General features: G+C 42.7%; 3 protein-coding genes across 6 annotated transcripts; 2 read left to right on the plus strand and 1 right to left on the minus strand.

The window, feature by feature from the left end:
- Window positions 1-35,142: 35,142 nt before the first annotated feature.
- On the plus strand, window positions 35,143-59,649 carry LOC142062718 (carbohydrate sulfotransferase 9-like). Of its 3 annotated transcripts, XM_075105571.1 has the most exons (4): window positions 35,143-35,338; window positions 50,597-50,714; window positions 54,435-54,582; window positions 55,028-59,649. In XM_075105571.1, exons 3-4 carry the CDS (start codon window positions 54,489-54,491, stop codon window positions 55,876-55,878), a joined length of 945 nt encoding a protein of 314 aa, XP_074961672.1. In that variant the 5' UTR covers window positions 35,143-35,338; window positions 50,597-50,714; window positions 54,435-54,488; the 3' UTR covers window positions 55,879-59,649. The 3 variants fall into 3 exon arrangements, with proteins under 3 accessions (XP_074961672.1, XP_074961673.1, XP_074961674.1); XM_075105572.1 differs by lacking the exon at window positions 35,143-35,338 and having other exon boundaries at window positions 50,383-50,714; XM_075105573.1 differs by lacking the exons at window positions 35,143-35,338; window positions 50,597-50,714 and having other exon boundaries at window positions 51,541-54,582.
- A 13,112-nt stretch (window positions 59,650-72,761) lies between these two features.
- ITPKA (inositol-trisphosphate 3-kinase A) lies at window positions 72,762-111,199 on the plus strand. 2 transcript variants are annotated; one of them, XM_075105579.1, is made up of 7 exons: window positions 72,764-73,495; window positions 97,491-97,587; window positions 99,776-99,989; window positions 101,698-101,902; window positions 106,558-106,659; window positions 107,670-107,741; window positions 108,638-111,199. In XM_075105579.1, the coding sequence occupies exons 1-7, from the start codon at window positions 72,992-72,994 to the stop codon at window positions 108,839-108,841; spliced, it is 1,398 nt and encodes a 465-aa protein (XP_074961680.1). In that variant the 5' UTR covers window positions 72,764-72,991; the 3' UTR covers window positions 108,842-111,199. The 2 variants fall into 2 exon arrangements, with proteins under 2 accessions (XP_074961681.1, XP_074961680.1); XM_075105580.1 differs by lacking the exon at window positions 107,670-107,741 and having other exon boundaries at window positions 72,762-73,495.
- On the minus strand, window positions 110,898-217,193 carry LTK (leukocyte receptor tyrosine kinase). The gene is made up of 29 exons (XM_075105577.1): window positions 217,053-217,193; window positions 174,475-174,588; window positions 170,289-170,444; window positions 169,427-169,649; window positions 162,368-162,507; window positions 159,696-159,833; window positions 158,660-158,812; window positions 154,966-155,066; window positions 153,266-153,432; window positions 148,398-148,492; window positions 143,369-143,470; window positions 141,201-141,378; window positions 140,510-140,660; window positions 139,647-139,778; window positions 138,953-139,109; window positions 137,905-138,087; window positions 137,259-137,357; window positions 136,606-136,758; window positions 135,741-135,851; window positions 134,905-135,091; window positions 133,952-134,042; window positions 130,250-130,314; window positions 127,559-127,688; window positions 125,031-125,128; window positions 122,183-122,275; window positions 121,480-121,581; window positions 119,875-120,009; window positions 119,459-119,549; window positions 110,898-118,732 (listed from the first exon to the last, which is right to left on the minus strand). The coding sequence occupies exons 1-29, from the start codon at window positions 217,093-217,095 to the stop codon at window positions 117,959-117,961; spliced, it is 4,362 nt and encodes a 1,453-aa protein (XP_074961678.1). The 5' UTR covers window positions 217,096-217,193; the 3' UTR covers window positions 110,898-117,958.
- Between the last annotated feature and the right edge of the window lie 71,165 nt (window positions 217,194-288,358).

Below are 288,358 nucleotides of genomic sequence, written 5' to 3' on the forward strand. Positions count from 1 at the left end.
TATGAAGCTAGGCAGTGTCATTTCCTTTCCTAAAGAGTAATAGTTATGGAGGGGTTTTCCTTGTGGTTTTTTTTTTTCTTTTCTCCATATCAAGTTAAAAAAAAAAGGTTGATTGACTTTCCTTATGTTATTTTGATCATGACAATAGCTGATGTCTTTCTAATTCCTGAAAGCTAGCTGCAGAGTCTCGGCTCTACTAAAACTCTTTATATGCCATTCTGAGCTTCTGTCCTTCCACACGTCTGTAATCCCCTGACAAGAGAAGAAACACTGAGCCCTACTGAGGGTGGGAAAGAGCGATCACAGCCTGGAAAATACTGAGAGCCTCTGGTCCATGAGGACAAATACTATGCAAACTTCAAGACGTAATATATGCTGCTTTCTGATAGCTAGCCTTCCACCTAAGCCAAATGTGGCACCTGGTTTGAGTGAACCACGTTATTTTCACCCAGGTTGTAGAAAACCATCGCACAGTAAGTAATTTTCTGAAATTATGTTTAAGGAATGTTAAAGTTTTAAAACAGATTAATTGGGAAATTGGTGGTTACTCATACAATCGCTTGCAAGCAAGGTCCCTGACTTAACTGCATGTGTATAAATTACCATGGATCCTGCACAAGTTTGGTTGGTTTTAGTAAGTGTATAAAATTTTGCTATATCAGAGCTATGTTTTTGAGTACTGTTCTGGAGAAATTACAGTAGGTCAGTGCAGAAACCCATGATCACGACAGAGGAGAAAGGGAAGAAAGCTGTTGGAAGAAAAACTTGCTGGAAGTCTCGGGTTAATGTCCTAAATCTCATGTTAATTCTCAAGTAAAAATATTACACTTCCTGAGTCTTCCTGGGGCAGGTTTTTGGTTTGTTAGTAAAACTCTGTCAGCTTGTTCTGCAGAAGATATTTGCTAGGGTAATAAGTTACGCTGCAGATGAGTAACTTTGCCAAATTGTTAAAGCCCATTTTAGACAAGACTCATAATACAGCTTAATGCTGAATAGCGCACATGGAAGCAAAGTGTACAGGTTATTTCCCGGCACGAGTTTATATACGTACAATGACCAAAATACAAGTCTTCCAGGATTTCGGATTTGTCATTCAGTGGGTTGCAGGAAGGGGCAGTACTGATAAGAAGCTGGGAGTGATCTGCTTAGTGAACAGCATGAACAAGATCACTGTGCCAGCTTCAGGAAAGAAATTCGAAAGATCTTCACTTGAGGGAGGGGGAAATATCAAAAGCTGTAAAATGTGCCACTAAATCAAACCAATAAAATTTTATCTGAAATCCATTATGATTGTGACTTTGTGCTTTATGAAAGAACGATTCTCAAGTCATTTGTTTGCTCTTCTTCGTGGCGAAGGTCAAATGTGCAACTGCCAGATACCCCATCTGGAGTATTTGCCTTGAGGGCAACAGCGCGAATGGCGGCTACTTTCATCCCTTCACTCTACCTCTTTCTGGTGACATGTCTGCCAACAGGTAACAGACTTCCATTATCTTTCAAGGTGAAACTGCTGTGACCCGCTCCTAAAACCAGAAGTGTGGCTGTCAGTTTTTAGGCCTGTTACTGGAAGCAGTAGTGGAGTAGTCCAAGCTGATGTGAGGAAGCTGTCTGAAAGCCAGTGACCCAGCGGCCAACGTGTGGACGTTTGCTGAGGTGGCAGTTCTAGCGCACCTGCTGCTGCTTATCTATACCAGGTATTTCTCATCTTATTCAAGCAACAACTGACTTTTTAAAATGATGGATGGTATGGCAATTGGAACAAAACTGTTGCTCATATCCCAAACATGCTTTAGAAAATCACTGTGAAAAATTGCATCTTCTCCCAAGAGCGGCCCTAATGCAGTGGTTTTTCTGGCTGCAGTTAGTACAAACACACACGCAACAGTTGGTTTAATATTGTAGGCTTCCTTGATTGGGAAAACACTTACCTGTGTGACTAGAAAAGCAGGTCATATATGACATAAACACTAAAAAGGAAAAAGGAAACATTTTTGTTTCATAATTTGCTCTTGAACACTTACTAGTCATGAAAAACTGAGTAGTAGCTATTCTTTGTGGAATGAAGCTATCCCCTTGCAGGTATTATAATGAACTATGAAGGCAAACTGTTTTTCCACTACAGAGGTAAAGGTGAAGATCTAAATGAATGTATTTGAAATTCATCTAGGCTTTTTCAGATGAAGACAGCAAAGTAGTTATTTTCAATTCTGAATCAGGATTAGTTGATTATTAATAGATTTTTTTTTTTTTTCTTTCCATTGCAAACTTCCGCAATATTTTCCCAAATGATCAAGACAGGAAGTTGAAGATCACGAAGTACGATGTCAGAAACTGCTCTCAGCTTACTTTTAATTTCAACTTTAGCATTTTATAAAATTGTTTTTTAGCTCTGCTCCTAGTAAAAGATCTGCTGTGAAGAGTTGAGCAATTTAGCTTAGCAAGCAAAGTCTGGGAGTGCGAACGGACTATCGCAACAGTATGGGATATATGGTCTTTAACAAAAACTTTCACCTTAAGCTAAAACCCCTTTGCTGCTTATCAGTGAAGAGTTTTTAATATTACAGCGTTAACGTTACAGAATGCACCTCTGGGTTTCCTGTCACTGCGTTGCCTGTTTCAACTAGCATGATCTGTTCACAACAGCTAGTACTCTTCCAGAGGCAGATAAGAGTACTGAGGGGGGAAAGTTATGGTTATAAATTGTATCTTGAAACACTTCAGGGATGAATGCCCAGAGGCCTGAAACAAACCCAAATATTATATAATGGTCTATTTAGCCTTTGTTGCCGCGATGGGAAGACTCTGTGGGAAGCAGGGGGAACTGGGTAGAGTCATATTGAAGAACACTTTCACTCACAGGTGACTTGAATTGCAAAGTCACCGGGCAGGACTGTTCTCGTGGTGATTATTTTGTGTTATTTACTGAAAGCTAAGACAGAGGTCTCTGTAGACTGCCACACACTAAAGTTTTGAATGCTGGGCACAGGCAGCCTGGGTGATTCCTCTGGTCCTGCTCTCTTCAAGAAGTGATGCACTGTAATCCACCATAAAGCAAGTCGGCACTTATGACAAGTTTTTGATGGCTGGTTACTGACTGTAAGTTATGCCTATAAAATTAGAGAGCATTTAAATTCTGAAGGCTGCTTATTGCCCCTTTGTTTTTCTGTGTTCCTGCTCATTAACTTCCACCTTGAAATCAATTCTTCATTTTATGACGCTTTGTGTATTTATACGGTGTATTAGTTCCCATTGCTGCGGTCCCTTTTTAACGGGAACAATGATACTAACTTACCCTTGGAGGCAAAAAACAAGTCCCATTCATTCATAAAAGATTTTACAATATCCTGTTTGTCAGGCTGTGTTTACACGGATTAGGTCTTAACTAATACTCTTCCTCAAAGTACCTGGCTGTTTTTGGCCTGACTTCTTGGGCATGGTAGCAGATGGTCACAGCAGGACAAGAAGATGTTTTTTCAGACTTTAAAATAGGGCAGGACTGAAGGGAGAGTTTGTCAGGAATGTAACTAGGTATCAAATGTTATCTGGACCTCAACTTTGAAAGGAGAGGCTAGCTGAGGGGCCAAGTGGGCTATCATAGGGCAGAGCAAGTGGTCCACGCTGCATGAAAGCATTTCTAACTCTTTGGCTGAGTATGGGCTTTCTCAAACACCAAAGATGAAGTGTGGGGTCTAAGCCCTACTGCTCTGCTGCGCTTTTTCCCTTGACCTCTGTGCTTTGGCGAGGTGGCAACAACAGAAACCAGGGAGGAGGCATAGCAGTGTTGTTCCTCAAAGAACCTTTCCGACTGTCCCTTCACCCTGCATCCTTCCCTCTCTGCGATGGGGGAGCGTGGGGCTCAGAGAAAGCAAGGTCTGGGGTGCTGGGGTGGGGTGAGGAGATCTAGTGATGCTGGCACTGTGGTGCCTGGGGAGCAAGGAGAATGAATGGCAGTGCCTCAAAGGCTGACCCATACAAACGTGGGAATTGTTCTTCTGAAGTAGGGCCTGGCTCCACCTGCTCCACTGGTGGTCCCTTGACGTGTTTTCCCTTGAGCTCAGGAGAGCAAGAAGGCAATGTTCCTACTGAGCATGCTGAACAACTTCTGCAGCTCAGTGGTGGCTCATAAGGTCCCTTCTCCAAATGCCTTCACTGGCTTTTTGGCACAAGTTTGTAAGAACGTGGCTGTACTTGATTAGGTTCTGGAAAAAAAATGTGCCTGGAGTTTACTATTGCCTTTGGTTTCTTTATAAAACAGTATACATATTTATATATATATATATATATGTTTCTACTCTTAACTTATTACTGTGGCTGAAAATTAATCCTGGGAAAAGACCAATGTGGTATTGTAGGAAGTAATTCAGTATTAAAAAGAACCGATTTGTCAAGTTCAGGGAGGCAAAGCACCATTCAGCCATGACAGGGAGCTATGGTAACCATCCACTTGGCCAAGCACATTCAAAAACATCACCTTGAGGAGCACATGGTTGGTTTTGTTTTGTTTTTTTTAATCTGTCCTGGGGGAAAAAAAAAAAAGAATAAAAGGATACAACATGAACATCATCCAGGAAATCAACTGCGTTAGGAAATTCTAGGTTTTTCAATAAAGCAATCCATGTAAAATTGATGAAAATATCTTACCTGGTACTCTTCTCTATAAATGGAAGACAATTTGAAGGCTAGCATTTAAGAAATCTAGTGAATCTATTCCAGAAGTCCTGTGGCTGAAAGTAGACTGTTCAAAAAAATTGAGACAAAGTTAATGAGTCTATTGGAGTAGCTATTAGTGAAAAGAAACGGACAACACAGAAAACCAAAGTCCAGGGGGCAGTAGTTTTTTTGAAAGAGGACTGAGCCACATGACTTGACCGATCTGCTTTTAATGTATTAGCACTCAGGCTATTGTTACAGTTCCAGGTGTTTTTTTTAACTCTAACATTGAGCAAGGGTAGCAAAAGGTGAGTTTCTTGAAGAGTTTCTCTTGGTGTGGGAGGACTAAGACTGCAGTGTTTGGAGGAGAGTGAAATTGTTTGGTTTGTTTGCTTGGTTGTGGAAGGAGCTAGTGGCTCGCTTGCTGAATGGGTCGAGATGGTGCTCCAGCTCACACCTGATAAAATGTTTACATGTTCTTTCTGTCTCATACATCTTGATCCCAGACTTTACCCTCAGACATGAACAAAGCTAAGACAAAATGTAATTAAATCAAATGGATACTTCTTGCATTATCAAGGAAAAAAGAGGAGGAACACTTATTTATAATGATAGAACACTTAAGGTGAAATTTCTTCTTCTAGGCAATAGCAGACCATGAGGCTACAGAGGCAGAACTCGCATCAGAGGTGAACACTGCATTCAGTTTCCATTAATTAAACACAGACACTCCTGAAGCTGGAAGTCAGGCTGGAGGGACAAGAGTTTTGCAGAATAGTCTCTTTTTGGTCTTTACGTTGATTTGGGATTCATTCAAAGCAGCAGTAGGCTTGTAAGGTTCTCTCTGAAAAAGTAAAAATTTCCTGTGTGGGACAGACATACAGCTATAATAAGCTTTATTTTCTTACTTCTCTGACCTGGCTGTAAGAGATTAATTTATCCCTTTTCTATCAAGGGACTGAAAGTTTCACAGTAAAATTGTGTGGTGAGGGAGAAATATAGTAGGCTTTCTAACAGCTCCCCAACAGGAGGGACTTTTAAATCCTGCGAATCTGTCAAGTGGAGAAACAAAGATGCCGGGTGGGGAAGGGCTTCCACAAGAAGGCAGGTAGACTGTCAGAAGTTTTGCCAGGGAATACTCCGTTGGATCTTTAAAGGGAGAAGCAGCATTCCTTTTCTAGGCAGGGAAGGGCTGCCATCAGAACTGCCCTGCTGAGTCTAATCAGATATCCCTTTGGACCATTGTCGTGTCTCAGACGACAGCCGGTGTGGGATGATTAGGACAACAGTATAAGAAATAGGGCACAAAGAATGTGCTCTTTCCCCTTGATATCTTTTCCCAGCTCGTCAACATCCACAGTTCAGGGGCATCCTGAGCCAGAGGTTGTTTTGAAACTATTAGACTTAGTAACCACCAGAAGGCCTAGCCTCTTTGGGTTTGTTCATTGTCTCTTTTGGAACCAAGTGAAGAGCAAAGTGGCAGAAGCCACTACTTTTTTCACAAACAGTAGAAGCCAAGAAACATGGAGAGGAGCAGCCTCTGAGAATCACTAGTAAGAGTCTATCGTGGGAGGAGCAAGGGTCAAGGAGGAACTATGATGGTCTTCATCACATCTAAAATTTGCAGAGGAATTGTGTAGTGTGGGCGTGATTGTTGACTTTAAGGTAGCTGACTTGTTGCTAAAGGTCTTGATTTTTTTTTTTTCTTTTTTCTTTTTTCTTTTCCCAAGCAATGAATAGGTGAAGAGGAACTAAGAGAAAAAGCAGTACTGGGGGAAACAGATGTTCAAGTACTTTTCAGTTTGGGTAGTACTGATATGTTTGTGGTGAGCAGGTGTCAGTGATAGTTTTTAAAGCCTCAACTTCTTATTTGGAACAAGAGAGCAAACTGCAACATGAGCAGTGTAGGAGCAGAGCACCTGCCCAACCATCACACCTCTAAGCTGGCCGGCTGCTGGCATGTGAGCGGAACCAGTACAGGGTTTTTGCTGGTGTGGGGGAATGAGCATCATTCCTCCGGCAGGTAGCTGTGTTCAGAGTCTCCTCTGTTGCCAATGCTCAGCTGGCTCAGCTGTGATGTCCTGAGAAAAGATTGTGGAGAAATTGTTGCAGAGCCTGTCAGATGCTGTCCCCATGACATTGCCATCTTTCTTAATTTCACTACAAGATAACTCTGTTGAGGACTTGTCCTCAAATCTTATTTCTTGCAGTTGGGTTGACAACATATGGTCTACTCTCTTTTTTTCATCCCTTTTCTGCCATATACTTTTCCAGTTACATCAAGCATTGGCTACATGCCTTCATTTTCAAGGCTCTCTGCTGTTTATCCCCACCCTACTAATTATCTTTCATCATTAATGAGAAGCCGACTCCTGTCTCTAATCTCTATGGCCAACTTAAACATCTTTCAGACAAGCTCCTTCATGCTTTCTACCATGCTTCTTCTCAGGTTTTGGAGGTGCTTTTTGCAAACACTCTCAAGGGTCTCAAATCATCCTTCTGTTTCCTCTGCAGAGCCCCAGTCCTTGCCACTGCCACATCCAGCCATGCATCCCTCCTCTCCTGTTCTCCTCCCAGCCTGTCAGGCTCAGCCTTCTACCCCAGCTCTGCCCTGGGTGGCGCACCTTGGTGGCAGGGACTGCAGCCATCCAGAGGGAGCGAACAGCAGAGATTTTTTCCATGATGTTCTTGAGCCTGTGTTTAGTGGTAGCTGCCAGTGGCACTGCCTGCAGCACCAGCACCGGCTCCCGCAGCCTTATTTTGGGCTGCAAGTCACTGACAGACTTTTAGAACAGGCTGTTAAAAGGAAAACCATGTTCTAGGCTGGGACAGGGGTACAGACTCACTGCCATTTGGTTCTTCATCCTGCCAGTTGGTAAGCATTGCTGTTCGGCTGCCACTTCAGTTTGTTAATACTTTAGTGCAGCTTTTCCTTTCCTTCGCTTTAGTCTTATCTTTTAAGATAAGGTCAGAAGAAGAGATTAGTCATGAATTTGCTAGGTGAGCGTTACTCAAATGCAGAATAGAAGGTAACACAGAGTAAATAAAGAACAGACCTGACTTGAGGAGCAGATATGGGGGGCAAAAAGCAGAAAACAGTCATCTGTGACAAACCATGGTAAGTGAAAGATTTTTGAAATCCAAGCAATATTTCCTGATTCTTCAGTGCTGGTGGAGCCACTGGCACAGCCGATACATAAAGGGCGAAAGGCTAAAAAAAGCAGATTTGCCAGCTCAGCTGTTTGGCCATTCATTAGAAACTCATGTCCCTGTTCTGTGATCACCACAATGTTCACTACAACATCCAAGGCAAATACGGGACCGGCGACAAGATGCCAAACATGCCTCAGGCTGGCTGTGCAGAGTTTAAGGGGTGTATCTCAGAGGAGGGAATAAGGATTGCTGTTCCCCATTGCAGACTGCCTTAAGCAGCTCAGTTCTGTGCAAATGCCACAGGGTAAGAAAATGTTCGTGAGTGGTATTGTTTTAGTTAAATATTCTTTTTATGTGTTTGGAAAGGAAACCAAACCATGAGTTTAAAGGTTGTTTAAGTGTTCCAGGTGAAAAGTTTATATCCATATACCAGGTATTCAGAACACTTATTTTCTTACCTTCCATAAAGATAGTAATTGTATCGCCTTCCACATATTTTCTCCTTCCACAAAACCTGTCTGAGATTTTTTTGTAAGGGTGTTTGAAAATTTAATTTGATGATGAAAAATGGGAAAAATAAATCACAAATGTTTGTGGTTCTTTTACAGCTTTTGAATAATCTTGACCTCTCTCCATATCACATACTACTTCTACTTCAAAATTATGCGGCACACATTCTCTTTTCATTCAGTCTTTTCCTCTTTTAAGTACCTAAGTACGGAGATTAACTGATAAAAATGTTCTTTTTTTTCCAAAATCTCAGGATGTTTTTAAAGGGGATACAAGAAAAAAATTAAAATGTATAATTTCAGGATCTGCTTGGCTTAGGAACTGGTTGTGTAAATCAGGTGAGTTCGTTTTTTCAAATATGTAATGAGCATATGGGTTAATTTCAAAGATAGCGATGTCTTGTCTGCTAACCTCAACCCAGTTTGGAGCAAAGAAATATCTCCACCTCACATCTTACCAGCACAAACAAGCCCACAGAGGAACTCTTGTAAAAAGTGTTAGATCAGTATCACAGAAAAGGCACAATGACTTGATCCTTTTACACTGTTCAATACTCAAGAATATTTACTGATGTATTTGTCATCTGAATAAAGAAGTGAATGTCTTGTGTGAACCTATTTTATGTGAATCTAATCTATGAGTTTTTTCATTGCTTTTACTTAGAAGTATTTATTCCAGTACTTCCTTGCATTAATCATAGGGCTTGAATTAAAACTTTTGTCTTAAAACGTTGCTTATCTTATGTTTGTGCCCACTTCCAGCACCCTCAATAGGCTTCTTTGTGTGGGCAGAGGACTTTGTGCAGTGCGCTAACTAAACCTAACTGTGGCATTCTGTGGCCTCAGAAGATAGTACCGTCCATTCAAACTCCAGGCACTATTTTTTTTCAGTAGTGCTTTAACATTTCCATTAAAACTATGAAATGGTTAAAAGTAGTCATTAAGTTGTTATGATTAGAGCTCAGAGTTTGTTCCTGTAATGAAGAAAAGCAGTTCATTGCCCATTGTATCTCCAGACTTTACAGGATGGCAGTTTGGAAGGACTCATACCAATGGAATTTGTAATTTACTTATTTTTTTGCTATTTTACTGCACCAAAGCCAAGAGACCCATTGGATTAGCCAGTCAACACTCATCTTCAGTCAGCTGTTAGTCTTTGTTGTATAATCACAAAACCATAGAATGGTTGAGGCTGGAAGGGACCTCTGGAGGTCATTTTGTCCACCCCCCCTATTCAAGCAGCGTAACCTACAGCATGTTCAGATGGCTTTTGAATATCTCCAGGAATGTATATCCACAAGCTCTTTTCAACAACCTCCTCCAGTGTCCAGTCACCCTCACACTAAAAATATTTCCTGAAGTTCTCAGGGAACCTCCCGTTTTTCAGTTTGTGCCTGTTGCCTTTTGTCCTGCCATGGGACACCACTAAAAGAGCCTGGATCCATCTTCTTTACACCCTCCTTTCAGAGATCAATGCATATTCATATGCATTGATGAGATCCTCTCTGATCCTTCTCTTCTCCAGGCTAAACGGTCTTAGCTCTCAGCCTTTCCTTATATGGGAGGTGCTCCAGTCCCTTAATCACCTTAGTGGCCCTTTGTTGGACACCCTCCAGTAGATCTGTCCATCTCTTGCACTGAGGAGCCCAGTACTGGACACAGTACTCTAGGTGTGGCCTCACCAGTGCTGAGTAGAGAGGAAGGATCACCTCCCTCAACGTGCTGGCAACACTTCTCCTAAGGCAGCCCAGGACACTGTTGACTTTTTTTTTTTGCCACAAGGGTATGTTTCTGGCTCATGTTTGACTTGGTGTCCACTAAGGCTCCCAGGTCCTTTTCTGTGAAGCTGCTTTCCAGCTAGTTCACTCCCATCATGTACAGGTAACTGGGGTTGTTCCTCCCCAGGTGTAGGACTTTGCACTTCCCTTTGTTGAGTTGCATGAAGTTCCTATCAACCCATTTCTCCAGCCTGAACAGGTTCATTGGATAGCAAGACAGCCATCTGGTGTATCAGCCACTCTCCCAGTTTTGTGTCAATGGTACGCTCTGCTCCATCATCCAGATCATTAATGAAGGTGCTGATCAGTACCGGACCCACTATTGACACCTTGGATAAACTACTAATTACTGTCTCTCCAACTAGATGCATGCCACTGATCACCACACTTTGGGCCTGGCCATTCAGTCAGTTTTCAGTTGACCTTGCTGTTTGCTTATCCAGCCCATGGGAGACAGTGCCAAAAGCCTTACTGAAGTCAAGGTAGTCAATATCCACTGCTCTGCCCTCATCCACCAAGCCTATCATTTGATTGTAGGAGGTTATCAGGCTTGTAATGCATGACTTCCCCTTGGTGAAGCCATGATGACTACTACCGACAACCTCCTGTCCTTCATGTGCCTGGAAATCGTTTCCAGGATTAGTTACTCCGTTTGCTTCCCAGGGATTGAGGTGACGCTGACCAGCCTGCAGTTCCCTAGGTCTTCCTTCTCCCCCCTTTTTGAAGGTAGGAGTGACGTTTGCTTTCCTCCACTCCTCAGGCACCTCTCCCAATCACAATGATTGTTCAAAGATAATCAAGTGGCCTTGCAATGACATCGGTCAGCTCCCTAGCACTTGTATGAGCATCCCATCAGGGCCCATGGAATTATATATGTCCAGTTTGTTTAAGTATTCTCTAACCTGATCCTCTTCCACCAAGGTTATGTCTTCCTTGCTCCCTGTTCTCTGGGGCCTCGGATTTCTGAAGCTAGTCTTTCTTGTAAAAACTGAGGTGAAAAAAGCATTCAGTACCTCAGCCTTTTCCATGTCCTGTGTCACCAGGGTCCCTGCCCCATCAGCAGCAGGCCTATATTTTCCCTGTTCTTCCTTTTGCCACTTTTTGCCAGGAGCTCCTTCTTTATCCATGGTGGTCTCCTGGCATTTTTTTTCCTGACTTCCTGCTCATTGCAAGAGACTACTCTTGAGCTTAGAAGAAGTGATCCTTGAACATCAACCAGCTTTCTTGGACGACTCCTCCCTCCAGGGCCTTACTCCATGGGACTCATTCAAGCAGATCCCTGAAGAGGCCAAAGTGTTCTATCCTGAAGTTTAGGGTTGTGGTCCTGCTTTTGCTCCACTCCTTCCTGTCAGGATCCTGAGTTCCACCATCTTACAGTCACTGCGCTGCCTTTGATGTTTACATCCCCAGTGAGCTCTTCCTTGATTGTGAGTATAAGGTATAGCAGAGCACCTGCCTTCATTGGCTGCACTGTCACTTTGGTCAGGAATTTGTCATCGATGTTCTCCAAGAACCTCCTGGGTTGCTTGTGCCCTGCTGTGTTGTTCCTCCAGCATTTATGAGGGTGGTTAAAGTCCCTCAAGATGACAAGGGGCTGGGAATGTCAAGATACTTCTAGCTGTCTGTAGGCCTCATCCACTTGTTCTTCCTGGTCAGGTGGCCTATAGCAGACACTCAACTCCAATGTCGTCCATACTGTTCTGTCACATAGAGGGCAACTCCTCCTTCTCATCTTCCTAGCTTGTCCTAAGAAGTTTTAAGACTTCCTAAGAGTCTGCATCCTCCACTGGAGCCCTCCAGCCATGCAGGCCATTCCACCATGTCTCCGTGATCCTAAAAAGATCGTAGCCTGGCAATTGTACACAGATCTCTAATTCCTCATGTTTATTGCCCAAGTTGCATGCATGCACTGGCATGCACATGTACAGGCACTTCAGAGGGGCAGATTGCCATGCTGGTGGGCTTCTCCATAATGGCACCTTGTAGGCACTTCCTTGCTTGCATGCAATTGCTTGTAAGCAATTGAGTTGACCTTGCTTCACTCTGTTTTGCTGATTTTGTGTTCCCTTTCATTCACATCATCCTGGGCCCTTTGTTTGTCAGCCCTGTCTGTCATTCCCTCCAAAGGCTGCTGGTAACTCTCTTTTTTTCCCCATCACAATGCATATAACTCTCTGCTCAATCCTCTAGAATAGTTGTTCTGCAGACTTGCTTGTGCCTCCTGGAAAACCAAAGCAGGTTTATTTTAAGAATGTATGGTAGGGACAGAAAATCCTATTCTGTCCTCAAATATTTATGCTCACCGGAGTCACTGTTTCTTTTCATGCTCTACAGGAAAGACTACACAATGTGTGCATTGGTGCTAAGTAAAGGTAGCTAGGAGGAATTGTCTTTTATCTTTGACATAAACAAATGTTACAGAAGTATTTTCCAAAATCCTGAACCACACAATAAGCTTTCAGAGAAGAGAAATGGTTTGCAATGTTCACATATTTATTAATATTTCTCAATAAACTCAAAGGTCATACAGTTCTCAAGTGGTCAGACAATGGTATACCAAAATGGCTGTTTCATCATCCCTCTCTCCCCCCCACTGCCTCTCTCCCTCTCCAAGCCTGAACATGCTTTCAGCTTCACCCCATGGTCTGAATGAAGACGTGACAAGATGATGAAACAGCACATTCAGTGCTTCCACGGTTACTTCATTGCCCTACCACCATTGCTGGGTCCTCCTGCCTGCCCTGCTGAGAGAGAACCTTGGGGAAAGAGGCAGAGAGACATGCAGGTACCCTGCTGGGGGAGCTGGTGATTTTTTATTAAAGGCTCCTCTTAATTCCAAGCCACTAACTCTGACTTCATTCTAGCTACCACAGAAGAGTGCTTCCTGGTACAAGGAGCATCATCTTTTTCCCAAAAGCATCATCTTCATTTGCAGCCAAGCACAGGTAATTGTGCCAGGAGCAGGGTAGGAAAAAGAGTCTGTCAAGAAGCTGCACAAAAGCTTACATATGAGGAGAAGGAAACGAAAACCCAGAGTGGCTGAAACTCCACAGGAGTGTGGCAGGTAAATTGGAGATGCCCAGGTATGAGTTGTGTCTCACCCTGAGCACTCAGAGGACCATGTGAAAGGGAAGTAAAGCAGCTGTTAAAAAAGTTGCTGGATCAGAGGCTAGATATCTGTCAAAAGCACAAGGTAAGTTAAGAAAGGTCAATCAGGTATCAAAGAACACTGAATTTCCAGAAAGAAAAAAATACAGTTAAAGTCCTTACAATAAAATTCAACAAAAAGATGTTGGGGAGAGCCTATCTGATCCAAGGGCGTCTTGCAATAGGATGCTGACATCTGGAACTGAGGAAAATATAGCTGGAATTTCCCAATTTAAACTTAGAAAACAACAATCAAACTGCACCAGGATGAAAAATAAAACCAACAAGGCTCCGAGTGTTGGGAGGGAAAAAGCCTGTGTTATTCTGGATGATCTTGAATAAACACCAGAAACAGCAACAACAAAAATGGGCAGAGGAGAACAGAAATTAAAAGGGTCAGTGAGGAGTCTGCAAAAGGCAGTCAGCATGCACTAACAGGGAGCACAACAGGCTCCACACGGAAATAAGAGAGGTTCAAGCCACTCCCAGCATTTGTAAAGAGACGGTATAGCTGTCAGGAGCAAAACTATTTCACAAAAGCCCTAAGACAAGGGCTGAAAATTCTTACCAAGAAACTAAGTAAATGTATTTTTTACAACACAGAAGAATTATTTTGAAGGCGTTAAAGGTGTCAAGAGACTGGAACATCTAATTATTGGCTGAAATCTTAATATGCATTTATCAGTCAGTGAGGTATAAAGTTCATGTGCAGTAAGTAAATATATGAGAAGAGTGTATTCTTGTTGAATGTGATTCAGAATGTACTGCACAGAGATAATTTCCCAAGTACAAATAATTTAGATAGAAAGATAAAATCAAATCTTGGAAATAAATAGCTTACAATTGTTTTAGAGAAGAAAACATTTATTCAATGTTTGTAAACATGCCAGGGCTTGTTAGGAGGATGCGTACATTAGGTAGACATACTCACAGACATGATGATCAGTTTAGAAATATTTTAAAGGTGTGAGAAGGAAGTTGCTTTATATAAGATGTAGTTGTGCCGCGAAAAAAAAAAATATCTGTGTTTATTTAGTGCTTCAGAAAAAATGTGGAGAGGAATTTGATAAATAGAACAGGAAAAAAACAAACCCAAAAAAGCCTATTAAATGGCTTAATTCCATAGTAATTTTGGAATATGAAGGTGTAAAAGTTTGCTTGGCTTTAGCTACAAGGACTAATGCAATATAAAAATTACTAAAATTGTATACTATTAGCCTCAAATGAATGTAGATGTAGAAGTATATCAAAGAATGTGAAAAGTAAAAAATAATTCAGAAATGCCCAAGAAAACTTGGTAAGTGCAGAAACTTAAGATTCGTAGTTGAAAATGGCATAGATTTCCTTGCATGCGCTTGAAAGAAACTGTACCAATTTGGATACTTTTCTCAATTCACAGCAATAGTACTGTTCAAACACTAAATACAACTACATTACTAAAAAAAACTGTAAATAATACCTGGCATGTTTGCACCACATATCACCTGTACCAGTACATCATGTACTAAATGTGATAACCGCTTATAAATAGTATCCAATTTGATTACTACAAGTTCAAACATTTTGCAAAAGGATATGACTGTACCTATTTTCTATTGAGTATAGAGTATCCACAATCCAATATTCCTACAGAAAAAAGTACGGCTGTTTTAAAAGACTAGAGAATTAAGCCCAAACTCTTAATTGGCACAGATGAAAATATTTGAAACTAGGAAGTTTTCAATAAAAAGCTGAAAACTGGGCCTCCTTACAATATAAGGCACAGTATTAAAAATGTCAATATTGTGATCTGTGACTTGCACAGGGGAAAAATAAAACTGAAAATGTTCTAGAAAAAAGCAGACTTGAGGCAGTGGCAAACAAGGTGGAAAAGACCGGAGGCTTTTCTAAATTTTCATCAGCTTCCTGCAAGAAGATTATTGGACATGATCAGGTGTATAAAAGGAATAATGAACATTTGAATTCTTACATAAAAAAGGGAAGGGGAAAAAAAGAGAGGTAGGAGTTTCTAAGTTAAAATACAGGACAGGCTGCTAAAATTTGACATCTTTGAGGGACAGGAGTGAGACAAACAGCAAATTCTAGGAGCTGTTTTGGTGAGTCATGAAATGACATTTGAAAATGCCTTGTGTAAGCTTTTTTTCTTATGGAAACCAGCATTGTAAAGATAACCTTTCCGAAACTGGCACAATCGACGCAGATCAGCTGTTGATGTGAGGCAGTGCAAGGTATGCCATGTTTCTGTCAATACTTCCTTCTGCCCTAAGTTCCTTTTTTCCTTCCTGCAGTCTTCTAACTCTATGTTAAAAATACACTTTTCTTATAAGTTTTTGATTCAGAATTCAGAAGTTTTGGTGCGATTGATTAGAGGGTGCAATGATTTATACAGAAAATCTATTGAGAAAAACAGTATAAAATTAGACTGTGTTAGTCTAATTAGATTATCTGTGAACTGGTGGATTGATGGTAGCAGCTTGGTGCATGCGTTATTTCTGGCTTAGTTATTCACACTCTCCTCTTTTCCAGTAGAATAGTGGGAGTGAGGCACTGAACAAACAAGGCAAGGAACAAAAACCCTAAAATTTTAAACTGGAATTGCGAACTGAACGTTTCAGAGGATTAACTGAAGGTGTATTTGAAGCTGAATGAAAAGAAGATACGCAATTATGGCACAGCAGTATGATTATTTCCATTCACCGTTTATCTTACTTTTTCCAGTAAACGAGATTAAAGCTACAACAGCACATATGAAATTTTGTTGGGAGGGTCGCTTTTCAAAAATCATTAACTCCATGCACACAAGAGAGCAAGGACTCGTGGGCTTTTCATGGGAAACCAAAGCCCTGTAAGCTTCATCAATGCAATGGTCGCTGCAGCACTGCAAGGAAGCTGGGGAGCTTCAGGTGAGCACATTGTGAAGGCTGTTGCAGCCCCAGAGAGTTCGGGCTAAGCAGTGTTTTGGTGGGAGGAATGGTTCATCTCCAACACAGGAATGGGATCCTATGGAGAAAATAGGCCATAGATTATTTTCAGCCATGGATTTAAGGAACCTGTGGCTCCCAGAGGTGAGCGGTATCTGCTGACTTGGAGGACAAACTAGCCTGAATAAAAGGATAGAGTTTAAGGAACTCCACTGAAAATGTTTTTCACAAAGTGTGGCGAAAAAATTAAAATAATGTAAAGCAAGCATTGCATAAAAGAAATGGAGGAGCATAACAGGCAGAAAGAGAAGAACTGTAACACTGACATTTTTTTAGGTTGCAAGGTTGTCGGGTGGCCAATAACTCAGGCCCAAAGCTTGCTGTAAGCACCAATGTCAGGTTAAGGGTTCTCCTCGGACCATGAGTGCCAGGCCCTGGGGGAACCGGTGGGTCCTGACCAGCCTCAGCCGGGGCCTCCCCACACCCACAGGGCCCGGGGGATCTATTTAAGCTCAGCCTGGGGCCCTCAGCCCTGGCCTAGCCCGGTGGAGTGCCGTGCCTGTGGAGCACCTTGCTCTGATCTGATGTCCTGGCACAGCCTATCCTCACGGCCCTGCCTGGCTGTGCCTGGAGCTGGCGCCAGCCCCGTGGGTTGGCTTTTTGGCCCGCCCTGCCCCAGCACCATGAGCCTGGGCTCTCTCAGTCGGACCCAGCTGCCCTATCTGGCTGAGAGCAGTGGGACAGGCCTTGCCATGCTGGGGATCCCCTCACACCCAGCCCTGCAGGAGCAGCCGCCATCGCTGCTCCCTGGCCTGGAGGTGGGAGCTCCTCCATGCACGCAGGCTTCATCCGAGGAACACTGTTCCAGGGAAGGGTCGTGGGTTTAGTGTATAATCATTAGTGCAAAGCTGTTCTGTGGCAAACAAGTAAGCAGGTGAGCAGTGTATTTAATTTGACTCCCTGTTTCCAGGCAAGCCAGGTCAAACCTTTGCCTCATGTTTCATGGTACCTAAACCCTGCAGTGCTCTCCTGCTGTCAGTTCTGGCTGTGGAAGACAAAGTGCTGGAGCCTGTGGTGATGACTTATCTGTCTCTTAACTCACTCCCCCCCTTAGCTCTCCTTTGGCCTGTCTTAGGTTAAAAGCCTTGATTTGTAAAATTGGTGTGCATACTGTATTTTAAAGCTGTAGATTTTTCCTCCTGCTTCTTTTTTAAGTGATGGGGAGTAGTTTTTCCCAAGACACTACAGACAGACTGCTTTACCTGAAATTCTTTTGTTCCTCTTAACAAGAAACTTCTTGTTTTCTTCCCCAAAGAGTATCCGGTGTCCCTTAGATTAATACGGGAATCTTTAAATCTAACACTTTAAACTTTGCAAAAAATTACCATCCTTGGTCAGTCTTATACCAGAAGATCCAGCTCAGGTTCTTTATAGAAAACCCTGGTGAAATGACTGTCTGATTTTGGTGATAAGCAGAAAGAAGACCTCATTGGAGTGTAACAGCTGTGTCTCTAATTCACTCTCCTATAAACTATAGTGCAGAGCTCTGCATGACCCGAATAACATGTAATAGTCACCATCCTATTAGTCAGTTCATTGTCCACTGGTTCAAGTGATTTATTTACAGTACAAAACTTTTTAACCAAGAAAACTGATACATCATTTTACATATAAATTCAGATTTTACGGAACAGCTGGACCAGGAGAAACCCAGAAATTACAGCTTCTGAACATGTATCAAATTCAGAAGAGCAGGATAACTGAAATTCTCCCTTTTTTGCTCCAGGCATATGTCAGAGTTGAGGCATGTAGGAGGAAGAAAAACTGGCAGAAGATCCAGATACGAAATTCTGTGAGTAAAAGTATCAGTCATGCATTCCTGAGTACAGGAAGACTCTCAGGTAACTTTCCTTTTCACAGCTAACATCTTTTCAGTAGGCGCTTCCAGTGTCCTACTGCTTCAGGATTTTCCTTAGGGTGTGGGGGCTATGTTTAGGGTGGACTTCCTCATCTTATTGTTTCTGTATTATTCATCTGCCTTCCCAAATCACTGTTCAGCCAAATTCCTGCAAATAGTCCAAAATCTCAATCAGACCTCCTATCATTTTTATTCTGTTTGGAAACTTTTTAGGTATCTGGTATCTATCTTAAGGAAAGGGCAGGGATAAAAATCAGCAATATTTAGCTTGACTTATAATTATTGTCACAGAGCTTCCCAAGTATTTAGGTGCTTAAATATCTAATGGTAGCTCAGATCCTCCACATTAGTTTGTTTCTAGTAGCTATATTGCTTCAAATTAGGATCATATAGAAATAGTGCTTAATATCACTCAGATACAGTGATTAGCATGTTATCTTGCTCTGTGGAGTCCCAACCCTCACCTTTCCTCTTGAAGCCAGAATAAACATGTTTTTTCCTTCTTTAGGAGTACCTCTGGCACTAGTTCTTCAATTTTGCTGGGATTTCTGGCAGGGGAACTAAGGGTACTTCCTGTGACAAGGACAAGGCTAAGGCAGCTTTACCAAGAGTACATATAGAAGTATGAATATCTGGATATCCATGCATGCTTGCAGTAGTGATGTCAAGGAGTAAAATGAGGCAAACTGGGATCCTTTCTTGAAGAGGTCACTAAGTCCTTTATAGCACTACCTGATGTTGGCAGCTACAAGGACTGGTGAAACTTGTACTGGGCTATATAGACCAGACCACAGCAGGCACCCTGAGTTCAGAATGCCTCTCAGGAGTGTAGATGCAGCCTTGTTTTCCAGTCATGCAGATTTTGTTGTGAGCATCAGAGTAGAAATGATGGAATTCTAATGAATGCCCAAGTGTTGCTTTATGTGAGGAAATATTAGAGTTTTGGAAGGCCATCCTTGGATCCCTCAGTGTAACTGGGAGATACATCTAGAGGGCTATTTCCTTACCTTCTTCTAGTATGTTGTTACTTTTACAGAAAATGTAAGCAAAAATAGGGTGCAGGGAGAAAGAACCAGTGGTTTGTGAAGACAAGTCTTCGCTCTTGTGAAAGAAAAGGGAAGGTGATATTGAGTCAAAATGACAGAAGCAGCACACAGCTACTGTACTCTGCCTGCTGGCAAAAGAAGGAATTTGGAGGAAACAAGTGAAGTATCTGAGGCACAAAATGAAAGCATGCTAACCCCTGATGCTAATGGTGCTACCTCCGTAAGCCTTAGAAGGATCATGCTGGCTCAGACCAAAGCTCATGTCGCTCTGTGTGGTGTTCTAAGAGGACCAAGAGCTGATCTTTAAAAAAAGACAAAAGAAACAGAGCTGCTTCAAAAGTTGCTTCTGCAGTATAGCCATCTAGGTTTCAAAAAAAAGGTAGTTAGGAACTTCTTAAGCTGAAGATGGTGCCACTTACTGCTTCAGAAAAGGACTTTATTTTTTGCATTACAGCAACAGCAGATGAAAGCCATGCTCAATGAGCTTCACTATGGAAGGAAAGCTTTATCTTGAAAAAGCTGAAGAAAACCAAATCACCAGAGACTTTAGTGGTTTTTTGCAAAGCTTATTTGGGCATCTGAAGCTTGTTTTTAATTTTTTTTTTAAAAAAGAAGCAATCTGTGGGTAGATAAAGAATTATGGTCTGAAGGCTGGGATCCAAGCACTGTTCACCTGTGCTATATTCATACTAAATAAGTAAAATGAGTGAATAAAAGATTACACTAACTTCTGATGACCACATTCTTGATTACTACATTTCTGTCACAGCTAGAAGCTTTCTAAAATTATTATACTGACTGGTTCCAGCACTATTTTAATTATTGCAGTTGAGCCACAGCTGATTGAACTTTAAGATTGAACTGCATCCATATCTTTCTGTAACAACTCTCCCTGCTTTGCACTGGAGACCAGAAAATTTCAGAGTGGTCTGATTTCTTAGTAATAAGAGAAACCAAAATATTCATTATTATAGCTTCACTACAGTGAACTTAGTCTAAGTTTTCTGTGGAGTTTGAAGGGGTCGGTGCAAGGCAGTTGTAGAATATTTACCCCTTTTCTGTGGCATTCATGTCGTGCATGTCCCAAATCTTCTGCCCAGTTGATAAAGGCATTTTATTAACTTGCTGCGTAATATGCACCTAGTGGCATATTCACATCTGTAGAGGTATGTGACAAGATAATAATCTTAGCATACTGACGGGTGATCTTTGACATAACTATGACCCCTGACTTGACTGTGAAATGCTTATAAAGCTGGAAAAAATTAAAGCTTTCTTTTTTCTGAAAGCTTTATGTGTGTCCTTCAGGCTTTTGGAAGCACTCTTCTAGCAGTTGTTTGCATCAGCGATGAAAGTTACTGCTTCCTGTCTGTCCCTGGCCACTAATGCCATGTTTTGTGGTATTCACAGTCAAGCATGAAAAAGCAGCAACCCTGGTTTATGTGTAGGTGAGCGTAGGCTTCCTAGAGCAGAACAGAATTTCAGTCCCCATTGTAGGTTTCCAGGGCAGAACAAATCTCCTTTGTGTGGGGAAGTAATGATGGCTCTCCAGGGGCAATTCTGCTGCTGCTCTACTGCAGCTACATGGCTGCGTAGGCTGGGGCTGAGAACAGCATGCTCTGCAAAAAGACCCCCCCTTTCTCCCTCAGGAAAGGGAAAACCAGAGCTCACCCTCTGATGCAGAGGGCTGGGTCTAATTAACTCTGGTCCTAATGGAGGGGAAGCATTGAGAACTAAGAAAACCATATCTTGAGAGCCACAGAAAAGTAGGGCAGGAAGACCTGCAGATCAACCACCAAACCCCGAGCCTGCAGCCTACTTGGACATTCTCTTGCTGGGTTTTACCAACATTATCACTAGAATTTTATTTCTAATATCTAACTAAACTTCTTCACTGTAGAACAGACACATTATTTCTTGTTCTTTCCAAAGACAAGAGATTATTTCCTTTTCTTTGCCAAGGAAATGTTATGTTTTATCTCAGTCTTCTCTTCTTTAAGCCTAATAATCTCAGCTTTTACATTTCTTTATCAAAGCTCATAGTCTTTGGATGTCTAATCATTTCCGCCTCTCTCCTGAGTCCTCTTTGGTTTGATGGCGTCTTTCCTGAAGTGCAGTGTCCAAAATCGGACAAAACATGTGAGAATCTCGGCAAATCCTGTCTTTATTTTGTGTTTGGAAAACAGCTTAAGATATTTTTTCTCAGAACTTTTCTCAATTTTCATCTTCAACAAGGATAAACAGCTTGTTGCCCCATACATCACTATCCAGGAGGATGACTTCAGGTTCTCATTTTTATAATGCAAATCCTTCAGTGATTAGCTTAATAATGTAACACTAGAATCTCCTCTCAGTCCCAGTTTGTTCATGACGCAGTTGCCAAACATAAAACTATTCTGCAACTGATCATGGCTCCCTTGGCCCATCTAGACTGAGGAAATTGGTTCTAGAAGAAACCATGACTATCATTTCCACAAATAAACTGAGATGCGGTGATTATTAAATACGGTTAATTTTGTAATTAGTGGGAACTGCACGGAGCATGACATTTTGGAGAACTGACCATTATTTCAATAACCCTTTCCTGTCTCCTTCCTTTTCCTATGGATAATGGCACAGGATGATACAGATGATCATCCATATTATTCATTTATCTGAACAGAGAGAACATTTGTGCTAATACCGATGCACGTAACTGCTGCTTGTTCACATGCCCTGATATACACAAGTTTAAGCATATTTGCTGTTCTTAATTACGTTTTCTTTCCTTGCACGAAGGTTGTTCCTACTACAGTGTTACAGCTAAGATTTTACATGACTAGAAGCCAGGTATTATATATGCTAATGAAGATTTCAGTTAGCATGCCATGTCTCTGAATGTCCTTTGTCATAAACCTCATGCGTTGTATGCAATGTCAAGCAAACCATACTGTAATGGCTTTTTTTTTTTTTTTTTGTGACAGCTAATAAATAGCCTTTTTGCAACCTCAGATTTACATTTGAGAAAGTGTCCCAGGGTTCCCCAATGTCAAAGGTGCTATTGCAGGGTAAGAAATGGCCTTCCTATTCCAGAGAAAGTATAATAAAATGTCTAGGTGTTAGACTCAGTGTACAAAATATTTCCAGAATGAAGGCCCACAGAGTGAACTCATCCAGGAAAAAATCACTGATGAAAAAACTGCTTCTTACATTCACCAGCTCTGAAATTTAATCAGATTTTATTGCTTTATCAGCCTTTTAGTAGAAATGCCCAACTATTACTGAATAATATGGACAGTTCAGCAGAACAATACGGACAGTTCAGCAGAACAGTGACTTCTCCTGGGCATGCAGTCTGGCACCTGCAATCAAGGGAAACTGAGTAGAGCTCCATGTTGATGTGAATGTCTTTCAGGTACACCAGAAAGATCTGTAGATAGAACAAGAAACAATTTGTGCCAGAGATGACCAACCCCATATGGGAATAATAGACCATTGTGTTTTCTTTCACCACTTCAGTGAATAATCCTGAGAAACATGATAAAGGAATCCACAGAGTGAAATACATTAATGTAAAACATGTCTCACTTTTCAACTAAGCCACTGAAAATATTACATTTTGGACAAAGGCAAAGTCTTAAATTATTGCAAGACTACTCTGAAAAACTTTAAAGGGTTTCTGCATACATTGATACATGCTGATGGTATTTAATAAGTAATCTGTGTGCTCTGACCTAAATCAGGAGTCAACAGTCAGAAGATTGTTGCCTATGAAAGTAATACAGATGTTCATTATTTGCCAGAGCGCTATTTGAACTGAGAGCCTGCAGAAAAACACTTCTGTATTCTGTTGCTAGTTCCCCGAGATAATTATATCTTGGATTTCTTATGTTTTATTCAGTTTATTTTTTCAACCTAAAATGGCTATTAAATCTCAGAATTTAGACAGTAGAATAAAGACAGTAGAAATGTCTTGAAATTTCTCTGTAGAAAGTCTTTCTTTAATCAATAGGGTGTTCCTTGTGCCATGTCCCCCTGGGAAGAGTAAACAAATAAAGAATAGGCACAATTTTTAATTTAGAAATGTCAAAGTATAGCAGAACTGTATGAAAAAGAATTGGAGTACACATGTACACATAAATATGTATATATAGTTAAAAACTAACAGAAAAGGTACAGGAACAAATTTGAACAAATTTATTTCTCCCTAGTTGCAAGTTACCATGAAAAATTCATAATCCTTAAAACTGTGTTAGAATATAAAACAAAGGTTTTATTGAATGACCCCATGTGGACGCTTACAGTTCTCCTCTTTATAGAAAAAATGAGTAAAACACAGATTTGATCAAGTTTGCTTAGCCTGTAAGGATTTAACCAAGAACAACTTAAAATTTATCATTCTTGGTCTTTTCTCTGAAGCAAACCCTAGCATAAGAGTAAGCTTATCTGATACTTCCTGCTATATGTTTGGCACTGTTTCTTGCTCTACCTGTTTGTTTGCTACCCTAAAACGTATGACTTATCAGGAATGAGGTTTCGGATACATACTTAAACTCAGAAACGTTCCTCTAACACAATGGCATTAAGAACATCCTAGAGGAACCCTAAATATAATAGGTTGTTATTTGATTAGAAAGAGTTTATCAGATGGATTTTGGAAAGTATATCTTAAGAAGCACAAAAAAAGAGGAGTCATAGCTACATATACAATCAGGATATAAACAATTTCAATGTGAATTTCTAAAGTTTGGGAGAAGTTTATATTCAGAATGTAATTTTAGTAAGCCTGCTATATCCAGGCTTGAACAAGATGCTTATACACCTACATGCCAATTAATAAGTAGAGTTTATGTATAGGTAAGCATTTCTTTTGAAAGTCTGTGCCGTTCAGCTGTATCCATTTATTGCTGATGCTGTTTTGGTCTCTCTCAGCACACAGCAAATGAGTAAACAGGCCACAGAGATTGCAGTTGCCCCATATCCAGGGGGTTAATTCTTCCAGAGAAAGGAAACGCTAGTTAGGAGAGTTTTACCTATACCTGCCAAAGCTGCTTTGGTGCTGTTCATCTGTTAGTAATTTAAGATATGAAGTGCTCTGAGATCCTCAGACCTACCGCGTTCTGCCTGTCTCTTAGGGCTGTAAAGAAAAATGCCTTTTGTTCCTTTTTGGTAGCATATTCATATACTTTAGCCTCTCTTAAAGAAGAACTAAATTCAAATTCCATGTAAGGAGAAATATCCCTAATTGGGCAAGTGCATGTGCCAGCTCCTTTAGCATGTGTACACAGAGAACAGCAGAACTTGGATATAGGGATGTTACCAATGACAGAATTTATCACTGAGTTAACCGATACGCCAAATTGCTTTGAAGCTCAATAAAGCAGAAAATCAGAAATGGAAGCTTCTCTGATTATACGAAATAGTTCAAATGAGAAAAAAGAATGCATTATTTTTTCTTTTCAAGCCAGCCAAAACACTTCAAGTGCTTGCGTGTAAGTCTGTGGAATGCAGGCATTTTGCCCACATTGAATATAAAGTTGTAGTGAATTTTCTTTAAACAGCTGTAGTACTGTCAAGGCTTTGGAGAACGATTTGGCTTTTTTTCCTACGAATGGAAACTGCTTACTTTGATCAAATAAGCCTTTGAAAAACTGCAGCTTGCTTATTAGCATGATTGTTAGATACACAGAACCTAGCATCCAACTTTGTACGGTGCCTGTGGGGATCGGGACACACTCAGTCGGCTGCAGAGAAGGACCAGGAGTGGCAGTAAAACTGATGCAGGCAACAATAGGGCTATTAGTCTGACTCACCAGTGTGCAGACCTTTAGAACAGATTTTAAAGGAAAGAAATAATTAAGGCGGGACAATAAAATGGAACATACATTCTTTCAAAGGTAGATCATGCTGTACTGATCTGATATCTTTGATAAAAGAAATTATCCGGTTAAGAGAAATGCTGTTCATTTAATTTGTGTGGACTTCAGGAGAACCTTTAATATAGTATCACTTTGAAAACCTTGCAGCTGAGAGAGCTGCACTTCTGATGAATACAGTAAAGACATACAGGGTCTTCAGAGCAAAGACAAGCAATTGATGTGTGGTGTGATCGAAATGTCAGATAGAAAGGAGATGTAGAGAGTGGATGGGACATGACTGACTACTGAATTAGTGGTTACAGCAAGGTAACACTGCTTTTATTAAGGACTGAGAAGAGGCAGTGTTAGTAACTGATGTGTGAAGGTCAACAATCTAATTAGGAGTTATATTTTTTAAAGCCATATTAACCAAGGGGCTGTGGAGGTTCCTCTGCACATACTCTTTTCCTTTTTATGTTCTTTACTGAATATTGCTTTTTAGTGTGTAGCAAGTGTACGTTACTTTCCCTCCTCTCCTGTCAGGAGAGAAAATGTATCTCTTCCAAACCCAGATCAGACTATCAGCAGTGGTGGGTTGGTTTTTTTTTTCCTGAAGACTATTGAAGGAATTTGATTATGAAATACCCAAACCAAACTTTATTTTTGCATTGGTTAATTAAATTATCAAATTTAAATAGCCTTGAATTATGAAAAAGCTGGGTGGCGAATCAACCATCCAGAGATTAACAGAATTGAGGCAGAGAATGCAGCCCAATCGCTAACCCTGCTGTCTGCTTCCAGAGGCCTTGCTGGCCTCTTATTAGGCAACCCTGTCACTTCAGCGGTTTGCCTTGGCTCTCAAACATATCAGTAACACATATGGGTATTACTGTAATTTTATTTTTCCCATGGAAAATCTTATCTCCAGAACAAGTGCAGAAGATCCCCCTGTTTGTCCGTGACCAAGGTTTCTCCCTGCCAAATGCTTGAGACACACCTGCACTTACAAATTTATCTCCAGAAGGATTAAATATGTGTTACCCATTTTCATTAGTTTACTTGGGACAAATAATACACTGTTTTGTGTGTAACTGATATATTATGCTTCTGCGCTACCATATGTTAATGTTTATCCACGTATGGAGGTAAAGGGTGCTATATACAGCTACTCCTACATTTAAAGTTGTATGACTTTTTTTCCATTGTAAGAGTTTGTTACTTATAGTCTTTCCCAAATTTAGTTGTTCAGATTGAAAATGTGCAAGTTTGATTTTTACTTATTACTTTTTGCAATTAAAACCAGAATTTATTTGATATTTCCAAAGCAATATCAGTGTATTATGTTGCAGGTCATTGTTTTAGAAGTTAAAGGATAAAAGAGAGTATAACTAATGCCTGCTACAAGCCAACCTCTGACAAGAGAGCATGAAGCCAGCCCTTTAGGTCTCCTGTGGGTTACATTTTGGGAAAATACTGCACTTCAGGCACTGACTTAATGAAGCTGAATGTTTTCTCGGTGTTACTGATACAGGCTCTTTCCTGGCACCAGCTCCAATATTTCTGTTTGTACTTTACAGATTATATTGAAGGTTGGGGAGAGTCATATGAATAACCTAAATACCTGAATTGTGTTTATGATTAGTACATTTCAAAGTCAGCAGCTGCTCTTGGCTTGTTTTTTTTTCCCTATCTTTGTCCCACTTTGCAGACCAAAGCCTGAGGGCAGAAGCCTGTTTCAGTCTGGCTAGAGAAACGTTTAACAAGATTCTGGGGCTGGTGACTGAGTTTAGGCAAATTCAGGCTGGGAAAAAGGTGAAAACTTTTTTTAGGAAAGGCACAAGGAGTAATGAGTTAAGATAGAAGAACCAAGGATGGGTTCCATATCACTAAAAACATTTTAATCAGGGTTGGGTGCTTTTTTGAAAAGAAGCTCTCATACGTCTGTGATGTGAACCAGGAAGGCATCAATGTTCTAGGAATAGGAATAGAACTTTCTGAAAATGCATCCATATTCAGATGCTTTGCATCTCTCTAAATAAATCAAGGCTTTTAAGTTGTGGACATTTTCAACTAAATTCTTCAAGAATTGTATGTATGGCAAGCAGGACTTACCAGCTTTGCAGAAGCTGTGAGATGCTGTAATACAGGGCACCACAATTGAAAACATAGGCACTTTTTTCTTTTGCTATGCCATTTCCTTTTCCCACCACAGGTGGAAATGCATAAAAAAGCTCTACTAGAGACAGCAGGTAAACTTTTTAAAAGACTGAGATTAAAAGATTCTCTTCAGTATGCACCATGTTATTCTGTAATATCAGCATTTGCTGATCTCTCTCACATCTGCAAATGTAAGCATGTTAAAACACATTTTGGTGATCTGCTTATGCCCGTTCTGTACCATAAATATACTTCCCCGTGCTTTTAATGAAAACATGAAGGTAAGATGAAGGAAGAAAATCCCCCTTATTTCTTTAATACCAAAGCCACTTATCCTGATATATTGGAGGCTTCTGCTTAGGCTCCCTAATTATGAACACACTCTATCAGCATCAGTTTGTTCTATTCAGCAGTACTTCTTTGTAATTCAGGCCACCTTGGTGGACATTATTAGTTCTGTTATACATGCAGATAAGAGCAATGATATTCTCATTCTTATCTAGCCATTGCTGTCTTCCAAACAGCCATAAATGATGATTGTTTCCTTTAGGTAATACTTCTGTCACATTTGTTCAAGCTGTTCATTTAACTGATAAAGATATATAGGCAACATATAACTGGCATGCTTGTGGTTTTAGTTGATAAAGTGTTGCTCTGCCTAACAGGGTACAGTACAAGGATTATGTGGAAATGATTGAATCTTAAAAGCTTATTAAATTGTGATTGGCCAAGATAGTCAATAACTGGCCATCATCCATCAGAGGATGCATAAGTCACAAGTGACAAACAAACATCCAGTGTTTTGGACACAGCCACATCTGTGGCTTTTTTTTTCCTTTGTGTTAAATGGACAGTAGTTAAGAGTGCTATTCCTGCGGAACGCACAAAATCACCAACTTCATCGAGAAAGCCACTTGCACTTCTGCATTTTTTTAATAGAAACCGTACCACTTTTAGGCTTTATAGGAATTGAACACATCAGACTTGTGCTGTGGACTTGGTTCTTAAGAGTGTTGCCCTTCTTTTTGGATAGGTGAGTACCAGCGAATATACATCTTCAGGCTGTCGATGCGATACAGTGATGTGGTCTGGTTGTCATCTCCCAAACTAAACACCTAACTATTGCAGACTGCAGTCTCAGTTTTGAGGTACGAATGAGGGTGTGAAATGAACTAAAAGACAAGCCTAGGCAGAGCTGCTGATGCAGAACTGCAGGGAGCTACCATGGCCCGAATCAGACCTAAAACTTTTGTGAGCTCATCTTGCTCTTGGTGTCGGCAGGTAATGAGTCAGGTTGAGAAAGTCCAGCTTACCTCATACAATCCCCTTCCTGAGCATGACAAAGGTGCAGTCACAGTACACAGGGTGCGCTATGTAGGATTGGCCCATTTTCTATTTACATATTTGTTAGAGTTGAACAATTTTTTCCATAGTATCTTCAGTTAGCTGCAAGGAAGTTAAAGGCAGATATTGGAAAAAGATTTCCAAATGCATAGTGTTAAGGTATTGAATTCCTTTTTCTGCTTTCATAGATCCCTCTCTTCTTCTGTAAATGGGAATCTTGGGATGAATCCAACGCACACATTTACACACGTATCCCTTTGAATACTCCAGATACCTACTTTTGTCCATTCTTAAGTCACTAAACAGCTCTTGGCACCCAGACAGGCTAGACGTGAAACAATTGTGTACCACTCCAGAATAGGTAGAAAACAATGTATTTGACATCAGTGTCTGAAACATCTCAAACAGATTTCTCTGAGCTTTGAATCAGACCCTTTTTGAAGCAGAAATCAACAGGTTACATAGTGCAGGGATAGCGCATGGATGAAGGAAAACGTTTAAAAGCAAATGAAATATTAAAAACAAAGGTAAAGTTCACTTAGTCCAAATATTTTCTTCCATTTTTTCCTAGGGTCTAATTTTGCTAAGAAAAAAATTCAAACTCTTTTGCTGAAGAAAGACCACAGTGGGTTGTGCTCTATGTATAGTATTCAAGGATACACCTTCCTTTTTCTGAGTGAAGGCATTAAGTAAACAGAAAGCAAACGAGCCAGAATTGCACAAAGCTGTATCCAGACAGGAAGCTCCAGAGGCAGAAAGTGTTGTAGAGGTACTTTCTTTTCTTTTTTTTCTATTTCTCTTAGATTATTAATATGATTTTTTTTCTTCTAGGTGTTTTGCTAGTAAATCAAAGCATTTGTGTTCTTGATTTGTGTTTTAAAAGATACTGAATTCTGACTTTCGCTTTAGCGATGTCAAAGGCAATTGGCCTTTTGATTGATCTCTTCAGATGCAGAACTAATCTTGCAGTTGTTAATGCTTTGATGTGATTTTTTGGGGATTTTTTCCATTGTCTTAATTGCAGTGAAAATAAAAACCTAAATATGCAAAATTTTAGCTAGATATCCAGTGACTATTCCTATTACCTGAGAAATACTGTGTGTAATTATCGGTGTAAAGGTGATGGATGAATCAGATAAAATGCTAAATATTTTGTAAACATTTCTTCTTGAAGAAGAAATGTTGATGAAATTTATAGACTGTTTTAAACTTCATAGGATATTACATTCTACATTTATATTTTTTTCTCTGCTTTGATTAAAGCCAGGACACAATCTTATTAGGCATCTTCAGTTTCTTCTTTGATATCTAAAATTTTTAGCTGCAAAACCCTTAAAAATTCTCTTAAGGCACAAGAATTTTTGCCCTTCCAAATTTTTTTTAGCTACGAATGTGATGTTGTAAACCTATTTTTATACTAGCGTGAGGACTCATTCATGAAAACACACAGGGAATGCAAAACTGTATGCAAGTTTCTTCTTTTGCTGTCATTGCTTTACTGAGATTATTTCCAGAATACTCCTTTTGCATTCTTATCTTCAAAACCTGAAGCTGCTTTGGTAATCTTTCCACAATAAAACTTCTGAACTTTTGAGCACTTTTACCTGTAGGGTGAGTTCTACTACACTGTTTTGGAAGTAGTAAGCTGCCTTTGTTTTTCAGCTCTTGCAGCATTTGAATGGGGGTTGCCAAGGCTTATTGCAAATGCAAATTAATTACTAGCTTCTATTTCTATTTCACACACTGCTTTAATCTTTTTTAAAATTTAGCCTTTTGAAAGATACTAATAGTTCTAAATCTGAAACAAAGAAAATTGAAATGAAGGATCACCCTGGGTTTTTTCCCCTCAGGTGTCACATATACTAGGAGTACTTAACTCATTAGAAATTCTTGTCAACTGTATTGGCAGATTTTCTGAGCAAGCATGTGAATGTAAAACAGAGGTATGCTTTCTACATTTAGTTATCCCTGTGTTCAGTGGATGAAGCAAGTGGTACCACTAAAAGTGCCATTTAATTGTGACTTTACAAAATGCTTCTGCCATCCTCCCCTCTCATTTGTATCGACATTCTTCATCCTGCTATGGTGAGTAAGCCTGAGTCATAGCTGGGTGTAGGCATGGTCAGTCACATTTGTACAAACCGTGTTATGGTTATACAACATGATACTATGTCCTGTTTCTTAAATAACTGTAAAAAGGGGCATTAAAAGCCCTATTTTCTTTGTATTACTATATTCAGGCTGAACTACGATCTGTGGGAAAAAAAAAATCTGTGAATAGCCAATAATCTAAAAAATCATGATCTTTCAAGAGGGTATCATTGCAGGGCTTCTTGCAAATATACTTTTCCAAGGCTACATTAATTATCGTAAATCCAGATGCTGCTATTGCTTCTTTCCTTTATGGAGGAGTAGAAGTTGTGGGAAAGCTGTAGTTTATCTTAATTATTACTTAGTTTTAGATACTGTTGCTACTAATTAAAATGGTTTAAATTAACGTCTCATCTTTGCAGCCTGATAAGAATACTGGTATTAGAAAACAACACTACAGTGTCACAGAAATCTATCTTACATCTGAAAATATCATTGGCATCTTTTATCCTCAAGGGACCATGACTTTTCCTATTTAGGATAAATAAGAAAATAATAGATAGCTATTGTTTCATGTACTGGAACCTGGACCTTGAGGCTTTTAAGTTTAGCAAATATTTTATTTCATCTTCCACTAAATTTCACTGGAAGATGGGCTCAGCATTTACCTTCGGGGCTCAGTCACTGATATCGTGTGGTGGGTTTAGATGGATGTGGTTATAGTTCAAAAGTCTGTGCTCAGGCAGGAAGACAGACAGATTGCCTTTAGATGTAAGGCTATTCCTGGTTTTTATGAAGTTTTAAAACTCTGATAGAATAAATGAATGCTTTTGTTTATTTGTTCCTTTGAACAACTCTCTTTTCAGCCTGTTCGAGGTGACATACCTAGCCCTCACCAAAACTTCTCTTCAGCAAAGTCTGAAAAGTTTACCCAGAGAAAAACAGTAGGATAGTGAATTTGTGAAAACAATATTTCTGTCGTATGACTCCTGTAGTATTCTATATTAGGTAAGCATGAATTTCATGCTAGGTTGTATATTACTTGGAGTTTAAAAACTATGTCTCACAGAAACAGATTATCTTGTGTATTTTAGACAAATGCTGTGTTCAATAGACATTCAGAAGGCCAGGAAGCAGTCTGAAATAGATTTTTCCTGTTTCAAGTAGTTTATAAAATATGAAAAACTTTATTTTTCTCCAAGGTTAAAACTGCTTTAATGATTTTTTTTTCCTGTAAAAAATCATGTGAACATGTCTACATAACTGAATTGCAGAGGCAATACAGGTAATGACCAACCCTGGTATTTACTGGCAATGGAGTCATGTGTCCTAAGAACTCATGTAATGCCTTAGTACAACCAACACCCCTCTATGAGATTTTCTTTCAGCTGGTCATCCATATGATACAGTTCTTTTGCCAAGAATGTGTACACATTGACAGAATTGCATCTTTGGTGGAAGGCAGGCATAAGGAATTTAATCTTTTCTGCCCAGCAAGGATACTTTATTACCCTCATATGATCTTGAAGTTTGATTGATAAAAGAACAAGCACACGAAAAAATTCTGAGATGAAGCAACCTGATTCTGCAGCCCTCTAACAAAGTATGTCTCCATATTTTCTGCCCACATCTCAGTTCACTCAGTTTAGTGCTCTTCCATTTCTGATCATAATAAGTGCCCCCTGAGGCAAATGAGCTCCATGTCTTATTAGTGGTTTGTGGAGTAGCTCACCAGAAGGGCAGGCTTCAGCATATAAGGGTGCTCCTCTAGGAGGCTCCGTTAGGAATCCCCAGGAAAGAGACAGACACATTTCTGACATTTGGAAAAGCAGTGCACAACCATCAAATATCAGATACACTAGTCTCTGGAAGATAGCAATCCTTTTGCCACAACTGTTCACATTTCCTATGAGAGCTAAAAGGATGTATGGTACAATAAAAAAGGTGGCATCATGCCAGCGTGGGCAGTGGTAAGCCCTGTAGTGGCTTTTCTGGTTCTGAGTCACTATATTGGGAGAACAACCCGGCTTTGTATAATTTAGCATGAAAACTTTGACAAAGGTAGCTTCTCTGGAGAGGTAAGATGGGGCTTCTAAATTATACAACAGGATGAACCACACACACACTTACAGAAAAGGAAACTGGAAAAGACCTCAAGACCTCATCTTGTGCATTCTGAAACTCCAGGAGAGAATCGGAAATGTAAAAAGTTTTCTGTTATCTTTGTGGTAAGATTTTCTTAATATATAACATAAACTTCAGTGTCATAGCTTAAACCCATCACTTCATATACACTACAGATAAAAAAATTTAATCCCTCCTTACCTCTTTACAGGTCACTTATGTAGGTGATAATTTCATGTATTCAGTTGGCCGTCTTTTCTTTAGACTGTGCAACCCCAATTCTTCCAATCTTTCTTTCTTGGTTGTTTTTGGTTTTTTTTTTCCCCCTCAACAGCAAACTGACTGTTTCTCTGCTTTTCTCTGGACTCTCTCCAGCTACTCTACCTTCCCTCTGAAGTTTTGCTTGAACAGGACATAGTGCCACAGTGCCACTTGTTGCTGTGCTAGCCAGAAATATAATAGGAGGTATTCCTTAATGTATTGTACAAGCAAAACAGTTTATCTTCCTAATATGCAGTTTACATTCTTGTTCACATATGGTGTAACACTACTTATTCATGTATAGCTTGGGACTGACTGCTACCCCTCTTATCCCTTTTTGGCAGAATGGCTGCCTAATTGGTCATTGCCAGTCCTACGACTTTACAAACTACTATTCCCCCTCAGAACTTCACACTTGTAAACACAAGTGCATTGCAATGTGTTTTCTCCCACAGATGATTTCTCTTATTTGTCAAGAGCATTCTGAATTGAATGTTTCATGCAATGAGTTTTCTGTTCATCTGGGTTTATTGTTATCTGCAAAGTTGAAGGATTGTTCTTTTATCCCAGTCATTAGTGACTTGGGCCATTGCCTGGCCCAGAACAGACCCAGCTAGAATCCCACTCATTATATCTTTTGAGTTTGATAGCGAATGATTAAAACTAATCTTAAAGTCTGTGGGGTTTTTTCCTCCCCCAAGTAGTTTTGCACTCTCCCTGAAGTAGTTTCACTTTTATTTACTTTTGAAAATGTTATGCATCAATGTCAATAACATTCATAGAATTGCAGAATCACGGAATGGTAGGAATCACGGTTGGAAGGGACCTCTGGAGATCTTCTCGTCCAACCCCCCTGCTTGAGCAGGGACACCTAGAGTAGGGTGCACAGGACCGCATCCAGGTGAGTTTAGAATATTTCCAGAGATGGATATATGATTAAAATTAAAACATATTATATGACCTGCTGCTTCTCTATTTATGAGACTTGTTGTCCTATTACAGAAATTATATTGCTTTATATTTTTGACATGTTGGCTATTAGATTTTTAAACTATCTCTAACCTTTTATGAATAAATTTTTTTTTTCATTTATTCTAGTATTTTTCCAGAACTGGTCCCTTCCTCATTTCTTGGCTTTTTAAATGTGAGCACTGTGTTTACCTCTTCACACATTTCTCACACAACTTCTGAGATTTTTCAGAGGAAGCTAACAGCTCTGATCTTGCTTCACTCTGTTCTCAAGATATCTTCATGTGCACTTCCTCAGGCCCAGATGTCACTATGAATAGGACTCATTTCACCCAACTTTAGCTGCCTATAAAAGAGCCACCTGTATCTGTGCAGGGGTGTAGGTTCCTATTGCAGTCAGGGGAGATGTAGTACAGTGAAAGATCAATAGAGAGCTCTCCTGGAGACATGCTGTAGCGGCATACTTGAGGATGAGGTAAACTGCCGTATTTCCAAATTACTCTCAGACCTGTTCTTTTCCTGTTTTAGGTGGATTCTTTTTTACTAAGTTAGGTATTAGTCATGTAATTACAGATCCCCCTTTTATGAAGAGTGATGGAAAATGTACGTCAGCCTTCTGCAATTGAACTATCACTAGGTTTTTCTTTTCCTTACATATTTGTTTTCTTGCCATCCCTTATGTCTGTTGCTTTTTCTAGTTAAATTTGTGCTTTATCCTTTCTGACTTTGTTTCAGCATCTTGTGCAGTTCTTTCATACTTGTCTTTAGGAGTTTGACCTGGTTTCCACTTTCTGTATATTTCCTTCTTGTGTTTCAGGTCATTGAAGACTGTGTTGCTTAGCCAAGTTGATCTTTGACCGTACTTCCTATCCTTCCACTGTATGGGATTGTTTGTGCTTGTACCCTAAACATAATTTCTTTAAGGAACTGCCAGCTCTACTGAATTCCTTCTGCTTTAGCCATGTTTCCCATGAGAACTTACCTTCCAGTTCCCAGGGTTTATTGACGTCTTCTTGTATAGAGTCTGTTGGATTTGAATTGCTCTTTCCTCTTGTTCCTCATCTAAAAATAATATACATGATCACATCACAGTTGCTCTCAACCAAATTACCTTTACCCTCATATTCTCAACCACCCTCCTCTTGGTTGCTTAGCAGGCAGCCTCTTGGCAGGCTCTGACAGCTGCTGTAGACCATACACAGGGAGTGGTTAAACACTGCCTGTTATCGTTATACCCAGAGACAGACACAGCACATTACTTTGTAATGTGCAACTGGAAATGCTCACCTAAACGTTCACAGGGAAGCACTTGCTTCTTTTACCGGGCATTTAATTAAAACAAAGACAAATACTACGTACACAGAGCGTTTCACATGCTCTCCTGGGAAAGCACCTGTGTGGATGCAGAAACACCACCCAGCCTTGAAATCCAGGTAAGAAGACAAAAACTCTCCCGTTTCCTTCGCAGACCTAGGCATAAAATTAAAGTAATGTGTCTCTTTGGACTGATCTTTGTTTACTATTTACCATTATTCAGAGGAATGGGAAATCTCCACTGAGGTTGTCTGACTGGTGAGTAAAATTGGAGTTAGTAGCTTTTCACATTACTGTGATTTCACAGTGGAGTCCAATATCCACAGAGAGATTTCTTTGTCACAGCATTGGTTTTGGTTTCATTTTTAAAATTTTATTTATATGTTTAGAAATTGCCATCGGATCCCCCAAGAAGTAAACTGAGACATTATTTAGCTTTTGAAATCATACCGTGATGAAGTGAATCTACAGAGGATTTTTTTGGCAGTCTATTTTTTATTGCTATAGCTCTCCTCAGTTAAGATGGGAGTTTAACACACAGCTAGAAGTTGTTGCTACAAAGATTCTGGTGCCTGAAATGAAAAGACAGAGGCTTTCATTCACTTTCGGGCTTTGCTAAGGGTAATATGAATCTTGACTCTTCTCATTTCAATACAGTTTGCAGCTGCATAGGATTTTGTCAAATTTCAAGTGTTTAAGCAGAAATTCTCCATGCTAGATATCTGCCTGAGGATAATTTTTAAAAGCCTTTGAGCAAAAATAGTTTACAGCTTTTTATTCAGGGTGTTTTGGAAACTGTGCTCTCTTCTGTCATGTTAAATGGTTCTGGTGACCATTCCTCTAAGAAGTTCAGGTACTTTGCAGGCTTTGGAAAAAGCATTTCATAAATGAGGTTAACGGGATTCCTCTTGTATATTCTCAGCAAAACCTCTGCTGGGCTGAGGTGGCACAGGGGAGTAAACCACTCATTTTAAATAACAAGGCAAGCTTGAGCAAGATTTTTTGGAGGGAAGTGTTGGGGATCACTGGTAAAATAGATTCAAAGAATGAAATCAGCAGGAAGAAACTGTGCCTTGATAAGTAGTGTGAAAATTGATGTGGGAGGGAAAGGAAAATGTGTCAGTATAGTTTGGGAGATACTAAAATAGCTAGAGGAGCTGAAGTGCAGAGGCTGGGACTAGCTGAGTACTGAGCTGAGAGCAAGAAGCAGTGGGTTTGCGTGGGAGGCTTGGAAGAAGGAGAAACAGATCTGATGAGCTGGGCTTGGAAGTGTGGTTGGTGTGGGGGGCTGTGAGGCTGACTGAGGAGACTAAGGGAGGAGTCTGGCAGTGGGAACCAGCAATGAGCTGGCTCGTGCATGAGGAAGACTGAAGAGCAGAATCGGGGTGAGATCTGATGGGCATTTGCTGGGCAAGCTGACTGGGAACGATACAAGGATGGCTTTTGGAGGTGAGGTAAGGATTTGCTGGAGGCTGGGTTAAAATTTTGCCTGAGGAGTGGAAGCAGGGACTGGGGAAGAAGGGGTCACACCTGGGGTGGGGGCCAAGGGAAAAGCACTGGTGCCCATGCAAATACATGTCCAGCAAGAACGGAACTCAGAGTTGGAGAGCTGCTGGGGAGCGGAGTGCAAGGAGGTGGAATTGGGGATAGCAGGAGTGGAAGACCCTGGGCAGGCCATGCTGATGGTGGGAGCAGGGGAAGCAGGGACAAGCTGTGCTAGGGACCACTCTCCTGCAGTGCCAGCAATGGCATGCCTGAGTCTCACCATTTTGTTGCTGTCAGCAGGTAAGTCTGATGAGCTTGGGTCTCATCATTGTTGATGCTAGGTTCGTTCAGAAGGTAACAAACCACGGCAACTATTGGTTATTCTATTAGAGTATCATAAGATCGGTCAAGGGAGCTAAATGATTCACCACTGTCAATGCTTTTTTGGTGCATGCTGTTATGATGCCACAGGAACGCATTTTCTGGTAGTTTTAAACACTTGGTTTTTAAAGAAACAAGATATTCCATACAACTTGACACACCCACTTCACATGATGGACATGCCCTTGAGATGCTCTAGGGCTGTGCAGTAGGATCACTGCTATCTACAGCAGATGAGGGAAGGTGTGCGGTGGATCAGGCAAGAGGTTTTAGGATGAAAGTTTGGGTTCTTCATCTGCCAAAATATTCCCACATGGTGTGTGGGCTGCCCATCTTTACAGAGACTCTCATTGACTGTCCATTCTCCATTTTCTGGGTACTTGAGCAGGCTCTGTAAAACAGATTTGCAGATCTTTTGAGTATTCATATCTGTAACTGAATCAGCAAGACTATTTTGAACTCAGAGTGTACTGTAAAGTTAAATACTCTGAAATGTCAGCTCTTTAGTTTCAAGACTGTGCTGCCAAAAGCCAGCAGATGATACTTCATCTTATACTCCACAATTTAGCTTATGCACCACTTTAATCCTACTATTCCCTAACTTATTAATACTTGATACTGTATGCGCCATAGTATGATATAAAAACATGTTTCATAAAAACAGATTTTAAACATAACATTTCTGCTGAACAGCTTGTCCTGCAATACAGAGGAGACCATAAAGGGAAGGAAAAATAGGCCTAGATTCATATAGGATTGAATCCTGCCATTGTCAGGATGTTTCAGGCAAAGAAGTTATTTATGTAGAAGAGCAGGCACCAAAACATCAGTGTAAGGACTCGTACATGATTCCTGTACAGGAATATCTGGAGGAGTGTAAAGAGTTGAGGGGAATGAGAGTAGACGTATGGCTTTGGACAAAACGGTGTTGGATCCTGAAAATGAGGGTCAGAAGCTGGATTAAAATGATAGAAAGAGCTGGAGGAGATGGGAGCAAAAAGGAATATAATTTAAGCAGAGATATTTTGTATGCACTGGAGTGTAAAAAGAGAAAGAGAGATCATGGCTGTCATCAGTCTAGTGGAGGGAATACAAGAAGGATATAATGAGGGGTACAGCAGCCAGGAGGTTGCCTGTGGGCTGCGTGCTAAGCAACCAGGACTGTTACAGGCAGTTCTGGCTATGCTATTTGGCGTGCAATGGCAGAAATGAATGAATCAAGTTTACACAGGGAGGTGAAAAGCAGGAGGGGACAGAGAGGACCTAGGGTTGAGACAAGGCGGGGTAGACCTGAAAGGCAAGGGCAACATTGCAATTATGGACAATAACTGAGAAGAGAAATATGGGAGGGAAATGTAAGACACATGAAAAGCCAGAGACCTAGTTATCAATATAATGAGAAAAGCAGAGGGGCTTTCTGAGGCCTCATATCCCATGAAACAAGCCTGGGAGGAGGTCATTCATTGCCACCATGGTAGGCATGTATCATGTTCTAAGCTTTTCTTCCCTACCCTGTTTTCTCCCTTTCTTCCTCCTTCTCAAGTTTCTTAGGCTCATCTAGATTCTCTAAAAGAAAGTGATGAAGGTTGCTCTCCCATTATTAGTTTTGCAGTGGTTTAAATGGCAGTTGATCCGTGCGTAGGATTTTGAATTAAGCATTTAGATAAGAAGGCCCCACGGCCCATTGCCAGGTAACCATGCATAGAATCATGGAGTCATAGAATAGTTTGGGTTGGAAGGGACCTTTAAAGGTCATCTAGTCCAAACCCCCTGCAGTGAGCAGGGACATCTTCAACTAGATCAGGTTGCTCAGAGCCCTGTCCAACCTGACCTTGAATGTTTCTAGGGATGGGGCATCCACCACCTCTCTGCGCAACTTGTTCCAGTGTTTCACCACCCTCTTTGTAAAAAATTTCTTCCTCGTATCTAGTCTAAATCTACTTTCTTTTAGTTTAAAAGCATTACCCCCTGTCCTATCACAACAGGTCCTGCTAAAAAATTTGTCCCCATCCTCCTTATAAGCCCCCTTTAAGTACTGAAAGACCTTATGTCTCCCTGGATCCTTCTCGTCTCCAGGCTGAACAACCCCAACTCTCTCAGCCTTTCCTCGTAGGAGAGGTGCTCCAGCCCTTGGATCATTTTTGTGGCCCTCCTCTGGACCTGCTCCAACAGGTCCATGTCCTTCCTATGCTGAGAACCCCAGAGCTAGACGCAGGGCTCCAGGTGGGCTCTCACCAGAGCAGAGCAGAGGGACAGAATCCCCTCCCTCGACCTGCTGGCCACGCTGCTTTTGATGCAGCCCAGGATATGGTTGGTCTTCTGGGCTGTGAGTGCGCATTGTCGGCTCGTGTCCAGCTTTTCATCCACTGGGTGGAGAAGCAGAGGGGGTGGACTTTGTTCTCATATTATCTGTGAGGCCGTGAGAGCACTAACCGTGTGAGGGCCCTCACTGTCCACGCCCAGCCCCCTGGGGCTTCTCCCACCCTGCTTGCAGCTCAGGACCCCATGTCAGCCCCTCGGGGGCCATCAGTTGATGCCGCATCAGGGCTGGCATCCAGCTCCCCACAGCCCAGCCAAGCTGGGCCCACCCACAGAACAATGTCAGCGTGTCTTTGCCTGATGATCTGGTCTCTTGGCTGAAGCTGGCTGCCATCTCCAGGTCTTCACCCTTCGGGGGTGGTGATGGATCCAGGCTGGTGAGGCCCCCGCCACACTGGCCATGTGGTTATTGCACTTGGCTCCCAGCTCCCCATATCAAAAGGAGAGCTGTCTCTCACTGCTCCCTGACAATATTGATGGGAATTGGCCATACTTAGAAAATCAAAAGCCCATGGCCTTTCTGGCTACACCTACAGGAAGGAAAACTGGGACAAGTTTGATCACACAGTAAGGGTTGGGTCTCAGTGCATGAGTGACTGCAGTTTATTTAAATTAATTCCTTTTTAAACATCAGTGGTAATTTATTGGATACTTTTGCATATTCTTTTCTATACTAATTACCTTGAATTTGTTCTTGTCCCTCTTTACTTTACTGAATTATATTTCGTGTCTTTTCCACTCCCATTCTCAATCTCCCTTTCCCACAGCATCATTTGCACAGGCTACACAGCCTTTCTATTTCCCATGGCCCTGGATCCACCGCTTTTCCTCAGGTTGCTGCTCCCTGCCTCACTGGGAGTTTTTCTGTCAAGACTCTGTGCTGCCTTTTCCCATGTACTCTTTTTTTTTTCTCCTCACTTTGGTTCTTTTCATCCCCAGATTGGCTCTTCCTTTCACTTGCTCTTTTTGTGGACTGGTTGGTAACAGTTTTAGCACACTGGCAGCCTAAGTGGTGTTGGCATCCCTGAAAAGGAAGATTTTAAGGAGTGATTTTAGGTGAAAAATGCGTAGATCTGTAGGTGCTTCAGAAACTTCTCAAAAAAGGAGCAGCAGAGGAGATAGCAGAAGCTATTTGTTTTTTAGCAGAGGCTAATGGGAGCAGGGGCTAGCAATATGACTGATCAGAAAGTAAAGTTGAGCTTTTAATACTGCATGAGAAATGACAGGTAAAGAAAATCCTTCGAAGGCGAGATGGGGAGATGTCATGGGATGAAATAGGGAAGGAGAAGCTGAAAGACAGGCATAAGAAGGTGATGTAATGAGGATAATCAGCAGTATAATGATGGCAATGAGGAAGGCAGCACTGCAGTTGCTGAGACCAGAAAGAAATCTGATGCATTAATGGAGGGCTGAGATAACCACTGTGGGGAATAAGAGTTTTAGCTTGTGCCTGCGTTGGAAATTGTGCCTTTGTACCCACCTCACTGCTGTGAAGTGTGCTATTCTGTAGGGGACCCCTGTCAGCCCCTTCCTCAGTAGCGCCCGGTCTAGCTTATGTGTTGTCCCCCTACTAAGCTTGCACTCATTCTCGCATAACACCTTTCAGTCCTGCTGCTGCAAGCATGGTGATGTCAGACCCTGGTTCCTGTAGGCAAAATGAGCCAGATCAGACGGTTCTTCTAGCCCTTGGCTCTCTGCAGCCTGCTGGAGGTTCCTAATGCACTAATGATTTTCCACTTAATAATTTTCCACTTAATGAAGCAGGCCAGCCTGCCTGCTGAGACTCCAGTTTCTGGGGTGTCCCTCCCTCCTGTCCATCCACAGCGAGTTGCACAGGAACAAGGGGGCTGCCGATTTGGGTGAACAAGGGTCTTGCTTCTAAAAGCACAGTTCACCCTGTTAGAACAGCACATGCAGAACTGCGTCCAGCAAAGCTTGTTTTTCTTGTTCATTTTTCATTCTGGCTGTTCCTCGGGGGGTTTCTGCACGTCATCCCCTCCACGCCTTCTATGTACCCATGTAGATATCCATATATATGTATTTGCAGTTGTCTTTTTGAAGGGATTAACAGGGCTTAAGTACAGAATGGGGCTCAGCCACTCAGAATGTTATCTGTTTCCAGAGAGTTTCCATACCTTCCACTGAGCTGCCCTACTGGTACCTTTTTTACTTCAAATGTATCAGAAGCACAAATAAGTATTGTAATTTCATACTTTTAATCTCTAAAGTCCCACTTATCATCAAGCAGGGCGTAGAGGATCACCCCGTATGCTCAGCTGTGACCAAGGTCTGTCTTTGCAAAAATTTAGCTTGAGACACACCTTTGTAAATTTATCACCAGGAGCCTTTAAATCCGTATCAACTTAGTTAGCTTACTTGGAGCAAATAATATGCCAGTGTAACTGATATTAACTTGTTTCTGAACTACACATATGTCTGTGTATATATATGTACACATACATGTAGTTCAGAAATATATACATATATACACACACACACATGAGCGTGTGTGCGTGTATTTCTGTACTTGGGTAGTAGGTGCGATACATAAAAGCTTAACATTATTCAACATTTCCAGTTATAGGGCTTCTAATTGTTTATTAAAAGTATCAAAATACTGGGTTTTTTCAGGCTATTTTTTTAATGCTTCTTTAAAAACTGCAGATTTTCCAATTGCAGCGGTTCAGCGGTTCCAGGAAGAGCATTAGGGAATGCTGTATTATGAATAATTGTTTTAGCAGTTCAAGGACAGAATGACGTACTGGTGATACCTGTTGAAGGCAACGCAGTCTACTCCTTTGGTGCCTGTACTAGGAATAAACCTGCACGGCAGGAGGGAGAATTTCAATCTGAGTGTGATGTGCTAGGTCATGTCCTCACATGAGTTTGTCGTTAAAACATCTTTGGACTGTCTAAATATTCCCTAATTGAAAGAGTACTGGAAATTCTATATCAGACCTTGCTTTGCTCAGGGAAAAAGGGACTAATTACAAAACCAAAGTTGGTGGTTGGAGGAGTGTGAGTGGTTGTGGTGTAGCTACATGTGGTACGAACACCTGAAGTCCAGACTGCTAACAAACTTACGGGACAGTTGCAGAAGGTCTAGCATCACAAAATGGAAAGCAGGTATGAGACAAATGAACCAAGAGAAAACAATTTAACAGAAAAAATATCCAATAACTCAGGCATATGACAATTTTATGAGTGCCCTGGAAAAGTACAATCTCATCATTGAGATAGAGAGCTCTACTGGGTTAAATGATCTAGCCTGACATACAGGGGGTGTGCGAGCAGGTTGCCAGCCACTCCTCCATACCCAGTATAGCGTATAGAAAAGGGGGATAATGAAAGTAGTTAAAAGCAGAACATTGTCATAATTTCTTGAAGGAAATGGAAGGATGGAAAGAACATTTTATGGTCAGCGAAACTTGAGAGCAAAGATATGAACAACATAATACAACTTTTTTTGGTTTTGTTATGAGGAGTGTGTATACCGGGAAGAGAAGAATCTTAACAATGGATTAGTAGAGGGAGGCAGTTGAATAATCAGTAATGTAAACAAGGTTGAATTTAAAAAATATTTCTTGTTTTATGAGGGCTTCAGGCCTTTTTCCCATCTCGCATGCACATGAGATGATTGGCATTGCTTTTTCCAATTATCTGTTTCCCATTTGCCACCACTCTTGGCTTGAGCAATTGCTCTGGTTGCTCTCTCATAGAAATGTTGTACTATTCTATAGGAAATGGATCTCACCAAGCTGACTTACTGCTTTCGTCTGGGTTGGTTGATTAAGGTAATAACATTGATATGGTGGATTTAGAATTGTATAAAGCATTTGACTCGATACTGCAGCATATTTTGGCTAAGCTAGAAAGCCATCAAATCAGCTGGATACACATTGAAGGAATGAAACACTAGTTAACTGACAGGCTTCAAAAAATCTCACACCTGATAGAAATGCTTCCAAAAGGGTTCTGCAAGAAGGGTTCTATGAGTATCATTCCTCTTACTGCCTGGCTTACTGTTTAGTAATGTCCAAGAAAGAGTCATAAAATTATTTCTGATGAAATCTGCAGAATCTGGTAAGGCAAGCAGAGTTGAAAATATTAAGCCATAGCTATGTATGGTTGATCTATAATGATGTGATCTGAAGAATAAGCAGAAACCAACAGTGCAGCATAAGGCTGTTATCTAGAAGATTTTATGCTTCATTAAAAACAAAAAAACCCCCCACCAAACAAAAAAAAATCCACAACCCCCCCGCAACTATGTGTAACAAGAGCAAAGCAGATTAATGCCCGATAGTCAGTCTTGAATATTTTCTCCTGTCTTTGGGAGTATGTTAGTTTCAAAGAGACATTTAGATCTCTGACTCCTTGCTGTGTTGCTTTTCACTAGAAGACATTTCTGCCTTTTTTTAAGCCCTGTGATATTGTTTTTCCACCTTGACTGTGGGAGCCCATTCTGCTGCCCTTTGGTTACAGCACAACTAGACTACTATGAAGTTATTGTGTTAACAGACTCACCACACCTTGACTGAGGAATGCCTTGTAGTTACCTGGTTGCCTTAAATCACACTTAATTCAAGGTAGGATGAGGTAAAATGCAAATACTAATGTTAATGCATTACATCTAAAACAGACAACACAATTATAAGCATCTGTGTGCTGGTTTTGGCTGGGATAGAGTTAATTCTCTTCACTGTAGCGCCTATTGTAGTCAGGGACCTTTCCAGCTTCCCGTGCTCTGCCACATGGGCAGGAGGCTGCGAGGGGCGGGGCCACGGCCGGGGCAGCTGACCCCGACTGGCCAATGGGACGTTCATTCCATACCATGTGACGCCATGACGAGTATATTGACTGGGGCAGTTGCGGCTCGGGGACTGGCGGCGTTGGGTTGGTGGGCGGTGAGCGGCTGCGTCATGTGCGGTTTGTTTTGGTGGTTCATTCCCTTTCCCCCCACCTCGGGTTTCGCCTCTCTCATTATTCTCCTTTTCATTGCATTAGTATTGTTGTTGTTACTGTTTTATTTTAATTATTAACTGACTGGGGCAGTTGCGGCTCAGGGACTGGTGGCGTTGGGTTGGCTTCTGATTCTCTCCCCTGTCCCACTGGTGGGGGAATGAGCGAGCGACTGTGGGGCTGAGTTGCCGGCTAAACCACAACAGACTTTTTTGGCACCCAACGTGGGGCTCAGAGGCTTTGAGATAATAACAGCTGCTGGTCACAGCACCATGTTCTCGTTTTTGCAGTACACATTAAAGATTGGTGTTGGTTTATTTAGTATGCTGTGTTCTGCCATGACTAGTGATGTTTTGCCTAAGAGATTTGTTATGCAAACACTGCTTTTCAGCTTTATCTAGTATTTGTAGTTTGTGCTGGAACTGTTACTGTACTTTGGATACCGCCTCACTGAGGCAATTAGCAATTATACCTCCTCCTCTGAGAGATTTTATATGGAGGAAATACAGAATGGTATCTTTGCTACTTTTTTCTATGATGTCTTCACCTTTATTGCAACAACCTTTTTGAATCTTGAACATCCTTGGTTAGTTAAGATATACTTATTGTTAGTTTTTGGGCATATTTTTTTGGTTTTGGCTAAGGTTAGAAAGCAATTTAAGAATATCATCCAGAGATCTGCCCCAAGGCTTGATAGTTATGAGTGGCAGGGCATTTGGGATAGCATGGGCAAATACCTAGGGCAGTGGGCACCCCCAGTGTTTTGGAGTTTCACCCCTGAACAAATGCAGAATCCTGAAAAACTACTAGAATATGTGGAGGAAGTATGTTGTTATGCTGGGAACTCCAGAGAGACACAGATAACTGCAATGTGCTGGGGCCTGGCCCATGTGTACCGAGCCCTGCTCAATAGTATTCAGTGCTTCCAAGGGGAAGAGAAAGTCTCTGGATTGAAAGACAAAGTGACTGGCACTGTGGTCACTCCAACCCCGATGACAGGCACTATGGCCACTCAAACCCCTACAACTGACACTGCAGCTGAACCAGAGAACCAACCCATGCCAGTATCAGTTGCCCCTATACTCAGGAAGAAATCTCGGAAGCGGAAGTAAACTTGTTTAGAATGGGATGATAAAGAAGCAGGGCCATCACGAGGAGAAGAGGAGGAAGAAGTCATAAATGAAATGGAGACCACCCGATCCCTGTCCTTGAGTGAGTTGTGAGATATGCGAAAAGATTTTGGCCGTCATCTAGACAAGCAAATTGTCACCTGGCTGCTCCGATGCTGGGATAATGGGGCCAGTAGCCTGGAATTAGAGGGGCAGGAAGACAAACAACTGGGATCCATTTCTGGTGAAGGGGGCGTTGACAAATCAACTGAAAAAGGGACACAAGCCCTCAGCCTCTGGAGGCGACTCCTGTCTGGAGTGAAGGAAAGGCATCCCTTCAAAGAAGATGTTACATGTTGCCTAGGAAAATGGACAACCATGGAGAAATGCATCCAGTATCTCAGGGAATTAGCTGTGCTTGAGGTGATTTATGGTGACCTGGACGATCAACACTCATCCAAAGATCCAGATGAAGCCCAGTGCACATGATCCTTGTGGCAGCAGTTTGTACAGAGCACACCATCCTTGTATGCAAACTCATTGGCAGTGATGTCCTGGAGAGAGGATGAGGTACCAACGGTGGCAGAGGTGATTGATAAACTCCGGGAGTACGAAGCAAATATCTCTTCCTCGCTTGTCTCTGCTGTGGAGAAACTATCCCGAGAGTTCCAACAACTCAAAGAAGATATGTCCTACTCCCCACCTCTACATACTGTCTCAGCTGTTAGGATTAAGTGTCCTTTTGATCAAAGGAGAGGATACACACCATGGGCCACCCTATGGTTCTACCTGCGTGACCACGGAGAGGACATGATGAGGTGGGATGGCAAGCCTACCTCAACCCTAGAGGCACAGGTGAGTGGGTTGCAAGGAAAACCAATCACTCAGGGAGGTTCTTCCAGGAAAGCTGCTGCTCCAGTTTCCAGTGAGCAGGTCCCCAAACGGAGTAGAAGAGCTGATATTACTTCCCATCTCAATAAAGTGACTTTTGATTTATATTTACAAGAAGTGTGTAACGAATACTATGATCAGGTCTAGAGGGGCCCTGCCTCCAGCCAGGTGGAGGAAAGGGACAACCAGGCTTACTGGACTGTGTGGATCCGATGGCCTGGCACATCTGACCCACAGGAATATAGAGCTTTAGTAGACACCGGCGCACAGTGCACCTTAATGCCATCAAACTATATAGGGGCAGAACCCATCAGCATTGCTGGAGTGACAGGGGGATCCCAAGAGCTAACTGTATTGGAGGCCGAAGTGAGCCTAACTGGCAATGAGTGGCAAAAGCACCACATCGTGACTGGCCCAGAGGCTCTGTGCATCCTTGGCATAGACTGCCTCAGGAGAGGGTATTTCAAGGACCCAAAAGGGTACTGGTGGGCTTTTGGAGTATCTGCCTTGGAGATGGAGAGAATTAAACAGCTGTCTACCTTGCCCGGTCTCTCGAAGGACCCTTCTGTTGTGGGGTTGCTGAGGGTCAAAGACGAACAGGTGCCGATCGCCACCACAACACTGCACCGGCAGCAATATCGCACCAACCGAGACTCCCGGATTCCCATCCATGAGCTCATTCATCAACTGGAGAGCCAAGGAGTGACCCGTAAGACCCACTCACCCTTTAACAGTCCCATATGGCCAGTGCAGAAACCTAACGGAGAGTGGAGGCTAACAGCAAACTATCATGGCCTGAACGAAGTCACGCCGCCACTGAGTGCTGCTGTGCCAGCCATGCTAGAACTTCAATACAAACTGGAGTCAAAGGCAGTGTCGTGGTTCAGCCTCAGTCGGCAACCGAACACCCCGCAGCCGCTCAGTCGCTCCCCCCACCCCTGTGGGATGGGGAAGAGAATCGGAAGAGCAAAAGAACTTGTGGGTTGAGATAAGCACAGTTTAATAATTACAATAAAATAATAATTATAATAATGATTATGATAATATTGAATATGATAATATGATAATAATGAATATGATAATAATGACAATAATGTTAATATAATAAAATGGAAAAGGAAGGGAAAGAAAAAAGGGAAAAAAACCCACAGAAACACAAACGATACAGCCACTCACCACCTGCTCACCGATGCTGCCCGTCCCTGAGCCACGATTGCTCCCTCCCTCCCCCGCCAGCCCCTCCCAGGTAACATACTGGGCATGACGTTACATGATATGGAATATCCCTTTGGTCAGTTTGAATCTGCTCTCTTGGCTGTGCCCCCTCCCCTCCTGGCTTCTTGTGCCCCCAGCAGAGCCTGGGAAGCTGGAAATGTCCTTGACTAGCACAAGCACTGCCCAGCAACAGCCAAAACATCGGTGTGTTATCTCAACTTTTTTTTTCATGCTAAGTCCAAAGCACAGCACTGTGCCAGCTGCAGTGAAGAAAATTAACTCTATCCCAGCTAAAACCATGACAGGCAGCCAAGTGGTATGCCAGAATTGATACCACTAATGCATTCTTCTCAATCCCTCTGGCAGCAGAGTGCAGGCCACAGTTTGCTTTCACTTGGAGGGGCGTCCAGTACCCGGAATCGACTGCTCCAGGGGCGGAAACACAGCCCTACCATTTGTCATGGACTGATCCATAATGCACTAGAACAGGGTGGAGTTCTGGAACACCTTCAATACATTGATGACATCATCGTGTGGAGCAACGCAGCAGGAGGAGTTTTTGAGAAAGGGAAGAAAATAGTCCAAATCCTTCTGAAAGCTGGTTTTGCCATAAAACAAAGGGACCCGCACAAGAGATCCAGTTCGTAGGAATCAAATGGCAAGATGGTCGTCGTCAGATCGCAATGGATGAGATCAACGAAATAGCAGCCATGTCTCCACCAACTAGCAAAAAGGAAACAGGAGCTTCTTTAGGCATTGTGGGCTTTTGGAGAATGTATATTCCAAATTACAGTCTGATCATAAGCCCTCTCTATCAGGTGACCTTGAAGAAGAATGATTTCAAATGGGGCCCTGAGCAACAACAAGCCTTTGAACAGATTAAACAGGGGAGATAGTCCATGCAGTAGCTCTTGGGCCAGTCCAGGCAGGACAAGATGTAAAAAATGTGCTCTACACTGTGTCTGGGGAGAACGGTCCTACCTGGAGCCTCTGGCAGAAAGCACCAGGGGAGACCTGAGGCCGACCCCTAGGGTTCTGGAGTTGTGGATACAGAGGGTCTGAAGCCCCCTATACTCCAACTGAGAAAGAGATATTGGCAGCACATGAAAGGGTTCGAGCTGCTTCAGAAGTGGTTGGTACTGAAGCACAGCTGCTCCTGGCACCCCGACTGCCGGTGCTGGGCTGGATGTTCAAAGCAACTGATGCTACATGGAGTAAATGGGTTGCACTGATCACCCAGCGGGCTCGAGTAGGAAACCCCAGTCACCCAGGAATCTTGGAAGTGATCATGGACTGGCCAGAAAGCAAAGATTTGGATTATCACCGGAGGAGGAGGTGACGTGTACTGAAGAAGCCCCACTGTATAACAAAGTGCCAGAAGATGAGAAGCAGTATGCCCAGTTCACTGATGGGTCCTGTCGCCTTGTGGGGAAGCACCGGAGATGGAAGGCTGCTGTATGGAGTCCTACACGACAAGTAGCAGAAACTGCTGAAGGAGAAGGTGAATCGAGCCAGTTTGCAGAGGTAAAGGCCATCCAGCTGGCCTTAGACATCGCTGAACGGGAAAAGTGGCCAGTGCTCTATCTCTATACTGACTCCTGGATGGTGGCAAACGCCCTGTGGGGGTGGAACATTTAAATACTGGGACAGACATTTAGCAAAAGCCACCTGCTTAGTCAACACCAGGGTATCTGCCAATCGAGCTGGCCCTGCCTGATTAGAGTTCTACCGTACTGTGAAGGGGATAAAGTCCCCGTAGTGCACGTAAAAAATATTCTGGGGAAAACAGTCTGGGTACTTCCTGCCTTGTGCAAAGGCAAACCCATTCGTGGGATTGCTTTTGCTCGAGGACCTGGGTGCACTTGGTGGGTGATGTGGGAGGATGGAGGAGTCTGATGTGTGCCTCAAGGGGATCTGATTTTGGGTGAAAACAGCCAATGAAGTGAACAGCATAATGCAAAATGCTATATAATATTGTATGTCATCTTTTCTGTGGTTGCTATATGCCATGTCAGTGATACCATAGTACAAATCTCCCAATTCATGGAAGATGAACTTTGATGAAACAAGCCAAGTGCAGCAGTGATGTTACAAAGACTGATTTGGTATGCAGCAACCCAATGCCACACACACACCATCTCCCCTGCCCTGAAAGACTGATATGATGGATGGAGCCCAGAGTCATGGACTGGGTGAACTCAATGGACATTTTACAGGGAAGGTCCATAAACTAAGGGAATGATGTCTGTGTATTATGTCAAGGATGGGGAGGGGAGGGGTGGTGGCTGGTGAGGTTGTATTGGGTAGTATGGGACCTGTCATGGCATAAATGGTATGGAATAAGGGGTGGAGAATGTGCTGGTTTTGGCTGAGAAGGGGTTAATTCTCTTCACTGTAGTGCCTGTGGTGGTCAGGGACCTTTCCAGCTTCCCGTGCTCTGCCACATGGGCAGGAGGCTGGGAGGGGCGGGGCCACGGCCGGGGCAGCTGACCCCGACTGGCCAATGGGACGTTCATTCCATACCATGTGACACCATGACGAGTATATTGACTGGGGCAGTTGCGGCTCGGGGACTGGCGGCGTTGGGTTGGTGGGCGGTGAGCGGCTGCGTCATGTGCGGTTTGTTCTGGTGGTTCATTCCCTTTCCCCCCACCTCGGGTTTCGCCTCTCTCATTATTCTCCTTTTCATTGCATTAGTATTGTTGTTGTTATTATTGTTTTATTTTAATTATTAAACTGTTCTTATCTCAACCAATGAGATTTATCCTTCTGATTCCCTCCCCCATCCCGCCGGTGGGGGAGTGAGCAAGCGGCTGTGTGGGGCTGAGTTGCCGGCTAAACCACAATATTCTGGAAAAGACATAAGTGAGGGAACAGAAGAATCAGATCTACTGACAGTGGATGTATCACAAAGATGTTTTTGTTTTGGATTTTTTCACCCCTTTTTCATTTCCGGGTGACTTGTCCCTCTTGTGGCAAAATGGCTCTCAGAATTTTCTTTCCTATATTCCACAGATTCCTCTTAGGTGATTTTCATTGTTGGAGACATTGCACTACACAGAACTCTGTACTGGGGTCTCCTATCAGAAAACATCTTCAAAAGAAGCCTTCAGACTTCAGACTTCACCTTCAGGTACTTGTCCGAATTGTCATGTTGACCTCACTTGTTGATGGATGGTTTTAGCTCTTACAGCCAGGCTGCACTTTGAAGGTTCTAAGGGGTCCAGACAGATTTAATCTGTCACCTTGGAGCTCATTCTATTCCTTCTTATGGTCTGACCACTCTCCTGAATTAAACTAAGGATTCTTTTGCTTCCACAGATATACCAATGTCTTAGAAGAGCAGTTGTCTCCTGTGTTTGAATAGCTCATAAACATCTTTTTTCCCTCAAGGCGGGAAGTCTCTTCCATTTCCCTCTTGTGACTCACTGACAAGTTTCAATTTAAAATGTGTCTTATGGCAAACCTTATATTCTGTACCAGTATTTTAATTAACAAATATATATGAAACAAGTATCTGAATAGGGTAAATTAATCTAGTTCATTGTTGTGGTTTAACCTGTCAGGCAGCTAGACATCACACAGCCGTTTGCTCGCTCCCCCTCACAGTGGAATGCGGGAGAGAATCGGGGAAAAAAAATCATGGGTTGAGATAAGGACAGTTTAATAGAACAGAAAAGGAAGGGGAAATAATAATAATAATAACAATAACAACAATAGCAGCAGTATACAAAATAAGTGATGCACAATGCACTTGCTCACCACCTGCTGACTGATGCCCAGCCAGTTCCTGAGGAGCAGTCACTGCCCCCGGCCAACTCTCCCCTCAGTTTAGATACCGAGCTTGACATCATATGGTATGGAATATCCCTTTGGCCAGTTGGGGTCAGCTGTCCTGGCTGTGCCCCCTCCCAGTTTCTTGTGCACCTGGCAGAGCACGGGAAGCTGAAAAAGTCCTTGACTAGTATAAGTAACAACTAAAACATCAGTGTATTATCAACATTATTGTCATACTAAATTCAAAACACAGCACTGTACCAGCTACTAGGAAAACAAAACAAAAAACCCCCAACTCTATACCAGCTGAAACCAGGACATTCATCTTCTGATTCCTGAGGCATGTATTAAAACAATAACTATGATGACCCTGAGGTGACAGCATTTAAGGTAAATTAAGCCCAACCTCTTTCCCTTACAGAAGGGTTCCCCATACAGAAGTATTTAGTGTTATATTTATTTTAATTTATATACAGTGTGAAATTGTGTCTTCAAACCACTTCTGAAAAAGAATAAAAAGAGATCATGCAATCTTGGACCTCATGAGATCAACGAACAATCTGACTGACTTCAGCTAACCTTGAAAACAGTCTTTGATGCATTAGAAGTCAATAGACTGCACAGCACAGGGAGAATTAACATGCAGTGAAGAAAAAGTTAAAGGCCAAAGATCAACCCATATTTGTTCTTGTACCCTTTATAATGGTCTTATGCAGCCAAGAAAATGCAAAAATACTGGCTGAATGCCGTAATGTGTAAAAATACTGCATTCACTTGAATGATATTTTAAGTTTAATGTAAACACAAGTAAATTTTTAATACATGTAACTGAAGATTTGTTCATAATGATGTTTACAGATCAGCGATCCCTCTCCATTTCTCACGTCATGCTTACACTAAGATTTAATAATTAGTAATGCTGTTAACTGTATGAGTTTGAAGATATTCTGGCAAAGATGTGTAATATAATAATCACCTCTGAAAGGAAGAAACCTTGTGTGCAAGTACCTTTGCAGCATTTTAACTAGTGTTGCCTCTACTGCTGTCTCAGAACACACCCTAACCTTTTTCCATTGTGTACAACCACGCTGGCGGGGGGAGGCGCCACAAATAACTTCCAGAGCAGCCCTAACTTTGTAAAAACAAAATAAAACCAAAGTTGAAGTTACATTCTCAAGAAATCCAGACAAAGATGTTTTTATTACCAGCAGGTTCAGGGTGAAAAATCGAAAAGTGGAAAATGAAGGCAGTGTTGCTTGACTTTTTTGATGGTGCAGACTTTATGGGACAGAAATAGAATGTCAAGTTTGCCAGTAGTTATGGTTTTGCACTTAATATTTCTACTTCAAATAAAAAGTGATGAAAAGCATGCTGATAAAGAGCTTTCTAATGGGGGGAACACAAGATTGCACAGAGGGCTTATCTCTCTCCAGGAAGTCCAAATGGACAGAATGACTGAGCGCAGGAGAGGGAATATGTTGACTGTTGGAGTGCATTGGCCTTCGCTCCTTTTGTCTCTGAACATGGAGCATATTTTCTGTTGTTTCCTCTGCCACTTCTATACGCTTCCTGCCATAGTAAACCATTTGGGGGCTCTTATGCAGCAGCAGCAACGGCAGCAAACATATATATGCTGCAGTGTCTTGGGAGAGAGAGAATGGGAGAACCTATCTATTGTTAGTAGTTAGGATTCTCTGCTGGAATGAGGAGGAATTTCTCCTGCACTGAATATTGATTTAATTGTTGTCCAGGTTTCAGCTGGGGTAGAGTTAAATTTCTTCGTAGTAGCTAGTATGGGGCTATGTTTTGGATTTTTGCTGGAAACAGTGGTGATAATGTGGAGATGTTTTAACTGTTGCTAAGTAGCACTTACACTGGTCAAGGACTTTTTCAGCTCCCCGTGCTCTGCCAGGTGCACAAGAAACTGGGAGGGGCACAGCCAGGACAGCTGACCCCAACTGACCCACGGGATATCTCACACCACAGACGCCATGCTCAGCATATAGCGCTGGGGAAGGAAGGGGGGGATGTTTGGAGTTCGGCATCTGTTTTCCCAAGTAACCGTTACGCGCGCTGGAGCCCTGCTTTCCCGGAGATGACCGAACACCTGCCTGCCCATGGGAAGGGGCGAATGAGTTCTTTATGTTGCTTTGCTTAGGTGCCCAGCTTTTCCTTTACCAATCCTGTTGCCTTTATCTCAGCCCATGGGTTTTCTTAATCTTGCCCATCCCACTGCTGCGTGGGGCTGAGCTGATGACTGGCATTAAACCACAACCAACCTCAGTTACTTTGTTTGAGATGAACAAGCAGCTGAAACCAGTAACTCGTATGCTACTAAAATGCCACCTGGTGAAAAGTAAGGCCAAATTTCTTTCCTGATCCCAAGTTCGGAAGTAAGTGGATTAATAATTCTTATTACCTGCATTAGGCCTTTTCCCCCTGCCCACCATCAGTAGAAGAACCTTAAGCTATACCTGATAATCAATGCTTCCATCAGGAAATCCATCTCATCCTGCTCTGAGCAGACTTCTGGCAGGGTCTGTTGAGAGGTAAAGACAGTGAGGACCACCCCACCAAGGAATTGAGAACATTTGGGTGAGCACCAAAGGAAGAAGAAAAAAAAAAAAAGCAAGAAAAGAACAGGCAGGTAACTTGTGAATGGCTTCAGGAACGTATGAGGAAGGCCTCATTTTGTCAGTGCCCAGTATATTGGACTGTATGTGATAGGTCTGTATTGGACTGTATGTGGTAGTTAAAGTTAGAACATGAAACTGGTGACCTACTTGGAGATTTTTTGTATCCATTTAACTATACGCAGTGTCCTCAGGACATTGTTCTGACAAAGGGGGGCTTTTTGTAATACCTTGAAATGGTCATATTATTTGTCTGTTTGGTTTAACTGTATAATTATGGTGAGTCTTTTTCATAGGAAAGTTTTTAGTTATTAGCAAAACCTGTTCTTATAGGGCTTGAAATGTCTTTTTGCTATTGTGAATTCTGTAAGAGGATGTACCATGGTATCTTCGCAATATCACTCATACAAAATCTAACTTGTATTATCTTTCCTTGTTGACAGAAAGGCAGATTTTCACTGTAAAGATCACATCATCCTCCTTCCTGTGAAAATAATATGAACCAGAAGGTGCTGGTTTTCCTTCTCCCAAATCTTATTTTTGGGATATTTCTTTTGGGTTTTTTCTATAAGAGACAAAAAACCCTAACAGGTGAGTAAAGAATTTACCAACAGAAAGACTTAATGTTTTATAAAACCAGGGACACCTTTCCCTGTGTTAGAAAGTAACTATGGAGCTTAAACCATACCTTGAAAACATCGAAGGCCCTGTCACTGTGATAGCTATCTTAGCAATGCATGAGAGAAGAGCACTACAGAAACTAGTTGACATTAGAAGTGCTAGAACATCCGTCTTGCTTAGAGTAATATTGCTAGCATGTTGAAAGTTTCAATTTTAACAAACTTTTCACTAAGCAGGATAGTTTATTGCGTGTTTGCCATAGTGGTGTCTGGTGACAGTAAACGAAAAAAATTATTTTAGCATCTTCATTAGTTTTTGTATGCCGGGACACAGATTGAGTGCTATGGTTGTCCTAAAGAAAGAGACATATAAATCTGTTTCACACTAATAGTTTAAATCTCTTCCTTGGCTGCAGGTGCTTTTCCTGATCCCACTGAAGATTGGCCGGAGATTCAAAATGGTCGCAAAAGCACACTGGCTTCTGTCTGCCTGAAGAACAATCTTCTGAAATTAAGACAGCAATTGGATTCTCATGTTGCAAACCAGCTCTTTGTGGAGCACAAACATAAATTTATCTACTGTGAGGTACCCAAGGTAGGCTGCTCCAATTGGAAGAGAATTATTTTTCTTCTCCAAGCAGGCTTGAATGCGGAAGCTTCTGAAATTGAGCATGACAACATCCACCAAACCTCAGTGATCAAAAAGATGGTGACTTATCCTCCTGCCACACAAAAGGAATTTCTGAACAATTACACAAAAGTGATGTTCACCAGGCATCCCTTGGAAAGGCTGGTTTCAGCTTACAGAGACAAACTTCTGCACTCTGAGCCATTCTACAGTGTCACTGTTGCTAATGAGATTAGGGCAATGTTCAGGAAAAACAAAAATTCTTCTGAAAAAGTGAGTTTCCAGGAATTTGTCAACTTCATTACAGCAAAACCACCAAATAAGCTTGACATTCACTGGAAACCAATGTTTCTGCTCTGTGATCCTTGCAACATTCAATACAATATTCTGGGTAGGTATGAAACTCTTGGGTTAGATTCTGAGCATGTTCTGAAGGTCATTGGAGCACCAGAGAGCCTGCACTACCCCAGTTTGAAGAGGTATGGCTCAGAGAAACGAACTAATGGTGATATCACCTTGGAGTATCTCAGACAATTGAACTCAGAACAAATTGAGAAGATAAAAAAGTTGTATCAAATGGATTTTTTCTTGTTCAACTATACTATGAAATACGAGGACTATTTGCCCCTGGATGACTAATCTAGGATAAACAAAGAACAGTTTCCTTTGTACAAAATGGGCTGAACTTGTCCTCACAGGTGCTTGATAGGTGGTCTGGTAACAGCTGCTGAGATTTTACTGGTGTTCGGAAACACGGTTTATCATCCTAAGCACTCTTATAACAAATCCCTGCCATGATCTGTTGTACCATACAGTACTTCACCTACACGAAATGATTTTCTTCCTGTTGATCATTAATGGCATATGTTTGTTTCTTGAAGATTGTTTATAAATGATAGATTTTGGTATGATGGTAAGGGATAGGAGAATGATGAAGAATGTTGTTTTTCACAATGAATATTTTTAGAATACCATTATTTAAGATAAATGATTTTAATTTTTTATTAGAAAAAGACATACGAAGCAATAAATAATCTGCTTGAGAGTCAAACCACTCTCTATCGGCAAGACCCTCAATCGTGAATCCTGTAGGAAAGAAGCAAATACATTCAGCTGCTTGAAGCTGCACCACACAGAACTTAATGCCTGATTATATTCCTCTCTGGCAGTGCTCTCACCACAGCCCACCAGCCTCATCCTTCAAGCTGTATAGTTGGCAGCAATCCAGTCAGGGTTTCCCTTATATCTCTCCAAAATCTTCTGAGGAGCAGGTCTGGTGTTCATGGTGACTTTGCAAACTCTTTGTGAGCATTATGGTCTGATTTAAGAGGGAAGGTCTGAAAAATGTATCTTTTAGTTTTTTAGAGAAGTATTTAGAGGTATGTTCTAAACTGTACAACTGGGGTGGTGCAGGATCTAAAATCTCAGTGGAAAGGTGACTCATTTATTCTCCAAAATCACTCACCACCCAGTCAACTGACTGGACAGTCAGCAGAGGGGGAATAATGTGTGGGCTTTCCCCATATGTGCCTGCTGGAGCCCATGAGCCCTTGGGACTTACCTGAGCATGGCACTTAGGTGGAGCTGGGTAACTCGGTAATATATTTGTTCTCCCTGTTTCTTTCTCACCTCACAGGAAATTGAGTGCAAATAAATTGTAGAATTATGGTGAAGGGAGCAATGAAGCATGTGGGAGAAGCAACTCAAACCATTATCTACGTCTTATATTCCTACATGGCTTTGGTTTTAGATCACTATGGGGTCTATATACTATATTAAGTACAAGACTTGCCCCATTTTTTTTTTCAATCTATTGCCTAGTCACATTGAAAATTAATTTGTGACCATATTAACTGTAGCAAGTTTTAGAAACTAATTGTATTAGCACTACCTTTAGGGGATGTCATTCTCTCAGGAGCTAACTTGAAAATCTCTCAAATGCACTTAGCTCAGCTTATCAGCTATACCTGCAAATGTACAAAGGCTGGCAGGCTAGTCGTGGGTCCAAATTTGGCTTGCAGCTTGTCGTTACATAGAAAAGGACAGGGACAAAATAACACACTGCAGCCACCAATCTGTATAGCTGTTGCTGCCAGCTGCACGGCCAAGGGAGAGGGAAAAGCAGGGACTGGGAAAATTATATGTATTGGGATTTGCGTCATGAGGGTTGTGAAGAGAGGTCCCAGGGCAGGGAGTGGGGTGCAGGGTGGTCTACCCCAGAGGGAAGATGCAGTGATACATTGGACATCGGCTAGAGACGCTGATGAGACCATGGTGACGTGACAGGAGGAGGCAGAGGAAGAAGCTTTCGGAGCCGCTCCTTGATGGCAGCTGGTACACAAAGTCAGGGCTAATGTTCAGTACATCTGGCAGCTCTTGTATGGGTGACTATTCTATAAATGGAGCAGCTTTAGCACAGGGGGACATCCGAAGTGAGAAGACCAAGCAAGAAGAGCAAAACATTTGGTTGTTTTTTTTTTTCAAATAGCTTGTGATTTTATGCAGAGTGATTCATGGTTCTGGATCTTACTCTCACCACCACCATCTTTGGTGTCCCCACAGTGCTACTATGCCCTGACACTGGATTGCTCATGCTACCCCAGCAACCACGTAATTCACACTGATTTTTTTTTTAACTTTTTAATTGTGCTAAAGCAGAGGAAGCTGAAAATTACTCCTATCAAAATTAAGGCTATGCAGAGGGATGCAGTCTCCCTCTCTCTCTTTTTCCTGAATTAGAGCCATCTCCAGCCACGTGCTTCTACTTTCTTTGCCAGACCATGCAGAGGAAGGTAGGAATAAGATTTGCTTCATAATTTGCTTCTATATGATAGATCCCTCCAGAAATACAAGCTTCAGCAAAGATACTTTTATTTTCTGGCACCATCAGCAAGCCTAGGAGAACTCTGAAGCAATGATACTGACAGAGTCGGATAGGCGTCTCTGCTATCAGCACTCTAGTGCTAACTCTCCTCTCTGGTTTCTTGCTGTTAGCGATGAGTGGCTTTTTATTCTTATTTCCTCTTTCACACAAGATCACATAGTCATCCTACAGTGGTGTCAGAGAACGGATGGCTAATTCATTCATCACAAGTACTAGTCAGTAACAGAAGGCTATCTATCGATGCAGAAAAATCTCTAACTATTCATGATGACTTTCAGATTTTATGTTTGCCTATAGGAAATTGTAAGTAGCACATTGCCTGGAAACACTGGCTGCAGTAATGCCGTTTATCTGGGGTGGGTCTCGACACAAAAAACTGCGGAGGACACGGGTGTGCATGTGTGCACACGTAACAACGGTTTTAGGAAGCAGTGTCCTACAAGTATGGTATAAATTGTGCATTACCAGTGCTAACAAAATTAGAATAATGGGTTGAAATCTGTTGGAAAAATAGGAAAAACAGACATTGCTTTATAAAGGATCTTGTAGCATTCCCCTGCAGGCATTTTTTAATGCTCAGCCTGATTTACTGCATTTCCATTTCTGTGAGCTTGAGAGTACTCCCTAACATCCCCTCCACGCACCCAAGAGCTGCTGTGCAGTGGCCCAGGAATACATAAGAGCTCTGCAATACGTTTCAAAATTAATGAAAACAATGGTGACTTGCTCTATGTTGTAAAAAGCTTTCACAGCTTGCAAAGGTGAGCATGGAAGTTTGGGCTGAGCTCAAAAACTTAGTCTGCAGGAGAAAATTGCAACATCTTTAGTACTTGCATCGAATTGGTGTATTTTTTAGCGCTAGCTGTCAGACGGCAATGCTTGCAGAAAATTCTGCTCTCTAGTATTTCCTAACATGTGAGTGACTGCCCATTGCCCAGAGCAGCGTGGGGGCTGTACCACCACCTTGTTTATTCCCTAGCTGAACTCTGAAGTTCATTCCACTAGACAGCATTGTAAATTCACCAATAATACGGCTGTTATAGCATTCTTGATATAGTAATGTAATAAAAGTTGATGAACGCTCTGGACCTTGTCCTAGTCAGCCCACAAGAACTGTAAAACACCTGTAAACTTCATGATGAAAATAATATTACTGTCTTTTTTATGGCCTTGGAGAGAGATTTCCTGTACTGTCTTCCCTGCAAGCGTACTGTACAGAACAAAGGCTCTAAGCTGAGCTGGCCTTCCTTTTGCTTTTGCCTAGAGAAAAACTTTCAGTGGAGCTTCTTTCTTTTGGGTGCTAGCTCCGGGTAATGTTTTCCTGGGAGTAAAGTGGGTGCTTGCAGTTGGAAGCTGGGGCAGAGGCGGCATGGTATGGTGTGGCTTTGGACTCGGGCCCTAGGGTGGATTAGAAGAGGTAGGCATTGCCATAATTAATCTTCTGATTTGTTATTATGTGCCTGTGACATTACCGTTGCCATGTTTTATTTCTGATTACCATAATAAACTGTAGTGAGTTAACGCATTAATCTATTTTTTCATCTGTCTCAATAACAACTCTTTAAAAAAAACCAAAGACTCAGGGTTGTTCCATCAAATCATAACATAGGCCACACGCTATTAGACAACAATAAATACAAAGCCATTTGGCTCTGCTTTAGACATTAATATAAAGCTGTCTCATGGGACTTCTAAAGAATTGAAAGAATTCGCAAATACTAATGAGTGTTCCAGTTTGGAGAAAAGATGAAGCTAAGTGGAAAAAGGAGAAGAAACAAAAAATTTTGCAAAGTCAGGCTTGCAGTGAGGAGAGAAGAGAGAATTTTCCCATTCTCATGGATAGCCACACACACATCCTTTCAGGATAGGTGTCCACAAACCTGACATAATTTTTTCTTCATTAAAGTATAACAGACCTGACAGCTGATCAGTGCGTGTCAGTAATGGAGACCATGTCAGCAGTTGTTCCTTGAAGCAGATGTTTCCTCCACTTAACCCGTCGGCAGTCCTGATTCTTCACACGGTTTTGAACGTGAGTCTTAACAGGTGAACTGTGATTAGCGGTTTCTTGTTCAGAGAACTTCCCGAAGCAGGACAGCTGTGAACATAATAAAAAGTGTCCACAGAAGAACAGCGTGAGCAATGAAACTTCAAGTATTCACTGCTGCACAGAAGTATCCTCTAGCCAAGGGGAAGAAGAGGAAACACCACCTGTGCAAGTCACTGCGCATCAAACAAACTGCAGCCCTCATGGCTCACAGTATAGATTTCTATTTCTATTTCTGCATTCAGACTGTTAATACGTCAAAGCTGTTAGCTCTACGGTCTCCAGTTTTCTTGGCTTGCCTGTCATAGAGGTAGAACAAGAAAAGGAAAAGGAAAAAGGAAACAACAAAAGGAAAAGACACTAATGGTCTGTTGTTGTGGTTTCTCCCTGGCACAGTACTGCTTTTCTCCTGTCCTTCCAAAATTATATGCTAGGTCATGCTTTAGTATAAAACAAGAAGTTATTAAATTATATAACTTACATAAATTTATGTAAACCAAATAAAATCAAAACAGGCAGACAATTTACCTGATAGAAATGTCTGGAATTTCAGGAAGTCCTCTTTGAAATTTTGAGTGGGTATCGAATGTCCACAGGTGTGCAGGTACAGTGCTGCTTCTTGTAAGAACTGTTTTTAAAGGAAAAGCTCGAGTGATCATAAATCTCAGGCAGTATTCTGAGACTAAAATTTCAATGAATCAGCAGATCAAAACTGAGTGATACATCACAGGATCAGGTCTGGGAAAAGGAACCAGCTCAATGTCATTTCAGCACCGCCCACAGATGCTTCACCTTTGCTCACAACTACTAGAACACTTTATGCCTCAGGATCCTTCTTGTAGCTTCCTCTGGAGATGTACCAAAGCTTAGCAAGATGAAAGGGCTTTCTTTAAAGGTCCCATCATCCCACCCCGTAGAGACATTGTTAATGAGATTATACAGCATTCGTGGCGTCCCACAAAAAGTACAGCAGTTCAGCCATTGCTGGAGCAGGACTTAGCATAAGTACCCAAAGCCAGGCAGGCATACTCCAGTTCATATTTCTATGATTTAGCAGAAGTACTGGGAAAGGTTTTTACCTACAAATCTATGACTAATATGCTAACTCCCACCTCACTTGATTGCATTGTCCCCCCTTATTTCCCCGATCCCTTCTTCAGGATTCACCTGAAGTGCATGTATGGACTCCTGCTCAGTTCAGGTAGGGGCCACCAGAGGGTTGCTGCAGATGCTGACCTATTCAGGAGCAGGCTGTTGCCAGGTGCGTGTTGCTGGATGCATTGCAACTATTGTAAGAAGGCTTTTTGTGTGAGAAAGATGTTCAAGCACCTGCTCCATGAGTGAGGTATTGCTACAAGGTGAGGTGTGAATATAAAGTGAAGGACACTTTGAAGGCATGTTCCCCCCTAAAAATGAACTCATCTTCCTTTCAGATAGGTTTAGTGGGTAAGGGAGAAAGCTAGTTTTCAGATCATTGACATCAGGTCTCAGAGGCCCCTGTTAGTTATAAATCAAAAGAGACAGGAAACCCTCTCTCATGAGGGGCCATCATTCTCTGCAGGGTTAAATTTTGTTTACCCCCAGAGATTTGTTAAGACTTGACCCCAGGGGTGCCTACAGGGTGAAGGAGCCCCTCGGTAAGCATGGAAAAGTAGAGCGATGAAGTTGGGAGAGAATCTGCCTGACATCTGAACGTTGAACAATTGATTCTGGCTCCATCCAGGTCCAGAAAGACAGCACAGGTAAGAAAGAAAACCAGGAGAAAAATCAATCAAATTAACATAAACAAATTACTATCCTGAAGACTGACCTTTACTGCTTACCTACTAAGTACAACGATCGTGTTTTCCTCCCTCCTTCTCAAGAAATGAAGAGCTAGCAAAGGTCCCCACAACACCTTGCACCTGGAAGAGGAGAATTGGCAAGTCCGTGTTGAAGCCTCTTACTGAAGTGTGTAAGAACCTTTGGGACACCAGTGAGGGCCAGAAATAGTGTTTGGAACAAGAAGCCTGAGGGCTGCAGCCCAACACTGCTGCACCTTGAAGTGGGGCCGAGCACAGTAAACGCTGGTTCATCAAGGACTCCTTGTCTCTTAAATTCTGCTCTATAATTAAGCTTACATTCACCTGACCTACTCCTGTCAGAAGGCCTGGGGTGTCAGACACACTGTACTTCACCTTTTCTAGAAAAGTTTTTGGTGGAATTCCTGCATGTCTTGAAATTAGCGTTCAATGCTTTTCCACTGATACCTCTGTTAATTCCCCTGCAAAGAAATCTCCTAGACATCTTAGAAAATGAACCTGAAGGAGTCCTCTAGAGACTGGCTGCCCCAGGATTTGTTACCTCTCGTTTGCTGGCTCGTGGCACCAGAGTCCGAGCTCCCTGCTAAACTGCCTGATTTTACCTCAGGGCCCTGCCCGCGATGCCAGCTGCTGCCTGCAACTGGCCGACAAAACTCTTCATCAAACAGCTTAGCAAGCCATTGGTTTCAGGCTTTGCCCACTGGTTATGTTTTGCAGAACTTTTGTTCATCTTTCCCGCTCTCCTTTGAATTCTCTCCCGTTCCAGGTGGTATCCACCTCCCCCGAAGCACGATGCCCGAAGCTGGGAGCAATCCTGTGACTTTACAAGTGCCACACAGATTGAAAGCATGACCTCAGGGATGTCACATATTACATTCCCATTTGTACCGTGAATTCAACATCTCCCTTGTACTAGCGCATCACCTCTTGTGTTTTTAAGTCTGAACCATGATACTGCATCCAAACATCCCAGGACTTGAGACGTGGATTCTAATCCAAGCTTTTGAACCTGGAGCTGTTCAAACTCTCCAGCCTCATACAGCCAGGCTTTCATGACAGTTTGGGGTTTTTTTGGTGTTTGGGTTTTTTTTTTTCTTTTCCCCCCTCTTTCGGCAGCTAGCACCCTTGGAAAGAACAGATTTAAACGCCTCGTGTCTTTGAAGCGAGTAACCAATTGTTCATCCGCGTTCATCTGGGGCCACCTGGTGGTAAAGTGTGGGCGAGGCAAGCGAGGATGACCCAAAGAGAGGTACTTCATGGCTGGTGTGTTTCAATTCTGGTTTTTTGACCTGAAGGCTTTTACCTCCAGACTCTCATGCCTCTTACTTCTCTCCCTTCGCTTCTCTCCCCCTCTGCCTCTGATCACCTCCCTCTTCCCCTGGAACAAGAATGCAGTTTCAGCTTGGCCACTGGTGGCTTTCTTGTCCCAGTAGTTTGTTCATCAGTCTACCACAAGCCTTCCTCCCTAACTTGCTAAAATGTGAGGACTGTCCAGTCCTTCTGACACTGGAAATTACCTTGTGTTGCTCCAGCGAGAACTTCTTGTTTCTGTGCTGCTCTTAGCTTCTTCCATGGTGAAAGCCTACTATCTCTTTTGGGTTTTTTTTGGCCTGCAAGTGGGCAGGAAAAGATGGTATTGTGGATTTGATTTGTCAGCGCCATCATTAAGATATAACTGAACTTTACGGTTCAATGTTATTTAAAAATTAATTATGAAGCCAGTTGCCTACATTTGAAACGGCATTTTATTTTGTGTGCTTTGATTCGTCTCTGTCATTGTTTCAGGGAGACATTTATCCATTCATCCTCTTTGAATATCTCTATGAGTTTGATCTTCATGTGACAATCTGAAAAACAGTGTGTGGTGTATGGTTATGTATGAACATTTAACCTGCCAGTAGGCATTTTCTGTGTAAAGTGCAGCTCAATGCCTCTACTATTAATCTCAGCCAAAATTCTGCTGATCTATTTACACAATGAAATCTGCAGATAACATTGTTTTCCAGGAATCCATATGCGTGTGTGTCAAAGGAAAAGCTTTTCATGAAAATTACCGAAAACTGCTTGTAAGGGAAATGCCATTCCTAGAATGAAAATTAAATCCAGCAAACAAACCCCTAGACACTTCATGTCGGTCTCCCTGTATCATCTCAGCCCAGTGTTTCAATTTCTGAAGGTGCTTCTGTCCTCATCAGGCGATTTTTTAAACTCTTTGGGAAGTACTTTTTGATAACATTATAAGAAAAACAGGATGCATTACTCCCTCAACTGATATATAGAAAAAAAAAAACCACAAAAACTTTAGGTTCTAGTTAGTAAACATCATAACTAATTAATAGTCACCTTTGGCCAACTTAAGAAACCAACCAACCAACCAAAAAAACCCAAGCTAAAACCGAAGGGTGTTTCTTCAAGTTTATAACAACCCCATGAGGGAAGCAAAGGTCTTCTCCTTGAAATTTCAAAGAGGATATATTTTCTTTGTTTCCTGTTCGGTCATCATGCAGCCTTGCAAAATTGTACTTACCTAAGGCAATAATGTATTGGATGCACGAGTAAAGTACCCTTGCCATTTTTCCTTTGTTTTGCTGTACTTTTCCATGATGTTAAAGAACCATGTTAATAGTTTTTTATGCCACTAAAAGCATGGAGTCTTTTTCCCCTAGTACTTTTGCAGGGCTGTTTTGTTCATCACTGTTTATTAGGACAAATTGTGCAACCAGTCCCATCGAAAAGATGGAACGGTGGAAAGCACCATGAGTTTAGGAGGTTGGAGGAATGCTCGACTGCTGAGCCACCTATTCCATCAGAAGAATCTGCTGAAAGATTGTCCACCCCTGGCTTATAACATACTAACAGAGTTCCTCACGAGGGAGAATGGGTGGTTTAATCCTGTCTTGCTCTCAGTGTATTTTTCCAGCAATCTGCTGTCCTGGAAAGAAAAACAGAGGTGGAAACCCAATCTAATGATTTGCAGTCCCAGTTTAGTTACTGAAGCGAACTCTCTGGGCTCTTTGCAATGGTGGAAACACCAAAGACGAGTGCCAGGTATTAGCTCAGAACGCGGATGCGGCAGGGTCCTGAGTACATGTACAGAACTGAAGAAATGCATCAGAACAATGGTGTAGGAAATCTCAGAGCTTACCCACAAGACTGAAGGAGAAGACAGAGAAATTTATATTCTGATTTGAAAAAAAAATAACAGATGAAAGAGATCCATGGCCCTAGGGAGAGCAGACCATCTCACAGTCCCCAATATTATTTTACTTCAGCAGAAACTGACAGTTAATATTTCTTTAACGCAAAAATCAGAGATTATTTTCCATTCAGCCTGCTCAAAATAATATCAAAACAAAGGTAATTGAAACTTCATACACGTTACCACAGAAAAAGCTTGGAAGAACCAGACCTTGAGCATACCTTTTACATGTTATTTTATCTACTTTTTATACTGATTTTACTCTTGCAACATTTAGCGCAATAGGCTATCCGTTGTGAATGGTGACACAGCGCCAACGGTTATGTTGTGCTCGCATGAGCGGCATCATTATGGTTGCAGTTGCTTGACTGTTTCTGAATCCCATCATACACTTTTCAGCGGCATTGCTAGCAGTGGTAATTTCGGGGACTTCTCGATAACAACAGAATATGGGTTCTCTGTTTTGAAGACGGAACCACTAAGGTAACTTGGCACAAACATTAAGCTCTGTTTTGGTTTTATGTACTGCTTTGCTACCAATAGCCTTACAAGGACTGGCACTACCAAAGCCAGCTATCCATAGCTTGTATGGAAACCCAAAAGTTAAACTTTACGGGAGGAAGGGTTTTTGAAGAGGTGGGTTTCCCTGGCATGGTGGGAGGACGTCGTGGTCACCTGGCACTCACGACCTGTCAGCAGCTGAGCCCAGCCTCTGCCTGCAGCGGCTGCACTTCGCCCTGCCAGGCGGGAGGCGAGGGCGCAGCGAAGTGCTGGCATGGGGATGTACAACCTGATGGCACAACGCTTGTGTTGGCCGTGAGGTTGGAAATGCGCCTCTCACGCTATGTTTTGATTCTGCTCTTCTCCTCGGTGATTTTCATAGATCACTTTTTTCCCTGACATCTTTATGAGCGACTGGAGGAAGTCATTATGCAATATGTTTCTTTAAGATTACTTAAAGGTTATGCCAGGTACAGGTAGTGAAAAACCCTTTGAAGACAGTGACAATAAGCATGTACTTGTATTACTGCTAGATTTGTTCCTATGACATCAAGTAAAAAAAGCATGTATAAGTACTTCTCACAGACCCCCAATATTTAATTTTATGAAACAACAACAGAAAAAAAACCCAGAGAAAACATTTCCTAAATATTTTTGCAAATTATTTTTATTTTTAGTCTATCTTGTATTTCTTTTTTTATTATATATTTCAGTTGATTCCAGATGACAAATAATCAAAACCTGTGCATAAAAATCCCTTTCAAGTTCTTCCTCATACTGTGATCTAGTTTACAAAGCTGGGCAAATGTGTGTGCCAACAGGCGTGCTGGGAATATGCAGAAAAAAGCGAGCATCGTTATAGAGACTAATTTGCAATTAGTGCAATTAGGTCATGCCAAAGAACACCTATATATCCTAAAGAACTCTGAAAAACATCCTAAGTATGAGTAATTTCGCACAAGCACAAACTGGACCCTTACATTAAAACAAAGCTGCTTGCTCATTGCCTGGTAATTAGTAATTACTAGTAATTACTGTTGCTTCCCTTTTCCTTAAAATACATCCATATGGCATCACTGACATCACTAGAGCGTGTCTATGATTTTTTGTGGATGTATTTGGTTTTTAGTGCGGCACTGCCAAATGAACTGGCAAAGAAAACTGTGTGGACAAAAGAAATCTTTAACGTACTAAACCTTCCTCCCACCTCAGCTATTCAGTCGTTCAGTAAGAAGTTTGAAGAGTTTTCCAGAAACTTCCCTCTTGAAAAGGGAAATAAAAACCTGTGACTGTTGGGATATAAACTTTTGACCACATTTGTGTAGTAACATCCTTTATTAAAAAGACCATTTCAGTTCAGCTGCCGTGCCAGATTAATTGTTGTAAAAACGCTACTTGTGATGGTTTCTGTGGAAAATATTAGATTCTGCTTTAACTTTTGGTAAAATCTAAACTAGTTCAGGCTTTTAGTTTTCTCCATAATCTGGAGGGGGTTTTATAATTTATATATTTAAATGTCTTAAGAGTGGGATAGCCTATTGCTGGGATGTATTTTTAATCTTCTCTGATAGGGAAGAACCGTGATTTGCCTTTAGGTACGCCCCTGGGTTGCAGGGTGCACAGGTGAAACTAAACTTCCAGGAACAGTCTGCCTCTATACACAGTGAGACATATCCTGCTCTTCTTTACACTATTATAAAACAGGAGTAAACCCACAGAATTAAAATCACAGAATTTAATGTGAGCATTACTGTAAGCCCAGGCAAATATGTCCCGATGTTCTGAGGGGGTTATAAACGGCTGGCCAAAAACAACAACCGTGGTTACTTAAAGTGTAAAGCTAATAAGTGGTTTCACTGAAGTATTTATCTTTAAACCAAATCTTCATAAGGAAGTTCTCACAGCCAGTTCAGAGGGAACTACGAGGAACGTGGTTGTTAGGGTGAAGTGTTACCTGTAATCATCTGAGATGCATGACAGCGAAACTTGCTCTTGTTGTGTTACGACATTTTTGTGTGGATTTTCTGCTAAAATGACAGTTGTGGAAACTGAATCTTTTATTTAAGCTGAGAACAGGCAAAACACAAGTGAAAATCACGACGGTATCTCAGATACTCTTCTACTAAGCTTCAGGCACTTTGAGGAGGGAACACACAATTCACACGTCAAACTCACAGCCTGCAGCCAACGATGCTGCTACCTTTTATTCACCTGGCTGCTCCTTTCAGCACATGCTTTGCATTGCGGAATAGCACACCCACAGCCCCTTCTCCTCTCCCATTTTATTCTGCTGCCTGGATGTGCTGGCCCCCAGGCCAGCAGTAGGAGCGTGAGGGAGAAAGGCAGTGGTGGCAGGCTGAGGGAACTGGGGAGGAGAGGCCCTGCTCCTCCCCTTTCATAAGGAATAACAGCGACTCTGCAGCACAAGATGGGCAGATGTGGAAGAAAAGTGTTTTTCTCCTCCTGAGTGTTTTCCAATCACTTGTGACCTCCCTTTCTTCATGTCTAGTGTAGCTCTTACTTCCCATAGTACTTCCCTCCCCTCCCCTGTAGAGTAACCCTACGCTCTATATACCAGCAGACCGTGGTGATTCATTTTGGCAGCAGGGGTGCTGTGTACACCCCTTCTTCCCCCTGGCCTTGTCCTTGTGGCTTTCTTGCCATCATGGCTGTCACCTTATGATGTCAAACACTTGCAACCCTTTTCCCAGAGGACGGTGGCATTGTTGTCTCCCCTGCTAGCTCCCCCTCTTTCATCTGAGTGGGTGAGGTAGCTGAATAGTTCAAGATACCTTTGTTCAGGAATACGACTTGGAAATGTAATTTTGATTCTATCCACGAGGGGACTTTCATAGGGTATTGGCTCTTTCCTGAAGGTTCATCTGATCCATACACTGACATCTATACAACCATGCTCACTTCCACCAAAATACTACATCCCCCTCCTAGCTAAGGATCTGCTCAAGTCCCGGTATCCCCTGCTAAGACATCTCTCATATCCTTGGAATCACTTCACACCTTAATAATCCAGCCACTTTTATGGTTTTAAAAATTGCTGCCTGAGTTACAGCTGTGCTGCTTCTTAGGTAGAACCAGATTCCTGAACCCTTTTCATATGGCATTCACTGAGCAGATGTCCAGGGCTTATATCAAAAGTCTCAAAGGCTTGCATACAGAAATTTGGCAAACAGCCTACAAAAATTAATCTGAAAAAATATAGCTCTCCCACTTATTGCAGCAATTGCTTTCATGGCACATAACCTGGGTTTGGAGTTTCATTCTCCTCTTGCCTGTGGTAGCTAAGCACTTGGATAATTTGATGTGGTTATGTTTGCATGACAAAAAGCGGATGCGACTGTAACACGCGCTAACCTGCTTACTTAATCTAGCGAGCAGCCAAGACAGCAACTAGGACACCCAGCCGGGGTCCCCAGCCCGTTTGAAGCTGGTGAGGAGCTGATGAAGGTGTCTGCCCTCGCTGGCACTGCTACTCTGCCAGCTACAGCCCAGCCCAGGACCTGCTCTGCCCCCGCCCGCCCCGGGCGGAGAAGCATCTCCTTTCCGCAGCGGTGCTCCAGACCGGGCACTCAGCCCACGCGTCGCTTTCCTTTTTGCCTTTGCAGGCGCAGCTGTGCTCAGCTGTGATTTCAGCCACTGGGGGGAACCTTAGGCTTAGTCATGAAAGGCCTGTGGACAAGGTGGGCTATTCCCTTCGGCCAACCAGCTTCAGGCCCATCTACCTTGCCCGCAGTCCTGAAAAAGGGCCTTCCTATATGAAAACATATCCATCTTTTATTCTCCCCCATTATATCCTGAAAGAGATATTGCAACTACTTATAAACGCTTTCTCACTTGTACCTGTTGCATCCAAGAAAGATATGCGAATCACAACTCTCAATTACTTTTCAGGTCTTCTTAGGTCATGCTCCGGCTGGCATTGAAGAACGTGGTGTTTCCTAAGCTCTCTGAGAAGTCTTGTGTGGGCAATGAAGTATTTTGTATATGCTAAGCAGGCCAAGTTAAGCCCAAGGCTCCCCTCTGGATCTTATTTAAACTGCGGTCTACGTGAACTCTTTCAAATCTGCTAGAAGTGTCCACAGCACCTTTGCCTTTGTGTTGCCAAGACTCAGACACCCTATGGGAATGCAAACCGAAAGGAAGTAAAAATAAGCAATGTGTTAATGCCAACAATGTTTAGAAAGGGATTTCATGGGAATGAAATAGTCTTTTTTTTTTTTTTTTGCCAATATAAATAAAAGCAGAAAGTTCTTTTCGTAGTAGGAGTGTGTGAAATGTGAAACTCCGGCTGCGAGAAGCAATACTGATATGAATCAGAATGACTGCAGCAAACACAACTTTTTACCCCTGGAGGTGGGAACGTGATCTGGTGGTTACAGCAGCAGAGAGCAAATCTGAAGTGCCTGTTTCTGCCCCTGACTCACTGCACGTCTATAGTCAACTCATTGACTATCTGTACATCAGTTCACCCACCTGTAAAATAGGGACACATGTATCTGTGGCTTATCAGATCTAGCTCTTGCCAAGCATCATTAATGGATGCTGACAGCCCTCTGCAGGGTTTCACAAGTGGAAAGTACGAGTCATTACCACTTCACCAGGATGCCAGCACCACTCCTTTCGTTAAAACAGTCATACGCTTACAAGCAAACGCAGTGATACCCGACTGAAGAATGTCTTTATTCTCCTGGTGGTGTTGAAAGACTTTGAGCTAAATCTCACACAGGCTTCAGAGATCAGTAGCTCTCTAAAGCTGATATGCTATAAAAGCAGTCAGCTAAACCTACCTAAACTTATCCAACCAATCACCACCAAATGATATTATTAAAAGGACATTTTTCTATGTTTATACATGTATTTATTTCAGTTAAATGTATTGCGTACATTTTGGTTTTATCTTCATTACTTGAAATGAAAACCTTTAAAATTATATTTTATAACATAACTATCAACTAATTTTAGTCCTACGTGGAGTGAGTTAGTGGTCTCAGAGTTGTTGCTAAGGGTAAGGTTTCCTAAATAAGGAAACCTTTTATATAAGGTTTCCTGATCATAGACCGCACATAATCTTGTAATTGCAGAATCAGCAGACAGAGCAATGGCTAAACGTGGCTGGAAACCGAGCTGTCCTTCCACGTGCAGCAGGGCTCCCTGGAGGGCTCCTGTTCGGCCTGTGAAAACTTGCACTTAACCTCCTCTCCTGTGAATAATCTCTTTTTCTGTCTTGCTTGTCTAGAGACAGAAGCTGTCACAGCTACATAAAGTGGTGAAGTGGGTCCAGCCTGGTGTGTGTGGAATCTCAGATACTTGCTTATAACTGGCCTCTGCGTTTTCTGCTGTTGTCTATGAATTCATCACTGTGAGTCTTGTTATAAAGCCATTAATTATAAAATCATGCTTTTGATTAAACTGTTCTGACTTTAGGCACTGGGCCTAATCAGTCTTCACATTTTGAGACAGCCTTTCTGCACTATAAAATCTGAAACTAATTACAAAGTTAATAATAAAAACAGTGACTGTGTCTCCTTTCAGAAAGAGCTTAAACCTGCTGTGGTCTACCATGAAGGAACACCCTCCTACAGGCGCTTCGGGTTTCTTCTCTGTCTGTCGGTGAAAAGCTGCACTGCCAACCATTTTCTCCTGCGCTTTACTGCTAGCGCCTTTACATAATTCGGTGGTAGCTGTCACCCCTGCCTTGCCCACCATGTACACCTTGGCAGCTTCTTGGGAGAACTCCCACAACAGCTTTGGCACAAAGAACTGAATCCACCACAAGGCTTGGCTGCTTAAGCTGGAAATTCAGATTGTCCAAATTCCTGGCTAGGCACCACCTAATTCTAGAAAAGCATCTGAAGACACCTGAATTTTTATTTCTGAAGTTCCCCAGCTGCCTTCCTGTCTGCTCCCAGGCATTTGCAAGCTGAGGGCTTCGTGAGCGGCGCAGCAGTAGTTGCCTCAGGAGAAGCCTCGCCGTGTGGTGCCTGTTGAAATACTTTTCCAAATTCTACCTGCAAGATCGGGCCGTTAAATAGTCCACTGCAACCGAATAATCTGAACAAATCAAGACAGGTGAATAAATGATTTACAGTATTGCAGGACCAGCCATGGCCCAGGCTGCGTTGCATTATGTGTTGAGGGGGTGCAGCCCCCTTTTGCAAGGAGCTCGCAGCCCAAGTAACAGCCAAGACACAACAGATGGCGAGACAGATGGGAGAGTACAAGGAAACAATGAGATAAATGAGCAAAAACTAAGTCGAAGCCTTCAGCGGTTGGTTCCAAAATTATTAATTTTACTAATCATCTCAGCTGATATAACCCTACGGTAGGATATAACCCTGCGGTAGGATGCCTTTCCTGTTCCAAAGGTCTTAATAGCTACGGCGACAATGCTGCAGCCCAGCACGGGTCACATCTGAGGTGACGAGTGGGAGTCGAGCAGGGAAGAAGCACCGACGTGGGGGATGTTATTTGCTGAAATTCATTCGGGGAAGGGGGCTGGGGTATCTCAGTAACCCGAGGCTTAAGGCACCCTGAGTAAGCAGAGCTCAGCGGGTAAAGCGCTGACTGATGGAAAATCTCAGGCTTTACACGAGGAGAGCTCTGCCCTGCAGCCTGTAACGTGCAGGGGAGGGGATCTGCAAACCGCCGGAGGATGTTAGACGCGGGACGTGAAACCTGACCTGGGCGGCCCACGGGGAGCCACCCCCGGGGGGGGGGGACGCCGAGGTCCCGCCATGGCAGCCCTCCCACGGTAGCGCCCACCCGCGGCGGGGCTCCCGGACGGAGCCCGGACGGCCACGAAAGGGGGGCCGAAATCCCGGGGAGGGGGGCCGAGAGCCGCCTCCCCCCGCCCCGAGCCGCCGCGCTGCGCAGCCGCCATGCCGCGGAGCCGTTAACCGGCGGCGGCGAGGCGGGAGGCGCCCCGCCGGGACACCCCCTTCCGCCGGGACACCCCGCGGCCGCAGCCCTTTCCTTGAGGCCGCCTGAGGGAAAGCGAAAGCAAAAGAGCGGAGGCGGTGGAGGGGAAGGGGCGGGCAGGGGCTCCCCGCGGCGCGGCTGCGCTCCTCCCCTCAGCGCCGAGGCGGAGCGGGGCGGCGGGCGGGCGGGCTCAGCGCACCCCCATGGCCCTGGTGCCGGGGCAGCGGGGACGGTAACCGGCTCCGGTTGTCGCAGCGGGTGAGTCAGAGCTACCCCGGGGAGGGCGGGCTGGAGATGAGCCTCGCCGCCGGGCTCCGAGCAGCGGCCGGAGACTGAGCCACAAAGAAGTTTCCTCAGCGGCGGCGGCGGCGCGGGGCTGCCCCATGCACGCCCCCGGCCGCCGGCCTTGGGGCGCCGCCCGGCCAGCTGCCGGCGCCGACCCCGGCATGGAGCCCCGCGCAAGGCTGCACGACAGCCCGGACCTCAGCCGGGCCAAGCGGCTGAGCGTTGGGGAGCTCCGGTCCCTCTTCGAGGCTCGCTGCGCCGCCGTCGCCGCCGCCGCCGCCCGGCAGCTGCCCGACCCGGCGAAGAGGGGCTGCCGGCCCCCCAACGGGGTGCTGCCGCCCGTTATCCCCCGGCTCACCGTCACCGCCGAGGAGGGCGAGGAGGCGCAGGGCGGCCCCCAGGCTGAGCCGCCGCGCCCCGAGAGCGGCTGGCTGAGGACGGACAGCTCGTTACGCCTGCAGTCCCGCAGGCTCTCCACCTCCTCGCTCTCCTCCACGGGATCCTCGTCCCTCTTGGAGGACTCGGAGGACGACGTGCTGAGCGACACAGAGGGCAGGAGCCAGGGCATCGTGCACCTGGAGCACGGCGAGGACACCAACCAGGTAGGGGGGGACGGGGTTCGCCCCCGGGGTTGGGGGGGGCGCCTGCCGCGGGGTCTCCCAGCGCTCCCGTTTGGAGCGAGGTTCCCACCTCCCGACTCCACGCAAACTCCGGGAAACTCCAGCCCCGGGGCCGGCGGGCGGCGTCGCGGTGTGCGGGTTGCTGCGCCTCTGAAAAACGCCGTAAAACCCGGCCAGGTCGCCGTTTCCTTTCTGTGAATGCTGTGAAATTGTGCTTCATGTCCCCAAAAATACAGGGGGACGCTTTTTGATCATAACTGGGTTGTTTTTATGTTTGGGGTTTTTTTGTTTTGTTTTGTTTTTTTTTTTTCCAGTCTCCTTTACCAGATCTTCAAAATAAAATTTTTCCAGGCATTTACCAGCAGGTGGTTGGTTTTTTGTTTGTTGGTTTTTTTTTGTGTGTGTGTGTGTGTGTGGTTTTTTTATTTTTATTTTTTTCTTCTTCCAATTCTGGAGTCTTGTCAATTTTTTGAACCGCTTCTTGCTGCGAGCGTGACAGGAGATGGGGAGGAGCTTGGAATGGATAGAATGCATGCTTTTGTCCATTCTGGCAGCAACACATTCTTCTCGGTAAATCCCCTCTGTAATTTGGCAGCTTGCATCCATGAATTGCACTTTTAAAGGCATGTAGTTAGCTGCTTTTTCATCATCTGTAATATATGTGCTTGCCTGACTCCTTATAATATGCTTCTTGGGGTTTTGTAGCTGAAGTATGTTGCTTTAGTGAATTCCCCCTCCTACCTTTCCTGAGACCACAATTTAAATTGCTGTTCTACTGCCAGCTCATTGGCACTGAATTGTTTTCAAGCAGAACATGTTTTGAAAAAACACACAGGGGAGAAGTAATGCCACTTGTAGGTGATACCTCCAGCTGGACTTTTCTCATGGTAATTGTGGGTTTACTGCTTTAGAGGACACACAGTACAGGAGCTAAAACGGTGTGTGCAATATTGGTTTTGTTTGCATCAACTTGTAGCTCAGTTTTGGGGATGGGTGGGAAGAAGGGTTGTACTTTGTCATACTGTGTATCAAGAAACTGATAATAATACTACTTAATTTGTGCTTTTGACGCTGATACGGAGTTGGGTGTGCGGGGGAAACACTACTGCGTTGCTGTTTGGCTTTCTTTTCTAAAATGCATGCTATGCTAGTGGGGATTTTGCGAAAGTAACAGAGGAATAGAAACTGAAGGTGGAAATGGGCTATTGGATCATTATCCCTGCTTTTGCAGTGGGCCGCCTCCGTCGTTAATAGGGAGCAAGAATTTAGGGGCAACACTCCAGCAATACAGAGGACTCTGAGGTGGCATCGTCATATCTGGTTAACTTGTCTGTCAATATAGGCTGAAGCAAAAACTGTTCTTCAGGCAAGAAGCCATGCTGCCTTTAAGGTTTAGCTTCTCTGAAGTCATTGGTATCGTATGAAATGTTGAGTCTTAAATAATTTGTTACAACTGTATGCCTTAGATACATGCATGCATCTAAAGCATACAGCATAAGTGGATGTGAGTGGCATTACTTTCTTTAAAATGACACAAAGTTTCTAGGCACTGCAAAATTAGAAAATGTTTTATTCACCCTCTAATGACAAGAGAAGAAAATCTGAAAAGTCAAGAAGAAGGTATTTAATGATTATAGACAACCTAAAATAGCTGTATTGTAAGTATATTAAACTCCTGTTCATTTAGGTGCATGGGAAACTGAGAACTTCAGTAGTATTATGAGAATTCAGGTTTTGGAAAAAGTTTTTTGCAGGTTTCCCAAGTTTAGCATGGCTGCGGCATGTTTTAATGTCTCATTGGTAAAGTAAGTGTTCACTCAGATGAAGTATTCACTTCATGTTGTTAATGGCCGAGTTACTTTTCTATACCTGCAGCGTAGGGGAGGATGGGGCAAACTGCCCACCAGGAGCCTGTGTTCTGACTGATGTTGTTTATCTCATTACCGCTTCTGTGGCAAGCTGGCGAAGCAGAGCTGGGGCCGGTACCTAGGACTCTAAAACAGCAGAACGAAGAATCACCAACTTTATGACACTGCCTAATAAATTTAACAGCCCAAATCTTTTATCTGCTTAATGCATGCTCACATAGTTAATCTCTCCTTTCCTTGCTGCGTTACCCACCAAGCTCGAATCCTGGAATCTACTGTTTTCCCTGTGGTCAGGTACACTGCTCCTCATCGGGTGGCTGTGCTGTGTGCTTGCTGATACCTGGAGGTGACCAGGACGGGCTTGTTCTTGTGTTTGATGTCTTTTGGTGCTGGACAATGCTGTGATACCAGCAATCCCTATGCTCAGCTGCCCAGTCTTTACAGACACTGTTTCTTTAGCGAAGCGGTGAGTCCATGGCATGCCAAAGTAGAAGTCCCTGCTTTGAACCACTGCGGGTTCAACTTTACAGGATGTGTCCTTTCTACTAATTAATCTTGAGGCAGGATGAATAAGTGTGTTTTAGAACAGAAAGCTTTGGGTTCAAGGCAGGCATGCACATGTGAAAATAACTAGAAATTTTAGAATAATCCGAGGAATGGTTTTATATTTTGAAGGTTCTATTTAGAGGCAAATTGGCTCATTTTGTTCATATTTATAGTTTTTAGTGTATTTTAGTAGATGAAGGCTCGTTCTCAGAGTGGAACATAAAGGATAGAGGCTTCTCTGAAGGAAACTGAAATCAGAGGTGGGCCAAACTTGGCGTTCCCAAATTCATGGGAAGTTGTGACATTCTTAAATTTCACTTGTATTGGAATTTGATTAGACTTTTCTTTACAAATATTAGAAATTAATTTGGAACCTGCCACCCTGTGACTAAGCTCAGACCAGCGCTCAGAGTACTGCTGGACTGTAAAGCCTACCAGACTCCCCAGTGCCTAGCAGGGACCTTGGAAACTTGCCCAGGTCTTCAACTGCGGGAGGAGAAATTCTGATAATGTTCCCATTATCAGGGCTTCAAGGCTTCCATTTGCAGACCCAGGAACTTGAGACCTAAGCTGAAGAAGGCCTTCCCAGGCCTCTCAGCTGGAGGCCTCTACTGTTGACCGGGAAATCAAGACTCAGTTGGGTCTTCGAAATATTGTGAGCTCTCAATATTGTGTGCAGGCCTGTGTGAGAGACTGGAAACTCTGGAGCCCTTCCTCTGTGTACAGGGCTTGCCAGCCCGGGGGTTATCAGGCCTTAAATCCTGGGATGGTAAGCCTGGGAGTGCTTTCCTCACCCGTCCCCCTTGGAGGATGGTTCTCCCTGGCAGCTCAGTAGGCGAAGGGAGAGTTCCCCTAGAGGCTGTGTGATTCGTCAGTTAAGTGTTTCACAGAGCATTCTGGGTCGGATGAGTTGGCATGTCAAGATGATGTTAAACTTTTGTTTCTTATTGAGCACGGTATGTGGGCATGTCCCTGGAGCCTGAGGGCCTCTGCTGAGGGGAGTGAGTACCTTGGGACCGATGACTGATGATTATGGTACAGGTCCAGCCTGGCTCAGCAGGGATGAAATGCTGTTACCATCTAGGCAGGCTCAGCGGGTAGGTGCTCCAGTTCCTTGGCATAAGTTCCACATTTCATTTTGCAGTAATTAACAGTGGCTTTGGAAACTGGACTGCCCCGGCTTTCCTGGAGGAAGACCCCTCCAGCAATGGGGAGTTTTAAGTGTGTGAGAAGCCTGTTCTGCTGCTGTCCTGTCAGCTGAACTTGTGGTTCTGTGAAAACCAATTGTGCATAGTTGCGTTAATGTAATTTGTGTAACACCATAGCTGGAGCCTCACGAATCTTGGCAGTTAAGTTAATGAAAAACCATTGGTTATTATTTAAATAGCCATTTGACAGAATAGATTTCACCCTTTGACAAGAATTAACGTTCCTGCCTTCCCTTGCATTTAAATGGAAAGCGTGCTTTTCTACCCTTGCTTCATGCCATCCGGGAATTGTATATACACAGTTGAGTCTTGTGGTGAAAGCACCAGTGGTCCATTTATATTAATGAAGGGAGTGCAAGAGTTATATATTTTTGTCTTCATTCTGTGAGCGAGCAATTTTAAGGAATACGTAAGTCTGGTTAGCACCTTCTTTGTCGGGACAGAGGCTTTAAAAAGTGGTTTTCACAGAGAATAAACACCAGGATAATGTGCAGCAGCCTCTTGTCCCCTTTATAGGAGAATGTTATTTACTAGATAGAAACATGCCAAATAAATCTACTTGTTCTCATAACTGTGACCTGTCATTCCAAATTCTTAGATCTGTAACCATGAGAACAGCTGACAGCTTGCTAGAGAAAAAGCAGTTCAGTTCTTGCTTGCAGTGATACCAGTCCAGAAACTTTGGGGGATAGCCATTAGAGAAGCTCATTTGGTTTCACTGATCATCTCACCATTATTTTTCATAATACCAAGCACCTTAAAATGGACAAATGTATGGAGAGGCACTTGCACTTAATAAATACAGACCAAAAGTTTCAACTACTTCAGCTCAGGGGTGGGTTACATAAGCTAATGCAGTAGAATAGAATTGTTATTTTTAAATGAAGAATGGGAACGAAGGGATGACATAAGTAAGACTGTTAATGGGTTTTTAGCCTACTTTCCAAAGGAAAGAAAGCTTGTGTAATCACTCTTATCAGTTGCATTTTAACAACTTTGGTAGATTTCTGCCAGATTTGGCAGTGGGATAGACATCTCAAAGTTTCTTCAAGAGCTTTTTAAAGTTCCACAAAGATCAGCCTCTGGGTGGAGGAGAGAAAACCAAAATAGGTGCATACCTTTTTTTTCTCAGGAGGAGAACGTGCAGGATGAATTCAAATATTGTCTTCCATTCCTCTTGTTAACTAGTGAATGGGCATGACCATGTTGGCTAGTTGATCAGTGCTTATGTGCTTGTGCCAGCCGCTGTGGGTAGTGCCTCTTGTCCTGAGGGTCAGTAGGAGAAAGTACGGGAGGGAGAATACAGTGCTGTGGGCTGGTGAGGTTAGGGAATGTGGAAGGCACTAGTTGAGAGGCAGGGGAAAAAGCTGAAGAAATGGTGGGAAGATGTGGAAATGTGAGGGGGATTGGAGGGCTTTTGGCACAAGCTTACAGAGGGCAGTGACAAGCTGTAGTTGCTCTGATAAGGGTGCAGGACGGTAGATACCGGTCAAGTAGAAACCAGGCTTCATTATTTAGCTGCTTATGGAGAAACTACTTTTAATGGAACATATTTCATAGCTCTTTAAAAATGCTGTTTTATGATGACAGTCCTGTATACTGAAATCTTGCTGTTGTATACTGAACAAAATGAGGTGAATAGCAGTGGATTACATTCAACATTTCCGTGTTGCACAGTTATTGGGCCAAAACTCTGAACTGGGAGCCTTCCCCCAGTTTGAGGATGGTTTCTTCTCCACCGTACACTTGGATGGTTGAGTATATGGACACATCAGCAGTATCAGTTCTGGTGGTGACTGTTTATTAGTAATGTAGATTCTTGCCTGGTAGGGAAATCAGTTAGCTCCTTCCAAATCAGTTGGGAGAGAGGCAATTAAATGTCCTATCAATTATAGTTAAGAGTTTCCAATCCTGGATATATCTGAAATGGTGACTTACAGGTTACAGGATTCTTCTCTTCTTAATCAATTTCCCTCTGATAGTTCTCACTTTTCTTATGTTAAAGGACATGTTGCTTGGGTGTACAGTTTGAAATTGGAAGAGCTCTATTATAATTTTTTTTCTTATGGACCTGTTGGATTAGGTATGTAATGGAAGTTTCTCTATATATGCATGTCTACAGTTCAAACCTCCTTATAATGCTTATTACATCTGGAAGGAGGGAAAGAAAGTAACAGTGACTTCTTATTGTTGGGTGGTGCATTCATATTTAAAGAGGGCATACTGAAGGAGATTCTTCTCAGGCTATCATCGACTCAGCAGAGCTGAAATTTTATTTGTGAAAGCCCATTTCAGTCTGAAAAGGAATAAGGGTAGTGGCTGGAGCAATAGTTTGGAAATTTTGCATGTCTATGTATATGTTAGGGTTCTGACACTCTTAACCTATTAGACTGGTTTGATGAGGGTGGACATTTTTTTAATTGAATGTGAATTGAGAGGTTACTTTTGTCTACATCTAAGGTTTATTTTAAATGGAATGTATTAAAGTGAATCAGTTTGATTAGATGCTCACAATGTGATGCAATTTAATACAGGTAATATTTCTGGAAGCTGAGAATGCATATTATGTGATAGCTGTTTTGTTTAGCAGTGAATAAGAGAAGAACTAGGGCTCATCATACAGCATTTTGTGGTGATTATCTATAAAATGTGATGGCAGAAAAGGTAATATTATCCTTGCACATCTTGGAAGGAAGAAGTGATCTTGTCTTATGTACAGCACCAGTAGAGTCACTGTCTCTCTCTCTCTCTCTTCTACCTACCTTCTCTGTCAGTGTAGTTTTTGCAGAGAAAGGGGGCTGAGACAGAAAGAATTGGATTGTCAGTCCATGTTAATTTGGATCTTGCATAGCGTAGGTTTAGATTGCATTTTTAAGTGCTCTACTCAACTTTCTCTACCAACAGAGCTTCCTCTAAAAAGCTCACAAGTTGGGCAAGATGGCGTTGTCTGTCCATAGCCTACCATACCTGGGGAAAAAATACTAAAAAAAAAAAAAAAAAGCGGGGTGGGGAAGCACAGGTGTTAGTCTCCATCAGCTCATTCTGAGGGAAATCATAGAGAAGGGGGAGAGGCTACCTGTTCATCCAGTGTCAGACTAGCAAACATGTTGGTGTATTGTTTCTGGTGCTTAACTGATCTGTTCCTGTCAGTAACGCAGAATGCTTTCTTGGATAACACATAGCCAGCAGCATTTGGGTGCGTTTTCATATCGATAAACGCTGAGCTTCCCACAAAGGATGAAATTTTCCTTTCCATTCCAAAAGATGGAAGAGTGAAGCTGATGCTATAGAAACCTACCCTGAACCCATCAGGCATGGCTACTGTTGCCTGTTACCAAACCTTCTATTGCTTGGCAAGCTCGGGAAGAAGTTAGCCAAAGACCAATTGGCAGCTCATTTGAAGCAATATCATAGACCTGGCACGATCGAGACTCATAGCTTGGGTCAGAATCTCCAAGCCAGTTGGTGACTATAGCAAGCATGACACAGATTCTGCTTTGTGGGAGCTTGGCATTAACCCAGAATCCAGAAACACTCCTTATGTACAGGCTGAAATATCTTAGTAAGGTGGCATAGTGAATGCAAATTCTATACACTGTTTAACCCAGCCCACCAATATCACCTTTATTTTATTCATGTTCAACTTCCATCCGCTGTTCTTCATTAGACTTCCAACCTCAATCATACTTGCGCCACGTTGATAACGGAGGTGTGGTTACGGGTGATAAAGAGTAGGTATAGATACATGTTATGTCTGCATGTAATTGGCACTGAAATGTATATGACTCATCAGTTCACCAAGTGATTACCTTTTTAACAGGAAGCTGGGATGTTGCAGAACTGTGTGAGTAAGAAAGCTAGTGGCAATGGCACAGCTCACCTGTGATGTATCAGAGGAGAATGCAAAGCGCTGCAGTCTTCATACAACTTTCGTATGTTATGGGTAATTCTCTTGGTACATTATATTGAACACGGCATAGAAAGAGAATGCTTTTAGTTCCAGTCACGGTAGGAAATCATCGTTCACTGTCAATATAACTGATTCTACCCCCCGGTCTCTACCACATCCTGACATAAAATGATCCAGTCTTAGCTATAGCTGCCTTCATAACTCTGAGCTGCCACAGACAACACAGAGAATGCAGCTTTCTTTGTCTCTTAGCTTTCTTCAAGCAGCTCCATAGACTTGAGAATGCTGCAGTGGTGGTTCTCAGTGATGTTCGCCGTGAACAGCATGTCATTTCTGTGCTCTGGTTTTTTTCATTTTTTTTTTGCTTCCTGTGGAGGAGTACTGTATCAAAAGTAAGTTTCTGCTTCTCACCTTTGAGGTGCTGGTGCTCCTTGAAGTCTGTATGTAGTGCTCACGAGGTATTGATGGAGCTTGGCTCTGAAGGGTCTGGTCGGCCATCCCACTCTTCAGGCACCGGTGAGCTTGAGGACGCTCAGCCGTGCACAAGGGAGCTGTGACCTAGGTTTTCCCAATACAAGAGGGCCATCTGGCACAGGGCCTGAACACCCTCTCCAAGTACAGCACTCCTTTGAGTGCCCTCTTTAGCAAAGGCACGTTAAATGGACCAGCCAGCTCTAGCTCGCTCTGCAGCATGCGCTTTGGAAAGGAGAGGAGGATAAAACACTGTTGTGATGTATCAGTGAGGCCTCCCACTAGTGAAATGTGTTCAGATACTCTGAAATAGCCATCTCTGCTGAAAATCTTCAAAGAGCCTGTGAGCGTGTGGCACAGGTCTTCTCTTGTGATTTCAAATGACCAATCTTATGGGCAGGTGCCACAACAGGAAGCTGTGAGATGCTGGTGCAGGCTAGTCAGGAGCAGCACTTTGGAGATGAGGGAGGTAAGAGGGTTGTGATCGGTGCAGGAAACATACAGGTAAACAGGAGGGGAGTGATTAGGACTGGTTGGGAATGTCAGTGGAAGCATGAGGGGAAAGATTAGACAGAAGATGAAAACTTAATGGACAAGCAGGCTATTGCTTTAAACAACAAGGAAAATACATTCTCAGAAAAAAAAAAAATGCAACCCCAAACCCACATCAGGAGAACGTGAGACAATTATATGAAGAATCATCATTCAGTCAAGCATTGAAAATACATGAAAAGAACTAAAGGTACCGCAGTGTGGGCATATTAATATTCTACAGTCTTTAAAGTAGAACTCAACTAATAAGCAGCTGTGTTATATTGCAGAAAAACACGAAGGACAAGTTAGTTACATAGCGACTGGTGCGATGTGTTGCAGGACCTCTGTTTCTTCATAGATAGGTGCGCGACAGATCAGGCAGATCACAAGAAGAGCAAGACTGACTTCCCAATTTTATTGCTGCTGAGTGCTGATCTGGAGAACTGATTGCATTTCACAGTGTCCCTGGGAGAGACTAGGGAAGCTATTTATGCAGACTTACACCGTGGCTGCTAATTGCATTTTTCTCATTGTCTTACTGACTGACTTGAGAGTATGGGTCTTATTAGCAGAAATGCTGGATGTTTGTACCTGCACCAAAGGTAATGGGAGCTGTTCTACAGTATTGTATAACTGACACGTCATTTTGAGCTTTCAAAATTAATGGGTACTTTTCATATTAACCTATCTTTCCTTTGGTATTTTCCATATAAGATATGAATAAAAGAGTTTGCGTAGCAGAGACTGTGAAAACAAATTCATTACAACTTGGAAAGGACTCTACCGCTGCAGTGATGGCTGTCTTAAAATTACCACACAAAACTCAGTAACTCTGTTTACAGTAGATTTCCAGTAAGTGAAGTAAAAATGGTAAAGCCAATGAGGACAGAATTAAAAAAACCCTGCTTTTTATAGAGTTGGGAATTGTTTGTTTACACTGAATGGACACTACAATATGTTATTATATAATTAAAGACTATATCATAAGCTCTGTGGAAAAGGATAAGCATTGACATAAGGTGGATAACTTAAGATTGCACAGACTACTTCAATTCTGAAAATTTGCAACTTTTGAGTGCTCAGTTTTGCATTTAAGACATTTTTAAAGTTCTGGTGCAAACATAATTCTCCATCTGAGCACATTCCAGTAGTGGAAGGTGCTTACATGGGACAACAGTTTTTTACCCTTCCTTCCTTTCTTTCCAAAGTCTGTGCTGCAGAGTAAGCTAGAGCTGGCTGGTCCATGTAATGTGCCTGTGCTAAAGAGGGCGCTCTTCCCATGGCCTGCTCCTGCTTCGAAAACTCTCCTTTTGCCAAATTTCAGGCTCCTTCCTCAAGATTCAAGGTTAAAAAGCTTTTCAGAGGATATATCAGAAATTTTGTAATGGGGTCAAGATGTACCTTTTCCTAGCCTTGGAAACAGCTGAAGTTTTGTTGGAATTGTTCAGTCTGAAGCAAAGAGTTTTTGGGGTCCTTTGAGGTGAGTAACTTAGAGCAGTTCTCAGGAGAATGAGACGCACAGAAACAGAGAGACTTCTTTGTGCATTGGTGCTTTAGTGGCTCTCCAGAAAATCTGGGGTGTGAGACCCTGATCTTCTGAAAGAAGCTGAGCTAGAGCAAGTCTTAAAAGTTGGCCTCTCTATTTTTCTCCACCGCTGTGCGCTTATGTGATACAGTGATAGAATGGATAAAAATCTCGGTGAACAGTGTTTGTGCATGCAGATTGGCTGTTTGTTATCTTTTGTGGGGTTTGAGTGGGTTGTTGGCTAAGTGCACTTGACCTGAATGTTGTAATCACGATAAGTTCTGCTTGCTGTGGGCTCCTTCCTCAGCCGTTCCCACCCATGTGCATTCTGTGGGAACAGCGGCGCCAGTTCCGCAAAGGGTCAGCTTTGTTCGCAGGAGGACGTAATCTGAAGAAACAAGGAAACCTTCCTACGCTCCAGCTTTCACTTTTCATAGCACAAAATGCTGAGTGTCAGAATTTCAGGCTGATAATTGGATACAGTTTGTATTGTCTTGCTCTGTGGAATTTAGATAAGGAACTCTTTTGACTTCTTTACCCTAACCCGGAAGCAGTTAAACCCCAAGGTACTAATTTCAGGACAGGTCCTGCTGTTCTGCTGAAAATCCTATGAGAGGATTTTAAAGTGGAGATTTCTGACTTCCAGGTACTTTTGCCTATCACTTGCTCATGACACTGCCACGGCTACCAAAGGCATTCAGCAGAAAAGATAATTAAGCCATATTTTAAGTATGTTAGGAAGAAGTGAGTCTCTGGAGTTCTCTCTGGCCTAATAATCTGCATGGATTTAGGCCCTAATCAGGCCCCTGTAACAGTTTCATGACTTGTTTTCCCAAAGGTTATAGCAAGACCAAAGAGAATGTGGCTGCTTTCAGCAATGAGACCAGGGAGGGAGGAAGCGCTGTGTTGCCTAATAGCCCTGTGTTTGTTAATCCCTGTGCCGTTAGTCTCCAAGTCTTTTTCCAGCAGTAGGACTGGCTGATGTTCTGAGCATGGTTTCCCATTCCAGCATCAAAACTGGAGTGAAAAGCCATAAACCACCAGCAAAGGACATTTCAAGCGTCTCTTGTCTTTGTCGTTTGAGCCTTGCTGTATTGATGTTGGTCACTCTTGGGTTCTGCTACCTATGTCCAATCTGGCACAGAAGCTGCTGCTTTCTCCATATTTCAGGAGGCTGATGTAGGTGGTTATGAAAGATATGGGAGTGTGGCTTGCAGTTCGGTTGCTAGGAACCAATGGTATGAAATTCTTTTAAGTTTTATGGGGGTTTTTGGTTTCTTTTACTGAGACTAAAGTTTTGGTAGATAAATCATCTGCTTATAACCTACACCCTGTTTATTTTATTTTTAGGTGGGTTTGTGTCTTAATAATTGGCAATTGATGTTTGTGCTTCTGATAAGGTGGGAACTCCAGGATCTTGATTGTAAACACACTTGTTTACCTTCAGGGTGGAGGAAACATCCTCTGTACAACACATTCACTACTGTTCAAATGCCCACAACTCTTCAGGAAGGCAGATGCCTCGCTTCAGTTTCAGTCTTTCGTTGAGTCACTCCTGCTTATGTAAGGTCTGAATTTGACTTTCTTTCTTAAGGCTACGTTATGGAAATTAAAATCATAAATAATCCCTTGTCTGCTGGGACTACCTGCTTCTGATACAGAAGGGGAATTCAGCTTCCCTTTCTTGAGTTGTTCTGTTAACAGGAATTCTCTTTTGATCCTGTAGTTTTGCTCAAGGGAGAAGTCATCTTTTGTCCAGATTCCTTACATAGTTCCTAGTGCTGACTTGGGGCAGGAAGAGCTTCTCTAATCTTAGGTTTGTTCCAAAAACAAAAACCTCATGACCCAGAAGGCCCTCTCACTCCTATGGAGGAAGTTGAAGGGTCCCTGTTTCCATTTAATTTTGGGTTTTCTACATCATTGGCATGTGCCACTTATTGGGCTTCCATCTTGCCTGGGACACTGGCCTCACTTGGTCTGTTCTGACGTTGACCCAAATAGGAGTGTGGTTGGGGGATTTTTTTGGTTGGGTTTTTTTTTTGTTTGTTTGTTTGCTTGTTTTTGTTTTTCTTAAATCCTTTCAACACAGTGGTTTGGAATAATCTCACAGTTACTATGTTAAAGCTTGGTGTTATTAAAGTGGTTGCTGAAGGATGTGGCTTTCCCCCAGGTAAATACCACACCCTACTAAGTAACAGTGCCTATCGCATGTTGACACTTGCATTCCATTGCAAAGGGTGGGCCGTATTTGAACAGTGGTGTTCGTGGTAGGTGAAGCAGTAACCACTTCTGCTTCTTTAGAGGAAAACAAAGGTACGAGTTGGGAGGAGACGGAGGAGAGGGTGGATGGAGTACTGGACTTTGTCTTGTTGATAGATCAGAAGACCAGATGGCAAAGTGTTACCAGTGGATGTCTGATCTGTTTTTTACATGACATATTTTTAGACTCTAATCCTTTTCACTTAACACTACATTGCTGCTTATTTGAGTGCTTGAATGCCTTATCTGAGTGCCTCTAATTTTGTTTACAAGCATTAATTACTTAAGTTGTTCAGCAGTGTTCTGAAGTAGAGCTATTGCAGCCTGCAGTTGTGGGAACTGGAGCAGAGAAAGGGCACGTATCTGGACTTAGATCCCATACTGCGGCAGTGGAGTTTGTTCAGATCTTTTGCAAATGAGTGCATGACATTTTAGGATGTTAGAAGCTGAATTATCGTGCTAGGAAAGACAAAAGTTATATGTAAGTACATTTTAAAAAAATAAATACCTGTCAGTAACTTCTTTATATGTGCATAGGTACCTGCATGTGTACGAACATTTCAGAAATCCTGATTTACAGAGAAGTGTTAGTATGAGGGACTTAATTTTTTAAATGAATGTTTTAATACTTTTTGGGAAATCAAAATAAAGCACAGAAACCATAATGTAATTTTCCTCGCTGTCCTGCAGGACGCAAGTATCTTTAGACCACTGATGGACCATCTTAGTGCCTATAACTAGAAGTCTTTTTGAAAGTGCTGCAACTCATTGACACTGGGATCGACCCAGTTCTAGGTGGCAGGTGTCCCTCATGACTGAGCTAGACCACGATTTTACAGGCATTTGTCAAGCCTGTTTGAAAACTCACTGATTCTATGGAAAGCCCTTTTCTGATATTTCACCTGAAGTTTTTGGTTCTGTTGCCAGTTAAAGCCATTTGTTCTTGACCTTCCCAGTGGACATGGAGAATAATTGGCTGCTATGTACAGTTATGAAAACTTGTTGTGTACTAGAAGACAGTTGCCTTGCTTGGTCCTCTCGGGCTAAACAACCACAATTCCTTCAGCCTCAGAGATATGTTTGTTATTCATCCCTGACCTTTCCTCCGTTTTGTCAAAACTTTTTGTGGAAAAGTGACCAAAATGGAGCACAATCATCACAGATAACCAGTAGGTTCTTACAGCAACCTTAACTCTATCCTTGTGCTTCCTACTCTTTCCTACAGGAAAGAATTAATTACAGCACAGTAGTCTTCTGCTGTAACAGTGTTACATTCCTTTCAGGCAGAATCTCAAAGTTATATGGGATATGGCTTCTGGGGCCCTTACACGAGGACACGTTGAAAGCAGGGTAAGCTTTCAAAGTGTGTTCACCAACCCAAGCTGTTATGGATGGGAAGATGGGAGCCTTTGACGAGTTAGTAAAGACAATTTTGCAACTTCTGTCTGGTGGTAGTGGTTTGTGATGAATGGGGAAGTGTAATAAAGGATAAGCATTAAAATTTCCTTCACTTCTCTTTATCTGCTCAGACTGGAGATTCTCCTGTGGGCACTGAATCACTGGGGCGTTAAACTGGTGGTAAGCCTGGCCCTGAACTGCTGGGCAGGCAGGGTAGAGCTGTGTGTAACAGCGTAGGTAACAGTCTGCACCACCTGAGCGAATAAGATGAAGCGCATGCTCAGCTTCCTTCCCCAGCGCCTGGAGTTAACTCATGGGAAATAAGCTTCTTGAGGTTATCTCCTGGCTTATTGCCAGAACACAGTCTCTCTTGATGTTGTGCAGAAACCACCTGATTTAAATGTATTGGCACTTTTTGTACATCTGGATTTGAGGTCATAGACGATTCACAAATAACACGTTTGTGCCTTAACAAACTGGCTTATGTTTTAGGCTGAGTCTGTTTATTGGTGTATGTATAGAGAAGTGTGGATGCGTTTGGGTTTTCAGTATTCCCCGCTATTCATCCTGTTTGGAACTGGTAATTCTACGTCCTACCTAATAGGATGTTAGGCTTCTTTTTTCACCTAAAGAGTCCTGTCTTTCTACATGTCCCTTTCTTACGACTGGTGATGACATTCAGTGACCCACAGCAAGTGGAGGATGGGCAGAGAATTCTCAAATTGCCAAACTGTGGCATAGTAAGTTTCTGAAGACTTAAGCTGTAGTTGTTTTGGAGGTTAAGAAAGATTTCTTTCCTTCTGCCACACCATCTGATAAAGTGATGTTTGACTTACCACAGAATTGTTCTGGGTGATGGACAGCCTGGATAAATCTCAAATGTCTGGGCTCTGAAAGTAAATCAACTTTCCTATAGTGAGGAACTTTCCATTTACTTCTTGGATAGTAACATTTCCACTTCCAGCAAGACTGATGTCCTGGCAGAACCCTGGTAGGGGCAGAACGAACCTCTTTTGTTCAGTTCTCCTGAGTTCACAGCAGCGACAGGTGGCAGAGCTCCATCCTGTTAGAGAACTGGTGTCTTTCAGAGCAGAGCCCAAGCTGCGAAGGTAGAGATAATGTCAGTATTCAATGCCTGCTATCAAAGGTAGACATTTCAGTATCCCTTAGAACAGAAAATGTTGATTCTTATTAAAATAAAATCTGTCTTTCAGTCAACAGTATTGGCTTCTACAAAATCTCAGTGAGAAAAGTGACGGAAACCCTTGTGACAGTGCAGCTTTAAAGCCATCTAATTCCTTGACTATTTTGGCTTTGGCCTGGGGATGACGTAAAGGTTGTAGATATTTCACTTCGTAATGAGCAGAAGCAAAATGCCAATGTTGATTCCTGCAGAATAGTCAGCAGACTGATGCTGTTTGCAGAAAGGCAAGTAGTGCTTTTACTTCTTCGCACTTCATTTGCCTCTGATTTGGAGAGGGACTGTTGCTGGAATTACAAGTAGAATTCAGCTGTGGAGTGGGATGTGGGATTTTGTGCTCCTAGTAATTTAGTCCAATACTGACCATCCATTTCTCTTTTCTTCACTTCTTCCTTTAGTCCAGACACAGTGAATATCCAACAAGCTTACCAAGTATCCTAAAGAAGAGCGAACCAAAGAATGTATGCATCTCACTGCATGGTGGGGCATGACAGAGGGGAAAACACAGGAACCCGAGGCTTGCAGCGTTGTTCTGCTTATTGCATTAAGTGTTTCTCATGACTCTGAAGATTTAGCCCGGCCCATCTTGAGTGTGGTACAAACAGGAAATGAAAACCCTGCAGTCAGAGGATACACCTGCCAAATGCTGGTTGAGCAGCTGTGGCCCTCACCCATGGTTGGGTGCAAAACCAGAAGTGTCAAGGGCTGAGTACAGGCTGAGCACTGTTTCTTCTCAAAGCTTTGGAGTCTGGATGGTGAAAGATTGGGAGGGAGAGATGAAGGTGTAGTCACAGTTTGCCTGGCAGTCTGATGAGAGGTGCTGATCAGGAAGTTGCTTGTGTAGCATGCAAACTGCCGTTCTTTAGGAGCGTGTGTTCTCCCTTGCTGTTGACTGTCAGTATTACAGCTCCAGCTGGCACTTGTACACCATAGGAAGATCACCTGTCTGACAAAGCAGCGAGTGTTAGTTCCCTTGGGGGCTAGGCAGCTGCAAGGATGGTCAAGGCTCCCAAGGCGTCTGGCATGTGGAGACTGCTCAGTGATTTCCTTGATCAGGGACATGGTTACGCTGTTTATATGCCTTGAGTGACAGCTGGCAGCATTTGAAGTAACACGGCTGCGCTGGCAGAAGGCCAGTCGCTGTGATTTGGATGAATTATCAGTTGGTGTTGGTTGGCGTAGCACCTCTGACAGTCTAAAGAATGATGCTGTTGCGTTATCGGGTCAGGGCACAGACTTTTTAAAGCAGGGGTTTTAAAGCTGGGCTGTCCATTGATGTAAGTTATCAGAGAGCAGCATTTCGATTCTGGCCATAAATACCTTTCTCTTTAGCAATCAAGGATCACTGCTGTGCGGACTAGAGTTTGTGTGCACCAGGAACTTCTTCACTGCCTAGTGACAAGAGAAGATTAAATGCGTTAATAATGGGACTAAGTCACTTGCTGTAATAGCCTCACCCTATATTGGGAGCTGAATTGAGTGTTGTGCTCGGAAACTTAGTTATAAATGTTCGTGTGAGGGTTTGCTCACACACTCCTGTTGGAACTTGCTTGGGGATCGTTCTTCTTGTTGACTTGCTCTTTCACCTCCTACCCATTGAGATCTTTGTCTCGATTTGTGATTCATGTCTGATTCAGCCAAGTGGGTAGTAGAGTTGGCAGCAAGAATCTCCTTAGTTTAAGGATTCCAGAAACCTTTAATAAGGGGCAACAGCATAAAAACCAGCTGCGGAAAGTATAAAGTGTCTTATATGACAAATTCAGGGATTTTTGTTGTTGTTGTTGTTGTTATTTGGGGTAATTTTTGTTCTAGCTGTGGGCAAATCTGGCACCTTGCTTCCCTACACAGAGCCTTTGTGGATATTTAAGTTATATTCCTCCCAACAAATAAGGGAAAAATGACATGTATGCGTCACTTTCTCCATTTCGGTATGATACCTTGTTAGGTGTTCTAAGTTTCTTCAAATACCAAATGATCCCAAGCCTAGGAGTTGTTACAGTCTGGACAATGGGGGAAAAAAAAAAAAAAGTAATGGAATTTTCATCAACTGCAATGAAAAGCTTTTACTAGCCGCTTTAGATATTTTAAAAGTGTGCATGTATGTATATATATATTTGTATATATTATTAGAAGAAAAAAACGAAGATAATTCTAATTTGGGCATATTGGGCATAAAACGCCTGCTGTTTCAGGATCTGGATCTGACCAAGTCAACTGCCTGCCTCTTTCAGATCTGCAAAGACAAATACGCTAAGCCTCAAACTGAAAGAACTCAAAACCAGAATCCCTCAGTAGGCAAATTCTGTGACTGCAGCCGGAAAGGTACCAGGTTGCTCAGCAACTCTCGCTATCTTTTAAAAATTTTTTTTCTTTTTTTATGTAACGTCACTCAAATCCCCAGATCTCTCCATGAGATGAAACCATATGGTTGGCTGTCCCAGAGCGGCACTCCCTTGAAAAAACGAAATCCCTAATAACCTTTTAAGCTGGCTGCTGTGAAGCTGCACCTGTGGAAAACTCATTGGTTTGGGGGAAATTACGCTGATAACAAGTTGTCTTGGTGGAATATTGTGATTTTGACAAAGCAGTAACTTCTTTGTTAAAGTGTTTGTGATTAATCACAATCTATTAAATAAAAATACAGTACTGTAGTTATTGACTACATTCACACAGAGAGAAGCATATCTAATTACAGGGTAATTAAATTAGGCTAGTAATTGTCTTGGTTGTGTTCCACTCAGAATGATTTCTTACAGAAGCTTTTTATGGTAATGGCAGGTAGTGGCTGCACTGAAACAGATGGAGGTGAAGTTTTGTTCGGGCTAGACGTAGCTCATTAAAATAGTAAGGTTAGTAGCTTTGGACCTATATTTAAGTTCTTTGTGTGAGCAGGTCCGATATGTCAGGTCAAAGCCAATTCAAATAAACTGGCAAACAATACTGAAAATGGAGAACAAATCTGAATATGTTCATTTAATTTTCCAAGCTGAATTAAACAATTTAGTAAATTTTAAAAACTTTTTTAGTTTTATAATAGTGCTATTTATAGTTACTAAATTTAAAAAATATTTTATATAGATATTATCTAGTTCTTTATACCATAATTATCTATACTAATATAAATTATTTAAAATAAATAATGTTAAACATAATTATTTAACATATATATTAATATATATAAACACTAAATTATTTTAATATATAATACTAAATAAAAAAGTACTAAAATACATTTTAGTAAACGGCATAAAGAATGAAGAAAGCAAACTAGCTTTCAAGCTGATTTATTTTACTTTTAGTGAACTAATGTAAATAAAACAGTCAAGGATTTTGTAAATAAAATTAACTCGTAGGGTTTCAAAAACATTTTATTGAGTTAAGTAACTGTATATACTATAAAAAGAAAAACTGAATAACAAAACTGTAAAACATACACAGAGGTTAGAAGGAACGACTGTTAACAGAGAGCTATTTGCAGGACTAGACCCTACCGCCTGCTCGCACTGGTGCAACAGCGCCGTAAGTAATCCTATGGACCGTACGAGGATTTGTTTTATCTCAAAGGGAGTAGTTTGGGTTCTAGTGTGTGACCCAGGGAGGAAGAAGGAAGGGGAAAAAAATATTTCACAACGGAAAGGTGAGCTACTCGAGAATGACTAATACTGAGCATGGATAAGTCATAACTGATACCCAGTTTAGTAACGCTGAGTGTTAGCTTAGGGCCCGCTCGTGAAAGGCAGTTCCAGCTAACAGTCTGATGGGTTCCCAGGTGTTACTTTTCCAGTCACTATTGTTACGGTTACTGTGTCCGGAAAGAGGCCAACACCCATCACCTTCTCGCACGCTTGCTCACCTGCACCGCGTTGGCTGAGACTATCAGGCAAGGCATTGCTCAGTGCTTTTGTGTTTTGGGCGCACGGCTCTTGCCGAATTATTTTGAAACACATGTAGTAACTTTTTGATAATTATAGTTTTCTCCACTCCTTGCAGGGCCTGTGGAGGAACCTTGTTCCTTCTAGGAGTTAGTGAGACACCGAGTAGGTGGTGGCAACCAGCAATACAGATCAGATTTCAGCCCCCATGTCCCAGAGTGGCAGAATTTAGCCTAAATGACGTAAAGACTTTAAGAGAACAGTAGATTATGATGACTGACAATTAAGTACTCTTTCTTAAAGCCCTTTAGGAAAAAAAAAAGTTACAAAGAAATTTCTCACTATCCTTTTGTTTCTTGCTGTCATAATAGCTCTCTGTAGGCTTGCGTAGGCTTCGTACTAATGCACAAAAAAAAGACAACAGGATCTTGGCTAAAGAAACTGCTGAAATTTTCCTGGAATTAAACAAAAAAAAAAAAAAAAGATTCCAGGGTCATGGTTTACTGTAGTCTAGCAGAATTTCCATGAAATTTACCAGCTCAGGCAACAAACTACTCCTCCACTCTGCTGCTGATGGAAAAATGAACTTTTTTAGGGACCTTGTTGATTTATGTTACATTTCAATGTACTTTTGTTCTTTAACTGACTGTAGTTTCAAGTAACATGCTAGGATTATTAAAACTGATAGATACCCCGCCCCCGCTGCTTACTAGTTTAGATGCAGTTGGTGTTTTTAATTCTTGTAATTGCTTCACTTAGGACTCAAGTCTGCAAATTCCTGTGTATGTTGCCTGTTTGTCAGTGCTTGTCTGAGGGCAGTTACGTGTGTTTGAGGTGTTCACAGTACCAAGATCTTTGTTTTCATTTTACCCTGAAATTAGGGAGAGATTTTATTTATTTTTCCACAGAACAGCAGAGGAAAGTTCAGGTGCCTATTCCCCATTGCCCTTAGGAATCAGAGTAGTTCGTCTGTCCCTGAGGGATTCAGCATATGCTCAGAGAGAGATTTCAGTTGTTCCATACTGCCTATAAAACAACAGCAGCAGCAACCAAAAAAAAACCCCACCCAATTCAGGGACTCTGCACTAATCTGTTCAGTGAGCATAGCTATTAGGTGTTATAGCCCTTGTCCTGAGATGGTGGGAGGGTTTCAGGAAAGACTGTTAGCTCCTGTGGATTAATTCTTGGGGAAAGTGAGGCCTGAGCCAAAACCACTTAAAATGGATGAAATGCCTCCCAGTCAGTTTAGTGGGTTTTCCTCAGCCGAGTCCTTCTGGTGTAATTGGGCAGGATCCTTGCGGCTTTGCTTCTGCACACTAGTAACATCTGAAGTCGTGCTCTCATCATGAGAAAAGACCCAGAGAAAGATGTGCTCGCAGGAACCAGTGGCTCTTGCTTGCTGCTCATCTTTGCTATTTCTTAATGAATAGGCGTGACGGCAACAGCTGCCTGTATCCAGGGTTAAATAGGTTGGGAATACCTCATCTGGCCAGCATCTTGTCTGTATATGCCAGGACTAACACAGAGCAAGTCTGCCACATCTGCTGCATGGATGTGTGCTTTTCTTCAGTGCTCTGCTTCAAATTCAGAAAAGTGATTCAAGTGAGTAATCCAGATAACACAGATCAGATACCAAGCCACGATCCTTTGCATGCATTGTGGCTTCACTGTGGGAACTGGTTCTCTGATTCTCTTTCCCTGAATTTTGGTTCGTTTGCTACCAGGGACGCAGTTCCAGTGGCACAGCCCATCACACAGGCTGACCCATTGGCAGAAAACTAGCTTTTCCCCTTTTTATCATCCCATACGTTTTCGTGCTTAAGGAGATATATGTAGTGTGCCAGTTACAGCTTCCGCTGAGTAACTTACATGCTGAATCTGAGAACGTTAATATTTCTCATGTTTGCCTCTTGGCCCTTTTGGAATTCCTTTTTCCTATTGGAAAACTCTTTGAGTATATTGATCTCGAGGCATATAAAACAGCACCGGTGATGTCAAGGGCATCTGGTTTGGGCAATTCTGATACAGAGAGATGAGTCTTCCCTGAATGTATCGGAATAGCATGTGGTAGCTGGGAATGTAGATTAAACGAGGGTTTGGAGAAACCTAGACAGAGCAAAAGGTCAAGGAAGACTGAGCAGGGATCTAGAAGAAACAGGGAGTGAGGGAGATAAGGGGTGCAAATACAGATGGGTAGTGGTAGCAGTCCTCTTTGCCACTGCAGCATAACGCAGTGATTTGAAAAGCACATGATACTGTTGCTAACAAAGAGGAAGAGATCTTTCTGTAGAAATAGAAGTGAGAAAGATTCCTCCCACAGCAGGCACACAAAGTTTCCATCTTCCCACTCGCCACTGCTCCAACAGCATGCAGTCCTGTTTGCATCTTGGCAATTTGCATCCTGGGTTGAGTGATTTGGGAGACTGGAAGTTGTGATAGAGGGAAGTGCAACTGCTGAACCCCTGCCGATGGCAGCATGCCCCATGGGATGGGTCTGGGAGCAATCCTTTCCTTCTTAGCTTAAGCCTCATGCTTTCCCTGTTTTGATGGAGGAAAAAGGTTTTTGTCAGTGTCTGCATATTGAATGAGTAGCTTAAACATACTCATCCAAGGCAGTTGTAACCTAAGCAGCCAAAGTCCGCTTGAGCTGGGGCTGAATTTGGCCCATTGTTTCTCCTTCCCACCCACAGTACAAATAAAAGCTGCAGCTGCTTAGGGCTAGGTGGGAGGGAGGAGGTGGGAAAGCCACTGGCATGTGGTGTTGCATTGACAGTTGATGTGCACTTCTTGAAAACCTGAGCTTCTCATCACTTCTGGATATATCAGGATAACAAGTCGTTGCGAGGCAGGATGCGGTTTGTTAGGAGTGGGACATTATGATGAGTATAGGATCTTTATGGGAGAGTTATGGAGCAGTGCTGGCTTCTGATTAAGGGATGGGGGGGGAAAGCAGTGTTGCCCTGAAAATTGGGTTGGAACCTTCAAAAAATAAATCTTTGCAAGGCGTTGCCTTCAAAGGGGTCATTTTAATGCAGAACAATATTTACTTTCAACTGTTCTTTAAATAACTTAGGGCTGTGTCCCTCTGGAGTAGAAACAGCAGAGTAGACTGAAGGGCTTCTGATGTGGGTTAAATCTGGCAAATAGACTATACAAAAGTAATTTATTTTTGCTACTTGACTAACAATAGTTACACTGCACTTCCCTCCAGAAGGAGGCTATGGATGTTTGTGAGTGGTATACAGGAGTCTCTCTCATCCTCTGTAAAACAGCAGCTAGCTCTGATGGAGCCAAGTCGCTGTTTAGCACTGCAAGGTTGCAGTTTGGAATGACTTACAGCAAATAATATAGGATATGAAATCCAAATAAAACAGAATATTAAAGGGTCATTTAAATCTGCAGAAGGTATTTATGAAACTGGAGTTTAGCTAGAGCTAGTAACATCTGTGGAGTTGTGGTAAGTGCAACCGAGTCTTCATGATTCTCAAACATCCAGGATTTTCCTTGGATGCTTCCTCTCACTGGCACAGTATGTTTTCAAAAGTATTACTACTGTATGGAGCAATTATATCAGACCGAGAGTAACTTCATTTCAGCTTGGACTGCATTCAAAACCAAAATAAATTAAATAGGAAGAGGCAGTCTTATTTCAGAATAAGTATGCTCATATGATTATATGTGATTATATTGTTATGTCAGTTTAATCTGCAGCATAACTTAAAACTTTCTTGTGAAGACAAGTTGTTAAAAGAAAGACCACTTGCATCTGTGAGTATCCTCTCACAGTGTCACATATCCTTTTGATACATCCTAAGATAGCCACAGGGTTTTGCCCTCATGCATGACCAGCGTTGCTAGAGGATACCTTCCAAGAAACATGGTATAAGAGAACAAGTCTGGGGGAGGAAGGCCAGGTCAGAGTGTGATCTAGAGAGCTATATTTTGCTTTTGTATCATTGCCTGTAATTTTACCTTTTGTGTTTTTTCACTTCTGTGGAAGCGTAATTAGAAGACAATAAAAATCAGGTATCCTAAGTACCTAAGTAGTCAGGTCAATATCCCTGCTAAAGGAGACATGGCTGTGTTGCAGGTAGATTTTTCAGGTGTTGGGCAATGACCTAAACTCTCTCCCAGTGAAATCAATGCCTCCCATAGATTTTGGTGAATCCCAGTTAGGCTGTTGATAAGCATTTCTGTAAATGCAGCCTAATCCCCAACCTGATGTCATCAAAAAGCTCTCAACACTGAATTGTTGTGCACAAGTATTGTGCAGCTCCACTTTTTTTTCTCCAGCAGGGTATTGTGTCCTAGCGAAAAGAAATGAGCCGGCTGTCCTTGTTTGTAAAGCACTTTGGGATCCCTCAGAGTGTAACATGAACACCGGTGGGCTGTGGTTCTCTCCCACCTGGGTTTCAGTTCCAGAGCATGAGGTTTTTTCACTTTCTAATTTTTTCTTTCCTTTCTGCCTTTGCGACAGAGCAGCTGTTCTGTTTCCCTGTCTGCCTGCAGTGGTATCCACACAGCTGCACTGTGCGGCAGCCAAAGGCCACCAGAGTGATGCCCAGCTTTGTTAAAAAGTAACAAGACTTGGAAAGAGGGGAGGGACCAGGAAAATTCATGACCTGGACTATATTCTACAGCACACTGGCAATGGGTGCCGAGGGACCTGGGTGACCTCCAGGTCCAACTAGAGATGCATTTTCTATGCGTCTGTCACAGTAAGACTCACCTGCTGACTTGGAGAAAGCCGTTAACCACGAGGTGATGATGAAGTTCTTTGGGAAAGGAAGTATTGCTGACAGAGGCAAACAGCTTATGTTCATGTCTCATGGAAACTTAAACGTGCACAAGCGTTCAGCATCTGCTTTCCGCACACTGCATGACTCAGACACGGAGGGGGTCAGGTGTGGCTAAGAACAGGCCTGTGACATGCAGTATGACACTTGTTTTAATTTCTTGCAGGCAGCTTTCTTTGTGGATGGTAGGTCATTATACTTAAGTATTTGTACATTCTTGGGTTTATTTGCATATTTTTCCCGTGATGATGACAGCGTCTGTTTTGTGGTTCCACCTTTGAGCACTTAAAAATCAGTGAGGAACAATGCATGAAGCTATGTGATGGGTTTGTGGCTTGTCAGGATTTCAGCCTTTGCCCAACTTAACATTTCTTTCTTTTGGATTCCAGAAAAAGGCATGGCATACAATTAAAACCATGGTTAACTTACCAGTCATCAGCCCCTTCAAGAAACGCTACTCCTGGGTGCAGTTGGCTGGGCATACAGGTGAGATGGATATTTTCAATGTGCTTGTCTCTGGAATGGGGATGTCAGCAGCAAGAAAAACACTGTTTCAGTGTTTCTCTATTTCCTTCCTTCAGGTAAAAGGAAGCTGGTGACATCAGTGAATCTGAACTAGAATATCTTTCCTTCAGTTGTGGTGGGGATAGGGAAGGGGGAGTGATATGCCTGAAAAAATGAGATGAGCAAGGAAGCAGTGGTCGGACTCTGAGGAAGGGCCAGGCTCCCGATGCGTCCTTGTAAGGTGAAATATGTGAAACAAGAGGGACTGGGGACTTGAACCCTGGTCCATCTGCCGCTGTTGGTTGTGGTATGGGATCATCTTTCTTGACTGAGTAGCCAATATGTTAGTTCCCTAGTGGAAAGGACTACTGTTCATGCCTGTATGTGCCTGAGCCCTGCCAAGAACAGTGTTTCTAATACCAACCCCAAATCCCTCATCTGAATGTAAACCCTTGGGTGGAAAACAAATCTGGTGAAAATTGACCTGCTGCCGAGGTGTCTGCATTGTGAGTCTGTTGTTGTTCACTGTATGAGTGCAAGGAGCAGCTCAGTTGGCTGGTTCTGGTTTTATGTCCGTAGAAGCGGGTAGGTGTGCCTCTGATGTAGGCTTTGTTTTATTGGTAAGACCAAAAAAAAACCAAAACCCAAAAAAAACCAACAAAGATAAGTCATCAGGTTTGCTTCTCTCGTGTTTCACTTAATTCCTCTGCAGCCCTTGTTCCTAAAGTGCTAGTGCGGGGTTTATTAGTACACATGTGGGCAGGCACCTACGCTACATCGTGCTTTAATGCAGTACCTGAACCACCTCTTTATATGCTAATGCACTAATATGATGCACTTCAAAGCAGTGCAGAGAAATTTATTTAGCCCTAGAAATGGAGTAGCTGCATTTTGGCGGGGCTGACTTGTATCACACAGAGTGCCAAGATGACCCACTCTTACTGCAGTTCTTATCACAGTGTGTACGGGCTTGGCTTGGTCTGTGTGGAGTGATGCCCTGGTGGTGTAATCATAAGCCTTCTGGAGGCTTGTGTAGTAGGGTGGAAGAGGAAGGTTAAGAGGTCACTAGAGGCTGATGAGGAGAGATACTGCTCCACTTTGCTTTAGATAGTTTTCTCTAGTTGCATTTAGTCCATCCTTTTTGCAGCTGCTGTTCTCTGATATGACAAGTCCTTCTAAACTAAAACCTAGGCCATCACCACCCTTGCCCTTGTGCTGCGGCAGTGCCAGTTCTAGGATTTGTCAGAGAAGAACCAGTTTGCAATGGATGAAAGATTCTGCTGTGATAAAAGCTGAGCTTTAGCCCAGGATTAATGAGGCTCCTACGTTGGTGCCGATTTTACGTTGTGTAGATTAAAGGGTTCCTCTGAATGAAACATGTACTTTCCTCTTACGTTATTGGCAGGTTGTGGCACTGGAAAGCAACTTCTGCAGCTGGAGTCTAATTATGGCCAATCTTAGCCTATGCAGACTGTCATTTGTACTGACTACCATTCACCCTCAGGGTTGTTAAAAACAGAGAGAGAGAAGAAAAACCAACCAACCAAACCAAAAACCAAAACAATCGCACTACAGGCTCTACCTGCAGATTAGCCGGGCTCCGGAAAGAGGCATTACCTGGAGGTACACGCATGCGCAGTCACAGCATGTGTGGATAGAAAGGGCAGTGCTTGGCTTCTAGCCTGTTCGTGGCTGTTTAACGATCACTGACCGTACGGCCTTGGTACGTACACACTCAGCAGGTATACCCTATGTGAGGATTAAGGACAAGCCAACACTGGCAGTTATGCAGCTTTAAAATAGCCTGTCAGAGGATTAATGAGTTCTGGCTCGTGGCTTCTTCCTGTGCATTTTAATAAGTGCGTAGTGTTTAATATCCTAACAAAGAGTTTAGCGTGGAAAAAAAAACCTGATGGCCTGGAGCAGTTGCACTCCTTAAAGCTATAAATTCTGACATGGGAATGTATCCAAACGGACTTTCACTGCCAAACGGCTGTGTTTGTCCTGGGTGTTTTACTTATGAAAAGCATGTTATCTTTCTGTTCAGGGGAAATCTTTAACTGGTGTCATAAGCCATCTACCTCGGTAGGTGAAGCTGGAGTAGTGGGGGAAGGTGGTTTCCTTTTTTGCGGGTCAGTCTTATGAGCATGTGTTTGATTTTATTTTTTAGGGAGTTTCAAGGCAGCTGATAGCGGGAAGATTCTCAAACGCTTCTCTGAGAACGAAAAGGAGTGTTTTGAGCGATTGATGAAAGACCCGCTACGCTCCTGTGTCCCTTGCTTCCACGGTGTGGTGGAGAGAGATGGCGAGAGCTACATTCAGCTGGATGACTTGCTTACTGATTTTGAAGGGCCTTGTGTGATGGACTGCAAGATGGGGATAAGGTGGGGTACATGAGAGAAAGTGCTTTCTAACCCAAATGCATTTGAAGGAAGTGGGGGAGGGGAGCGACGCGGTCATGCTCTGTCTGGAGGAGTTTGGTAACATTTTTGGAGCCTTGGGATTCAGTCCAGACAACCTGTTGTTGGTTTGCCTGTCGCCTTGGACAACCTGAGGAGAGCATGTCCCGTTGTTGCTTGATTGTACATGGATTCTGGAAACTGACTGATTTATAGCCTCAAAAATTATCCAGATCAAGATATTTTCAGGGGTGATTTAAGACAAAGTTCCTCTGCAGTGGACTGATAATACATTGGGGGCGGGGGGGAAATTCTATGATTCATTCACTGCCAGTTCATTTAATCTTTGTGTATGCAGTGATTAAAAAAATGCCACAAAGAGCAAAATTCCCATCTCCAAATGTAAATGACTGAATAGCAATGTGAAAGCCCATTTCCAACACTTGAATGAGTCTTTGCTGGTATAGATCTCTTCTGTAAAGAAAAGAGTTGACCATCTGCCCAGGACTGACCTGTGTTTTTTCCCCTACTCTGACAGCTCCATGATTCTATCACCTTGTTCTCCAGATTCTCACTTTCTTTTCCTTTTCTTGTCTGCGATTAAGAGGAAAACCTCAAAAATGTTATCTAAGCAGAACAAGTATAGATAAGGAATCTGCTGAGAGCCTGGAGTAACAGTACAGAGAGGTATGAACTGCCACAGGAATCTTTTGGGTGCCAGCTCAGATGCTCAAGAGTTATTGTCGTGAATGAGTTATTCAACTTACAGGAGTGTGGACAAGCCTTTTCAAATAGATACAGAAACTTAAATGAATTGTCAGCTAAATCAGGGTAGAAACATGTAGCACTTGTACGCCCAGAAGAAAGAGGAGAAGAATTTGCAGCAATACGCATTTTATTCAAAGTAGGTGACATTCTGGTAGTGAATGACAGCCTCTCCTAAACACCAGCCTGGTTTATTACACTGTGATGAAGAAAGTATGCTCCAGGCACCTGATAAGTGCAAGCTTTGTGGAGAGGCAAGCTCTAGGAGTCCAGTGGAATGTAGGGAACATGGAGAATGCCTTTCTAAAGGTACCAGATAACAGGTTGAGTGATAACAGCGAAATGTGGCAAGTTTGTCACCCTTGACCTTCCTGCTCTTAGTTACCTCTTCTGATTTGGGGCTGCTCAGATAATCTGCTTTACTATATGAGAAGTGATTCAGTCTCTTGCTGTCTGATGCATTAAGTAAAAACTTGATTGCTCTCTGAGGCCTAAAAAACCCACACGATTGATGGTTTGGTTTTTTTTGAGGAGAGAGAAGACAGTAAGACTTCAGCAGCCCTGCTTGCTTTAGATCTCACTGTAGGTGATCTCTCTTAACTGTCCTCTGAAAATACAGTTCTTTTTCATGGCACAGGAGGAATTCATCTTTCTCCCATTCTGTAAGCAGGACATAACAATAACATGTAACAGTAAGTAAAGGTATAGTTAGAACAAGAAGCGAATGACACAATTCCTGATTCCTGCAACTGTTTCACTAAATGTGCCTGTGCAGTCACTAGTCCGTGCTCTTTAGTTTCCCTGTATGCAAAACTGGGGTTTGATAACACTTTCCTGGTTTACATTTCTTGAGGCCAGGTTATAAGTCATAAAAAGAGGAACATTTAGGGAGTCCTTACAGTTTTGTCGGGATGTGATGTTTTTGCAGGACATACCTGGAGGAAGAATTGACTAAGGCCCGTGAGAAACCAAAGCTGCGTAAGGACATGTACAAGAAAATGATTGAAGTGGATCCTCTTGCTCCCACAGCTGAAGAGAATGCCCAGCATGCTGTCACCAAACCCCGATACATGCAGTGGAGGGAAACCATCAGCTCTAGTGCCAACCTGGGCTTCAGGATTGAAGGGATTAAGGTAATGGTTTCAATTCTGCCTGTTCTAGGAGACCAAACTTTGATTTGTTGGTTAATCAAAAAGCTAGTGTGTATCAGTACCCATGTTTTCTACAGGTTTATGTGAAAATTTACTAACTAAAACTGCAGAGTTCAGTGTCTTGTGATTTTAAAGCATCCATAGTAATTATAACAGAGTAGTGTCAATGAAGTTAAACATCAAGTGCACATCAGCCGTACTTGGTTCAACCACGGACACATTGCAGGAAGGACCCAAGCAGGTACACAATGTAGATACAATGAAAATGAGACTGTTATAAGGAAGAATTCAGAACTGAAGAAATAACTGCCTCTCCCCATGCAATTACTTTTTTTTTTTTGTTGTTATCCAGGAACTATACATATTTATTCCAAGTAAATCACAGTAAAGTGTTTTTGTTCCAGGTATGTTTATTCGCAAGTTGTATTAAAAGCATTAGCTTCGGTATTCTTGGGATTGAGGAAACCCCTTTTCCTTTTAAGTACATGACAATATCTGGTATAGGTGGAGCTGGAATAAGGCCAAAACAACGAAACATAAAATTTCTCCCTCAACAAAGTCCATTGTGCCTTCATACCATTCCTAGGATACTACCTACAGCCATGGAACCACCCTAGCAATTTCCTTTCCCACCTGTTAATTCCTTATATTTGTTGTGCGCCATGGCAATGTCAGACACCCACCCAGAAACCCGTTAGGACCTACTCTCAGAATATCAGCCAAGTGACTCGGTCACTTAAATGTTAACACTTGCTGGAATCCAGAAGTGTGCTTTCTGCTTGCATAGGCCTGTCACAGCTAGCCTTAAGCTAGTTTGCTTGGGTTAGAGACAGTGGTGTACCTGTAGCAGCACAGAGCACGGTGAGGGCTTCCCAAACCCATCTGCACCTTGGACGAGTACTTGTTACCTGAAGCCCATGACGGGACAGCTATGAAGAAGTTAGCGTGGGGTTACCCTGTGTGATTTCAGGATGTTCACAGAGCATGCGTGTTTAATTTAGGTATGTTAGGACATTGTAAATTATAATCTGGATGAGTTTTGGTTCTGTTTCGTAGTTCAAGCCCATAGGAAGAAGAAAAGGGTAAAAGAGGGTGACGCTGATGAGCAGAGGCTCTTTAAACACCCCTTGCTTTTCTGCTTCCCTGTGTTGTCCTCTGCCGTCCTCATTCACAGATTCTCCTGCTGTGATGCAGGAACTAGGGCTTCCAGCTCATGCTGTGCTGGCCCCCTGTACACTGTGCCACCCACTCCTGGCTGTTAGACACAGGCATCCTCATGCAGGAACCGTCTGGGTGGCAGATGATCTGGCTCCAGTCCAGCCAAGACGCTTCTGTCTTACCCTTTAGCCACCTAATGATGTTACCAAGATACCTGTTTTTACTCCTATACCACTTAGGTCTTTGGATGCTCTGTGCAATGGAATCAGAAACCCATGTGATCTTGAGACCTTTTACGTATGTTATTGGAAAGGTAGCTGGTCAGTGTAGAAGACTGACAGATTAATGTTGAGTCCTGGAGAGTGACTGGGTTAAAGGAGCATGGAGGAGCTCCAGTAAAACCTCCTGGCTTCTTCCTTGTGGTCTGGCTGGTTATCAGAGGTGGGTAGGAGCAGTGTGGCACACAGACTGCGTGATATTTCCCTCTGTTGAGACAATGCTGTAACTGCACAAACCAGGACACAAATACTTACTCTTTTACTAAGCACAGGAAATGCTTTGGAGTACTGCAGTATATTACTTTTTTCTCTATCTCCCTGTGCTGGTATGAGGGATGTAGTCATTATTCCCTTATTTTTTTTTTTTACATGGAGAAACGGTTACAGGAAGGGAGTTGTTCAAGCAATACAGCTAGTTGGTACTCCCTACGCTGTTTCACTGTGGTTGAACTGTACATCCAGTTCTGTATATTTGCAGAAAAGCAAAGCCATGCTGCAGAGATCTTCATTTTGAGAGGAGATCCTATAGGGATCAGTGGTGCCAGCTAGTGGTTGGTGGGGGGAAAAAAGGAGGTGTTCTCCCTGAGTGCACTGATAACTCCTGGAGTTAGCTGAATAGCTAGCAACGGTTAGCTTTGGGTTTGGTCATTCAGAGCTATTCCTGCCCTGTGGCTGCTGGACTAAGAAGCAGAAGCAAAGAAACTGAAATCACAGAAGCCCTTCTGTGAAGTGGCTTCCAGTAAATGAGATCTGATTCACCATGTGCACCCACCCTTCATCAGTGAGATGCCTTTTTGCTTTAGGTCTTTAGGTTTGCCTTTTGCCTTGCCTTGTTTCCGTATCTCTGAAATCAGGCCGGGTTCACTTATGGGATTTGTCCCTCTTCCTTTTACCAAAAAATATTTGATACCATTGGGTTTCCTTACAGCTGGCGCCTGACAGTCAGTCTCTTGTGCCTGCCAGATTCAGAATGGACGTTTCCCTTCTGGAAGGGGCTGTCTGAAGGCTAGGTATCACAAACATTGTCTCTACAAGACTAATAGTTTTGCAGTGCAGAGGGTGCTTGGGGCTGAGAATCAGGACTTCTGGCTTCCCATGCTTTCGCTGAATCTCAGTGCAGTTTAGGAATTTACTTCTTCCTTTGGTACCATTCCTGTAGCTGTAGATCAGGGATAGCCATTTTTCCAGGAGGACATCAGATTTGATCCATAAATCTTTCTGAATCCATTTAGGTCATGACCTTAACCCAGAGCCCTTTAAGGGAAGACTGCAGAGGAATCTGAGCAAGACCACACGGGTTAAGATAGGTAGCACTATTTTATGGAGCAGCCAAACCTGCCCTCCTGCTAGCCGTGCCACTGTCAAATCTAATGAGAAGTGCTGCAAGTGGCCCACTAGCTGCACTGCGCCACGGACTGCTCTGCTGCGCAGGAATGTATGTGGAGACCCTGACAAAGGTACGACTTCAAGGAGCAAGTCAGGCAAGCACCTCCTGGGGATCGGGTACATCCAGAGTTGTTGCAAGGACCTGGTATAGAATATGAGGGATGATGCCGTTCAAAATCTGGATGTTGCTTCCAGCAAGTAATGTCAGGCGGCAGTTAGGTTTCCTGCCAACAAAACAGCAAAGGAACAAAATCATAAAATTATTTCTAAACAACAGGGAAGCAAGCAATTAGTCTGTCCATACAAGAAAGGATGAAAAGGGAACGCGTAGCTCTGGGATTTGGGGCATGGGGAGAAATGATTTTTAAAACAGTCTTACTCCAGTGAAGAGGTACGAGGCATCAGGTGAAGCTCCAAATTTCTGTGTGCTGTGGAGCATTATCATACATCAGATCAGATGGCTCCTAAGTTTCACTGCCTACCTGCTGAACTTCTCTTGCATAACTTACACATCTCCTCAGGCTGACATGCCACACTTGTATCTGGCCCGCAGCCTTAGAACAAAATTCTGTTTATTCTGCTGCTAGAAAGTCTGGTAGGTGGGAGGCTGTTCTGGATGGCTTTGCCAGTCAGTCAGTTCATTCTCTTGCATGATAAATCTGGAAATTTAGCATTATCAGATTTTTTCCATGTATATACTAGGGGCCGAGTTCTGCTGTGGAGTAAATAGTGTTTTGCCTGCTGAGACTGGAGCTGAATTTACGCAGTTTTGGTGCAGTGACTTTTAACATGTGGGAGGGAGCCCATTTTGATGACCTATTGATTCACTCTTATAATGGAAATGAGGGTTTCAGTGGACTGATACGATGGAGAGGAATACAGTTTGATAATCTTGCAGGCTTTTAGGGGACACAGGCTACTAATGGCAATAATTGCTGTATTCTACATGCATGTCCTACAAGCTCATATTTGTGTCTCTTGAAGCAACAGGGATGATCTTGGAGACGTGCATACTCATGTAGTCTATGTTGACAGATATCTCCAATTCATGCACTGCTCTTACTTATTTGTAGCCCCACAAGCACAAACTGGTCACTACCAGCACATAAAAAGGCTTTGTTTTTACAGTAGCAGGATGCTTCTGTACTGAGTCATACTGACAGCACAAAATACTCTGAATTTCTCCAGGATGCAGTTGGATACAAGTATGCATGCATTGTCCTTTGCCAAAATTCACACACCTGCTTCGTCACTGCTAGTGTTTGTGTCACTGCTAGTATTGCAAATCCAGAGTTGGTCTTGGCTGCAGCTAGCTTTCCATTTGACTTCTGGGTCACGTTTATGTGCAAAGGTATACTGGGAACTGAGTCTTAACCACAATTGTTTGATTTCCCCATTGAAAAACAAACAAAAAACTAACCAAACAGAAAAAGCTAGTAAAATAAGGTTTGAAGATGTCCCCTTATAGGCCCAGCCAGGGTTGTCCCAGAGGACAACCAAAGAGGTCATTGTCGTTTGCCCCATTGAACTTTGCACTGCTAATGCTGACATGTGAGAAAACCCTCCTGCATGAGTTGTTTTGGGTTTTTTTTTAACTGCACTCAACAGGAAATGAAGTGCCATTTAAAGGTGTCCAATCAGCTTTTGTATCTTTACTCCACTTCTTGCTTGGTTTATCTGCTCTCTTCCTGTTCAACCACTCACTTTCAACTGGTTAGCTACAGCTGAGCTGCTGATGGTTCAAGAGGATTGACTGATGAGGGGAATGATATGTGGGTAGTATGAATCGTCTCTTCTTTGTGCGTTTTTGTGCAGAAGGCGGATGGAACATGTAACACAAACTTCAAAACTACGAAGACACAGGAGCAAGTTCTACAGGTTTTTATGGAATTCATTGAGGGCAACACAACTATTCTGGTGAGTCTAAACTCTTCAGGTTCACTGATCTTTGACCTAATGAACTTGGTTCGGGGGCATGTGTCCTCTGGTAAAAGAAAGATCAATTAAACTGTCAAGGAAGAAAATGGTCTGGACATGCAGTCCCTCTCAGCAGATGGAGTGGACGTGGGGACTTGGTGGGCTGTGAGAAGTAGTTGGCTGAGACCAGTTCTGGCAGCTCTTGCCATGAGTTCACCTCAAGTTCCTCATGCTAGCGAAATGACAGTCAAGCTAACTTAATGGCTCGCCATCAGCTTTGACCACGAGCGTTAGATGCATCAGAGGGATGATAATGTCTAAGCAAGGATTGTGTTGGCAGGAAAACTTGTGATTTGGGAATTCAGTCTGGGGAGGATAAAACCAGAGCATGGAGGCAGGAAGTGAGACTGGTGGCTGGCTGTGCTGGCTGGCTGGCTGCGTACGTGTGAGACTCGCCTCAAGGAGCAATTCCTCTATGCCGCTTCATGGGTAGCACAGCAGGCATGTGGTAGACGGCATAACATGTCTTTGGAACTTCAAAGGATGCCATAGTGTTTTGCTGCAGTGTAGAAGCCATTGTGAAGGCAGATTAGCCCTCCAGGAGGAGCATGCTTAGTAACACAGGGCAGCATAAAAAATGTATACTAGAGCTTTATGCATTAGGCCTTGATATTTTAAATCCCGCTCCACCTGCCCAACATGGTTGGAGCTCCTTGCCGCTCTAACAAAAATCTTTCAGTTCTCCACAGTGAAAGAGAATGGAATTTTAATTCCTTGAAAATTTTTTCCTTTTATTAAAAAGAGGAGAAAAAAAAGGATGCAGAAAGTGTGCAGTCAGATGCTTTTCAGATTGACTTTCAAATGATGAACCTGTTGTTCTGAAGGACCTCTAGCCTAAAATTGACATGATCTCCTCATTATATTGACTCTTGCAAACGGTTATCTTCATTCATTCTTTACTTAAATCTTTATGGGTTTGCCTTTTTTTTTTTTTCCTCCTCTTCCTCCAGAAAAAATACCTCAAGCGTCTGCAGGAAATTCATATCATTCTTGAATCCTCAGACTTCTTCAAACGACATGAGGTGAGCAGTGAGTGTAATGCTGTGGAGCTGCATTGCTGCTTTGTTTGGTCATTCAGATATACTTCAGAATAGCCTGCTGTAGTAGTAGAAGGGAACTTGTAGTAGAAGAAAACTAATATATGTTAACAACGCAGATACCACAAAGCCTCCATCACAACGATACAGAAGATTAAACCAGTTGAGGAAAAATACATCCTCCCATCTTTATAACATCCCAGCACTTAGAGTTCTGGGCCACTGCAGGGAATGGCTTTTTAGTACCACTTCCCTGTGGTTTCTCTAATCTTGGTGTGTTCCAGTGGGAATCTTTAAGGGGGAAAGGTGGTGTGGATGCTTGCATTTGGTATAGTAGCATTCAGTTGTAGTTTGACAATGAAGACTTTATTACTTATACTGGATTTACTTGAAACACTCTGTAAATCTGCTCTATATGTTCTCCTTGTGTGCTTTGCTGTGGAGAAGGCACCAGTAGCATTGTATGTTCTGCTTGTTACAGCTCAATATTTTTTGATTAGACACTTTATTTTACCCTGTTGGCTTCCTCTTATCACTTCAGGCATTTTTGTTAATCATTGGTCATGGTCTTTCTTTGAAAGTGGTTTCTCTTGCTGAATTGCTCAAACTGAGACCTGCTGCCAAGTGAGCTGGAGAATTGCTTTTCTTCTCTTTGCCTACTGGGCCCGTTTTCCTACCTACAGGCCCATTTATTTGTTACTGATTGATACGGTTGTGCAAATTGGACATGTAAATTGTTAACGAATAAGTGCAGCCCAAAAGTCTGTTGGGTCACGGGTGAGGTAGACATCTGGGGAGGCCATCTTCTCAGTGGGAAGCATTAAGTGACAGGGGAGAGCTAAAGAGGTGTGTTACCCACATCATCTCAATCTGTTTTCCAGGTCGTTGGAAGTTCACTACTTTTTGTACATGATGGCAGTGGGAATGCTAATGTGTGGCTGATCGATTTTGGAAAGACCACCCTTCTCCCTGATGGGCAGACACTGGATCACAGGATCCCCTGGCAAGAAGGCAACAGGGAGGATGGGTACTTGTTGGGATTGGACAATTTGATTGGTATCTTGGAAAGCATCACTGAGAGATGAGTTAAGAATGGCACAAAACTTGCAGGGCTGCTCTGTAACTTTCTGTTCTACTGGGATCACTCAGCTAGAAGGAAACCTTTACCTCCCTCCAAACTCCTGAGGTCATCAGTGCAGAGGGAGCTGCATCCAGAACCCAGCAGTTAGTCATCAAAATGACTTTGCATCGGCCCTCTATGAACCTAAATAGCTCCAGATTGGTCTGTATTGCACCAGCCGAACTTCAGACTGGTCCTCAGAGGATGAAGATCTCCATACTCAGGAATCACACCAACATGAGTCAAGAGATCTGTATGGTAAACCAGAAAGACTCTGATTTCTGGCAAGCAGATGGGACTCCAGATTACCTCTTAGTGAACCAGAGCAAGTGTATGGGGATTCAGGGTAGGAAAAACAACTTTTCAGAGAACTGTATAGTTTTGAAACCAGTGAGAGTGGGTTCCCCCCCGCCCCCTTAACTTAATTCCAAGTCTCCTTGCTCCTGTGTACACTATAGGTTGGACCAACAACTTCTGCTGCATTGTGTTACAGTGTGTACAAGGTAGAAATGGGTGATAATCACAGGAAACCTGGAGCAAAGGGAGACAGCAGTTTGTAGTGGCTGGATATGGTAACTGCTGGTGACCATTCCTCCTCTTCCCTACGCTAGCCTTGATTTACTTTTATCCAAGAACAACCTTTGCTTTTATGTAGCCTCTCAGGAGATTACAAATACTTTAGGGAGAGAATAGCAGCCTGTTGTCTCCAAAACATTTGACTTTCAGACTGGGTGGGCTGTTGGAAAAGTGCCTAGCCTGGCAAGTTTGGCCTCTTGCAGCTGAACTGCAGTTCTGAAAATCAGTAATGACTCTTTCACACAGACCAGGGAACTAAGGGTTTTTTTCAAGGCTTGTTTATTTTTAAAGTTAAAATCCCTATACACGTGCACACACATGCTCGCACTAGTAGCCAACAACCACTGCGATCGCTTAAGATCATGGTTTGACTGTCTCCTAATGCACGTGACTTCTTGGCTATGTTCCTGTTCCAAGATACGATGCTGAAACTTCAGTGTATAGACTGGTGCAGCGATCAGGAAGGTAACGTTTCTGCATTCACAGCATTACACTAATGATGAAATAATTCCCAGGCATCCTTCCTCCATGGCATCAGCTGTTAACTCAGGGCAGCTTGGGGGAAAGAATGTCAATAAATGCCCTAGTCCCCGTCTGGAATTGCAGGGCCATCTGTGGTTCATTCTTCTTTTGCTGTGGCCCAGGCACAGCCACAGAAAATTCACAGTGTTTAGGTTAAGATCAAGAAAGACTGAAGTGATTTCTTGTAATGGCTTCACACATACATTCTCTGTTGGTTGCTTCTAGTCACTTGAACAGTTCTTTAAATACTAGCAGTATAAATACTCTCAGTATTCACATGTTCACTCACATTCCAGGTTTTAACATTAATAATGTGATGATGTGGTTTTCAAAATGAGGACAAGACTTACATTACTACTTGGTTGTTAATCCCTTTTCGACATCTAATGCTGGTAATGCACGTTGATCAGAAATTGCTGTCTTTTGCCAGTGTCCTGCATTCAGAAATGATTCTGAGAACTTCAGGATATATGAAGGTGACTCCATGCTTTGGGAAACTGCTAGTTCTATAATAATAATGATCGTGAGCAAAAAAAGACTGTAGAGTCCAGGTCTGTAACGAAATGTATCTATAGCATTTGTAATTAGGAATGAATAGCCTAAAATAATTTCAAAAAGGAGTTACTTGTGATAACACACTACTATACTAAGAGATCAGTCAGTTTTAGTAACTTCTTCATCACCCCTAAACGAAACAGCAGTATTAAAAATACAAGCTCAGTTGTGGCCTAAGAGTTCAATGACATAGAATATGTTCTGTAGGAAGTAATGACACGTTGGAAACACTTCATCCTAAATCAGATGTTTGAAACTGGTAGGCATTTTTGCAGTTCACTGCAAATTCAGACTCCTGTGGCCTGGTTTTATTTTCATGATGGTATGTTAATGAATTTTCCACTTAAATGTTTCAGAGGGTTTACACATTATTTTTTTTTAAGTGACAGAGAGCCTTCCGTAGAGAGCACAGACATTATAATTCCAGATGCCTCCTAACTTTTGACCGGTTATGAGATGACAAATTAATCTGTAGTGAAATTCGTACAATTTAAAAAAAAATGTTTTCCTCCTTTCCTGCAGCCAACAGGTAAGCCACAGGGTAGCAGTGCTTAAGGAGAATAGGAAGTAAATAGGTCTTACAGGGGAGGACTTTATTAGCAATTGCAGTCTCATAGAAAAGGTATTGTAAGCAGTCCTACTATTAAAAAAACCCAAAACCACAAACAACCTAGGAAAGCTCAAAATGAGACTGTTAAGGTGATAGAATTCATTAGTGGTTTGCCTAATTAATCTTCAGAGTGAATTTTTTTTTCCTGTTACCACATACGTGAAGCTTTTGCACCAGTGTAACTTATTTTCTAGAGGATAAAGTTAGAGGGTAAAAGAGGATGCTCAAATGTCAGTTGAGAATTTGAGACAAACTTAGAATGACTGTCCAGTTGTAAAGGAGAACTAGAAGCAATGTGGTACCAGCGGCTTCAAAAAAAGCCAACTGCTGGTAGCACTTGGATAGTTTGCAGTATGTGGTATTGGGGGAAACCATGGAGAATGATCCATTCCTCTGCAGTAGTTGAAAAGGTCAGGGAAAAAGGAAAACCTCTGCTATAGCAGACTCTGGTCTGGAAATTCATTCTAGATGAAAAATGGTTCTAACAAGTTAGTTTTGAAGGGGCCCTTTGGCTTGCCAAGGGGTTGGAAGGGACTCTCCTGCTGCTGTTATAGAAAAGGCGGCAGCTTTGCATTAGCAAACTGCAAGTGTGGGACTGCAGCTGAGCACTGGAGCTCTAAGGGGCTGGAGGCCTCGATTCACATCAGCTGGTCCAGGCTGCCTGTCTGTGTGCACTTACTTGCTAGCACGAGGAAGCAGCATAGCCTTCTTTCACTATGGAGTCAGTTGCCTTGAGTAAGCTTGTATTTAACCAGTGGGTCAACATGATGCCTTTGCACAGGCATGTAACACAGAAGAGCTGATGCATGATAAAACGGAGGTACTAGTTCCCATCCAAGTCCAGAATGTAGTTCTTTAATGCCTTCGCTGATACTGCCTCACTCCAGAGACACTGCCAGCATGTGTGTTTCCACAGCATGGCAGGAGATGCTGTCCCAGCAGCACTTTGGTGCTGAACAGCTAACCTCTGACTTGGGCACCAAGGTCTTTACACTCACTAGTTAGATGCAGCAATGCTTACTGCTGTAGCTGCTGCAGTCCTGTGTGAACCTAGCAGTAGGACATCTCTCCCTCAGCTTTGTCAGTGACTTGTTTTTTTGGCCTTGCACAGCCCTCCTAGGCCTCAGTTTTCATCCCATTTTACAGCTGGGAATACTACATACTTACCTCACAGGAACAGTGTGAGGCTGTCCTTCATTATTGCTTGCGAGATGCTGTGAGGTTCTTTGGAGGAGGGCGCAATATAGAAAGCAATGCACAAAGAGATACATCAGCTAAGTTTAAAAATTGTGGGTGTTGGAGCCCCACAGGGATATAAATCTGGATGAAATTTAACCGAAGTGGTAAAAATTAAATCCCTCTTGATTTTACACCGGGGGGTGGGGGGGTGGGGGGGAGATTTCAATGGGCGTTGGACCAAACCCTTAAGTAGCTCAGAGGGCTCTTGCTATTTTTTTTTGTATTGTTGTTGTTACAATTTGTTATTCTTAAGGTACTGAGATCAAATGGCCTGTATCAGCCACAGTGCTCCATTCTGAACACTACAATGCAATGCTGACCATGGTCACTTTTGACATTGACTGTATTGGTTGAGTGCGTGTTACTCTGGAGTGTGTATGCTACTAAATAAATGCGACTGGAGGAAAAAAAAAGACATCCGCTGTGATTTGGCACAGAACAGCAAAATCTTTCTTTTTTTTTTTTTTTTTTCAAGAATTTCCTTAGGGAGGGGACAAAACCTATGTATTTCAGTGTTTCTTGTACTTTTAGTCTTTAGCATCTAATATTTCCTAAGACATCTAGACTCTTGGTTGCAAAACCCATTAGGTACATTTCCTTCAGAACCTGACCCACACAAAGCTTGACAGCTTCCTTTGAGGCAAGCTCTGGCTCAAAAATCTCAGTTCATAGTCTACAGTGTAGCAAAAAATTGCGCATCAAGAGCGGCTTGGCAGGCTCAGCTGTTCCACAGGGCAGTTCTGTGTGGCAGCAGGGAACAGGCAATCAGCCCTCCAGGACTGGCAGCACTTCTCAGCAAGAAAGAGTGTCCTCTTGCCTGTGTGCAAAGAGTACTTAGCAGAGAGGGAAACAAATAACCACCATTGGTGTCTCTTTATTTTGTGTTGCAGATATAGAAGTATACACTTGTCCAGCTTTAAATTGCATAGAAGCAGGCATGTCATCTACTTATGTACAGTAGTCACTCAGAAAGGTAAGTTGGCAAGAAGTGCTGCCATGGACAGAGCTAATGACAAATCAAAACCTCTTCAACTAAATGAAAAAGTCACGTGATGAGGTGGGAAGATGTTAGTGATATCATGCCTAAGGTCTCTGTGCAAGACTGAAAAAGGTAGGCAGCCAGGAGGAGAAACTCTCTTGCAGAGCTCTGCTGCTCGAGGGTCTGAGGAAGAGTGGTTGGTCCCTGTGGAGATGCAAATGCATTGGGGAAAATGATCCTCCCAGCAGTAGTGTTTTCTTCTTTTTCAGCTAAGTAGGAGGTGGAAGAAGTTACACTTGCAAAAGCCCGTAACTATTTAATTAGACTTGCAAAGCTTTCTCGGCACACACCTGCCCGTTGGCAAATCAGTGGAGAACTTACCTCAGGAAAAGGGCTGTTATGAGGGGACACCTTAAATCTGTACAGTTAAAAATTATATTTCTTTAAGGAGAAAAGGAAGATAGAAAACACTTAAGTTGAGGAGAGAAAAGATAACAAAGAAATCAGAAGCAAGAGTATCAACAAATGTGAAAAGAAAGCATAGAAAGCAAATTGAAAGTTGCATTAGTATTTCGTCTTTTGTAATTCAGTCCCCTCTTTAAAATGTAGGTATGAGGTTGTATGAAGCAACAGAAAGTACTAGTGATGAGCCCAGAAGGAAAAAACCCAGCAACAATATACACGCAAATCTAAAAACAAGTTGGTAACACATCAAAAGACACCCAGCAAGAAGAGCAATTTATACTATAATATAATCCTGTAAATGGCTGATTCTCCAGTGGGGAAGTGTTGGAAGACTTTTCACATGGATTACAGGACTGGATTAATCCCAGATCTCCAGCTCATGTCATTCCTCTAGGAAAGAAGATTGGGTTTTGGCTTTCAGTTGCCAAAGTAATCTAATTTTGACACTATGAATTCAACTCATTGATTATGCACTAAAAGTGTTTCCTTAAAAACCAGTTTCACGCAAGTTATATTTTGAAATGGTATCAGCTGAGCACTATGAAATCTGTGTTTGTATGAACAGTAAGTTTCAGTCTCAGAATTGTAGGACTGAAGCTGGTACTGTACATCATTGCAATTGTTATTTTTCTTCTTAGATAATAATATGGTTTGGACAGCGTGTAGCATTTCAGCATCACAACAGCAGTAATATTATTTTCTCCAGGATATTAATTAAAAATTCATTATCTGTAAGGGTTTTTAAAAGCAGCTAAGAGGTCAGCTATGCACAGAAAAATTTACAGGTCAAAGAGCGGTGGCAACTGTGCTGACAGAAGATCATTTACCTTTAGTATATGAGGGAGTTAAGAGCTTATGTAAACTTTAGGTTGCTAATGCAGAGTCTTTTAAAATTCCTGGCTCTTTCTTTTCCTGCCCATTTGGTATTTGCAGCTCTGTGTTCTGTCTCATTACAAGACACTGCATCTGGCTCAGTACATCCCTGAGCTACATGCTGTTGTAAACGACCAAAGTATGGCTTGGCAATAAATAGTCACTACAGGCTCACTCTGCTTTTACAGCTGATTTTCAACACCCCACTGTTGCTCACTCTTAAGATACTGGGCAGGATGGAGTTTTGTTCTGGCTCAGTGCAGCTTTGTCTAAGCTCTTCCTGTAAATAAGTACCTTGATGCAGCTATTCAGTAAAAACAGGTACTTGGCTGAAGTGCTGGACTGAAGGAACTTGCATTTTATTTATAAAATGAAGGCATAGCTGCAGCCAAGACTGCCTATGGCATTGGTAATAGAACTGTGCTCTTCTCTTGCTTCACCTTTCAAAGGTTGGACTAGATGATCCCTGAGGTTCCTTCCGCCCTGGGAGTCTGTGTGACTTACCTACTTTTACCACTATTGGCCTTTCTAAACTTGTGAATTAAGTTGAAGCAAGTGCTGCACGTGGGGAAAACAGTGGTAGCTCAAGCTAGGCTAACGATAGGGACAGCAGGAATCCGATCTGCTTCTCGCTGGAATCTTAGTATGGATTATAGTAATTTCCACCTGGAAAACTGACTAGAAAAAGTCTGCAGGGAGAGAAGGTGGTAGAGCTAGCTTCCCATGTCTTCTGAGCAAACCAGTATCCCATTCCTCACCACCAAAGTCCCACCCATGCCAACAGCAAAGGAGAATTGAAAGTAGAGTTGTTATGGGCCTGCAAAAGCATGATCATGACCACCAGTCCTCTGCTCAGGGTAGAGCCTGTTACATCAAGGGTTGGAAAGCCATCTGGAGTCACATCCACTGCAGCTGAACTAGGAGCACGACACTGCTGTGGCCTTTTCACAGATGCAGGGAGGAAGGGGCTGAGTTGCTGATGACCAGTTACAACTTTTGGAGAGTTTAATAGCTCACCTTTGGTGGGGAGGAAACAAACCAACCCCAAATGACCTACTAATGCATAAACCATAGGACTAACATAATCCAAAAAGTAGGGATGTTGAAGATGAGCTGGTGTTAGTCCAACTAGCTAAGTGATGTATTTGTTCTTGACTGGCATGGTCCAGAGGTGGCCAGTCTGAAACATGACCAAAAACCGTTAGCCTCTGCAAGAAGAATGAGAACATTTCCTGCTAACTAAGTGGGCTTTCCTGCCTCATCCAAGTGAGCTGTAGCAGCTCCTGCCTGTAAGATAGGACAGGCGGTGAGCTAAACAGGAGAAAAGCCAGAGAGCTAAAGCAAAGGTGAAGTGGAAAGATCTCTAAGCCCATCAGTCCCCACACTACTTTTGGACTTGCCCACGCACAGAGGGACCCCTCTGTTCTGAGCACCTGTCATTTCCCAACATGGATTTGGAATTATTTCCATACCATACGGGTCACTGCTGAAAGGTGGCCATCATCACCATGCAGGTCTGGAAGTGATGGTATCTCAACCTATTAATCCTAAAGGCAAAGGCCTAAAACTGTCGGAAGCTTGAAACAGATACCAAGTAGGACCTGAGCTGAAGATGGATTTCACTCAAGATTGATTCAGACGCTTCACTCTGAGTTGTGGTACGGAGAGCGCAGTAGTGGCCACCACTGAATGATGCAGCGGACGGGAAGGCTGCGTGTCTGTGCAGGCAATGCAAACCCCCTCCTGCCAGCCCACAGCTTCATGCAGCTGATTGCTAAGCATGACGCTTGTACCAGGGCGCCGCCTCCCTCAGAAAGGAACCAGAGAGTGCCTGCGACTGACATCTCACCATACAACTTGATTAGACATGAAGGCAGGATGTAGTTTGCCACTGGAGGCTGGCAGTGCAATATTCAGGCGTGGGACAAGGACAAAACGCTGCTGAGACTGGTCAGGCTTAATCCAAATAATTTACTTTTTCAGTCTCCTTATTTTGCGGGCTTTAACCAGTAAACATCAGTTCAGACCCTAAGCAACAGAAGAAAGCCTTAGAAATGAGACAGCTTCAAAACAACAACTATCTTTATCAGCAAGTCTGTTTGCTTGGAAGGCAAGAAGACATGCTGATCTGCTCAGGTGTATGAGGCCAAGGCATGATTTTAGCTTTCTCAAATGGCTGAGCTATTCTACCTTCCTGTGTAAAGTAGTGTTTGTATTAGGTGCCCCTTCACTCTGCCGCTCCCTTGCATTACTTCATTTTTACCTCAGAGGAGTAGGTATTAAACCCAAGACTGCCAGTATGCTAAATGCTAGACAGTTGCCCAAGAACCTCAGCTTAATGCTTACCAACATAGCACAGGAAATTACTTCTGAATATCAGAGTACTTACAAAAATGAAGTTCATCCCAAAGTAAAATAAGTCCATTAAAAGATAAAGACAGACAGGCCAATTCTCATCACCCCATGCAGCTCGCCCTTTCTTGAAAAGCCACCTGCCCCGTCCACACCAGGAGCTGTGAAGAACGTGACAAGGCAAGAAGCACACTTCCTTCACTAGTCAAAGGGGTACTATCAGCTCCACCAAATATTTTTTAAAACAGTAAATTTGTTCGCCTCTTCATTGCGTCTTTTCAAAGCACATGCTCGGAGAAGCCTGGATTCATTTTTTCCCCATCCTTCCTACTGCTTCCAAGCTGAGCAGTAGCTGTTTTCATGTTTTCCAGAGGTCTGCTAATAAAACAGCTGCAAATGGGGCCGCTATTTATTTACTTCCCTTACAGTGCATGAACATCATTAGTAAGTCATCAGGACTAAAAAGCTCTCGGGGAATATAGCAGCCTTTGCAAGCTGGTTGCTGCTGGCACACCATGCAGTTTTTGGTTTCTTCAGTCAGAAAGACGCGCAACCGGTGTTGGTCATTATTTCTAGCCAAATGCTGCAGTTGGATGGTAGGTCCAGTTCTTGTCACCTGAGCAGATTGAGGAGGAGTCCTTTCATTAAGTATTGTATCCTGAATCAGAGCAGCAATGCCATTGTTCTCCACTGCTAAGCTGGTTCAGTGGAACGCATTTGATGGACAGAGATAGAAATGTTACTGTCTGTCTTTAATGAGCTGAGGATCTGGCAGGGAGAAGGAGGAAGCAGAACATTGCTGATGTTGAAACGTCACCCATCTGAAGGAACTTAAATGGAGGAAGTAAGTGAAATAGGAAACAGTCCTTCCAGACACACACGTTCCCTGATCTTTGGAAGAACCATTTCTGTTATACTGGCGTAACACTCAGGTCGTCTGACAAAGACAGACCAGAGTCCCTCTCTCTTGATGTTTTCTCTGTTTTATGAAGAGGCTTTTCTTCTCTGTGCAGACTGGAGCTCTTTAGCACAGCTGCTCTGACCTCTGCTAAAGCTGATGGCTGGTGGTCAGTGCTATAGCACAGGTCATCATAAGCATAATTTACATTGCCACAGGGGAAAGTCTGGAGTTTTACCAGTTCAATCCCACCGATATCCAAGTGAGGGCAGTTGCTTCTACTTGGAGATGCTGGAGACGCCCGAGAGCTAGAAGAACTGCAATTCCCATCAAAGCCTGAATCTTCCCGGTCAGGAGTTGCTTTGCGCTTGGAGCTGGGGCTGAGGTGACAGATGTTCTCTAGCACCCACGATCCATAGGTTGGGTTCCAAAGATTTTTCGTTTTGTTTTTAAGTCTTTGGGTTGGTGGATTGCTGAGCTCCAGCTTCTGGCTTGAGGTTTGCTGGAACCAGGACCCGCTGTTGAAATTGCTGAGGCATGGCAGGCTGGGGCCTTGAGCAGTCCAGTTGCTCAGGTTCCCCACCAGTAGCTCTTGTGGACATTGTACAAGTTTGTGCCCAGCATGGTGGGAGTCCAGCGTTTTAGGTGTTGTCTGTGGTGTGAGAGACGGGCTTACCGACAGTGGCACTATCCCACTGGAAATGTTTGGGCGCATGACAGTACACCCTTCATCCTCTGGTGCGGGGCCGCACTCCATGGGAAGCTCAGTGTTGATCACATCAGGGTCCTGAAAAAGAGAAACAAGAATCTGTTACACCCTGAGCACCTGCAGGGGGACTGTCACATCTACATTTTTAAGCAAAATAGCTATGAGCAAAAAAGCTTTTGGCAGAGGCTGACATCAGGTTTGGACAATATGCCTGCACATCGTACAAGGTGCTATGTGCCATCTGGATATTGCATGCTTTAGGGCTTGCAAAAATGCTCTCTCATTTACATGCTTCCTTTGAGCAGAGGCTGTGCTTTGTCAAAAATCAGTGGCTAAGACGGGGGTCACTAGTATATAATTTCTTCCTTGGGAGGTTGGATCCAGGCCTGTAGTTGTAAAATGCTACCAGATGGTGAACTCACCATGCCATCTCATCCCCACCTCTGCTCCATATCAATTCAGCTGTGGCTTTCAAGCAATGTTAGGCAAGGTCAGCATACGGACCTTGAAAGAGATTCTAAATACCTTTCCATCACAAAACAAAAGACATTTTGCTGCTGAACAAGCTGAGAGTTGAAAGCATCCACCTGCAGAGGAACAGTATAATCTCATTTCAGTTGAGCTGAAGAGGGAAGAGTGAGGATGGAGACTGGAAAACCCAAATAGCCAACAGCTGCACCACAACTGAGAAAGTGATTTGATCAGTCTGTCAGGACTTCTCACTTGTTTTGGGCACTAAAGCTAGTGCCTTTGGATAGTTGGCATTCCATGGATTATCTTCCACCTGGATCCAAAGACCAATACCTGTGTGCAATATTTGATTCTTTCCAGGATGGTGGAGAAGTTTGGCCGATACTCTGGGCTGTGCTGCCAGCACTGTGTCATGATCCGGTACCTTAAAATACGTAAACAAACAAAAAAACTGATCAAGAAAGATAATTATGTAAAATGTGTTTCAGTGTGAAGTGACCAAGGGCCCAGAGGAACTGCCCAGGGCCCCAAGGAGGAGAGAAGAAGTGGACATGTCATTTCTGCATCCTTGGATCCTGAGCCATTATGGGACCACTGCTTAAAGCAAATCCTGTAGTGGAGGCAGCAGCTCAAGAGACACTCAGTGATACCCACCTAACACTGTGGGCAATCACCATTCCTTGACTAAAGGGGTCTAACCTGTTTGATAGCCACTGTCCTTTGGCTTGTGGGAGTAAGGAAATACTTACACTGGCCCTGGGCAGTTTTTTGGTGGATCCATTCTTCCTCCACTGGTGACAAACTCCAGCACTTCCTGATTGGTTTTGCAAGGGTAAGGCATGTAGCCTAGAGAGAAAATCTCCCAAAGCAGCACGCCAAAGGACCTGTGTCATAAACAAGCCGACAATACCGATTAGGTTTCATCTGTGCACCACAAACCAGGCATGAAGCTGTGTAGGTAACACCACAGCAACAACCTTTCAAAGCTGTAGGCCAACCACAGTAATGTGCAATTAGCATGATTATGAGTCAACTTTGATATGAAGATTAAAAAAAAAAAATAATAATCAAAACTATTGCTCAAGCTCCAGATAGCTTTGCAGAGGTCTCAAAATATTTGAATAACTCTGAAGTTGTTCTTTCTGCCGCATTTGATATTTCTAGAGCAGGAAATGCCAGAGCACCCTTTGCTATATACGGTCTAACAGAAAAGAATTGTTAGATCTGGCATGGAGAGTCCTACCTTACTTGGGAAGACTCGTGATGTTTGAATCCGTGTTTGTGACCAGGATGCTCAACAATAAAATTATGCGAGAGACATCCAGTGAAACCGAAAGGCAGCAGCATTTATGATATGGTTGCTCTCCTTTTTCACCTTCCCAGACCAGTTAGGCAGTACCGCTGAAAATAATATATGACTTAGACCCAGGGTAGTTGAGAGGGTTCTGCCAGGACTTCGACAGGGTCAGAATTTTAAAAGTCACTATTTGCAGCAAAGGTGGAAGAAATTTCCAGTACATGCATGTTACTTTACTTATAATAGCCTGTCACAGGAACTGTAGCGCTTTCCTTCAAAATATTTAGCACTGGCTGCTCACAGTTAGGCGCTGATAAGCGACCCCTTGTCTTCCGGCATAACTAACAACTTCAGGAAGCTGGGTCAGTGTGGCATTTAAGGGAATGTCTCAGTACAGTATGTTGGAGAATCTACTGTACAGGGAGAGAGGTGTTTGTACGCAACTGGAAAGCTTCCATTCCCCAGCACCTGTGCAAGAATGTGCGACTGTTGAGGGGGTGCTTATTTTAAAGAAAGTTCAAGTTACGTGGGGAATCAATATATGAATATTGTTTCCTCAGCAACCAGCAAGGACTTCTGATTAAATCTGCCACCATTTTATATACAACAGAACAAAATTAGACAAAAGAGTCATCCTGGATGGTACAGAGAGAGTCATTTACAAGATGATATAAAAGCAGGCCTCATCACTGATAGAAACTGGGTGGCAGATACTGAGGGTTGAAGGAAGTGTCTGATGGTGTTTGTCTGGATTTTTAACTGAGACTTCTTGAGAATCTAAACTGCTTTCTCTTTTCACTTCTTGATTACCTTTATATGATGCTCTACATTTATGTATGGAAAATTTTTGTTACCTCCATTTACATTAGATTTTTTTATGTATTCAGAATTTTTTAGCTGTGCTTCTACTGAATGCAGAGGGAAGACTTCTAATATTGTTCTGGGAAGTTTTGACATTTTTAAGATTCCTGCTGAGCATACATTTTTTTTTTCTTGAGCAGTACATTTCTTGACCCTTCTCACTGGGTAGCAGAAGTCATTAAAAGACATTTGTTACCAGGTATCAGTCTTGGAGGTGAAAATGCCCTCTAGAAAAGCTTCTGGTGGCATCCACTTGACAGGAAGCATGGCTCTTCCTCCCTTGCGGTAGTAACTTGCTCTGGGAAAGATGAAATGCATGGAGAATGTCACACAGCCTGAAAGGGCTCAGATATAGAAAAGATCGTATCACCACAGCAACAGCAGCTGGGGATTGCATGCGGCAATGGGGGCCAAGTGAGAAAAAGGGAGAGTCGTCAACACAAATAGTGCAATGAAGCAGTATTTTATACTCTCTGTAACTGGGATGGAAACCAAGGGTGTTGTAGGTGTACAGCTGAAGACACAAAATTTGCCAATGCTTTGCACAGGGTGCTGATTCAGCAAGTTTTCTGGACATCATAAACTGAGAATTATGGGGGGGTTTGGGTTTTTTTTTTGTTTTGTTTGTTTTTTTTATTTTAAGATATTTTATGATCAACTAGCTAATAAACTTGCCTATGTTTGGTTTAGTGTCCATATGTGTTTGCAGTGTTCCCTGGGTCCTAGTAGGCATAGATGTGTTAATTTACAGTCTGTTAACTCCAGTTAGTTAACTGGTAATCAAATTCAGACACATAATGAATGGTTCCACTGCTTCAGGTTCTATGAGACAGTTCAAACCGGTCGAAGTGATACAGATTACCGAGTTATTCACAGGACTGAAATGGCCTTTCACTTACCTGTATATATCCCTGGCCATCCCAAAGTCACCAATCTTGGCTATTCGTCCTGCTCCAGTGCAGGTCAAAAGGCAATTCCTTGCAGCTATATCTCTTTAAAAGAAAAAGAAATTATTAATTCTAATTCTAAACTCTTAAGTAGCTAAAGGAACAAGGAAAGAATATTAGTCTCAGTCCTGCAAGTCTTAGTTAAGTCATCTTTACACAAATGAGGATAAAAGCTTTATTAAAAAATAAGAAATAATGCCAGCTACATTATCATTTTTATTAACCACAATTCTTAAACTGCATTTACATTACATTTTCTGCTCAGTGTTTTCCAAGCATTCCCCACTCCCACCTCCTTTCCTAAGGCAGAAAACAGGGTCAGTATGAGACTATGGAGAGATCCAACCTCTTTTGCTTCAACCACATTATGACAGATTTCTTTCTTGCTCAATTTTTTTTTTCTTTTTTAGAGACTGGCATCTCAGCAGTGTCTCCATTAGTTACAGACATGATGCTATTGGGTAGTCTTAGTAAAGTGCTTGAAAAGTCAACGGAGGACCAGATTTGGTAAACTATTGCTTTGCTGCTTCTGGATATCTCCCATGGAACCAAGCAAAGCTACATATGGGCACAGCCATTTGCTGAGTGCAGGTTTAGCTTGTGACAAACGGCAGTGATGACTGCATGGCCAAGACTGAAGGATTTGTGTTCGTTTTAAAAATGCATTCTGAAAAGGAGCTCATTAAAAATCACAGCACAGTGGGGGTCCTGTTCACTGCCAAGAAAAATGGGCTCCTTGAACAACTCATATGTTTATTTCCACTGCCAGCCTTGAAAAATCCCTCAGGATTTGGAAGTCAAGCTCAGCTTTCTCCCCCATCATCAGCTGTGATTGCTAGATGACAAGACCTGCCCTTAATGACATCTCCCCAACCCCACTACACTACCTTTTCCCCCTAGCATACCGTTATCTGTAATGGTAACCTTCCCTTCTCGACCCACTCTAAGTAATAGTGACATCACCAACAAATACTAACACAGAACCTAAATGAAACCCCTTCTATACTGATTTCTTGAATTGGTGGCTAAAACAAAATGAATCCATTCCCAGGTTGCTTATAATAGAGATCTAACAGTATAGATTGACCCAGAGAGTTTTGTTTTTTAAGTGATGTGCTGCTATTAAAAGAGTCAAGCACTAGTTCTTCCATCTCCCTCCTGAAATTTAGATTGGTCTTGAGCAATAACAGCTGGCCTGTCCCTTTGCTGACGTAAATGTTAGAAGCTTTGTATGATGACTGCTGGGCTCAGTGACATATGATAAGAAAACCGGGGAACCTGGTTTTCTACCTGACAGCAGAAATTAAAACTGGTTTTATAAAACAGTTCTGGAGAAAATTTCCATTGAGTGTCTATTGCGCTTCATGCAGCACGAGCAAGAATTGGACCTTATCATAAATTCAACAGATCGGGGTGGGTGGAGGTTGATAAAGAATATTACTATTACAGTAAGGATTTTTAAAAATAATGCTGTAGTGATTTAACTCTGTAGGTTCCAATTAGAATACTGATCCCTTCATGTACTTATTAAGAGGTCCAGGAGCCAAAACCTGTTGCACGCTCTTACTGCTCTTCTTTAGTATCAGAAAACTCTAATCCTTTTTTCAAATGAACTTCTTTATTGTTCCAATATAAAGGAGACTGAAAACTGTCTCAGATGCTCTAATCATAAAGCCTAACATATCCCATATCGCAATCTCATGGCTTTTTGCTCCGGTAGCTGCTTGCCACTTGTTTCCCTCGGTTTCTCCAGTCTCTGGTCACTCTTGCCTAGCTCTGCCCCTTTGCTCTGTGCAATGTCACGCATACGTACACGGCTCGTGTGCGAACGGGTTGTCTGCTTGCATACCTCCAGCCTGCACGTCAGGTTAGTTAGCGCCTGTGTGACCCTCTTGTGTGCAGGCCTCTCCTTTCCTTTACACACAAGGGCTGAACTCAGCACGGAGCTCATACTCAGGGAGGAATTCAGTTGCACAATGTGCCTGGGAACACTATGAGGTGAAACAACCCTTAATCAGAAGCAAACCATACAATCATAGAATGTCCTGACTTGGAAGGGACCCACAAGGATCATTGAGTCCAACTCCTGCCCTGCACAGGACAAGCCCAAAATTCACACAAGGAGTCCAATATCCAACTGGGAATTTTAAAAGGCTACCTATAATAACCTTTACCTGTTCTATAATATTTTATTCTTATTTTAAGCTTGCCATATCAACATTTTTTTGCTCTACAAAAGAGCAAAAAGAGGTGTGAACCAACAAGTATGGGCTCCTCAAGACCACACGGCAGGTCAGCTGCTGAGCTGGGAAGGAAGCCTTAGAGTTGTGTTTTTACCTCCTATTATGCCTGTTCTACCCTTCTGTAGTCAATGGTTCGTATATGATGGGCTGTCCTGTGCTGATGGGATAGGGAAAACATTAAGTCAAGATAGGGAGATCAGAGAAGAGAGAAATGATACTTTATTGTCTTACAACTAACACAGAGTGACACTACCATCTAGTGGACTACAGGGCTAATGTCAAATGTGTCTAGATTGTAGGCATCTGAAAATTAACACTTGAAAATGTTCACTGCGAACAGAAGATTCCTTCCTCCCCAGCAGTGCAAAGGGCAGTGCAGAGCCTAACTCCTACCAAATACCAGTGAGACCAGCCTGGACATCTAAGCACAGGCCTGTATTGCTAGAGGAAGTCTCTGTCTCCCCCGCTGGAGATTAGTTCTGTCTAATCCACTACAAAAAGAAACTATGTGACTTCACACACCTCGAGATAAGTCAGAAGGGACTGTTTCTCCTCACCTGTGGATGAAATGATTCTCTTCCAGATATTTACAGCCGCAGGCAATATCCCTAGCTATGTTCAGCAGGTCCTGCATTGTTAGCGTGGATGGTTGATTCTGGAAAAGGACACGCAGAAAACGGTAAGGGTAGAATAATGGAGTAGTTCAAGCAGGGGATAATCGGAGGGGAAAAGAAGGGAAAGGGAGAGACATACGTACAGGGTGGCGGAAGGGTTAAATAAGTCAGAAGCAGAGAGGAACATAAGCAGATCAAAGTAGAGTTAGGAAATGAATAAACTCTTATTTAAGCCAAAAAACTTTCAGAAGATTTAACTTGTCCTGAGCTCAGTGCATGAGTGCAAGCTGGTGAGAGATTTATGGCCTGGCCTGAAGAGCCTAACAAAGGTGGTGGGAGAGAACTCTTCCCTGCTGGTGTTGGATTTTGTGAAATCAGAAGACAAGCAGGTTTAAAAGGTGAGATGGGAGAGAAAACAACCCACCCACTTTTAAAGAGTGGGTTAATAAATTAGCAACACAAATTAGCTCATGAGTCAGAGGGAGAGAGCAGAGATGCAGGAGAGCACATCTCTGCACCAGCAGTGAGCATTCATCAACTTATCCATTCTTGTGGAGGGACAGATATTATTCTCAGGAGCAGTATGCAAAAAAAGGGATGCTTTACTACAGGACTCTGGGACTGGTAGTAGCCCTTTGCCATCTGCACTTCCCTAACTAAGAACGATAACAAAGCCTTTCTCTAGGAGCTCTGCTTATTTACACCCCATCATTTATTTCCCCATAGGAAAATTGCCTTGGTGTTTCTCCAGGAACTTCAGTATTGCTCTCGGGAAGGGTGGAGAGAAATCACTACACTCAAAAGCCCAAGAGCTATCAAATAAATTGTTCTTTTTAAGGCTGCTTCGGTTTCTGGATGCTGTTATCACTGTAATTTCTCATGCTCAAACCACATAACATACCCAACAGCCACTGAGCACTATTTTTATTGGCCAGGCAAATTATTGCACAAAGCTCTTGGACATCTGCCAGGGAGAATTACTATAGTTATAAGGTAGGCATTTCTGGAGAGGAAATGATGAGCAAGGATGAGAAATAGAACCATGGGCTTCCAGACCTTCTCTGCCACGGGATCCCTCTGGCAGAGGACTGTGATGGACGTGCATTTTCTCTGCAGTCAGGGAAACTATTTGTGAAATACATTAACGATGGGGCTAGTTCTGTTTTCAGAAAAGGTGTACAGCGATATTTTTTTTTAGTATTATTGTATTTGCTCTCTGCTAGCATACCAGCTAACATAGCAGTGGGTTTGTTTTCACATGATATTTTTAAAGTAAATGTTCTTTACATTACAACTATACATAATATTCAAATAAGAGTATTTATTATTGTCTGCTGCCCATAGGCTTTATCTACTCACCGAAATTGTACCGCTTTCACTACAAATGCCAAAAATAAAGATATTCAATCTCCTCCATCTTGGTGCTCTTATACCGCTGTAAGTGCATTTAATTAGTATATTTACTCCTATATGAGGAACAGATTAAGCTCGATCTTTTAACAACACGTTAACACCAGCATAGGAGTATACACACATGAAGTATATTGTCATAACTATTTGGGGTGTATGTGTGTCTGGAGGAGAAGCTGTGCAATTGCATCACATCGTCTAGGAGTACAGGAGGCACCAGTCAGCCTCCTCTTCCCCTGCAGGCAGCCAGGATAGGCACCTCAGTGCAACAAGGAATAACTTGTAAAATCAGGCCTAACTCTTCTTCTTTTTGAAGTCTCTGCTCAAGCAGAGACATATACTTATTTAACAGCTGTGCTCAGGATCACGCTATTAAGCAGCAAGAAACATATAACTGGAATCATCTACTCATTATACGAACACTGAAACTAATTAACGCCAAATATTCACTGTACTTGGTTGGCATCAATATAGTATTAGAAATCAGAGATAATTTGCAAAAACCATCATGACAGCTTTTTATAAAGGTGGGTTTTCTTAACCAAGAATATTTGATTTTATAATTTCGTTCGCATTGCTTTAAACCCCTGTCACAGTGCTACATGCAGCCTCAGCTAGTCAACTAGTATAAATTTGTGCATCTCCATGTAGTGCGGATGCGCACCTGCTGAGGACCTCATACTACAAATTCCCATTACTGCACGTCAGTGTTGTAACTTCAGCTTCTCACACACCATCGCAGCGCACAGAAAACAAGGCAGACATTGAGAAAAGGAAGCCCCTTAATTTGTAGTCCAGCTGACAGAAAACTCTGGAATGGCAGGACAGAATTTTGCTCTTTCCTCCTCAGTTACTAATAAACTGGAATTCTGGCACTGCTTTCGTTTTCTCTCACGGACATCTGCTTACCTCAAGCAAGCAGACGTATGTATCCAGAAGTTTGTAGGAGCTGGGACACATACACAGCCCTGCTTGGCTTCAGTGCTTTTATCTAATTCATAATAATAATAAAAACAGCAATACTAAAATCAACCACAAGCCTAGCATGGAAGTTATCTCACCACCCTGGGTCGATTCTGCCGAAGAAAGCTCTTCATATCTCCTCCAGCCATGAGCTCAAGCAGAATGAAGCGAGGCAGCGTCTGGAGGCTAACACCGATGCACTGCACGATATTTTGGTGATTGAATTTACTGAAAGCCAAGATCACAGCAACATGGAAGAGAAAAACAGCATTAGTACCTGGCCAACATCCATCACGCTCACTGTGCCTTGAGCTGTGACAACCCGGATTGAAGCAAATCCTGATGCAGTGCAAGTTACCAAACAAATTCCTACTTCAGCCAGATTAAAATGCCTCTCTGATTATGACAGCCCCAAGATCAGTGTTATGCCTCGCTTTGCCCATGAAAAGCTTTCACCAGAAGGTATGAAAAGCTGAAAATAAAGCAGAGCCTTCTGTCCATGAAGAGAGAATTATGGACACACTGACTGAAAGATGGGGGTGACATGAGAAGGAAAAGAAAGCTAAGTGCCTCAAACATGCACGTATTATTGGCATTTGTGAAGGAAAATCCTGACTGGCGGGGATTTTAATTCAGCATTTGTTATTTTAAATATACTGCTGTCTAGTTTGGTAGACTCAGATCGGTATCTAGTCTGCTGAAGAGGGGCTCAGCTACTATCTGCTGCAGCAGCTGCTTGTGTGATGGCTTTCTGCCTCTTACAAAAGAAAGCTAATACTTTCAAGAAGCTCAGTAAGACTCAGTCATTAGAAAACAGCATCTTCCCTTGGATAGTGATTACCTGGATGATACAAGAACTAAAAATGTTAAGGAAATTGAGGTAGAGAAAAGGTCATGTGCTACTAAGTGAATCAAAGCACTCTGTAATCGGTTGGAAAAAAAACCCCATACATCAGTGTTACCTCCTGTTCAGCTGCCAAAGTTCTTGCAGACTTCAGCAAGTGGCACTATGTCATGAGATTCATGCTTTAATAGCAGAAAAACAGTTTCTAGGTATGAGCTGGGCCAGACAATGAGAAGAGGAACTTCATGTTGCACAAACTAAAAATGCATAAATTCTGATCACTTACAATCAACCCTAACTAGACTATCATTTTTAAGTCACCCTTGACTATATTATTGTTTTAAGCTTATGGATTTGGGTTACTGAAGTTAGTTCTAAGACTGGAATACTTAAAGTACAGGTGGTAGTAGGAATGGCTGGCTGTTATCTTTTCCAGGCAGGTTTTATAGATCTTATAGTTCACCATCAGAAGGTTGTGCCGATGAGACCTTATAAAGGTTCTGTCAAGCTTGCAAAGGCATCAAAAGCCAGAACACATGTAAGAGAATTGACCACACTGGAAGAAGGGCCGTGTTCCACCTGTGCAAGCTATACACGCAGAGCCATATTACTATGTTATCACTGCCGAGATTTCAGAGTGTCTCGCTCAGCTATTTTTGTGCAAAGAAAGGGTAAAATCCCAGGACCTTCACTGCAGAAAGCACTTACTTATGGCAAACAGCTCTACAGATAGGAAAAGCAAAAAGGCTGCACGTACACTTAGCTACTGCCTGAAAGACACAATGGGAAAAGCTTTTCACACTCTCTCCTTCTTCAGGTTTCTGCCAAACCTGCTCATATAAGAACTCTTTTATTTGCAAGAGATAATATAGTTCAAGCACTAGCATCCAAGCCTAAAAACTTACCTCCCTGGCACAAAGCCAGTTTTATACCTTGGTTGAGGTCTTGCAGAGGCTGAACTTCTGAGTCACAGCACAGGTGGCTCTAATCTTTAGTTTTCCTATTGCTTCCCATTTCATCATTGAACGTTTTTTTTAGCAAGGGCTTCAGGACATGATTTACACTTAGTAAAAAGGCAATGGGATTCTTTGAAAAGGAAAACATTTCAAATGCAGAACATATTTGTACGAAAATATGCCTTTTTACTACTCTGAAGACAACCAGCAGAGCCAACCAGCAGAAATTTTATTGAGGAGATGTACTGGTTTTGGGTGGAATAGAGTTAATTTTCTTCACCGTAGCTCATATGGTGCTATCTTTTGGATTTGTGATCAAAACACTGTTGATAACACATTGATGTTTTAGCTCTTGCTGAGCAGTGCTTACACAGCACTACGTCTTCTCACCCCACCCCACCCCACCCCACCCGTGAGTGGGCTGGGGTGCACAAGAAACTGGGAGGGGGCACAGCCAGGACAGCTGACCCCAACTGACCCACGGGATATCTCACACCACAGACGCCATGCTCAGCATATAGCGCTGGGGAAAGAAGGGGGGGATGTTTGGAGTTCGGCATCTGTTTTCCCAAGTAACCGTTACGCGCGCTGGAGCCCTGCTTTCCCGGAGATGACCGAACACCTGCCTGCCCATGGGAAGGGGCGAATGAGTTCTTTATGTTGCTTTGCTTAGGTGCCCAGCTTTTCCTTTACCAATCCTGTTGCCTTTATCTCAGCCCATGGGTTTTCTTAATCTTGCCCATCCCACTGCTGCGTGGGGCTGAGCTGATGACTGGCATTAAACCACAACCAACCTCAGTTACTTTGTTTGAGATGAACAAGCAGCTGAAACCAGTAACTCGTATGCTACTAAAATGCCACCTGGTGAAAAGTAAGGCCAAATTTCTTTCCTGATCCCAAGTTCGGAAGTAAGTGGATTAATAATTCTTATTACCTGCATTAGGCCTTTTCCCCCTGCCCACCATCAGTAGAAGAACCTTAAGCTATACCTGATAATCAATGCTTCCATCAGGAAATCCATCTCATCCTGCTCTGAGCAGACTTCTGGCAGGGTCTGTTGAGAGGTAAAGACAGTGAGGACCACCCCACCAAGGAATTGAGAACATTTGGGTGAGCACCAAAGGAAGAAGAAAAAAAAAAAAAGCAAGAAAAGAACAGGCAGGTAACTTGTGAATGGCTTCAGGAACGTATGAGGAAGGCCTCATTTTGTCAGTGCCCAGTATATTGGACTGTATGTGATAGGTCTGTATTGGACTGTATGTGGTAGTTAAAGTTAGAACATGAAACTGGTGACCTACTTGGAGATTTTTTTGTATGCATTTAACCATATGCAGTGTTCTGGAGCAAAATAGCATCAGGTACACATCAAGAAAGGCATTAGCTGGGGAATACAGATCTAGTAAACACTTTAAAACAACAGGCATTACTGTTTTCTCCCTTTCCTGTATGTCCACATTGCAGCACATGCTTCTATGTCGTATGACACAACCAGACACAATTTAAATACTTGTATCATGTGGCCTTATAGCTTTCTCTCCTGCCAGCAGATTTGGACAGCACCTGCCACTGATAAACATGAATCAAGCACGCAGGCAGGAGTAGAAGCAGCATCTGTCACTGTGCCCAGTGTTTTAACATTACGGGATGGTGCGGCCACAGCTGTACGTAGGGCCCACTGCCAAACTGCACACAGAGAGGTGGGATGCTTACAGAATCACAATCATAGACTGGTAGGGGTTGGAAGGGCCTCTGGAGATCATCTTGTCCAACCCCCCTGCATGAGCAGGCACCCCCAGAGCAGGGGCACAGGACCGTGTCCAGGCGGGGTGTGAATGTCTCCAGGGAAGGGACCCCACAGCCTCTCTGGGCAGCCTGTGCCCCTGCTCTGGCACCCGCACAGGGAAGGGGTTTGTCCTCGTGTTCAGGTGGAACTTCCTGTGTTTCAGTTTGTACCCATTGCCCCTTGTCCCGTCATTGGGCACTACTGAAAAGAGCCTAGTCCCATCGTCCTGACACCCACCCTTTAGATATTTATAGGTATTGATGAGATTCCCCTCTCAGTCTTCTCTCCTCCAGGCTGAACAAACCCAAGTCTCTCAGCCTTTCCTCATATGGGAGATGCTCCAGTCCCTCAGTCATCTTGGTATCTCTCCACTGGACTTGATCAAGCAGTTCCCTGTCCTTCTTGAACAGGGGGGCCCAAAACTGCACACAGCACCCCAGATGTGGCCTCACCGGGGCAGAGCAGAGGGGGAGGATAACCTCCCTCGCCCTGCTGGCCACGCTCCTGTTAATGCACCCCAGGATACCATTGGCTGCCTTGGCCACAAGGGCACATTGGTGGCTCATGGTCAGCTTGCTGCCCACCAGCACCCCCAGGTCCTTCTCAGCAGAGCTGCTTTCCAGTAGTTCAGCCCCCAGCCTGTGCTGGTGCGGGGGGTTGTTCCTCCCCAGGGGCAGGGCCTTGCACTTGCTCTTGTTGAATCCCATGAGGTTCCCCTGGGCCCAGCTCTCCAGCCTGCCCAGGTCTCTCTGGATGGCAGCACAGCCTTCTGGTGTATCAGCCGCTCCTCCCAGCTTGGTATCACCAGCCAACTTGCTGAGGTTACGCTCTATCCCATCAACCAGGTCATCGATGAATATATTGAACAGGGCTGGGCCCAGCACAGACCCCTGGGGAACAGCACTATTTACAGGCCTCCATCCAGACTCTGCCCCATTGATCACGACCCTCTGAGTTCTGTTGTGGAGCCAGTTCTCTGTCCACCTCACTGTCCACTCCTCCAACCCACGCTTCCTTTGCTTGCCTGTGAGGATGCTATGGGAGACAGAGTCGAATGCCTTGCCGAAGTCGAGATAGACAACACCCACTGCGCTCCCTTCATTGACCCAGCCAGTCACGCCATCATAGAAGGCTCTCAGGTTGGTCAAGCATGACCAACTGCTCAGCATGGTGAGGCTGGCATGGAAACAAGTTCTTGTCATCAGCAGTATGGTATACAGAAGACAGGGCTGCATTTTGCAATCTCAAATAAGTGATTGCTTCACCCAGGACAGTGCAGATTATCTATTAATTGGTGGAATACCCACAAACAATATGTGGAGTATGTTGCAAATATATTTTTCAATTTACTCCCAGTCTGCACCTGCTTCTTCTGCAAAGTCAGATCAGGGCTGGTATGCTCCATCATGGAGCAAGGTGAGCACGGCCATAGCTTTGGCCCCATGGACACTCTACTAGTTTCCAGCCTTTTGATGACGTTCAGGGTGTTCATTTTACAGGGAACTGGGTGAACAAGTGGGCAGGTGGGCAGACAAGTAGCTGTTGTTGCTGAGACTTGCAAAACTCTGACATCTTCACTGGATTATCACAACTGAACAACATGTCGATCTACTTCTGTGTGCCACTGTGCTGTGGTGCTTCCTCCAGTTTGGACTGTGCAACTGGGTTGGGCCATTACAGCTGCATGCTAGCGCATGCTCTGGGTTTTCATGCACGTTTGTTCATTGGCACAGGGAAGTTCGTAACAAAATGCCATAATGCATGATCCTTTCATTATTCTTTTAAAGAGGGTTTTGAAAGACAGGACAAATACCAACAGAACTTCTTTTTATTAATGAAATCTATGTTTTGGGCCAAACTCATAGAGGTAGGTTAGGTTCCCTGAGTCATAAAGCTTATAAAAGAACAAAAGCAGGCTATGAGCATCCTGCATTTCAGGGCTGAGTAACTGACAAATCCTGAGGCAACAGCAGTAATTTCACAGAAAACCAGCTTGTTATCTCTTGCCATTAATGACAGGGAAATTAGTATTATATCGTAATATATATTCACAGCAGCATATTTAACATTGCAATACTAAAGACTACCTGAAAGTTTCACATACGGTAGACAAACACTGCTCTCAGTATAAAGGAAATGTAACTGAAAAACAATATAAATTTTTAAATATGGTAACGTAATGTGAAAAACTTAGGAGAAAGCACTCAAACCACTGACATGCAGAAGTAATAATATATAAGCATTACCATAAATGTGTACTGTTTGCTGTCACATAAATGCTTCATACTAATATTTGCCAAGGGCTTTCTTTTCTTCATACAGGATTTAGTCTGCAATGCCCCTCCAAATGTCTGTTTGGTGTTATTCTCCCCCCCCCCCAATTCTTTGTTTTCTTGGCTACTCATATCTATAAAAATTGTAGTAGAAAAGCCATTGTGGCAGATTCTGTGCTGCGGTGAACTGATGGTTCTGTGTTGATTTCAAGGGAGCAGTATTTATTTACGTTGATAGAGAATTTGTTATTTTATTTTAACTAGTTGTATTATGCAGTCTCCAGTTGACAACTTCCCATCTGAGGGCACTGATTCTATCTCTCCTGAGCAATGGGAAGGGAGCTTACAAAAGAGATTGCCCTTTTTAAATTATCCTCCTAGGAAGATCTCAACTTACAGCCATGAAGCATGCAGCAAATAAGACAGATGCTTTACTTTCAACTGGTTGATAGTGCCTTCCAGCTTAAAAATCAAAGTTTCTAATTCCTGGATGCAGTAATGTGTGGAAATACGCATCACACACATGCATACGTCTTTATGCATGTGATGAATGTGACTCTCCAACTGGAAGACTAATAAGATAACATGGCTCTTATGGATAATTATTGTTGTAGAAGAAATTTGTGGGTACTGACCTTGATAGCCACTTGAAGAGGGTTGGGATCCCCTGCAATGCCTACCACTGTTCCCTCATAAACCTCACCGAATGCACCATGTCCTAGTGCCCTGGAAGAAAAAAAGGGAGACCAGATGTTACTTATGCCCCTGGATCCAGCACTGGCTGTGCTCTTTTCAACCAGTCCACAAATAGGAATAGAACCTGATGTAAAAGGTAGAAGCAACAACAGAGTTTTGTTTTAATGCCACAGCCTCTGAAAATAACTTTTCAGTATTTTCTGTCACTGTCACTAATGCAGAGGGGGTTGGGTCCTTAATGGTTCTGAACAAATAAAGCAGCCTAATCAATCCTAGGGCCCTATCACCAAGTGTGGCAATAACAAAGCATGAAAGAATCGGAGAACAACAAAATATGGTAGCTGCAAGCTGATGTCTTCAGGAGATGGTGTAAGACAGCACACAAGGATGATCAAATTTTTCCTTCCACAGTTTACATAACTTTGATCAATATGAGCTGGATGGTAGAGAGGCAAAGAGCAACCTAGCAGGGATTTCCTTGTGACAGGAAATTTTCTTGTGACATGCAATGCTGAAAAAGAAATACTGCTACAGATTTAGAAGGGAGATACTGCCAGGTGGCAAGTGTAATCCAGGACATCATATAAGAACAGAGAGGTGAAATACCCTACGCTTTGTGTGGGAACATGGAACAGGAGACTTGTGAACTTATACTTTTGCTTGAGAACTTTATGGAATCAAAATATCTTCAAGAACATAGTAAGTGTCACATCGGTTGTATTTTGACTGGCTTGGACTAGGTGCTTTCCAGTTAGTCAGACAGGTGGCCCTCATTTTGTTGTCCTGGATACTTCATGATGAGTAAAACAAGCATGTGAGCCCTACCTCTGCCTTTGCTTCAGGCTGCCTTTCTCGTCCCCTGCCAGAGAGCAACCCCTGCCGCAAGCCTTACCGAAGCAGAGAGATGTTCTTCCGTGGGATCTCCTTCAGCTCACTCAGAGTGGCGGCCTTCCCCGCAAAGCAGTAGTTGGGGTTGTAATCTGTCATGATGGCTGATGTGCGGATTTTGCTCAGTTTATATTCTGGGCTCTGCAGTCGTGCTCTGGCTCCTTCCATCTGCTGCTTCTTAAGGTGATAAACTAGGTGTGGGGAGACAAATAAAAATGCACAAACTAGACCAACACCCGGAGAGAAAAGGCAATGGTGGCCACACAGACCAGAAAGAAACCAAGTCCGTAATTATAAATGCTCAAGAAGTATCTTTAGCTCACCGGTATCACGCTCTTCTCCATGCTCTGTAGTGATTTAATACTGGCTATGCAAACAGACTTATTCCTGCAGAGTCCTAATCACCTGGGAGCAACTTCGGTTTCTGCTGCTTCTTTGTACATTGGCTGTGGACAGGCTGCTCCACAAGACACCTTGCTGGCATCGAGCCCCAAAAAGCATAACATCTCCCTGAATTAATTAAATATTTAATTACAGGCTATGACTTCATCCTATATAGCAATGGCTGTTAAAGAAATGCCTGCTAGAAGGGCTTTCCAAGCTCTTTTCTCTGTAGCAGAGCAGAGCAGAGCAGTTTTTGCCCTCTGGGATTATACTTGTGCCTAACTGCGGGGTGGTGATGTTTCCTATGACTTCTTTCTCCCTGTCCCTCTCCCCCATTTAGGAGACCACACCACTCTAGCTCTAAGTATTAAAAGTAGCAGCATATGGTTGGATGGTCTCCTTTTGTCTAATTGGAAATGCCAAGTCAAAGGGTGATAGGGGGTAAGTGTTTCTTACTGATAGATAGGCTGCCACAAGTGAGGATCATTCCAAGCACCACAGTCATAGCCACCACAGCTAGGAGGAGTGGGAGAGGAAGGTGTCCCTCTGGGATAGGACTCTGAGGCACTGGAGAAAGAAAATAATAGAGGTGCATTGATCAGAAAACAATCAGAACTGCTCTAAAGCATCCCCCTCATGGTTGCTCCTATTTCAGAAAACAACAGAGAGTCCATGGCTGGACAATCTTATAAAAAATACAGCAAATCCCTCTACAGTCCTGGAGATTGAAAAAATACCTTAAAATAGCTACCATTTAAAAAAACATTGTGAAGATATAAAACGAAAAGATAAATCACAGACTGCCTATCCATTCTTCACTTTTTTATTAATGGGTAACACCACTGCTCCCAAGTTGGAACTCTACAGTCTTGATGCTTTGGAGTTGCAAGAGACTGTGCCAGGAAATGACAGTGAATACAGGCATCAGCTGAACAGGCACAGTGGGAAACTGCTGTGGAAGGAAGTAATTTGTGGCTTAAATAACTCAGCAGTAGGTGGTATGTTATACTGGAGAGGTATTTCTACTTAACTATCTGATATGCTGTGCCCATTCAGGAAGTTTACACTGCGTCTATTTACAGACGTTTTACCTTCTACCTAATCTTAACCTGGATTTTGGAGATGTTGGTAGAGATGCGTCTCAGTGTGTAAGGAAAGGACATCAGGAATTTCCAGTCGTATGTTTGACTGAGATTTCTCTGTGTTCACTCGAGCCGCCAGATGTAACTTGGGGATTTGACCACCAAAAAAAAAAACCAGGAGGAGAGATGATACAAAGAATACAGACAATATCCAATGAGGATAAAACCCCACATCTCACCAGTGCAGGTGACGTTATCATTGGCGAGCACAGCCCCCATCTCACATTGGCAGACTGGCAGGTTGGTGTCAGGGTCCCGCTTACAGTTGTCTGAGTGGCAGTGGCTGCAGTTAAGATAGATCTGAACCTCCACCTCGCCGTGACTCTCCATGGCTGAATGAGGAACCAGACACAACAGGCAAGTTTAGTTTAGCTTTTCCCATCTCGTCCAGTAAGGAAAAAAATAGAGCAGGTACCTACAACTTTTCTTCTCTGCAGCAGAGCAGATAGTCCAGCACAGTGTGGACACACATCAGAAACCAGAGAACAAATCAGAAACACGTCAGAAAATAAGAAATTGGGTCCCTCGAGCAAACAGAGAGGGCTTGAAGTGAATTGACCTGGGAATGTCTGGGACTGAGGATGTGCAGTTGAACTTGATGACTGGTATCTCTCTGGCTTAGAGGTTGAGAGGAAAAAGGTTCCAGAGCACTACAGATGTATTGAAAGAAATGACCACAGCTAAAGATCTGGCCTGCAGGGTGAAATATGCCTGAATGAAATTCATAAAAAGCACAGACAGGAGGAGAGGGTGCAGGAAAGAGGAAATAGAGAGGAAGAAGGAAAAAGGAGGAGGGAAAGAACTAAGAGGAATAAGCAGTAGTATATTGTACCTGCCAGGGGATGCAAGAAAATCTCTCCAATTGGGTTCACAAAAGAGATGCCATCCTGCCCACCAGCTGTGATATCATCATTATCAGAGGCATGCCCCCCTGGGGAAAGAAGAGTATGGCTAGCTGATCAGTGCTGCACGCTGCAAAAATGTGATGTCTCTGAAGGGCTGCATTCATTCCTGGCTCCTATCACCTGGTGTCACTCTGCAATATTCCAGACATATTTTAATATGTACAGCATCCTTGATGGATAAATGCTCACTTGACCCAGCCAAGCCAGTACCAAGGCTAGTGAAGTGACTTATTCCAGAGTACTTTTCTCAGTTCAGCAAGGTAAAAATATATTTGCTTTAAACAGAAAAAAGAAATGGAACGTTTTCCCTGGGCAACTTGGGGACAGATGAAGGGGGACAAATTCAGCACACCTTCCAAATACTAAATCACGTCAGAACACTTCTATAACCTTGATTTTTCCAATTAAAGAGAGATGGTAGAAAGTGGGGCAGGTTTTATACCATTCAGCTTGAAGTATCTGTGTATCACCTTCCACAGTACTGTACCTCTGCACTGAGAGCTCTAGCCTTAACTGCAGGTGTTCTGAAGGGTACCAAATTAGACAGCATAACTATTCCTCCAACAGACCTACCTCTGTAGCCTCCACCTCCTCCACCAGAAGTACAAGCTCCTCCTCCCCCACCAAAGCCACCAGAGGTAGCCCACTGGAGCTTGGCTAGTGCCTGGGGACAAGCTTGACCCCCTTCTCCACCTTCCAGAAGGGACTTCCCAGCCTGAGGAAGCAGAGTCTCATCTTGCCAGCCACCACCTCCACCTTCACAGTCAGAGGAAAAAAAAACACCAAAAACACAACATGTGAGGGAAGCACAAGCACAGCAAAGTAGGAGAGATACTGTAAAGAGACAGAGATAGGCCCTTCTTAATTAAGGGCCTTAAGTGCCTGCATTTAAGTGAACTCCTTTAAGGATAAGAGAATCTATAGACAAGCTCTTTGTTGCCATGGTTAATAACAAAGTGGAAACCTGATGCACAACCTGTGGTATGTGCTGCATAACCAGCACCTTAGCACCAATTTCTGGTGGCATTAGGGAAATAAAGGGCCCACCGCTCCCTTTCGGGATAACTGGTTATGGCTTTCAGCCACGTGAGATGCTGAGGAATAAAAAAACTGGGTTTCCTCATCTCCCTCTAGCGGCCCCTCTATAAGGCTTTTACAGCAGGAGATGGAGAACCACTGGACTTTTTTCTCTCTTAGGAATGGATTCTAGGCACAGTTGTTAAAAGATTATAAATAAACTTCCTTTTCTAGTATAATTCCCACAATATAATTCTTGTTGTTAGGGTTTCAGGGTAGTAACAGGAAAAAGTCTTCTCTTCAAAGGCCATTGTTACAGTGCGGAGGACTGGGCACCATCCCCCCAAAATCATTTTCACTGAGTCATTTCAAAGAAGAGAGGAGCCCTCCCATGGAACAGCTTCTACCGGACCATGCTGGAATGTCCTGTGCATTCTTTTTTTATCTGGTGACGCACCATATAAGAAGACATCCTTTATAGAGTACCAGCATATTTCTGACAACTACTGCCACAGAACAACTCCAAAAGACTGAAGAGAAGCCCCTCACTTCACGCCTGCAAGACAACCTGTGTGTTAAGTCCGTTGTGATTTTAGCATCTCACCTGCTGCCCCAGTCCTCCCACTGACTCCAGGTACTGCAGTGCTGTTCTCAAATTGCTCCAGGGGTATGTCATCCAGGGTGCTGTCCTGAGCCTTCAGGTAGGCTTTTCCTCCTCCTCCTGCTGCGATGAGCAAAGGTTCGAAAATTCCATCCTTCTGCTGGAAAACCCCCCATCAAACATCAGAAAAACTTCACATCCCTTGGATACGTGAACTCAGATAAACTCATCAAAAAGTATGAAAGCATCCCAAAGAAGAGTGGCCCAAGGCCAGGGCAATGCTACTGATTGTTCCCTAACTGCACTACAAAAATGTTTTACACAGTGTTCCTGAACACCAGATTTTGGTGGGGTTTTTTTTTGTTTGGTTGGTTTTTGTTGTCGTTGTAGGACTGCTGCCAGTATTAAAGTGGGATCCTGGTATGATTCCCAGACCTGAGCTGTCCAGAACTGAGAAACCAGTTCAGCTAGCTTAGTGACAGTGACAAGTATGATCAAGGATATGAAAAGAGATAAAGAATTTAAATTAAAAAGACAAAGAGAGATAGGATAGGGAGGGAGGGAGGGAGAGAGGGGAGGAAGACTCCTTTTTTATCACCTTTTTTTAAGAACTTAGTATCATATGCCATGATTGACAGTGAAAGCTAGTTGCTCTGCTGGACACTGCTCAGGCAGGATGCAAAGAGGAAATACTTACTCTGAAGATGTAGGTGGCTCCTCCTCCACCCCCACCTCCTCCAACCCAGTCCTTCAGGTCCTTTTTTGTTTTGTAATCTTCTTCAATGAGAGATGACTCCCCTAAGCAGATCTTCTGGGTTTCAGGGTTGCCCTGAAGGGAGACAAGAGGTACACTCAGATATCAGCAAGAAGCAATACCAAAGAATCTATGCTGAAAAGAGGCAACTTCTGAGTCTAAGTGACAAAAGGACTTTCAAATCATTGGGTCTAGCATTAGAAGACATATATATAAGCATTCATGTCACCAATTTCTGTTTCTCATGAGTGGGTTTTTTGTCAATACATCTATCTAGTACAGGGACCACTGTAGTGAGTGGGAAGATTCCCACTGGTTTTGACAGGCTTTGGGTTTAGACCTTAGTATTTAAATTTAGAGAGTATCTAACATAGAGCAGCCACAACGCTGCTGGATGCTTCCATAAATAATTTAAATTACCTGAAAACCTGGCAGACAGAAAGAAACCTAGGCTGTGGAAAAATAAGAGAGGGAGCACAAAAATCTCGCCTACTAGCTTCCTGCTTAAAATAAGCACAAGAAAGCTGATGACGAACTTATTTCAAACACCAGGAGCTTAAAGCAAAGTTCCTGTGGGCTTCATATTTGTTTGTGCATTTTGGGATTGTTTTTCTTTTCAGAGTTCTTTATATTTGTTTTGAGATTCTTTCTAACTTGGTTTATTGGTTCTCCCCAGTCTCCTGACTGGATTTCATTGCTGGATCCTGGGATTTCTATTTTTCATCACCAAACTCCAAGCCACCCACTGAATTTCACTGAATTCTGTCTGCAAAGCATCTGCCCACATGTGCTTGTGCAGCCCTCACCCCAGGGCAGGCATCCTCCCCCTGCTGCCCCACTAAGATGTACAGCAGCTCATCTTTCTCCAGCAGGAAGGTGGCCGAGATGAAGACCCCGTGGGACCTCTTATTGTGGTTTTTGGCTCCCTTCCCTCCAGCTGCTCCATAGGCAGAAATCCTGGAAGAAAAAGTAAGTAGTTAAAGAGGCAAATCTCACAGTTCTCATCCCCAGAGCAACACCATCTGCAAGCTCTCCCCAGCCCGCAATCCCGAACAGGCATTGGTCCAGATCAGGCTCCCCTGCTGCAACACCTCATGGCTATTCTTTGTCTGAGACCCATGCAGCTGGGGCTGCTCAAGAGGACAGACCAACTCTACACCAGAGCACTGGAGACTGAGACTTCAGGGGCAAATAGCATGAGCTGGTGTAGCCATACCTAGAAGACCAAGGCTTTGGGACTGAAATGATGGCAGCACTTCCACTTGACCACATGCCCATAGTCACTCCGGTTCTGATCCCTTCTAAGCCACCACTCCACCCTTCCGTGCTTCACTGTAGCTCAGACACAAACCTTACAGCTAGTGCTCCTATTTCTCTTGCTTCACTGTAAGAACCCCCTCCACCCACTCAGTACAGATGGTCCCACACTTCTGCTTGCTGAAACTTCACAACCAAAAAGTAGTTAAATGTGGCTGCCTCTCCAGTGAACGCAGATACCTGTATCGGTTTGTGGCTGGCACTCTCCAGACTTGCACTCCCCGGAGCCTGCCCTCTTTCTCCACCGTCACTGACACGTTGCTGTTCTTATAGGCACTGTCGCACTGAGCTTGGGTTGGCCCGTATGGACCGCTGGCACCACACGTTGTGAACCACCAGAGCACAACAGATGTGTCCCCTGGGACCAAAACAGCAAGAGTTGGGGCAGATGTGAGCTTCCCTTTATTTCTCAGACATGCAGTTGCACTCACAGAACTATATAACCGAAGGGCAGTGTCATTGAAACAAACAACTCTTCCTGCTGATGTCTTTCCTTAATGATCCTTCAATAACAAAATTCACAGTATTGTTATTATTGTTCACAAAGAACATTAGTGATTTTTATATAAAAAACAGATGATCAAGAGAAAGACCATGTTGCAGCAATATATGTTATCTATAGGGCTTTAAAACTCAATGTGTCTATTTCATCATAGGGTTATTATTCTAATCATATTTAAAAAATGCTTAAACGTGCATTTACAATGTTGAGGACCTGAAAGCCGGTACATGCTGAAGTTCATTTGTTCAACTTTAATGCAGCTCCTTCGTAATACAATCCACTAAGATACCACCCCTAATTATATGATCACAGACTACTTATATTACCCCAACTTTATTCTAGCTATAGCACAACTACTGCTCTGTATATAGTCACAGTTTTCTCCCCACCCCCCCTTATTTCCTGCTCACTATTTGATAAAACATGGACTGCAGATAAACCCTATCAACCGGGGTGGGGGGGGTGGAGGGCAGACTTCTGAGAAGGACTTTATCCAAGTGTCTCACAGACAAATTTCTCAGTGCCAATATAAAGCAAGGAGATATTATTCAACTTTCCAGGTGAGAACTGAAGCATATACACAGCAATAAAGGTTGAAAACATCTGCCATTAGAACTAGTGACCATCTATAAAAGGTGGTGAAAGTTTTAAGTGACTTGCCTTAGGCTTGCACAAGAACCCTGTGGCAGCAGCAACAGCTGGGAGGACAGCCTCGTGCTACTTTCAGTAGGGGCCCTTTTCCTCCAAGCAAATTTTTTTCCTGGCTCTCATTAAGCATTATTCTTTTGTTTCTACAACAATGCAGCAGATAACCATCTCCTCCATTTCACAACCCTTGTCCAAGACCCAAACATACCCATTTTGCCCAGTGAATGAGATGAGGCCTAAGAATAAAACTATTCAATCATGTATCTAAAAACTGTATGACGCAGCGCATGCACAAGGGCCAGACTCGGAAGTAGAACTGTTTAAGAGCTGAATGATTAAAATAACAATAAGGATCACAAGCCTTTAAAACAAAAATTCTAATCTTGTTTAAAGGAAAAGGCAAGCAAAACTATCCCCAACTGATGGCATCCTGCAAACGCACAGATGGATCACTGGGGTAAGGGTGTTGGCTACGTTACAGAAGTCTCTAACCCTTGAGCTAATGGGACTGACAGCAGTACAGATTGTCACATTTCAAGCGGACACAGTCTTCAGGAGGTTGTGCAGTCACAGTCAGGTATTTGTTGGCAGCAAACCAGCCTCAAGCACAGCCTCCCCTCCTTTAGACAGCTCTTCTCACCCACACAGGTGTTCTCTGTCCTCTAGAAAGGCAGCCTCTACTGCGGTCAGTAAACTGGTCCCCAGTGTCCCCTGTTCTCCTGGTTTTTAATTTAGTTTTTCTGCTCAGTGGATTTCCAGATCCTCACTTCCCCTCCCTGGATTTTCATCTTTATGCCCCTATTCTCCACTTATTAGGTCCAGCTCCACTGTTCACCACATCCCAGTAAATCTCTTTCTAGCCCCAGCTTTCTGTACTGGTCTACGCTTTTTGCTCCTGAGCTGGCTTTTGTGCACTCCAAAGCTGAGTCATGCAGCTTCTGCTTTCACTTAAAGCTTCTTCGCTTAAAGATTCTGCTTTTCTTTAAAGACGTCCTGCTATTCAAAGACTGGTGAGTTGGGCTCCAGCAAACTATTGCCCTATAGCCAAACAGAGACTACCTGGCACAGTCTGCACATCTTTGGGATGGATTATATTTAGTTGCCCTGCTGCTATAGGACAGGCAGATCACACACAGGAGATGGGAAGGGAGCTCTCTTTTATAGCCAAGGGACAGGTTTTCAGTACTGAATCATGTACCTGGGAGGGAGGGCTCTTCCAAGGGGTTCAGAAGATGCTCATCCAGGATACTGATCTCCCGTGGGTACTGGCGCTTCCCACCAAAAGGATTTGGTCGTGTTCCTGTAACAGTTTGTATAAACAATGAGAGAGATGGGAAGATGATAGAAAAGAGAGATGGAAAATTTAAAGATCACATGAATGAGCCAAGTACAACCATTCGGTTAAAATAAGTAAATAATACTTTGGGCAGAAAAGGTGTTTTAAACAATCATAATTTTTTAATTATTCTTTTGGGCCCGTGTCTTGGGTTAGCTACTTGTATCTGTGCTGACATCAGTGAAATCAAACTCTTCATGTTATCCTGTGCAGGCTCACCGGCAGGATAAGCTCCTCGGCCAGCAAATTGTACTGTCTGGGATTACAAGAGACTTTAGGAAAAGCATAATGTGGGAGAACAGATACCAGGTATTGATGCTGTGCTGGTCAAAGGGGCGGGTGGCAATTCTGGACAGGCGTGAAACACACAAACGAACGGAGACGTAAAGGAGAGAGTGATGATAAAAATTACCTTTGGTTCTGAATAGCGTCATGGTAAGTAAGCCAGTCTAACAGATAGTTCCCCCCCTCAGCAACCAACTCTGAGCGCCTCAGACCTTGCTTAGAGAACTATTACATCTCACTAACACACACAGTTAAGAAACAGCGGCATACCCTTGACACAAACGGTAAATCTTTTGACAAACCTTTCTGAAAAACACAGAGGAAAACACTACATTTCTGACCAGCGAAATGGCCCTTTAAGTACCAGCCCCTACGCAGAGAGGAGGGACTTCAAAGCAATTGCTTATCCAAAGCATGTGAATGCATTGACAACACCACACAACCAAAGCTGCCTTACAACAGGAAAAAGTAATAACTGAACCCTTGTCTTATAATCTACAAGCATCCTGTTTCAATAGTTAAATTGCCCATTTTTATGCAGGTCTTTGATTGGAAAATCTCTGTAAGATAAAGGAGCCACTTCCTTCCATTTTATGAGCCCTCAGTTAATTAAATACTGAACATTTTTCATTAGTTGAAAAACATTACAAATATTTCAATTTGTTCCAGTTGTGAGAATCTAACAGCTGTTTGATGCTGCATTCAAAGGAGACTTGCTCAGTTACAGCTGCACAATTATCTCTGCCGCAAAGCCACTGCTCTAAATAGCCATAATTAACACCCTTGTTAGCTGTGTCAGAAAGGCCAAATAACTAACTGAAGCATGGAGACCTTGCTGAGCTTTTACTCCTGAGAATACTCCCCCCCAGGTCTGACTGAAAGCACATTGATGGATGGAAATAAAAGGGAGCTTTGTACTGACGCATTCTGTGCATACTGAGATAAAGAACTTCAATGGATGGAGTTGTCAAGCCAGTGAAAAATGAAATTAACCCAAAACAAATGATCTGGATCAAAGACAAGAAGGAAAACCAAATTAAAAAGACAATGAATGGCCAGAAAAGATGCTTTATCTCCCAAGGCCTGCACTGAATTATGAATTCCAAAGGTCACAACAGTTTCAGATACTTAGAGACATATAAGAAGTCTAGTTATGCTTGCCAGAGCAAAGGAATGTAAATCACTCTCTGAAATAGAGTCAGTCTGTGTGTCTGCATGAATTTTTTTGCAGCATCCCAACTGAGTATCCTACAGCAATGCCTCATTTCCAAACAAACAATCTTTCCTCCTTCTCCAAACAGTCTCAAACCCTCAACACGCTGGAAGAAAGCATCTGTCTCCGCTGTGCTCAGCAGCAGACAAGCTGCAAGACAGGCTGAGCATCACCCTGACCACATGAGCTGTTAACTCTTAGAAGGCTGATATTTTATGCACTGTCAGACATGAATTTGTAAGCTGACATTTTCTACAAACATGGTGTAGCCTTGGGATCCAGGCGCTGGTGCTCCTGTCTATTTTGGCTTCCACTTCCTCCTCCGGAAGGGAACAAGATTTAATTCATATTATGATGTACTATATGAGAAAAATATGAAGAGCACAGAACTCCTTTCTCCAGGGTTTAGCTAATGATGTTGGTTTCCACACTGAAAAGGGACAGAGAGAAGTGTAGAGCAGAAAGACAGGGCATCTTCTGCAGGCAAAGAGCTAAAGTAACTCACTCCTACTTCCCTGTCTCTGGGACTGTAATGAAAAAAGGTATAGTGGTCCTGGGGCCAGGATTAATCAGAGTAAGGTGCCCCAGAGGATCCTCAAGAGGATACAAGGTCTCCCCAGAGACCTCATCTTATTGATCCAGGTTGGGGTATTCCTGACGGCTCTCCAGCTTGTCCCGGAGTCAGACAGAGAATGAGGAAGCTGCACCAGCTTTCCCCATCCCCATCTCTTTGGTCGTCTATTGCATTTCTAGTCAACACCTTCTTAAATCACTGAAATGAGGCAGTAATGAGGTTTTAACCACCCTCCACCATTCACCTCAGGCAATAAGACTGGCAGGTCAACAGAACCAGACTTGCTGGGTCGGGGACTCCAAAGTCAAAGGCTAGAGATGTGTTATACAAGAGCTCTCTTTGGACAGTCTTGCCAGTCTTTATACACCAGTGTTCTGGGAAATTGTAAAGGACACACAGAACAAAATGCAATCTCTAGGTCAGGGCATAAGAGTGTGCTTTGATAGACCACAGACCTGTGATCTTAACTGGAACGATATCATGCTCAGAGCACCAAGAGGTAATAGTAAAAGCCGTGACCACATAAGCACTGAGGGCGGCAACAATCGGCACTCCCTCTGCCCTGCCAACCCACATTTTCATATTTAGACACTCAAAATTCATACCTCTTCCTATGAAAACACTGGTTCACTAAAACAATAAAATATCTTTATACCTGTCCCCTAAAAGTTCTCACAATGAACAAGACCCGTATCATCTGGTCTGTGACACCGTCTTACACAAGGTGACGGTATGAACCAGAAGGTGTTTTCATCTCACCTTTTTCACAGGGAAAACACCCGTCACTGCCCAGGAGCTGCCATCCACAGAATAGTCTGTTTGGTTTTTGTCCTCATTGATGTCCCTTGAGCTGCCTGCATTACCCACCTGTTTGCCTCCTAAATCTTACTGAATCTTTCCTCTCAATTTTGAGGTATACGGAAAACCTCACCTCCGTTCCCAGCTTGCATACAGACAAACAGTGCTTGCAGAGTCTGCACTGGGTTTCGTAGAGCAATTGAACTACCGGATTTAAATAGATGGAGAAAATAATATTTACATCCTAGCAAACAGCATATTCTTCCCTCCTGCTATTCATACTTCCTGCTGCCCTCATGCAAAGGGTTCACTGCTAGAATCTTAACTGGCTCCATCTCTGACATCTGAAACCTCTCCTTGCCAGGGAGAAATAATTTCATTACTGAAAACACAGCAGAGCTGCTGGGCTTCTCTGCAACCTAACTGAATTAAAGTCACGAGAAGACAAATGCAAGGAGGTTGCTTTCAGAGGCGAGAAAACATCCATTTGCAAAGAGGATTCAAGGAACAGTGGCAAGTGCAAGGTTTCCTCTGTGATGTTTTTCTTCTGCATGAGTCAGATATCTGGGTCACACCTTCAGATGGAGTAAGTGGCAGCTGCTCCTGGGCATCAGTGCGATTTATACTAATGGAAAGTGAGGAGTAACTTGGGTGATCTAATGGACAAGCTCTAATAACATTGCTGCAGTGGCTTTTAAGCCCCACCTATTTGCCAAAGGATACATCCCTACACCAGAGCCAGCAAAACGTCTGTGGGTAGACTGGCGGCTGCATTTGCTCTCGGGAGGGCAGTAAAATCCAGCAGTTGAGTGCACATCAGCTGACACAAGAGCATCCGGAATCACTTCATCCAGTTTCCTCAGAAGATTGCAAAAGAAAGTGTTTGGGAGCCAGGGGTGTTTAGGAGCTGGGGTGAATAAATTACATTACTGACAAGGAACATCGCTTCCTCTTAATTTCAAATGAAGATGTGCATGCTCAGCATTTTATAGAAGTGTGGTTTCAGTGCCCCCAGAACAAAGGAGAGAACAGGAGGCTGAATCAGACAAAGGTGGGAGGGAAATGGGGCTTTTGTTGATGAACTTTTAACAACACATCTGTTTTGACATAAGCCTTCCCACATGTTATGTTAGGCTGCAATGAGCCTCTGCAGGGACATGTTATTACCTTAAATGCTGACGTACTGGGTGTGGTGACACATGAAGAGTGGCACATGTTGTCTGCAACAGAAGTCACAATTCAAGTGTCGCATATTCTCCGGTTCCTTTATAACAGAGCATATAGGTCTTTTCTCCAGGGACAAAAAGAAGGCGGTTTCTAATATTTGCAAGTGGTTCAAGTAGCCAAGCTCCTTCCACTTGTCTGCTAAGAAAAACCAACTGTTGCTAACACGCTTCAGAGGGTAGCACTGGCTCCATTTTTCAGTGGAATACATTGTCGTCAGTCGTGTTTGCAGTAATGAAGCAAAGGAAACCACGTCTGTTTTATATCTGCCAGTGACAGCTGATGTACCTCTTTGCAGGGTAAAACAAACTGGTTGCAATAACCTAAACTTTACTGTCAGATAGCCACTTTATTCCTTCATTTTCTTCCTTTCCTCCACTAAAATATGGTGGCTTTCCCCTTTGATTTCAACAAATTCCCTTCAGCTATCAATTGCCAGGGGGCATAGGTCAGCGGGGACTGCTGAAGAAGTGTGATGTAATCCTTCCATTTAGGAGCTAAGGAATAAGTCCAGTGTTTCTTGCCAAGACACACAGACAGGTCTCAAAGTATGTGACAGAGGATATCCCAGGTTAGAGGAAAAAAAAAAGAGCACTAGGGGACTAAAACACTATAAAATTGTCTCTTCTAGCAATCTTCAAGTAGGTCTGAGATAAAATGGCATTGTCCTGTAAAAACTAACACAAATAATCCATGTGCACTCTGTGGGGGGAACAGAGCATGTATGTCTTGGATCTGTGGGACGCTGACTACACTACTCAAATTCTTTATGGGATTCTGCAACATTTGTGGCTCACCGTCAGTGAAGCAGTCCAGTCCAAATGTAATATTGTCGATAGCAATGTCAGCTTGGGAATTCCAGCCCCAGGTTGCCAGGAATTGCAGTTGAAACCTTTGCAATAAGACAGAAGTTTTAGTGAAGATAAAGGGGCAAGGAAGGAAAAAACTCTCTAAAAATAGTCTTCCCTTATCATTGAATCACAATCATCACTATTTAGAATGTTTTCTCCAGACAAGCCCAGCTGAGCAGCCAAAAGGGCTTGCTAGAAAGCTCATCCACACATCAACAGTTAATAAGGACCAACCAACAGTCATATAATGTCACATTTATTTCACTGGGGAACAAGAATGAGAGCACACTTCCCCTGCTATCTACACACACACGCACGTAGAAAACACAAGCTGCTGTCCCTCACTAATATTTACACACAATCATCCTTATTCCACTGTTATAAACAGTAAAAGAGTTAGACATATGCCAAAGGGAAGGGAAAAAAGAATCTGTTTCCCTCCATCCCCAAAGAGATAGCTAGAACAAAAACTGAACAGAACAATATCCAAATAGACAGCAATCTTGGCCCTGATCCTCCGGCGATGTAGATGACATGAAGGTGACATGAGTTTATTTCAGCTGAAGGTCAGGGAATTTTAAATTTCAGCCATAACTGCCTGAAGTGTTCATCTTCTGGGCTGTCTCATCTTTTTTTACCATGACCAGGTGTTAGCTAGGAGGTCTGTCATGTCTCATGTGCATTGCCACATTCTGAATTCACAAGGATGAAAGAAAAGGGCCTGAAGGATCTCCTTCTAATGGATAGGACTGAATTGCTTTTCATTACACTTCAGATATAAACAGATGTCTGATGTCCAGTCCATTTAGAGCTTATTAAAAACATAAGGAGAGGACCTCTACTGCTGTCACTGGTGAAGCTCAGTGATGATTTATGAGAGATCAAGCACTGACCTGCCTAACACATTAATCATTCAGCCCATGAACACGCCTGTCCCAAATTAGTGGCAATAAGGTACGTGTGCCTATTCCACCCACCAGCCAAATGTTGGTCCATATCCACTTAATATAATGTTGCATACTGCATCAAAATCTTTAGGGATAAGCTGCTTTTACCGCAACTCAGGAAAGGACCCTTGTGCTTAAAGGAAAGCATTCACACCTACAGGGTCTGAGCACTCTGGAGTAAGTGTTGGTGCAGCAAATGCAAATCAAGGGTCCCTTGAGTGACCACTTTCTTAACTATGGAGCAGGGGAATTTGCCGTTAGATCCCCTTCCAACAGAAATCTACCTCTTTATTAGCAGATGTAGCAATACTTTCGCATTTTCAGACCTTGTACCTAAGTCCACGGATACAAGACAATAATTTCCCTGGCCATTTGATGGAAAAGAAAGTCACTGCACCCTGAGTCCAGGACTAGGGCACTTCTAGGACCCACAACCATAGATACAGCACCAAAGCCTACCACTTAAGACACCCACATTGCAGCGTACCCTTGGTCAGGTCAATCTACTGCGTCTGGTCCATGGAGTAAAAGCAGGAGAGGGTCCACAGCACTGTGCTACAAGGTAGATTTCTGCTCCAGCTAAGTACAAGTGGGAGCCTGGGGAACGCCCCCCTCCTCCAGTGCATGAGAATAAACACCTCATAAGCTCTGGGCTCTGTATGCCTCCCCTACCTCACTACTTCAAAAAAAGGGGAGGAATTTGCCATTTGATCTCTCTGCTGTATTTGCCAGAGGGGTTTCCAGTGTTTCTGCTCATTGAGCTCATTTTGCTGACTCCAGCATATTACACTCTCCAGCTCTCTGATGTCTGGTCTTCTGCCTGCTGGATTTTCTTCTGATAGCAGCCTTTTTCCCTGTGTGTGTGAACCAAGTGAGTGAATTTGCCAGCTGATCACCAGAAGCAGTTTTCCAAGTAGCTAGATGCTCAGCTGGGAGGCTGATCAGTGAACTGTGTAGTTTGTGTTCCTTTTCTCCTAAGAAATAAATTCATTGGAGGAAGCTGTTGATAAAAACTACTTATATGTCCTCTCCGTGGCCACCACCTCCTATCCACTAAGGCTCCTCTCCTTCTGGCCCCATCAAGTGATACCAAGTATTGGAAGTGGGATCTGAAATTTGTAAGGAAGAGAGTCACATGGCAGGGATGAGCTTTTTTTTTTCCCATTTGAATGAGAATCTACTCAAATTTTAGTAAAAAGTCCTTGAAAATTTTTAATCCCTGACACTTCCATGCCTGGCAGAATTTTTTTAATCCTACAGTCTCCTCTTCCCTGGATATCTTTAAATATGGGGCTAAATGGTACTTTCCATGCAGTGCTGTTATTAACTGTGTCAGGTCCTGCTTCAGCTACATGAAGTGAGACCTGCCCTTCCAAATTAATGAATAGACTTTTCATTTCCCAGCCCTTCTTTCTTTTGCTGATCCTGGCCAAATAGGAGAAAGAAGCTGCCTAAACTGAATCCAGAGCAAAGTGGCATCTTGGAGAGGTTGGGGAGCTCCCTGGGAACTCTATAGCAGGGGAGTTTGGACTTGGTGTGAAGGGGTTTTGGGCCTGAGATCTATGGAGAGAAACATACATCCAGTCAAAAAGGAAGACTGGGAATGACCCTTTACTGTAGGTCTGGGATCACTGAAATAAAAGTGCACAAGAGAGGACTAGGAGGAGAAGAGAACAGAAGTGCAGGGAAGGGAGTCAGACAATTAAAAAACCAACACATAGAGACATAGCACCTCTGGAAGAGGGATGGAAACAAGAAGCAGGGAGGAGTTCAGAGAGGGAAATTATGACTAGAAGCATGAGACAGATAAAATGGGTTCACAAATGGGAGCCTGAAGGAGAATGAAGAGAGACCAAATATATGAAAACAAGGAAGAAAGGCAGTGAGTGCTCACAGAATCAGGTGAGATGGGACAGAAGGAACAGAGCATGGAAAGAACAAGAGAAGAAGTCTAGGATGGAGCTCAAGCATCCTGGGAGCACAAAGACCAGGGTTTTCTCACTTGGCACAAATAGCTGCCACACCTTCCAGCAAAGTGTGGGCTGCTTCTGTTTCTGTTACAGATCAGTGCAGCAAATGACAACTTATTACTGCTGTCAGTCACTTGGCTAGCTCAGGTAGCACAGGTCTGCTTGCTAGATTGAACTGTTCCAGCCTCACCCACAGTGATTGTCACTGTTGTGCCACATCAGTTTTAAATTTATCTGAAAATAGCATATAAAAAGGTTACATTAAGTGAGACAAGATAGAACCACTTGAAACAGACCATGATAATATATGCATGCATGACCTACCCACTTCTTTCATTTTGTCTACGTGCTCAATTCTTTCAAACGTTACAGTATTTAAGTATATATATTTTTTTTTTCCATGCAGTGCTGGCTAGTGCTCCCTAAAGCCTCTTGCTGGCCATTTTCTCCTGCCACAGAAGATCCATTTCCCTTCGGAACTGAGGGCTGATGCAGAAATTGGCGGCTTCAGGGTACAAGCATAAGGGACTGTATATCAGAGGAGGCAAAAGGTCCTAAATACCCCTGAAGATGCCCTAGGACTCTGCTGTGGTTAGGTCCACAAGAAAGGGCCTGAGGAAAAGAGCTATTCTGGACTCTGGATTCATTCACTGGTCATAATTTACATATGCAGAACTAAACAGACCAGATGCTAATCCAAAAGGCTTTGGACTGTGTCAGACAAGAATATTAAATACATTGCCAGCATGCAGACCTATCCTATCCTAAAGGAATAATTCAGAGCAAAGGTGTGCATGGTGAATACGTGATAATGCTGAGACCAAAGGCAATCATGAAATTAAGCTAGAAAAAAAGGTGGAACAACATTCTCTCTGAGGAGTTTTACTGCTGCTTGGGTCTGAATTGCTATCACTGCCCAAATCCCTTGGCCTTTTACACAAAGATGCAGACAAGATTTGAAGTTAAAAGGAATCCCCTCACACCTTCTAACTCAAGTAGTTTTGAGACATTATTTATTGCCAATATTAGGTAGATATTTTCCCATTTATTATATTCACTGAATAGATTTTGAGATTTTTTTTTTTCTTGAATGTCATGTGAAACAGGGCTTTCTAAGGAAGATGCAGGAAATATAGATTGGAGCAATTTAAAAATCGTTTGTATTGTGCAAAATAACCAGCTGCCAACACCAGCTGCATGGCTTGAGATGGAATGATACTGGATGAGGGAAGAGAAATACCCAATTAAAAATACATTGGGCTGAAATCCTTTGAATACTCAATATTTGACTTCATCTGAAAACCAATATCATGCTGTATGTATTACACCTAAAAAAACTGCGAAAACTTTAGTCCAAGGCTGATTTGAGCAATGGTGTTTTCCTGAGATTGTTGCATCTGTGATGTGGCAATGAATGATCTCCAGTTGCCTAGGCTGCACTGACATAGATCCTAGACTAGACAGCTGTATTGGCTAAACTGTGGTTTTATCACTCATTTGACTCACATGGCTGTTTTTACTGTGAAGTACAAAGTGCAGCTACGCTAATATAGCTGTTTGCCTACTGGGAGCACTTTGCCACTGGCTTTCTCAGGTCGGTGAAGTGTTTCTAGTACAGACACTTGTTATTCCCAAAACCTAAGCACTGTTTGAGGCTGCTTGTAAGTGCAGGCACACAGTACGGGCTTGTGCTGAGCTAAGCTGTCTATGTGCATGAAGATATGCGCATATGACAGAATACATCCTCAGCGAGCAGAACCGCAGTACTCCTGTAATATCTTTGTCAGTAGAAATGGCCCTGGGAGAAGGCAAGAGTGAAAGCGATGCTTCACAACAAAGGCTAACAATTTACTAAATCTCTAGAGACAACCCTGGACGCTGCTGGTGGAGGTCTTACCAGTTCTGAAGCACTGGCATTGGTAAGGTGATGAGAAACCAGTGGTCACTCCAGCTCCCTGCTCTTTCCCACATTGGCAAGGTGACTGGAGCTCCCTTTATCTCTTCCCTGACAGAGAAGGAGACAGTACCATTGTAGCTGCCAAAAACATGCACTGAGAATTGGATCTGTAACAGAGGAAAAAAAGAGAAGGATGGTGTCCTGTGATAAAGAAGGGAAAGGTACTTTTCTCCTCCCTGGGGATTTGACACCAAATCTTTGATCCTGGGTCAAATTATTTAATCACGCACACCACTAAGGCCCCTGTTGCTTGTGTATGACTCATCACTGTTCCTAGCACAGAATTTTCTCAGTGGAGACCCTGACTGACACTCCTGTAAGGCAGCTGTTCTCCAGCAGCTAATGACAATATCCATGGCCTCAGACACCCAGGCACTCTATAGGGCACAAAAGCACTCCAAGGGGAGAGCTGCCCTGCCCCAAATGCCCTTGAAATGAGGAATTAGGCTGTCTCTAGAGGCAAGAAACCTCAATCCATATACTTGCTCCAATTGATAGGTACCACCTGGACTGCATCACCCACATGACAGGTGAGCAACTGATCACCAAGCTGAAGAATAGTTTGAAGCAGGACTTACTCCTCTTTCTTAAGAGCAACCACCTCCACTTTGCCACAGAGCAAGAGAGAACGACTATTTCCACCACTGCTTTGAGCACTCAGCTGCTCTTTGTATTACAGAGAGCACCAGAAGGAAAGGGAGCACACACATGCATGTGCTGCAAAGAACAGCCACAGGAAGTTCCTTGCTCCTGAATTGGGGTTTCAAATCCTTGCCAGTGGAGGAGAAAATGCATCCAGATCTCTGGTGACCTGTACACCATAACCAAGAGTTACTGCTTCTCCTCCTCCTGGTTTTGTGAACCTAGTACATTTGATTTTGTTGGAACTACCCACCAAACCTGACATGGATTTATAAATACGTGTAAATGCTGAAGTTACATTTTTGGCACCTGCGCTCTATTTCTTCTGCCAGCTCTAATTAGGAGGCATCAAAGCTTTCTGCTTTCCCCTAGCAAGGCTGGACTTCAGCTCAAACTTACAGCTTAATTTTCCTAAGTGTTATGAGTACAATATTATTTAATATTTTTAATTCCAGCAACTTGGAGCTCCCTTCATTCTTCGTAGGGATTTGGGCTGAAGGCAGGTTATATGATTTTACCCATGCCAGGTTGCCCTAACCTTTTGAAATTCCTGAAGAATGTGAACAGAAGTTTATCTTCATCTATTCCTGGAAAATCTAATACCTACTAACTTCACACTCCTGTTCTCGGTGAAACTGTCAAGTTCGTTAACGCCTACAAAAGTACTGAAGTTATGAAGAGAACTCAGCAGCAGGTGTACTGAATGGCTCAACAGCCCTGGCAGCCAGCTCCCTTTCCTACAAACCAAGGCCACCCGCACAATTCAGGTGCTGGGTACCCTTCAGAGGAATAGTTGGCACAGTTAGATTGAGGAGTTTTCCATACTGAGGAGTTGATTTGGGGCTCCTGCTTTCACTTTCTGAGGTTGCACCTCACACCTCCTTTCCAGTTTTCAACAAGTAGCTAGCCAGGTGGTATAGCCAACTATTCTGCTTTCCAGTGTTTCACAGAGTGTGCAGAGGCACAGGAGAATGGGCTAATTGTTCAGAGTGATATACCTGGTAGTCTTCAGTGGCAATCCTGGCCGGCAAGCTGGTACTGTAAGCCTTGGCCATACCACTCGTCTGATTGCTGTCTGCTCGCAGGTAGAGGAAGTGTCCTGTGAACAGAAAAGAGAATCAGAAAAGACAAGATGATGGTTTGCCTTTTTTGTTTTTTAAACTCTCTTGAAATAATTTAATGTCACTGTGCTGAATCACAGTGTAAGTAAGATGACAAGCATGGCTTGAGAGCAAATCTGTTAGCGAGGCTACATTAAGCACTCTGGCATATTTCAGCAGCACAAAAGTCAACATCCCAAACCCTTTCCTGGAACATGAATGCATAAACCTCGGACACCACTCAAGTATCTTTCCATACAGGGGCTCACACCAATCTACAGTGAGATCCTGATCAGCCCTACTTCTTTTGCCATTAGCATCAATGGCTCTTGCTGAGACAAACACTGGGCTGGAAGAGCTTATCTGTAGTCTTTGTTCCCAGGGGCAGTTTATACAAGCTCTCAAGAGACAAACAGAACACTTATATGGAGACACTTCATTTTGACAGAGAACTCTGAGACAATATTCATCTGTGCTAACGCTTCTGACTTTCAACCCAAACAGATGAGGGTCTGGCCTCCCTCCTTATTTACCAAGTTGACAGTTCTGGGAATTATCTGACTCTTTTTTTTTTTTTACTGTGGTATTCTATGGCACAGAATCTGTATGATCACTTGGTCTTCGGATTTACTTACGTGTGATGCTCTTCCTCACCCACTGGTGGAGTCTGGCAAGGGTCTCCAAAAGTTTTGTTTCTACAAGCTGCCTAGTTCTTCGGGGAAATTTTTATAATAGAATCATAGAATCATTAAGGTTGGAAAAGACCTCTAGGATCATCAAGTTCAACTGTCAACCCAGCACTACCATGTCTCCTAAACCATGCCCTGAAGTGCCACGTCTACATGTCTTTTAAATACCTCCAGGGATGGTGACTCCCCCACCTCTCTGGGAAGCCTGTTCCAACGCCTGACCACTCTTTCAGGAAAGACATTTTGCCTAATATCCAACCTAAACCTCCCCTGATGCAGCTTGAAGCCATTTCCTCTCGTTCTATCACTAGTGACCTGGGAGAAGAGACCAACACCCACCTCGCTACAACCTCCTTTCAGGTAGCTGCAGGGAGCGATAAGGTCTCCCCTCAGCTTCCTCCTCTCCAGGCTAAACACCCCCAGCTCCCTCAGCTGCTCCTCATCAGACTTGTTCTCCAGACCCTTCACCAGCTTCGTTGCCCTTCTCTGGACACGCTCCAGCCCCTCAGTGTCCTTCTTGTACTGAGGGGCCCAAAGCTGAACACAGGATTCAAGGTGCGGCCTCGCCAGTGCCAAGTACAGGGGCACAATCACTGCCCTGCTCCTGCTGGCCACACTAGTCCTGATACAAGCCAGGATGCTGTTGGCCTTCTTGGCCTCCTGGGCACTGCTGGCTCGTGTTCAGCCATCCGTCAACCAACACCCCCAGGTCCTTTTCCTCCAGGCAGCTCTCCAGCCACTCCTGCCCAAGCCTGTAGCGTTGCCTGGGGTTGGTGTGACCCAAGTGCAGGACCTGGCACTTGGCCATGTTAAACCTCACACAGTTGGCCTCAGCCCATCGATCCAGCCTGCCCAGGTCCCTCTGTAGGGCCTTCCTACCCTCAAGCAGATCGACATTTCCACCCAACTTGGTGTTGTCTGCAAACTTAGGGTGCACTGAATCCCCTCATCCAGATCAGTGATAAAGTTATTAAACAAGACTGGCCCCAGCACTGAGCCCTGGGGAACTCCGCTTGTGACCAGCTGCCAACTGGATTTAGCTCCGTTCCCCACAGCTCTCTGGGCTCGGCCGTCCAGCCGGGTTTTTACCCAGCCAAGAGTACACCTGTCCAAGGCATGAGCCACCAGCTTCTCTAGGAGGCTGCTGTGGGAGACAGTGTCAAAGGCTTTACTAAAGCCCAGGTAGACAACATCCACAGCCTTTCCCTCATCCACTAGGTGGATCACGCTGTCATAGAATCAGATCAGGTTGGTCAGGCAGGACCTGCCTTCCATGAAGCCATGCTGACTGGGCCTGATCCCTGGTTGTCCTGCACATGCCTGGTGAGCTCCCTCAAGATGAACTGCTCCATAACCTTCCCCAGTACCAAGGTCAGGCTGACAGGCCTGTAGTTCACCAGATCCTCCTTCTGGCCCTTCTTGTAGAAGGGTGCCACATCAGCAAGCCTCCAGTCATCTGGGACCTCCCCTGTTAACCAGGACTGCTGGTAAATGATGGAGAGTGGCTTGGCGAGCTCCTCTTCCAACTCTCTCAGTATTCTCAGGTGGATCCCCATCTGGCCCCATAGACTTGTGAGTGTCCAGGTGGTGCAGCAGGTCGCAAACTGCTTCCTCCTGGATTATGGGGGGTTTATTCTGTGATCTGTCCTTGCCTTCCAGCTCAGGGGCTGAATACCCTGGGGATAACTGGTCTGACTGTTAAAGACTGAGGCAAAGGAGGCATTTAGTACCTCAGCCTTTTCCTCATCCTCAGTTGCAATGTTCCCCTCTGTGTCCAACAGAGGATGGAGATTCTCTTTGGTTCTCTTTTTGTTGTTAATATATTTGTAAAAACATTTTTTGTTATCCCTTACAGCGGTGGCCAGGTTGAGTTCTAGCTGGGCTTTTGCTCCCTGCAAGACCCAACGAGGGCTCTGTACTCTTCTTGTGTTACCTGTCCCTTCTTCCAAAAGCAGTACTTGGGGACAGCCTGCTCCTGCACCTGCAAGACTTCCTTCTTGAAGAAAGCCCAGCCTTCCTGGACTCCTTTGCCCTCCAGGACTGCCTCCCAAGGGACTCTCCCAGCCAGTGCCCTGAACAGGCCAAAGTCTGCCCTCTGGAAGTCCATGGCAGTGGTTCTGCTGACCCCTCTTCTCACTTTACCAATCATATGACGGTTGCTAAGCCCAAGATGGCCTCCGACCACCACATCTCCCACCAGTCCTCTGTTTGTGAACAGGAGGTCAAGTGAGGTACCTCCCCTGGTGGGCTCACTTACCAGCTGTGTGAGGAAGTTATCTTCCACACACTCCAGGAACCTCCTAGACTGATTCTTCTCTGCTGTGATGTATCTCCAGCAGACATCTGGTAAACTGAAGTCCCCCACTAGAACAAGGGCAACCAATTGTGATACTTCCTCCAGCTGCTTGCAGAACACTTCATCTACTTCTTCATCCTGGTTGGGTGGTCTATAACAGACCCCCAGCAGGATATCTGCCTTGTTGGCCTTCCCCCTCATCCTTACTTTGTGATGCAGCAGCTATCTTGTTGCTGCTGAAGTACTCTGCAATTGCATAGCTCATAAGAGGAAGAAGGCTGGAAGAAGCATATCTATATAGAAAAGAGAACTAATCCTATAATTTTTTAAGGTGAAGGACAACCCTAATCTCTGATAGTTTCACATTAACTTTGTTGCAGAACTTGTTTCATATAAGTTTTTGAATCATGTACAAAGGTTAATTGTAGCTACATTTAAAGTTGTTATAGATAATACTGATGCTAAAGTTGATTTGGCAGTGACATCAAAAATTTTAAACCAATTTAAAAAAAACTAAGTTCAAGGCTGTTGTATATATACATACACACACACACGCACATGCACACACACACACACGCAGAACGAGAGAGAACTATGAGGAACCTACCACCAGTGGCTTGCAAGGTAGACCCTACAAATGAATCATCTTGAATGATTTCAGTAAAGCCCCAAATAGACCAAGGAGATGATGCAGTTTCGTTCAGTGTCCAGCCACATGAACCCTCTTCAAAAGAGCAATGTGAGCCCTCTGGGAGACTGTCTACAATGGAGAATAAGAAAAAGCAGGAAAATAGGGGAAACTTGATTATGGAAGAACACAAACAGCAGCAAAAGTCAAAACTCGTTGTGGTTGTCTAAGCTATCCAGCTTAGGCTACATAGTTCTTCAGTGTCAAAATATTAATAGGTCTCATTTATTCATTTCCAGAGTCACCATCAGGAAGCCAACACTTTGCTTCTGGAGATATTTGAGACTCCGCAGTTCTGGCCTGCTCTAGATAGCTGCAAAACTGCAGAATGGTAAATCACTGCCGTATGTTTGTAAAGGCCTTGCTGTATAGGAAATTGCAGGCATCACAAGGTTTTCTGTGTCCACTTAGAGGAAGGTCAATCAACAGATTATTTTAGATCTCTGCCACTGTACTTGGAACAAAGCTAAGTGGTGCTTCTTAGCACCACATATACTGAGTCAGGGGATTTCTCTGTCATGATGTGCAAAACAACTCTGAACTGGGATGCTGGGGGATTTATGACCGTGTTGGTGGCTGGCACTAGAAAAATGATCAGCACCTTCCACTGAAGGGAGGTTCAGACCTTGGGTCCAGAGGAATTTCTCACCCAGCTGCAGACATGTAAATAAGGTTTTGCCTTTCTCTGAAGTAGCAGCAACTATGAAAGGCAGGTCACTGACCACTTACAGCAATATTTAAAAAAACCAAACCAAACCTAAATCCATTTTATCCTATATAGGGTGAATTTTCAAAGAGAATCTTTGTATCTAATTAATGTAAATAAGCTAAATTAACTCAGGAGGCAAAATACTGATTACATCTCTAGACTGATTCAATTTAACTTATTTTTCATTCTGAATTATTTCTTCTAGTGGGATGAAGGTTCCGATGAAGTGCCATGCCACATACTCACCACACTGCGCCCCTTCCTGTTCTTTGGCAGAGCAATCACTCATGAATTCACAGATTTGTAGGTGGCTGACACAGCCTCCATGAAGGCAGGAGAAGGTGGTACCTTTGTCATATATAGAAAGATCTTGGTTTTCTTTATCTAAAGGAAAAAAAAAAGAGAAAGAAGCCCAGAGATAAGATGGCAGAATGTGTATGACCCTTCATGTGTATCAGCCTTCATGTGCAGGACCTCAGAAAATGTCATCTGGGTGATAAATGGTACTCACCTCTGCTTTTTACGATGTAGGTTTCTATCGAGCATGAGATTCCTGCAGCTCACCTCAGCTCTCATGGAGACCGAATGTATTGCTCCTTTCTCTCTCATGCACTGCCTTCTGCTGTGTTTGTGCCATCTTTAAATAATCACATTTCTTTGGTTGTTTTGGGTTTTGTTTTTGCTTTTTTACAACGGACCTTGTAGTTTCCTACCGTGGTGTGTTCCTCAGTTCTGTACGCTGCTGCCAGGCAGCTGTGGCATGCTGCGTGACACGCTGCTGCTGGAGACAGATACCCTCTTAGCTCCGGTCCTGACAGACACATCGCTATGCTCTGTTGAGGCTCAGGCTTAGCTACCACTTGTGCTCCTGACACCTTTCTGTGCCAGCTCTGTGACATCCAGCCTGTGAAGAGAGCTGCTTCCCCAGCAAGTCAGCTCACTGCGCGGGAACTCTACTCATGCGCCCTAGCTAGCCTAGTCAGCTATACTCCAGGAGCATTTGACCGACTGCACAGGTACCCAGGAGCAGGCTGAACTCAATTTTTAAGTCTGATATTTCCCAAAAGCTTGACCCTCAACGCACCCAGCCTCTCCTGTGGATGTGTGTGCGCGCAGGTCTGTTATGGACCTGCAGATTTGTGTAGGTCTCTTCTGGACCTGCTCTCCTTTAGCAGAGCTCCGCACAGAAGTTCCACTGGGACTGTTACTGCTCTGGAAGAATTGCAAAAGTTAGAGAACCAATTCTGGAAGCAAGAGAAAAGGACACCTCTGCAGCAATCCAGATACAGAGTCTGAAATAGTATTTCTTCATGGCACTGTGTTGTGCTGGGTACACGCATCAGCTTATTTAGGGACTGTTTCGAGGGTTTAGCATAGTGCTTCAGGCTGTATGCGCCCCCTCCAAAACTGCATGACTGTCAAAAAAACCATTGCATTAAAAATATAACTGTTGTTAAATTAAAAGATTAACAGCTGAAATAAATCTCTAATATGATCAAAACCAGTCTTGTGATATATTATGAAACAGCTCTGTGAAACCAGTATTCTCTTTTTACAGTTGAAGCTTTTTACATTGCATTCCAAGCTATTTCTACAGTGTCTGCAAAAGGGAGGCAATAGCATTATATTATCACACAGAATCCCAGGTTGGAAGGGACCTCAGGGATCATCTAGTCCAACCTTTCTAGGAAGAGCACAGCCTAGACAAGATGGCCCAGCACCCTGTCCAGACGACTCTTGAAGGTGTCCAACGTGGCCGAGTCAACCCCTTCCCTGGGGAGATTATTCCAACGGTGACTGTCCTCACTGAGGAAAATTTCCCTCTGGTGGCCAATCAGAATTTCCTCAAGAGCAACTTGTGTCCATCCCCCTTGTCCTCTCCATGCGACTCTGTGTAAAAAGGGAGTCTCCATCTTCTTTGTAGCTGCCCCTTAAGTACTGGTACATGGGGATGGGATCCCCTCTGAGCCTCCTTTTCTCAAGGCTGAACAACCCCAGCTCTCCCAGCCTACCCTCGTATGGCAGCTTCCCAGTCCTCTGATCATCTTGGTGGCCCTTCTCTGGACCCTTCCAGCCTGGCCACATCCTGTTTGTATAGAGAAGACCAGAACCGTACACAGCGCTCCAGGTGTGGCCTGACCAGCGCTGAGTAGAGCGGGATAATATTAACACATGAAAACCAAGAAGTGAAGATGACTATGTCTCCAACCTGCAGGCTGCCTGTGCTGACAGACCCTTGTACTTCCAAGCAGCCTAAATGACATTAGCAAGGTTCTGCACAGCTACTGAGGATCTTTTGCATGACGTTCACAACAGGACTGTAAGTGCCAGGTAAAACTGAGGATTTCTGAGCTGTGCACTCAGTACTTCGGAGAAAATAATTACATTCCAATTATTTTCATTTTAGACAGAAGTTCTCAGCCTGGCAGTAGTAAACAGACCCCATGGAGCGCAGATCAATGCTTCTTTTCCTTATAGACTTGGAAGGTAGAGCCCCAGTATGGAAAAAGCCTTCGGTGACACAGGGTAGTCTTTTGTTCTTGATTATTTAAGAAAGAAAATCATTAAATGCTAAAATAGTTTAGGCAAAGACTTTTTTTCCATCCCTGTTGGTGGATGCAGCATAAATTGTTTTCTCATACACAGAGCAAGCAAAGCAGAGAGGATCACTTAACTCAGCTCTATAATTCTGAGCTTCAACCCTGCCTTCAGAGCATGCAAGTGTGTGCACAGCCATAAAACACAGGCAGATATGACCCTTCACAGGTAAGCACTGTCAGAAACTCCAGAAGAGACTCAGCTTTCATTTATCTCCCATCCGACTGACTTCCTGATCACATTCATCAATTTTAGTGAAGACGCTGCTTTCTTTTCTGACTGCATTTGCTTATTCCAAACCTGGCTGTATTGCAACATACCATGAAAGCAGCTCCTGAATTGCAAGGAGCCCACTGCCAGTACTCCAACATCTTGTGCTCCACAGTTTGAATACAGCAAGGTGATTTTGAAAGGTCTTTCTATTCGGCCAATCTGGGCCATCAGGTATTTCCATTTTATCCTGGAAGACAACAAAGAGCTATCAGACATACACACAGCACACTGGAATCCAGGGAGTCCCTAGCATAGAGATTCTGCACTGTACTACATAGAAGCTATAGTATTCACACAAGGAATAGAGTGATGAGTGTAAACTCATATAGAAAACGGGTTAATATAAAACAAGTGATGTTCAGCCTCCCAAGCTCATGTTCCGTTTTCTTTGCTGCAGATCCTATTGCTAATGATGAAAAAATACAACCGTTCCCAATGATTCTTCAATTAAAATGGGACTTAAATTATCAACAGTTTTGGACACACACCCCCATATGTGCCTCCCACATATATGGTTATGTTCTATTTGCTCTTGCAAGTACAGCGCAGCCAAGCAGCTGCACAAGTCTCTGCATCTCCTCAGGCTAACACTGATATTGTATGCTCTGGAAGTAAACGTCTGGCCCTGAATGTTTCTTGGTTGTGTCAAGTGTGAGGACCTTTTTCTGTGCATTCTCAAGCTAATGCCCCAGCTTAACAAGCTAGAGTGCACCCACAAAGCAAGGGGAAGGAGAGAAGTGGTGCCCCAGAAAATGCAGATTGCTCTGGCAATTTACATTTTGCCACAGACCAAACACCATAGCCCCTAGTCAGCAAAGGTTTCTCAGCTGTGCAGCACTTCTGGCAGTTCAGAGAAATTAGATGGTGCCATACACTCTGATTTTAAAGTTGGTTGTTAGGCATTGAAAGCTAGAGAGAGACAGCAAATGGGAATTTTCAAAGGACCTCACTCAAATCAGTCTGATGGAAGTCAGGGTACCCAGATGTCATTAAAAAAATCCAGCAGGATTATTAAAAATATTTTTATTTTATTTTTAAATAACTCCCTCATGTTATCAAGACAATAAAATACAGCTAAAACGATATGTTATTATTTTGTAAACAGGTTATAGCAAGGATATTGGCAAAGGAATCCTTCCTCTAAGATCTTTCCCGAAAAGAGTACCACACAGAGAAATTTACCCTACATGCTGCTGATGTTGCTGGGGGCATCCTGGATGAGCGACTCTAAGTCAGTGCCCGTGTGATGATAAGGAGACGAGGCCACAGTGTCAAGAGGTGTTGCTTAGGATCTGCTCCCAGTACTACTTTTTCATTTGGTCAATGCCTTCAGCTGCCACAAAGTGATCATCTAGCCCTCGACTTGCACAGGAAACACATTAGAAGGCAACTCCTGTGCAACAGACACATCGATACTGGACACAGTGTGAAAATCACAGACCACCTAATTTGCAACTTGCAAAAAAAAACAAAGCAACTTTAATTTTTTATCATCCTCCCCACTTCTTGCCACTGATTAGTTGCCTAACTCATTTTTCCTCCACAAACCAACTATCTACCTTTTTCTGATGAGAGCTTCTTCTATGGCATCCCACCTTCTTCCACTTTCACCGTTGTACACACATGTAATATCCACAGATACCCTAAACTCACCTGAAATTGAGCTCCTCTTATCAAGATGACCCTATTTTCCCCACCATATCATATGAAATAGTTCAATATAATTTTAATTCACGTTCAGAAATCTCCAGCCCTGAACCACAAATGCACCATCTCTACTACCCAAAGAATGACTGCTTTGCTTTCCTTTTCTATTACAGTGCAGCTTCAGGAATGTCCAACACTTATACCTTATAAATACACTTATAAATATATCCCCACCACCACACTGTGGCACAACATCTGAGAGCATTCAGCGCTGACCCAAACCTGAATCACTTCTGCTACATGACACAGTTTTGTTCATCACTCCATTGCATCCTATTGGCCACAAAAATCAATGGACCTCAATCAAATTGCTTCAATGAGCCACTGAAGATAAGGACAGTCTTTCAATCTTTGGAATTTACCTATTAAGCATACTAGACCTTCCAAGCACTGAGACATAGTTCTAGTAACTCCACCAAGTTACAGCCCACCCCCCAGCTGAGACAGCACAGTATTGCCAGTGTCATCACACCCCTGAGTGCAGGAACCTGTAGCGCACAGCCGCTGATTCACAACCAGTGTTACACTTGGATGTAGCAGCTAAAGAGGTTACTGCCCCATGGCTTAAAACAATTACTAGTTCAGCTGCTGCACCTTAATCCTACACAGTTTATGAGCCAGACACTTTGGAACTTACCATTTATAGCCTGATATATCAAAATAAATGAAAACCACTGGTGACCTAAGGCAATAAATAAATAAATAACCCAATCTCCGAAGCGTCACAACTGAGAAAGACACACTGCCCCTTCTGCCGTCTCTGCTGGGAGAACTGTGGCATCTGGTAGAAGAGTAAGGCCACTGTCTTAAACCACTACCTGTGTGAACTGGCAGCTCTTCTGAGTCAGAGCCCTAAGGTCCCATGAAACATTCTAGTTCTCGCTGAAATATCTCTAGTACTGAAACTTGACGCCATTTATAACACCACAGGAAAAACTGGCAAGCATCCAGAAACCGCAAAAATGAGAAGTAACTTTATATCACCCGGAACACTTCTGTGTACACACTCTCATCATCAGCAGGGTATTCACCTTCAGAGAAAGCCTCCACCCCAAGATCCAAACACAGCAAGATTTCTAATGCTTCTTTGCTTGGTCCCACTATCCAAACAGGGACGAGTCAGAGCAAATTTAATTTTCTTAATGGAATCAGGAATTAAGCCCATTGCCGATCTAACAGAAGATGGATCGTTGCAGCAGGCTTCCAGTTAAGCCAAGCTTGGCAATACCTTTGCTATTGATTTTGTGTCAAACCAGATCTAAAGTAATGAAGTAATACTACTACTCTTCTAAATAGAGATGTTAAAATTGATCTGTATGTATGAAAGGGTATCAGAGTCTGACAAAATTTTGACAAATTTGCATGGATAGAAAGTTTGGAGTTGCAAGCAACCTGATGCTTAAGGCAAGAGAATTCAAGATTCACCCTGCGAACCTGTAATTTCAATTTTTGATCTGTATTTTCAACTTTAGGTTTTCATTAGCCTCTCAATCTCCTCTGCTGAGCAAAAGTTTTCCTCCCCCTCCTTACCAATCCTTTCTATGCCATGCCTCTCCATATCCAAAAAAAAAAGATAACTGATCATTAATTTTAAGAAGCTATTTTAATATTAAGAACAGCAATTTCTTCATTAAGGGTGAAAAATTCAACAAAGCTGAACAGGAAAGCTGAAACCTTTTCTGAATTAGGCGTACCCACTGCATGGGTTACTGCACAAAGGTATGATAAATGCTTCTGGGCTCAATCAGTGAACATACATATTAGAAGCTTTACATTACTCTTCTGCATATAGGAAGTTGTTATCTGCAAGTCTTCACAAACATCCAGTTCTAGCCGTCGGACTCAAAATAGATGAAAGAGCAGAACACCTGCCTACCCCTCTTGCCTTCACCAACCAGTTAGAGGGTTCTTATATGACCCAGTGTATTTTTGGGTGCAATTTCAACACAAGGATGAGGGGCAGTAAATCATACTCCCAGATGAGTGTACGTAACAGCTGGACAGCCTGTCCTTTCCTAGCTGCCTTTTTAAATTGAAACAACTGTGCTCACTGTTGTCAGTACGTATTAGGCATTTTCTAAGGATGCTTACCAGACTACCCTCTTTCAAGGGCTTATGTAGTTGGACTCCTAATTCATGAAGCCCAAATGACCGTATGTGTTTCTAGACATTCATATTAGCTATATAGCAATGTTTCCTTGTAAATAGTAGAAGTTAAATAACTTTTGTGGATAAAACCAACACATTAGTAGGAAAAAAGCGTCAAAGATCGTAAGTTTCCACATGTGCATCAGAAGCTGGGAGGGCATTTTAGCAGCACCACCACCCCAAAAAAGGGTGACAGACACAAAAAGCCAAACAATAATTGTTTTGTGAAGTTCGCTAACTGAAAACCCATGGGTGCACATGGCTGTGAACTTTTTGCTTTTTGACCAAGACTATCCAAGTCCAAGACTACCGTGGCCAGCGCCTTATATTTCAGAAAGAAAACAGAACAAAATCAACTTGGCTTATTCACCAGGGAAAGGGAAAAGATTATCCCTGCCCCAAGTGATGCTTTGTTATTTTCACTAAGTGTGAGAACTTAGAGTTGAGAGATACTAGCTTCTTACTGAAACAGTTTCAGCTGACAACACCGAATTAATTGCGGTCAACAACAAACACAAGCACGTGAAACCATTCAAAAGAAAAGCACACAGGACTTGGAGGAATTTTCAGCTGTGACTGCTTCGGGGTCTGTGTGGTAAAGAAGGAAAAGGTGGGAGAAGCAAAATAGTCAAAAAGACATTCGATGTGACCTGAACAAGCACCGTAGCCATAACCCTGAGAAACTGACAACAGCTTTCTGAGCCCAATGCCAAATGAAGAGGGCTTGCAAGCAAAGCTACATGCTCCTGATGTTTGAGATCTACTGAGATAATGAGAAATATAATTTTATATCTTTTTAGTAAATATACAAAATTTAAAAAAACCTGACTCCCTCAGTGGTTCTCCCTCTAATGGTAGTAACTCAGAATACCCATGCCCTATCGGTGTGGTATATAACAATAAATACTGTGTCTTTGCCCTACTTGTTCAGAGGACTTGGTGTCTGAAGGTCCATTTGTTTCTTTGTTCTTTCAGTACAGTACGCGTGTGAAAAAAATGAGTGGCAGCTTCAATACTACTGATTTAATGATAAATCCTAGTAGTTAGTCGGGTGGACAGAACAGCAACTTCCTCTCATGCTTGACATATACCCAAGATTTGGGAACCATGTAGCTGATGGATCCTGCAGGAGAAAACACCACCAGGAGAAGATTTCTGGGTCCAGAAAGAGGACAGTTTACTGAAGTGGTCTGGTGCACTGGAGTTTATGATGAAGTATAGCTTGATCCTGGAATTGAGGGGTGACAGAAGGGACGGAAGCAGGATTTTCTGGCATGCCTGACTATCTGAAAAAGTGACACCTAGCCTTTTTTCTATATCTAAGTTTCTATTCTGATCTCAGGACAATCCCTTGGTAGTAATTGTCAATGATTAAACTATGTGCAACACATGCATCTATCTCAAGGTCATTTGCTCATTGTCCTTGTTCTGCTCTAAATCGTGTGGCAGTGTTTGGTTAACACAGAGAAGCTTGTAGAGCTCCCGCTCCCTATGGAAAGTCCTTGGAAAATGGGAATGCCTCAGGATGGTCTCTCTTCTTAACAACCAATGCTGTTAAAGTCTTAATGGTGGAGCAAATGTTCGTTTCAGACTACCTGCTTAGTAAGAAGCAGCTCAATCACTCTGTTAGAAATAAATTTTGTCCTGCATCACACTCAGATTTTTCTGGAATTGTGCAGAGGTTTTAAAGAGTTTCCCTGTAAAGAGGAGGAAAACAAAGGGTTTTTCACCTAACATGGTTCCTAACTGTTTTGCCTCTATTCCTTCCCCTCCTTTCTATCTTGATTTAAAACAGAACTCAGTCACTTTCCATCTTTAAAATCTTAATACTAAAACCTCTGAGCTTACCAGTACTTCATTTCACTCACTAAGAAGTAATACCAGTATCTATGCCAACTTCCAGCAAAGCTAACTCCATTCTAATAAATCTAAATGCCATCACTTTTAGAGAGGTCATAATCTTGGTTTCATGTAGAATTGTTTTGCAGTGTTCAAATGAGCTGTTAAACAACATCTATGGTTCGTTCCAGGGATGCTGCAGTGATTGTGACGAAAGCCTGGTCTGGCCAGCTAGGTATATCAAAGGGTATTTTATAAGTTTATATAGGGGAATGGAGCTGTGGCTGCAGTTGCAGAGGCTTGTCAAATACTCAAAGCAGCAAGGGCAGTTATAGGTAAAAAAGGACATTAGAAACTGATCCCAGAAAATGCAACAGGTTCCTTGTGAAACTGGCAAGAAGAAGGGGTAGGAATAGCCAGGAAGGAAGCGAGCAATAGCTGAAAGCAGGAGAGAGAGGGATCTGAAAGAAAATAAGGGTTTTTTTAAGTCAAACTGCTATCTTTGGCCGACCAGGACTCTTGGCTGCAGATCTCGATGTCAGCCTGGGGACTGCCAAAGAATTCAAAGAAAACAAGAACTGGGATCTATTGCTTAATTTCTCCATGGGAGTCAGTCAGGTGATGGAAATAAAAAGCTCTGTTGTGTGTCTGACCCAGGTTCTTACAAGGCAGATTGCAGCAAATTTAAAACAAGCACATGGAAAATGGCAAAAGCAGATGACACGTGGACTTTTCTCCTTTTCCTGTTGTGATTCATTCCCTTTGCCCATTTCTCCTCCTTACTGCATTCTGCTACATGCAGGAATGAAAAACACTGGGAAGATCAAAGAGAAGAGAATGCAGGACAAGATCCAGGGTTGCTGCACTTTCTTTTTTTGTCTTCACTTCTTCTCACCTCTAGCCCCTGTTTTCCCCCTCCCTGAACTCTACAAACGAAGCAAGAGAGGGTGCTCCTGAACTTAGCAGATAGAAGGAGGAAATTACAAAAGCATTAAAGTTAACCCTACATCAAAATGAGAAACGTGACTCTTGTAAAAAATTATAAGACCCCTTGAATACTTAGAGATATCAGTCATGTCACCAAGGCAGTCTTTGGACTTGAGTGCATTTTACAGCTTAGTCCTCGCATCAGTGAGAGAGTCAACCACTCTTGACCCTTCCAAATGTGAAGGAAGAAAAATGAGTCCAAAGCAAGTGTGTTCTTTGCAAAGAGGACACACAAAACCTGGGCCCGTTACAGACCACCTGTCAGGAAGCTGCACGCTTCAGTCCTGACAGTTCTACCTCCATTTTCTGCTGTAACAGTATCAATGATCTCAAGAAGTGAGAAGACATTGTTGAACAGTGGCCTGGAGGGACACCACCCTACCCTGCAATTCAAAGTCTAAACAGCGACAAATTGATTGTCTTACCTGGCATCCTCCTCGTGGCCAACTCTCAGAGAAATTATTATGTTTCTGTTTGTCTCCACATATCTGATTTCAGCTGTGAACCTCTGGAGGAGAGGAACAGCGTCCTGTGAATATATGGCCAGTTCCAGCAAGCAAGAGTCCAAGCTCCCAGGCAGGATGGGGCTATGCAGGCTGAACTCACATCTACCTGGGAGCCTACTGGTGTTCAGGAGGAAAATGTCCCCTGTGAGGAAAAAAAGAAAAAAGAAAAAAAAAAAAGAGACACACAGTGTGGATGGAAGAGAGATAATAAGAGGAAAACTGATAAGGAGTTTGAACAAAGGAATCATGAGAAGAAAGGAGAGGACTCTGCACAAAACTCAGAAGAAACAGGAAGCAGAGAAAGGAGAATAAAGCAAAATTAGGGAAATAAGGAAAGAAGTGATAGAAGGAATGAGAAGAGAAGAAACCAAGCAAAGCAGAGTGAAGTCACGTCCAACAAATGAAAGTCAAAGACTTTGCAAGTCAGACAGTAGACATACGGAGCCAGCCCTGGCATGTAAAGGGTTCAGTTTCCTAAGAAGAATCCAGTCTCTGTAAGCAAAAGTACCTTATCCTAAAACAGGGGGATACAAAAAGAGTATATAAAGGGGCTGGCTGTACACCGGGTACATATATGCAGAACTCAGGCAGTGCACATACATTACATTGCTCTTAGTGACTCTTGGGCACCGACAGCGCACTTAAGAGTTGTGCACCAGAACCAGCGTATTTTTAGTGGCACGTGCCTCAGCCTACTGGCTCCTGTTGCTGCCACCCACAGCTGCTACCTGTGCTGGGAGAAAGCTGATACCCATGCCAGGGAACCTGTAACTCTGCCTACCTTCAACATCTCCACGGGAGGAACTGTTTTCCAGAAGCAGCTGCTGCCTCTCGTGAGATACCAGGACACCAACTGAAGACAACACCCAGTCCGGCTTTCCAGAATTGTCTGTAGACGTCACCCACGAACAGCTTGAGCCGATGACACAAGAGATTTCTGTTATGACAAACCAAAGGTTTCACTGAGGCCTTCCCAAGTTCAAGGGGCAGGGGTGATATGGGCACATGAATGAGCAGATCTACAGTGTATGGGGGCTGTGTCTCACAAGAAGTGGAAGAGTTGAAGGGAAAAAAAAGTAAGTTTGTCTTGTGCAATAACAACAGAGTCTCTCCCAGGGTGGGTACAGGAAAAGAAAGACAACCCTGCAAATTCTTGGCAGGTGTAAATCAGCATCCTCCAATTGGTATCAACAGTGAATTTACAGCAGTGGAAGGTCTAGCCCACATGTACATAAAATACTGAATGAGAACAACACCTGGAGCAACAACGGTATTGAAACTGTACGGATTTAGCATTTTGGCAGAGAGGAACAAATGAAATTCTAAGGTCGACCCTCTCAGCAATAGAAAGAGCTTGACAGGCTCTCAAGCAAAATAGCTGAGCAATGCAAGCTTTACATTATTTTTTTTAACAGTTTTTCTTTCCTCCAGCAGACGGACAAAAACACCCTCTTAACAAACTCCAGAGTCCATCACACTGAGAACACTAGATCATCCTGCCCAGAATTTTTCATAATCAGCATATTATAAACCAGACAAGAAGTACTTCACTGTTCTCTCATCAATCTAATATAAACTCCCTGAAGGGATGTTAGCTGCACAAAGCTCTCCCACGCAGAGTGGGGCTGAATAGATATGGTAAGCTGGTATCAACTTGCATGATATTTATTTCCAGTAGTAATAATAATATTACAGTAATAACTGGAGGACCCCCAGGCCATATGAGAAATAATAAGGGACTAAACATTCATATTTGGGTATTCAGACCTTGCAAATGTGAATGACATAATGTTATCCCTTTGGCAGCTCTATTCCTGGGGAGGAGAAAAGGCAGGTATAAAGAACAGAACAATCTCCAGCAGATTGGCTATACTTCAATTAAACTTTCAAAAAAAAAGAAGAAATTGAAGCATCTTTTGAGTGCAACAGCCGAAGTAGTCAAGTTTTCTTAATTTTTTAAAGCCAATTGTAACTACATTTTTATAAAACAGCACCCAGTGTGCACGGGTAAGAGAAACACAAGGGTTACAGCACATCGCTGTGGCTTGGGACAGCTGTGAACTGCCCCCTGAGCACACATCGTCCCCAGCCCTGTCTGCCCTGCTTGCCGCTGGAAGTTACCGCCTCTCTCAACCTACCAGCTGGGCCAACCACCGGAACAGCTTCTCAGCCCATCTCATCGAACCTATACAGTTTAACAAAGGCCTACAGCACTGTTCAGCCCATCATTTTTAAATGGCACCCACAAGCGGGTGAACGGACAAACTGTGGGCGTACGTATGCACCGCCTCCTTCCAGCGGGGCACAGGACGGAGGGCACCAGCCACTCCTCTGACTCTGCTGGATCTAGGCGAAGACGTCTGCGCACAGCTCCAGGCTATGGTTTGGTGTGCCATTTCTAATTTATTAAAGTTTGACAGGTTAAGTCAGTACTCACAGACTTATTGTCAGTAGTAGTAATATTTTTATCAGGTAAAAATCTACTTGATCATAAAACCCAGAAAGGCATTTCTTTCACAACAGCAGGACGCTGCAAGAAAGCAAAGTGAGAGCTTGGGAAAGAAAAAATTCATTTGCTTTTTTACATAGAGGATTACTTGAAACTAATATTTACAGTGAAAATCATTTCACTAACTCTTACTCATATGCTTTCTTCCAGTAGCAAGGACTGTACCAATGCAGACTTAATCCTTAGAACGAGCCTCACATAACAAAGCCGTTTGCAGCTCAGATTAAGCGATCACAATGTTCTCCTTCAAAAGCACCTAACTCCCATACTCTCCAGGCTATGTAAAGCCTATCTGCCACAGCCTGAGACCCGAGAGGATCCAAATGCCAGGAAGAAGAGTCGGAAATAGATCAGGGAAGTTGTTGACATCTGGTAAAAAAAGGCCTCTGAGTTTTCTGGCAACAGGTCATGTACATTGCTCTGTGATGGAAAGATCAGTCAACAAGAAGCTGTTGTTTAGCATAAACTGCAGAGCAAAAGATGTTGTTTAGCATAAATTGCAGAGCAAAAGAACCGGGTACCCTCATGCGGCCACAGTATAAGAGAACACTGAAAGCTGCAAACTCTGACACTACTGTGTAGCACCTTACAGATGCTTCATATCCAGTTTTGCTTAGCATCTATGAACCTGGAGAACTTCAAGCGCAGGTCCCCAGAAACACAAAATGTGATAGAAATGAAAAGGAAGAAAGTAAAATAGAGACAAAACTATATCTATGTTACTACAACCAGCAAAGGACATTTTAAGGTGTTACAAAAGTGCTCTGAAGAAGCTCAGATTGAAGAAAGCTCATGAAGAGTCACAGGGCATGTCAGAAAGGAGGTGTATGACTTAAATCATTAGATACCATCTGCAAGATGTTACTATAAGGAACTCGTCTCTGACAAGTCTAGGTTACCTTGCCACCTCCTGTGAGTAATACATGGGACTTTTGTAGCATGCACAGGCCTTTATTTATTGTTTAGTACCTTCATTAGCGACCTGAACCAAAGGGGCAGAGTGCACCATCAGCAAGTTCACAGAGGTACAGAACAGGGAGGAGCAGCTGAGACACCAGATGCCTGTGCTGCCATTCAGAGCAGCCTGGACAGGCTGGACATTGGGCCAACAGGGGCCTCTAAGTTCAACAGAAGGAAATGCAAAGTTCTGCACCTGGGGAGGAATAACCCCTGGCACCGGTACATGTTGGGGGCTGACTGGCTGCAAAGCAGCTCTGAAGAGAAGGACTTTGGGCTTCTGGTGGACAACAGGTTGTCCATGAGCCAGCAATGCACCCGTGTGACAAAGAAAGCCAACGGACTTCTGGGCTGCATTAAGAAAAGCATTGCCAGCAGATCCTCTCTACTCAGCACTGGTGAGAGCACATCTGGAGTACTGTGCCCAGCTCTGGGATCCCCCATACAAGACAGACACAGACTTACTGGGACAAGCCCAGCACAGGTCCACAAAGGTGACAGAGGGGCTGGAGAATTTTTCAAAGGAGAGGCTGACTGAGCTGGGACTGTTCAGCCTGTAGAAAAGAAGGCTCAAGAGGATTTTATCAACGTATACAAACACTTGATGGGAGGGAATGAAGAGGAAGCCAGACACTTCTCAGTAGTGTCCACTGACAGAACAAGAGGCAACGGGTACAAATTAAAAAAAAAAAAGGAAATTTAGTCTGACCACAAGAAAACATTTTTTTACTGCAAGAGTGGTCAAACAGTTGAACAGGTTTCCCAGAGAGGTTGTGGAATCTCCACTTGTGGAGATACTCAAAAGCCATCTGGACATGGTCATGGGCAACTGGCTCTAGTTGACTGCGCTTCAACTAGGGGAGGTTGGACTAGATGATCTCAAGAAGTCCCTTCCAACCTCTGTGATTATTTCACTAAGTGAAAAGGCATCGCTTCAATTTCCAAGTTTCCACACTACTGATAGCAACTGGTTCATTTGTCTCGGACATTTATACAGCATAGAGTTTGCTACATCTATCCTGGCACCACAGTAAGACCAAATTCATCCTACCTATCTCAAAAGCATTTTGTACAGAAAAAGAAAACTCCAGTTGAAAAGAAACTTCATTCGCTATCAAGAAAAGTAGTTTGTTCTATAGGTGCTGGAAAGCAGCTCCACTAATTAGCTTTTATTTCAAGAACCCCCAAACCCAAATATGGTAGATTTTAGTGTGGAGAAAATTATTCTTTTTTTTTTTCCCCCCCTCCTTTTTTTTCTCTGTCTGTGTTTTGTTTTGTTTGGGTTTTGTTTGTTTGTTTGGGGTTTTTTTAATTGTTATTATAAGGAAGTAAGAGATTCCCTTAAGGTTATACTCACCCTTTTGAGTCATTGCTCCATTTCCAGTCAGAAAGCCAGTGGCACAGCTTTCTGGTAAAGGGTCCTTGTGACTGCCAGCATCTACCTTGCACCTAGATTCTGAAGGAGAAATAAGGAGGATGTAGGGAAGAGGACTTGTAGTACCTGGTTTAGAAGGCTGATGCAATGACACCATCCTGGTTTTTGTCAGGGAGAGCTTCTGAGGTGGATTTGGTGAGGAAGAGTTTTCTTCGTGTGATCCGGAACAGGAGACAACAACTATAACAAAACAGAAAGAGCAGGGGAAGAGTTTGGTGTTTCTGTACAAAACTATGCTCCCATTTTGTTAAACATGAACATATATTCAACAAAGCCCTGTTATATTACGCCCACCCTCATTACAGTGTACTGGTGTGGTACCGTCCTGACGATGTTTCAAAATAGCCCTACCACTTCCCAGAAACATAACTACACAAAATACTTTACTCACTGATGTGTTCCTTACTATTCTTTATCCACCCCCATTTTTACCAGTATATAACCTCTAAAGAGACACTGTGTATTCCAGTAGTGCCCCTGTTGCAGTAACGGTACATCTGGCTGCCTGCCAACAGCTACACCTCTAAAGCGTTCATACGGGATGGGGCTTGAGCAACCTGCTCTAGTGAAAGTTGTCCCTGTCCATGGCAGCAGGATTGGACGAGATGACCTTTAAAGGTCCCTTCTGAATCAAACCATTCTATGATTCTATGATTAGAAGAAGAGTTCAGCTGTAAAATATATGTTAACTGTGCAATACATGACATGGATTTATCAGCAATCTTTTGGAAGGACCTGCATAAGTGCTCTCATTTTCATCACATAAGAACACCACCCCATCTGAAACTAACGCTAATGAAACTTTTGCATCATTGCACATCTTCAGAGAACAGATTTCTTTCTTACAGCCAGGGAGGAAGCATGGATTTTCAAAGGAATCAGGTAACTTTCTTGTATCTGATACGTAGTAATAGATACTCATTCCAATATCCTTCTTATTAATCCACCTCCACTGCTATAAAAACCTTCATTAGTAACTCTAACATTTGATCATAATTATGCAAATAATACATACACATTTGTGCATTTTTATTCAGATCAAATCTTAAGAGTCCTGATGTAAAGTTTAGTTGTGCTGGAAAAAAAGACCAAAACCTCAGAAGAAATAAAGGGCCGTATAAATTGTTTTCTACTTCACTAATGTAAATATTAAACCCAGCATAAGATTAGCTGGTTTTAAACGGAGGTGTTCTTCTGGATAAAATTTTTGTTATTCAAAGTAAAACAAATTTACCACAATTATCATTAATTGTAGTACTTCTGACAATTAAATATTCAGCACCTTCTGAATTCTCTTTGGAAGAACTCACACCCTCATAGGTTTTTTTATTTATTTAAGCTGTGCATGTGAAAATACACAAGTGCCAAACTAAGTATGCAGTAATCTTAAATAAAGATTGTCCCTGGTCTTTTCTTTTCTAGAAATCACAAACAGTTTGACCAGAACAAACATATTTGTTTTCAAAAGGTGTTCGAGGACAGAGAGATGCAAAACTGGTTGCTTTCAAACCTCAGCCATGTGGATCATGAATTCAGCAATACAAAAATATGAAATCATGTTAGAAGAGACAGGAGTCCTATTCGCATGCATTGCATTTGAGACAAAGTTTTATATACATGCCATAGAAAACAGCCAAGATATTCTCAAAAGAACTAATTTGAACAGTAATATTATGAAAACATACAGAAGCACCTAGAAAAAGAAAAACAAAAAAAAAATCTCAAACCCAAAACATGTTCAACTTTTTCAAACTTACCACTCCTTTTAGGTTTTCAGCAATATCTGGTCTGATTTTAAACTGCTAAAACAATTTTCATTTTAATATATATGACAATGTGCATCACACAGTGAGTAAAATGCTGTGAAATGTTCCATGGCATGAGAATGCTGTATCCTTCCATCTTTTATTATGCTACTGAAGACAGTCATCGGTCTTCATGGGGTTCCAAGGGAAATATAACTTTAGAACAGAACAGCATCATGCTGCAGCAGATACATGCTGTACTGATGACAGGCTTGTGGTCTCCACAGACCAATAGTCATACACTATATTTTTTCCTGCCTCTGGGTTCAAATATGTAGGGACGTTAATGTTTGAAAAGATGATTCTGCACTGTATATAAGGCACTGACACTGGCCTACTCAGTAAGGTATCTTCAATAGTGGGATGAAATCCTCAAAAAGAATGTGAATTCTCATTTCACCAGCCTTATGAAAAGCAATGGGGGAATCTCATCATAAAACTGTCCAGAAAATCCTTGCTAAAAATCAATCACATATTACAAACAAATCTATTTCACCATATTTAAAGACATTTTGCTGTAGAAAGAGAACAAGACCATTTGACAGCTTGAGTCTGCTCCTCCCAATTTATGTTCTGTGTCTGTTGAGATGTTGTTCAGTTCTATATCTCCTGATCTCTGTTTAGCACTGCTGTAGCTTCAGTACTTGCTTCCCTCAGGGCTTTCTGTAAAGTCTGTTCCACCCACTCATCTCCTCACAAGCTCCAAGCTGCTCGTGTATTTTGGAAATAGCTTGAATATCACGGACCCACAAAGCATAGTGCAGCCATGGCAGAAGTTCTGCTACTGACATTTCTCCTGATAAAACTAAAACTTAATCAAAATATTTGACTTGCACTCCCCACTCCCCTCAATTACATAAAGACCTTTGGGATTTTCCTCTTCTTTCTCATTAGCAAACACAAGTTCCACTGGCAGACTACCATGAACAGAGGCCTGAGCTACTTGAAAAATGAACTTACTGCTTAAATGTGAAAAAAATATCCATTGCCATTGGTGAAGGCTGAGACAAACGAGGTACAAATGTTTTTTGTACTGTTGAGGTAAGTGTCTAAAGAAGATGCTGGTCTGGTATTAAGATATATTAAAACTTAACTGCTGCTTTGCCACAAAAAGCACTGCATAAAACTTGATCTGCTAAGTACATTATTCACTGTGCAGGCTGTCAGCGGCATCCTATTCAATTCTAGCAACAAGCCAAGAGGGCTCATTCAAACGCCTGGTACAACCCTACTCACCTATCCTGGGAAGATACCACTTGCTGAACTGGGTATATGAGAGGAAGGAAAGGCAGTCATTACAGCTGAGTTCACTGAGAGATAAAATATAGTTGTGCAAAAGACCCTAGACTCTGTGATAGGCAAGAAATTTGTTCATAGGCACCCACAGGAATATGACCCCATTCATTTATTTCCTTATAGCAAAGGATTTCTGCTATGACTCGGCAGAAGAGGACTCATAGTATGATGAATCCATGCATGAGATGTGGATAGTGGTTTTGTAACACTCCAGTCCAGCTGACGCTCTTACTTTACACCTCAATTATTTTTCTCACTCATTCAGCCTCTCTGAACTGAAAATCTAACACACACAGTCACCAACAGAAAGTCTTCTTCACTTTCCTTTGGAACTGGGAACTCCAGAGGTGCCTCCAATAACCCCACATCATACCCTCTCACAGATGCTTGTATGTAATTCTTGTATGACATGAATTTCAGCATTAGACAAATAATAAAGACTATCACTTATCAACTACATGATTTCTTTGTCTCGATCAGCAAAAGGCAATGATTTAAGTGAAAAGAAAGAAAAGATGGAGAGAAAGGAGATCCACGACTTTAAGTTAAGTCTGCCATTAAGGAACATAAAATGATCAGGAAGAAACAGTAAATGTAACAATATTCAACTTTCACAGCAAAAAATATGGGATCTTTTAACAGCACAGCACAAATCCATTACTTTTTCTGTAATCAAACACAGGAAAATCAGAAGCCTACAGCACTCAGAAGGTAATTCCATTTCTTTCACTACCTTAAAGAAAAGGTCTTCAGACACCTGCAGGGCTGAATTTTTTTCCTGAAACCCTGATGTTACTTTGCAGAAGAGAAGAAAATTACAGAAAATATTTATAGAACTCATGATGGGAAATCAATTCCAGGTCAGCCAAGCCATCTTTCTGCCAAAATAGGAGTTTCCTTTAGAGCATTTTCAAGTGCTTTTCCCCATCTAATATCAAAATAGCAACTCAATATTTCTCATTATCTTCTCAGAGAAGATAAACTAATGCACAGACTGAAAGATCCGACTGTCAGGAATTCGGACTAGACAAAAAGACGACTCTCTGTCTACTACCTATCCTAGTATTTTTCAAATACTCCTAAACCTTCCACTTTTAGTTCCATAAATAATCTCTCTCCTACATGAGTATTTACAGCTTTACATTATTAACGTTTAACCTTGAAAATGTCACTGTGATCTCCTGCTGCTTGCTATTATACTCTTTTATTCTTTGTTCAGTAGTTGGTTGGTCCCCATGTCCCTTGCTTACTTCATCACTCTCTGTACTCTGTCGAGAGAGATCGCAGGTAGTAGTCAAAAAGGGGAGCAACGTAACAAAACGTAGTTTTGCCAAAGCTTATTATGTAAGGTGGTACTTTAGGATCTTAGAGCCCTCTCCAGTTTTTCAGGGTACTTGCTGAAAGGCAGACATCAGCGCACATCAATGCCATGCTATGCAAAATGGCCATTCTGCTCCCTCCTGGGATCTCCCTGTTTAACCGTGCAACAATCTCATCAGTCATTTTGGCCAGGATAAATCCTCTTAGCTGATCATTCACCATGGCATCAAGTCTCTCTCTGGCATATTTCCTTCCAGAACAGGTATTCCTACCCTCCATATCTATATTCTTTCCCTTTGAGATACCTGGTTTTATTGCATTGGTGAGTTGGACTCTGCCATATTTTTTTCCTATTTTCATCTTTATGTTATCAGCAGATCATCAGCACAGTTATGTTGTCTTCTGACTTACTGCTAAAACTGTTAAATAACACACAGCCCAAAACTTACCCTTACAGGAAACTTACAGGCAGAATTAATTGACAACGATTTCTATTTATACTTCTATTTTAAATCTACAATGATTTGTACCAGCCCAGGCACACACTAAAGTACATATTAAGAGTTACCAATTTCAGTACATGACTGAAGTTGTAATGTCCTACATCCATACTACGACTTTTGTCGAACTTGTAAACTCATTTAAAAAATGACACTGCCACAAGTTTTTTCAAATAAGCCCTTTAGATTGGCATGTAACTATAAACCCTCTTCTAGTTCTTTGAACCTATGTCAAGTATTCTGATATTTTTACTCAGACTGATATCAAGGCAGCAACCTTTGTATTGCCAAGTAGCCTTATTTGCATAAGTAGAGAGTGTATTAGCACATGTAGTAAAATACAGCCATCCAGCACATTCCATTTACTCTTTTTAAACACTAATGCAACATTAACTTTATTCCATTTCTCCAGAATTTCTTCAGTATCCTAACACTTACTGAAAAATACAACACAGATGTCTTTTAAAGCTCCTTAGCTAGTTCTTTCAAAATTCCTGAACACAAGCTGTCTCGACCAAATATTTTACAAACTAGGCATTTTAATAACCGCTTTTTAACAACATCTTTGTGTTGTTATGAAAGCTATTGCATTATTTCTATGTGACAGTGAAGCATCAATTGTTGGGGTTGTTTTTCCTAGAAAAGAAATATTTACTGAACTCCTTTTCCTTTTGTTTCTATTATTGACCATCCTACCACACACATCTATGAAAAATACATATAATTGCTAAGATGGTTTTGCTACTAATGCACTTGGAAAACTTCATTGAGGCTGCTAACTCTGCTGCTGGTTTCTTCTTAATGTCTTCCGCTTTCTTCACCTATTGCTAAACTTTTCACTTCTCAACTTCCTTTTACTGCAACCATTGTACTTTTTTCCTTATTTTTTATACTAGCATAGATTCCCCTTTCAGCTACAGGCTTGTGGCTTGCTAGCTGTTTACACAAACAACCACATTATCATCTGCATTTTTCTGTCCACAGCCTTTCTTTCAATTCAGTTAGTGTGACATTCTTTTAAACTTCAGGAGATTTACCTTTTCCAGAAGTAGCCCTTCAGATGTTATTTAGGCACTAAAGTCCATTTATTTGAACATCTAGGCTGAAGTACATATCAGACCATTTCAGGTTTGTCTGTTTCAAAGAAGTGTGTATTCAAGCCACAATCACTTCCACTTTTATAACATCTGCTTTTAGTTCTGAGCTCAGTTCTTACCTCAATCCTTCATTTGCTGAGAATAGGTCTAAGACAATATCCTAATATGCGATATGAGGATTTGCATTCAGATACTGTCATCCCTTCAACATTTGCAAAGATGCTGTCATGCTGGCAGAATTAAACCTCCAATACACCACTTATATGAAGGCTTCACACACACAGACACAAAAAAGCTTTTTGTCTCCCCTTACACACAACAGGCTAGTTAGTGTTTCATCTATGTCTTTAGCTGGATTTGACAGTCTATAGCAATCATTAGCAAGCACATCAACATTTAATTTAGGTATTAATCGATCTTCTGGCCTTCCAGGTCATTTGGCTCAACGGCTGGGGAAGAGGAAATGTCATTTTTGCCATACAATGCTATTCCTTACCTAATTCTGTCCTTTGATTTCAATCACCAGAATCCTCCCTCCTAGTCTAAGAAATTCCAGTCTATCAGCATTTAGGTTTAGAAATTAGTAATTCTATTCCATCGTCACGTGTTTATTAGCCAGCCTCATCACGTTGGCACTAGGCAATTAAAGAAATCCTCTTTCAGACCTTGGTGCCTTAATTTTATTCTCAACACCTTGACTCTCTGCTAAACAAGTGATTTTTCTTCCTCACTTTTCTATCATTTCCCTTGGTTGCTAATTTAACACCATTCGAACAAGTCTGGCCTAACAAGTCTAGAAGGCTGCTCCCCCTCCAGTGAGCTGGAGGCCAGTCAAACCATGCAGCCTCTTTTCCCCAGGGAATACAGACAGGCATGTCATAGACTCAACACTTAAAAAACACACCCGACTAGCAAAATGCTTACAGACCTTTTTTGTTTGTTTTTAAACTTTCTGTATTGTGTGCAGGACATAAATGGCATCTAAGAACATACCTTGTATGTCCTTCTTTGGCACCATTAGAAGATTTCTAAAAATCAGTTACGTTCTGGAAAACTAAAACCAGTCATTTGTGCTAGTATGGACTGCCCTTGGTAGCTCCTTGCTTATTTACTTCAGGAAGCTGTTGCAGTCCTATCTGGTATCCCACCCACAAGAGACAGAAGGCCACCTCATTGCCCCGATGCTGACTGATGACAAAAGTCTTCCTTGAAGGGTGGCAAGTGGATCAGTCTGAAGAGCTTTTCATGACCAGGCACTGAGCAACTCCCCGTTATAATATTCACTTGGATTGCCAGGGGTCATCTGCATTTTCCATGACATACAGAATGACTAAACGTTTACAGTTGTACAAAATTCCTACAGTCCTCTTTCCCGCCGCTCCCAGCATGCCCGCTTCCTGGCTGCCTCCAGTTATACAAAATGCTGCTTTGTTCCTCATTTCTTTGCTTCCTCTCTTTGGTCACTCAGTGACCATTTGCTTCCCTGGATAGCGATGTTTCCTGAATCCTGTTCTCCAACCACTCTTTATCCTCTCCAATGCTTTGTAGTGGGTGTACTCATCCTTTCAAGCCTCAAATCTTTGTTTCTAATAAAATCACTCCACTGCGCTTAAAAACCAAAGACTTTTGAAGCTCCGGCACCAAATACAGTACATCGCAGCTTTCCATCACTGTGCTGCAGCTACTAGACAGAACTCACCCAGAAAGAGTTTTGCCCGTACCATCTACATTCTCCACGCAAAACTCACCTATTAGATAAGATGCAAGATGGAATTCTTGGGTCCTCCCCTTGATACTACTTCCCTAACTTGGCATATTGCCTCTGAATAGCAATTTGATGATTACGATTTCTTATTCAGTTGTCAGTGTACACACACACCTACTGAAATAGAACTGAATGACTATTTTAATTACCGTTGAGAAATAGCATGCCAGAAACACTTCTCGAAATCCAAAAATATGCCATCTACCGCATCCTCCTAATCTAACTGTGTAGTATATACACGTGCATACTCATGTGTGCACATATTGTCACATTAACTTAGAAAGATTTCTCTTTATAGCACAGCTGCTCATTACTCGTATGACTGTTTTTATAATACTAACTGCTTATTACTTACCGATAATAAGAGCTAGGCTTTGCATTGTATTTCACCTCTATTAAAGCTGCCAGGAGTCAAACATATGCTACCCAACTGTCCAAAGGCTTTCCAAGGACCTTTGAGATGCACTGTTGAGGGGAGCTCCATCCTGTTCTTTCCTCTGTTCAGGCAGGGTGATTGCTAGCAGAAGAGGCATCTACTCTATTTCCTCTAGCTGTGCACAGACATGATAGAGACAGCTAACACAGGTTGTACCAATGTCGGCTCTGAATAAAAGGGATTTGTCCATATGACCTAAAGCTTTGCTGGAAATCAACTTCTGCTTTTCTTGGTAGAATTTCATTGGTCTGAACTACAGCCTTGCATCTAAAAGTTGGCCTTCCCTGGGGTGATGGCATGTAAAAAACCACATGTGCTGCTTATATCAAATCTGTGTCGGAGACAGCAGAATTCCAAATAGTGAACTCTTAATCTGGTACCTTTTCGTCCGTTGCTCCTCCATATACGTTAATGGGGAAAGAAACATTTAAACCAAAATTAAGAGAGGCATTACTGTTTTTCTCACAGGAAATATGGGTCCTCCTGGGTTCATAAAAACTGGCCCGGGAGGGGGAGGGAGAGAAAAAATACCAGAAGTGTTCAATGAACCAAAAATTTAAAAAGTGGAAAAAAAAATTTAAATTCTTGAAGCCTTTTATTCCCTTTTCAAATCTTAAAACACTTTCATTTTTTCTGCGATAAAAACACCATCCATTCTTCAGGAAAACTTTCCTTTCTCACTGGTTAGATTTTTTAGGTTAACCTTTCAATATTTGCAGTCTAGTTTACAGTCAGGCCGCACAAATGGTTACGGTGTCGAAACCAGAAGGATGACAAGCTTGGGGGAGAGGAAGGATGTCAGCCTTTCAAGCTGGCTTCGTCATTAGAGGAAAAGATGTGAAACTGCATCCTAAGATACCTGTTTTAAAACAAACTGCCAATGAACCATCATCCCAGAGGGAGCACAGCTTGGACGACTAGCTTACATTAGATGTATATCTCCAAGATAAGGAGCATGTGTCCAACTCTTAATAGAGATTTTTCAAGGAGCTCCAAAGAAGAACCAAGGAGGAGTACATGATGGAAATACATTTTGCCTTCCAAGGGAACAGCACTCCAAAACTGCTGTGCTCTTGTGCATAAATTTAGAGGAAGAAATATAATTGTTTTATTCTTTCAGAAAAGCACTCATTACAGTGTTTTTCAGTTGCAGCTTAAAGGGAGACATGTATGTGTGAATTCGCACGTATAGATGTGACAGGCATAATTAGTCACAAGGGAAGATGAAGGAAGAAATAAAGCCTGCAGATGCAGAGAGAGTTAGAAAGTGGAAGAGAAGGGCTGCCTCAAAAGACTACCCATAGCCTTACTCTGCTGATGACTGTAAAATGCTGAGCAGCTACTATTTCTCATGGCACGTTTTTATACAAAAATGCCACTTCCATTACTTGATGGGAAATACTAATATCTTCCAAATACTCACGTGGGAACTATTATAGCATTTTGTTAAAATGTTGAAACATGTATTCTTTCCTCTGTAATTTGCTCCGAGTTCAGAGTTTGTTACATTTATGCAGTAAAATGGTGTAATACCCAGCTGAAGGAAAATATTTTAATGCTTTCAAAACAGACTGTTTGCCATGCCGGATGACTCCTTTTGATTAACTCAAAGCATAACTTTGAAACCATTTGGTTTGTGAAAAATGTTAAGATTTTGAGTCTTCATCATGATTAGAAATGAAATAAGATTTCCCAAATCAGTTTCCTGTGAGACAGAATATTTAATTTTCAAGAAACTGTCGTGCTAAGATGCCAAGAAACCCCTCTGTGAACAGCTCAGGGCAACCAATAAAATTAGGCAAGAGAGAAATGGGAGACATAATTGCTAGACAGCTGCCCTCTAGGAGACGTTCAGCTCCCAGCTCCCAGATGCCTCTGCATTTTGTGGCCTGTGGCAAAAGCTCTGTGTCCCTGCCCTTCAACCGGCACAGCAGTGCAACAGTTTGCACCAAAGAGAAATTGTGTGCCAGCAAGACACTGGAAGAAATAAAATTTTCACATCCAGGTTTTGATTGAATTATTACAGTGAATGTGGAATTGATCCTGTATAATTCAATTTAATAAACAGAAAATTATTTTCAATTACTTGATTTCACAAACCATAACTTAAGTGGAGAGGACAAAAGTGAGTTTAAGCTGTCCTTAATATCCCTTGATCTTCAAGGTTACTTAATATTCCTTTCCATCCTTGGTTCACAAGGAACAGCCTTAGGAATGTTCTAAACCTATGCACTGCTCCAAGAATCCCTCAGGGGCTTCTCTGCTCACAGAGGATATCCAAGCACAAAGACACATTTCCTGCACTTCTTTGATCTACTTTTGACACACAGATGACTGCTAACAGCTCTTCATCATCTAAGGATAACCCTTTGAGAATTTAAGCCTTGCATACCACCATAAGTCACCCATAAGGATGCTCCATACATCATTAAAAGCAGTTAGATACACACCTTTCTCTGGTAACCCTTCCCAGATAGGAACAGAGCCTCTCACGCCACAGCACCGTGTCTAGCAGAGACGCTACCCACACACCCAGTTCCGATTCCTGCTCTGCTATTAGCACCCTGAGTCACTGTATATAACAACACAGATGGTAGGATCAGCCTCTTGGGGAAGGTGCTTTCGCTAAAGCAAAGGGAAAATGTGATGCAAAGACTTCATTACTGTTGTCTTATCAACCCTCCTGGTTCACCTAAAGGAGAAGCAAGAACTGTCACAGCCAACGCTAATTTCCTTCTCCAGGACTTTGCCATGGAATCCAACAAGCTTTTCTCCAACACTCAGCTTCTGTATTGATCTGCTAGGAGATTGTTGAGGGATCAGAAGCTAATCCATGCATAGGAGATAATTCCATCCTCTTGCAGTTTCATATCAGAAACAATGTTATCTCCTAGTTTCATTAAACCCTACCAAAATCCACTCTCTGCTGAAAAGCACGTGACTACCAGTGAATTCTGCAACGCAGAGGATGCTGGTAGCAGAAGAGGAATGCCTAAAAACTTGCATGCTCCCATGCGGTTTCTGCTACCCATACATTAGTACTCATTTGAGTACTAATACTCAAAGCCCTGCGCACAAACTGCATGCAAAATGCTTCTCAGTACAGTTTTGCCTTGAAGAGAGCGTGCACAGTTGTGCACTGTGCCCTCACACACAGATGTAATACTCACACAAAGCCATTTGCACAATAGTCTGCCCAGCAAATTAAACAAAAAAGATAAATATTTTGCCACATCTATTTTTAATAATGAGGAAACACTCAGATATTAAATTAAATAGAAGATACATAAACTGACCAGCTCAATATAGACAGATGTTTCCAAGATGTAGCAGTGACAAATGCAGCAGAAAAAAATGAAGCTACCATTATGGGAAAGCACCAGGTGCCATGTTTTGAGTTGAAAAATTCATGTTTAATCAAAAAAGGATAGTCTGATACACATAATGTTATTTGTGAAGAGTAAGTACCCATTTCATTTGACCATACCAATCTGAGAATGTTGTGATTTTCTGCTATCGAGCATCCTGTACTTTCTCTTCTAAATCACAAAATCCTCCTTTTAGAATCAGTAGTAAACATATAACACTGTGAACGTCCTCTAGTTCCTTTTCTTTCAACACCCTTACTAATGATTGACTGCTTTAGCAAGAAGATTACGCTATTCTTGCCTTTACCTATTCTCTTTAAAAGGAGCTCTCCTATCAGCTTCCTTTTAATGAAAAACAAATAAGGAAGAAGAAAGAGTTACACCATCCCTACAGAAAGACAAAATACTGAAAGAGCCTGCTAGTTAGTTGCTTCTACTACAAGAGCCTCTATTTATCCCTTCTGAGACTGCCCCAGAGATTATGTTCATCTCAGCCCAATAAGGAGCAAGGGATTAGGAAAAGCCTAAATAAATGTATCAAAAAGAAAACTCACAGGTATTGCAAATTGACCATTAAAAAATAAATAAGTAAATCAAATGCAAGAAACCGCTCCCACCCCAAAAACAACTTCAAAACAACCAACCAACCCACATACAACTTGAGCAAAGTAGCTAATAAGGTGGGGAGAGGAAGATGCAGAAGTATCGGCTATTTGTTTTTTGACTTGGAGACCATGGAAGATACCGTTAAACCATCAAGTATATAAGGACGCTTACAGCTACATAGCTGCTACTTCTAACGTTGTGTGGGTACACAGAGGCAGCAAAAATTCTTACAGCGGGAAAAGCTCCCAGCTATTGTCCTAGTATTGACATGCAGTCTGGTACCAGAAGCACGATGTGTGATTTAAAGTACTGAGCATGAACGTGTAAGAATGAGGCTCAAATCTAATCTAGCTTATTCTAACATAGCACAAATACTCCTGTTGGAAAGAAGCATCCAGAGGAGGAGCCTGCAGTAGGTACAGACCGTAGAGCGTAGAATGAGAGGGATTTGCTAGAACCACGATATTCGTGGTTGTCCTTGGTCTGATGCTGGTATAGATCCGTTCAGAAATGGTACCTATTAGCAGTATTAATGTTTTTTCTGAAGTGGAGTTCCACAGAAATAACATAGCAAATCACTGTAAACTGCATTTTGGTTACTATAGTTATGGCTACAGTTCTCATTTGGCTAATTACTTTGAAATAGAAGTTCAAATGTATCAAGCTGAGTGAGCTGGACAAATAGCAAGTAATTTGACCTGATAGTTATTGCAACATTGCATTCATGACTTACTAATTCAGGCTCACAAAAGAGAGGAGAATGCAATTGTTAACACCTATGCTTGATGTCTTTATACCTAAAGACAAATGAACTGGGAAGCGGTTAAAACACTAATACGCTGGGAAATCAGAACAGCAAGACTTTACCAAGAATGTCACCCAGTTACCCAGCTATCAGAAGTGAACGTCAGATTTTCCAAGAGACAGTCAATAGCGACCTTTAGCGGGCAGCGACTGTACAATTTGCATGGAATCCTTACAAGAGGGTTCAGAACCAAAAAATCCAAAGTAAACTCAAGGACAAAACAGATTTTTTTGTTTCTTTGTAGCATCTGGAACGCTAAATACAATGTGATACATGGTGATAGAGATAGCCAGTCAGCAGCTGCAGAAGAACACCCCTGCCAGCAGCAAAGCCCCCAGCTGAGCTGGAACTGGTCAGGGCACAAGAAACTCTGTGATCACAAAATCTAAAGAGAGTTGTTAGTGCAAATGTAAAACGAGGGTGCTGCTTTGCCAGGTCAAGACTTCCCATCTTGACCATCCAGTTCTGCGTTCTACAAAGTGCTGGTGTGTTAGTCTATGAGTAAGAAGTTCTTTTTGCATTGCTTTATAAAGAAGAAAAATAGCAATAATCAGTAGGATTAGTTGTCAGTCTCTTTATCTAACAGGCTTGCTATCTAGGACCAGGGCAAAAATTGGCCTTCTATCAGGTCTTTCATGATATTTCTCCTTTATCACAGCTAGATTCACTGGCAAGCTTCCTACTCTTTCTCACAACAGCATCAACAAGAGTTTGAATAGAAGATCTGACATCAAACTATTTCACAAAGGTACAGCCGCAATGTTAGCCTTTTTTGTCCAGGAGAGGCACACCAGAAAGGTAACATATCCTAGACAACAAATAAAGAATAAGGGGTGTTAAAGTTCAGGGAAATAAAAAGATGTGGGTAACAAGAAACTTGTTATCCAAACATGCGTGTTTCTATAACCAGGAGAGGAATGTGAAAAGCAACCAATGTTACTGTTTTATTTATTTTTTCTCTTTTCTGACTTTGTCACCCTCATGTGAAAATGACTCTGGGTTCTATGACTTCAAAGGATGATATCTTGTACACAAGGAAAGATACCTTCACCATTTGACTTGTAATTTAATATTATGATAATGTTTTCTTTCAATGAAAGAGCAGAGAGCGTTTATTTGACAGTTGGCTGCTGACCACCTCTTTAAGCTATGTGAGGCTGTGGTTTCTTAGAGCTGTGTGACAGATCTTTTATGAAATTCAGGAGGCAAAGAGAAGCCCTCAAATCTTGAAGAACTGTGTCCGGTTCAGGTATGGGGAGAAGCTCTGATTAATAATACATCCCACACAGACAACACGGATAAATAGGACCAAGCTCTACCCAATATAGAGGAAAGCAAAATCCCAGCTCAGACGACCTCACATTCTCAGTCAAGAGACAATGAAGAAACATCACAGCAAATAAAGATGCATGAGAAGAGGAATAAACACATATTCTAGAAGAAAAGAGACAGCCAGCTGAATTGCACTCAAATATTAAAATGCTTGTTCAAACAAAACAAAACAAAACAAACAAACAAACAACAACTTGGAGAAATAAGCTATCAACCTTCGGTAGTGCCCAGTATTTTAACAATACATCACTGGGCTCCCAAAGTGAGCATTCAGCTGTCACAAGTTGCGCAGTCAATTCCTGCTTTACCAAACAGAAGGCTAGGTATGGTACGTATGGTACCTCCTGGAAACTACAGAACGTAACACGACTGTTAGTGGTAAGGCGCACTTAACAAATCTTACCACTACACTGCAGCGAAGCTATTTCTTTAGGTTCTTATTTGCAAGTAGCCAAAGGCTGCAGGTAGATCCTGGGGTAACCACATAAGGGAGTACAAGACCTATGCCTTTTTAGAGGAGCAGCACTTGTGTTTTGCCATAAAATACTGATTCCTCAGAATTCTTTTGCTCAGAAGCCCCACCCACCACTCTTTATTAAACCCACTGATAAGGGAAAAATATACCACACCATAATTATGATGGGCTTCCACATAAGAAGGCAGTATCTGAGTATATACTGATATTTAGAGTTCACACATGATATAACCTTTAGCTAGAGGTATCACTGAGCATGCATGTGAATATGCATGTGTGTGTGCCTGCATATACTAGTGACTGAGACTGGATCACATTTGTTTTGTGCAAAAGAGAAAGTCATGAACACATGCAGTTATGCAGAGACTAATTTTAGTCACCCGATCAATTCTTTCCTAACTGATAAAACTGACTTTTCTCGTGCTGATGCAGTGATTTTTTTGGAGTTAGGAAAGCCATACTGATTATTTTTTAAAACTCCAAAAGGTATTTTTATGGCCAGCAGCTTAGACCTTGGCATGTGTCACTACAACTTAAGTCTTGCTGGGAGTTCACGTAACAGCTTCAGGTCTCCTCAGCCATTTTCATACCACCCTAGTGCAATCCCCACACGTTCTTGCCGGCTCTTTTACCTGCCATGTAGCCCCAGTGTGCCTGCAGGCAGATTGGTGAATCTACAAGGAAAAAAACACTTACTTCTGTGGAGGAAATAAACAAAAGCAGAAAACAAGCTGACCAAAATTCTAATTAGAAATCGCAAGGGGTAATCAAAGGACTGAATTCTAGAAAGTTTGTATCATTACAGGTGATATAAGTTTTTACATTAAAAATCATATTTTAGAAGTCGTAAACGCAAAAGGGGGAGAGAATAACTCTTTTTCTACTGCATATTCTCCTTACCTCTTGCTTTTGTCTACTCCAAAGAACTTACCTGCTCCACTTAAAGGGTCAGAGACTGCAACGTTTCCTTATAGGAAAGAGTATGCCCCCTCAAAAAAGCGTCCTTTCCAAAGGCTTGCCCAGATACTGCTCAATATAAGAAATGAAGCAGGAATATGAATAGCACGGTCCAGAACTGTGCACAGGGAAAGAGGACAGAGGATTTTTGATGACAACACAAACTTTTGAAGTGTGACAGACTTGCTCGTGCCTGGGTTACTTTACCCGAGTTCTGAGAAAAAGCTATATCACTATCAGGGATCTTAGGAAAAACTATCTGTATGCAAAATACAGCGGTCCTAGGTACAAATCAAGCTTCTCTTCTTGATTGAAATCATGACCAAAGACATTCAGAGTCTGCCCAACACTCAGTACTGAAAATGCTCCCCCAGGAATACAAAAGGAGAAGGAATATACAGGATACACTCCCTAGATCATGTGAGAAAATGTCTCCCAATTTTACACCCAGTAGTGAAAGTTTGGTCTAGGCCATAAATAGAAAAAGACACTAAAGCCACTTGACTTGCTTGATCGTTTGGAGGAAAAACACAGATACTTTTGGTAAAGGAAAGGATACACATTTTACCCTCTTCTTCAATAGGCTATTTGATTCTTTCTTCAGGACGCTGTCTGTAATTGCTGTTGCTAATGTCCATCACATGTCTGACAGGCCAAAAAGCTCTCTCCCCCTCCTGAAAAAGGCAGCCCTTGTTCTGCCCACATTCTCTGAAGCCATAGTGCTTTTAATTGATTACTTTTCTCTTCCTTATCTTAAGAATGTTTTTTAAAGTCACTCTACAATCTATATACACTCAACAACCACTTTAGTTATGTTTCCCAACATATGTGTGTGTGTGAAAACCCATTGCTTTATGTCTTAGGCTCAAAAAAACTCAAGTAAGCTAGGAAACCCTTAAAAGCTTTATTTCTCAATTAGTTGGGTTCCACCCCCCAGAAAACAGGGAAAGGTAGCAGGTGTTGCAAAAGAAAAAGAAATGAAAAATAGAGACAATCCTGTATCTTATGTTTTCTCAAAAAGGCGTTCTCTCCCACCTAGTCTGTGAGCTTTGTGATTGTGAATCAGTAGAGGAGACAAGGCAATGACCATAAGAGAAGGTCCTGGAACCCACGATGGAGAGCTTTCTGCATACCTGCTTCATTCATGAATTGCACACCAATGTTAGACGAACTTGAAACAAGAGAGGCCCCTGCCTTAAAACAAAACAGAGAAAGTCACAATCTGTTGGTGTCTGTAAGACTTTGTGGACAATGACCTGTCTTGATGGTTTTGCGTTCAACATATAAGCCAAAACTGAACAAAGCCTCTTCTACCATTCCTAGTAATACGGCTATTTGAGACTGGAAAGGAAAGAGGCAGATCAGTGAACATCCAGCTGAACTTGCAGCTCATATGAAGGGGATCAGCAAACACCCTAAAAGCACATCTTACCTTTTAACTGCATAATGCCATTAGCGGAGACATCCATGGGGCATATCATTATTTGTGTTAGAACCTAACTCCACTCTTTCTTTAAAAGTTAGTTACAGAGGAGCAAGGATTACCCCAATTTCTTTATTACCTCGAAAAATCAGGGCAGCAGGCATGCTGCATGGGTAGTACTTCATTTCTTTGCTGGTAGGACTGGTACATAGGACAATTTGCTTGGAAAATTTCAAACTAGCATTTTAGAAATTAAGCAAAGTACTTTCAGCATGTTCCATTAAACAGGAAGAATCTTAGCACGTGGGACTCTTATTTAAGCTGTCCAAAATTTATTTCAGATGTTTCGAAAGATCAAGCTAGTGAAAAGGACTTATACTATCTCTTTTTGCTGCTCCAACAAGCATCAGACAGAGCACTTGTTCAGTTACCCACTTTAGTTTGATACTCCTGTAATACTGCAGCAGTCTTTGTGATACAGTTCAAACCAAGCCATCATTTGATGAGGCAACTATCTTTTTCAGGTGGATTGATGCAATTGGCACACGGAAAAGAGATCAGACTTAATCCTTGGCTCCTACACTTGGCCTGGGTCAGAAAACCCGTAAGACAGCTCTACTCTGTTGCCACAGATTTGAGAGTTTAGCATCACAGTCAGCTCTTGCTTTTTTGTGTTTCCAGCACTCCTAGCACAGGGTGAATGCTTTGTGGTCCTTTCTGATCTAAATTTCCATGACCAGGCTTCCTGGGACTGTGGCAGGCTGTACTCAATAACTCAAGGAACCCAATTGGTCCTATAACCCTCTGGTTTTTGTGCTGTTCTTGGCTACTCAAGTGAATCTGCTGTCAGTAAGTCACACGCTTGACTCCTCCTTGCCTTGGCAGGTTATACCACCATTAAATAAGTCCAAGTAGCCTGACATGAACACCAAACCAGACAAAAAGCTGTGAAGAAATTGGGCTGTCCAGCTGCTTTATCATCAGTGATGCATCAACATTTTTCAACAGTGTTCTGGATATTCTCAAGCGATACGGAGTGGTGGTGTCCTCCTGGCCTGTGTTTAGATACTTCACATATTTCTGCTTCCTGCAGCACAGATTTTCATCTGTAGGAGCCTTTTACCTCTCTACTGAAATCCAGTCCCAATTCCCACCCAGTGTTTGACTTTATTGTAGCTTTCACCCTGTTCAAGTTCCTTCGCACACTGTATTTACTCACAACCTTTTCAGGATTAAATGACTTTCACTAAAGCAGCCTGTTAAATATAAAAGCCTTTAACCTCCAACCAGGTCTCTGAATATGTGAATTTGATGAGTCATTTTGAATGGCATTATGATATGCCAGTGGAGCTAAATGCTAGTGTTTCAGATGTTTTTTCTTCTGCTATTTATATGGACATTCCTGCTCAGTTTACAGTACAGTAAGGACCTGGTTCTATGCATGTGACTGATTTGCTGAAGGGATTTGCAAAAATTTGCCAAAAACTAGCAGTTTATAGATAACTACCTGTTATTAGTTAATTTTGGATGTTCTAATAAGCAGACTCCAACTTACAGGGTATTATTTTGCTGCTGCATGTTGTATAGTGCAGTATGTGGGAACAAAGAATTTAATTTAAAGAGAGACAAATATCTTTTAAATACCAAAGCTAAATTACATTTTTTTTCTCCTCAAGGCTCCTGGGTTTAAAAAAGAATATACAAAACATAGATCTACACACACTCTGTATAGATTTTCTGCATAGATCTTCATTCTAAAAATTAGCAAGGGAGTATTAAGAACAAACCAACATATCACTAGTCCAAAACTGGTTTACATTCTTCAAATTAAAATTTAACTATAGCCAAGTCTAGGTCACAAAGAATTTGGATCAATAAATCAAATCGATTAATGGTGATGTCTTAAATAATCAGATTCTGAAATCATCAAATGAATGCATCAGCTAATCAAATCAAATCACAAGGTTAACACAGACAGAATTGCTTTTCATCAATCCTCTACCAAGCAATTGAAAGTGATGGCTGTTTTCCTTTGATCTGTAGCTGCACTTCAGTTCTGACCTAGTTCCGGTCTTGATGCAGCTGTTGCAGGACATGACATTCCAGGCTGACTTTAAAACTTTAAACAAGTTTTACAAGAAAGAAGATCACGGCACTATCTTATCAAATTGTTGTTATGCAAACTATTATTACTCCACTGGTCCTATTTCTGATTTTGCATACAAAACCCAGAACGTTTAACAGAAATAATTATCGAAACAGGAAGATTACTCCCAGTACTAGCTCTGAATAACACTTCTTCACCTGCTTACTAGATTCAAAAAGCCCTATTCAGTTCTCATTTACATGCAGGGAACTATTAACAGCATTATTTCCCACCATTTCAACCATGCCCACACTCTACATATTCTGTAGAGTAATGGGTAAGGAAGTTTCCTTCCTTCAAGGTTAAAGGAAGAGGGAATGAGCTTAGGTTTGGGGTTTTTTTCGCTTTCCCATCTTGGAAGCTTTGATGAGATGACTGCAATTACTGGCACCAAACAATGCAGTAGCTTGTTAAGAAAACAAAAACTAGTAGTAAAATGAGATTACTCTTCTATAAATGGAGAGGTGCCCAAATGCAATGGTCTGTCTAGGAGATCCCCATATAGACACTGGGAAGAGAAAAGTACCTCTAGACAGCAGTTCACTGCATGTCTGGCAGTCATGGATTTGCAACAGAATTGAATCCTCTCTAGACGGCCTAGGTGGGATGAATCCCGGCATTTCAGGACTGAACTGTTACACTGGTATAGCCAAGGACAAGTGTCTTCACATCCCAGCCACTCAAAAGTGAACTGAGGATATGTTTTTCTGCTCAATACGACTGGTGAATCATGAGAAAGAGCCCCTCTTCCTAATAACCATATTTTTTCTTTTAAAAATAAAAATAGATTTAAAATATTGGGACTAGGATGGACTTCCACTTACTCAGGGATTCAGTGACCCTATTATATTAGAAATCCAGGGACAGTTAAGTGATTTCTGCATCCCAGAAATAGCCGGTGTTGTCTAATTCTCTTGTAAGATGCGTTCTTTTGGCTACCTTAGCCGTAGTTTTTAAACGCATTGAAAAACAACTAAACCACAGTACTTTGGCATTTGCCTTTCAAAATTTGGCCTTTGTCACCACAGAGAACCCCAATGACAATGACGCTTTCCAAAGAGCCCATGACACAACCAGCAGCAGTGAATGTTACAGAAACATTGCTCAGCTGGGGTGAACAGGAGACAACATTAAGGATGCTCCTCCTTTCCTCCCTTCTTCGGGGTAATGTTTGGACAGTCCAGGCAGTGACTTCATTTAAAAGGATCCCAGAATCTTCCCAGCTATAACTCACAGCTGAACCATTGCTTTCCATTCCTCACCCAAACTCATCCAGTCTACTAGCAGCTCTGAAAATAAACAAATAAACCCCCAAACAAAACAGAAATCCCCAAATCATATACATGTTCACAAATCTCTTGACCTCTGTCCTATCACTGCACCCTCAGAAAGTGAGGGAAGTAGGGAAAGCCTCATCTGAAGTATGTCAGAATAAATTTTGCCCTCAACTTTTTCAGTGTGAGTGCCATTTAATTTATGAAAATTAAAGTTTACCTAGATGCATTTGGATAGGAGTTATTCCAATTCAGTTGCAAATAAACTGGAATAACAGCTAATAAAAGGAAATCTTTCCTGTTTATTTCAAGTAGACTAATACCCACTATGGGCTAACACTGCTAGGAATTTAATGTAGCTTCCTGAATTGGCTACGTATTTCTTAACTTTGATATTTACTTATAATGGCAACGGCTACACTTGGAAAAGTTAGAAGTTTCTGGTCTTTTCTCAGTAATAACTTGGGCACTGAAGCTGAGATAGGAGATTTGTGATTGCACGCTATATTATGTTTTCACACAGTTGTATGTGTACTGTCATTAAATATTCAACAACTTAAAAGCGCTAGGGACATTACATTTTTATTCTTGGAAGTTTGGCCAGTTGCTTAAAATATTCTCTTGAACTCCTATATTAGATCATTTTGTGTTTCTTGAGGTGCCATTTTCTCCAGAAATGGGTACTGCTGGAAATATTCAACATTCACTTCCATGTTGCACAGCTTGCAGCGACCTGGTGTTCTGGTGCACCTCAGTGGCTGACAATTCCAATATCTGTTAGATCACGTATGTAACAGCTGTAAGCATTAGCTGTCAAATCTACCAACATTTTTTATTAACCCTTCATCATTTTCTTTGCTGATGTATGCACAAAACTTCCTCAACTGATTTTAAGAAGTCATGGTTGATGCTTTTACTCTCATATGACAGTGATATATATCAGATAACCACAAGGGTATAGAGAAGCAATGAAAAAAAAAAAAACCATAGTATAGAAATAAAAGAAGTGACTGGGTGTTCTCTAATACTGAGAAGAAAGAAAAATCTGAAGTTGTTCAGGCAGGTTAGAACTATTGAATTATTAACAGGTACCCAGTGAACCAGCAATTGGTGCACCTGTCTCTGTAATTAGCTCCTGGATACACACATTTCCAAAACCCTTGATGTATGAGGGAAGCTGCTATGAGATTATAAATCTGCTTAGGAAGGATAGGCTGTGTAAGAGAAAAGAAGAGATGAATCAGTGACATGATATATTACACCACTGCTACCTCAGTCCTGCAGGATTTGAACGCACATGGCTTAATATTAAGTAGCATATAACACAAGAGGGAATAAAGACACAGCCGTTTACTAAACAGAAACCGTAAGGTTCTCAAAAAACACAGAATCACAGAATTTTTGGGGTTGGAAGGGACCTCTGGAGATCATCTCGTCCAACTCCGCTGCTTGAGCGGGTACACCTAAAGCAGGGGGCACAGGAACAAAATCACACACACACAGAATCCCAGGTTGGAAGGGACCTCAGGGATCATCTAGTCCAACCTTTCTAGGAAGAGCGCAGTCTAGACAAGACGGCCCAGCACCCTGTCCTGACGATTCTTGAAGGTGTCCAACGTGGCTGAGTCAACCCCTTCCCTGGGGAGATTATTCCAATGGTGACTGTCCTCATTGTGAAAATTTTCCCTCTTTGTATTGGGCCCGATATCGATCCCTGGGGGACCCCACTAGTGACAGGTTGCCACTTGGAAAAGGAGCTATTTACCACCACCCTTTGGGTGCGGCCTGTCAGCCAGTTCCCCACGCACTGCACAGACCCCTTGTCTAGGCCATAACACATGAATTTCTCCAGGAGGAGGCTGTGGGGGACCGTATCAAAGGCCTTGGAGAAGTCCAGGTAGACAATGTCCACTGCCCACCCCATGTCAACCAGGCAAGTCACTTTGTCCTAGAAGGCCACCAGGTTTGTCAAGCACGATCTGCCTTTAGTGAAGCCATGTTGGCTTTTCCCAATCACGGGCTTCATTTGACTTGTGATGGCCCCCAGGAGGATTCGTTCCATAACTTTCCCATGGATTGAAGTAAGGCTGATGGGCCTATAGTTACCCGGATCCTCCCTCGAGCCCTTCTTGTAGGTAGGGGTAACATTTGCCTTCCTCCCGTCCTCTGGGACATCCCCCATTCTCCATGACTTCTCGAAGATTATGGAGAGTGGCCTTGCAATGATGTCAGCCAGCTCTCTCAACACCCTCAGGTTTTGAATGTCTCCAGGGAAGGAGACTCCACAACCCTTCTGGGCAGCCTGTTCCACTGCTCTGTCACCCTCACAGTACAGAAGTTTTTTTCTCTCATGTTTAGGTGGAAAAATGATGCTGAAAAGCCAAATTCATAGAATCACAGAATAGTTTGGCTTGGAAGGGACCTTTAAAGGTCATCTAGTCCAAACCCCCTGCAGTGAGCAGGGACATCTCCAACTAGATCAGGTTGCTCAGAGCCCCATCCAATCTGACCTGGAATGTTTCCAGGGATGGGGCATCCACCACCTCTCTGCGCAACTTGTTCCAGTGTTTCACCACCCTCATCATAAAAAATTTTGTCTTTATACCTAGTCTGAGTCTACCCTCTTTTAGTTTAAAACCACTCCATTAACAGTAGATTCTGTATTTACGAGATAAAAACCCAACGCATTACATGTACACCAGTAAGAATGTAAGAGCACTACCTTTTCAGGCATAATCAGTTTAAAAATCGAGAGCTCTAGACAGCTTGAACCCAGAAGTCCTTAACAAACTGGCTGGTGGTACCTCTGCCATAACACTCATTTTAGAAAGCCTCAGAACACTGAAAGCATCTCAGTATGAAAAGAAAGTGAGCATTTTCTTGATGTTTAAAAAGGTGAAAAGGGGAACCAAATGACATGTTGGATCCTGATTACAAACTTGAGCAAAATAATGGAAAAAATGTGTTACGTTTGATTAATTAACAATAGGAATACAGTTCAAAAGACAGTGTTTCACAGATACAAGGCTGTCTTAAACCTACCTTATCCTTTAGAGACTATAACAGTGTTGTCCACACGAACATCCCCTACAGCTCCTAAACTCTTCAGTCTTCCAACACTCTAAAGTTGCACCAAACCCACCAATTTAAAACCACACCTGCAGCTGGTAATTTTCTAATGACAAGGACACACTCCATCAGCTTTCCAAAACATTCCGAGATACTTTTGACTGTATCTGTATGAAAACGTATCCTTCCTTCCTTCCTTCACGTATTTTTCTTTTAATGGTGTTCATTAGTTTATTTGTTGGTATTGCATTCTTTACGATCCACTGTGTGGTACAGATATTAAAGAACATGCTAGGTCTCCAGGAAATAGATCAGGAAGCGTCAGGGCAGCAAGCTCCTGGCCTCCACAGTGATATTCAGCTGCTTTACATGTCATAGAAAAGAACTGATGTACTTTGACAGGGACCTTCTAGGTCTGTTCATGGAGAGCCAGTTTCAGAAGCATACAAACTTTGCATTTTCTGTTTCTTTTTTTTTTTTTTTTTTGTGAGAGGACTCTTTGCCATCATGTTTGCAACAATCTGATCTGATCACTGACATTTATGTACTCTTGTTTACAGTCTGTGTGCCAGGCGCGGGTCATTAATAGGTGTGCCATTGATTCCAGTATTAGGGAAATGCAGCTCATACCATGCTTACAAGCAGCTAACTTCCCTTCTAGTGCACAGCCTATTTCTCACAGTGACTTGATTCATCCTACTTTTCACTTACATCACAAGTGTTTCCATTTTTAATTTAGCTTTCCAGTTAACAGATAAGATTTATGCAGTTGTATCGGAGCTTGTGGTCTTGTGGTTCTCCTTTGTCAGAAAGGGCCATCTTTCTCAAATTATATTTCCATATGTTACATACAGGATTTTTTTTTGCTAAATTTCATTTAGCAGTGTGCCTACCACCAGCACCTTGGCAGCAACATGTGGAGCAGCATGGAAGATTCCATCCTCTACAATTTCTCTTCAATACTGCCAGGAAAATATGGAAGTACTGCCACAAGTCTCCTCTCAGTATCTGCCAAATTCCTTTCCAGAAGGAGCGATTCCAATTGCTCCATGCCAAAATCTAGTTTTTGTAGGCATAAGTTATGAAAAGGTGGGATGCACAAGAGTACTGTTAGGAGATTAAACTATTTCTTACCATAAATTGCCCGGTAAATACATAAGAGCAGGATTTATGACTTCAGCCACCTAGTACTTAGGTGTTAAATCTAAGCTAGTTAACAGAGAAAGACAAGCATTACAGGAAGAGTCTAGACTAGCTTAAACTGCTCACCTACTAAACGGCTCAAGTTGGCCAAAAGGAATCCTACTCTAAGTGCTACGCAGTAAATTGGTTTGTCACGAGTTCACTTTGTACCTCTTAATTTGTGCTAAAAACCTCTGACATGACAGTAAAAGACTGCTGTCTGGATCAGCCCTTCAGTGACTAAACTAGGTTGGAGAAAAGTATAAGATCAAAACCTGAATCTTCTAGCAGCATCCCTTTCATTCTTCGTGATCAAGACCCTGGATTAAATTCCCAGTGCATTATCAACACTCTGTGTTACCTGAGGTTTGTTCTGCTAGTGCCTAGGCTGCCACCTGTAAAAAGAGGGCAGAAGAACTTTTTATTCTGTTCGTTCTTTGGTGCATCCTGTAAGTTCTTCAGGGTCACATCCTATTCTATTTCTCCATACCATCTCCTCACCCACAAAAATAATCAGGACATAGGAAAGGGAGAGGATGTTTATATTATGCTATGGAGAACTTTGGGATCAACTAGTAACTTTGAAGAATAATCTTGAAGATGAAAGATGCAGATGAAGGACCAGATGACTGCCCAGCAGTCACATGGCATAAAAGTAATGGTTTCTAAGGAAATGGACGTCTAGCAAGTAATTTGAAGTTAAAAAAAGATTTCTACATGTAGCCCAGGGAAATGCAGAGTTTTATCAGCACCAGCACAGCCTCCAGTGAAGGAATTAGCAAGCCTGGAAGAAAAAGATCTCACGTAACATCTACTGAACTATGACTAGGTAGGATCACTAGGTTAACTCCAATGAAAAAGTTTTTCCAGTTAATCTGCACTGACCCCTAACCACCTAATGCCCAGGACATTGCTCCTCATTGAATTAAGAGAGGGGGGTGGAAATTATGTCAAGGAAGAGACAAACCAGGATCATGAAACCTGGTCATGACAATTAATGAAGAGGCATAAAGAAGCTGAAAATTAGAGACTCCCTAGATCAGGCACCTATTGATTTCCAAAGGAATCCTGCAAGGTAGGCTATGACAAAACCAAAATACATGAATTGAGAAGAGGGATGGAAAGAAAGGATGAAAGAAGAGAGAGACGAGATGTTTCCAATTTTCTGTGTGCGTGTGTATATATAATCACACGTGTATTTAATTAGATACAAATGAAAAAAATGTAAGACCTAAATAATATAAGCATCAAACGAGAACAGTTCACAATCTCTTTAAATCCCGATCCAACACTTGGAAAAGTCAGAATGCATTTTCTTTTACCTTTAATGACAAATTACGTTAGCACCATGGGCTGCTTCTCCAGCGTCTCTCCAGAAGTAGATGTGTTTTCATCAATTATAATCAAGAAATCTGAGGAATATTTTGCACAGTCTAACACAACTGACAAAAAAAGGACTACAAATAAATTACTGACCATGCCACATCAGTCCTAAAAGGCAGATTCAACTGCAAGGGAAAGTTAGGGAAAGATACTCCAAAAGCAACAGACAACTAGACTAGAAAGACAAGAAGCTGACGACCAAAAGGCAAAGAGAGACATGAGGATGAGGGGGAGCTACTAGGTGGTGGTTTTGTATCATCACAACATACCCTTTCAGGAGTAGAGAGCAGAAATCAGTGGGCCCAAAGTATTGAGATTGCTCCTCACGGACATGGTGTGCTGCAGCCCAGAGGGAAAAACGATGGACGCAGGAGAGTTTGAAAAAGGGAAGAGCCAGGGTACACCAGCAGCCTGAAGCCGCGCTGCCGTGGCCTTGTTGTGGACCCAAGCATACTGTGTGCAAGCCAGCAGGTCTGTGCACAGCTACAAAACGCAGTGGCAAGAGGCAGCAATTACAGGAGCATGAAGTTACAAGGTAACCTCAGACTTCAGGCAGCAGTGCAGACAAAACTGAAGACAATGACAGTGCTGGGGCTGGTAGGCGCCACTCCCAGACTAAGGAGGTCAAAACTCAGGAAGGCAAAGAAAAGGTCTCGGCCAGAGGGAAGAGCGTCTCAGAGAAGGACAGCTGCGACCAAGAGGAAGTCCCTCCTCGACAGCAACAGGACAAAAGTGGGAGACTGTGATTTAGAGATCACAGTCGACGTCCTTTGTCAGGGAGGCCTGACAGGCCACAGTGGCGTGGCAAGACAGACACTTTCCAGGGTGTAATATGTATGAGCTCTGTTAGAAAGACAAAACTGTGAACTACCAGGGACCTTGAGAAAAAAAAACCAAACCAACAATGACTTAGAGTAGTCATCAGGAAATCAATTTGTGCAGAGAGGGTTAGGATGCTAACTCGAATCACAGCACCAATATAAACAGTCGTCTTAATAACGAGACAATTTAATAAGTATGGAGCCCTGATGGTATGCTGAACATTAAAAAGAGTGATATTTTCATTGCTTACTGTTTCAGAGTAGCGTGAGAGCCAAGCATTTGGAGGAAGGTGAGTCTGGGCAGTCTCTTAAGATCTGCATGTTTCTTTTAGGGAAAGGATTAGGACTAAGCTTGTTCACACTGTTTGAAATATTTGCCACCAAGAGATGACTCTCCAGGATGAATACCTTAACTCGCAGCCAGCCCGATGGAAGAGGTGCAGAATCTTTTTTCAAACTGCAATTGCAATTGCTGTTTTGAGCAATAAACTATGTGTAACGGATTCTCAGAGGGTGGGAGAGCGCTGGTATTCAGGACTTCCTGAATGGACTAAAAATCAGGGATAACTTAGACTACCTTATGACTGTTTGGCAAATTGTTTCTTTATTTTCAAAGACACTCCTGTTATTTGTGCCAAGATTTGAACATTATTTTTGGATCCAAAAAAATCACCTTTGGGTTGAAAAAAACACAACAGAACTTTTGCTCATGGCCTAAAACAACATAACCAAGATTTATAAATTGTACCAGTCTGCTTTTGGTAGGAAATTGACTTTGCAAACAGAAGAGTGGTCACCTGCATTTCAGTTTTTTCACTTGTTTTTCCCTCCAGTAAAGAAACATAGAAGAAAGTGGGGATAGCCAGATGATCCCACTGCTCTCAGAACACATAGAACAGAAGACTGTCAGTTGTGTTCTAAAGAATGACTATGACTAGAAGGATACTTCTTTACCTTGGTTTTTCATTTTATTTTATTTCTGGCTTCCAAGAGAGAGAAGTGTGGTTTAGAGAGGAGATCTTTGGGCTACTATGCCACACTGCCGAAGTGGAGAGCAGCTAAGAGGCGATATTTCATATTAAGGCTTTTATCTTACTTCTGACAGGAAGTCCTTAAATACAATAAGCCCTTCCTTTCCTTTAAAGGACCACTTCAGGATCAGTGTCAAAGTAGAAATAGTGAAATCAGGAATTTCTTTCCTCCCAGGGAAGGGGGCCTCAGATTACTGTCTCTCATTACTACAAGGATGAGATTCAGGGTTTGACAACTTTATGAACTACTCTAGTGCACTGGCACAGCCAACACTATTGCGGCTATTCTGATATTTGTAACACCCACAAACTGTTCTTTGAAAATATCCCCCAGCTCTTATTCCAGACAGCTTTATGGAAGGAAATGAGTAGTGGAAAACCTAAATGACTGATAGCTAGACCATACCAACACTGATCTGATCCATCTTAATACAAGGAGGCCTCTCTCATTCATTCCTTTCAAAGATGTTTCAGCCTATCTTAAGCTTCATACTGAAGATGAGAATTACAAAAAACCCACCCCAGTGTGAAATCAGTGCAAGGACATCAAAGCAGAGTGAGTGTCTGCAAAGAAACAAAGATTCTCAGGAAAATTTCTGACTTCCTTTCAGGCCATGGATAAATGGATTAAGCACTAATGAACAAAATAGTGCCTGAAAGAAAATGACTGCGGACAGTCCCTCCCATCAGTCCTGAGCTATTTCATTTGCAGGCGGTAGGGAAACACAACTGCATGCATTTCTGCATACCTCCGGAAAGTGTCTATATGCATGAGAAACAAACACACAAAAACATCGGATGCAAACAAACAGAACACATGAATGTTCAGTTCTCTGGATATCTCAACTCAAGGTCTTAAGTTTGTTAAAGGAAAAATAAAACCATCTTCTATTAGAGTGAATTCATGAAACACTGTGACTGCTGGAGTCCAGACCTCCACTTACTTTCTGAAGTCCTTCTGGGATCACAAGAGCGCGCACTTTCCATGCACACTCTTCTGACATCCAGAAATGCGCTACCAGACCAAGCATGGGTTCCTTGACTCACTGCCCACCAAATGTAGAACTCTCTGGAAGTGATCGGTGGGGAGATGGTACGAGACCATCAGCTCCTTTCAGTAATTACTCACTTTAACCAGGCCTTTATCAGAGAATTATGAAAGAGACTACGTATCCCAGAAAAGTCTCCCTAAAGATCAGTGCCTAACTACTTATTGGCCTGCGGCTGGAGTTTCTTCACTGGCAAGAGGTCAGCCCAGACCTGTCTACATAAGGGAGAAAAACGAGCCTTCTGTTCTTCAGCCCTCAAACGAGCGAGCTAAGACAAAGAGCAGACAACCTTAGTTCTTTGCTCCCAGGACACCAGCCAGCGAGCGTGAGCCAGCACAATGAAGAAAACAAACAACATGAGGTCAAGAGCTTTGTGCAGTTTTCTCCTCTGTTGGCCCCCAGTAAAAGCCTGAATCATGACATGTTCTAAAGCAAACCTGGCTCTAGCCCCAAGTGCAGTATATCAAAGTGGAGCCCCTTAGGCAAGGCAGCTTGCAAGGTGACAAAATTGCTCACAGTGGCATGTAGCTTTTAACAGTTAACACAGGCACTGCCTGAAAGATTCGTTAATTCCACACAGTTCCTGCACTTGCCCTACACACACTTCTGACATCCAGAAATGAGCTATCAGACCAAGCATGGGTTCCTTGACTCACTGTGCCCACCAAATGCAGCACACCTCTCACAGTTTGTGTACATTTAGATCATGCTTGAACTGCTCATCCAGCATCTCATTTAAGCTTTTCAGCTGTAAACAGCCTGGAATTTTAGTTGTAATTAGCAGATTATCATCCACAGGAAAAGACCAAATACCTATTTGATGAGTACTTTTCTATATATGATTGTCAAGAGTTCACGCTGCCCACCTGGTACTCCACTAGATATCACCCCAGTGGAGAAGAGAGTAATGTGGAAAAATCATTGGTGTCATTTCAGCTTCCCATCAGTGTTCAGCAGAGCTTCTTCCAGAGCCCTCTTAGAATCAGACATCTCAAAATGTCCCTTCTGTGCCAGCTCCCCCTGAAGAAGCCTCAACTCCTCTGCATCAGGAAGTTGCAAATGATGCTGTAAATACCAGAAGTGTCCCAAGCACTTCCAAGAATCTTTATCATCATAACAGCCAGCTACTGGGTCAATAAAAGCCACTGCTTCTTTGCAAGCAGAGGAAGAACTCCATTTTATCTAGAGTAATGAGAAAGTGTGACAGAACATGCACAACACGTGCACTCTGAGAGAACTGCACAGTCAACAGTAGATAGTATATTCTTTTGGAAGCAGATGTTGAATCATTTGCATTGCCCTCCACCTAGGCGTGGCTTTGACAAGAAGTAATCTCACCTTGCGTCAAGAAAAAGAGAGCCATTTACCCTGCCATTGTGCCATAACCACATCTGACGAATCAAAGCTAGAATCTGTTACTTTATCCTTCCATATCACAATATTTTGGGTAGAGAGCCGTTGCTGTTGGGGCACTGAACTCCTGCTTTACCATCTTCTACTCAGAGCAAGACTAGGTTTTAAAGTTACTGTGAGGCATGATGGAAAGCCAGTTCAGTTCCCAGGTCACTAGTAAGGCAGGCTTCATTGGCAGAGCACTGCAAGGGAGCAGGCCGCAGTGTGCTGGGCACAGGGAGGCCAGCACTTGACTCTGAAGGCAGTCATGGCCACAGCTATACCTCCACATCAACATGCCGAGGGCACACAGTGCAGTGCCCAAGACTGTCCCTAAAGAAGAGATGTGGTTACAGTGCTAGTGAAGGTGGACAGACACCTACCCCTACCATCATCTCCCCAGCACAGCCCTGTCAGCTTTAAGCAAGAGTCACACACCTTTCAAACATCTTCCTCATAGCCTCAGCTAGAAACTGTTGCCAGCTTCCAAGGAAGGGACCACAACTTTGTCAGCAAGCACTCTAGCAGTGTGTGGAGGCTGCCCGTGCTAGCTGAGACTCCCAAATGGGCTTCCTAACAGCTGAGCCACTTAACACCAGCTGGACTCCAGAAGAGGAAAGCAGTCAAACAAACGCTCAGAGAAGGCTAAAGAAGGTGGAACGTGAAACTGCGCACAAATTTCAGCAGGGTATTTAACAGTTTGGCAGCCAAGATTTCAAATGTCTTCCTTGCATCATGGCTAGCGTTCTCCGCTGCTGTAAGCAATGCCTGCATCAAAACAACACACCCCCTGAGTAATGTGTACTTTATTCTTTGTCTACACTTATTTCTTCCTCTTTATGCATCTGAGAATCTGGGCTTTGAAACTAAAGGCATAAAAGACACCAAGCAATTGCTTTGCATTCTTTTAAAGCTCATGCCATGTGTAACAGAAGCACAGAAACAAGCTGTGTACTTCTTGCAACACCCAAAGGCACCAGTGCATCCTTCACTGAGCTCTACCTGCCAGGTGTTCGTACCCACTGTATGTAAGAGATGTCAAGCCACAGGAGAAAGAGCAAGACGTGGCAGTAGGGCTGATCAGACGCAGGGGATCGGGAATGTCTTTGCACAGTGTGCAAAATAGTCAGAAAGGTTCCAAGACCCATAAAAACAAATTTGTCTTAATAAAACTGATAATGTTCAGCACACAGCTCCTGTCAAAAAGATGAGGCAGACAGAGGAAGGGAAGCTTATTGCTGTATGTTAGTTAGCATTCACAAAGCATGTTACCTTAGAAGAGCACCAGCATTTGGTTGCACCCAGAAACTCAACACCAGCAATTATAGCTATATTCTTTCCTCTCTTTCTTCCCAAGATGAAACTGTACTCTGAAAGTTGACTCAGTGTCACAAATGACTGAGCTGGCATGAAGAATGTCAGTCCATCACCAGAAAAACAAGAGGGAATTTTATATCTACTCATCTACACGGTGCCTTCTCAGATACGGTTACATATGGAAAAGCAATACAAATGTACACCTTTGAGGAGGATGCTTTTGTTTCCTCCGCCAACGGAAAAGCCAATGCTATCAGAAAGCTCTTATCAGTAACTCACATTCGAAGTGAATGAATATACTTTTTCAAAGCAACACATTTAAATTTCCACTGAAACCGAGTTATAGATTCTCCTTAATTACATTTAATTTAAAAAAAGGCAAAAAAGAAATTCATGCACTGGATCTATTTCAAGGAACTAGAACACACCGGTTTATGTCTCGCCACATCTGAATAAGGGAGATAAAATAGGTAAAACAGGACAAGGATTAAGGCACTAAGACTAAGTAGCCTTCCCCAAATCACATGGAAAGCTTGTGGCAGAACTGGAAATCAGCCCTAGGAAATCTGACTCCACTTACCATTCTGTAAAAGAGCTAGATAATACAACCTTCCAATTTACTTTGCCTAACTTAAATTTGAAGTCACATTAAAAGGAAAAATGGATTTATTCTGTACATTTACTTTTCGTAGTACGTTAGGACAGTTGAAAGAAGACAAATGTCTTCAGTGCTGCCAGCGCTTAGAATTCTATTCTGAATTCAGTCATCTACAGTGTTTTTCTTAAACATGTAGTTTCTGGAGCCATGTAATGACATGAAAATTACAGCAACAAAAATTGCTTAATAGATACCCAGGATAGCAAACACAAACTGGAAAGACTCAGAAACCAGATGGCTCATAAATATGTTTGGTTTAATTTGATGATTTTTAACCCTATCTTGTGATGTGAAACCTGAACTTGGAGAGTTTAGGTACCAGAAAAACAGTGCTTGCTATACATTTACCTTTGTCAAATACAGAAAGACTAAGCAAGGTACTTTTAGCTGTCACTTCTCACCAGCTTTGTTTCTTGCTCCTTTGTGTGTTTGGGTCACCAAGAATAAAAAGAACATGCTTAAATCTGTTCTTAAATGTAGCTGACCTTTTTTTTTCCCCTCAAAACTCATGGGAGCACTTCTGTGCATGCGAGAGCTTATAAAGCATTTTACGCATAAAATTTAAGCCTGGGCCCAAGACTATTTTGCCATCTCCCTTTGTGATGATAAATGTAAACCCCAGCTCTGCATTTTCCGAACAGACTCAGTCCTATCCCTAATTGTTTCAGAGCGCCTCCTCTAACAACAGTCTGTACATGGTATGGGTCAAAGCTGAAAACAGACTATTTTGTCTCAAGGGCTAAGAGGAGACTTGAAGGCCACACAACAACATGGTATATCTCTTGTTCCTCAGTACTGTAGCATCAATAGTAGGATTCAGGCTACCGGTCTGAATACTGCGTCCCCAAAAAACTGTTAAAAGTTTTGATAACTGGATGCCAAAAACTAACAAGGTCCAAAAAAAAAAAAAAAAAAAAAAAAGAAATTGTCATAAACAGAACTAGAAAACTAACAACAATGGTTTTTTATTTAGTAAAACAGGATTGTAGGTATTTTCACAGTGGTACAAATTCACATGGAGGCTGTCAGCTCACTGACATCTAGCCGACAAGGCTGACACCAAGCATTTGCTTGCTTGCAAGGGAATGGAAAGCAGACATCACTAAGCTAAATAAAGGTGTATTCACGTAGCCTAAGTTCAGATATCTAACCCTACAGGTTAGTTTCACAAGACACTTATTTCAGTGACTTGGGGGAAGAGATTCAGGGGAAAAAACCAGCAGCTTAAGAATTTCCTTCCCCCCACCCCTTCCTCTGTCCCCACTGGGAGACTGACTCCCTTCTTGTCTTTGCCCCGCAATCACCATCTCCCCAATTGCTCCTACACAAGCTGTATAGGGTCACACTGTAACTGGACTATTGATATTATTTACAAGAAAAAAAAGAAAGCTAGCTTTTAACCTAGATAATTTCAACGCATCCCTACAGTCTGACCGACACAGCTGAGACCGTGCTGCCACTTGGGGGCTGGCAGAAGAGGTCAAGGTGGTTATGAATGCTGGAGAGCTCAGCTAAACATCGCCTGAACATTGACCTTCTTCGTGTTCACTCAGTCTTGAGAGCCCGAAGAAATCCAGTGGAAGAATCAGCACTTCTACGTTTCAAATTGTACATTTACTCAACATAAGGCTCCCCCCACCATTCTCGGTGGAACAATGTCAGTAACATTATTAATTGTGCTGTTGCTTCTTGTCAATCGTCCTTCCTGCAGCCACAAAGCAGTTAGTACCAGTAATGAAATAGCTTCTCTAGCTTATTCCACACGTACCCTGGTACTGCAGCGAATGTAAATTCTACTGAAGCTTAATTTAAAAATAACCATTAGCTAGATTTACCATAGCTGATAGCCTGTACAGACATATGCCACCTAACTCCCTGCAAAGGGGTAGTCTATATATTACATATATACTTAAAATATTATCACAAACAGTCATGAGCAACCCCTGAGTATTGCAGTTTTGGGTAATGGCATCCACTGAGGAAAGTGTGGAAGACAGCGTGTTTAAGGCAAAGTTTTTTCCCATATCTTTTCAGGTCCTAAAATAAGTGAAAAAAAATCAATCATTCTCCATCAGGGAAAAAGAAACCCAGATTTTTCCTTTCATTAATTTTCATGTATATATATGCAGGAAGACACAAAAGAGGAAAAAAATGTTTGGGAATTACAGTGGGGAGAGAAGAAATTAAAAAAGCTATGCCCTGTCTAAAACTTTTGAGGAAATAAAAAAAATGAAAATAGCTTTTAGAAGGGAAGCTAAATGCTTGTGTCTAATCAGACCAGTCTAGCACAGATCTAGATGAGGTGCAAAGAGATAGACCTGCATAAGCCTTTCATTCTTCTATCCAGCTGAATAGCCAGAATACAAGCCCTTTTGAAATAACTAAATAAAAGCCAGCTTGGTTTATTCACCTCATTTTGCTTATAATTAATTCACAAGGTTATTTTTTATATATTTTAATAACGTTCAAATTTTTTCTCTAGGATTGCAGCAGACTGACAAACACAATCTGTCAAACTCTGGGAAAGTTTAAACTCTTCTAAGAGCCAGATAGATCTTGAAAGGCCAGGAGGCATGTGGGACTTCAGGTAAGTTGAAAAAAAATGGTGATAGCAAGTATTCTGTGATGACTATGCTATCAGGGCTTATGTGATTCAGAAAGTCCTGTGTCTCATTAAAATCTAGGCTGAATGGTTAGCCTGCATGGGGTTAAAGAAAGATTCTTTCAGAGGTTTTAAATACTGTTTGAGCTCCTGCAGTGACTATAAACACAGAAAATGCTCCCGTTGTGAATTACATACTTTAAAAGTGTTACTCATGCAAAGAGATCTGGACTCCAGCACACTATACATCAAAATGCCATAGAGCAAACTCTAAAAACATGTTAACGACCAAGGAAATCTGAAGCAGTCATGCTCTTCTATGATTCTGTTTGCTGAAGTCAAAATAGGAAATATGTATTAATCGCTCAGCAGCCAGTAGGAAAAAGAATATAAAAAATAGATACTTGGAAAATTAAATCTACAGTTAAATATAACAACAGAAACAGAAAATAAAAAAAAATAATCAAGACATCTAAGGTATTAGAAGTGTGTAAGGATAATTGTCCGTGCTCCTCACACTGTCTAAAACATTGGTCAAGACGCCAGGGTCTGCAAAACTGCCAAATGAACTGCCCAGTGAAGCAAAGCCGTTTTTCAAAGCAGTGCCAGTTTGAATTCAGCTTTCCCTGAGGCTGCTCAGGTTCAGGCTGACAGCTGCTAACCCTTTCTTTGGTAATCCCAAACCACACTGATTGGGCTTGCGGTCTCTACTGGAGAAGAGTTCCTCCATCCTGCTCCTCTGCCCAGCCCTGGCCACCTCCCGTCTTCTCCGTGTATCCCCGCAGTTTCCTCCTGCCTCCCTAAGGCCAGGAAAGCCGAGCAGAAGTTGTCAGGCAGAGCTACAGAGGGGAGTGCCTGAGCCCTCAGAGTCTACCCTCAGCGTGTAGAAAAATGACTTGGTCACAGCCACAGAGCCACTCAAACCTGCTCTGCCTCACTGCATGGAAGCAGGTGCTTGTGAGTCCCATGGGGAACCACAAGCTGGATGTGAAACTGCTCAGAAGCCCACCATGGTTTGAAGTTGCTCCCATGCCAACGGCACCTCTGTTGTGGGCAGCAAGATTTCAGCAAACTGTGACTCTGAACCAGTTATTTGCTGGTTCAGTTCTCATTGAGGTTCCAGTAAGACTGCTATTAGTGGGTCAGTTTTGATTCAAGGAGGGAAAAAAAGTTTCCATTTGGGTTTCATTCGGCTCCTGGATAGCACAAAAACTCTTCACCATGACAGTGCAGGAACTTCTCACCTCCTGCACTTTATTCTGTGCACCAAAACATCACCACATCCCTCCACATCCCTTCCTAGTGTGGCTCTCACGCACTTATTTTATCACTCCTATGTTTTTAATATATAAATATGTATTCCCATAAACATAGACACAGAGGAGAGGTGTGGATGCTTTAACCCCAGAAAGTTTGGCTGTCTATGCCCTCAAACACATGCTGTGCTACAGACTGGGGGGAAAAAAAAAAACCCTAAGTGAGCAACTGAAATGCATGAATAAATGCATCATCCTTGGCTGATATGCCAAAGCTTATGGGATTCAGATACCAATTAGCTGAAAATCTGTGATGTCTTATCAACAGACATGGCTCTCCTATTATAGCATAAGTTAAGCTGAGTTGCAAGGATAGATCTGTGCTTTTTGGAAAGACTTCAGCTTTTAATTCTATTCTTCAGTCTCATTCTTGACTACCTTTAACTCTGATGAGCTTGATGTGTCAATAGGTGTCTTTTCTGGTTTTTTTTTAAACTCAGTGCCATTCTTTCCATCACAGAGTATCGATTAGAACAGGTCAGTTGGAAGGGACCTACAGCAATCACGTAGTCCAACTGCCTAAAATAAATATAAAGCCAATTAGAAATCTTAACAAGTTTTGCACCAACAAGTGGAAGAAAAGGTTGTACAGGATTGTGTAAAGTTTCGTGGTTTTCCAGCCAGCTTTGTGTTAAGGAACACATATAGAAAACCAACCTGAAACCCTGCTAAAAAGATAAAACTTGGCCTGTGGATGAGCATCTTACTGAAATTCTGAGTTCTTTATTTCCTCAGCACATAAGGCAGATTTGCTTTTTCTAGGTGAAAAGGCTGGGAAGTCCTCTCTGTCTCCTTTTACGTCATATCTCTTTTTCATTACTCCTCACGGGCCCAGCTGTACTGATATCACACAGATGCAAGGCGCTGCAGTGCGGAGGTACACCATCTTGAGGAAAGCTCTTAGACAGAGCACACCTGAGGGAGGCAAAATGCTTCAGTGACACCCTGCCACTTGGCTGGGAGCCGTACTCCTTCTGGCAGTGGAGAGACCCGGAGAGGTCCTGACACCACCTTTGCTCAGTTGTAAAGGTCCTACACCCTGAGCTCCCCCTCTTGCACATTGGGCATAAGAAGTCAGGAACCTGGCATTCCCCGGGCATAGCCCCTCCAACCCCTCATGGTGCCGAACCAGCCAAAGGCTCTACATGTTCCGCTCGCGCACACGTAACCCACCAGTGTGATCTGTCACCATTCTCACAAGAGATCTCAGTTCTCCCTACTCCCTTGGAGCACCTCTGTCAGACCAGCTGCAAGTTGCCTCTTACCAAAAACCTCAAATCACCACTTTTCCAAGCTGGCCTACTATCCTACCTTTGTGCACCTTGCCTGTGTTTCATCTTGATGCACCCCCTGTCCTGCTGATAGCAGGCCACATCAAAGCACCCGGTTTGTTACACGCCAGGAGAGGAGAGAAGCAAGGGAGCAATTATAATGGAATAGGAGGAAGAGGAATTGTAAGAGGAAGGACTGATGCTGAGAGACAGGAAAAGACTATAAGCCTGATCCAATTAATTAACATAATTAATGTCATTATTTTCCTCCTCTGATTTAAGCATTCAATACAGAAATCATGCTACTTGTAAGAGTCTCAGCTAAAAGCCTCCAGATACAGAAGGCAAGATATTGCACCGCTCTAACTGTACTCCCATAGAGATCCATCAATTTGCATTAACTAAGAACCCCATGGATTCCTTCCTCTCCATTTATTTCTGGAAAGAGCTCACCTGCCTCTCCTCTCAGCAGCTGCTTTGTGCTTCTGCTCTTACTAAAGGTTTGCAGAAAGTTCAGGTTATCTTTGTTTCCTTTATTTCTGAGGAATTTGATCCAATACCAAGCTACAAACAGCAGTACCAACCACTATGTGTATGTGCAGTAACGAACATCAGCCTGAGGACAACCATCCGCGTGCACAAATCCAGGAACGAATCAGTATGTGGTATTACAAGATAACTGAGCAGCTTTAATACAGGATTTTCCAAGTTACTAGCCAGCTCAAAGAAATTAAAAAAGAAAAACTGCCACAGGTCAACCTGACAATTTTTCAGAAGTTTTATAAAATTGCAAAGGCCAACACATTTCAAGGAGTGTTGAACTGTAACATTTCATGTCAAAACTAAACATTTGATAGTAAGTACTGTTTTAAGATTTTAAAATACTTAAGATTTTTTATTAAGACTACTCTAAGTAAAAATTTGAATTAAAAAAAAAACCAAACACATTAAAACAGCTAGACTCATTTGAATGTCTCGATATGAACTGGTGCATACACAAAACTAACCTCCATACATAACAGCTCAAACCCTAGCCCACTTTAAAGAGCATTTGTGTCACCACACCAGCATTTTTCACTAAAATTAATGCAAGATGAAAATTTCTCTCCACTCTAGTCACAGACATCACAGATCTATCTCTAACACACCAGCAGAGCCAGCACACACCCCAGCACACATACCAGCAGGCTGAAGATGAAGACAGGGACCCTCCTGTGTATCTGTTCAGGGCTCTGGGTGGTGGGAGAAGAATACTTCTGAAACATCATTGGAGCGGGGCATCCTTTTCTCCAATTTTGATTTTATGGACCAATTAGAAACTGTGAAACTATGTAAGATTGACAGACAGATGGATTTCTGCCATGGCTGATCACAAGACATTGTCTTCAGCTTTGAAGTAACAGTCCCTCGGCTCACTACCCGGCTTCCTCCCCTACCTTAGTCCTCCCTCTTGATGCAGTTTACAGATTACCTGCATTTGACTGCACGTGCTCCCTTACTGTGGTATTCCCATATACCTACCCTATCCTTTTCCTCTGTATTTCAAAGGGTCCTCAACTTTGTAATGTCTGTGACTTACAAAGAACTGGGGTTTTTTTAAATTTATTTCAAGGCACCCTTCCAGTGTCTGACTTCCAGTGACAGTCATAGTGCCTTGAACTGCATTTCCGAACTGGGCACAGTATCTGTAGGTATGCTGTCACCTGCACAGTGAAGGACTGTGGACCTAAATCCTAAGACAAATTTCAAGGATTGTTTGGTGCTGTCCAGGTTGGAACTATTTAAGTGAAGATACTGAAACCACGACTGTACCTGTGTGCTACTTTAACTTAGCGGAGATTGGCACAAGAAGAAGAAAAGAAGAGAGAAGCTCTTCAAAGAAGATGCAAAAGAGAATGTACGACCCCATCCCCTCCAGTCTTGGTGTGCTCTCCTCTAGACAAACAAAGGGATACACAAAGCAGTAAAGGTTTGTGTAAGTGAGATAGATGCACTGGTTTATTTTAAGTTGACTTACAACCAAATGACATACTCATACATAAGCATCTTCATGCATGTGTGGACTAATTAAACTTACACCAGCTTAAACTCACTTTATAAAAACAGGACAGTTCAATTCTGAGAGGTGGACAAACCCAGGCAGAAGAAGGAAACCTTCCAGGCTTCTGAAAACAGTTTGTTAGACAAATGCAAGGAGGAAGTAGCATCTGGGAATGGGCGTTCACCATTGCCATGCCGATATACCATTCCACAAACAAACAAGCAAAAGGCTGGCTGCCTTACGCCTAAACCCGCCATCAGCCTCCCGGTGCCTCTCTGCCTTGGAAAGGATTCGACGAAACCCAAAACCATAACTGTTACTCGGGCTGAAATGAAACATAACACATCCTATTCCGTGATAGCTCCACTACAAGTATTGGAAAGGGCTGTAAAGAAAGACTTGACAAAATGCCTCTACTAATATTATCTCAGGAACTGTGGTTATACTCAATAGCTAAACTCTGAGCAATGACATAAACATGATCGCACTTTTGGAAAGGTGTTTGAGGTTTGCCCAGGATGTATGTTGTGCTGTGATTTTGCAGATAGTTTGCCATCCACACCCAGAGGCAAGAGCACAACATCCAGCCACAACCCGATTTTTCAAAGGGGAGAAAAGGACTGACCTACCCCCTCCACCAAGATCAAGTAATCAGAGGAAAATCATCCCATATGAAGATTCAAAGCAATGCTGGTACTTAAAAAAAAAAAAAAAGAATTTTTCCCACATATTCATCTGGTGGCTTTTTTTCACCTTCTTCCTAGCCTTCTCCTGAGAGCTGGGGCTAGTACGCAACCCCAGCCTCTGAATGTCTGCAAAGTTACTTTGGCACCGAACAGTGCACATTTGTGCACTGAGTCCTTTCCTGGTTTTGTTGGTGGTGGTTTTGGGGTTCTTTTTCTGAGGGTTCTTTCCTGCTGTTGTTCCCTACAACTTCCTGAATTTTTCTGATAGTCTTAGTTTTTGCAGCAAAAGGAGTTCTGACCTCCTCCAGTGTTCTGGTGTGCCAAAAATTTTCAGTGGATGGGAACCCTGAAATTATCCTTTTAGGATACAGCTCATTAGAAAGGCATACGCCAGTGAGTAAAACAAGACAGAAAAGTGGGCCTGTAAATTCCCTCATCACCAAGACCTTGGGCTTTTCAAATAAAAAAGGAAATGTAAGGCCACTCCGAGAATATGCTCCAGGAAAGCTTCCTCAGTGGAAACACAAGTGGTATTTAAAATAATTGACTGCAGACCCTGAGAACTGACCATAATAACCCAGTGAGACAAGCAGCCCCCATGTGAAGATTGTGACAGCAGCTACACAGTTACATGCTCATGCATCCAAGTCTCTCCCTGGGTGATTGAGATTATTTTTGGCAGAAGACTAGAGAGAGATTCTAAATTGTACATTTGTTTTCATTTAGCTCTTTACTTGCTTTCTTTGAAACACACCTTTTTTAATCTCTGTCTTAATACAGTCATTCTTCAAACCACAGACTTGGAAATACAGCAAATATAATGACTATTCCTTAAACTAATATTACTTGCATGTTGAAAGTCACTCCACTAAAACCACTGGGATGATATTAGCAGCGCTTGATGAGACCACATGCGGTAGGAAGTGAGGCTGTGGGGGAACACAGCTCTGCTTGCATGGGGGACACTCAGCCTGGTACCCTCTGACAGTAAAGCAACCTCCTCCCAATCGGAATAACAGGCCAGAAAAAGCCTGAAATCAAAAACTCTGTGCTATACCTTGGCATTCAATTGTAAATTGAACTCAATGACAAAACCTGCTTAAACACTGATGTCCCAGCATGCCTTCATATAAAAAAAACTATATATATAGGTTCAGCATTTAGCCGGAGACAGAGAATTTCACAGCACTAGCAAGAGCAAGCAGTTGCACGCCCAACAACCTGTTTGCTTTACCTCCTTCCCTGCCTGGAGGCAATACTATTTGTTACACAGAGAAATACAGAAGTGTCTCCTAATATTCGTCTAAGGGTCACGGTGATGTTCCTGTCTCTGCACTAGGCAGAGTATTGTAACTTCAGCCCTCCGAGAAGTTCAGCATGTCCTGATAAAGGTTTTTCTCTCCTAATTTTCATAACAAATTTGCTTGCCACTGTGAGCATACAGTAAACGTGTCCCACTCCTACCTTCTCCCACCGTGCGCATGCTGCCGCTTCCCAGCCCCTCTCCTATTACTGCAGCCTCCCTCCTCACATCTCCCTCCTTCTCTCCTACTGTTATTTCATTCCTCTTGCCGCATTTCAGAACCAAGGCTGACAATGGCAAACAGAGCGGCACAAAGATTCCTTTCAAAACCCAGCCTAAGCGCCACTCTCTAGGGGGGAGTTCATCAATCTTTTGCAGTCCTCGATCCTTCGAGTGACACCTCCCGCCTCACTCCTCTCTCTCCTCAGCCAAAGCATCTTCTCCAAACTTACACCTATGCCTGTAAGCAGCCTTCCCTACTCCTGGAGCACTGCCTCCTCCAACCTCTCCAAATAGTTCCAGAGAAAGGAATCCAGTAATCAGAGAAGCAAAACGGTCCTGGGGTGTAGCTGTTAATTCCACACTGAACCCTGGCACAGCGGCAGCGCCTGCTGCCAGCCTGAGAGCCTCCCCCTCCGCCAGCAGCAGCCTTTCTAAAACTACAGATCACCTATTCATTTCAGTAAGCAAAATTTACTTAGAATCAATAACCATCACGGTTTATCTCCCCACGTCACCCGCTTTATATATGTCTCATGCCAGTGCTTCCTCCTCCTTCTTTTCTCCACTAATTTGAAAATAACTCTTTACTGGTTTTAAAGGTAAAAGGAAAGGGCAATGAAATAAGCCGGAGTCCCTGGGCGTCAGAGGGAGTTTATACCACAAGGAGAAGGGGGGGAGGAAAAATAAGTTACTCACCCAAAGCGGAGGCCCAGAGCACCAGCGGCGGGAGCCGGCCCATGGCCCGCGGGGCTCGGGCAGGACCCGGCCGGGCTCCCGGCTCGGGGGGGGCGCGCCCGGCTCTTCCTGCGGGCTCCGCTGGAGCTCTGAGGCTGGGCTCGGGCTCCCGCTGCCTCGGAGGAGAATTCCCACCTCCAGCTCAGGAAGGCTCGCACGGGTCCTAGAGCCACCCCCCACCCCCACTTCCCTCCTCCTCCTCCTCCTCCTCCTCCTCCCCCCTTTTTTGCATACCGCTCCTGCACGATCAGCAAAACCCATAAGGCTTCAGTTGCTTCAGCCATGAGCACATCCATCTATAAATTTTTTAGGCATTAGTATTGACTAGGAAAAGCTGAATTCAGCATCTTACTGAGTTGTTCCCCCTTCTCAGTCTTCCCTTGCAGCTGCCTCAAGGACACACACAAAACGCACACGCTGCCTGGACGAAACTCAGCTCGTATTTAAGGTGATAAAGAAGATTCCCTTGGCCCGGAAGTCCTTTCACTGACTGCTCTGAAAAAAGAAATCAGACCTATTTACACAGCTTAGACACCCACCTTTCTTTCCTTACCTTCTCTTACAACCACTTAACTCCTGAGCAAAACAGCCTCACTTGGTGAGACAAGCAACAGGGACCTGCAACATAGTAAGGCGTAAGGTGCTCTGCTGCAAGCTTGTGCATTTGCTTTTTAACCACTTTACTTGTTAAACTCCTTTTTCTTCTGGTCCGTCGGCATTTCAATTACATTTGTCGACTCTGCCTTCAGTTTGTTTGCATGGGGTTTTTTCCTTCACGGGGAGTTTATTTTAAAACAGCTTTTTACAATCAGAATACATTCTTTCTGATTAATTCTCATGTGGATACCCTTACTCTGGATTAGGAGTGCTTTAGTCCAAATTAGTGTAATTTATTGTGGGCTACAACAACTCAGATGGGAAACTGTTGTGAATTTAATAGGGAGTACCTGAGTCGAGTAAAATACCATTCATGCTGTAGGGACTGGAGAAATCTGGAGCTGACACGACTTAAAGCCCTGATAAGACTGGTGGGGCTGGTACTTCCAAGGCAGAGGCCTGCATTGCATTTTTAATTGTTGTTCATAGATCAGACTAAAAATTTAGTGAATTTACTTAACCTTCTGTGAATCTTCCACTGACATCTATGAAAAGTATGCACTGCTCAAGGGTAGAATTTGCTTTTGTAGCATAACCATATATTTGGATCTGTGAATTTACTCTTTGCTCAGCAACATATTGCCATTTTCAACAAATTTACAGAGGCATATTTCTGAACACAACATGGATGATTTAGAAGAAAACATTGTTCTGAGGCTTTCCTCAATGGCCACGTCAATTACGAAAGTATGGTAGCAAGAAAGACAGACATTATTTGTTGCCTGTTGACTAAGTTTATACAAACTGTCCCCCAAACAAAGTAATAGACCAAGGGTAGTGTGTGTTCCTACCCAAGATGAGAAAATTAAAAAAAAAAAAGGCTGCCGGCTTTCCATTTCTTCATAAATAACTTTCTTGGCTGAGGCTCTGGGACTGCAAAGCAGGTAACTTTTTACTCCAATTGGTAAAAAAAAGTAGAGGCACCTCAGGAATTTCTATACTTGCCTAAACCCTCCTATGAACTGAAATGTAAAAAATCTATATCTGCAAGGAACTGATAGCAGCAGCAGAGACAGATGAAATAACACTGCTTCTGACAATACCCAGTTTTAAAGCAGTTCATATTTTCCATGGTTTTCAGTTAGTTTGGCCAAGACAGATAAATTCTGAGGCTCATTGCAGAAATGTGAGGCATTTTATAAAAATTAGACAGATGCACGTGATGCTTTTAAGCAGAAAGTAAAAGCAGAGGAGAAGGTGACTAATCTCTGACCAACTGGCTCGTTATCCAGTTTTGAGGGTTTGAGTCCTGGCTTGGAAAAGTAGACCTTGGTCTACTGGAAGGTCTGCAGTTAACCCTCAGCAAGGTAATCCACATCTGCCAAGCAAAAGAAGTCAGCAATCCAGACAAAAGCTGATATTCTAGGGAATAAAAGATTTGAAAGATAAAGGACAGGAAAAACAAATGCTTCACAATGAAAACACAAGATATGCAGTGTGAAAACAACGGAAGTCAGAACAATGCCCAGCATTTAGAAATAGGTGCAGGAACTACAAGTAAATGCCACTCACCAGCAGTTTCCAAGTGGTACAAGAGCATGCACAGCAAGAAACAAACGCCAACAACAACACATGAATGACAGCAACACGACTAATTCAGAGGAAATCTCTGTAGAAGTAATTAGGAGCAATGGACAATGCTGCATCAGCAGAGAACTGAACTGTCAGGCTGGAAACAACTGTGACAATTACACGCTTTTAAGTTGGGCACCGATGCACAAGCCAGAACACTGCCAGACTCTCGATACCAGCAATTGAAAAAAACCTGTTGGTCTTAAATAATAATACCATCTCTGGGTCAGCAACTCAGGAACAACCTACTGGAGCCCAGGAGAGGGAAGCAGATATGCTTATTCTATTCTTACGTCCTCCTGAAGGCATCCATCATTGTTCACTGTTGCAAACAAAACACAGAGGGCAGCGCAGAACTTTGATCTAACCCTGTAACGTCTCAGAAACATTCACATCCGGGTTGCAAGACAAGTTCCCACCACACTACCTCGAAAATTCCTCAGAACTGAAGGGAGATGAGGTGGAAGCACTTACCCGCAGAGCAAGCAGAGCTCCAGGAACGGAGTCTAGCCACTGCCCAAAAAAAAGATGGAGTTTTCACTTGCATCTACACTCAGGAGACCAAAATTTTAAACGGTGGAAAATATTCCCCATGTACAAGAAGAAAGCATTGGAGAGATGATTGATACCAAATGCATGTCTACATGGGATGCAAAGCAAAGCAAACGTTCACCTAGCTTTAACACCTTCTATGGGAGATAGCGTTCCCTTTTGGGCTTTATACTTCATGGAAAGATACAGCACATTTCTGATAGCATTTACAGTACAAAAGTCTGTATCGCGACACTCTGATCTAATTAAAATATGAGAAAAATGCAGTCAGAGACTTCATAAGCCTTGCATGGAAAACAAGCTGTAGGGCAAAAGCTAAACAAACACTATGCAAATTCCTTACAATGGAAACAATACCCAGCAGGGCAAGGTGAATGTGGCAAGACAGTATAGACTGCCCACACTAGGATGAAGGAGTACAGATTCATTTGAAATACGAAGTAGGTAAAGAAATGTGTGCTCAGTCAACCTGCCTCATCATTTTGAAGGCCGCTCTACAAAACTGTCTAACAGACATAGGATTTCACTGTTACAAAAATATCTGGAAATCTGAAGGCATTAACCAAGGATGGCCCAGTCAGAGATACGGTATCTAAGTGCAAAACTAACTTGTCTTCACATTCTTTTACTGAAAATATTGGTAATTTTTTCAAAATTGTAGAGCCAGGCTTGGAGTGCAATCCGTAAAAGAAATTGGGTGTTAGTGTACATAAATAAAGAAAGATGTTTTGGCTTTACTCCATAACCATTAAAGCTTCACATCTTCATGCATGGAAGAACTGTGTGAGCTAAAACTGATCATAAAACTCTTTACAGCCTAAGGGACCTGGCAATTCTCAACCTAACCTTTCCCACAAGCAAAAAAGACTACAGAATTATTTTGATTTCAAATATATGATTTCAATGTTGCATAAAAACTAAGCAAGATCTGACAATGGTTAGACACATGGTCTCTGGAGTGCCTGACAAAAGAACTATGAAGCAAAAACATCCAGAATGAGATTTTATAGCTGTTACATGTGCAAGCTCTTTTAAAAAAGTATCTATCTCATGTGAGACAAAATGTGAACTCTGATTGCTGCAGACATTGCTGAGGGCAAACCCCTGAAGAAAGTCATTGTGGCCAGTGCCACAGATAGCACTAGCTGTTCCAAATGGTTCATAATAGCTAAGAGAGTGGCTTTACCCCTTAAAATTATTCTAGGTAATAAAGGGTAAAATTTAAGCATTAAATGTGACTTTGTTTCAATGCATAAAAAATCCTCAGACATCAGAGAAAAAGTATTAAAAATGACATGCACAGATTCATTTATGGATTTAAAGTCTAAAAGTAGAACCAATGATATTTTACACCAGCCTCACATAAGTGGCAAGTTTGAGGAAATTGCTATGCTTGTTGCATAGGCCAGAAGGGGCGGTAAAGGCATAGGTGGTATAAGAGGATGAAAAAAAGTGGTCCCCCAGAGCAAAGCAGGCATAGATTTGTCACTGCTGGCTGGGAGAAAACCAATTTATTTGTGTCCCAGACTTCCGAATTCATTTCCACGTATAAGAAAATATATCTGAACAGAACAGATTGGACTATTTCAGCTGGAAGGGACCTGCAATGATCATCTAGCCCAACTGCCCGACCACTTCAGGGCTGGCCAAGTTAAAGCATGTCATTAAGGGCATTGTCCAAATGCCTCTTAACCACTGACAGTCTGGGGGTGTCCACCATTTTTCTGGGAAGCCTGTTCCAGGGTTTGACCACCCTCTCGGTAACGAAATGCTTCCTCATGTCCAGTCTAAACCTCCCCCGGCGCAGCTTTGCACCGTTCCCACGTGTCCTGTCGCTGGATACCGGGGAGAAGAGATCAGCGCCTGCCTCTCCACGTCCCCTCCTCAGGAAGCTGCAGAGAGCGATGAGGTTGCCCTCGGGCTCCTTTTCTCCAAACTAGACAAACGCAGAGTCCCCAGCCGCTCCTCACAGGACAGTCCTTCCAGCCCTTTCACCACCTTTGTTGCCCTCCTCCGGACACATTCAAGGACCTTCACATCCTCCTTAAATTGTGGGGCCCAGAACCGCACACAGTGCTCCAGGTGAGGCCACACCAATGCTGAACACAGCAGGATAATCACCTCTCTTGACTGGCTGGTGATGCTGTGCTTGATGCCCCCCAGGATGCGGTTTGCCCTCTTGGCTGCCAAGGGCACAGGAGTCATTTGTGCATGTCAGTACTATCCTGGCTGTATTTTAGAGTACCTGTATTACTAATGTCTGGCAACAGGACAACTTACGTGAACATTAGTTTTACCAGTCTGCAGTGAAGTACTTACGACACATGTCACTACAAGTCCCCATAATTTCCAGTACAACAGGTCAGTAGAAAGCAGTATCAAAATAATAAAGTACCTACTACTGAAAAATTGTAGAGTCTATATTCAGGCTGTTAAATCAGCGCATGGCACCAGCAAAGCATGGCTTGTCATGTGCTGACTTTTCATTCAGTGGAAAACTGAAAATGAGAGTGCCTGTGCTACTAGAAATGGATGCCAAGAGCTGTTAGGGACTTGCAGATATCTAAGGAGACAGACGAGGAAAAAGAGCAATCCAAAAATGACTTGGGAGTACCTGGAGCTCCTGGCATTTGCCCAAGACAGGAAGCTCATAACTCTGAAGGCAAAACAACAGGAAGGTAGCCGAGACAGTTCGAAAGTCACGGGAGTGTGTCACACAAGAAAACCAATGAAGAGAAAAGCCACCCTGTGATTCAGTTGCTGTGTGACAATCCCAGCAAACTGTGCTTTCTGACATACCTGGTGTGTACAATTAGAATCAACGAGCCCATCGGCATCGGGCACATATATAACCACAACTTACCAAGAGCCTGTGGATGCAAAAGCACTCTCCTTTCAATAGCACCTGAAGCTCACAGACCACCTGAATGACACACAATTTCTTTTTGAGATCCTGGGCTCAAAATCACACATCATATCCTATGGCAGTAGCTGGACCACCTGCTCTAGCAGCAACATCAGGAGACTGATATGGGAAGAAAGGTGGCACTCGCTCTTTCCTACAAGGTCCCTGATGTCACCTAAGACAGGAATTAGGTGTGAGGGATAGCCTGAGCTCAGTGAGGTACCAAAGCCTGGCCACAGAACGACTTTTCATTCAGCTGTAAGGGGGTGGAAAGAATGCCATGGGAATCAATATTTACCTTCCTCTTAAAGGAATCAATATTTATCTTTCTCTTAAACCAGGAGACCACTTCTCCTGGTATTTTCACTACCATTTCAGGAGCTCCATTTCTGCTTGCGTCCTAAGAAGTCTTTGCTTCTGGCAGCTATTTCTGACCGTCCGGATCAGGGCTGAGAAACTGGATCCTTTCGATGATCCAACAGCCACAAAGAGGCCTGATTTATGCCCTAATTCTTATTCATTCTTACTGTAATGCCACTTAAGAAAATGCTTCTATGTTCCTCTGATTACTGTCTTTCACTTTGCTTATTTTTACTGTCCTTTTTGGAAGCATTGCTTTAGAAGATGGGAAACTATCCTGCCATGTCTGCACAGAGCTTTCCGCCTTTCAGTGCTAGACACCAGCTCTCCTTTAGAACCAACAGGAAACTGTAGTTCTACCACTCTGAGACAGATGCTTTAAATAGCTTTGTTTGTCAGTGTGACTTCCCAAAAAAAGTCCAAAGTCTTGAAATTCTAGAGGCTTCAACCTTTGAGGAGTTATATGACCATCTGATATTTATACAACAGTCCCTTCTAAACAAGATGGAGTTAAACAAAATAGTTTAAGGTCCTTATACCCATATAAAATTCATCTGTAGCCATGAGGCAACACAGACTGTGTTCTGGTTCCTGAACATCCTTCTCTTTCGCTGCACAGGGCAGCAGAGTTCTCATGCAGTGCCCAGATATCTCACTTCTTTCTTTCAAATTTACATTGTTTTTCACAGAATAATCGCTCACACGGCTACTAGCTGGCATATGATGCCATCCAGCCTATGAGGCAATTCCAATTGTAAATTAGCAGGCTTTGATTGCTATTTATGCCACCTAGACGAGAACCAAACCCAGTCTGCTAGTGTCCTACCTTAAGGGAGAAATAAATTCAAAATGAGCATGCAGAGGACCTGGGCAACGTCCTAGCTTCCAGGCCAGGCAGAAAGAAACAGACCCCCAAACCGGGAGCCTCTGATATGGGGAGAGACTGGATGACCCCTAAGAAGCCCAGGTTGAAAAAATTACACAAGCAAGCCTCAGAAGCAACACCTGCACAATGGTATTTACCAAGAACCCGGGGGAACTCTGTGGACTTTGCTGTATTCAGAAAGTGACTAAGAATGACCAGACTAAGAGAAAGCTTTAAGGAAAAGCACTGCAAAGCTGTGTGGGGATGAGGAGAAATTTGTTTAGAAGTCTTTTCTTTTTCATCTATTTGATCAAATATATCTGAGTTTTCTCTGTCTCAAAAACATCTTTTTATAGTTCATATTCTAGTATAATCTTACAGTGTGAAAGCCCTTCTCATGTTTACCATATGGTAATAAAAAGAGACAGGAGGATCCATCTCAAAAGAAGTTCCACCTCAAATCCTGTTACAGAGGAATGTATTTATTATGTAATTAAAATAACCAGTTCTGCAATTTCATTACAAGTGTCTCCATCACTGTGTTACAGGCAGGATAAAGGAGGAAGCAGAATTCTATGCTGATTGTTCATTCATCCCTTATTTTAAGAATTGTATCATAAATAAGAGAAAAATTAAGTCAAATAAACCTTTGTGGAACAACACTAGGCAGTGGTAAAGTGCTGATTCAGTATTTTTACAATACAACTCAGCCTGAGAAGTTCTAGCCAATTAAGAAAGACTAAGCACAAAGCTCAAAATGTGGTTCCATGTTGATGCTCTGAGGCTGAATTGCACACCCAAGTAGAAGGCATTATTTTGATCTTCATGTTTGAGATTCTCTCTGTTCAAACATTATTTTGGCATGTGCTGTGAGTATGGGCTTCCCCAGAAGGATTCTGAATAACTGGATTTCAGGTATCTGCAATTTCGTTTCTCTAAACCACCTCATGTGACACCTACCAAACAAAAATAATATATATTTAAGCTTATGTCTTTAAAATAAGAGGATCCCAACTTTCTCTACAAACTTGACATACAGATGATGTAACTCATCAGTGCAACGTATCAAAGTTCTAGAATTATTGAATGATTTCTAAAAGTTCTAGATTATTGAAAGTACCTTATATACCCCTCCTTTCAAGTACATATTCACTATGAGGTGAGCAGCATAGTTTCTGGGATCTCTTGGCCCAACACATACAAAGTACAGATAAAACAATAATTTTGACTTAAGGCTGAGCCTAAGTATTATATTTACAATCTTAGCCAATTATATGCTTACCGTGACGGTGTCTCAGTGCACCATTCAGTTATCCTGAGCAAAAAAGGGGATAAGATTTGACATCTTCCGGCAGGAGTGATGAAATTATTTTTCAAGGAGCGATAGCAACAAATCTCGTAAGTCCTACCATGGTCCACAGGAAAACAACTTTTTATTTGCTCCTAGCTGACTGTCAGATGAAAGACAGGATACAAGTGGGTCATGACAGTAACTCCTCCACAGCTGCAAAGCAAAGATTTCCTAAAGGGTTTTTTGGTACCGCTTCAAAGTAAAACAAGTTTACCATAAAATCATCTATAGTTATTTATATAGGTTACAGTAGGAGGAAGTTATATTTGTTTCCCCCTAAGATCCATCAGTAACAAAAATTATATACCTAATAGATCAAAATCTTCATATATTAGAGACAGGAGACTGACTCCTCTTTCTGCTGTTAATTAAACAATTAAAGAATTTGCATAAGAGAAGTATTTTACTCTTTATTCTCTGATCTCTCAAGGGACAGAGTGTCAACATATTTCTGCTAATTGTTTTGTCAGCACACAGCTGAAATAGAATAAGTGTTCTCAAGACAGTGATAGAACTGCATTAAGAATGTATGAAAATGTAAAGAATATGCTAAAATAAAATGGTATTAATGTTGTGAATGAATTAGTGCTTATACCGATAAATGTTAATTCTATCTGTGGAACATCCAACGCCATCTAGAAATCAATGGAAAATGAGAATGTGTATTACTTTCCGCTTACTGCTTAGGACATACACACAAAGCAAGCAACAGGTAAACCATCATTTTATCTTGAAGGTTGTGCAGCAAGATATTATGTCATATTTCCTCATTTACCAAGATAGTGTCAGGGTTAGAGGAGATTTCAATTTGTCAGCCTTACATACATGAAGTTGAGGCATGTCCCTGAAGATGGTAATCTTTATACCCTGCAGTTTGAAAGATACTGAAATACTTCTCAGCAGTTTAGATGTGTTTTCTTCATGATGGGTGAACATGGCTTAGTTGCAACCCTTAGGTCCTTTAAGAACGATGAAGATGAGTAACAATGGGGAGAATTTTCCACTGATGAATGCTAACTGCTAGAGCTTTTATTTTTTTAAAAAGAAACCATCAAGACCTGCTGTAAGACATTTAAATAAGGAGACAGTGACTATGCAGTGACTACAAACGCAACTGGCATTTCGTTAGCAACATTGGCCAAGTGGTCTTATTGACTGTCGGTGTGGATTAGGCAGGTTAAATGAGTGCAAAGAGAATTCATATTATGTCTTTTTTTCTCTATTACAGAGTTACAATATTTCATGCATACTTAAAATCAGTCGTTTCTATAACCAGTCATATTACTGTTCAAGTATTTCACATATATCTTTGACAGTTTCAGATGATGTGGTGCCATCACACTCCTATGTCAATAATTTATTGGGGTTTCATGCATATTCCCAACATTCCAGCAGGCTATTCTTATCTATTGTTCCAGCTTTGAGTATTCTTGAATTGATTCCATATGTTACTACTTGAGCAGGTAAGTGTCATTACTTTCCACTAAATTCCAGGCTGGTAAATGTTAACACTGTGCTAACTTAAACACTGTTTTATTTATCTTTCACAGTGTGCTAAAAACATTGTTAAGATAATTCTAAAATTAGAAAAAAAGGATCTTGTAGACACTGAAGTTTATGACATAATGCATTCTTAGACAGGTAAGTTAAAAGTTTAATGGCAAATTTATTTTATTTTCTTAAAGTGTTTAACAGTCTGCTTTCAAATTCTAGTTCTGTTAAATCTCAGTAATTTATTTTTAAAGACGTATAATAAAATCTATTCAAGCTGATATTTACCAGTTTAAATAATAAATTTATGATTATATTTGAATTTATATGTTCAATATTTATACCTGAAGGCAATAACAATAAAACATATGAAAAATAAATGCTATGCTCTAGGGGTTAGTATTTCCTTTAAACACACTTCACAGTTCAGCACTGTGTTTCCTTTATTGCTCATTATTTCCACCCAAAAAATCATATCAGTCCCTTATCCTTCATTAGACTGCTAACTCAGACTTTAGGCCCCTTCAATGTCTTATTAAAGCCACTGGTTTTAGTCTCAATCTATTCCTTTGGGTCTAAAGACACATATAAGATTCAGCTTCTATACTGAAAAGCCCACAAAATTCTGTTTATTCACAAGTGGATAGCAGTAAAAAAGTCTAAGCAGTTGATCAAAACAAACTTTTATCGGTTCAGACTTTCTCAGTGAGAATATCAATAGCAAAGTACCTGCAGTAATACAGACAGCAGCTGTGTGCCACGGTTCGTGGTACCATGGAAGGCTGAGGTCCTAAGGGGGCACAAGCCCAGCTTGGAGAGAGACAACAGAAAGTCTTTGCTCTCTCTCCCTCTTGTGACCGAAAAAGCCAACTATGATTGTTACTGACCCTTCCACATTAGGGTCCAAGAAAAAGCTGTTCTCGCTTTCGTCTGATCATCAGGGACCAAAAGACAGAAAAGGACAGTAAAACGCGGAGGGAGAGAGAAAGGATTTCATAAACTTGCTGGTTTGTATTGATCATGAAGCTAAGTGGCTTGTGATTGTGCACTGTTCTAAGAAATCAGGGCTGAAACTGAAATTTCCTTAAAGAATAGCGATTAACCTCTGTCCTGTGTGAATTTCTCCAGACATTCTTCTGGTGTTTAATTCTGGGGCTATGAGGAGGCAACCAATCACTTCATTCTTAGGTGTGTGGTTCAATATTTGTTATTGAGTAATTAGCACTCAATCTGCTGCAACCGTCGTCATGTGCACGGTTGTGCCAAGAGGCAGATGTGGCAGACGATCAGTATTCACAGCTTGCTTTGCTGAGGATCAACATCGAGCCCAGCAGAAAGCAGTGGGGGGCAAGGATTAGTTATGCCCTTGCCAGCTCCTTGTCACTCCTACCTCTTGAGCTAGAGCAAAATGTCTAGCAGGGATGCCTGCCTGTTACTACTGAGACTTTGAAGGCTGCCTTTGAGGTGGCTCCTCGAGATCTCTAGAACATCCTGCCACAAACAAGTTGTTTCAGCAGCTTTGCTAATATACACACATCACTCTCAGCCCTCACAAGCTTCTTCCTCTAGAGTCTGATAATGCGCCTGTTATTACATTAAGCACCCATCGTAACAACAGTTTCTACTCAGACTGCTCATTTAGTCACCACCTAAGGACGTCACAGAGCTCACCCTCTGCATAGACATAAAAATAAGCATTTTTAAAGATTTAATTTCTGGGCAGAGTCCTTCAAAATCTTTTCTCATTTGTTTCTTTTCCTCCTCATTCCTCCCAAAGGAACAAATATACATAATCCTCAAGAACTTGGTGTTTAAGTGTGTGGTAGGAAAGTGCTGATTTTTCTTTCTTGCCCCTTAGAAGAAAGAGGAACCTGAAGCACAGAGAGACAAACAGCCAAGTTTTAAAGGTATTAAGACACCTAGACAAACAGATGACTCTTTATAGAAAAGGCAAGCAATGAAAATAACCCTCAGATATTGCTACTGTCAGCTGATGGAAGGACTCCTTTGGCTTCTTCCAACTTCTGCCAGATCTTGAACTGAAAGGTGTTGGGTTGGTAGCCTGGGAGAGAGCAGCTGTCTACAGATACTAGGACTGGAAAAGGATTCACCCTGCTAGCCATGCCTGAACAACACTAGCATCTTACATCTTGCTCACTCTTGTGATGGTAAGAGACACTCTTGTTAAAGGCACTCGCAGGGTTAGTCTTTAGGTCCATCCAACCCCTGGCTTCTCTGCCTGCTCGGTAAATCTGTAGTCTTTGGTAATATATTGGGTTATTACTGTGGGTTTTAATCAGTCATAGATATGTTTTACACTTCCCATTCTAAATGCGAGATGCAGCTCTGCAACGTGAAATTAAATACTTGGAAATCTGCACATATAGGGGTGGGGTATAAACTCCTATCCAGCCATGCCATGACATGTCCTGTTCATCTCCCGGGACAGGGTAAAGGATGGAAAAATGTGCATCTGTCTGCACTGAGCAGACATCAGATGTCTTCGCTCTTCAAGTAAGTTCAAAGCCATCTTCTATATTAACCCTTTAAGCTGTTTGCATTCCCTCTGAGGGAAAAATTATATATATGTATACACAGACAGACAGACACAAGTACAGAAGATAGATCTCATCTCTTACAGAATTTCCATAAAATAAGGCTGGACCTAGAACTATTGCTGCAGTCTACGAGTGCAGCTTTACACTTGGTTTCTAGCACAGTGTCACCTTTAAAACAGGTGATTTTTACCAGTGTACTCTCTTTGGCACATCTTGTAGCACTGAGTTGCCTTTTGTTTCCTAAACTGTCTGCTTTAATCCCATGGGGCATTAGAAGGGCTGTAGAGGCTTTTGGTAACCTTCACAGCTTGGTATTGTTATGAAAATGCTCTCATCTACACTGAGAATTAATCCCTTGCAGGGATGGTCTTGGATCTTGCGGTCTGTTGTGGCTTCACAAGACCTCCTTGGGCTCAGCTAAGCATCTAGGCTATGTGAGCAGGTAAGCAGCAATGAATAAAACGCATTTGCAGTATTAGGAGTCTGTTTTCCATTTCTAACTGATAGAAATACTAAATCTCAAAATGTCACTGGGCAAGATTAATCCAAATACCATGAATACAACCAAAACTGATCTTATTCTGCTGACTTGTACTTTATTTTCTAGAAGGCATAGAAAGAGGCAATCCTGATACTATTTTTGAAAAAAAATCATGCAATCCCAGAGGAGAGACATTTGCTAAGGATTTATCTGGTCCAGTCATTCCTATTTCCTTTAACATGCTTTTAGTTAATTAGCTCAGAAAGTCTAGTGACCTAACGGAAATTATTGAACCAGTCGGCATGAAATGAGTTAGAAATAGTCTGTACCACAATAAAGGGAACCCCACAGAACCTAGCTGCTGCAACTCTTTCTGTCTTGGTTATTTTTTTCCACAGTGCCTCTCCAGACTGTTTTCCCCTTATTCCTGTATTTTATTCTTTAATTCTTATTACAATCCTACGAACTGGTGTAACTGAGTATAGGTTGGCAGTCTTTGCCCTTGACTTTGGCATGTCCGATATTTAGCACTGAAAATGTTGCCACATTAAGTACCTTCAAAGTAGCAAAAGTTCTGATGATTGTACAACTAATTCAACTTCTCACAGTCCTGGGCAAGTCCCAAGACACTTTGATAATCAGAACTACCTTCCACGTTCTTTCTAATTCCAAGAACTGATGCTTGGAGTACTTTTGTTCTTCTATTTCAGGTAGAGGTTCATAGCCCAGATAGAGCAACGTCTTACGACTTTCTTCTTGAAGATTTACAATTAAAAAGATTTCTACTTAGCTTCAGCTCCTGACCAGACAGGTCAAGGGAAATCCCAAAAAAAACATATAACTGTAGAAGAGGTGGATGATAATGTTTTACACAGGCTGAGTTCTTTTCAGGAGAGTGTACCATGGCAGGACTCAAACAACAAGAAGTTGTGCTACAGAAGCCTATCTATGCACAAGCTTGTATCCCAGCTGGAAATAAAGGTGGCTAGGCTAATAATGAATTGTGAGATGTGTCTTTCCCATGACCGTTGTTAAAGCTGTAAAAACAGTGATTCCATTTGCAATGAGATATATTTTCAGTGCTTTCCCTCTCCTTGAGTTTGGGACTGAATCAATGGCCTTCTTGCAGGCTACCAGCACAATCCCGAGGTTTTCTGCACTCAGAGTTCCTCTTAACCAGCTTAAAAAAAGTTATACTAAGCTGGCTCACACAGCAAATGATAGATAACCTGCTCAGTTAATTTCCCTACATATTTTCTTGTCTACTGTTCCCTTCCACCGCCTTTTTTAACTTGCAGTTTCTCTCCCATGCATTTTTCCTCTTCTTGTTTTTTACCACAGTTTTGAGGAGCCCTAGGCTTCTGCTGTGCTCCCTGCTGTACAGCACGCTTTTCCCTACCTCTTTGCTTTTGGCATTTTTTTGTATACCTTTATATCTCCTCATTCTTTTTAAGCTTTTATCATTGGTTCTCTCTGATATGTTTCCTAACCTCTTCGACATTCCTTCCTTTTTCTTTTGAAATATTTTAAACAAATTCTTACATTATTAAAACAAAGTAACCTTCTACCATCTGTCTTGGTTTTGGTGCTTTCCACTGAGGGAGCTCAAAAGACTTGGCAACCATGAGTCCATTTATCTTCTCAGGTCTCCACTGTTTGTCATAGGAGGAGATTTAGGCAAAACCCCTGCAGTTTTCGTACTGGTTTAGGCACTAAGATTCTGACTGGTCTTTATTTGGAGCGGGACACCTAATTTCTAGACAGAGGAAGCTTGGGAGCCAGTTCTGCATTTTCGTCATGACATCATTCCTTCTTCACAAGTGGCTAATCATTATTTTTCACAAAGGAAAGCCCACTCTGGAATAAGCATTTCAGAGAACATAGTCTAATGCCTTCAGCTGGTACTAACTGACATCGCCACACCAACAAACATCATAATGATTTATACCAAACCTTTGATGATTCCATTCCAATACAGTGGCACCTGCAACCCTGACTAGGCTTCCGAAAAAAAAAAAAATAGACAGGATATTTTGGGTTAAAAGAGCGGAGACTTTTAAGAACTGCAGAAGAAACCATGGCACAGTGAGAAGTCCCTGTTTCAAACACTGCGCTATACCAGCATAAAAGCACATATAGAGAAACAGATTAAAGAAACATTCTACAGAATAAAATGTTGCGGGGCAGCGTGATAAATTCAAGCTAAGGAAGGCAGCCAAAAGCAACGACAGCTGCCGCCATTGCATCTGTTGGCGTTCTGTAGAGTACTCAGGTAGGCTGGAACACTTTGGTTATAGAGGTAAAAGTGGCAAGGCAGCCACGAAGCAATGCAGTGCTAAGTGTGCGTGTGGGAAATCCAGGCTCTATAAATGAAGGCCTGGAGCATCCACCACAAATGTGGTGCAGCTTGTCATGTATGCCTCCACTACATAGAGTTGTGCCGGATTTCTGGTGCTTGGTTGTTTCGGAGGTGTCAATGTTTCACTGACATTACACTGAGCAACATAGAACTTCAATCTGATGTAAGAGAACTCTTCTCACGGAGTGACATAGAACTTCAATCTGACATAAAATAGCTGTTCCCATGGCTACTGAGGATACCCATTTTCCCTTTGATGAGGAACAGCATTATCGCAGCAGACAGCCTTTATATACATAGCTAGGAAACCACAAGCTGTGACACATGACTCTGTGCTAAATAAGCTGTCAAGAAAGAGCAAGGTACTCGGTTTCAAGACTGAAATCCTAAATCTTTTCTCAGCTGGTCCTTACTTTGGTGTTGTCAAAGCTCTCCCAAAGCTTTATGCTGTGTCAGAGAGCCCTTCATGGCCCTGTTGCTCTGGTTGGGAGAAACTGCATTGTGAGCATACGTTCCCTGTGAGTCCTGATTCTTGTGTTCAAGTGTGCATAACACAAGATTGGCTTTCTTGAAAATGAATATAAAAATAAAGACTGGTATGCAATATAAATGACTGACCGTTGATGCATCTGTCCTTGTGTACATGCACAGTTCATTCAGCAGAAAATTTCAGGGGCCTGTCTTCGTCTCCATGATAATTCTGTACGGCGGCAACTTTCCATTTTGTCGAAGGCTAATTGCTATAATTCTTCCAGTGAGCTGCAAACACTGACTGTTGTTTTCTTCCATTGTAGGCCTCCAGTTTTCAGAAACAATTACTCTGTCTGTATATCTCTCCTAAACCAGTGGAGAAACCTGAAAATGCATGGAAAATTGGCTATTAGTGCAGATTATTGTAACATATTCTTATAGCAAGTCATTACAACAACCTGGCGCCTCTCCTGAATTACAAGAGACACCAGTAATTATTCCTATATTTCAAGCGCTTCGTGAACATAATGACATATGTTTATATTTTACATGCTTATTTTACCAAAATGAGATGCTCAAACTCATTAAATAAATTCCAGAATGTTCTATTACACCAGGAAAAGACTTGTGTCAGAAAGAAAATATTGCTGGCCATAACGCCAACTTCTGTTGTAACTTCTGTTTTTTCATTATTTTCTACTCAACTTCACTTCTAGATATATTGTAGAAAATGTGTGTTAAAGCTGTTTTGTGCTTTGCATGGAATAATCAGCCCCAGCCTTTCTCAAAAACTGTGAATATAAAGCAAGAAATCATTTGGCCAAGAGTCAAATACTCAACAGGTCTGTCTCCTCAGAGAGCAAGATGCCTTGCACAAGACACGCTTTGGCATAGATACCAGCTAGAGCCAACAAAAATTATTTTTCAAATTTGCATAATCCTCACTTTATAATAAAGTTACTGTGTGTTCTCTTTTGAGAACCAGAAGAACACAAGGCCATACACCACCACCATCACCACCCACCTCCTTTGAATTCTCTCATAAAGCAAAGTCTGCTTCTATTCCATCTTTTAAAAAGCAACTTTCTGCATACCCACAGACATCACAGGAGTCTGTATTACAAAGCCTGGTTTCACTGAATTTACACATGCACTAATAATACTTGCTAAAGGTTATCATCTGATTAGCAGGAAGCAACAGACCATCATTCATGCAGAGGAACCACAAACAATAGCTTTACCTCAAAAAACTATCTGGTGTAGGTAAGTCAGGTGGGGAAGCATGTGCATTAATAAGAAAATACCCATGCTGTCTTCTAAGTCTTCAAATGCTAGGAAAAGTAATAGTGGTTGAGAAACATCCTCAGAAACTCTATTTACCTGCTTAAATGATATTTCCTCTCAATGGAATAACCGCCTGGGCTAAATGCTTGGGATTAGGTATTCAGCATTTCAATTGCAAGCGCCATGCACCCACACCCTATAACTTCTCAATGACCTTCTCATGTACTAATGATGGTGGTTTAGATACAGTACAGATACTAAAGTTAGAAGATGCTTAAGTACACTGTATAGCGGGCCAGTTAAGAAAATAATTACTCAGCACCACTTAGGTGATCACTTACAAAGGCCAAAGCCTCCTGAGACTTTAGTTTGTCCAGAAGACACTGCTCCACAGTGAACTGCAGCAAACAAGGAACACAGACAAAAATATAGAAAGTGTTTTCTACAGAAAAGACATCTGTGGCCATGGGGCGCCTGAATATGTGGCAAATCCACACCTCTCAAGCCCTTCCAAATGATCTCCTGTATGCCCAGCTGCAGGTTAAAGCATCTGAAATTACAACAGTCTGAGGGGTTGCATCAGCTGCTGCCTGTGGACGTAAGACACTGAAGACCATCTCCCAAGTCATCTCTGAGTATGAAGGCTGCAGGAACATACTAAAGTGATATCAGCTTGGTCAAGTAATAAAGACAAGGGAGGGGACATAGACTCAGTGCAGAAAACTGCAGGAACTCCTCGGGAGTCAGTACAGCAAAGCTTCTTTCAACAACAGCTCACTGAAATGAGATGGCTTTGCTGAACTTCTCTGATCCTGCATAACCAAGGACTAATTGAAACAAGAGTGAAACTTCTCATCAGCTTCTCTGAAGATTCTTTATGCTTCACTGCATAAGACTATAGGTACTCCTGCAATCCCTTAAGATTTACTATGGAAGGATACCACAGTGGATAATATTTACAGAATTACAAAAGTTAATTATCTGATTCAGCATGCAAAGACAGAGGAGATGCTTGGCTGTAGCAAGAACCTAAGCTGTTTGTTCACCCAAATCCTAAATGAAACATTTGTAGCAGCTCTGATTACTTCCATTAATCTTTGCAAATAAGCTAACTTTATTTTTACATGCTTTTGCACTTAGAAGCAAAACGCCAAAATGCTGTGAGAGATTATCTACTTGTGATATTTCCTGTTCTACCTGCATCAAGATGTAGTGGATACCTCCCTGGAAAACATGATCAGGCCAGCTAACTTAAATCTGGCCAAGGACATCAAGGGCAACAAGAAGAACTTCTAGAGGTGTGTCGGTGATAAAAGGAAGACTAGGGAAAATGTGGGCCCTCTCCAGAGGGAAACAGGAGACCTAGTTACCCGGGATATGGAAAAGCCTGAGGTACTCAATGACTTTTTTGCCTCAGTCTTCACTGGCAAGTGCTGAAACCACACTGCCCAAGTTGCAGAAAGCGAAGGCAGGGACTAGGATAATGAAGAACCACCCATTGTAGGAGCAGATGAGGTTCGAGACCGTCTAAGGAACCTGAAGGTGCACAAGTTCATGGAACCTGATGAGATGCATCTGCCGGTCCTGAGGGAACTGGCAGATGAAGTTGCTAAGCCACTATCCATAATATCTGAGAAGTCCTGGCAGTCCACTGAAGTTCCCACTGACTGGAAAAGGTGAAACATAAACCCCCATTTTTAAAAAGGGAAAAAAGGAAGATCCAGAGAACTACAGGCCAGTCAGTCTCACCTCTGTGCCCAGCAAGATCACAGAGCAGATGCTCCTGGAAACTATGCTAAGGCACACAGAAAATAAGAAGGTGATTGGTGACAGCCAGCATGGCTTCACTAAGGGCAAATCGTGCCTGGCAAATTTGGTGGCCTTCTATGACGGGGTTACAGTGTTGTGGGTAAGGGAAGAGCAACCGATGTCATCTACCTGGACTTCTGCAAAGCATTTCACACTGTCCCACATGACATACTTGTCTCTAAACTCGAGAGACACAGATTTGATGGACGGACCACTTGGTGGATGAGGAATTGGCTGGAGAGTCACTGTGAAAAAGTTGCAGTCAACAGCTCAACATCCAAGTGGAGACCAGTGACAAGTGGCATTCCTCAGGGGTCAGTACTGTAATCAGCGCTGTTTAACATCTTTGTCAGTGACATGGACAGTGGGATTGAGTGCAACCTCAACAAGTCTGCCAACACCACCAAGCTGTGTGGTGCAGTCAACATGCTGGAAGGAACAGATGCCACCCAGAGGGACCTTGACAGGCTTGAGAGGCAGGCCTGTGCAAACCTCATGAAGTTCAACAAGGCCAAGCACAAGGTCCTGCTTATGGGTTGGGGCAATCCCAAGCACAAATACAGGCTGGGCAGAGAATGGATTGAGAGGAGGCCTGGGGAAAAGGACTTGGGGGTGTTGGTTGATGAGAAGCTCAACATGAACCCGCAATGTGCACTTGCAGCCCAGAAAGCCAACTGTATCTTGGGCTGCATCAAAAGAAGCATGACCAGCAGGTGATTCTCCCCCTCTACCCCGCTCTCGTGAGATCCCACCTGGAGTACTGTGTTCAGCTCTGGGGTCCCCAGTGCAAGAAGGACATAGACCTGTTGGAGTAAGGCCAGAAGAGGGCAATGAAGATGATCCGAGGGCTGGAGCACCTCTCCTATGAAGACAGGCTGAGAGAGCTGGGTTTGACCAGCCTGGAGAAAAGAAGGCTCCGGAAAGCCCTTATAGCAGCCTTCCAGTACCTGAAGGGTGTGTACAAGAAAGCTGGAGAGGGACTTTTTACAAGGGCATGTAGTGATAGGACAAGGGCTAATGGCTTTAAACTGAAAAGGGTAGATTTAGATTAGATATAGGGAAGAAAATCTTCACTATGAGAGTGGTGAGGTACTGGAACAAATTGCCCAGAGAAGTTGTGATGCCCCATCTCTGGAATTGTTCAAAGCCAGGTTGGATGGGGTTTTGGGAAACCTAGTCTAGCGGAAGGTGTCCCTGACCATGGCAGGGGGTTTGGAACTAGATGACCTTTAGGGTCCCTTCCAACCCAAACCATTCTATGATGATGATTCTATGACTTTACATCTAAGAGATTCACCTGTGACAGATACGCTTCCAATACCGCTGGAGACTAACAAGCCAGTGGCATATGAAGGAACTTTCTTGGCAGCTGGATTCTCAGTAAGAAGTCCATAAATGCACTCTTCTGGTAGACCAGGGCTTTTCATTGCTACAGCATTCAGATGCAGCTGTCTGCATTTTGCCAGACTGCAGAAGTGTCTGGGTTTGGTGCCTAGGGATAACCATCCAGAAGGAAGGACTCCAGCTCTGAGGTTCCATTCTAGTGCCAGCCTTTCCCAGACCTCACTGGGGGTCAAAACCAGAGCATCAACATAGTTCTAAAAGTTAGTGGAGTGCAGTAATATAGACATCCACAGGATGATGGTTCTAAGGGTACATCACAGTGTATTAATTTTAGTCAAAAGAATATCCCTCCACTTATCCTCACCTCCCATCAAAGAAAGCATTGGTTCTGGATAGCACTGAACTTAAGCATTTTTTGGTTTTGAACAATAAAACATTTTGTACAACCAGCTCCAGAAGTGTTTTGCTTTGATTTTCTGAATCCCTTAACTCTTCATGCATTTTGTGTTATCCTCAGCAACAATCACAGAACCTGTGAGGAGGAAGCAACAGCCTCTGTCCTCCCAAGAACATCATCAGAGAAACAATGAGAGAAACAAAGTCAAATGTTATGTAGTGTAGCTGTCAGAACACTGCTGTGCAAGACAGCAAATACAGGATTTGAACCCAGATCTCCAGTATCTCAAAAGCTGCTAAAGACAATACCATCACCTCCAGCATCTCTTTCTTCTCCCAGACGATCTGGCTTAATGTTCTATTTATATGTTTATGATTGGTCCAATCTTTGTTTTTTAATCTTTATTTATAGACCAACGATAATTAGTCACTTGAGCTGAAATTTGTGGAAACCTAAGCCATATTCCCTGCTGAATAAAATATTTGCTGAAAAACAAAATCACTCCAACGAATGAAACATGACAAAATGAACTAAAGGCATTACAAAATAAAAATGGGGAGCAGGGAACAAGCCTGAGAAAGGACATAGAAAACTTTCATCCTTATTCAATACATTACTAATCAGCATAATTAAAAAGTAGCTAACATTCAAGCACATAGATATAAAAAACAGTCTTGTATGGGCTTTTTTTAGTCCACAGAGGAAGTAAAACGTGTGATAGTGCAGATACTGTTGAGAAATTTCACTAGGGAATCAGCATGAGTTTATAGCCTATTTTAAAAAAAAAAAAAATCTTTTAAATCCTTTACACCAAACATACCGTGTTCAGCAAAACATACCATGTTTTTTCTTTGAGGAATGTAAAGACAATCTGAAAAGGTTGGTGTTAAAGCCAATCAGTACTGCTGGGAATGGTCCCCTGACAGCATCCCCCTTTTCCCCCTCCTGATTCCCCTTCTGGAAAGTTCAGAGCTTGTGCCTCAGTCCCACAGAAAACATTTATCACTTTTAAACACACTCAAAATCAGCATCAAGGAATGCAGTAGCACAATGGAAAGGACAGGGTAAATCTGTTTAGAGAGCCTAAACTTGTTTGTTTTCTCAAGCCTCAGATTTGAAAACACACCTGCTTCCAAGAAGAGCTACTCTGACAGCTTTGACTCAGTGACACACAGGCATTGCAGCCAGGACCCTTTCTTACGACACACAGGGTAATCGCCAGGCCACGGAGTTTGGTTTACGACCATTTCTTTTAGCGCATTATTGTGGCAAATGCAAGGCGAGCAAGTACAACCATCTAACGGTACAGTGAGATTATGGTAACGGTCTCAAAGAAGAGTCTGAAAAAGAGGACTGTGGTTAGCAAAGATGATGAAAGATTTAACAGATCACTTCAACATCAATAGGCACTGCAAAATATACTAGAAACACAAAATAGTTTTCTGTCTTTGCGGGCTTAAAACGTATTGCTTTACGGATGTAGGAAATGTCACCAATCCTTCAGCTGCTTTCCTACTTCATTTCTTAGTTTCAATTCAATGCTCACATTTGAAGCCAGGAGAGGAATTTGGGCCCTGGGACCTGCAATTAGAGCAGAATCTCTGAAAGCTTTGAACCCTGGCTCAAATAAGCAGCTTCCAGAATTCTGGCTACCAAAAAAAAACCAAAAAGGCAAAAAAAAAAATCAAAGTGATGTCCAAAAAAGTAAGATCCTGAATCTATGGGAAGGGGTCCAGAAACCTGCAGCATGAAAATGTTCATGGTTCACATACATTGGAAGCTGTAGAATTTCCTAAGTAAAGCTTGTTGGTTTGCCTGAGAAACTGAGAAAGATGGAAGAGAGTTTTGGCCACTGAGAGCCCAGGCTCCCTAGCAGCCAGTCAAGAATCCCAACGCACCTGACCTATGACCTAACTAGTCAATGGGCAGAGCCAACGCGGAGTGAGTCCCAGTACCTGCTGGAGCTGGGCATGCCGATCAGTGTGGGCGCCACACGAGCACTGCTGAAACCAGCCACCCAAGGAGGCTGGGGAGATAGCAGCACGAGACTCATCACCTCTGAGAGACAACAATCCCGGCCTCGGATGTTGTGTGTGCTGCTGGCATGGTGGCAAACACTGTGGTAGCAGCCCTAAGTGGCAGAGGTCTAGGGGTGGTGTAAGGGAAGACTGCTTGGACCAAAAGGCTGTGGGTCTATGTGCCGTATACAAGAGGCCATTTAAGCCTCTGGGAACAGGCGGAGTGCCAGGCACCACAGGTGTCTCATTCACCTCCAGATATGTCTCCTTCTGCCTGGTGTATGTGCAGAGACAGGTTTTGGGGGAAAAAAAAGAAAGATAAAATAAAATAGTGCCATTCTGTGACAAATAACCACCAGAACCCTCACTGACTGGGAAATCCATACTAAGATCATATATACCAGAGAACTACAACCTTAGGTATTTAAATCAACCTTTGCAATCCAAGTTTGAAGATTTGGCTTTATCCTGCCTGTAGCTTTAGGTATCTCTTTACTTTAAACATCTAAATCTGCTTAACAGAGATGAGGACACCCGCAGGTGAAAAGCACAGGACATGCATTATCATTCGCAGCAAGTAGAAGATAAGCTGAAAATTTAATTGATTATTCTCAATAATCCTCCCCCCCTTTTTTATTTAATGCGTACCTTTACCAGTGACTTTTGCTGTAGGGTAGTATTTGCATATGAAGTGTGCAGTTATGAGCCCAGAAGAGACAACTGAAACCATCTACCAACTTTGTGAAAACGTTGCTCTCAAAAATACGTGATTATTAGTATAAGGTACATCCAGATTGTACAACACCATTATAGAATGATTTACTTCACTGAACATTATCCTTTTTAAAAAGTCTGCTAAATTGCGAAGAATCTGTGCAATTGATATTATTGCTATCCCACTGGTCCTCATTTTACTGGGAGTTTCTCTCTAAAGCAGAAGTGATGCAGATTCAGTCTTCTCATCGCCCTGAAGAAACTTAATGGATCTTTAAGAACATACTGACATGGTTTCTCATGAAAAAATAATCCTCCTGTGTTACCCTAGTATTAGTTTGCATTAAATGGTAGTTCCTAAAACTTCATCCATGAATCATTTCAGTTATTAATAGGTTTGCACAACAAATCTCTCAGGGGAACACCTCGCAGAGAGTCTGCGCTCCAGAGACAGGCAGACAGCTGTTCTGCCAGTTCATGTGTGTGGCTTTTTCAGAATCTATGAATGTTCAACATCAAAATGAATTACAGACTAAGTTTGTGAGCTGAAAAACAGCTTTTCAACCTAAGGACCCTTTTTCAGCCACAGATATCTTAGATGTGATTGCAAATCCCTACTGACAAAAGCAGTCCTAATGAAATCAGATGCTTTCATGTGAACAACTGTGGGGAATTAGGACTTAAAATCTCTTTAATTTAAAATCTATTGTTGTCTTCAGGACAACTGTTAATACTGGACCACATGCTCACCTGGTGAAACTACTGAAATCAATAAGACTTACTGCTAGCATTTAAAAATCCAGTTAACCACATTTAATCAAAGTGAGATGCACACTGTCACTCTTTCTTTACTGGAGCACAGTCATCAGATTTTGAAATTGTGTCATTGCTTCTGTTTCCTTAGGAAACACTTGTGACCAGAGCTAATTAATTTTTAACGTTATGTTTGTATCAACGTTTTATACAAGATGCATTACAAAAAAGTTCTTACCCAAGTAAATAAAGAGAAAAAACCAAAAAGACAAAGCTAAGCCTTTCCACAAACCAACAACTTCCAATGTCAACTGCAGCTAAAGCAGTCAATAAAAACCAGCTTCCCTGTTACCCTAGAGAGCAGTGAGCGCAGTGGCTGCTATTCCAAACCCAGAAACTAGTCATCGTTCAAAATACATACAAGTAGGGGAGGAAGCTTCACTCTGCTATTTTCCAATAATATTCATGTCTGTAGAAGAGGCTGAAATACCAGACAGTTCGATAGCTTACAGACATCAAATAAAGCACAGCACACGCATTGAAGAAATACAATAACCAGTCCTCAAAATAAATCCTTAAGAGTGTTCCAGCAGTGGAGGGCTGCCTGCAGAAAGTTACTCTTAAACTCTGATATTTGCCTCATGGTCACTAATATCAGCTTCTGAATTGGAAATTGAGTGCTTTATCTGGTACAAAATGAAGCTCAACTCAGAGCAATGGGCACGTTCAGGTACTACAGTTTGACATGTGTCCCAAAGGCACACCACAAATTGGTGTCCAGAAGAGAAATAAATTAGGTCTTCCATCTTCTAAGCTGCTGCACAGTCTACCATTTTGATATTTACTTGTAGATGCCCATAATCAATCAATCAGTCAATCGCAGGATTCTCATCTGCTTCTCTGAAGCACACATTTTCCAGACAGCTACTTTTTAAGCTGCTTCTCATGCTGACTGCTGCATTCTTTGCACGTTTTAAATATAGGGCAGTGCTACAGACCTTTGAAAAAATTTGCTAAAAGTACTTTTTGTATACAGCAGAGATCTTGCCATGAGGTGTACATATCTCAGGTGTGCTTTCATGGAGGAAAATTCTTCGGTCCCTATGTTAAATAAATAAGAAGAGTTTTTCAGTCTGTAACATGTTTAGCATTTTGAGACTGAAACAGTTAGCTCTATGCACTCCTGCTGTAGCACAGGCTAAAACTAATATGTGATCTTGTACACCGAGTGTTGTGCGTGGTTTGGCAGCAGAGCTACCCGTATAAAAAAGACAAAAGCTATTCTGAAAGACTGGTTCTCCCTAAAATGGTATTTCTAAGATGATGCTGTGCTCAATTAGCTTGCTACCTGAAAGGTTATGCATGCTGTCATTTTAGGTCTTAATAGTAAAAGACCATCCCCTGTGGGCTTGAAATGTCAACTCTTCCTAGCAAGTATCAAAATATTATTTCTGTCATATTCTTATTTAAGAGTTAGTCTCTAGCAAGGTTTAAAATTAACCAGTTACTACACACCAGCAATTAAAACTGCCTTCAGAGAGACACGTAGGCATAGGCATACGCACATGCATGACTTCATAGGCACATGCATGACTTCACCCTTCAGAAGATCTTTCTGCTATTTCATACCCATATGGCATACTCATATCCATAAAGGTATCTTCATAATGAATAGGGATGAGCAGTTACATTTCTCGGTGGTTTTATTCAATTATAAGGGACAGAGTTTTCCTCAAATGTGGGTTTTATTTAATAGTGGCTGTATCAATTATTAAATCCTTCATGGAGATCTTTCACCCATTAAGTAAGAGCCCAAACCGCACATAAATTACTAAACAGTTTTATTCATCCAGGCACAATCCAGCTTCCTTTATTTTCTTGGAAACTGAACAATTTTAGGAAACTGTAATGAGGAAAATTGAGAAACTTCAGCAAGTCTCAGCTCAGCCTACCTCCTGACCCTTTTCTGTCCATCCAGACCCTCCTGCAAAAAGTAATAAAGTCAAAATTAGACACAAAAGCACACAAAAATAACACAGTGGAGTTTAGTGAGTTAGTAGGAAATCACAGCACCTAATGACCTTTAAAAGTCAAATTAAACAAAAATTAGAATAGATGTAACCTCTATGAAACTTTGTGAAAGATCTTTTAAATACAGGAATATTTCTGAGGGTCACATTAAAGAGACTGATTCTAAAGTCAATGTTGGTATCACCTGCAGACTTTAGCTTTTATCATATTGTCACCGAAATTGGGAATAAACCTCATAACACCAATGTAGTGTTAAAAGGCAGCATTCTTTATTTACGGTGCTGGATGCACAGGGCATCGCTCCTCCTAACGTGCACGCTGTCAGATCTAATTGTGCTGGTTAAGTGCATGCTCTATATACATATTCGTTAGTTTTTCGATAAAAGTTATACATATTCATCATATGCAAATGTCATTCACGCATGCCTGTTGGTGTCTCTGGGTGGTGGTCGGGGTCTCTGGATGAAGGATATACTCTTCCTCACTGCGTCCACTAGTTAACCCTTGCTTTCGCGCAAACTCAGTTCTGAGATTACGCATGTACTATCCTTGAGGGATGGTCTGTTCTTGGTTTAGTGTTTGCTCTGCAGTCCCTTATCTTTATGGTTCTGTACATCTACTTCTCTTAAGGTCAAATTTCACTGTAACTTTGTTTAGGCACTTCTTACCTTGAGGCCTTTCTGACTCCCCCAAAGCAACAAGTTTTAGTCATCGTGCAGGCTGTTCCTGTTAAGGCTGCCTCATTATCCTGGCTAAGTTTGGCTCCGGGCCCCAGCATTTGTTGAGCTACACCAGATTGCATTAGTAACGCCCAACCATTTATTGCTACCTAAAAGTGAGGCCTTAATCCTTAAAACAGAGGTTTGGACCTCACTAAGAGTGAGGGTTTGAGACCTAAAAATTAGGCTTTGAGCCTTGAAAGAGGGGTTCTGACAGAAACACATTGTCTATTGTTTCATTCGCGTTAATGATTACCTAATGACTAAAATACAGATCAAAGAATACACCGATTGTCCCCAGACTTAATATTCAGTTGGGTAGTACAGCAGCATCACGGTTGGTTAACTTTATTACCCCGGTTACAATATACTTTATTTTAAGAAGATCAGTGCTTGATGCAATTGTTCAATTGCAGTGCAATGTAATTAAGGCAGGAACGCTTTCCAAATATTCATCCAATGCTACCAATTACAAAGTTAGGCAGGACAACCAGCGGCAAGAACTCTAAGCAGCAAAAGAACAGAATAGACAGACCCTGCTTCTGGGATGGGATGTACAAGTTGCCCTCCCAGCTCAAGCTTGGCCTCAATGCCAGCAGAGAGACAGGTTCTTCACCCGTCTGCAAGACAAAGAGGGAGTACAGCGAGGCATACAACCAGTCCGCCGACACAACAGGCTCAAGGCTGAAAGCAGGCAGCTGAAAGCACCATTGCTGCGATCAGCTGAGCTCGGTGGAAACTTCTGTAGACTATTTTCTATACAGATGTGGAGAGAACTATTCTCCCAAGTCCATTCCCTGAGATTACTGCATCCGGGAAACATAAGAAAGAATAGCTTCCACTCTCCCTTCTACTATTTCTGCAATTACTGTGTTGTTAGGGAGAATCATATCTTATAAAGAACAATTCTTTAACTGTCCCTGAGTCACACAAGCACCACTTGGTGCTATTCTCTAGAGTAATAGGCTCAGTGAATAGAAGGGAATAGATGGGTTGTCAAGGTAAATATTTAGCAGCCAATCCAAGCTGTAACAACAGCTGGCAGAGAAGCTGGAGGCAGCAGCTGAGGTGTAGAGCTGTGCCTTACACATACTGTAATTTCTCAGATCCCTTTGGTTTAAGAAGCTAACCCAGACTGGATGTTAATGGGATGAAATTAGCAATGCTAATAAGGAGCTACTCTTCCTAATGTTTCCTTATTTGCAGAATACTATGCTCTTTGTCTTGCTTTCCCTACCACGCAAGTGAAAACATCTCTGTTAGAAAGCTTTCTCATAATAAATATTTTGAAAACAAGTTATCAGGATCAGTAGCATCAATCTGAATTTAATGAAATAAAACTTCTTTGCCTGAATTGAGATGGATGGTCACATACTGCCTCTTATATGTGTATAAGGACTCTAATCTTGCCTGATCAACTTTTACTATTAGCATTAATGGGAGCTAGACCCAGTTTACGGCTGGACTTCGTGGGCAGAAATATCCACATGGCAGCTTATGGGAAGAAAAGATACAGGTCCTGAATATAGCCTAGATGCAGCAAACAAGCCAGTGAATTGATGGACTCAACCTGGAAGTTCCTTCTTGTCCATAGAAAGTACAGAGTCACCCAGGCAGGCAGTTTGCCCATCATCCTGAAATCCTACCCATCCACAGCCACCCCAGTGCTAGGAGTGCATCAGATGGTACTCTCAGCCATAGCTTGCACAGTCTCATGGGCTTAACTAGTTTACACAAGCAATGCTAGAGCAGAATTTCATGTGCTGTTTTCTATAAGCAGCTCAAGGCCTAGCTGCATTTTTGGTGTACCAAGAAGCAGAAGTGTAGAAATGCTTAAATATGGGTGCTAGCTGTCTGTAGGGGCTGAACAGATGTCCTCCCTCCTGAATTACCGGTTTGCCACCTTCTGGACAACGATAGTGGTACAGCTAAAGAGGGGCTGCTTTTTTTTTTTTTTTTTCTTCCTTTTTCCCCTTATTTTTGGGGTGCTAAAATGGATCTGTAATTTTCCAGTGAGAGCTGAAACCATGGCTGCACATTTTCCCGCACTTGGGAGTGGATATGCTAAGTTTTCAGCCTTCAGTCCTGCTACTCTAAGAGGCCAGGGTTTAAGGTTTTCCAGCCTTAATGATTCTATATTCCAAGACGCTGAGGAAGACTATAGGTAAATATAAAACTCATTGTGAGCTAAAGATTCCTCTCCCTGTTCTCATCAGAACTTTCTCCCCCTGTCACAGAAAGGAACCAAGACTGACAGATACTTTATGACTTCTCATCCTCATATACCGCAGGTGAGGGCAATAAAACTAGAAGTCATCTCAGAATCAGCAGCATATTTCAAGATCCTTATTTCCTTGAAACATCTCCATTAAATGGATCACTAATAAATAAAGCACAGGGAAAAAAGTTGGGTTAAATCAATTCTCTACCATGTTAGAATTTAAAAATAACTCTTAGCAATTGGGACATTTTCCACACGCTACTGCTCCAGAGGATACCACACTCAAGATACCATGCCCTGCATGAGCAGATAAGCATACCCAAATGATGAGAGGAAAATCCTACAAAGCGCTGCACATTGCAGCTCCCGCAAGTCTTCAGGTACATTGATTGTTCCATTCTCTCTTGGCTCTCCATGGAGCACCAAGAGAGAACGAACGAGGGGCAATAGGGAGTATACAGAGCAGCCAGCCTGACTTCCTCACTGTGTCTCACATTCCTGATGCTTCCTCTTCATGTATCACGCTTTCCTTCCTATCTTTCTTTTTGGATGTGTGTGTTAAGAGCCCTCTCTTCTGCATTTCCAGCTGTAGGAAACAGGTCTTCTATATATATGCTTCATGACGATTGCCCCATTCACTGGTAATCACAGTGGGAAATCACTCTCTTCTAATCTCTACTTTTTATAACTTGAAGCCTTTTTCTAGATCTGAAACTATTACTGATTTAAATAATCCCATTGATGCAAATGAAACTACCTGGGTGTAGATAACTCCTGAAAATGGGAGGACATTATCTAATCATTTAATACTTATGTTAACCAATTCTATCATTTTCTTCTCTTTTGACAATGCCTCAAATAGAAAGAAAATACAAAGACAAGTGAACCACCTCTGACACACTTTCTAAATTACAATCAACTTTAAGATGTTGGAGAAGGAGCTAGAAGCAGTTAGGGTGAGGTACCACATTTCACAAGTATCTCTAGGATTCAAGCCAGGTTTTCCACACCTTAGTTCACCAGCAGTTGAGGATGCTAAATAAAAATTATCTGATTTAAAGAAAATAATATCCTTAAGTTTCAGGTCACTGTCAGAATCCTGAAAAGGATTTTGCTCTAGGTCACAGAACAGTTTCTTCTACAATTGGGACACAAGTTTATATTAAGTTAGAGTGACCAAAATTACATCTGAGGGACCTACACCAGCTCCAACTCAGCCTAAAGCCATGTTCAGCTTAAAACCAGTGCCAGACCACAGCATCCATGCAGTCCTGGTGTGCTCTATTAGGTTCTTGGAATTAATGACAGGATTATATTCCAAGACCTGTCCTCTCTCTAGAAAGTGCTTTTCATGCTAATGGGAAGAAATATGAAATCTGTTATTTACAAGAACTAATACAGCCAAAAGACCCCAACAAAAAGCAGCATGCTTTGTATTTGGATAGACATCATTTAGGCTGTCCTATGCTAAACATATGGAAAAATAGCTAATAGTAATAGTTATAATAAAATAGCTGTTTAACACTGTTTATGCATCCCTGCCCTAAAGGAAGGCACCCTTTAGGAAAAGCCTTTTTTCCAAGCTCTAATGCCTTGAAAACGTTTTCCCAACATCCCTGACCACTCATTCAAGAGAACTGGAGATTTATTTGTCACGAGGAATATAAACTAGAAATGGTGCATGCTAGGACAGAAGTTTTAGTTAGTTCCAGGCTGATCACAACAAGGTGTTTTACATAGTTTTCTATTCTTTAATACCAATTCTTAATTAAAGACTTCTAGCTGTAGCTATTTATTTTGTCTATTGTGGTCATCTTCAAAACATTTCTACAGGGCAGTCCAGAGGAACACAGCTAGTAGTGGAGCAGGTAACAGAACTTAAGGTCTCTGAAATCCTAGATACCTATCTTAGATCACTTGTGCCGTCCAGTTACTGTATATCCAGCAAGTCACTAGCCTGTACGGTGTTCCTGAGAAACACATGCCTGCTACATACACTTAAAAGCGGGCATCATCAGAGAAACTTTCTTTGCTTTATGTTAAACCATCTCAGTCCTCACCAGGGGAAGGAACTGCAGAAAATGACAGTAAGGGACTCAGTGTATGAGGCCCATTCGGGCCCCAGCATCAAAGCTGAGGCTAACTATGAGAACGCCAGTCAACAGAAACTGTGGGCTAAGAGCTCCCTGGACACAGGCCCAACACAAAGTCAAACTGAACCTCAATTTATTTTCAGAGAGGGAGGTTTTATTAGCCAAGAAGTAACATAGCTCTGCTTGCTTTGTTGTCGAACAATTCTTTTCTGCCTGCTTCCTCGATCAAAGCATAGCTTCCCTTTTACCTTAAAAGAAGCACCTTCTTAAAAACTGACCTCATAAATATACATAGAAAAAGGGAGAATCTCGTTCTGTCACAGTTCAGTGGAATTCTGCTTTCAATTTTCTTTAAGCTACCTCCTTTCTGTCTGTCTGCAGAGATCCTCCAGTCTGACTTTGTCCTCTTCTCAGCTCCTGGCCACACATCCAGTAGCGCAAACATTAGCTACTCTCATCTGATTGCACATCTTGGGTTTATTTTATTTTTTCCAGACCTTAAATGCACCACTGATGCACAGTCACTCAGCTTTTCATATTTGCTGCACTGTGGTGGGAGATTCAACAAAGCAGGAAAAACCCAATGATTCACTGAAGAAAAGAAGTGGCATCCAGCGTTTTGATACAATTTTCACATTTTACGATCCCATACAGCCGAAATTCTGTCCTTCAATTGCAGTGAAAGACCCTAACGAAAGGGAAACCTTTATTAATTGGCCATGAAAAGTGGATTGCTCTTGAACAGCAGCACCTCTACCCTCAATATCCTCTTCTGCTTGATGTCTGAGCTGCAGGAGGTGAATACATCGTACGTAAAATAGAAACCAAGGGCCACGTTTCAAACATTTTTTGTTGGTGTAATTTGAACAGTATCATTGAGTTATGTTGCTCTACTTAGCGAATGTTAATAACAGGGCAGAGTGGATGGTGAGGGCTTCAACTGCAGATGACATCTCCATTAAAATGATTCACGTTATCGTGGGATTTAGTCACAATAACAGGGCTGCAAATGCCACAGTACTTGTCAGAACCACCTCTTGCTGCACTCTGAGTGGTGCCAGTGACACACTCAGGACTTGTTCTGTGATAGTTTAAGAACTAGAATGAATGTTTAAGAACTAGAAAACGACGCATGGGATAAATGGACATCCCAGGGGATCATTAACGGGCTATCAGGCTTTCATTTTTTCATTTTGAGTCGTCAGCCAGGATAGGTCAATGACAACCACAGCCCTTTCTATTTGGCCTTGGGGGAACAGGCGGGTAGTGCTGATGCGTTACCCGAAGTACAAGAAGACACAACCCAAAAAAGGCACTTTAAATGGGAAGTACAGCAGAATCCAAATCCTAAATAAGCCAGCTCATGCTCCAGACTTCAGCTAGGAAAACTTTTGTCATGCACGGTACACCGCCAAAGCTAGGGAAATCTTAGAGGGTCTGTGGACTACAATTGAAGGAATATCATTCACCAAATGAGATCAAGTGTCTTGGTCCTGTCTTACCCTGATCTTTCCCTTGCACACGCTGTCCTAGATACTCTCCAGCTTTTATAGAATGAAGTTCTGCCCCTAACAATGCACAGGTTCCTCTATAGGCTTATTTAACCCATGGTGCAGATGTGTAGGGTCTTAGCTGGCATCTGCTACACGATGGATTAATAAAGGTGAAAAGACAGCAAAAGAAGCCTTCAGAGACACCTTTTGCATTTCCACCAGCCTGTTAGTTTAATCTGAATCCTTCCCGTTCACAGCTGTAGCAAGAATCTAAATAACTTCCAAGGAACATAAATGAAAGTGAGAGAGAAGCACAGACATACTGATTTTTACCCCTTTCCTTATGCCCACACACCTTGGGAGCAGAACACTTCTTTTGCTACCTTTACCCCAGTGGTTGTGCTGCCTTCCTTTATTGAATCCATGGATTATTTTAAGTAATTCTTAAAACCAAGTATACATAGCACTGTGGATTTACACAGCGAGTTATAAATGCAGACATATTTTCCACCTTGAATAGGATTACAGACTAAAAATAAACACTTCAGGCAAACAAAACGTAAATCCAAAGTAAAGCCATGAAAAATACTAATCAAGAGATTAAGACAAAATTATTTGGGGGAGAGGTCATTTTTAAGTTAAAATCAGTGGAAAAGAACAAACAGGTGAGCAAACAGAGTGAGTGTCTTTCAAGAGTAGGGGAAGCTGATAAGAGACCGCAAAACAGAAATAGGCACGGAAGAATACAAGGTGGGATGAGAGGTCAAGGGGAGGACTGCTGCAGAAATTACATAAAAAAGAGAAAACTGAAGCAAGGCTGGGTGTAAGAAATATGCAAACACACACCTCTCTCTAGCCAAACACCAGCGTACTTGCAAGAGATACAGAATGATACACATACACACGCCAAAACCAACCCAGGTAAATCCAGTCTTGCAAAGCCAGAACTCTTGTTCATGCGCTCTTGTATGTGCCCCACAAAATTAAAAAAAAAAAAAAAAAAGAAGGGGAGTCTGGTTTTTTGAATGTAAAGATAGCCCTCAAATTTATACACAGAATAACAGGGACAGGACAGAAGAGTACACACCGGACACCCACATGAATCAAAACATAACCTGGAAAGGAAAGAACAGTGAACTCGTCTCTTGAGGATGAAGCTACTCGATCTCTCTCTCTGTGACCTGCAGGAGAAGCTGCTATTACATCTCCATAACGTGAGGTGCTGGTGGCAAGGTCAAGCATCAATAATTTAGCCAGTTCGCTCACAAGAAGAAAATTAAAATCATTTCATGACAGCTTTTTTTCCTGCTAGAATCCCTCCTGTTGTGAAGTACATGGCAACATGCACTTGCCCATATACCAGCACTGCAACTGGCCTAAAGAATTTTGTTCTATCATTTAAACACTCTATGCAAATATGTATATTTAGATATATGGTTATACATCCTATGCAATTTTTTCTGTATAGGAGTGTCCATAATATGTCTAAATGTTTAATCCCCTGTGCATGGTTTCTCTCTGGAAATTGTTATTCTAGTGATCCTTGAGGCACTTGCAGAGCTCCCCTCCCAGGACAGAGGAGCTTCCTCATTTCTTGTTCAATTGTTTTTAACGACTTGATATCGGGTATCAGGGTACCCATCCAGGTAAGCTGCCCCTCAACTAGATCTACTGGGAATGTATTAAGTCAGGCAGCAACAGGAGATGGCAAGGTATGAACAAAAGATGTAACAAGAGAAGGCACAACTTCTTCCAGGATTTTTCCTTTTACTTTAGATGCTCCTAATGTCCAAGAGAATATGAATCAAACATGGCTAAAATCAAGGACTGCAGAGGAAGCAGGGTGACAAGTCGATGTCAGCGTAGCTGCAGTGGGGCTGTCTGAGAGGACTGCTTTCTTTAAAGTAGATTAATAACTGCAGGGTATTCCATCACTCTTCCTCAATCACTTTACAGTAACATTCCTTCGATTTCAGCTTCACTGAAATCACTAGGGAAACTGTTCCTTATTGACTAATCTATAAGGAATAAGAAAAACAGCATACAAGCAAGGCTTTAAACAGCTATTAGGGTGGAGTCAGCAAGCTTCTTCACAGCACAGATCACATTCGAATGGAGACGAGACTCCCAAACAGAGTTTCGAAGTACAGCAACAGTAACTCAGAGGAACTTAGAGACACAGTACTGGGAAGAGAGGCAGAGAGAGAGAGAGAATGTAATTTTGGGTTCAGATCTCCTTGATCCAGAAGAGCAAGTTGAATCTTTCTCTCTCTTCGAAAATAAAAACACTTTGTTGTAAATGAAACATTACATCAAATCTAACTGAACGTTTTTCTTTTTCTAATTTGGGGGGGGTGGTGGTGTGTGCAGTGGGTGGGGCGCGGAGAATTAAAAGTTACTTCAGCCCAGCATTCGGGTCTGTGAGACTTCGGGTTTGAAAACACTGTTAGTCAATAGGCCAAGTTCTGTACACTGCCTCTTAGAAACTACAGGATTGTAGAGGGTTATCAATGAAGCAGCACAGACATCCCACCGCCACTATACAAATGATGAGCCTTGGCCTCTCATGAGCCTTGTAACTCACCAGTTACATAGGCATCACCTAACAGAAGCCAACTAAATGACCAAAAGTAACATAGGAAGAAAATACGTTAAGTCTAGTGTTTCTTCTGTTACTGCTGTAACTAAGCAGTAGGGGTTACTCTTCAGTCAGCTTGCATATTCAGTGCCTCACATGTGTTTATTATTTATGGACTAGCTGACAGGTAGATAACCAGTGCTGCCCACATATGGGTTGTAAGAAGCCAAGGAGCAGATATCACCGAGTGCTAACTTCTACAGTGCTAACCTGTTACCCATTGGGAACACAGTTTGTAATCAGTCTTGGCTGCTGATAGTGGCATCACTATCATTTTTAGAAAATGTTGACAGATAATCACAGAAGACCAGAAGCTGCTGGGAGAGATGCTCAGAACATAGGTACGTACAGTTGCCAAAAGCTCGCCTGTAAAGGCAGAGGTGTGGTGGCAGCACCCTGCTGTGGCACAATCAAGGACGTGATCTGCCCGCATACATGTGTCCCCTCTCACCCCAGGCTCCACAAGAGGCAGTGCAATTCAAAATGGTGTGAAAGAGCCCATAGGCCGTCTTCAGTTATTTCAAGATGAACCATCCACCAAGTTGGTGTTGGTTTTGGTCCTGGCAAGAATACAATGGGAGGGTAAAAAGGAAGAAGCACGAGGGCTCAGGAACATGCTGGTCTTTGGCACAAGCAGGATTTGGCTTCCACTCTGCTGCCACCTGGAATGAAGAGAAATTGCTTCCACTTCACCTCAGGATTTTCCATAAACAAGACACAATTATATACGAAACAGGCTAGAAAAAACAAAGGCAGCACTAATGGGGCTCTAAAAGGGTTTTGTTGAAGTGAAGAGCATGAGCTTAGCTGTTAATGGCAAAGCCACTAGAAACAAAATGTCAGCAGATCCACACCTGTCATTTGCTCTCCCATCCCGTGTCCCCCGCCCCCAGTGCCAATCCCAGGGAGGCACAGAGTCAGCAAAACTCACACAGGCACCGTGCTTAATTCACTCAGGCAGCTGGGACTATACACTTCCACAAGTCCTCCTCTCTCTCTACCATTTTCTCCACTAAGCAATGATGCCCACTGGTGAATGGTACGCACTTCCGCAGGAGAAAAGCTCTTCTCTACTTGCTCTCCTGAACAGTAAGAGCTGTCAGTTCCTATCTTTCTTTGCTACTCAGCTTATTTCCTGATTCCTAAAATGAAGCTGCAGCTGCACTGGATGGATATGCTTAAATGCAAGCCGCCGGAGATGGGGAAGTGCTGACTGGTGAATTGTCTTTCACTTTGTTCTGATGCCACCCTCTACTCTCTGAAATCTTCTGCTTGCTGCCCCCACCTCTTGCCAAAGGGGAACCAGCAACCTGCTTACTTTTTTTTTTAACAAGTTGTCCCTGGTGAATGCTCCCCCATATCCCTCTCTAAAATGACATCTACTCCAGCTCCCTTGAGCTCAAGGGATTTGAAAGTCCAGGAATTATGGCCTTGTATGTATGCAGTTTGGTGTGGGAATGGTGGGAACAAAGAAACACAGCCTAATTATTTCATGTTGTCTGTTTCCTGAAGAAAGAAGTTATACTGCAGCCATAGTCCTTCAAGGCACCAGCCTTGAGACCAGAGCCTAGCTATTATGCTGGGTTCCCAAGTAGTATCTAAAGTACCAGAGATTTTCAGTCTGACTTCAGTCCTTCCAAGTGATCCAATTTACATCTTCATCTGTAGTTTTACAATCATGCAGCAAAGGGATAATATTAGGCATTTATTTTTAAACATAACCTGAACATTTTTCAAGGATTGCTAAAAAAAAAAGCTATGAAAAGAAGGTCAAAAATAATAAATATGATTTTTAGAATCTAAGAGAAAAGGAAGAAAGAGAAATTTGGTCAAATCAACAATCTTTAAATGGAACCATATGAAAGTTTGGGGTTGTACAACACCTCCTCTCCTGCCAGTTTCCTGCATGATTAAAATCATACATTTTAACAATCTGTTTTTCCCTCTTTACACATTGTATAGGTGAGAAATTAAGAGTCCACAGGTCAGCCCAGTTTACCGCTGCATTTCAGATAGACCCAGTATCAATGTGGTACAGATGAGACCCAGTAATTTCTTGGATTTTAATGAGAAAAACTCAGTCTGTTACATGTGTTACACCTCAGGTATCTCAAAGGTCTATATGGACTTCAGTAAGAAGCAATCTACCATCCTTATCAAGTAATCAATCCCTTACCCTTATTAAACACACACAACAAATTAAAATTTACAGTTTGCTAGTCCTAGAACCAGTTCAGCCTCCAAAACCCAAGTGCTGTTTTAGTTCCAGCACTGAATTATCCTAGCCCAAAGAAACTGTGAGGCTACCCCAACTCCCAGAAGCAGCAGCCAACTAAAACGGTCAATGTAACTAATGAACGTGCATGTGAGCAAGCAACAGCCTGGACACACCGTGCTGCTTCTGAAGCCGAAGGCCTTACTGAATCAGCCCACTCTCTGGTCAGCCTTATGCTGGGCCGTCACCGGCACAGGCTGGTCACAGAGTCCTGTCAAACGCACCATGAATTCATGTCCGATCAGCTTTTTGCCTTAAGCTGCGAGGCGCCAGCCTCTTTTCCTTAGAGCACCAAGAAGGACATTAATTGTGAGTCATGCTGGTAAATTTATGGCATCCTAAGCTCAAAAATGAGAGGTTAATTCATGCAAAAAAGAAGAAATAAGTGGGTGACAGAAACAAAGATGACAGTAAAACTGAGCCTTGCCATCATGAAATGTGCTCAGAGTGAAGGGGGTCTTCTAGCGTTATGTGCTGGGAAATATTCAGCTACAGGAGGCACAATCCCCTGGCACCTCCATGTCCTTCCTTGAGGAATTTGGAGGTGGCAGACCCCCTTAGAAACATTCCAGAACCTCCTCTCCTCCCACCCCTAGTTAAAAGCTTCCATTCTGCTTCTAGCTACATCAGCCCCCCTGCACACGTACACACCCCATGGCTCCTACTCAGCTTTCCTCTCTTTTACGAGTTTAAGTTTAGTACCAAACTATAACGTAAAAAGTACTGCAAAAGGGCAAAACATTCTGGTTTTCCTCTTTTCCTACCTGCCTTTCCAATGGTAAGATTATACCAGGATTTTCAAAATAGCTCAAAAGATCTTTTTACTCTCAGTGTAAATCTGAAAATTTGAAAAAAAGTTTAATTTTCACATTTAAAAAAATCCTATGATGAAAAAATGCAAAGCCATAATAATTCAAATTTTCTTCAGCTTTTGTTTACTTTATAATGAAACTGAAGAGTCTGGTTTGGCAAAAATAATACAGGTAGAAGCACTAAAGTATAGAAAATAAAAAGGATTTACACATTCAAAATTCTTACGTACTCTCAACAGAGGGTGGTATAAGAGCTAGAGCAGCTGGCATGTAAGGTGTCCTAAACAGCCTTCTATAAGGGAGGCTGCTGTATGCAGCGCTTAGGTACGCGCACCCAACCAGAGTAAAACAAAAAGGAATAGGCTTGCTGCAGGAACCAAGTCTCCATTAGGGCTCGGTTGCATAAACTGAACCCAAATGCTTGGAAGATCACTCTGAAGTTAGTATTACTGCTGGTGACACTCGCAACAGTACATGATTGTGCCCCCATTCTAGTTCTGTTAAGAAAGTGGGAGGTTCAAAGTTAAACTGGTTGAAAATTCACATTGAATTCAATGTTTAGTTAAAAAAAAAAGAGGCAGTGGTGTTAAAAAAAAAAAAAAAAAAGCAGTCAAAAATGCGTTCTTTGTTCAGTCAGACCAAACTTCAGATAAAGCAAAAATTCATAGGAGCCACTACTGCAGGTAACTGGGACTGAAAAGAGGTTTAAGGCGTAAACAGAGTTGTCATTCCGAGAGCCATGACAGTATCAGCAGAATTTAAAACTCATTTCCTGCCCAGAGAAGACCCAAAATGTCTTCAGATATGGGGGAAACTGTCATTCTACACAGGACAGATTTTAGGTTAGGTTTTAGGTTAGGAAAGACAGGTTTAGGTGATGGTGGTGGGGAAAAAAGGTAGATTCTGCAAACAGAAGCACAGACCATATGACTTAAGAGAGCTCAGAGTCTGACCAAAGCAGGCCAGCCTGCTACTCACACCACACATTATCAGTAGGAAATTATCTGAGTCTCATTTCCGAGGCCTTTCTCGCAGAAAGTCATTAAGCTCTAATTAACGGGTCTGTGAGGTGGAGAGATCGGCTTTGGCATCCATTAGGATGGAGACTCAAATGTCAGACGAGCAATGGCATTAGAGAGACTCTGGCATTTTGCCCAATGCAGGATTAGCATTGACGCATTCAGCATTGTTTGAAATCTTTAGCCCTGTAAGAAAATCGGCAGGTTTTTCTCTCTGCCTGTGTGGTGGATACCACAGCTCTCCACCCCAACTGAGAAGGCGGACAAGTCTCCCTGTGGCCCAGTTGCACAACCCCGCTCCAAAACAAAGTTAATAACAGCCACAACCTGACCCTCGGTGATGCCACAGGCCTGGGAAGAGCAAGGTGTTTACAGGAAGCACACATCACAGTCTGGGCGTTGGCTAAGGAGGTAACGGAGGATAGCGGGCAGAAAATGGCCTAAAGAGCTGGGACTGAAGTGCTGCACTGTCAGTGGGGGGCAGAGGTGGGAAGTTAGGCAGCACCTGCCTGCCGCGAGGCAGGGAAACAGAGGGACACACACTCTCCTAGTACTCCGGCTGGAGGCAAGCAGGCTGTTTTAAAGGCACTGGCTATAAATCATCAATTTGATGTTCGTTTTCACTGAAACCTGCCAGCCTGCCAGAAATCACTGTTAGGCAAGGTAGTAAACCAGAGACCGTCATGCTGACAGCCTACCCTCTTACACACACTAACTGTGCTCCCTCACTCCCTAGCTGCCTTGGCTGTCTGTCCTTGGCCTCCATCTCCCATGATCCTTCCTTACTCCTGACTTGTAGAATTTCATTACTGATTCACACATTTTTAATGAAAAAGCCCATTCAGGTTGGCCCATATTGGACCAACCTAGGTAAAAGGTACCAAGCTACCGGTTTGCTTTGGTTCTCTTCAGTAGCAATGCAATGGTGGCGTTAGACGTATTTTCCCCCACAACTGAAATACATCACTAAGAGTTGTTCAAAATAACTTTTGTAACCTCTGTCCAACCACGTTTTTGCTCCTGGGTCTGCCTGCCCCATTCCCTCACCTGTAAAAACATAAGTTTACTGGATGAAGTACTACATCCAAGTCCCGGAGAGAGAGGAGGGAAAGATGCTGAAACCACATGCAGCTGATCCAGCTCGACTGCCATTAACTAAAGCCCAAAGGGACTTATGGCCAGTCATCCTGAGGTAGTGATAAAACAAAACCCGACCCCTGTGGAAGTTAAGATACATGTCTATGCGTCCCTCTATCTTCGGTGAACTCAAATTACTTCCCAAATACAATTGCAAAGCAACTCTGAAATACCATATACTAGAAATGTGTAGTAACATGCCAATTTTCTACACGGAAGCGAGGCATGGGATGAGCGAGAGGTCTTTTCTCCAAATGAAAAATGCAAGTAGTATTTCCAATGCAAGTTCTAGACATAGTTGTATATAACCCATTTTTCAACAAACAATGGTCAAAGTAGGAGCAGAACTCCCATCTCCTGACCCTAAATCTTATCTTTTAAGTCTTAAATGTCCGTCAGGGCTGGAAAAAAAACCCAAAGTATCAGTTTAAAATTCATGACAACAGAAACATTTGAGAGTTTGGGAATTTTACTTGCTTCCAGGTTTCTGAATAAATTTCAGTTCATGGTATCTTTGAAAGAAAACTCTTTCTTTCTCCTTTTGTTTTCTTACCTGTAAAATGTACATTATAATGCCTCCCCTGTGCTTCAAAGGAGAGTTATAAGAGAACAGCATCTTTATTCAGATGTGAGGAGTCACTAGGAAAGATGCCTATGGCAATAAGTACAGCTATCAACCTCTTCTAAACTAGTTTCTTCCTTGGGGAAGCTGAGCACCGAATTTCTTTATCTGTGGTACAGAATATGAAAAATTGAAGGACTCACTGACAGCAGGGGAGAAACATCTCCTTTCCACCATCAGGGGAAAGTATCAGAGTAACTGCATGGACATTTTGAAATTCAGTACAGTCAGTCTGACAACTTCTTAGTCCGTTGTGTCCACATAATTGGTATTATTAACTGCAGAATCAGCTAAGGGCATTACCAGGTTAAACACCGGTCAAGTATACAGCGTTACAGACCTAGCCAGTAAGAAAAAAAAAGAAAAACACCATTAAAAAAAATGAAGATGAGGTTTTCTCCAGTGTTCATACTCTCTGCCACCACTTTGTTGCAAGTGGAGACCCTCACAGCTTATGAAACAACTTTATCCCTGCAAACAGGACACTGCCAGCAGCCAAAATGAGGCACCATCCAGCTTCATTTATTTCAATTATTTCTGTGTCCTCCCCACATTCACCACCACCGAAAATAAGCGTAGGAGATTAAACCGGGCCAGCAATGAAATTAAACAACCGGCGCTCAGATATGCATATGCAAAAGCCAAGCTGTGCCAGCTGGTTAAGCAAATAGATGCTGGCTGGGAAAAGGGCTGCGAGGAACAGGCAGAACGATGACTATTGCACTTGGAGCAAGCGAGGCAGCCGCAGCCAGGCCCGACGCCAACGGCCCCTCATTCAGATGAATGCCAGTCAATACAGGGATGTAAAGTTTAACCCGGCAGGAAGTAGAACAGTTTTGCAAACTAATTTTTTGTTAAGTGCTGTTACAGCTGTGAAAGAGAGGCTGCAAAGAAGTGAGACAGCCAGTGAGCTGGCGGTTTTAAAAGGCCCAGACGGAGCTATGATCAGGGTAACAGTGATGGGTAAACACAAATCCAACACGGCCATCTCTGTCACCTGACACACAGTAACCCTCTTCCCCATCAAAAACACAGAACAAAATCAAGATACAAAAATATCTGCAAGTGCTCCAAGCTGGAGGACAGCTATAAAGCAGTTTGGTTTTAGAACTGCTCTTTAAAGATAGAGGTGCACTGGCTCAAGGTAAAACAAGACACAGACTGAAACACCACACAGAATTCAAGTCAAGGCTGTGGAAAGGTCCAGCAGAGTTTGGCTGTACATGGTAGCAGTGGTAACCTCAGGGTTAGAAGTAAAATGGAGATACACCTCAATCCAGGCGTTCTGGGGGCTTGTTTTGGTCCTGTGTGTTTCGTATCACTTTTTCATGTCTCTCTTCTTCATATCCATGCCTGGAAGCTGCAGCAGAAAAAGACTGACAAATATAGCTGTGGAAAAGTTTCCATGCTGCTTTCTGAAGCAAAAGATAAGCAGATAAGTACAGAAAAAATTTGTTATCTAGCTGTATTTTTTTGAAATATACTTGCTATTACTTTGAGCAGCCATCAGCTTGTGATACTATGTGCGTATCAACATGCAGAGCTGGAAAGCAGATGAATAACCCACAGCAGTGAGACACAAAGCCAGGAAGAACACAAGAAGTCAAATCATATTAGAAAGAATCAACTTAAAATGCAACAGCTAAACAAACAGAACAGGCAGAGGAGCACGAAGAAACAGTAACTTCGTTGGGCATCTTTGCAAAGCAGACGCAGTGAGTTTCCTTGACGTTCCAGAGACTGCACAGCCAGCACCATGGCTGAGAACTCAGGTACCTGCAGCCCAGTCACAGCATTTTTACAGCGTATCACCTCTCCATTCAGCCCTTTTTCCTCCTCCTTTCCCAGAGAAACTGAGTCTCAATCTTAAAAGGGGCAAAATGTAAGAGAAGCCGTGTTGGGAAGCAGTGTTCTCAAGTTTGCCCTGTTACACAGGGGCAGTGTTATGACACTTCACCTTCAGTAGGCATGAAAACAAGGGGGGGAAAAACCACCCACGAAACCCTATTCTAGCTGAGTTTCAGTCAGAGTCCTTTACAACGCATGTCTTGGCCCAGTCTTTGAGGGACAAGTCATATTTGGCTTATTACTGCAAGGCAGCAACGTAAGCATGTGAATGCAGTCTGTGTTACCACTATTGGAGGCTATAGCACAACGTGTTCTGTATAGAGTGGACAGATGGTTCATGAACTGAAGTTTCCCACGTGCTTGAGGCTGTGTAGTAAGAAGACAGACTTAAACCTTGTATGCGCATGTAAAACGCACTGAATTAGCAAATCCAGCAGTGGATTCAGTTTTGTGCAATGAAAATCTTCACATCAGCTTAAAGCCATCACAAACATGCCTTTAAGGAAGCAATCCTAAGGGTTCTGCTACACGAGAAAACTGCTAGCTTCAAGCTAGCACAGGGCTTTGATTCACAAACCCACATTGATCTAGCTGTGGTGATAAGGACAGGGGTCGCCAGTTTGCTGCCATACCTCCCTACCCACGATTACCTTCCCCACAGCAGATCCCACAAAATGTTTAGTGCATCCCTCTCCTAATCACTGTAGCTCACAGGCCAGGCAGTGAAGCCACCACCTTACCACAGGCAAACAGTAGCCATGATAACGGGGAGAAAGACACTCTGCAAACTGCCAGGTAGTAGACGGCAGCATGGATGAGGTGGACTGTGAAGGCAATGTCCTTCCCATAACCTTGAGCCCTTAAGCTGGGGTAAACCCCTTTTCTTCAGTCCCAGTGGTTTATTATTGTCTTCACATTGGATACTATGCATAATATTTGTGAAATCAATAGAGAGATGCTTGTAGCTGCCTGCAAAAGCTGCCTGTTTGTATTCAAACAGGCTGTCTGTAATTTCACGAAGCCAGTCTGGATTGATTAACAGCACTAATGCTCATGCGAGATGCATCAGCACGTCAGGATGAAGGAAGCTCTGCAAGTTTTTGAAAGTAGAGCAGCATACTAAGTAAATACACAGTCCTCACCTTTTTATATAAATGTTTAACTTCTTCAGTGTACATTACACATGCCTATTCCACAGCCCACATTTAGCAGACATTTAGAGCAGCACAACTGAAGGACAGTGAAGACTGTCTTACAGGCCAGTCATTCATGCAAGAAAATGAAGGTGCCATGCATTGCCCTGCTTGCTACAGCTTAAATAAAGCTTACATGGTGCACTGGAGCAGGAAATACTGCACAGAGGCAGAGAAATCTGCAGTCAGGGAAAAGTATCAATTGAGCTAAAAACATGTGGGGAGGTTGGCTTCAGTTTCCCTTCCCACAATGCATAATAAAGAAAAGATTTGAAATTTAGTCATATCCTGCTTGAAAAGGTCTTCATGGACCTATAATTGGCCTTGAAGGAAAAAAAAAAAATGAGGGCATGGAGAGGGAACTAGCAGGTGGTTGCATATGAGGAGATGAGCATAGCTTTCCAGCATTCCTAAGGGCCATACTCTCCTACCTTATAGTCTGCCTTTCATCCCCAACCACACTGTTCTCTCACATTGTGCTATCTACCAGCATTCGGAACCTGTAAATCCTCTGCTTGGAGACAACAGAATTCATCAAATCTCTCATCTGCCTGTGGTTAAGAGGCTGTGCAACCTGGCTGTGTAGTCCACTAACGGATGTGTTCATTCTGTTCTTCATGAGGGATGATATCCAATATCTGAACTTCCCCAGGGAACTAAAATGGAGCTTTCCCAATGAAAGCTGCAACAGCAGGGATGAGCAGAAGGCCATTCTGCACCGTGAGACAATCACTTGACTCTTCATCATTCAGAACTTCAAAACCTTAAGCATCTGGATCAACACGCTAACAAACCTCTAATGATTGTGCACCGATAAGACGAAACCAGGTTGACGTAGAAGTCTAGGGTCTATCCAGGAAACTGGCCAGCTGCCGCAGCAGGGGACCCTTCCACGTGACCACAGATCAGTGTGAGAATGCACACCACATAGGTCACCATGCTAAACTCAATTTTCGTTTTGAAGGGATAAGCAAAGAGACAGTATTGCTGGCTCAAGCAGCTCCCTGAAATAGCTTTTTAGAAACAAAAACAATTTTCACAAACGTTTCAAGCTTCTCCAGCTATAAACTAAGCATGGAGATCATCCCATCACACGTTTTGTGCTGTCTCTTGACCTCATAGCTATTCATGTATTGTCTTGCTTTGCCTCATGACACAGTGTACTGCACCACATCCTGCTATAAATTGAATCTCCATATTTATGTTTGAATGGGAGACACTTCGCTGTCCACCAATGCAGCAATATACATGCTCTTCGTTTGGGATAGGCTTCAAGTCATTAAACGGAAAAAGTCGGTCACAAAGTACACCCATTTTCACGTAGCTGTCATAGCTGACACTGCCTGACCGGCTGCAGACACGCCCAAGGGAATGCCATGACATTTCTTATAACTGCAAGTAAGCACGCTTTCTGAATACTACCCACTGCCCTGTTCTCTTTATACTGGAAAATTTACCAAACCTTTTAAATAACTTTGAATTAATTTGAACCTGCCTATTTTTATGCAAATACCACATACAGTGCCTACCGATGATATTCAAAGAATATTTGTTATACTTTCCTAATGGAATTAGTTACATGTTTTAAAATACATCAATTTAGCATACAATACGAAGGCGCTAAACATTTGGCATCAATTTATCTGCCTTTTGCTGTTCTAGCATCCCAAAGCAAGATCAACAGTTTCAGAAGTTGTTACCTGTTTGGCAATAGAAACTGTCAGATCTTCTTGTTCACAACTTGGCAGCAAGACCTTTGGTAGATCTTGGGCCACCCAAAACAGATTCACAGAATACCTGAGGCTGAAAGAGACTTCTGGAGTCAAGTCGTCTAGCCTGTTCAAAGCAGAAATAAGAACGAAGCTAAATAAGGTTGCTCATGGTCTTGCCCAAATTATTTGGAGACCACAGACACAAGACAGCCTGCCGTGAGGAACAGCGTGAAAACAAAGGTGAAACTACACTACAGGACAAAAGGTCAGGTACTTAAATTTTGGGGTGTTTTTCTACACGCTCGTTCCCATGAACATCCCTGTCTACCATATATCCATTGAAGAACTTCCACCTAATCCATCCCCCGACACGAGGCAGGTTTGGTGTGCACCAATCACCATAGACCGATGTTCACCTCACTGATACTTAAAAACCTCAGATTTCATAACCTCCCAAGGTAGTGCTATCTTCCTAACTGTACAAACAGCTTTCCCTTAAAATCTAATCCAAATCCCTCTTTGCAAATACGACTCATCCCATTCTTACCCTGTTAGATACTGAGAGTATCTGATCAGTGTCTTCACTGCAACTACCTGGCATATATTAATATATTTTAAATCACGTTCTTTTCCACCCAGTCCCTTTCATCCTTGTACCTAGGTTGTGTTTTCTAGAACTCTGAACTCTCTTCCTTTTGTCTATCACTCTCAAAACATGGTGCCAAAACTGGATACTTTTGTGTTTGTATATTTGATTTTTCCCTTCTCTAACCACTTGTCGTTACTGAATTTCATCTTATTGGATTTTATATAATGTCTTCAATTTATCAAGATCATTACAAATTCTGATTTTGTCCTCCTGATAATCCTTTCTGGCTCAGTGTTACCTGCAAATCCCATAAGCTTGCTTGTCCTCCCGCTGCCAAAATAACGAATGAAAATATCAAATAGTACTGAACCCAGGACAGATTTCTGATGACCACACTTGAGTGTTCTCTCAGCTTGACAAAGAGCTCTTGACAGATTATTCAGTCTAGTTTTTCCACTGGTTGTGCCAATCTTGTGGATTTTGCTGCTTGAGTTTGTGTACAAGAATGCCATGCAGCACTGTGCCAAGCCTTAAAATCAAGACCCATCACAGCTGCCGGGTCTACTTGTCCATTAGGCTGACAACACGAACACAGCTGGTTCAAACTTTGATGCTAATTAAGAGATGACAGATATCAATTTGAATATCTTGTTCAGAAGTTGATCAGAAATGGTTATTCTCACACAGGTACACATGGGTTCAGCTGATCAGTGTGATGCACTGCAACATTTCTGCCAGAATTTCAGCCTTTGCCTAGCAAGGAGGAGTCCTGCATCAGGCTCCTTTGCCTCCCGCTTTGCTGGACACTCGCCTCTTGTTGTTCCATCCCACACGTTCCAGTTTGCTGGTAGTGGCCAAAGTCTAGACTCCCATCACTTCCCACTTTAAAACATGGGGATTTGTAGTTAGGTGCCCATGAAGCTTGTTTAGCTGGCAAAATTATGAAGGGATTTTGTTATTTGTGCAGGTTTGTTTTTCTTAAAGGAATTCTATTGTGTTTCTCACGTCTTCTAACTTCCCCTTTCCAACCTGTTCTGCAATTCTGTTACTATTCCTACACAGCCAAAACCACAGTTTTGGTCCTTACTACTCTGACTGCTCTCTTCTCTTCCTTCTTTCTCTTGTTGCTCTTCCAGCAAAGAGCTTATCCCTCAGTCTCCTAGTCAAGTATCTCCTGCCTGTGCTGGCTCTGTCCTTGCTTTGTTCTGCACAGCACCTTCCTACCCCAAACCCCACCAAAACTCCTGTCACCAGCACACCAGCTCACCCCCGCTGCCTTCCAGTTCACTCCTTCCCCAGCGACCATCAGAAACACGCGAGATACCACAACAGGCACTGCCACAGCTTTGGAACTTTAAGGACGACCTTCACTGCAAAACACATGGTGCATCCTGAGATAGGGGCTGAAAGATGTTGTGATTAAAATTCTTAAGTTATCAAATGTGTCCCGTCTCCCTTTAAAGTTGCCACAGTGACTCCCACATGTTAACTGCAAGCGTAAGCTCTCCCATCTTAAGTTTAATTCTTTAGGCCCATAGAACAGCAAAAGCAAACAGATACAGAATTAAAAGCAAAGAGATGCAGAGTTAAAAAGAAAGTTTTCTAATTCAGTTGACATTTGCTTAAGGGACAAAGGAAAGGTAATGCAGAGAGTGAAAATAAGTGATGTCACAGCAGTTTGCCTTCCTGGAGTTTCTGTGTTCAGATAAACAGAAGAGCCTTTACTTATCGGGCTCCTGCTAAGGAGTCCTCAGCCACTTTCACAGCAAAAATTGAGGGAAATGTTGAACAGCTGCTGCCCCGGGTAGCCACAGCCCCTGACAGGCAGCCTTGTGGCCCTACCCTATGATTTGCCATAGGTAGAGCCAACCTATTATCTAGGACGGCCCAGTTTCAGTGGGAGAGTACCAAAACTCACCAACTCTGCTGTATATTGCCACTGCTGTCTTGGATGTACAGTCCAATGCAGAAATAAAAAAAGATTGAAAGAGAAGGAAAACAAACCCAGTATTTAAATTGAGTCAGGTAGTCGACAAAAAGAACCCAACACCAAGCAGAAGTAAACGGACAGCAAAAGTAAACAGATATAGGTGGATTCTCAAGCTGGTGCAAGCTGATACGGATACTCTAGTGTCAGTGAATATCTGCTATGCAGGTGTAATTTCAACAAAGAGTCACAGCATTTCATAAAGAGGAGCAGCTGAAGCCAAAGATATTTAGGAGGCTAATAAACAAGAGTTTCCACAAATGCATACTCCCACTTAAAAAAAATAAATATCCTTCCACTGTAGACCCTGCACTTTGGCATGGAATAACCTTAAAAGCTTAACCTAAAATCTCACTTTTACGTACAAACTTCTATTCACCCTCTTCACAGTCATATGAGGCACGAAATACAGCTAATGAAGCTTCAGTGATTTTTAAATACAACTTATATGCTCAACCCTTCTGACCTCTGTCAGATTCTGCCTGGTTTTTGCTTCCAAACTGTATGTGGATAGTATTTGCATGTAAATCATGGTACAACATCCTAAAATAGGACTGCATTGAAAACCGGGTCTAGGGCTCTCCAGAGATGGCTTAAATTTAAGTGAGCATTCAGATGCACTTTACAGATGGCCTGAAAAAATATCAAATGTCTTAAACATATCAAATAATATTTGCAATTACACGCCCTCGGTATCTGCTTTATTTGCACTATTTCCTATTGCAATTCTGCAAACACGGCTGTAACCTGACATTTTTTGTACATGAAACTGGCAAGGTTAAACTGGTGGGTAATTTGATTTGTAACAAAATACAAAGCCAAACTGGTTCGGCGTTCAGATTTCTCCGTAAATATTGCATGTGTCTGGTTATAGCTTAACTCATGATGCAAGGACAGTCACACGGCATCACCTCTCTGTTGTCACCTGCACAGGTTCCCTGAGCTGACGGGTGAGCTACATGCCCAGCCTTTGTACCTCATACTTGGTTCCTATGGAAACTGCTATAAAGCCATAAATTCTACATCAAAATTTAATTGTTTCCTCTGAAACTAATGTTCTGGTGCGTTTCAAAACAGGAGAGAAAAATGCAATAAAACACAAGAGGACAGATTTACATTCAGGCCATTATGTATTTGAATATCTTTTTAACCATAGATGTGGTAAAAAAATAGCGATGGCATACTTTTGAAAGAAAAGTCTAAAATAATAGATGGCTCAAGCTAGCTAGATCTTAACTGACAACTGTGGCGCTCTCATATACTTCAGAAAAGTGATTTGCTGACCCTTTAGTGACTAATCCTTGAAAGACCAAGTTGTGGAGATCATGTGTTCGTGCTCTTGTTCAAATGTTTAACTACTACAGAACAGAGAGGAACCAGTTAAGACCGTAACTGGTGCTGATGGACTAAGTAACATTAAACGTTAAAATTATATTCCTATTACTCACATTGGGACCAAAACTAATCCAAACCCACTAGTACAGTGCACTAAAAATATGCTTTTTAAACAGAGGTGTCAGTCAGGGTGGGAAAGCCTCTCAAAAGAAAAATGGTCATTAAAAGGCCAGGCAAAAGCATCCAAGACTTGAAGTAAAGAAGCACATATTGTTGCAAGTCAATAGAGATGCTCTATTTCTCACAAAAAGCGTGGTCACACCTGCCCTGATCCATCCAAACCCGCTCAGGAACCACCTTGCTCTCCAAACATTGCGCTGCCCCATGCGGGAGCTCCCCCCAACCTGACTCTTCCCAAACTTCTTTCCTTAAACACCCTTTCAACCACCTCTCTCCCCACCCTCTTTTTCAATCTCAGCTCCCAGACAGCCCCCACCTCTTTAGCTGCCCCACCCAGAGATCCCTCCTTCCTCTCACCTATTTGAACTGTCTAACCCATCCAAACAGATGCTTCTCAAAACCATCTCACATCTCAGTACTTCTCTACCCATGTCCCTCACCAGCCTGCCCTCTTTTCACTCTGCATAAAGACTGCTCCCCTCACTTCAGGCCTAACCTTCTCCTCCTGAAGAGCTCCTACCTGCCACTGGCAGTCGAAGTTGCTTTCCTCTGGCCACAGCAGCCTGTCAAACTCTCCTCATCCCTGGCTCTCCTGCAGGCTCCTACCTGGGAAAGGTTTCATTTTCCCATATGGGCTGCAATCTTTGAAAACCCCCACACAAACCTGAGCACCTCAAAAGGCAGAGAAACCAAAATTAACAGATAGACACAGGAAATACTAAAAACAAGCCTTGAAATGCTTCACTGTACACATAAATAACAAAGCATCTATTAAATAAGGGGAAGGAGGGAAAGAAAGAATCCTCCAGCCTGGCTTGAGAGGGGCTGGGGGCAGACCTTTTCCCATGGGCAGATATTTGCATCTTTTAAATCTTCTGCTGATTGCAGATCCAGTGTGACATTTCCACTCTCCGTAAACTCCTGGGAAAATGTTTCCACTCAGCCTAATGAAGATTGCCATGCTTTCTTTTCCCCCCTCAGTTTTCAGCTGCTGCCTTGTATGGGAACTAACGAGATAACCGGCCACATTTCCTATGCATGTTTGCATAGGAAAGCTTAAGCACCTAAAGGAATTGCATACAGATGCTCTACCAGAGCGGAGCACCTTGGAATAGCTCACAGGCACCTGAGAGGAGTGTATTTATATAGGCTGGAATTGTATATCTGTCTCCAAGGGACCCACATACTAGCTTGTATTTGTACTGGGATATATGGGGAGGAGTACTGTGTGTTCTCTCCACTTAGTTTTGATGCCTCCGTTCACCTTCCCATACCATCCCCTCTAAATTTCCACAGGACAGAGCATAATAAAGGCTATGTTACTGCCAGAGGACTTCTCCCAAGCACACGTCTAAAACACAGCACACTTAGGGGCTTGTGGCAAGTCTGCTGCACATTTGGTGAAAAAAGGGTCTTCATTTCTACAAGCCTTGCCTCTTCCTGGAAGGCAGGGACCGGGCAGGAAGGTAGGTGAAGCTTTGTGAAACTGGGAGCCAGGGAAGAGCAGTAGAATTTTTGCTTGCTATTGCTCTAAATCTCCTTTTGCAGCTCTAGAGACACTCCCTGGGAGGTTACCTCATGGATGTGACCATGTTTGTTTGAAAACTCTCCCAGTGAGAGATAATTGTTTCCGCAGCCTGATAAAGGCAATGTAAATTAATCAGGTATACCACTACTTAATCCTTAATAAATGCTGGTGCAGAGGAAAGAGGGGGGGAAAAAACCCCAACCAAATAAAAAAAAAAACCACCTCTTAAATCACTGTACTCATGACACAAGATTACAGAATGCCCTGTACTGCAGCTAATTAGATATGGCACTGGATCAGCGCTAATGAATTTAATTTCTTCCTTCTTCCAAATGAAGATATGAATTAAAAAAATAATGGGAGGGGGGAGGGAAGATGTATTTCCAGCTACTCTTTATTCCTGTGGTGTATTCCTCCAACACCAGGATAACATTGTTTATTATTCTTACTTAAGAGACTTTTCAGCAATCTCTTTGAACTCTTCTAAATTCTTAAGGAAACAGGGAGGTTGCAAGTTCAACTTGAGGACATTGCAATTGAGGCAATATCTATTTCAAGTCCAAAATCCAATCTATCAACACAGAAGAACAGGACCTCCATGGGTCTGAAGTGACAGACACGTGGTCCTATATGAAACTCATCTACAAAGGTACTAACACAACTTGTACTCATTGCACTGGCAATTCTAACTGGAATTCTGATAGGAAACCTTTTGAACATGACCAGGAGGCTGGTCAGATTTTTGATCAGGCCATTCAGGTGCCGTGCAAGTACTCTTGAACGATCCATATAAATGGGGTACATTCAATAACAGAAGAGAGAATACTAAAATACTAATAAATAATAATAAATAATAAATAGAATACTAAAAACACACACCATATTATGCATATCACACCGTTCATCCAGATGGACAACACCATGCCAAAAGTACATAGCTAATCTTGAACCATAGGCAGACTAAAATCTTCCCTCACAATTAAATGCAAAAAGGAGTTTCTTTTAATTATGATCACTGCCAAGCCTGGCTATGTGAGTTTAGAGTTTACACATCCCCTTTTTACTCCATGACTGGGAGATGAGAGATGTTGCTGCCAGGACAGACAGTTATACTCTAATCAAATGGCCTGTGCTTGGGGTTCACCTTTTCCAGTTAGTCTCTACCATGATCCCATGTTTACTGCTGATCATCTGAATTCCTGATGAGGAATAGCAGCATTCCGTCTTTGGAATAAAAACTTTGAGTTATAGCCCTGAAGAGATGTGTCTGCCAGAGCCATATCTGAGACACAGTCAAACCTGGGGCAAAAGTGAAACGAAATAAGAGGGTACAGTTAAAGTTAAGATTCTTGACTTCGGTTACTTGGACACTACTGAGAACCCTTCCAAATTTATGTGTTCCTTTCTCAGCTTCCTTTATTTCCCAGTGCTGACCTGTCCTGCGAGTGATGACCCTTTCCAAGGCATGGTTATAGCATATTGATTCCTTCACTTCCTCCATTCTTCTTCAGGGAAGTCTCAAGTCAAACATGACAAACCTAACTGATGTGTCAGAGCCAGGACACCCTATTTTCCCCAGTGAAAAAGCATGGCTTTTGTAAGCATCTGCCTTCAGATCAGGCTGCACAGGAAAACATGAAGTTTACATTTGGGCAATATTCATTTTCACTCCTCTCTACCACCACCAGTTTGGAACAAGGGGTGGTTTTTTTGTTTTCTTTTCCCTCCTTTTAGCACAAATGGGTTAGTGAACTTCACAGCTTGAAACCTTGACAGAACCATCTGTTCTTCATTAAAAGCCATTAATGACAATGATAATGGCACTAATTAGGCTGTGTGCAAACATACACAAGCTTCAACAGCTCCAGAGCTACAGGCAATCAAAGGTCCAAATTGAACCAGCTGCTGTACAGTATCAATGAGCATTAACACACGCACACACCCCCGTCCCAAAGTACAGGGTCATGCAATCAGCATCCAGCCGGACACAGGGAGAAGGTGCTTCTGATACATACATGGGTCAGAGCCTTTTGTCTTTGCTTCTGTTGTCCTCCCACCACATTTCCTCATCATTGTGTTTTAAGAATGATTGGGAAACACCACCACAGCCCGCGAGCATGTGTGCTCCATCACCACCTGCCATTTTCAGTTCTTTTAGGGGTAAAAGTGAGTGTGCACATAGGGCTTGAAGCACGTCGTTGCGTTACACCCAGAGACTATTCCCAACAAATGGCACTGACCTGCTACTTCCCCCAAACCTGACTTCTGGAATTCACTTTGTTATTCCCTGCCTCGGTTTCCTAGTCTCTAAAAAGTAGAGACGGTACTACTGCACAGGCATCTGTCAGAGCTTCTTCAGAAAGGTTAGCGCAATGAAATCCTTGATGGGAACAACATCTGGAACTTGGAGCTATACTAATAAGAGTCTCCTAATCTAACAGCTAGATCACAATAATTAAATTATCAAGGTCCCCAAAAAGTCTGGTCCATAGAAACACAATCCATTGCAGCAAGGCCTGCTGGAATAGCTGTTGGACATGCTTCTGGAAAACTGGAAATCTAGGCCTGCCTCTGGCCTCAGTTTCCTCTGTAACCGTAAGCAGGTCTCTTCACTGCTCTTACTTTGGGAATGGACACCTAAAGAAAAAGGATCACGAAACCGGCCTCCTTTGTAAAATGCTTTGATATATATTCAAACCCCAGTATTTTATCAAAAAAAGTGTCTAATAACAGTAATCCTGGGACGTATATCCAAGCACAGTCCCCTAACAGATGTATAGTGTTGTTTATGTATGTGTACTTAAGGTATAATGTTCAGGTATGCACAGCAGTGAGGAACACGCTAGTTGCAACGGAACCATCCACATCATGCACTCAGTGTCAGTGTGGTCGCTGAGACCCTTCAGACAACAGTTACTTCGGATGCAGAACTGCCAGAGAGAATAAGCCAGAACAGCTCTGCTATGCAACTGGTAGGAAACCTGGTATTTCAAACTGGGCTAAGCCCAGGCAATCAATACCAGGTTTTAAAATTAATTCAAAGCGTGGAACAACCAAATGCCTTGATGAAGCTTTAAGCCAGAACTGAGAGAAGAGAGACCCACTCGCTCTCTTGTAGTGTGGCTTTCTCAGAGGTGACCGTTTCAGACTGATCACATTAAATCTTTGCTAATACCAAAAGCTTGAGTAAGGTTCCAACCCTAACGGTCCGCTGAGACAAACCAGCCTCCGGCCACCTCTTCACCTTCCTGTCTCAGTTTGTCAAGGGAACAGCACGTTGTTACCATGGTCATAATGAACTAACAACTCCAAAGAGATGAATGGAAACAATGGACAGGAGTTTTACCTCCAGTGAATCTTTAGCATAAAGGGCAGGGACTTCCTGGGGAAATAAAGATGCTGAGAACAGATCTGATGATGTCCCAGCTACGGAAGACAAGAACCACCTAGTGCCCTGGTTAGAAAGGTCCTCCACTTCTTGTATAACCATTCTGCTTACACTGTAGGGATTATCATCTCACCTGAACCATCTTTCTCTGACAGAGGCCATTTCTTCAGCTTTTCCTGCTTAGTCTGTAGGCTCACATCCTCCAGGCAGGGCTCTTAAATAGACTAAACCACTCCTACCATTCTTCCTAGATCACAACATTATATCAGCCAGGCTCCCAAAATTCTCCTTTCCATCTCAGAGAATAAATAACTGGATCAGAAGTGGTTTCTTGCTATTATAGTATAAGCAGCATTAGAAAGCTGTAAAACATCACCTAACTGGTTTGCAGAAATATCTAGTAATGAGACACCTCTCCTGTGTAACAGGCAGGAGTACAAAAAACACCAACTGTGGGACACGTGTTAGTGCAGCTATAAAAGAAAAGCAGCTAGGCAATTTCAAAAAGCAATACACAGCCACATTCCTTCTGCTTTATAAAAAGTTTTGGTTTGCTTTTATAGTAAACTGTTTTTTAAAAACACAAAGTGCAGCATAAACCACACGAGAACTCAGCATGCACAGACTAGTGGTGCTAGAAGAAAATACTGTGTGAATTTTCCACACAGCTGAGTACAACATATATCTGCTAGAATCACGCCTGCTTAAATATGAAGCAAACTAGAAAGCTCAAATAAAACTGATAGCTTGGTTTGAAAATCGTCGTGTTCTGACCTCCAAGCAATGTAAAACAGAAATAACTTTTCTTTTTTGGTTTTTTGTTTTTTTTCCTAAATAATTCTTTTAGAAGACAGGAGCCAGGCAGTGTCACCAGATCTATGTTTTAACAGCCCGGGTTTCCCAAAATGTGTCAGTGTCATTTATTCCAGTGGTATTTTTGTGTGCCCTGTGCTTTTTTTGAATGACATGTCCATAAGCCTCCTGAATCCGTTTTCACCATACACCATTGCCCCCACCCCCTCTCAGCCCTGCCCCAACCCACAGCAATATTTCTTTATAGTCAGATGTTAATAAAAGGGTGCCCCTCTCTAGAAGCAACTCATTACCCAAGCAAGTTGAAGGAGGTTACCAGGAAGGCGGTATTACTGCACAGTGACCTGTGAAGGTTATTACTCCAAGATGGGAAATTGTGAGGAGGGAGTACATGCAGAGCAGAGCCCTGTCACCATGCAGCCAACACCTGCTTTTGAACCGTTTTGTTCCTCAATTCCCTTTCTTCCCCAGAGGGACAGGATGAAGATACCTGCGAGTCTACAAGGGGTGACACCCAGCGCGCAGCAGCAGGGTGAGAAAGGGATAACTCCCCTCCGGCCGCAGCAGGAGAGGTGCATGGGCAGAGACCAGCAGCACCTTCCTGACAACACCCATCACAGGAGAGGCAGGGAACACCTGTGTCAGACAGGCTGAGCAAAGAGAGCTCTGCGACCAGACCACGAACCATCCCAACACTTTGCGGTGAAAAGAAGCAACCTCAGTTCTGTCCCTGCGGGGCTGGGGTCCCAGTCGTGAAAGGGCCGGGCTGGCTTAGGGGGCAGTTGGTACTGCTGAAGGCTGGTGAAGAGGGCACGGTTATTCTGGGTCCGAGGAGCTGTCACAAAGCAGGCTACACACAGGTAGTAGAGACAAACTCTTTCCTGGGCCCTGTGCTCCAGCACTGAGGGCACACACAGAAAGAGATGGGAAACAGAACTTACTGCTCTCACGGCACGACCAAGATATTGGACAGGGAAGTGCTGAGAAGTGAGCCCTGGATCTCACCGCTGTCAGTTATTTGTGAATTCAGGGCTTTCAAACAACAAACCTAGCCAAAACGCATCGGCAAGTTCAGACAAGATGACTAATTATGATGATGTTAAAAAAAAAAAATAAAATAAAAGGGCATTTTTTCCAATAAATTGATTAGCCACAAAAAGATTCCACACAGTTGAACTTGGGTATCTCAGTTTATCAAATACCTCCTCTCTCCCATTCCTTTTATCTTTTGTTTTGCCTAGACCACAAGCTCTTCAGAACAAAAGCTGCCTCTTTCCAGCCTTCTCCATAGCACTACACGCATTCACCACGCTTAACCCAGGGAGCTCCCGATTCTGACAAGAGTCCCCAGGTACGTCTCTAATCGAAGTAACTTTATTAAGCTACAGAAATTAGAAGGAAACAAACCAGCTCCCATTCATGTCACAGAGGTTTGAACACACTGAAAATATAGGTCTGAAAGATCAGAAGGTGTTACGGTTCCTGTGGCAGAATAGACTCAGTGATCACCTCTTTCAATTTATATGGTACATGTTTTCAAAGCAACAGATATTCAAACTTTGTGTTTAACAGCAAAAGTATGGATAGGAAGCACTGTGTAAGCATAGGGTTCCTTTCAAGTGTATAGGACAGGGACAACCCGGTGAGGCTGGCCAGGGTTCCCCTAGGCTCAGGTGGCATTTCGGAACAGCTCGCCCAGGGGATGCCTCCACTGAGTACGGCTGGCAGATATTGGGCTCATTTTCACCTGTACTCTAGGCCAACCCAAAAATCTGGTAACTGCATCAGCACAGCACTGAGCTTGAATTAATTACCCCAATTCTGGCTTTTAATTCAAGTCTTGTTTGGCAATACAGGAAACATGAATTTTTGATTCCTCACAGCAGGTTAGTAGGGGCACAACTACCTCATGCAAAATAACAGAAGTGGTGTGATATCACTCTGCTGGTTCACATTTCATTCTTCTGAGACCCAGCAGGGTAGGAGGTGTAGACTACTCAGTGGGGACCGACAGATTCAGTCTCATAGCTGGCTAACAGCTTAGAGCGTGGGCAGTATGTACTCATTTTAGTCCAAATGCTGTACAGAGATTCCCCAAAGTAGCAAAATGCCTCTCCTGCTTGCATTGGAAAACTTTCTTCCGCCTGGTGGGACAGTGTAACCATCCTTATGGAGTTTAATGAAACTAAGAAGGGAAGGCTTCTGGCAGGAGAAAGGATTGCAAAGTCTAATCTGCTGTAATGGATTAGTGCTGTCCTGAAAAACACGCTGGGCTGAGCTTTCAGCCCCTTTCCTCTTAAGTATCTAGGACAGTGTTGAAAAATGCATGTGCCACCTCCGCTGAGAAATGGACAGCTTCTTTCCATTCCTCTTCCATTTGCTGGGTAAACAGGCCAATCGCAGAGTCAGCAGCCATGGCAATTTCTGAATCAATATTTATCAAGCCCTTCTCCAACTGCTATTTCATGCCTCATTGGCCAGAGAGTATCCTCTCCAAGTGAGCCAGAAAATCCTGACCTTGCAAATGACAGAGGAGCTGCTTGAGGATCACAAAGTAGAGCAGCTCCTGTACCTTAAAAAAACCAAAACAAACAAAATAACCCCACTCCACCACCAGCCCCCACCCCACCCCTCCCCCCACAAAAAAAAAAAATTAAAAAATCACAATTCATGTGAGTGTCCTCATGGCATTACACATTGTTGTTCCACCCCTTTCCTTTCTCCCACCCCTTCTTTCAGCAGCTACCCTTGAAGCTAAAGCTTCATTTAAGAGCCCTAAACTAACAGCTTGTTCATTAGTAAAAAACAAGCTACGTGAAAAGGACATTAAAGCCATGGAAACCCTCAAGGGAATCCCTTTTGGGTGGTTTGGGTTTTTTTTGTCTGCACTTTTAATGACATAGAAGATTGATTTTTCCCTGCCCCTCCCCTAGGCATAGTGAGTTCTCAATTATTCCATCAAACAACCACCACTGCAACAATTAAGGGGAACAGACTGACAGAAAGAAAGGTATTTGGGGGCACAAAGATGCTACCCTCCGTCCTGGCACTCCACAGAGACAACTGCAGAGGGCAGAGAAAGCTGAGCAGCCACGTGCTGTAAGATGACCTCTGGAAAACAGATTGCCAAAAATCAACCAACTGCTCAGGAGCATTGACAAGAAAGCAAGCATTGCCCTCCCTAGTGAGAGAAAATAACTTGTTGTAAGAACAAATGCGTGTATGATTCTTTGAAGAGATGAAGCGGTGTTACTTACCAGCACACCGTCTGAAGTCTATGGATTACCTCCAGGACCCATTCGGGCAAATTAATACTAACTGTGCCCTTCAGTCCAGAAAGGATTCACAGTGCCATGCACACCGGTACCGCAGCATGCCCCTCCGCTGCAGCTTGATATGCCTGAGGTTTTCTGGGAAAAGGCATGTGTACTTGAACACCCCAACAAAATATGCACTGCAGGCTGAAGGTGAGGAATTATTCCTGCCAGAAAGAGACTGAAAACAAACACAACCAAAGTGCAAATGTGAAGAATCAGGGATGAGCCATCCCTCGTTTTTTTCCCCTCGCAAGCAGAAGAGCAGAATGCCTCCGAGCACACAAGGAATTTGGGTCTTCAAGTTTCCTCTGAATCCCAAGCTAAGTAGAGAATTTCTGGATCTTTGACCACTATAGTGTAGATGTCTTAGGCCTTCTCTGTACAAAGTCCATTATACAAAACAACAGATAAAAGGGATGTTTCTGTGCACATTTTCCCTCCCATCAATCCCCATTACTATTCTGGGAACACTTGTCTCAAACCGGTTTATCCCTTTAGTATTTCTTCCCGTCTTTGCTTACAAGCCAATATAAAGTTGCTTTTTGTATTCTAATTATTTTTGTAGGGTCTAGCAATAACCTGCTTTGTTCTTTTCAGCTTTCCTAAACAGGTCCTCCCTGTTCTTCAGCCTCTATGACTCTTTTCCGAGCTCTACTCAAAAGATCACATCACCACATTTCAAATATGCCACACTCTACGCCTTTGAAACTCTCTGTACTCATGCAGAAAGTACTTTTGTTCAGGGGAGTTTTGCCATGGGATATCACTTGGATATCAGCGCCAAATTAATTACATAAAGCGACAGAGCTTATCACCACTTTGATACCCAGGAAGAAGCTGCTGTCTCTGTACACCCAAACCCAAGGACTCCCGTTGGTGCTTTGCTCCTGAGGAGCTGGAGCTGACCTCTCTCAGCCTCTTTTGTACAGGTTTATTACTCCAGTTAAGCCACGTTTCGTATAATTTCCCCTTTGAATTCTGCTGTATTGACTTCTGACCTGATTTCCAGACTTTTAGTTGCCTTTGCGTTTATCTGGTGCTCACAATGCGTTCCACATTAGCAGCATCAGTGAACTAATGGGCTATTTGTTATTTCCCAGATCATTAGTCAAGGCCCTGAACAAAACAAGCCCTTCAGCAATACTGGTCTCTGCCCGGGACGATTGTCCTCAGCTTCATTGCGACCATTTAACATTTCCTTACACATGCAGCCCTCCTGCTCACTCACAGACCATGCAATAGCACCTTCGTGCATACCAGTGCAAGTGCATGTTTCATCACTTTTGCCGCATACAAAAGGCTTTAACAGAACCCCAAGTGTTCGGGATTCTTTCTTTCTGCATTTCTGCCAGCCAGTCAGTTAGCACCGTGTTTTCCCCGAGGTATATACATGCCACAGGTACAGCAGTGACTGCCGCGGAAAAGGGAATAATAAAAAATTCTTATTCTATAAACAGTGGGATGGAGGAAGCTTAGTTTCCTATGCATTATCTCCTGCTACTTTTCATCCACACCTCCTAAACCCAGCTTGGTAGTTTCAGGCTCCTGTGTCTTTCCCTGTTTCACAGGGTGGCACGCCGCAAGGGTGGGATGCTCTGCAGCCAGTCTGGACCCACAGAGAGCTGAATGGCCTGCCAGTAAGTGCGCGTTAACTGTCCAGCTGGCTCCTACCAGACTGAGTAGATACGGGCAGAAATATCCGAGCTCTCCTCTCAGCAGAGGCGCTAACAGATGCCTGCTTCTCTCCTACTCAGCCTCCAGTTCCCATGACACAGAGGGACTTGATATATTTGCTTTCCATTCTGTTACCTTGGTTTCAAATTGACCTGTGGGTTCAAACGTTGTTAGATAAGGTCTGAAGGGTAGCAGGATTCCCCAGACCTCATTCCTGAAGGAACAGCCTAAAAACATATTTGTGTCGGTCTGCACGTATGTGCGCTTGCAGCAGCAGTCACGTGGGAGTTGGTGATGGTGGCAGATGCACCTCGCCAGGATCCTAAAGGCTCAGCAAGAGCGGTCCCTGCAGCCAAGCTCTGTGCAAGGTCAGGGACTAGAGTTTGAAATTGCATTGGATAAACAATATATTTTAAAAGGTGAAAGTTTGATGAGCTGAGGAGGTATCAAAAGACCTTATTTGGGCTTCCCAGCCTAACAGTCACTGGTAAGTCCAAAAGCTCTGAAGGCTGAACCTCAACAAAAGCAGTAAGGGGGACTTGGTCATGGTAACAGGAGAGGAAAATAGGGAAAGACTTCCATAGTAATTACTCCCTCTCTGTCACTTACCTCCAGTGAGACCTCGGGCAACTACCTTAGCAGTCTGTGCTGTATTTTCCCATCTATCAAACAGGAGAGAGAGAAACAGACCATTTCAAGCAGGCATCAAGATGCTTTGTGCATTAGTGTTTATAGACTGCTTTGAGATACACTGATGGGCAGAAAAAAAAACAAAAATGAGGGGTGGTGTGGGGAGAGCAGATTGAGGATCAAATTTTGAGGCATCAACTTCAAAGGTGTTCCTCAGGGTTGGATTCTAGGGCCAGTTCTGTTTGATATAATTATCAACACTCTGGATGCAGGAGCTGAATGTACCATTAGTAAATTTGCTGATGATACCAAACTGGGAGGTGATGTTGACTCTTCAGGGACAAGAGGACTTGCAGAGGGATCTAGATAGATTGGAGCATTGGGCAATGATTAATGGGATGAAATTTAGAAGTCAAAATGCCAGATTCTGCAGCTAGGATGGAGTAACACTGGGCACAAGTATAAATTGGGAGAGGTGTGTCTGGAGAGCAGCCCTGCAGAAAGGGGTCAGGGGGTGCTGGTCAACAGCAGGCTCAACAGGAGCCAGCGTTGTGCCCTGGCAGCCAAGAGGTCAAACTGCATCCTGGGGGGCATCAAGCACAGCATCACCAGCCAGTCAAGAGAGGTGATTATCCTGCTGTGTTCAGCATTGGTGTGGCCTCACCTGGAGCACTGTGTGCAGTTCTGGGCCCCACAATTTAAGGAGGATGTGAAGGTACTTGAATGTGTCCGGAGGAGGGCAACAAAGGTGGTGAAAGGGCTGGAAGGACTGTCCTGTGAGGAGCGGCTGGGGACTCTGCGTTTGTCTAGTTTGGAGAAAAGGAGCCCGAGGGCAACCTCATCGCTCTCTGCAGCTTCCTGAGGAGGGGACGTGGAGAGGCAGGCGCTGATCTCTTCTCCCCGGTATCCAGCGACAGGACACGTGGGAACGGTGCAAAGCTGCGCCGGGGGAGGTTTAGACTGGACATGAGGAAGCATTTCGTTACCGAGAGGGTGGTCAAACCCTGGAACAGGCTTCCCAGAAAAATGGTGGACACCCCCAGCCTGTCAGTGGTTAAGAGGCATTTGGACAATGCCCTTAATGACATGCTTTAACTTGGCCAGCCCTGAAGTGGTCGGGCAGTTGGGCTAGATGATCATTGCAGGTCCCTTCCAGCTGAAATAGCCTAGTCTATTCTACTCTAAACAGCAGAGTGCGCAGATGACAACAAAAGCATGAAGCAAGCCCTTCAAGTTTGCTGTGCCAGCTCACAGCTCTGGGGCAAGAAGTTTCTTCTAGGCGAGTAGGCCTTGCAGACTTACCTTCCGCAGATGATTCACAAACTCTGATTGATGTACAACATCACCAGTGATATTTTCATTTTCTGTACTTGGCTTCCTTCTCCGCCCGCCTCTTTGTAAAGGACTGATTTGCTCCCACATTTCACTGCATCCCTTTCACTGCTGGTGCCATCCAAGTCCCTCAAAAAAGGCTGTTGCATTTGACCTTCAGAGTCCATGAGTCAAACAGTATTTTGTGACCAACTCAGTCTGCCATTCATGGGCACATCAGTGATGAGATTACCCAGACTGCCAGTCAACCAAACAGTTTCCAAATCAAATCAAAGGTAATAATATATCGGTGACTTGAGAGAGAAAAGCCTTTTGCCTCTGAACAAATTTATTTCTCTCTGAAATTAAGACTTTCTAACTTCAATTTTACCCCCTCTGCTGCTGCTGAAATGAAGCCGCTAAAAGCACAGATGATGTGCAGCAACGTCCTCTTTGGGCTAAACAAAACTTCATAATAAACAGATGGAAAGACTTGGCATAACTCATTCCTTGGCACCCTGAAATAGGAGAGCATTTTACCTTTGTCCATTTTCTCCCATCTGAGATGACATCTAGCTCAGTCAGGGAGATCTTACCGCAGAGACACATTTCCTTGCTGCAGGCCAAACAGGCTCGGGACAGGAACCACATGAATGCACACTTTTGTGCTGTCAACCAACACTACAGCGAGGGTGCTTTTGTCGGCAACATGGAAATCATATGGCTACATATGAACATGCATATAAGAGGGCGGAAATCAGATGGCCACACCGTGTAAATAATGAAGTTGTGAGCTGGGTCTACCTCTACTATAAAGAAAAACACTTGCTAAGTTATATATAATCTGGTAAGAATAGTTAGGAGGGAGAGGTCCTCTAATTTCCTAGCACGTGCCTTTTCAGAGTGGTGCTAGGGTACCAGAAAGGTTTTGATAATAAGATTCCTAGGGGCTTTTTAATGTGTGCACACACGCACAGACAAAACACAGTTAACTGTGATATGCTTCAAGCAGGACTGGCACGGTATAGGCACCGGCTGCAGTAATGCATTTGCTATGGCTGCAGTTTCACAGGAAGAGGCAACAAGGTGCCTTCCAGAGAGGTGGCTGTGTAGCCAGAAAGATGAGCTCACCTTTCTGAGAGGAAAAAAAACATTGGGAACTAGATGCCCTCCTGAACAACCCAGGAATTGATTTATTTTCAGGCCTAGATCAGTAAGCAGTTCTGAGCACAGCAGCAAATGGCAGACATACAAACCAGAAAATAGTCTTCACAGTCTCGCTTTGGCCTGCCATGAAAAGAGAAAAACAAATCAAAAAGATACATCAGAACAAAAACTTGTTAGAAACCTCCTCAGGCAAGGAATACAGCAAGGACTAAAAGCTTTGATGGCATTTAGGCTCCTAGCTACACAAATCTCTTCTAAAATAAAGCAGTCTCTAGAATAGATAGTCAGATCAGACAATGATAGATCAGTAGTTATAAGTTCATGATCTTTCAGACGAGACATAAAAACCAGGTCCTGACCTTGTGCAATCATTAAAGATCTCATAACGCTTTTTTGCAAAGAGAGGGTTGTTAATCCCACTGGTCTGGAAACAATCCAATTTAGGTAACTACCTAAATCAATCTTACAGATTCATCTAAATTCAGTACTCTCCTCTGTTCTCTAGGCTAAAATAGCATGTGCCGTTTCTGTGTACTGTAATACATGACTAAGAAAGTCCTCCCTCTCTCAGCATGAGGTGAGGCAATCTTTGTATATACACTCACTCCCACACCTACAAGCGGGTTATGAACCTTAACGTTTGCCAAGGATCTTGGAGATGCATAGTACAACGGATAAGAAATTTATTACGGTGTTCAACGTGGTTCGACTTTCTTAAAACCCTTTCCACACTAGAACAGTTAGAAATCAGAGCTTCCTAAATTTCGAGTGCTAACAGATAAACTACAAATGCAGGAGAGGAGGATGCTTATGCCTTTGCCACTGAATAAGCCTACTGGACGATATTCAAAGAGAGACAGGGACAAGACCGGGACAGCTTGATATTGCCTGAATTATGGCCACTGAATACATTGATGGTCAGCAGATGAAGCTATAAGTGGTCCAAACCAGTAAGTTTTCAGAACATAAGGACTCTTTCAGAACATAATGCTCTTTGGTAGGCATTAGAGGAAAACACAGGTTCAGCCTAAGCACAGCTTCCAGCTTCCACCCAGAATAACTCATAAGCATGTCTCATTTTCAGAACTTCTTCACAAATATCATCACCAGGGATCCCAAAACCCCTTGGGGTTCATTCGGTACGGAAATCCATAGGAGTGGATGAGAGAGCACACAAACCCAAACAACAGAAGCATCAACTGTGCTATTCAGTAAGGAGTTAGTCTCCCAACGTAGTCAGTAATTATCTCTTAGAGGAAAAAAAGCAGCAATAAAATCCTGAAGGCACACACAGCTTGAGCTACAGAAGACATGGAATGTGGATGCAGTAAAATAGTGTGGAATTTTTACTGTAATAAAAATGTAAGACGACAATCACATCTGTCACCAGAAAGATTAAGCTTTGAGAGATACAGTGTCTTAACACGAGCATGCCTGCACACACGTGAAAGAACGCCTGGGTCAGGATGTGCCTCTGGCTGGTAACAGCGAAGGCTGATTTTGAGCCGAGCTCTCCGTTCATAACTATCTGTCAAGGCAAGTATGTTATTATTTAGCAGCTAGATGAAAAGGAGAGTTTGTTATCAAAGCAGCACTCAATTATGGTTACTTAGAGCACTTATATCTCATGATCCTTTGGCATTACTAAACAGAGGCCATGATTCCATTCCCATTAAAATCTAAGAATAGAGTTGCTGGAGAAAAGACCAAGGCTAATCTGCAGATGATTTCACAGATGTTCTCACCTGCACCTTCCCAAAGCAGAATATCCAAGTTTTCTTCACCAGGAAAGCCATCTTCCTGGTCTTCACTATCTATTTACCTCAACAGCCTCACCGCCTAACCAAAAGCCAAACACAAAACCAGGATCCAGTACCAAGTAATTTCTCACGGTGAGGATTGCTTCTTTGATGAGCATGCGGAATAAGAGCACATAACAGGGTGGGTTTGGTTTTTTTTTTTTCCTTTGGTGTTGGGTTTTTTTTAATGCATGCAACTTCCTTGTAATACATTGTGCGCTGAAGTCAAGAGAGCACAACCCCAGTAGGACTCTTTCATGCTCACTCTTTCCTGCTCCTCTCACACTGGGAACAAAGCTGGCAAGACAAAAATGCACCAGTGAAGTTTAGCTTACAGTATGCAGTACGGAGACTGTAGGAGCATTTTCCAGTTACTGATTTAGTACAATTTGTTGGAACAATATGCGGTTACCAAAAAAGCAGCCTGCAGGAACTAAACCATTAACTACATTTATCACACCCTAAGAACCTTGCTCCTATAACAATTAATTCTTCATAAGAAGTCTGTTGAGGAGGAACCAGAAAGCAAGAATGCATCTTTGGGCACAATTTTGACACCGTCACATTTAAGTTCACCCTAGCATGAGAGCAAAGTGGAAACATCAGAAAATTGGGAATACCTGTCACATCAGAAATTAGGGCTCCCACATCATGAGGGATTACCCTAACGTCATGCTATTGGTCTTTCTGGGATGCATATTTTCTCTCTAGTTTAGACCAGAAACTGCATTCTGGAAAGTGTTCCTGGCAAGGGTCTAGTATGACCATAAAATTACATTTTCTGTTAAACAAAGGCCAAGAATTCCATGCTAGCTATAACCTTATTGCTTCTTTCTTCCACCTGCAGCTAGCTATAGGAACGGCCGAAATAAATAGCTACAGAGAGCACTGAGCAAAGTTTGCCAGTTCAAAGGGAAAGTTAGATTGTAAAACAGAGAATAGCTTCTTAACCTTAAGAGTATCTTGACAGCAAAAGAGACTAGTACAAGGAGACAATCAATTTATTGTCCCTAAGACAAAACTGGTAATTACATACTAATTCTAGAGGAGGTCTGCAAAACGCACGTGGGCACACCTGCTAGCTTTTCCAGCAGTGCAATGCCGGGCCTTCATAGCACCAGTGCACACAGAGAAGGAAACTTTGACTCATGATGCACATTGACAGTCACCACTGACTACAAATACCCGAGTTCTGCATCCTATTTTTAACTTGCAAATTGTACTGTTAAAAAAAAAAAAGAGAAGACCCATCACCACGACCAAAATTTGAGCTTCAGAGATGGCTATAAAATATAAAATTTGCTGATAAGAGCTCATCGCAAAGCAGCGTGGTCAGCAAGGCCACGCTCTCTTCCATAAATATTTTAAGTGTTCACAAAACAGTACCAAAGAGACACACACCCCCCACAAAAAGTATACTTTATGTTCCCTTTCCTCCCACTCCTTTTCACAGCAGGCTGACAGGAGGAGAGCAATGGCAGCTCCCGCCCAAATAATTTCATTGATCCAAACCTGATCAATCTTACAGCAGACAGTACCAAGAAGAACAAAAATGAGCCACCATCTGTAGCATCTTCTGGGTGGCAGCACAACTAACACTTCGTGAGTGAGCTGATGTGTCAGAGATGAGATGCACGATGCTTTAGCAGAAACTTTTGTATCATTCTAAATTTATTTTTGATCATCTATATTGAACGAAATATTGATGCCAGGAGTAGCAAGTTACTTTTTTGTTAAGGATGCTAACAACGTACCTTCACAGTTGCACAGCACACTTGCGTGGCCATCATTGTACCGTTGCAGCGTGACAGAAACCAACCTCCCTCCAAAAATGCAATTCACTACCTACAACACCACACCTGAAGCTAATTCAGAGCTTCTCGCGCTTCCTGCTGCTCTGAAGAGATCAAAGAGCCTCCCTGAACGTGCAGTCAGGGAAGCTGCTAACAAAAGCCCACACATAGCGAGAGAGCCTAGAATATAATTTTGGAGATGTGCTCATTGATTTTGTGAGGCAAAACCTTACCACGGTAGAAGTGATAATGGTGAGGAAAAGTCACTTGATGCACAAGCGCCAGTCTTCCTTTCAGCAGACAGATCCAATAGATTAATTGCTACAGGGTTGTCAAATATCTGGCAGACCAGACCCAAATGGCATGGCGTGCTTATACCACCTACGCAGCAGGCAATCTGAGTCTTAAAAGTAAAGTTACAGCCTTCTTTGCTGTAAAGTTTCCAAATGAGCATTTCGCACACGTTATTTATGGACATCTGTCCAGACCTTCAGATGAACACTCGAAGAGACGCGAGCTTCCACCTCAAACTCATCGCACCATCTCAGTTCTCCAGTTCAACTACTGAACTGCTCATTGCTTCTGCAAACAGCCAAAAGAGTGGCAAAAGCCAATAGTGAAGAACTAGAAGTTGCTATGATGGGGGAATATTAAAGGTAGAAAAGCAGAGGTGGGGAGGAAAGGAGAGCCTAGCAAAGGACAACAGGGACAGGGAAGAAAAGACATGAGGGCAGTAGTGGGGGAGGGTGTCACTGGAGAGAAAGGGGGAACCACAAACATCACCCCAGTATAAGGGACCCAGAAATAATGGCACCCAGAAGATGAGACACCCTCTGCACTCACCGGTTTGCTCAGTCCTTCCCTTTTCCTCTGCCCACAGCCTCAGACTGGTTGCTAGAGATGGGGAGCGAGGTTGTGCTGTGGCAGGACCTCCAGCACCTGCTTTCCCACTCCCCCAACACCTCAGCTATTGCCAGCATTGGCAATATTCCTCCCACCTCTACACCAAGCGGCCAGACGAGCCTGGAGCCTGCCACAGCCCCTCAGTGCACCCCAGGGCCCCACAAACCACCCCAAAATGAGGCCTCACCGAGGACAAGACAAGCACAAAGCTGAGGACTCAGGCAACCCTCCCTCCGTCCTCAGGGGATGTGTGAGGCGACCATCAGTGTAGTCCCAAAAACACAGCACTTGCCTCAGCCAGGCAAAAGCCTCAACCCAACGAGAACGCATCAGTCCTTGCCTCAGCACACAAAACACATAGTTTAATGCTGCCAACCTAGTCCGTGGCCTTGACGTCCCCTAGTAGCTGCCCAGCGCTGCAGAAAAGCAGATAAAATGGGTGAAACAGTATTTTCCTCCTGTTGCTGCTGCTGCTGCTGCTGGCCCCTCCACAAGCTCTCTGAGGGCTGGTGCTGGGCCCAGGTGTTCCCCATTACCCACCCAACCCCACAGCTGCCACCCCTCAGGATGGGCTCCCAGCACCCACATCGATCCAGGAAACTTCCCTCCAGCCTCAGCAACCAACCAATGCACCGACCTCAGATTGTAGCATACACTGTCGCACATGTGGCCATGCTTTGACATCGGTATTTCTAGGTCACACAAGCACCCTTTTTGTTGTGGCCAGGACAAGACGCTGCTTCATAATAAACACGAACATCAGTGGTCTGGTTTGTCATCCATGTTAGATTGGGGCAGGTAGATGTAGGGGGTAGGTGCCCCTGGCCTTCCACATATACCTTAGACTTTGTTGTGATGTCCATATACAGTACTTTCTGGAAACATCCATCGCCCTGACCAGACTTATGAACTGGTTGCTCAACAGGCACAGGGTACTGCAAAAAAGTTGCCGAGGATATTGCTCTGGTGTCTGGAGCCACAGGTGTCTGCCAGTATCTGCTAGCTATGCCCCAGCAGAAAATAGAGAACTGGACCCAAAGACAGGCCAGGTGCCGCTGTCTAACACATCCTTTGTTAGTAACCTACACACAGCTACTGCTCAGGGTCAGGGATGGCTGGAGGCTCACCGCGACACGGCTGGTGCAGCGTCCCGTCCTTTTGCACGCTGTGACTTCAGCCAGGTTGAACTGGAGCTTTTTATTGCTCTTCTTTGGGCTGGGGCTGGCCAGAAACCCACATATAGCATTTTTTGCAACAGCTGTTTTGAGAATCAGAATTACCACAGAAAAAGGGAGGGAGGGGAGCACACAGCAGCTGTTTCACCCCTGCATACAAACACCACTCATCATGCAAAAGAACAGTGGTTCTGAGGTCATGTCTTCATCAGAGCACCGTCTCCATCCAAAGTGGGGGGGGGGAAGCCAGTTTTTAAGAAGTAGGGCAAAGGCCAGTAAATTACCATGAAGTTATTTATACAAGGGATACCAGAGGGCCAGCTCTGTGAATGGAGAGCTTATAGGAGCTTCTGTAAGTTGAAACAAACATCTTTTCGGCCCAAATTTGATTAGCAGCTGGAGGCAGCACTACTTCATTGATACAAAATTTCCAAGAACTTTGTAGCTCTAGGAAGGAGCCATGGCAAGGATTAATGCTTTTCTGCTCTACTTCCTGACACCAAACGGAAACATATTTGCCTGACCCATGGTATATTTATATACCCACATCTTATGGCTTGTTCTATCTGTCCATGACTTCATCAGCAAAAGGTGTTTAGGGTTTGCCCAATATTAAGTGGCCAGACAGAATAAATTAGTCTAGAAATGGATTATTAAATTCAACTGTCAAACTGAAATAGTCAATACAGTGGAATGCAAGTGCTTAAATCATATGCTTCATGTGTGCTTTACTGTTAAAAAGTTCCCATACAGAGGGGTTTCAGCCCTACTTGGATTACTTCCTTGCCTAAGTCTCTAATTTCTTCTGCCAGGCTTTGTCTTGCCCCAATGTGTAGTACAGCCAGCAACTGGGTTGCCTACATCTTGGGCAGCTGCCACTGCTCCGTGGGCCAAGTCACCAGATAGCGATCCTAGGAATACAAATCACGCACACGGTCAAAGGATCACAAATCAACTTCATTTCTTCTAGGTAGAAAAGGACATGCTTCCAAGCTCATGGGAAGACTCTCTCCCCTTTCAAAATGCAAAGAAAGATTCAGTAGACTGCAGAAAACTGCTGGGATTAAAGTTACGGGATGCAAAACTGTGACAGTCCCACCATCTTACCCGCCAACTCAACAGCAATATTAGTAGGATTATCTTCAACTCATCTCCAGTCCAATCGAGCACTTGTTTTTAAAACCACATTGTTGCCTCCTTCCAGCACAGCCCCTGCTGGATTTCTCCCAGTACAGATTCCCACTGTTCCTACATGGGATAGCATCAGTAACTTGGACGAAACCAAGCATTTTCTAGCCACAAAGGACCAAAAGATAGGGCTTGTTTTGTTTTGGGTTTGGGTTGTTTGTTTTGTGTTTTGGTTTTTTCCCTCTCTCTCTGAGAATTAAAGACAGCATCTGTGGGATTTTTTTATTTGGTTGGCGGTGGCATTTTTGCCTTCTGATCAGAGTTATCAGACAACATAAACTGTTCTGAGTTAGAGCCATTTCAACCCCAGCAATCTATCTGTGGGTCTCATTTCAGCAGAATCGTTTTCTTCTCAAAGAAATATTAAGCTTTTGATAAGGAGTTAAGAAGTCACATCAATTTGTGGGACAGTTTTCATTTTCTTCAACTCCTCACTTACTCTGATCAGGATTAAACCGAATTAACAGAACTGGCACACTTCAGTCCTCCTTCAGACTGCATTCCGTTTAAGGTTTTAAAATTCCATTTACTCTACTAGGATTTTTCCAAAATGCTCCTGCTGGCAAAGCACTACATGATTCTTAGCAACCAATCACATCAAAAATTATTTAATTCTCCACACTTTCTCCAAAAGCGTATGCAAAAATAAAAAAAATGCACAAAGTTCAAACCAGCTTTAAGGGTTGGTTGCTTTTTGGTTTGGGGGTTTTTAAGTCCCAATTGCACTGAAGCCTAG

This window comes from Phalacrocorax aristotelis, chromosome 10 (assembly GCF_949628215.1).
Source record: "Phalacrocorax aristotelis chromosome 10, bGulAri2.1, whole genome shotgun sequence".
NCBI classification, from domain to species: Eukaryota; Metazoa; Chordata; class Aves; order Suliformes; family Phalacrocoracidae; genus Phalacrocorax; species Phalacrocorax aristotelis.

Excerpts from the sequence above, each read along its gene's own strand:
- LOC142062718 (XM_075105571.1), top strand. The coding sequence starts at position 54,489 with ATGAACCAGAAGGTGCTGGTTTTCCTTCTCCCAAATCTTATTTTTGGG. Across the intron at positions 54,583-55,027 it reads GAGACAAAAAACCCTAACAG|GTGCTTTTCCTGATCCCACT; the intron begins GTGAGTAAAGAA and ends CCTTGGCTGCAG.
- ITPKA (XM_075105579.1), top strand. The coding sequence starts at position 72,992 with ATGCACGCCCCCGGCCGCCGGCCTTGGGGCGCCGCCCGGCCAGCTGCC. Across the intron at positions 99,990-101,697 it reads GACTGCAAGATGGGGATAAG|GACATACCTGGAGGAAGAAT; the intron begins GTGGGGTACATG and ends ATGTTTTTGCAG. Across the intron at positions 106,660-107,669 it reads AGGGCAACACAACTATTCTG|AAAAAATACCTCAAGCGTCT; the intron begins GTGAGTCTAAAC and ends CTCTTCCTCCAG.
- LTK (XM_075105577.1), bottom strand. The coding sequence starts at position 217,095 with ATGGGCCGGCTCCCGCCGCTGGTGCTCTGGGCCTCCGCTTTGG. Across the intron at positions 162,508-169,426 it reads GGCCACGAGGAGGATGCCAG|GATAAAATGGAAATACCTGA; the intron begins GTAAGACAATCA and ends GTTGTCTTCCAG. Across the intron at positions 130,315-133,951 it reads CTCTTCAAGTGGCTATCAAG|ACCCTGCCAGAAGTCTGCTC; the intron begins GTCAGTACCCAC and ends ACCTCTCAACAG.